At 44.5% G+C, this 239,337-nt stretch overlaps 5 protein-coding genes and 2 long non-coding RNA genes across 13 annotated transcripts; 3 read left to right on the top strand and 4 right to left on the bottom strand.

Annotated features, from left to right (window-relative positions):
* Positions 1-5,042: 5,042 nt before the first annotated feature.
* C6H14orf39 (chromosome 6 C14orf39 homolog) lies at positions 5,043-34,140 on the bottom strand. Of its 5 annotated transcripts, none has more exons than XM_068192128.1 (18): positions 34,007-34,140; positions 30,436-30,492; positions 30,047-30,103; positions 27,041-27,167; positions 23,352-23,441; positions 19,733-19,980; positions 19,287-19,329; positions 18,744-18,864; positions 17,548-17,642; positions 12,909-13,048; positions 12,357-12,436; positions 10,256-10,341; positions 10,098-10,162; positions 8,921-8,988; positions 8,463-8,602; positions 7,807-7,942; positions 6,313-6,370; positions 5,043-5,676 (listed from the first exon to the last, which is right to left on the bottom strand). In XM_068192128.1, exons 2-18 carry the CDS (start codon positions 30,482-30,484, stop codon positions 5,477-5,479), a joined length of 1,803 nt encoding a protein of 600 aa, XP_068048229.1. In that variant the 5' UTR covers positions 30,485-30,492; positions 34,007-34,140; the 3' UTR covers positions 5,043-5,476. The 5 variants fall into 5 exon arrangements, with proteins under 5 accessions (XP_068048229.1, XP_068048228.1, XP_068048230.1 ...); XM_068192127.1 differs by lacking the exon at positions 34,007-34,140 and adding an exon at positions 33,772-33,913; XM_068192129.1 differs by lacking the exon at positions 34,007-34,140 and adding an exon at positions 33,409-33,506 and having other exon boundaries at positions 19,793-19,980.
* Positions 34,141-41,284: 7,144 nt separating this feature from the next.
* SIX6 (SIX homeobox 6) lies at positions 41,285-43,506 on the top strand. The gene is made up of 2 exons (XM_068194970.1): positions 41,285-42,065; positions 43,215-43,506. The coding sequence occupies exons 1-2, from the start codon at positions 41,494-41,496 to the stop codon at positions 43,381-43,383; spliced, it is 741 nt and encodes a 246-aa protein (XP_068051071.1). The 5' UTR covers positions 41,285-41,493; the 3' UTR covers positions 43,384-43,506.
* A 39,955-nt stretch (positions 43,507-83,461) lies between these two features.
* Positions 83,462-85,735, bottom strand: SIX1 (SIX homeobox 1). Its single transcript, XM_068192137.1, has 2 exons — positions 84,918-85,735; positions 83,462-83,883 (listed from the first exon to the last, which is right to left on the bottom strand). The coding sequence occupies exons 1-2, from the start codon at positions 85,475-85,477 to the stop codon at positions 83,595-83,597; spliced, it is 849 nt and encodes a 282-aa protein (XP_068048238.1). The 5' UTR covers positions 85,478-85,735; the 3' UTR covers positions 83,462-83,594.
* Positions 85,736-88,971: 3,236 nt separating this feature from the next.
* On the top strand, positions 88,972-95,095 carry LOC137476612 (uncharacterized). Its single transcript, XR_011000456.1, has 4 exons — positions 88,972-89,095; positions 89,701-89,750; positions 93,055-93,145; positions 94,903-95,095. It is a non-coding gene; the product is annotated as an uncharacterized lncRNA (long non-coding RNA).
* Positions 95,096-108,576: 13,481 nt separating this feature from the next.
* On the bottom strand, positions 108,577-119,915 carry SIX4 (SIX homeobox 4). Its single transcript, XM_068192139.1, has 3 exons — positions 118,840-119,915; positions 116,800-117,488; positions 108,577-114,388 (listed from the first exon to the last, which is right to left on the bottom strand). Exons 1-3 carry the CDS (start codon positions 119,664-119,666, stop codon positions 113,592-113,594), a joined length of 2,313 nt encoding a protein of 770 aa, XP_068048240.1. The 5' UTR covers positions 119,667-119,915; the 3' UTR covers positions 108,577-113,591.
* A 929-nt stretch (positions 119,916-120,844) lies between these two features.
* Positions 120,845-237,957, top strand: MNAT1 (MNAT1 component of CDK activating kinase). 3 transcript variants are annotated; one of them, XM_068192140.1, is made up of 8 exons: positions 120,845-120,998; positions 155,033-155,185; positions 156,789-156,862; positions 165,176-165,279; positions 169,263-169,403; positions 174,770-174,895; positions 203,533-203,654; positions 237,445-237,957. In XM_068192140.1, the coding sequence occupies exons 1-8, from the start codon at positions 120,910-120,912 to the stop codon at positions 237,563-237,565; spliced, it is 930 nt and encodes a 309-aa protein (XP_068048241.1). In that variant the 5' UTR covers positions 120,845-120,909; the 3' UTR covers positions 237,566-237,957. The 3 variants fall into 3 exon arrangements, with proteins under 3 accessions (XP_068048241.1, XP_068048243.1, XP_068048242.1); XM_068192142.1 differs by lacking the exon at positions 237,445-237,957 and adding an exon at positions 205,800-205,839; XM_068192141.1 differs by lacking the exon at positions 237,445-237,957 and adding an exon at positions 203,760-204,572.
* Positions 180,282-185,328, bottom strand: LOC137475147 (uncharacterized). The gene is made up of 2 exons (XR_010999706.1): positions 184,559-185,328; positions 180,282-184,438 (listed from the first exon to the last, which is right to left on the bottom strand). It is a non-coding gene; the product is annotated as an uncharacterized lncRNA (long non-coding RNA).
* Positions 237,958-239,337: the final 1,380 nt, after the last annotated feature.

A 239,337-nucleotide genomic window follows, 5' to 3' on the forward strand; every position in this document is an offset into this window, starting at 1 on the left:
TCACTAAAGATCATACTGGTAACAACCTGCGTGTTTTCCAAGAACCTTTTCCAACTGTGAGGGAGAAAAATAGACAGGCATCTGCCTGTGATAACTCCTTCAATGCATGCAGAGTGAGATACACAAGTGGTGGTGTTCATTCCCAAGGAGAAATATCACCCTGAAGAATGTATTGTGCCCTGGGATTTTTTTAAGCCCATGTGGCACAATTTGAAATTGCATTGTACAGCTTGGGTAATGGCTGGAGTGCTTCAGAGGCTTGGCACCTCCCTGGAATGCACTGGAAACAGCGCTTCCAGGAGTTTTGCAATCGTTCAGAAACATTTTTAACCACTTTTTACCCATAACTTCTGCTCTTTTGCAGCTGTGGCAGTGAGCGACATCACTGACCAGAGCATCAGGAATTTTGTGGAAACAGTTAAAACTTGCCACACATGTGCCTCAAGAGAAAGAAGAGAGCAGCAAGAGACCACACTTAGCTCAAGGCAGTCCTGCTCTGGCAGAAGGGAGCAGATGAGAACTGCAAGCTCAAAACTGAGTTTCAGTCTGGACTGTCAGCTTCCAAGCTTCCCACCAGTCACAATAGCTGGTTCCCCACTAGCAAGAACTTTTTGTAACTTGATCCTCTACTTCTTTCCCTTCCCCAAGCCAAGCCTCAAAAGATTATGGATCAGATCCTGTGCTGTGTGAAATAATTTTGTGGATGCTTTGTGCACTGTGGTATGATACAGAAAATTAAGTCCATGTTATTAAAATTTTTGACACTATTTCTCCTATGGAGTCATAACAGTCAAAGTATTTTCTTTTTGAGTATGTCTAAACATTCTCTTAGCATGGTAATGCCCATCTTTTGACATTTCTTTCATACCCTTGCTTAATTTGAATAAAACCAAAAAGAAGCTACCTATTAATGCTGAATTCAAGTGATTCCTGAAAAGAAAAAAATATTTGGGATGCAGCAAGGTGGGGGCAAAGATTTACCTTTCCAAAGGTAACATTGCAAGTGCTAAAAAGAGCATCATCTTCACATCAAATCAAGCAAGGTACAGGATCCAAGAAACAACGTGCCAAGAGGCAATTTCTCAGCAAGATGTTAGCATCAGAACACAAAGTGATGTGTCTGGAAGCAGAACTGCTGAGCTGCAAACAACCTGGGTGTGAGTCAGAGAATATTAGGACAGCGCCTGTCCACCAGGAATATAGACTTGATTGCATGTGACTTGTGTCAACTCTGGAGACATCAAGAGCAGAACATAAAAGCAAGGCAACAGAGATATTTCTAAATGAGCCATTCAGCCTCTAAGGCAACGAATCTGGCAACAACTCAAGTTTCAGGAGGAAAAAAGTCGGCATTCCAGGTTTGTGTTCCACCGCTAGATCCTTCTTCATTTTTCTCAGGCAAAAGGTCACCAAAACATCACGCTTTAAATCATTAAAAGACAAAATCAATCTCCTTTCAAACTAGCCCATAACTTTGAAACCAGAATCCAATTGCCTGTTCAGGCTCATTAGTGTCTTTGGATCCTAATGACCCACTCAGTTGCAGTAAATGAAAAACTAATCCTTGTTTTATGCCATTGGCCCAAAAGGATTAGCCAACTCTTGCTACCCCTGCAATCAGCCTTGCACTGGGGGGATTATGACCATCTAATACTGTAAGTCTACACATTCCAATCTGTTACAATATGTAGCACTTAAAGCTTATTTCCTTGAAATACTTAAACGTATTAATGCTGTAGTGTAAGATTGTTTTCTTGGGATGCAGTGATTCACCTGCCCCTGCCCCCAAAGCCTGCATTTACCCACGTACAGGCAGAGATGCCCTGCTACTCCCAACACAAAGTTTTAATTATGTTCATGGTCTTGAAATGAAAAATTAAAACTAATTTTTTTCCTTTGCATAGAGCCCATACTGGGGATGAAATGATGTATAGGATTTCTATGGGGTTCAGTGCTGTAATTTAAGAGGTAGGTAGAAATAAAGCCACTACTTACATACAATGTTCTCTGATCTACTCTGTGGGTCATAACTCCAGCTTTGTACCACTTGTACCACTGCAGCTTTTCCAACTCAGAATTCTGGTTGCTGTTGTTAATTGATGAGCAATTAGATGAGCCTACAATGTCATGACATAACCTTTTTATTTTCCTCAAAGTATTCACATGTTGCCACTGACAATTCAGTGTGGTTAAGAGACAATTTTAACACTCTCAGATGCCCTATCCATGCAGTTTTTCTGATATAAAATATAAATCACTCTTGTGGTTTTATCACCTTAAGTATTAAACATAACAGCACAAGAAAATTTGTCCTGCAGAGTGTTATGCTGGGCATATGCACTTTGAATTGATACTCTTGGACTGAAGTTACAGAAAATTCATAAATTGCTCTTGATTTTTGAGTGAGAACAGTTTGCTGAGTGCCTTATTTCCTATTAAAAGTGGTGTCTGAAGGCATAAAACAGCAATATATGAAAATAAATCTTATATTCCACAGCCCCTGGAAGTCATTACAATAGTTTTTACCTCATAGTAAATTAATTTTTTAGTGTCAAACTTATACAGCGGTTGCTTATTTGTCAGCCAAATATCCCTAACTGTTTGTAAGCATGCTTTACATTTACATATCAGTAAAATTATCAGTAAAATAGTAGATGGTGCTCCAGATGTTATGTTACTTTAGAAATTGAAAACATTTTTTTATTGGAAGACCACTTTGCAGGACAAGGCAGATGTGTAGAAATGCTCTCTATGTTATTTCTGATCAGAAAAATGACATTTCCATATAGCTGCTATTTCTGTGGGAGAAAGAAAACCAAGGCATCCATGTCTTCCTCACCACTGCAGCAGATAGTGTAAATTTCATTTGTAAACTTCTTTAAAGTTTTTTACTCAACAAATTCAAATTTTTATTTATTCGGGTATCATTATATTTCCTACAAGGCTGGTGACACAAAACATTTACTATTAATATTTATTTAACCTAATGGAGTGTGGTATATTAGCTTTTGCAAGCAATATTTCAAGTGAAGTGGTTTTCTGTCAAAAACTTCATTAAAAACCTAAGTGGCACAATAAAGATATCAGGGCTCTAAATAAACATTTGCCTTCTGGTTAGAATCCTCTTGGAAGATTCAAAGTCCAATCCCTGCCCTGCTTATTTGAGAAGGGTTTTTGCTGTTAGTACCTTCGGGCTTGGCTGTGAGCCTGAACTCTGTTTTACTCTATGCAATCCAAGGAGGGAACAAAAAGGCAGCCCCACCTCCAAGGACTCGCAGCACAAGTGCACAGTGTCACCATATTGTCACTTTGCTGACAGCTGCACAGCTTTAAGGGATTACAGCTCCCAGCTGCTGTTGCTTCTGGAGGTTCCTGGGCTCCAGCTCAGCTGCAGTCACGTGTGGGATACCTGCAGTACCTGGTTTTTGCTCTCAAGCAGCATTTGCTACACTGACAAGAGAATCTCTCTTCACTCAGCTTTCAGGCTAGAAATGGGTGCAATATGTAATGGATGAGTGTGTAAAGGGCAAACCAAAATGACATTGGGCAGTGAGAGATGTACCAGAGTCAGCAATCCATCAACACAACTGCTATTGATTTTATAGGCATAAGCAGGGCCCATTTCTAGGTGGAATTTGACAGGTACCAATGAAAAAATCCCAGTGTGTGTTTATAAGCAGTTCATGGTCTTAGATCTCAGAAAAGTATCCCAGATGCTGAGAGGTTGTCTCTTCTGAAGCAGCTTTCTCTGCTTTGTTGTTAATCAGCCTATCCAATTTGTGTCAGTAAACATCCAGCAAGACCTAGGATTGTGGTTTCTCCCACTTCAGCCTGCAGCCTTGACTTCTACGCTGTAACAGCTTAGGCATGGATAACAGGATTCATCAGCAAAGGTCTTTGGTTATGGAATAACTGAGCAAATAAAATTAAACTTTTGGCTTTCTAAATGACCTCAGAATGTCTGTCAGCAGTGTACCATAAACACTGCTCCAAATAAAAGGTAGAGACTCAAACCTGCCTCTACCTTAGGTTTTTCAGATTGACAGGTGTGCAGGAGATTAGAAAAGCTGGGTCTCACCTCTTAGTCACTGGACCTCAGGAGGATTTCACTAAAACTTCCTGATTCACTTCCAGTTAAAAAAAAAATTCAAATTTTCACAAATCTATAGGCATAAAATTAGTCCTGAGGCATTTAGGAAACTGGCAGAAAAGAAGCAGTGGCATAGATAATCAAGTTCTTGGTCATTAAGGGTTTTGCTGGGCAGCAGAGAGAAAGGGACTCTACTCCCCATAGGACTTTGTGGGAAGGGAAGGGAAGGGAAGGGAAGGGAAGGGAAGGGAAGGGAAGGGAAGGGAAGGGAAGGGAAGGGAAGGGAAGGGAAGGGAAGGGAAGGGAAGGGAAGGGAAGGGAAGGGAAGGGAAGGGAAGGGAAGGGAAGGGAAGGGAAGGGAAGGGAAGGGAAGGGAAGGGAAGGGAAGGGAAGGGAAAAGGGAAGGGAAGGGAAAAGGGAAGGGAAGGGAAGGGAAGGGAAGGGAAGGGAAGGGAAGGGAAGGGAAGGGAAGGGAAGGGAAGGGAAGGGAAGGGAAGGGAAGGGAAAAGGGAAGGGAAGGGAAGGGAAAAGGGAAGGGAAGGGAAGGGAAGGGAAGGGAAGGGAAGGGAAGGGAAGGGAAGGGAAGGGAAGGGAAGGGAAGGGAAGGGAAGGGAAGGGAAGGGAAGGGAAGGGAAGGGAAGGGAAGGGAAGGGAAGGGAAGGGAAGGGAAGGGAAGGGAAGGGAAGGGAAGGGAAGGGAAGGGAAGGGAAGGGAAGGGAAGGGAAGGGAAGGGAAGGGAAGGGAAGGGAAGGGAAGGGAAGGGAAGGGAAGGGAAGGGAAGGGAAGGGAAGGGAAGGGAAGGGAAGGGAAGGGAAGGGAAGGGAAGGGAAGGGAAGGGAAGGGAAGGGAAGGGAAGGGAAGGGAAGGGAAGGGAAGGGAAGGGAAGGGAAGGTATTACAATTGCATCATTGTTCCACTTCAGATATTAAGAAATACCTACAAAACTTTAACATAACATTAATGAAAATGTTTATTTCAAATATTTTATGAATCAGCTGTTATACACAGAATACTCAAGAACATTGTCTTTAATTCAAAATCAGCTTTAACTGCTACAACAGTCATTCTTACTAACACAAGTAATTTAGTTGAAATCAGAAGCTGAATGCTCTCACAGACATTGACTTAACACTCTACCCTAAAATGATATTTGTTTGTGAGTGCCAATTTAGCAAGTGTTTAATAACAGTTCATGAACAAACACATTTCAAAGATAATTAAGAAAATCTCAAAACATGTGGTTGATGAACACACATTGCAGCAATTGCATTAAAGTACTCTTACAAGAAATGGAAGGAGAAGAAGTGCTTTATACTTTAACTCAAGAAACTGGAAACATTTGTCAAGGCTAAGTAGGAAAATAATATAAAAGGAAGTCAAAGGTATTCAAAAGAATGTAAACGGCTTTGTATTTTGTGTGGCAGAATGAAAACCCTTCGTAGAAGGAGACTGTGATGATCTCTGATCCTGTCCAAATGTAAATGAAAAACTAACATCATCTTTTCCATCTCCAAATGCATGAGAAGTTGATTCCGAGAAGGGAAAGGCAAATGCATCCTCATTTTCTGGTTTCCCAAAGAAGCTTCCTATGTGGAATACATATAATATTTGTTATTAGATTAAATCTGAGGGAATACTGCATTCAGCATATGCTTCTTTATCAAAGCCTTGTGCCAAATATCCCACTGAGAATCACCCTACAGTTGTGTGTTTATTGCTGCACCACAGATGGTATTTCCAGGGGGTTGTTATCAGAATTGACATGGAATAAAGTGTGGATCACTTTAATGGTTCAGAACAACAAGACACTTCTTCATGGTACCTTTTGCAACAGAGATATTTGTAAATAGAATCTGCAAAAGTGTTTACTTAGAGAAAAATGTGATCAATCATTGAAATACCTGGGCTATGTCTTCTCCCTTGCAATCCTCTCATTTTGCTTCAAACACACCTAACACTATCCCTATTTCTTTCTTTCTCATACCTCTTCTTTTCCATCATACATCAGACATTTGAAGTCCAACATACAAGGCAAGATTTAAGCTAAAGACTTAGTTAAAACACAAATGAGCACAATAAACCACTGAGCTACATTATCACAACTGAACATCCTTTCAGACAGCCAAAGGAGCTCTGTTAAGCTGGATCATGAACCTGTCAGTCATAGGAACACAAGCAGAAGAGAGCTGATGTACACAAGAACATCTGAGTTTCAGACTTACCAATATCTTCATGTGGAGACAGAGGGTTCAGGTTTCCCAAAGAATAATTTTCCTCTGTCTGAAATGTAAACAAATTTTTATTTAACAAATGAGAAAGGCAAAAAGTAAACTTTAATGCTGATATGTATTTGTTTTTAGTGAGAAAAGCACTGTCTCAGTGAATGTCAGCAGTCTTTACAAAATCTAGATTTAAAGGTATTTATCAGTCCCTAAAGTTGCAAGGTAAGCTCTTTGATCAAATGGGTTTGTTTTATGATATTTGCATGCAGCTGCAAACACCCTTCCTCCATTCTTCTAAGGGAAATAAAAGACTGATAACAGTCCAAAAGCTGACCTGACTTACTGCTGTTTTTTTTAAGCCAAAAATATTCAAAATTACTCAAATCTGTGACATTTTATAAAATCCCCAAGCAACAACACAAATACTTTCTACTGAATAAGGCCTCATATTGCCAGAAAGAGTAGCTGGATAACCACTTGTCACTCTTAAAATGAGTTCTTAGATTTAAAATAGATACTGAAGTCCTTCAAAACTCCCATTTCACTTTAAAGAATCCCAGATCTTCTATAGCCTAGTAAATTCTTGGTTTCTGCTGCTGAGCAGGCACAAGATAATGTGTGTTCTGACAGCACTGGGTGACTAAAAACCCACCTCATTCCTAAACAATTCACAAACCACACACCAGTGTGCTCTCTCCTACACACAGTTCATGCTATGAGATATCAGCCACAGATATCTTGCCAAACCCAGAATAAAATGGTGCTTTCCCTCATCCCTGCTTCCCTTCCCTCCCAGCCAGTAACCACAAGACTGAGCAACCCCCTGCAACAGGAGCTACCTGGGCTCAAATCCCTCATTTGCCTAATGGGTTTTGGATCCACATTCCCCAGTGATACCTAAGCCTTGTCCTATGCACACATATATCCTGGATCCCCAGTTATCTACTTAAAAACCCAGGAGAGGAAAAATTAGTCTAGAGCACTGGAGTTAGGGAATCTGCAAAGAAAATGGAAGACCTGGATTCCACTCCCTGTTCTATTTAGTTGCCTGCCTGGATCCTCCATTTGAGAATAGCTAATCCATATTTGCTGTTCAGTAACCCTAACAGACTGTCCTTTCTTCCCTTCTCACTGTTCTTCACTTCATCAAGACAAAACCACACAGGAGAAGCATGTGAATTGTGAAGTCTGCTAGAGAACTTGAATTTTGCACTGTAACACTGCACCAGAAGCCTTTTGGTGAATTGAGTCACTGTACATTTGCACATGACCCATATGAGAGAGATTCATTCTTGGGTAGAAGTCATCATAGAGGGATTGCCAGGAAAGGAATTAAACATTTTCAAAGAACATCAAGCTTAAAAGTTACCAAGACATTAAAAAAAATATTTGCTGCAAAGATAACCAGTCTGAAAAATCTCATTCAGTGTCAATGCTGTTTTGTTCACGTATTTTGCTTTGTGGAAATTAATATTCACAAGTAATCATTTTTACCTCATCAGATGAAGTTTGTGCTCCAAACAGAGAAGAACCAAATAAATTAAAGCCAGGTGACTTCTGGGAGAAGTTCATGTGAGAAAAGAAAGCAGGAGATTTTGATGTTCCTTCTTCACAGCCTAAATTTTGAATGCTGTAAATACAGAAAGGTAGAAACTATATTAATAGTTTTTAAATAATGTAGATGGGTTTTTTCCTTCTATTTTTTCCTGGTCCTCTTTTTTCACTTTTTTTACATCCCCATAACTTCCATCAATAATTTCTTTTTTTATCACAGAACAGATAACACAATTCTTTAAAGTAAAGGGAAGTGGTGTTCTTACCAACTCCATGCCCTCTTAACAAAAAAAAAAACCCAAAAATCCTGTTAAAGATCGAAATCAGAGTGACAAATATTACTGCAGGAAAAGACAATGTGTCTCACATATTTCTAAGCAAAGTACTGGTCTTTCAAAACAGCTTCAACTGGAAATGATACTATAAGAAGAAAACAATAAATATCAAGCATAACTGAGGAAAAAATTCTGAATATTTTCAGAAGAGTTTTCTAGAAAATGATTTCACTAGTATCTTTCAAAAAGAGCAGAAATGCTTATACAATAAGCGTGAGTACAACTTTTTGCTCAGAATCAAAATAAAAGTTGAAATCATACGAGTCAAACAGAGGTGTTTTTGAGAAGTGTGGGTTTTTCCCCCTTAAGTCAGGTGTTTTAGGTGCTCTTAAGAAAAGTTCTGCACTTTCTTCTTCTATGTCAGGATTATCTTCATTTGGCTTAAAACCCGTGTGCACATCCTATTAAAAAGAAATAAACAATGATGTTTGTAACATACAACATTTCCCAAAATATCATTAGTCCTTTTAACTATAAATATGTTCTCAGTGGAGCCAGCACTGAGCCTGTTTATTTATAGTTCTGTGCAAGAAGTGAGTTTTAAATGCAGACTTTTTTCAAAAAATTTCATCAGCTCACATTAATGAAAATGTTATGCACCCATCGACACTTTACCAATTTCTGAGACTTGCCTCTTGCCAACTGAATCAAGTATGTCAAAATACTTTGACTATTCTAAATAAACTTTTTACTTATGACATAAGAAATGCTGTTCTTACTTGAGGTACATATGAACAGTCCATGTGCTCATCGGCTTCTTCATCAACATGTTTGGCCTCCTGGCTTGCTGCACAAAAAAGACAGCACTGCCTGTATTATAACAGCATTTTAAACAGACACATAAAAATGACATTGTGGGAGAGAATCCTTGAGAAAAGTTCACTAGCTTGGCATTGGTAATGGTAAGGAAGTGTTCTGACTGTGGTTTTCTTAAGAACCCACTTTGTGGCTCTGTCCATAACAATTACCTCTTGTTCTGCCACTCGTTGCTGTCAAAGCATTACTCATGCTGCTGCTTGTGGTTTGGTGTGTTCTTCAAACCTGCCCATTGTTCCCTGAGAGTGCTCTGTTTGTCTACTCCAGTTATTACCCTCTGAGAGTGCTAATAGTCAATAGAAACCAGGTGGGAACAATATAAAAAGCACATCCATGTGACAGTGATGAAGTGTAGTTTAAAGAACCGGGCAAGAGTCAGGATGAGAAATGAGAAGAAATATTATCAGACTTTCTGCTGTCAGAGTTCCTACTGTAAGCTTCAGACTGTGCTATTTCTCAGGCACTGTGGGTTAAGGTCCTATGTTTCAGTAATCTCTTTGTAAAAAAAACTAGGTTATAATTTTTACATGCATCTAAATTAATATTTCAATTAGAAAAAGAAATATTTAAACTGAAGCTCAGTTCCTTGTGATTTCAAAAACTACAGGTGTATTTGTAACTATCCTAGCTTTTTTCTGTAAGCATTCTGCATGTTTTTCTCCAGTTAATTTTCATCTTTAATAATCTTGATCTGATTCTTCAAGATATCTAAATTACTGGGATTATTTTATTTCTTTTCTTTGCATTTTCTCATGCCTTCTGCCTAGACATTAAGACTGGATTTCATTTTACCTAAGTAATTTGAGACTCAGGTGTGAATTTAAAAGAGATGTTGGACAGATCCATTCATTCACAATGGTCAGTGCAGACTAAATCCCACACTACTGAGCAGTGAATTCTCTGTTTGAATTGGGACTCTGCCTGTCTGCTATACTCAAATTTTGAGCTAAACAATCAATGTGGAAAAAGAAATGCAAATGGTGGCCCTCTCAATGCCAGAATTAAAATCTGGTCCCCAGAATTTCCTAGTTTATAACTATATGATCCAACCTTGTCAAAAAAATTAGAGTAGTACTTTACCCATTACTGCATTTTCACTCTCATACTGTTGATTGGAAGTCAACTGCTTTGGAAGATCTGACAGTCTAAAAGACAAAGTTTAAGGTTTGTCTAATTGTGAATTATTTCCATAAACCCCAGCCCCAAGAATGAAAGCTATTTTATTAAAGAAAAGTTACCTGAATTTCACTTGGTTTTTTATGCTTACTATTGATGGAACTTGGGCAATTTGTGGGTGATTAGTTCCTGCAGTGTCAATAGCCATCTAAAAGACAGAAAAAACTCAAATGAGGCAGCAAGTGAAATTGTCACTTCAACAATATCACTCTGATTTCTCCTTAGACTGTGGAAATCCCTTCTTTTAACTGGAAATTAAGGATCAGACAATGTAAAATCTTTTTCTTTGTTTCACCTGCATTTTGAAAGCATGATACCCTGTATTTGCTAATTTTGTAATGTAGTCTTAGTCACAGCACTGATAACTAGATGTGATTAATTAACTTTCCTGTAACACCAATAGTGCAATGCCATTTACAAACTTCATGCAGGTTTACTGCTGCTCCAGCCTGGTTGCTTGTGCTTGGGAACACAGAAAGAGCTGGGGCCAGGCCTGGCTCTGCCTCTGAGCATCCACATCAGTCTCAGTCAGGACAGGTCTTATGTGGGGGTTCAAAGACTGCAGAAAACATGGAAATACTCCCACCTCAGAGACTTTCATCAGAGCAGAAGCCATCACTCTTCTATGTTGTATATATTTGTGCTTTAAGGGCAGGGTGAGGAATCTCTTCCTCAGCATCAAATAGCACATTATTTTACAGGGAGTGTCTAGTTCTTGTTTATTTTTAATTAAGAAATGTATCAAATTGAATTCTATTCAGGGTAGGGGACAAAAGAGCTGGTTCTGCAGAATCTGCCTGCTATTCAACTCCTGTAGTGTACAGTACACCTTTACTGAAGCATAGCAACCTTCTTTCTTCCAACCTTTGTATTTTTCCTCAGACTCCATCTTCTTTTCCTTGTTGCCATCACCCTTTCTTAAAGTTCTCTTAACCTTGACTTACTGCTTCCTATAATTGTCTAAGTGCAATTCTAGGTCCCAGACTCCCAGCCTCATCTCTAGATTACCCTGGCAACAGCCCTTCCATCATTCTCATCATGTCCAACTCCCTAAGGCAGTCACAAATCAGAGTTGCTTGAAATTTCTTCTGGTCTTGTCCCACCCAGTCCTGTCACAGTCCTCCATCTTGTCTTGTGATGAAGGCTTTGTCTTCCACACAGGCTTCACTGTAAGCCATTTAGTGATTCACTCACCTCAATCTTCAGTTCCCTTGTAATTCTTAAGAAAATCCCAACTGGTGATGCTAACTTTTTTTATCTGATTTTTTGTTGTCCATTAAATCTTGATTTTAAATAGAACCAGTGAGTTGTCCCTTAGAAAGATTGTTTAGATATAGAAACTTGCCCAAGTTCCTGCACAGCAAACACAGTTACAAGCTCTTCTACCCTTTATGGCCTTACCTCCTCTGATTTCTCCATTTAATACTTTAACAACCTATTGCTTCTCTGAATGGTCTTGCACTCCATGAGACTATTGGTGGTTTTCACAACTTTGCAAGTTGTACCTTCAGCTTTCTTCTGGATTAGTTTATTGTATTTGAATAAAATATATTGTATCTGAATAAAGCTGCAATTCACCATTTCAAAAATGTCATAGTAACTATATTCTTATGGGAGAGAGATAGAAAATGGAGTTGTAGGCTCCAGCAGTCCACCAAGGAGTGTTCTTCATGATTTTATTCCTCTCAGCCTGGATTTCTGTTTCTGGTCAAACCTCACAATGGAGCTGTTAACTGTGGGCTGTCCTGTACACTCAGTCCTTTATTAAACCCTTCATTATGGAGTGGGTGGCTCATGATTCATCAGTAACAGAAGATTCTGATCCTCCTTTAGAATTCCAAATATTTGCTACATACAGAATCTACAGAGGTGATTTTAAATCTCTGTTATAAAAAGGGAGTTGGTAAGATGGTCCCCCTCGGTTTTGGCTTTAGAATGCACTTTGTAAGAACATAGATATTTTCAGAATGAAAAGGCACCAAAGAAAGATTTTTGCTGTGATTACCAAGCATTTGCAGATTACCATGATTAGCAATTTACAGTGCTAACAGGTTTTATGTAAGATATAATACCACGAGGTATATTTGAAGTGTTTTAAATTTAAACAACCACATAAAGCAGATTATATAACTTCATATTTTTACCAGTGGGAGAGCAACACACCTGTGATAAATTTTCTGCAAGACTGGAGGAACTGCTGGTGGCCACTGAAAGTTCCACGGGTTTCTCTTTTTCTCCTCTCCCTAAATTTACAAATATTATAAAATATTGTCAATAAGATTAAGTATCCAAAGCATGGCTTTGTTAAACAGAACTTGGGAACAAACCTTATACATTTTCCTTTTAATAGAGAGCAAAAAGAAACTCATCACAAAGTACGACAGTATCAAACAAATAACAGTTGTTTGATATTTACTGTACTAATGCAAACAGTATTAAAGGTATTTTAAATTTGAGATTAAATTATTTTCAGATGTTTCTGACAGCACACATTGGGTGTATCTGTCATGTTACTTTACTCATTGCACAGATAATGGAGAAATCAGACACACAAGATTTCCAGAACATAAAAAAGGTAAGCACCCAACTTCCATTGACAGCCTGGCTTCAACTATAAGTAGTTCAGCAGTTCACTAGGTTTGTTATCATCACTTAGCCATTCTTTTGCACAAAAACAACCCAGAATGCTCACTGAAGTCATTAAACACACTGCACCTGTTTCTGGTCTTTGCTTTGAGAATCTAAAACTCTGTACAGACTGGACAAATTTCCAAGGAACGCATGGGACATGCAATGTTTTATAGAGCTGATGTTTCTCCTTTGGCAAAGATGGGTGTTCACGCTCTTCAAACACCCTAAACAAATTTAAATTAAAAAGAAAAATTAATCATTGCAAAAGAAAATAAATTATAAAATATAACTGCTTCAAATAAGTGGAATTCTCAAGGGCACTGGATGTTGTCAAGGAAGTTCTACTACTTTCAGCACCAGTAGCTGATAAAAATGAGGTTTTCTTTAAATAATATCAGAGAGAGAATATCTCTGAAAATAAGCCATAAAGAAATAATAAGCCAATCATAAGAACATAGTTGGTTTAAATTTTGTCAGTACCAAAGAAAAGTATTAGTATTGTAGAGTTTTACACTTTAATCAAAGTACCTCATTATTGTAGTTCTGAAATCACAATTTCACATTTAAAACCACTTTTTCTCTCTCTGAGATTGTCTGCAATACTCACACTACACATACACAAAAGAGAAAACTGCAGCAAGTGTTTTCACTTGTGGGGTAATTATCTGTGTAGGGTAAATAGCCCTTTACAGTGCAGAAAGACAAAGGTTAGCAGAACAATGAAGAGTAAAGTGGCTGTTTGGCACAGGAACATTTACTATTTTTTAGAATAATGAGTTCTATTTTATTTTCTCTCTGGCATTCCTGCTTAGTGCTTCTGTGCTTCTAGCTACAACATCTGGTTTGTAGTTGACTGAACAATGCTGTTCAAAACAAATGAAGAACTGAGTCAGTCTTTTTGTTCTTCTTGAAATTCTCCATAAACAGAAATAAGATAAAATATAGGATACACTTTATAAGATAGTGTGGCTTTAAACTAGCAACACTAATTAAAAAATACCACTGAGAAGCACTGGCTAAATGTAAGGACCTGACACATTAAACTCATCTACATCCATGTGAACTGTGTGAACTGTGCTCTCATAAAACCCTGAAAACACCTCAGCCAAGTGTCTCTGATGAAAAGGACACTATTTTATCTCTGACTATTTTCTCTTGCAGTTACATTTATACCTTGTGCTGTGCTGGACTGAGACTGAACAAACTGTACAAAACATCTACCACCTAAAAAACTAAAAACCGAAGTAAATCTTTCAGTTACATCAGTTCTAGATAAACCTGTGTCAGGAATAATACTAGAGAAAACAGGATGTATGTGGCTGCTGTATCTGTAAATTCAGACGCAGGGAGTCAAAAGCAAGGAGAAATCAAAACAGAGCTAAGCACAGAACTCTGGCTAAAACTGCTTCACTTTGTTCCAAATGGCTCATTTTACCACCATCATCATTCAAATATCAGTTTAAAAAGGCTGCTGTGGCTGAGGTCATCAGTTAGACTGCCATAAATAGGGGGAGTTTGTGGCTGGGGGTTTTTTTGTTTGGTTGGTTTGGATTTTTTTCAGAACTTAGGATGTCAAACTCTGTTTTTGAAAGCTCCTGGGGTCAGTCTCCTTGTGCTTCTGTAAAGCCTAGCAGACAACACTATACTCCATTACTCTCCATTAAATAAAAAATCCTCTGACAATGCATATCTATACAGAATAATGTTTCAAAGGCAGAGTTACAAACCAAACTCAGAAGTTCCTAAGATATTCATTCTTTAAGTAACAAAACCTTCCAAAAGAGCCTGCAGTTAAACTCTACATGTATGCAGTACACCTGCTCCCTTCCCTCCACAAAAGCACTATTGAAATATAAGCCATGCACATCTTCTCTGACATTAATTAATACTACTGGAAGAAAAATAAAACTGCATCATGAAGCTCAAAACAATCCAAATTGCAGCAACAAAAATAATCATTTGTCTTCTTTTTCTATTTCATTCTTAGTAGACATCTGAGTAGATAAAAACTCTTTATCTTGATCCATACTGCAGGGGCTTTTAAAAGTGCAAAGAGAAAAACAGATATTCTTAAGCCAAAATAAATGGACATTTCCATAGTAGTATTTTCTTCTTTGTAGCATAAAGAAACCCAAGGATTAATATTAATTTCCAATACAGGAATCAAGTGTATGTCATTATACATATGAAGATTCACACCTGCTTCTGTGGTATTTACAGTTACTGAAACCACGTTCAGTATTCTCATCAGGAGCATTCTTTTGAGTTGGCTCTTCATATATGTTTACATTAGAAATCCAGAAACAACTTAAGTACTTTTCTAAGATTTATATTATCCAGTTTTTTCTTTTATCAGTAGAAGTCAATCACTTCTGATGCAAAGATGCTGCAAGTACTGCAATAATTCACCATGGAATCTCCTTTATGTGAATATGTAGCAAAAAGCACTCACTTGGAAAGTAAGAGATGGAATTAATACATGGCAAATTGGAAAGGAAAAGAAATAAAGAATTACAGGGTCCTGGAATTAAATCTCTCCCAACCATTTTATAAAAACAGAGAGAGTGAACACTATATATGCCATAGCACAGTTCAACTATCAGCCTTTCTATGTAATAAGTGGAATAGCTAATTGAGAAATCAAGACCAGAGCTTCGAAAGAGTTGAGTCCTGTTTGGTGATTGATGAGAACTCTTGCTTTGGAAATTAAACTGTGGTGCTTGTCAGTGTAACTGGTGTGCTGTGAATCAGTGTCAAGAGCTGGTAAGAGCAGAGGAATGTGTGTTTTCCACTCCTAACCAGCAGCTGGCCAGACCTAAGTAATTCAAACAACAGTGCTCCAGGCTTTTTAAAGGAACAGTCCTCATTGCCATCCTGCTGCCCAGGGCAGAACACATATATCAGCACTTATTAATTGGCTTGCACGTTGGCTTCTTGTCCTGAAGCCTTCTAAAGCTTTTCATGGGTATTAATCTGTACAGTTTTATGCCCAGTGCTTTCATTGCTCTTTTTAGTTCCTTCCCTTGCTGCTGCTGGTTTCATGCTGGTCTGGACCACTTCACGGAGAGACACAGTACAATTCCTTTTTATTTCTTCTTCTTTTGTGGCAGAAGATGAAGATATCTTCTTTCTTCACAAAGATCTTTTTGCTCAGTAGTAACTTTGTAGTGGCTGCAGGACAGCTCAAAAGAAATTCCTGCCTTTGGTACCCACATGCCGCTGTTGTATTTTTGTACATTGCTTTGAGTCTGCAAATGTTTTATTTCCTATGGCTCATTTTCTTAATACACTGTTTTTGTTGGGGCTTTTTTTCCTAGAGGATTTTTTATGTTGTTTGTTTTTTTACAGCTTCATAATACACCCATTTTTAACACCAATAGTTACTTAGGCAGTCACATCCACATTTTCTAGTGAAGACTTTTTTTAATACACTAATGTCAGAAAATATATTAAGAAACCAATTTTATGCCATTTTCTACAAACCTTTATGTTGTGGAACATACACGACTTCAGGTGAAGGTACAAGTAGACTCCATTACAGGAAAATAAATGTAAAAATAAAAAAAATGCAGGTCTGGCAGTGCACCCTATGGATTCCTTACCACAAGGAGCCTCACTGAGAGATTCTTACACCTCCATACCCAGAGCATGGATCTCTGCCTCTTACAGCAGGTCTTTAACTGGTATTTTGTGTTCTGCAGACTGAACACACATGGGTTTCTTTGAAAATTCAAAGGGAGTGCTTTCCATCTTTTTTTTACCTTGCCTTGAAACTAGGGGGATTTCTTGCTTTCCCATATTTCTGTTCTTGCCAATTACAAAAATCTTACATGAAAAGGTAAAATGGGTGCAAAGGCTACACCACAAAGAAATTATCATCTGAGTGATTCATAGATCTGTAAGAAGATATTAAAGACCTAAAAGGTCCCAGTGAAAAGAATCTTAGGAATTACTGAAATGACTTTTTTTATAGATATGTTCCTCTAAATGCCTATATAAAGCTCTAAAAGTATTATTTTTCAAGCACACCATAATATAAAATCACTTAGACAAAGGCTTTCAGATATATTTTTGCTTTAAAATGGATTTTGGTCTAAAAGTGTCAGCTCAACATGAGATGTTTCAACATTCACAAGGACTCCAGATTAGTGCAAGATAGTCCTCATGGTGATTTTCAGTCATTGTAATTGAGCTCAAATTAAAGTGAGTCCCAGCTGTAAATGATCACTGACTAATTTACTAAGCCATTAATCCTGTCTATGAAACTTTCACTCATGCTTTTTTTTAAGAACTAAATTAAGAGTTAAATTTCTTAAGTAGTTCAGAGGTGAAGACAAGTGACATGTGGAACTCTGACTCCTTTTCCAAATATATATATTTAGTAGAGTTAATGTTATTTTATCTCTGACTGCACAGTCACAGTAGTTGCGTTCAAAATGACTCACACGGATCTCTCAGCAGCAGCTGAGGAGAAAATGCTTCTACAAAATATTTTTATAGCATGTGTCTGGATACGTTGAGCTTCCAAGAATCAAAAGTTGCCACTATCTTAACCCCCAGAAATATAAAACTTTTTAAATTACATAATTAAATCACGTGACCAGAATTAGAGAAGCTTGCCAGTCCTTATTTAACAACAATCTGTGTTTTGTAGCAGTCTTTGTGTAAATTCTAATGTAGTATTCTGGATAAAAGAAAGGGGAAAAATAATTTTGAAGTGTACCTTTCTTTAAATTTTTCTGGCTTCTTAAGACTTTTCTGATTTTTTCCTTCAATCTTTTCAGAATTATTTTGATCTTCTTTAGTCTCTTTGAAACTCTTAAAAGATAAAGAACAAATGGCATAAAAATTGACAAAACATGAAGTATTTTAGCTACATGCTGCAAAAGTTTTCTAAACCTGATGAATCAGTGCTCAGTAGTAGTTTTTGTAGCCAAGAGGTTCTGAAGAAATGAGAACAAGGTTAAAAAAAGGCAATATTTTTCATTGGATCAACTGTAACAACAGGAACAAACACAGAAGTTTTGGAGCATTGGTCTAAATGTCAGAACCTGCAGCTCTTTACATGGTCTTCTTCATAGCTGTAAACAAATTCACCACATCCCTTCTTCCTGTCTGTTTACACAGCACAAACCACATTGGGAACTTCAGTCTGGAACTAGGAGTGTCAAACAGGATCACAAAATAGAAACAGAAAAAACACCTGTGCAAAACGTGCTGCTATCAGCATGAGGCAGTAAACACAGTCCTTGATCATCTGCTCCAGGCAGATGGGTAAAAGCACCCAGATGCAACGTCATGAAAACTTACTAAACCTTTACAAGATCGGGCTACTCAGGCTGAGAAGAGACCTTTTACGGAAGAGTAGGTCCAAATTCTGTACTGACAAAATCCCTTTGATTATTTTGAAGATTCTCCCTTTGGAATCAGCACTTCTCCTAGTCAGTCAGCCAGTTTTATTGCTGGGTGTTACATACTCATACATGTATTTTGGTGAAAAAAAAATAAGGCAAGAAGGAATTTCCATTATTCTTATTGTAAAGCATACTTAGTTAAATACAAACCCTTAAAAACCGAGTAGGACCTGTGAAAGCTGCACACTCAAGCCCTGGGGCTCACTGAGGAGTGGCCCTGATCTATTTTCAAGTGTATTCTCCTGAGCTGACACCAAAGTCATCGTGACACGGTGCCTTAGCAGAATCTGCAGAAAGGAAGCTCTAAGAACCTTCACATTCTCGGACCCCTCTTCTCTAAGAAAACATATTGTGATGCTATAGAAATGTAATTATAAGCCTGGGATCATCCTGTTGGTCTGTGAGCTTGAAAATATGCCACTTTTTTTGATGTTTCAGAAAATGCAAAAGTGCTATGTATGACCACATATATAACACATATTTATATAAAATAATATGCAGTTACCTTTTTTAAGCAGTTGATTTTTGTTTGTAATTCTTCTGCTTCTTTTTCCAGTTTGATGGTTTCCTGTGCAGCAGCTTCAGCAAGCTGCAAGGTTTCCTGTGTTTTTTTCCTCATAGAGGCACTTCCATGTCATGGAATATATTTTACAACAATGTATTTTTTCAAGCAAGGGATGCAATCAGATCCCTGACCTCTCTATGCCATAACACAAATTCTAGAGGTGCAGGAAGCTCTGATAAATCTGCATTTCCTTGGCAAATCTTCAACTCTAACTTCTATTAAGCTTCTCCCAAATGAAGCAGTTTGATGGATATGTTATTAAATGAAATTTTGTATTCTTTCCCCAAAATACTTCCATAAATTCAAACTGAATAGTTGAATTTGACCTCCAGTTTTCTCACAGAGAAATGCCTATGCTGCCACTCTAAACATAAATATATATAAATATATAAGTAATTACCATATTTTCTAATAGAAAGTTGTGATAGGTAAATATAAAACTCCTTTTCTGACAGCTGAACAAACACTAGAAATTAAGGATACATGTGTACAGCCCAATCATTTATGGATGTAAGAGGAACAGCCTCTGCAAAAATAAAATTTATTTTCAGATCATTAACTAACAAATATTTTTTCTTTAAAAATACAAGATAAATGAATAGATCAGGAGCATTTATCTTGGCTTAGTATAGATAACAAAAATTGCAGGATAACAATAATGGCATTAAAAACAGCACTAAAAGTGATGAAAATTAAATTTATAATTTTGAGAGGCTCGATCTAAAGAAATCTTAGAACATTTTACCCCAAGAAGTTCAATGACAAAGCTCTCGCCATTACATTTAGGGGTCAGAGGAATCAATATCAGTATGTATAATCTAAATTCTTATTTGCTACAGATTTTTTTTTCTAAAAAGGTTGTGACAAAGAGAATATATTTTATTAGCTTAAAGGGAACATCAGAAAATTGGAGGTTTTCTGTATGGCACCTTTGATGTGCAGTGCACTGCCAAAAGGTTTTCTTGCAAAAGCATTGACAATAGCAGTACCCAGAATATCCAAGCAAGCGTCTTCTTTCCATTTGTATTTTTCAAGGCGTTTCAAAACTCTCTTTTGAATTTCTTCAACTTCTTCCTTTTTTTGGTAATACTTCTGGGCAAGAGCAGTTTCTATATATTTTTTGCGGTGTTCCTCCAAAGTCATTCTACACTGGGTTATGGAATCCTCATATATTTTCCTATAAAAATACATGTAATTTAATTTTTTTTCACAGGAAACCATTGTTTATAAGGAAAACAAACCTATAAATTCGTGGCATCAGCTCAGTCAATTCGCTGCTGTCATAGGAAGAAAAGTCAGATTATATTTAATATGGCACCATTTGGCCTTATATTTTTATTTTCCAGATATATTCAAGGAAGACTATGCTGTATGTAACAAAGAATAGTCATGATGTAAAAACCAGCCAAACCTCCCTGTTCTGAAGGGAATGTAGACCATACCATATTCAAAGGCAGCCTGGCAGATGACAAATGGGTTTTTGCCTGTGCAATTATCATGAAACTCAGTGCAGGCTGAGCTGGTGCATGTTGGCACAACTCCATCAGTTTCAGTGGAGCTGGATCAAAGTTACAGTTGAAGAGAGTTTGGCCAAACCTCCCATATTTAGAGCAGCCTGGTGCACCACTGGACTAACTGCCTCCAAGGAGATGCTGAGTAATCTCTCTGTCTCACTCAGGGAAGCCTTAAACACACACATCAGTCACACTGAAACAACAGGACTATTCATACTTAAGGTTAAGCAAACATTTAAATATTTAAGTGGCAAAGAGCCAGAATGCTCAGCTTCTTGTGGGGCTGCCCTGTAAATTAATGTTACACTAAATGTAACTTCACTGACATCATGTGAGCACATAGCTATGAATTACTGGAGTAGGTAACATCAATTAATGCAGGGAAAGCTTATGTGAATAATGGAGAGGTGAATTTTTATAAATTAAGTTATTAGTACACCTAAGGATTAGCAAGAAATTCCTTTATGGGAAAAACTATGGTGCATAAAAGCAATTAAAGCCAGAAATCCAATTCTTAACCTGCCCCTACATTAAGGAACAGCTCTCACCACTTACAAAGCACATGGGACTTCCCTTTAAGGAACACATTTTATCTCAAATTGCTGTTTATCATTTAACTGCAGCATGACTGAAAGGCTGCATTTGAGAGTCCTGGCTGCCCACTGGCTGTGCCAGGCAATGGGAGAGTGGAAAAACTTATGTCTATATCCAATACTAGAATCTTCTGCTCTTACAAAAGGAAAACAAATTCACAAGGCAAAACACAGTCAGATTCTAATTTTCAAATCAAACTACACTCCAGGCAAGAGTTCCTGTTAAACTGTCTGTTAAAATTTAGGGGAGAGAAGTTGTAGGTCAACACTGTGAATTGATATTTCCCAAACTTCACATAGAAAATGACATTAATCTATGTGCTTTTCTACTCAGGTTGTCTCAGGAATCTAAGTTTTTTTATTTACTTAATATTTCTGTATACTGTACAAAATTTTTCAGGTATGAAATATGAAAAATATTCAGTTCTATTTAATTAAATAGATGTTGCAGCAATAATCAATCAAAAATGTTTGCTAAAAAACCTTAAAATGCATTACAAAATAAATAATAAATATAAATAAGTAAAATAATTTGTTGTAACAGGTACATTTCAAGCTTGTGAATATAATCCTAAAACTTTACATTCTTTTCCCAAAATCTATTTTTCACAGATAATATTTGTGGCCGTATATAGTATAGTAGTCTTGAGTAATCATGACTATTTTTAATATTTTCTCCAAGTGCTTTACATCCTGCAGTTCATGCAGATAACGCAGACTATTTAGAATTCACCACTGTTCACATTAAGCAGAAGAAGTTTTAATGTAATTACAACAGGAAAAGGGCAGCACTCACAACCCCCTGAACATTACATGGATAGCAATTTATTACTTTTTCCTTCTTCATATCACTTATTTTCAGGATTAGCTTCTAGTTCATAAATGCATTTTTATACGTTCTTGAAACCAATAACAACAAAAAATGTGGAACATTTTATAACCCTCCATTATAAGTGCCTAATTAAACATGAACTGATCTGCCCATCTTTAAAACATATCTTTCCATCTAAAGCAGCATGTCCTCAGTGCCCCCAAATGACAGACTAAAAAGAACATTCAACTCATAAAGTTCTAAAGACACTTATTTTTCTTCCTAATTTAAATATCTAGAATTTACTGAATGCATATCTTGCTGACTTGAACATATCATCAAATGCTTTGGTGCAGAGAGACTATATTTGGGGCATAGTTTTGAAAAATGCATGAATTAAATTTATTTTGTGATTTGTACTCATGATGTCTTACAATTAAGCTCAGAAAAACAGATCAAACACTTTCATATTGGAACTGAAACTAGTTATCTAAAGAAGCAATTTAAAAGTAATGCTTCTTTGGCTTGTCAGCTCAAATTAGTGAAAGCCAAAAAGGCTTAATCATATACTCATAGAAAGCCAATTTAGCTTTATTTTTCACCAAATTTAGAGCTCTGAACAGGAAGAAGAAAGATAAGCTACTAAGTGAGTTAATTAAAAGCTCTCAGGCATGCTGTTTCTGCTGTCTTGGACAACTGGCAAAAAGAATGATTACAAAAAATTCAAAGCCAATGTTTTAAATTACCTACATTTACAACTCTTAACCGGTATTTCGGTATCTGGAGGGGTCTGCCATGACTTCTGCACCACAGGGCCAGCAGCCTCCAGACCCTCACAGGCAGAGCAGAGCAGGTGAGCAGCCTCCCTAAACTGGAGATCAGTTTTACTTTGTTCAGTAGAACTTTGAGGGTTACCTTGGCACAGCACATTTGGAACATTTCTGTGAGAATCTTCAGGGTCTGTTCTTTATTTCATTGACTGTAGGCAGCTACATTGAACAATTAATCATTTCTTTTAAATGCCAAGTCTAACTAATGAAGATGAAAGATCTGAGATGCCACTCACTGAACAGAATTGAATTTGCAATTAATGCTGACTAGAAGCTTGCCCACAATTAGTCTTAAAATGATTTTAGACCGGGCTTTCCTGAGCCACTTATTCATTTTCAGGACCTAAGACTGAATTTGCATGCTTTGTGGTTATTTTGAAGAATATATACAACAGTATACAAAAACTTGATTTGTATATTCTGATAATGCTATGCAATTTATATTCAAAAATAAGGAAAAGCATTAAATTATCTGAATGCTTCTAACTGTTACCCGAAAACATTAATTGTTTTTATTTATTAGGCTTTTCTTGAAACAGTAGGCAATTGTATGACGTTCTGAAAAATTGTAGTAGGCATTTGGGAAGCAACTGAGTTTCAAGAATTCATATTTTATCATACAAAATAACATATGATCTCATAGCAATATAAACAAAAAATTCTTTCAATTATTCAGTCTCTTATAAGTGACTATAATCTGAAAAGTTTGCAACAATTTTTTCCTGCAGACAGCACTAGTTTTGCTGATCAGTTTAGTCAGTACTACTGCTGGAAACCTCATCTCATGTGATCATAGATACCTCTCACTTTCTGTAGCTTCCTCTAAAGCTTGAATTTCATTTTTCAAATATTCTCCATGCTCTTTAAGAATTGCATAGGTGGGCTTCCAGCTGTGGACAAAGTAAACAAAAAACAACAGCATATTAGTGGTATTTCTTAGTAAAAAAAAAATCTAGAAAAGAAAGCACCTAGTTACCTTAGCTAGCTTACAAATGATTTATTAATTTTTTGGAAGTTAAATATAAACGGGTTCAGTACAGAAATCTTTTGCAGGCATACATTTATTCTGTTAATATTTTAAACCTGCAAATTCAAGGAAAAAATATTTTAAATTAAGAAACATTACAAAGCACTTTTTAAGAAATTAATGGAATGAACTTCACAAATTTTTTGAGCTAATGCTAAATAATGAGGCATCTAAATCCACATTTTAGGTCCTCAACACATCACTATCAATAAATCCTTTGGATATGTTGAATCTTCTTGTTGGAGACACCCACAACTTCATTGTCACCAGTATCACCAGCACCCATCTCACACCTAAATGCAAGCAGCAGTTACAAACTCAGAACTTCCTCCATTTGCTAAGCAAGTCCTGCTCAGAAGGCATCAAAGTGACCTTCCTGCAGCAGGATGCTGTAGATGGCGTTAAGAGCAGAGCAGCTTCACAGAACACTTAGGACTATTGAAAGAGCACGACCTTCTCACCATCCAGGCATTAGAGATACCTCTGCCTTGGATATGGTGATTCCAGAAAAATAGGCAGGTAGACTTTGTAATTCAAGTGAAAGTCACATGTGATCTCTAGGAGAAGCATATTAAAAAGTTTTTGAAAAGAAAGAATCCTGTCTGGAAAAAAAAAAGGTATAAGAAGCATGAACCATCCAGGACTCCTGGCACAAATTGTTGGACACCACTGGTGATTAAAGTGGAACTACAAAATGTTGCTTCGCCATATCTCCTGCAAATTCAGCAGAAAGCTGAATTTCAAAAGGGTCAGATTTTTTCAAAAGCAGAATCCAACATACTTAGATAAAAAAGTGCTTGCACACCAAACACTGTTATGTTCTTTTACTCAGAAAACTCCATTACTTTATTCAAAGAAAAAAAAAAAAAAAAAAAACTGAGATGTAAAATTCATAGAGATTGTATTAATCAGAGCACAAGCCATGTTGTGAGTTACTTTTTTTGTTCACATCTATTCTGTGGACGTGGAAAAAACATCTGATACAAGAACAGTGGTTTGTGAACACAACCAGGTATGCAAGATTCAAGCAGCTCATTTACTTGCTTTCAAAATGCATCACTGTCTCATGGATGTCCTTGGTAGCCATCACATTTATTTGTCCTTTTCATCAGCCAGGGAATAGAAAAGATCTTTAACCACACTACTCTGAAAGCAATAAAATTATCTTGCAGTCTGTCTTGGGACAAGACAACAATTTCTTTTCCTAACTAACAACATTCTGAGTTCATGTGGCTTTTTTAAAATTATCTTCTATTTCCATTAAATCCCACCATCCTTGCATCAAAATTTAAAAATTTTAAGAGAAACAATAAAATTGGAATAGGTTCCATCAGCAGCATTTCACCCTTCCTTACTGCTCTGGGATCAACATTTCTAGTTTGAATCCTTCAAGAAACTAAATATTAGCAAAACATCATCATTTGTCTAAAAATATGTTTCATTTGGGTCAGTTTCTGTCTTCAGGTCTTTTTTACATAGGCCAATATGGATTTCTTCAGAAAATACAGTGTTATCCCAATACATCTATCCCATACATCATATTTTCTCTAGACTTGCTGAATATAAGAATCTTGTATTTTGTTCAAAGTCTTCAAATCTGCTTCAATATACTCAATATATAATGTCTTGTAACCCAGACAAAACGTTGTTTCTCTGAGAGCTCTATAGAGCTCTATCACTGGCAATTAGTCAGCTGTGAGGTTGATTGTGACTCCAAAACAGTATCTGAATTTACAAAACCAACATTAGAATCATGTCCAGTATAGATGGAGTGTCAACTAGAATAAATTTTAGAAGTTTGGGGTGATTCTACAGTGTAAGTGCTCTAATTGTCTGATCTTATAGCCAGGGCTTGTTTATTGCAGTTTTCAGTCTGTCGTTAAATGACATTTCCAATAATTTAAGACACAAAGTCTCTACTCTTCGGCAAGCATTGTCCTTCTATGAATACATGTATTCATTAATGAGTCACTTCTCATTTTCAGGCTCTTTACACTAATGCCATTAATTATTCTTTGTAGGACTTGAGCCAAAACCCATTGAATTCAATGATTAAAATTTAGATCAGATCCTTAGTTCTACCCTTAATTTTTTACTCCTTCATTTGCATCACTTAACAGTTTGTCATTTGCAAACAGATTTGCAGTTTCAAAAAGATATCAAAGGAAACAGTGTGGATAGTTTCATAAACTTGTGTAAGTGTTCATTTTACACTGGAGGCAAGAACTTAATGTAATGGGAAAATAGAATTTTTTTACCAAGGTCAGATCTTTCCCCAGCTCATTTAATGGTAAAGCTACAAATCAGTATTGAATGGCAATTCATTCAAATAAGCCAGCCACTACACCCACTTTATTCACTAATGATTCCATTCTTTCTTTTTCTTTCTGAGAGTTTAAAATAAAGCTAGAAAGGACCCCAATGCCATCTTTACTTCCCTCTTTATTCTCAGAAACACCCACATTCTCCATTCACATTGTAAAAAAAATTTCAAATCTATGTCATAGATATTTTTATTGAAGTACTTACTTTTAGATACAGAATTGTAAGAAATCAAAACAGATTTTGCCAACAAATCCTCACTCCAGCTTCTGAGGAACTAGTCAGATTGTGGAGAAATGGAAAACTCTGGTGGATTTTGTCACCTGGGACAAGCTCTCTGTATTGTCAAATATAGATCTGCCTTTTCAGCTACCCTTGCAAACACCTGAGGTTTCAATTTTTAAAAAATACATGTCAGGAAGATAAAACTCCTTGTAGCTAAATTACGTCTTGGAAAGCTTCTAATTACTACGATCCAAAAGCAATCAACATTTTAAACTTGAACTAATTATCTGATACAAACATTTATGTAAGGAAAACTGTGAATGGCAGCCCATTGCATTCATTGAAAAGATTGTGCCCAGAAGACAATTTTGCAGTCTGGAGCAAAACTGATACTGGAATTTGCCAGCAGAAACACACATGTGTATGGAGAGGCAGTTATGGCACATCTTGTGTAAAAATAAGTGTAGAACAAAAAGTAACTTGAAACATGTTGTGAAGAAAGAATAGAAACATTCAATTTTAGGAAGTCTTTTTTAACAGCATTCTTAATATTGGTCAAATTGGACAAAACTCAGATGCATCCAAGTGTAGAAAAATTAGGCTTCTATTACCTTACTACAAGAATACTTTAGCGTAGTGCAAAGAGAGTACCTGTGATCTTCTGAAAACTGGGGATTTTAATAAAAACCAACGCAAAACTAAATGTAGTCTGCTTTTCTAGAATTCTTCTCCAGCAGATGGGTAATACTGTAATTTTTATACCTAAAGATTTGCAGTTTAAAAAAAAAAGAGAATACTAAAGTTTTCTTTAACATCACTGCTGTCAGAACACACCCACACATATTTTTCCCTTCCTTCCTCACTGACTTCCTTAATGCCAGCCACAGCCCAGAGTTCAGGCTCTTTCATACTCACGCATCACAGTGCTTCTTGCTGCTCTCATTCTGCTTTTGCAAATCAGCAAGTGCCTCATTGCCTTTTTTTATATTTTCCTCCAAGCAAGCAATTTGATTCTTCTTTTCTGTGATTTTTGCAGTGTACACTGAAATTAAAAAGTAAATTTTAAAGTATATTAATGCATTTTTAACAAATCCATGAAATAAAAAGTCTACATTTAGAATGATGAAAAATTCCTTCCAAAAAACTTAATCTCCATAATGCCAGGTGAGTGGACAGCCTGCAGTTAAGCAAGGTAACAACAAAGGGAGTCAAAACATAGGGATTTTTCAGCTGTGTGGTGAGTACATTAATTATCATCTCATAATGTGAGACTGCCATGATTTGTGCTGTTTCTGAATCCCAGTCTGTATAGAACTGAAGTAATTGTTAGTGGTATTCCCCATTCAGTGTTCCCACTGAAACACCCCTCACTCTCTAGACAGAACCAGGACCTTCTTCCAAACATTTGTATTCTTTTGCAGAAGCCCAGAATGTCAAATATTCTGAGTGGGAAAGCTGACTACAATAAAGGAAAAATAAAAAACATCACAAAAGGCATATAAGCAATCAGTGGAAAAGAGAAAGAGAAAAATTAAAATAAAAAGGAATTTTACTCAATGTAGGAATGTGTAATGTATGATAAATTGGTATAGGACACAGGTTAATTAATTAAAAAGTGCATTATAATGACAGGTTCTCAAGGACTATGATATTTGTGGAGATTCTTAAGGCAAACTATTAATTCAGCCTCTTCTGACAGCAGACAGCTGATAACACTTTCTGAATGAGTGGTTAGAGGAGAATCCATGTTGTTGAACATGATCAGCACTCTCTTCACAAGTAAAAGCTGTGAGAGCTATCATGCATGCTCACCTTGCAATCCAATAGGCACAACTTGGTGAATGCTTTTTCTCTGCATTTTTTATTCTTTTCTCTATGCAAGATTTCAGATTTATCAGTGCTGAATCATCCCTTGCTGTCACTGCTGCCCTGAAGCACTAAATGCCAGAGTAGGTGGCCCTACACAGAAGTCAATCACATCCTGCCCTTTCCTCATCTACTACATAAGGAAGAGCATCTTAGTGATGCAAGATGGGTCTTGAGTTGTTGGAATTACTGCTCTGGAGCTTCAGTTCATCCTAAAGTTTGGCTCTGGTTTTGCACTACTTGCTACATATTAATATTCAACAGCATCTGTAACATCTGCATTTATAGCAGAAAATAAATCACTTCTCACAGAGAAATGTCAGTCAGTGAAAAGCAAAAATTTCTCAGTGTAATTTAATATCTTGGGTTATCTTCAGTCTCAATATTTTCAATATCTAAAGTCAGGAACTTGCCTTTACTTAGCATAAATCATAAATATTGGACAACTGACATGGCTTCATTTCAGTAAATAAACAGCTGAGTATGGCAGAACCCTGTAGCCGACTTTTTGAGATTTACCAAAATGTAACATAACATTTTTAACAAAATATACATTTCACATTTAGTACTTTTTACAGACAAGCACTTCTGTGAGCTGTTCAACTCACCCTGTGAGATCCATCTCACCCGATGTTAGTAGTGCAGGGACCTTCTTCAGAACAGCACACCCATGGCTGCAGCTACACTCAGCTGAGACAAGCTGACACTTTTAAAGTTTACTTTATCTAACCCACTTCAAACTGTTTCTTCAGGATAAGGTAAATCACACCCTAAAAGTGCCTGTTTCCCTCCACTGGTAAGAAAGGGACTGTGGCTAAATAGCCTGATGAATCTCACACCAAAAGTCCAAGGCTGAATGCTACAGCTGTTCATCTGCCAAGAAATACTCACACAGAGACAAAATTATATCAGTGTTACTATTTTTGCTATGTTTTTGGAAGACTTAACCCAAACTGCTAAAAGCCTGAGTGTTGGCTGTGTGTTTACACATATTTAGGTATCACTGAACACAAAAGCAGCTATGCCATGTTACTACACAGCCTTCGGATTTTCCCTAAGAGCATTTACCCTAAGCCTGCATAAATGTTAAGAAAAGCTTTATCTCTAAGGTTCATTTGTGTGACTGGAGAGTTAAACCAGAATCCAAGGTGTGCAGGACTTAGTGTTACAGATGTTTTCATGTTTAAGGTGTTTCAATTTAATTGTGATAGTCTTAATGAATAAGTACTTGGACATATCAGTGAAGATTATTAGAAATGTTAAAATAAAAAAAAAAAACACCAATTCGACCAGAATTTTCTCTTCTGCATTTTTTTTATGGAGGTTATGTGCTTGAATATCTACCTATGAAATACCAGAGGTGAGCACAATGTTCTCAGATTGTTTGTGGTAGAGAAACTATTCTTCAGACATGAAGTGATTCCACATAGTTGCATCGTTAAAAAAAATCAGTCCAGACATAAGTCCATAGTATTGTGTTGTCTGTAAGCCCTGGGAGAGAGCAAATTTGATGCAGAGCAAGACTTTCTCTTTGGGTTTACTGTTTTGAGTTTCAAATAAAGTAACCAGCTGCTTTATTGCAAAAAAAGAAGAACAAGGCTTGAGTACGTAGTAGCAACTGAGAGAACTTTCATTATTTTAAGAAAACAGAAAGAGAGAAGATGCAGTGAGGCAGAGGTCCAAATCTGGAAAGAACAAAAAACATGAAGAAAGAAAGGGAGGCAAGTGGCAGATGTATTGAGCAAGCACAGCTGAATCAAAGGGCTGCCAGTGACTGTGAGGAGCTGCCGAGTCAGAGCAGGAAATGGCGCAGCATGAAACTGGCTGTCCACGAGGCAGCTGAGCAGCCTCAGCTAAAAGTCGAGCAAAAGCAAAGTCTGCTGGGGAGAATGAGCAAGCATTGATGGCTAAAGATGAGGCAGGGTGAGAGCAGGACACGGGACAGCTTCCATTGTTTATCCTGCTTCCGCCCCCGAGACACAGAGCATGTCCCAGGGTTGATGAAACAAAATCAGTGTTCAGCATCCAGTAAAATGATAATTTAACACTACTCACAATTTATCTGGTGATCCACATGTTCCTTAGCACTGCGATTTTTTTCTATCTGGGAAGCTTAAGAAGAAAATTAACCCTTCATTATATACACATATATGAGTGGAGCTGTGAAACAAACATATGCTGTGTAGCATTAATTGCACAAACTCTGATCAACAACTATTTTAGCAAAATATCTAAATAGAAATTTTACTATTAAATAGCTGTCAGGACTCCTCTCCACAACCTCCCAGCTAACATTATGTAGGCAAAGAACAAAAGCTTAATATTATACATTTATTATTATATTATTATTATATATTTATTTATAACTGTTTAAAAGCAGAAAATATCACTGTATGTAGTGCATAAGTAATTGTTAATAAAAAATGTATGATATAATGACCTACCAAGCTTGACCAGAATTTTGTCCAAGTTGATCGAAACCTTGTCACTCATTGCTTAAACTTCAAAAGAAAAATGCAATTCAAGGATTTACACAGTCAAAAGCCTTGTTGATACAATAAACAAGTCAAAATTGCAAGACAATACCACCCATTTTAACATAAAAGGGAGAAAAGTAGTTTTAAGTGCATTTGAATTACTATCTAGTGGAACTAAATTTCTCACTAATGGTGGTAAGGGACTTGTAAGAGTCTAAACCACAGTTAGGGAAAAAGGGCATTTATAATTTAGGTAAAGCTTTGCTCCCGGAGCAGTTCTGTTTGAGAGGCTTAATGTTCTCAGAAGGCAATGAAGAATGCAAGGAGAGATGTTGGTGTACAAAATGTGTAGCCTGTACTCCAGCTGGTTATTAAGCCTATGGTCTGCAGTGCTGCTGATGGAAAAGCTCCTTCAGCATCCTTCACACTCCTCCTGTACAACCACCAAGTCCATTTAAATGAAAGGTGCGGGAATGCTAAGTGTGATTAAAGAGAATTCTCACTAAATGGAAAACGGATTGTTATAAATCCTTTCTTCTGTTTGTACCGTGCTGCTATGTGCAGAAATTCAGTTTTTAGAGCTGGGGGAGGATGGCGGTCTCTAAAAGGGATGTAAACACCGTTCGTCAGGACGCTCTGGACACAGCTCGTTAGCTCAGGTGCATTAACAGGGAGCGAAGTTGGCCGGGCTTTAACTGTCCCACAGTGGCTTCCTCATCACACCCCGAGAGCAGCAAAGCCACGACAAACTGGTGCTGAGGATGAGATCCTAATCCAGGATAAAGTGGCATAGAAAACGACTGCAGAATTTAACTAAAGTGGCATTGGGGCTCCATCCTGCAGCACTGAGGCTGTGGGAGCGGGAGGGGGCGGAGGCAGCGTTTAAAAACGCTGGGTGTTCGACAGAAATCAATTTGTCTCATAGTTAAGGGAGGATCAGAACACCTAATCCAAATGTCTGGATTAGCACAGGCTGCGATAAAAACTCCGACAAAGAGATGATAGTTTTACCAAATGTATTTAAAAGGTTGAAATCCTAGTTCCTAGTGCCTGAAAACACTTAAGGTAGCAAATACAAAAATCTTCTGAAAATACTAAGAAAAATACTAGGAAATACTACCTCAAGCCACAGATCAAGGCAGAATATTTTTGCTTTCACACCATATAAAAAAATCCAAAATAATTCCTTATTATAAAAAAAAAATAATAATTTGGAGCATGTATTTAAAAGGTGTTCTCAAGAAACAATTTCATAGTGTTTATTAGCTGGTTTTCTGCCATAAAAACTGTAAGATATTGGGGCAAAGAAATTTTACGTACTGTTTTATAAACTGCAACACAAAGTTCATCAACAGAGTAGACTGTATAGCTGTATATTACGAAGACTGTTGTATTATCACAAAAATTACAAATAATTTTACCTTTTGAATATTTTTGTCGAAGAGTATTAATGTTTTTGTAGAAAGAACTAAAGTGTTTGTTTTCTTTTACCGTAGTTTTACAATAAAATTTATGAAAAGGGTAAAATTGCAGAAAACAATGCTTCTGAAAGCAAGCATATGTAAAATATATATTATTCTGGTGTTGTTAAAATGAAGTAGTGTAACTGCAAACGTCAAATGCTATTCTGTGCTGTGAATTATGAGGATACAGGTGTCACTAGCAGAAAACGCTGAGTAATTCAATGGCACGGGTAATACAGACGGGGATTGCAGACTTTAAAACAGTAGGAAACACCAGCCTGCAACAATCTTTTGACATCTGATGTCTTCCAGGATATGACTGTAGCAAAGACTGATTCTTGGACATACTGCAGAAAACTAGCATCAAACCATCAGCCAACTCAGGATGTTGGCTAATTCAGAGGAAATTCTCCTCTGTGGCTGATATTTTTGTTAAAGATAGATATGTAATACACGCGACCGGGTAAACCAGCTTCAGACTGCATCTGTTCTTTCTAATGGGGCTATTCAGAATGCTGCCGGGAGAAAAGTATTTTTTATGCATTTTTGCACGACATTAATGTAACTACACGGAGTTCAATCGCGGCAATAAAGTGTCATATATTAGAAGATTGTATTGGGTGCAGAACCCCCAAGCAAACTGCCTGATGTGGTCTCAAGCTATTATGGCACTAACATTAATAATGCCTCTTCTCAGTAACTCATCTGGCAACAGCCAGGTTCTTCATTAAACGGTGGAAAATACCCATAACCTGTTGGGTAAATATCTTCCTTAAAATCCACATTTCGGCTCTACCAGTTGTAGGCTGTGAAAGAGTATTAACTCCAGTTGGCTCTATATGAATAATTTTCATTTTAGGGAGACTCTTTTGAGAGCAAACCTGTTCTTCTCCCCTGCTATTCATTCCTGTTTATGACTGCAAAGGGATTGGTTGTTTGAATCTTCTTGAAATTTAGAAAAGCTTACATTTCGTGAGGTTTTTATCTCTGTTGATAAAATAAAATAAAATGTGCCTCTCATCGTGTTTTTTATGCTCCTCTGTCCTTCTTTTACCACACTGTTTTAGGAAATCCTGGGGAAGACTCGAAGCCCGTGAGGAGACCTGAACCAAGAACCCATTGGATTGACACAATTTACTTAGTCCGGCACATACCAAACAAAAGGCTTTTACTGCAGATGATTCCCTAAAGTCTTGGGATTTAAAAAAAATTAAAACTATTTTCGTCAAAAGAGAAAAAATTGGTGGGAAACCCCCATCCTGTGGGACACCACAGGGGCTGCGGAGGAGCGCCACAAAATGGCGGCGTGAGAACCGGGGCCCGACTCCCTCAGGGCGTAGAGCGGGCCCGGGGCGCTCAGGGGACCCTCTGCCTTTGGGGGGCCATCAGCACGGCGAAAGCGACCGGAACGCGGCAGCTCCGCATCGTCCCGGGCGCTGCCAGCAGGGAAAGGGCGAGGAGCCGTCCAGAGACTCACCCAAGGACGAAGGGGCCAAAGCCCCCCTCACCGCCGAACGCTGCCCCCCAGCGCCGGCCACACCCCGCGGGGCAGCCCCGCGTCCCGGGGCACCTCAGCCCCGCCGAAAGGTGCGGAGCGGGCGGCAGGTGCCACCTGCCCTCCGCGCTCCGTGCCGGGGGCGCTGGGAGCCGGGCAAGCCCGGAGCAGCTTCAGCGCTCGGGAGAAGGGGCTGAGCCCGTTCACTCAGCGCAGCGCCGGCAGGGCGGGTTTATCGCCAGCGGCCGCGGCGCTCCGCTCCCCCAGGGACACATCGGCGGGGCGCCTGTGGCCCCTAAACCACCCGTTTGCCTGAACAGTAGGACTTAGGAGGGAAAGACCAACATTTCTGAGGGCTTCGGGCGAAAAGCGATGAGGATGCTCCATCTACCGGGGGCAGCGCGCAGGTGGGCGGTGGCCGGGCGGGGAGAGGAGGCAGCGCCGCTAGAACGGGACATCGCCTGGAAGCCTCCCGGGGGTCAATTACACACATACACGCGTCGGGATGTGGCACAAAAACAAGGAGCTGCAGTGTGTAATGTGCTTTATCCAACCCTCCAGTCCCACTCGTGTTGCTGACCCAGCTGGTGGAAATCAGCCTAAATCCTCCTTCCCTCAATCCCTCACGGGCCCGGCCCTCAGATAGTTTAAAAAGGCATTAAAGCATCTCCCCTCTCATCCCGGAGCGGTGCTTCACACTAAGGATGCTGTGGAATGCTGCCGCTTTCCTCAACACAAGTTGTGCTCACAAAATTGGGCGCGTTTATTTGTTTATGGAAGTGCAGCATTACAAGGCACAGCCCGGGCGTGCAAGAATCTAGAACATGATGCTTCCCTCCACACTTGGTTGGCTTTTACTCCCAATTGAGATTACTGAGGCAGAGGATGGATTTAAGATTAACAATAAGCAAAGGAAAATAAATTTGGGGGTAGGGTACAACCTGGAGGGGGAAAAAACCCATCAGCCTTCTTCAGAAAGAATAAAAGATAGAGAAATAGAAACAGGACTGAAGAGAGGGACACAGAAAACTCTCTCTGCCAGCTGCAGCCTAGGTGTCAGTCAGATGCGATGCTGTTTTCAGAAAAGTCAGTTCAACCAACAAAAAACGCAGCTTCAAAGAGAAATAGCTGAGCTACCTGGCTTCTGGTCAGCCACGAGGAAGGGAAATTAAAAAGACAGGGATATGGAAGGTGGCGTGTTCTTTTGGAAGGCAGATGTCTGCGGCCTCTGCTCCGTGGTGAGGCTCTGTCCTTTGCAGGAACATCTCTCATCTATCTCCCTGCCTGTCCTGGGGGGTGAGAGCCGCCTCCTTGCCCTGCTCCCTAAGGACACTCTAATTCCTAAATGCCTCTGGGGCTCTGCATTTGCCGCTCCGTCTCCCCAAAACATTCGATGTTTTCCCAAGAAGAAACGGCTTCAAAGCTTTATCCTGCCTTAAGCAACTCCTTAAAGACCCTCTAAACTTCTCGAATGACTGGGACTTAACAGCAGAGCAGCAGGTAACTCCAATGATGCTCAATAACACCTCGCCGTGTCCCGGTAATTTAAGTAGTGCCAAGGGAGGCTGAGGTTCTCACAGATCCAAGGACCTCAGTTCACCCGGAAGGTGGTCAGCCAGTTCAACAGGCTTTGGATAAAGCCGGCAGGGACTTCCCGGTTAATTCCCCCTAGGGCCTGTTCCCACCGGAGCCTGGCAGGGCCCGGGAGCTCCTTTACCCATCCATTTATTATAAGGACTCCCAAGCCGAGGTTATCACTCTGTACCCACCAAAAAAAACCCTTCTGAAGCTGCATAAAGGGGAATTTTGTGTACCGCTGGTTCTAACTTGTTTGTTTTCTCTTGTTTCCCAGCAGAATCCCTCTAAAAAGTCCCCAGCTAACCCCAAAGCAGGAAACAACCACTTTCATTACCGACGGCAAGAAGGAAGGGCTTTTTCATAGTATCATCTCTAATCAATGATGAATGGCTTGCATTACTCTGAAAAGAAGCCTAGTCAAGTCAGGGCTCAGAAAAGGCTCCCAAACCTTCTCCCTGCTGCTGGCAAACCCCCAAACCCATCATCCTGTTAGTGGACGGCCCCAGTGCTGCCTCTCGTTGAGCTCCATGCTCCTCTCCTGTGTTCTGGCGGGTCCCCCGGTCCTGATTGCCGGCTCTTCCAGCTGATGGAAACGCAGCACCTTCCCCGCAGAGAGCACAGGGCACCCAGTGCCCCCAGCAGTACCTGTGATCGGGTTTGGGAAGGTCTCTGGAGACACCCGGCCAAATACCCCAGAAGAAAGCAGGGAATTGTCGCTGCCTGATTTACTGGGATAAGGGATGGAAGATTCATGAAGCTGCTCCGAGATACATTTTCTCCTTGAAGCAGCACTGTAATGCTGGAGCCCGGGCAGCGTGGCCCCAAACCTATGCAACTGTGGCCCCAAACCCAAGCCCGGGGTGGTGCCTGACTCCCACATGGTACCCAGAGCTGCGGAGGAGCTCCCTCCCAAGAAAAGAGCGACCCCAATTCCTGAGCAGCCTTCAACCACAGCGAGTCACTTTGGATTGGACCCCAATTCCTGAGCAGCCTTCAACCACAGCGAGTCACTTCCAGGGGGGACTGCAATCCAGCTCAGTGCCAACGCCCAAGCCAGCCGGGACACAGGATTTGTCCTGGACTCAGCCCCAGAAACATTTAGACACCTCAGGGTATCTAACCGTGGTTCTTCACCTCCCCCAAACCCGCGAATTGTCCTCATTCCTGCCTTCTGCTAAAGAAGTGTTTCGTGACAACCCTCGTCCCCATCCTGGGAGAAGTTGTAATATTTAAGGGACGTTAAAGGAGGAGAGGAGAGGAGAGGAGAGGAGAGGAGAGGAGAGGAGAGGAGAGGAGAGGAGAGGAGAGGAGAGGAGAGGAGAGGAGAGGAGAGGAGAGGAGAGGAGAGGAGAGGAGAGGAGAGGAGAGGAGAGGAGAGGAGAGGAGAGGAGAGGAGAGGAGAGGAGAGGAGAGGAGAGGAGAGGAGAGGAGAGGAGAGGAGAGGAGAGGAGAGAGTTAATGTGAGACCAAAAACATGATCAATTAAAAAAACTATTTATATGAATACTTCTTTATTTTGTTGCCGTTTAAATTTTCAGTGCAATCCTGATGGAAGCAGATTGAAGATTGTACAGGAACATCTCAATGTAGAGGGACATTTGGCAGTGTCTGTATTTACCTGCAGGTGAAGGCAGCAGCCAAACAAACCCCAAAGGATTTAAAACTTTAAAATCAGGTTCCTAGACCCGAAAAACCTTTCACACATCCGAAAGAAAATTAAAGATTAATCTTGGGCAGTAGATCCTTTTTGTCTGCAACCATGGCCTTGACCAGGGGCCTATACAAGGAATGTCTTTCCTTACCAATCTCAAAGTAATTTAGATATTTTGAGTTTTCAGTGCATCAGATATACCAGCTATAGCCTGATACTTCTCTTGACAAGTAACTTAAATAATACACCAGAACAAAGATTTAATGAACAGATGGTGTGAGAGTAAAAAGCGGGTGAACATCTCTCTGTCTAACAGCATTTTAGATACTCTTTGGTGCTTTCAACAGGTATCAGGAGTTTAAGTAGTATCCAACCTGCCCACTCTCTCTAATATTAAGCAGATTACAGCTTCAAATGTAACTTAATTTTAGGAAGAAATGAAACGATTGATAGCTCTTATTTCAACAATGATGACACCCTTAAAAATAGTAGAGCAAGCACGTGAAGCACATGGGAACACAGGTCGTTTCGCCACCAAGCATCCCCCACTCCAGCATCCTGAGTTTGAGGTCCTCCACCAAAGCTCCGGGATGGCTCGGTGGGAAGCGCTCCGGAAAATCCCGTCCCCGTTCCCCGAGGGGGGCTGACATTTCCAGTAACCTTTTCTATCCGCGACAGCGGGCAGTGTCCTCGGGCTGAGCATCCCCCGCCTGCTCCGAGGGAGCGGGGTAAGAGCCAGCCGGGAGGAGAACAAGGAGCCTCCTGCTCTCTCCAGCCCCGGTCCTGCCGAGACCCATCCAAGGCCGGAAAATCCCGGCTGCTTTCCCAGATATCCGCCCCAGGGACCGCCTGCGCTCCGGTTCTCCGGTCAGCATCCCTTAATGAACTCCCACATCTCTGACAAACCTACCGAGACTTTAAAGAGAGGCTTCTCCTTCCCGAGGGTATTTTAAAATACACTACTTAACGCCAATCAAGGGCTTTAAAAATGTATTCGCACCTCTGCTGCGTCTGGAAACTCCGTCTAGAGAAATAATCCCCAGTGACTGAGATTCTAGGACCCGGGATAGCTGGCAAATGCTGATGCAAAGGTGTATAAATATGTTGCTCAGAGTATTTTTGCTTTAAGGTTCTGAGGAGAGGGGAATATGTCCTATCCTGAGGCCAGAACCCCCGTGTCCATGCAGGCCGCCGAGATGCTACAAATGTCTGGTCATATTTTTGATACATATTTTTTCATGTACAATTTTATTTCTGGTTCTCCAGTGGGTTTGTCTCTGCAGGGTTAACTCATCACGCTACCTGTAGCAAGGGTCAAAGCTGTCACCTAAATAAAAGTAGTTATAATTGCCGGCTATTCATGTCATAAGTAGTGCTTCTATTATATGGGAGGAGGGAGAGGGAAAGAAGAAAATGGGGGGAAAGGGCCGAAACGAAGAGGGCATGGCCAAATGCACCCCCAGGCTCGCCCGCAGCTCTAGTAAGACGAGGGGGCTGAGGCAGCAGCTTGGGCACCGCAGGAATCTCGGCTTTTCCGGACGCAGCAGCGCGTCCCACGGGGATGGGCTCGCTCCTGGGGTCGCTGCGATCGCTGTGGGCCGCGACCGGGAGGCAAAGCGCGGCCCGGCCAGGTCCGGCAGTAGAGCTCTTGTGGAGCGGCGTGAAATGGGGAACTTGCCATGGTGCCGGCCATGGATAAAATTCCCTGAGAGCTGGGGAAGGGATGGAGAGGCCCCCTTGAAGCTGATCTCTCTCGGCCCTGGTGGCACAAAGCAAGGAGCCTCAGGGACCTTTCCCAAACAGGGACAATCCAGTCACACCGGACCGTGCCACTTCCCAAAAGCAGAACCCATACTTCCCGGCTGGAGAGGGTGCAAAACTACTGGGGCTGGGCTGATTTTCTGCCTTGTGTGACCCTTCAAATGGTTAATACAAGGTTCCTGGGTCCATTTCGGGGTCGCTTTTCTTTCTCTTCCTCTCCCCTCCCAGCAGTACTGCCAGCATCGCCCCATCCGGGCCGGTTTCTGGGGAACAAAGGCTGGGGACCTGGGGGACAGCCCCTCGCCCCTGCGAGCCGCACTTAATGAGGATTCATTTCTTTAGCCTACAGTCCTGGCTTTCATTATGGAGCCCGTCTCGCTCTGTTCATGGTCATTAGGCTGCAGCCCAGTAACTCCCTCGCCAGATCATGTGCATGATTTAAAAAAAAAAAAATAGCAAAAAATTAAAAAAGGACCCCCTCAGTAATATTAGTAATCATCTCCATCATCGCCATCATCATCTGGCCGTTCTAAATTAGCTACCCATTAACACAGATTTTCTATCCTTCTACGTTTCTCCCAGCAGAGGTTTTTTCTCCCTCAGCCCCGTCCCGGGACGCTGCCGGGGGCTCGGCGGGGTGGGCTGGGGGGCGGCGGGGCAGCTCCTGCCCGCGGGGACGCGCCCGGAGCCGCCGAGGTCGCCGCCCTCTCACCCGATCGCTGGGGAAGCCCGATGCTCATACCGAGGAGGTCTGGAGGCTTTTTAAATTCCTGCCCGAAAAGGTTATTTGGGATCTTTCGTTGACTTGGTCAAATTATTGTTTTTCCCTAAGGGAGAGGACAGTGGTGGGATGGAAGGCTGAACGAGGACTCTCGGCAATATTTATAGATTATATTCTCCTCTTTAATTTTTTCTCCCCGCCTTGGTGTTTGTTTTTTTTTTTTTTTTTTTTTTTTTTTTTTTTTTTCTAAGCAGATCGGCAAATCAAACCTGGATGAAGGTGAAGCCGAAAAGGCACTCCTTTTATTTCTTTAAGTTTCTCTGGAGTGTCTCTGAACTCGTGAGTTTTGTGTGTGCTTTTATGTCTCCCCAGCTCTGTCGGGTTTTATGAAAATGAGCAGTATTGAAAGCTTTTCCATCCCGCTAGCTGTGAGCCTCACATAAATGATGTAAATGGCTCGAAGGGTTTTTTTCAAGTGAACTGTGTAGATCTGTGAAAATAATATCAGGGTTTTCCGTCAGAATGAGCTTAGCACTGTACTGAGGCGTACCATAATCTGACCCGACACCTCCGACCATCTGCGCTATCTATCTGCCTTCTGATTTACCAAATCTTCACAAGCAAAAGACAAATTGTACTTGATACTAAAGAAAAGACGGCGAGCCTCAGTCCAGCTCCATCTCTGCAGAGAAATGATTGGAGAAAATGTAAATCTGTTTAATTTCGGTCTACAGGCAACTAGCAAAGGAGCTTTCTTAAAGAAGGGAAGAAAGGAAGACAAAAACAATAGCAAAAAAAAAAATAATAAGGGGGGAGAAGAGACAATAACAAGATATCAAATTAAGAAGGAATTTTTTTTGACAAGCATTCTAGAAAAAAATACATTGCAAAGAGCAGAGGGGAGAACATATTGAGTTTAATTCAAAATATATGCTGCTTTTCCGAGCATAGTCCCTAACTCCCGGGAAGAAATTACCACTGAGCAGCTATTTGTAGAATAAAGAGTTGCTTCTTGATCATCCTCCTGTTCTCTACGGAAAATAAATCGTATCCTCGCAGCTCAGAAAGAGATTTCATCCCACTCCGAGATGTCTGGACTTGGCCCCGCTGCTCCGAAGGGGCGGCCGGGACTCACCTCGCACCCAGACCAGCGGTCGATCTCTCGGGCCACCGAGGGGGGAAAAAACCCACGGGGAATGATTACTACAAGGTGATCAATATTTCAAAAGATTCCCGAAATCTGCTTTAAGTCGCTTTCCTGACCTACAAATGACTTCTCACTCCTCGCGACTATTCTCGGCGTCTATTCAGGACAATTCAGCCGAAACCAATAAGAGTTTAATGTTAAAAAAAAAAATTAAATTAGGACTTTGGTTGAACGGGAAAGGGCGCCGGGCTCTTTGCAGATAATTCCTCATCTTAACCGAAATGGGAAGTCACTTACAGGGGGAAAGGGGAGAGTTTTTCCCTAAATCTCGGGTGTTCCTGCGGTCCTCCCGCTGAATGCATTGTCAGTGACGCTCCCAGCATCACTGTCACTGTAAGGCAGCCAATTTTTTATCTGATTTTTCAGCTCTGCCTTATCCCCCTCTTCGCCCGCCGGTGCGCGGAGCTCTGTGCGAGCATCGCCGGGCCGGAACCCGCAGCTTTACCGGGGAGGATGTGGGGGTCCCGGCCGTCCTATCGCTGGGACCACTCCCTCCAACCTGCCGCCAGCACCCTGAAACGGGAGCCCCCTTCCTCCCCTCAGCCTGCCTTCCCCAGGGCGGCCGGGCGGCTCTGCCCTGCCCGGGTCGGCGGGGCAGGGCGGCGGGGTCGCGGTCGCCGGGGAGTGGCCGCGGCGCCGCGGGGAGCGGGGCGGGGAGCGGGGCGGTGCGGGGCCTTCCGCCGTGATTGGCAGCGGCTGACAGTGAGTGGCAGCCCGCCATGGAAACCCGGGAGCCAATCTGCCGAGCCCGCAGCAAATCAGCCGCTCCCGCAGCAGCGCGGCGGTGGCGGGGAGCTGCGCTTGTGCCTTTTCTGGTTTCCTTTTTTTCTTCTTCTTTTTTCCTCCTTTTTTTTTTTTTTTTTTTTTTCCTTCCCTCCCTCCCCCCCGCCCGCCCTCCCTCCCCGCTCCATCCTCCTCCGCCTCGCCCCTGCCCACCGCCCCCAGTCGCCGGAGCTGCCGAGCGGTCCCCATCGCCTCTCCGCCCTCCGCCGTCCCTCCCGCGGCAGCTCCGCCGGCACCGGCGGAGGCAGCAGCGGAACGAGGGGTGGCCCGGGGCCGCTGCCCCTTCCCCGCCGCGGGGCTGTGCGCGGTGGCGGCGGGCATCGCCGGGGGTGCGCGGAGCGCGGAGCGGAGCCCGGCGCCGCCTCCATGTTCCAGCTGCCCATCCTCAATTTCAGCCCGCAGCAGGTGGCCGGGGTATGCGAGACCCTGGAGGAGAGCGGGGACATCGAGCGCCTGGGGCGCTTCCTCTGGTCCCTGCCCGTGGCTCCCGCGGCCTGCGAGGCGCTCAACAAGAACGAGTCGGTGCTGAGAGCCCGGGCCATCGTGGCCTTCCACACGGGGAACTACCGGGAGCTCTACCACATCCTGGAGAACCACAAGTTCACCAAGGAGTCCCACGCCAAACTGCAAGCCCTCTGGCTGGAAGCGCACTACCAGGAGGCGGAGAAGCTGCGGGGCCGACCCCTGGGGCCGGTGGACAAGTACCGGGTGAGGAAGAAGTTCCCGCTGCCGCGCACCATCTGGGACGGCGAGCAGAAGACACATTGCTTCAAGGAGCGGACGAGGCATTTGCTGCGGGAGTGGTACCTGCAGGACCCTTACCCCAACCCCAGCAAAAAGCGGGAACTGGCTCAGGCCACGGGACTTACCCCCACGCAAGTGGGCAACTGGTTCAAAAACCGCAGGCAAAGGGACAGGGCAGCAGCCGCTAAGAACAGGTAAGGTGCTGCCCGTCCCGTCGGGACACAGGTTCCCCCTTAGCGAGGCTTTGCCCCCGCCCGCCGAGGCCGGAGGCTGCGGGGAGGCGGTGCGAAACTGCCGGCAGAGGATGGGGGAAACGATCTCGGGAGATTTCTCCCCGGGAAATGCAGCGAGATAAAGCAGGAGCAGCGGGAAAACACTAAGGCTTTTTAATTCCTTCGATTTAATAGGGGAGGATCCCCGCCATGGGCTCCCTCTTGGCTGCCCTGTGGGGGAGCAGGACAGGGGGAGCAGGAGAAGGGCCGCCTGGAACCACCGGCTGGAGCTGGCGGCAGAAGGGCCATGTTCAGGGGCTAAGCGGAGACAAACCCCCTTCAAAGTTTTGCCCGGACATATAAATACTGGTTTGAAATATGTCCATCCTGAGAAGAGCCAGCCATGCTCTCTGTGGGCCCTGCTCCTCCGCCAGAGCCATCCGGGAGCATTCATTGGGATATTTGTTCTTGTTTCTATTATATATATATAAATATATAATAGAAATTCAACGTGAATATATATATATAAATATATATATATATAAAATTTAAAAATAGGTATGTTGTGGAACAAAATCACGGCTCTAAATGAGCAGTGTTATCCCAATACTAGCAACACAAGCAGACGCCCCGGCAAGCAGGGGAGGGAGCAGAGTTCCCCCTTTATCTCCTCCCCAGGATCCCGGAGTGGGGAAAACTCCCCTTGTCACCCCTCAGCAGGGCTGTCGCACGTCGGGGACGTGGGTACTGTCACCCGGAGCCCTTTTTTATCGGCTAAGGGAAGATGTAAGGCCTACTGGACGGGAACCGCCGCCCGGGAGCTGCTGCAGGGCATTACTGACCCCTGAGATGAGAGCCGGTTGGGGGCAGGCTGAGGAGGAGTGGGATAACTTTCCTCTGGGTGTGCCAGCCGAGGAGCGGGGCTGACCTTGGGGTGGGCACCCGGTTTCTCAGGCAGAGCTGAGGAACCGGGTGCCTACCCAGCTTCTCCTCTCTCGTATCGCTGGAGAGAGCCGGAGGCCAGGGGCAGGGGCGTGGGGGTGCCGGTCGGGGGAGCCCCTGGGGGGACACCGGGGCTGTCGGCGGGTGCGGAGGGCGGGCGGTGATGCTGTGTGTGCCGGTTCCTTGCAGGCTACAGCAGCAGGTCCTAACGCAGGGCTCGGTGCGCTCGCTGCAAGCGGAGGAGGAGAGCGGCGGGGAGGCGGTGGGGGCCGCCTCCAGCCCCGCAGCCAGCCTCTCCAGCAAAGCGGCCACCTCCGCCATCTCCATCACATCCAGCGACAGTGAATGTGACATCTGACACCACCGCCATGGCAAACCGGGGCGAGCGGGAGGCCCGGCTCACCGGTGCCTCCGACACGGCCGGAGCAGCGGGGCTGGCAGTGCCCGGCGCGGCGCCGAACGCGGGGTACGGGGCGCTCCCCGGCCGCCCGCCCGCGCCTCCCTCCCAGCCCTGCAACAGACTGCATTAAAAAACGTCATTAAAATCCTTGTCGCCTTTATTTCGAAGGATTTGCGGAACTGATGCCTAAAAAGAAATAATTAAAGAAAGCCCAGAAAAAAAGTTTAAAAAAAAAAAAAAAATCGTCAAGAAACCGAATGCCAAGTTGCAAAATGTCTGAGCCCCTGCCCTAATTCCGCGGGGTTGTTTCATGTTGAAAAGGCGCTGTCCTTTTGGTTGGGTTTTGCTTTACTTTAAAGGGGTTTTATATATATATATATATATATAATGTTTATTTACTTATTTAAGGGATTGCTATGGTAGATTTTTTTCTATTATTATTATTAATTATTATTATTTTTGGCTTGTTCTCTATGTGCACAGGTGACTTGTAGAGCATGTGCAGGACGAAACTGTATGAAGCAGCCTAAAACCATAATAAAATATTTGGTGAACGACCCTCGCATCTGCTTTGAAATGACGGTGTCGGTTTCAAGCCCGCCAGTTTACGCAGAGCAGATCTCCGAGGCCACGGGTATTTCAGCAGCAGCTCGGCAGGAACCGAACTAGCCGGTCCCCGGGACCGGGGGTGATGTCTTTGCCAGGCAGGGAGCTGGGAGGAGCCGGGATGAGGCGAGAGGAACGGGAACGGGGCTGGCTGGGGATGGGAAGGAGGTGGCATCGCCGCAGCTTCTTCTCTCCCAAGGGCTGAAGCTCTGGGGATTATCGGAGGCGAATTTTCTGAGAGGAGCGAGGGGAAGAAAAAGAAAAAAATAATATTATGGAGAGCAATGGTTGGGGCACAGCTTCGCCGAGGAAACTAAGCTTCTTCCCTCACCTGGCAAAGGCGAGGAGAAGATGGGGAATTAACAGTTCTCCATGCCAGTGAAAGGCCATAACGGGGGCTAAATTACCCCAAATCGCGACCTCTGCGATGTGCCTGTGGCTGTCCCCACCATCCGCCTCCCTCGCTTTGTTTTGCGGCGGTTTTGCTGGAGGAGACCAAACGCCAGGTCCAAGGAGCGTGCTAAGCTTTTTTTCCCCAGCAGAAGGATTTTATATTATACAATTTGACATTGATCTTTAAATCGCCTGAGCTGTGCTTTTTTTGTCTTCTCGGTCTCATCGCGTTTACTTCCCTGTCCTCAGAGAGATGCCTCCCCGGTAAGCTGATTGCTTGGCTCGTTTTATTTAGCAGCCGAAGCCTGGCACTGGGGGAAGCCGGGCAGCGCTGGCAGCGGGAGATGCCCCGGCTCCTGCTCGGCTCCGGCTGCCTGCAAGGAGCAGGGGCATTTCGGCTCCGTGATAGTTTAATTCAGTCATGTTGCCTTTTATCGGGAGGTATATTCCCGTCTAGGCAGTGACTTCTGCCCCTCTGTCTAAATTTGAATTTCAAACCTGGATTCAAGGTGTTTGCACCCCCCATGCCTAAATCTGCGTTCTGTCCCCAAATGCACGTGCCTTGGTTTTCCCTACAGAGTGTTCCAGGGATGGAGCGGGTAGCAGGAATTTTTAAACTGTTTTTTTAAGTCAATTTACAGGCAGTTCTTTCCCTGGAGCAGTGTAACAGGCAAATAATCTACATTTTAGAAGTGCGGAAGGGTCGGATCGCAGGGCGGGGAGCGGGAGCAGAGTAGGGGTCTCCACCTGCCTTTGGTGTACCCACCTACGGGAGGGTCCGGAGAGCACTTTGCACCCCAAACCCTGAGGTTTGTTGCCTCCTGAACCCCACTGGATTTAAGCCGTGCAAGAAGAGCCAGGCTTTGCTGTTTAAGCATCAAACGAGTTTGGGGTTTTACCTTGGGTTTGGGGTTCGCTGATGGGCAGCGCTTCCCACCCGCGAGGTTGTTTTGGGAGCAAAAGCGGTGTTCACCCTCAAAACGGAATCTGCTGAAAGACATCGTGTTCTTTATTTCTTTTCTTCCCCGAGAAATCGGTGAATTGGATTCATTTTCTCCACCGGCTTCTGCGGGCAGAGTAGCAGCGCTTATTGTGGGGCATTAAAAATATAAAGAGAGCAGAAAACACATGCGTTCAGCGTCTGGTAACGCGGGATTTCTTTCCAACGAAAAAACACCTGGAATTTGTTCAACAGGCAGCGGGGATGACATTGTCTCTTTCGGCAGAGGGTTTGAGTGTCGTGAAGGATGCAGGATCTCCCGAGTGGGCAATGGAGGGACCTTCCTGCGGGCGCTGGCGGCAAGAGCACAAACCCCCTTCGGAAAGAGTGGCCGGGGCGGGGAAAGGAGCACGGAGCCCCCGTGGGAAGAGCAGCCCCTCTGCCCGGCCTTGCTTGTTGCGGGAGAAGCGAGCGTCTCCCAGCTCCGCTTCTTCCCCGCCGGAGCTCCGCGGGGGCCGGGGCCGTGGGGCTGCGCCGCGCCTTTAGTTCGACCAGTAAGACCCAAAATAAAAAATCTCGATTTGCCCACCCCATACCCCCTGTTTGTTGTTTGTTTGGTTTTTTTTGGTTTGTTTTTTTTTTTTTTTTTTTTTTTTTTTTGTTTTTGTTTTTTTTTTTTTTTTGTTTCCCAACTGCCCTTTCCCTTCCCTTATTGAAAGTAAATGTCCTTCCTCCAGGTTTTCAGGAATTTTTTCCCCCTAAAGATCAGCCCAAGCCGTCTCCCTCCCGAGCCTCTGGTTGTTTTAAAAATAATAATAATTATAAACGGGTAAGAGTGAAGGAGCTTGTATTTACACTAAACAAAACGCTCCAAAAAGGGTCACTAAAACGTCTCCCTTGACCCCTCTCTCTCTGATTTAACAAAGAAGGAAAATATTGTATCAAAAGTGAAGTGAATGGGGAAGGAGGAAAAGAGAAAGAGCTTTTCCTCTCTTCAGCTGGGAAGGGGGGAGAAATGTTTGAATGTTTCCGTTTCTTTTGAGAAGCGGGGCAGCCCCGGGCAGGGCTGAATGGGAAAGTCTTGTAAGCGGGCTGGGAGGCTGTCAAACTGCTCAGAGGTAATCACTGCTAATGAAGGGGTCTCCAGCCCTCCCTGGGACAAAGGATGCTTACGAGTGCTAGCCGGGACTGAATACCTAATAAGTTTGCAAGGGGGAAAAAATGAGTGAGCTGTCTGTAAATTGATTTTGTAAGGGAAAAAAAAAAAAAAAAAATAGCAAATGGTTTGCAAGCTGGGGAGAGAGCCTAGCTCTGGTGCAGCTGGGGGACAGAAGGCCCACTTATCCAGGGAGCATTGTCCCAGTCCAACACTGCAGAGGGGGACGGCTGCTGCTGCTGCTGCTTGCAGTGGAAACTGGGGTGGAGGGAGGGCTGGGGGATGCAAGAGCCTTGGAAAAGCCACACCAACCCCTCCAGGCCGGGGGTACTGCCCCAGCTGCTGCCTGGCCCATGTGGGTGCTCCCTGCACGCCCATCCTCACCCTCCAGTCTGCACAAGCCTTGCAGAGCATTCATCCCATCGCCATCCCACAGCCCCGTCCCACAAAAGGGACTGTTCCTTATTTGTTCTGCCACTGCCTTTTGCCCCTTGTCTAACCAAGAGGTTTTCTTTGCAGAACACAAAAAGGAGATGTCTGGAAATCTATTGAATATCGCACCATCAGCAGCACTTCTCTTGTCTGGGAGGGCTCCTGTGCAAAAGGTCAGCTCTGGCTTGCTGGCCTGGAGCTGGGTGCTGGGAGATGTTTGCAGGGGGATGGGTTCAGGGGGAAACACCCTTGTGTGACAAGAAGAGCGTGTGTGTGTGCCATAGCTGTGGGAGGCAGGAGAGTGAGCTGCATTTTGGACGTTTCCCGCATCCAATTAAGGGCTTGGGAGGATCAGACTCTCGCAGATCCAGTTACCCCTGGCCGCTGCGGGGGTAATACCGTGAGAGAGAGCGTAATACTCCCCAGCCGTGTCTGCCCCGCCTCCCAGCAGTGCCAGGCACCGGCTCTTCCATGTTTCTGTTATTTCTTTCCTCTCCAGGAGAAGATCCACGTGTGCTTGCTGGAGAGGAGATGGAGGCGTCAGAGGCCAAAGGGAAAGGGCACTGTGGGGTGCAGGGGCTGCCAAACTTTGACCTGTCCTTTCCCTTGTCCCTTTCCCAAGGCTGCCCTTCAGCCCCAGCACCCCAAAGGAGTCTGAACCCTGGGCTGACCTTGGTGTGCACCCACGAGGGGGGCCCAGAGGGTGAGACCGAGCTGAGGATCCAGGAAGAAACATTTCATCTTAGATCCTCCGAGGCTTACAGCACTTTGCACTCTATCAGCATTTACTCTTGGCACCAGGGTGACAGAAAAAGCCCGTGGATGTAGATTCCCTTCTGTCAGGACTGGCTGCAAGACCCCTGGCCAAAGGCCAGGAAAAGGCTCCCCTTCCTTCATCACTAGCTGCATCTAATCTAAACTCCCCCAAATTGCAGAAATTCCCCAGAAAGCCCATTTTAACCCCACTGCCTTCTGATCTGTGACATAGGCCTCTCTGGCACACACTTTCCCCTGCAAGAAATACACTTTGGAAGGAATTTTCCAGCTTCAAACCATGTAGAAGCAAAGTGGGTTCACATATTTGTCATCTCTGCCTCTTCCTAGAGGTGGGAGAGAGGTGCTGTTTCCCCATAATTCTCCACACTTTGTTAATTTTCTCCTAACACTTAGCAGAGCTGGTGCCATTCCATCCCACTGGAGTCAGCCCAGAGCATCAGCCCTCACCACTGTTTCCGCTATTTCTGTCCCAGAAATCCTAAAAGTTGTGCCAGTCACCCATTGCTCTCCCTGTACAGGCTCTTCTCTTACTGTATGGAGTAAAACCCAGAGGACGTGTCTTTTATCTTGGGATTGTCTGACAATGCTGAGCTAAACCCACTTCTGTGGGTGACCCTCACACCCAGCATGAGCGGGATGGGATCCTCACCCTCCCCACTTACTGCTGAGGGAAAAGCATCTCCTTTCCAACTGTGCCCAAGGAGGGGCTGGGTGGGATCTCCAGGACTTCCTCCCCATCGGGCAGCCAAATAAATGGCGTCAGACAGGACTTGCAGCTCACTATCCCCAAAATCTGGATTTGCAGCTCATTTTCTGGCAATCAGGACAGCCTTATGAGCAGGGTGTCCATATGGAGACCAGACGTATGGGGTGGTCTCTTTTTTCCTTATCACACCTTCATCCAGCACCCGCTCCTGACTGGAAAACACCTGGCAGGGTTTTATCTCTTTATTGTCACAGTACAGGCTTGCCGTGGAGCAGGAAGACACTCTGCCTTGTCTGTGCTATTAAATGACTTGTCCTGATGCTGCTGCCTGCTGGTGGGGTCACTGCTCCGTGATTTTCAGCCCCCTCACCCTCCCAAAAGGTGGCTGTGTCCATGGGAAAGACTCTGCATGCCATGCTGGCTGTTGAGCTCTTCCCTAGGGATCGTGTGAGACAGCTCTGCCTGGTCTGAGGCAAACCCGAGCCAGGGACTCTTCTAACGTTTTAATAGGATAAGTGATGAACCTCAGTGCCCTCATATGCTTTAATGTACAGATACAGCCAGACTAAATCACTTGAGACATCCCAAACAGCCTAAAGGATTTAGACACATCTCTTTATTTCCATTTAAAGCTGTTCCTCTTGATACCTCCTTTTTTTCTCCTTTTTTTTTTTAGCAGTCTAATAAAAAGCAAAGGTGTGAGAAGAGAGGTTATAATAATCTAGAGGTAGGAGCAGAATGGAAGCATCTATTTGTCCTGAGCACCCACATCTCATTTGCACTACTCTCAGAAGTTCAACCCCTTTGAAAACTCCACAAAAGCTGGATAAAGGTTTCAGAGTGGAGCCTCTAAGAGACAAACAGCCACTGCTGAGATCTGCATGCACACACAGGTATTGATCAGCAGAACAAGCTTCTCAGCCTTTATTCAATAACTCCATAGTAACCTCAATGGCACACTATTTGGGGCTTCTCTAGGACAAGCAGAAAGTTTTAACCCAGCACTACCTTCTCTTTTTCAAGATCTGCTGATTTCAACAAGAGCTCTACAACAGGAGAGCAGGACTCAGTTTTTTCTCATCTTTTTTTCATCTTTTTTTTTCAGACCAGCCTTTTGCTGGTCTGAACCTTCTTTCAATGCCATTAGAAGCTCCATTCAGGACAAAGCCATCCCTTTCCTCCCAATGTCACTGACTGAAACGCATGTGCTTCTTCAGAAGCAATCCTTGAAATGCTTTCATAACACGTGGTTGTAACACCAAGGTAACTGAGGATGGAATGAGAGCTCTTCTTTGGAACTCTGTATGGGAGGGTAATTCCCCATTAAGTGTACAGTGAACCAGCCACCCACAGGGACACACAGCTCCAGTGTTTTTCAGGCACCTCAAAGAAACACAAGAACACACAACCATTCCTCAGGGAGCAAATCACTGTGTCTGCAGGCTGAGGAAAAAAGCCTCCTCATAAATATCTCTATCAGGACATTTATACTAGAAACTGCTCTTCAGGCCAGATCGTTTCTTAAGTCAATTTGAAGACTTTATGGGTTGTTCTTCAAAATTACCTTGGCTTGCAACCACTTTCCCTACCACACCTTCCACTAGTGCAGGTCAGCAGCCAGTCCCTGGAGTCACCCTGGGGACAGATGTCCCCAAAACTGACATGGAGTGGATTGATCTCCAGGCTGCCGTGTGGTCAGTGGGAGAGAGCAGTGCTCAGGTGGGTGACTCAGGGCACCTAATCCCGCTCTGGTTGCGCAGTAATCCAGCCCCGTCAATCAGGCTCTGTTGCCTGGAGAGCTGGGCCCACTCTCCTCCCCCTCTGTCCTTAGCAGCAAGGAGATCTAGGCAGTTTTAACCAAGATCATCTCTCTAATCAAGTTCACTGTCTGCCAAGGCTCGTCTCTGCCTATTGACCGCAGAGTGAGAGGAGACTCCTGAGGCCAGCGTTGATTTCTGTGAGTATTGTTCCCACTCAGTCGGTGATCCTTTTTATCCCCTGAGAGCCCCGAGTGCTGAAGGAGTGATGCAAACCTATTTGGTTGTTAAGCTTAAACTGCTGGAGTGTTTCCTGGCAGACTCATGTGGCAGGTCACTCGTGGGTCAGAGGGACTTCAGGGCTCCAGTGGTGGGATGTCCTCTGCAAGGAATGGTTCTTGAAGCAGCACTAGAGCAACATTGCCACTTAAGAGCACAAAGCTCATGGCTGCTAGGTGGATCACATTGTTTTTCAACTTTTTATAAGTTATTTTCCCCAGTAATATTTCAATGTATTACTAGTTAATCTAATAAACATTCCTATTACAGTATTTTAGCTGTTTTCTGCCATTTTCTTTAGGCTTTGGCTCTGATGGAAAATCACTGTCTCTTTGTTAAAGAGGTGAGCCACAGGAATTCTGCTAAAAATCTTCCCCACAGAGGCATCCTTGGTGCACACCAGACTTGATGGATATTGTTGTTTACAAGCATCAGGTCTTGCCTTTCACCCTTCCTTCTTCACACATTGGCTTTCAAGCTTCTCATCTCAAAATTAAGTGTTTGTAAGACTGGGGCTTTAAGCAGATGAAATATTAAAAATGAAGTTTTTTAGTGCAGCCTCGGAGAAAAGTGAATGAGATGCTCTGCCTGTAGCCTGTTTTTTTTAGAGACAAAGTATTTGTTCTATTACTTATTGATGCTGCTAATTGCCATCTGAGGGTTTGGAGGGGCAGGGCAGCAGGCTGCATTGCTGGATGTGGAGCCCTTCTGAGATAAATGAGCTCTGAGAAGCAAAGATTTTGCTGTAGCAGCCCTGGAATATTTGCTGCATTTTGCAGTATATGCTGCATTTTTGAAATATGTGCTGCATCTTTGCAGCGGCACCCAGTGCTCTCCATCTCCTTGCAGAGAGAGAGCTGCTGGTGCTCAGCTCCTTTATTTAGGAAGCCACAAAATGCAGTTGCCTCATTTTAAAAGCCTGTATTTGAAAATGCTGACCCAGGAACTTAGGTTTGGGCCATGCTCGAATGCTTGCATGTTCACTTTCCTGAATCAAAACCAGATTCTCCTCCCTCCCTCATGCCCACACCCATCACACACAACTCCACACACAGAGGGAGGAGGATCTGATGGAGAGAGCTCTTAGTGTTCAGTCTGAACTAAATGTCCATTATGGAAATAAACATGCTAGAAGAAAAAAAAAAAAAATACTGCACCCACATTAGCCATTGAATAGGTTATTACTTTACATGTATAGTACACAACTTTTCAGACAGCTGATACCTCTTGTATTGGAGCATGAACATTAACCTTCTACAGTTCACCTCGGTTTGCAAACTGCAGGAATCAATTCTCCTAAGATGCATGTTCACATCTAGTTAGCTTTCTGCATTATCTCAGCTGGAGAGGTCACTAAAAATAGTTGTATAGCACTTTAAATTTTTAACAGGGAGACTTTATTATCGTTTAGATCCATCATTGCTGCTTTACCTACCACGGTTCTTCCAGCTGAAATAATGCACAGAGCTGGTAGTGGCTAAGTGTTTTCAGAGTTCATGCACTGATGAGCAGGACAGCTTGGACAATATCTGAATTGCTAGCAACAGCACACTGAGCAAGCTGCATGGGCAGTGTAACACTGGTTCAGTAAATCCTCACTGCTTCAACTATTTCAAAAAAATGCCCTTTTTTCCTGCTCTCCTGCACTGCAGAAGCAGGACTGATCTGTCACCATGTGCTGCCCTGATCCTGCACAGTCACCTTCATGATCAGTAGTCCCCAGCCTCCCTGCAGTCCTGCTGCAGCCAGTGGAGTGTTTGTGGTGCCAGGGAGCATCGAGGGGCTGCAGGGTCATACCCACATTGTGTGGGACAGGGTGACAGAAGAAAGGCTGTTCTTAGCAGTGCTGCAGCATGATTTTCATTTGATAGCTTTATCTTTATTGCTTTTAACAATTTCCTGTGCTTTGTTACAAATAAGTCACCTTGCCAAGGCCCTCACAGCCTTCCAGGCATTACAGCTGGCTGTTCTCGTGTCACCTCTATGTGTCACTACACCCATGGGGTTGTAGGGATACATTTTGTCTGTTCAGGTTTGTTTGTGTTACAGAGCTAACCCAGTCATTGTGAGGTTTCTGAGTTTCACCTTCCAAATACACACACGTGAGAGCACAGTGCCTTGGCCCAGGGCCTTGGCCCAGCTGCTCACACTGGCACTGGTGATCTTGTTTTCAATGATAGAATATTTATTTAAACCATGAGGGCAAGGCTCAGAGAAGACATGAAATGCCTGGCAGCACAAGCAAAGCATCAGAAGACACCAAGAATGATGGAGCAGAGTGATTCCTTCGTTACATTGCAAAGCAGGCATAATTAATGAATTGCTTTCATTTCTTTAATAGAATGGTATTCATTATTTGTTGCATAACTAAACAAACAATACTTCCTTCAGTATTAATTGCTGAGATCTACATTGTGTCTCGCTGTCAATTCAAGCCAGAAACAAACACACCTTAAGACCAGAAGACAGGTTCTTATTGACTTCCATGGCCATTAGATCAAATCCTTCTACAACAGCATGAGAATACAACCCTCAGGGCTTTAATTACCTAGACATTGAAAACTTTGTAACAAGCTGCACAACAGGACCTAAGAAAAGTCTTTTTCCATCCTTGCAATTTTGCATCATATCTCCAGAAAAGGCTGTGCTGCCAGGCATTAAGGACAACCAGAGAGTAGCTGTCACTGCTTTGGACCTTGGGGAGATGGACTACAGATGGTTCCTTTCTGGAGAAAGAAGGAAACTCCTGTGATGGCTATCAAAGCGGATAAAATCACAGAATCATAGAATGGTTTGGTTTGGAAGGGACTTAAAGACCATCCAGTTCCAACCTGCTGCCATGGGCAGGGACACCTTCCACTATCCCAGGTTGCTCCAAGCCCTGTCCAACCCGGCCTGGAACACTGCCAGGGATGGGTCATCCACTGCCCCAATCAAATTAAAATTAGCCATTTTGCAGAAGTCCAGGATTATTTTCAACTGCCAGCCTTTTCATCTTTGGGAGGGATGGAAGAAGTACACAGCTCTGGGTATTGTGTGGTTATTCCTGTCTCTCTTTTCTGCCTCAGAGAAATTTCAGAAACCCGTCTTTGAAAAATGAGCAACCTATATTTTTTATCTTGCAAACTTTTATTCTCCAGAAGAGTCCTTCAATAGGTGCTGTTCTTAACAAGTCAGGACTGATCATATCCAGCTGGCATCTCCTAGCAACCCAGGATGAAAGCTCCAGGTTCCAAGGAAGCCGATGGACCTTTAAGTCAGGGACACACCAAATTAACCAACCTTTTAGTAAAAGTCAGCAAATGCAGAAGTCTGTGAGCTAAGGGCTTTGCTGACATGGTGGGTCAGTCATGGCTCTGGTGTCCCACAGGGACAAAGCACACAGACATCCTGGAATTGTCCACGTTCATGGGACAACTGCGGCCTTGCCACAGCCCCAGCCCACACCCTTACACCCTCAGAGTGCCACCCACCCAGGGCACTGGGACCCCTGCAGCACTGAGGCATTGGAGGTGTCAGACCCCAAAACCAACAGGATTTGGGGCGAGACTGAAGTACTTGGAGGAAGTACTTGGATGCTCTCATGGTGGCTCCTCTGCCCTGCAGTGTCTGTCTGCTCATCACAAACCCTCCTTTGTCCATGTGCTCTTTGCTTCAGCATCTTTCCAACCCCTGTGGTCCCCTCCTTTCTGCTCCTCCTCTTTTCCAGCCCTCTCCCATCACCCTTGGACAGGCCCTCTCCCCACACCTCTCTGGAGCTTATCTAATCCCCCTGAGGCTCACGGAAAGACCTGGCACCAGCGTGGGCCCCTCTGCTAACAGGACACACCTCTTCCACAGCCCCCACCTGTCCTTGTCACACCAAGCCCAGAGGTGAACACGGCTTGGCAGCAGGAGGAGGTGCCAGAAAAGAGCAGAACACCAAGGTCCTGGGAGGATCCCCACAGGGAGGGACTTCTTGAGACAGAAAAGGATTTCCCACCCATGAATGTCCCCTTGAATTTTGAAAGCTTTTACCACCTAGAGTATCTCGTGTGTCAGCACACCTAAATGTGGTGCTAATTGTCACAGCATCACCTGTCTGGAACCTCTGCTGTGAGTACCTTTTCTTGCATCATGTGTAAGAAAAAAAGCCAGCAAAATAAAAAGTCATTGTTTGTCTCCTGCTGTAACAGTCACCTATCTCTTAGAAGCATGTAACCCCCCTGAGTTCTTGAATATTAATTCAGAGATTTTCCCATTCAATTATTAACAATGAAAGCATTGGCTGTTTTTCTTATGGATGCCTTCTGGATCTGTAAAATTTACAAACAGATGTAAAGGCCACCACACATGAGAGGGATCCAGTGTTGATTAAAATGTGTTATTCACAGAGTTCATGGGCATACTGGGACACTCCATGGATAATGCATTTTTATCTTAGATGTTTAGGGCTGCAGGTGAAAGGTTGAACCAGCTGGAGAACACCCCAATAGCACTGAAACAGATAGAGGATTTCAAAGGAAAGGAGACATTTTCCTAACGGGTTTTCAGTCTCCACCCTCACTCTACTGAAAGACTCCAATTTCTCTGTCTTATCTCAGAAGAGCATTTTCACATTGAATTGCCAGCAAGGTGAGCATGGGAGTGCAGGTGTCCCAGTCCATGCTGAGTGCAGAACATGGCAGAGCCTTGAGGGTGGCCTTGGTGGCACAGGGGAATGGACACGATGAGCAAGCTGTGGAGGAGCCTCTGCCTGGTGTCCAGACGCTGACAGGCACTGTGGCACATTCAGATGTGTTTGCACCCCCCCTTTCCATCCACAGTCCTCTGGGAGCCCCTCTGGGTGTGCCCAGGGGAAGAGGTTGGCACTGCCCCCCACATCTGTGCAGCTGGTTTCAGAGCCCAAAGCCAAGTGTTCCATTTCCCCACTAACATGAGCAGGTCCCCTGGTGCTACTGCTGTGGTAAAAACGGGTAAATTGAGGCTGAGGAGAGGAGGTGGTGCTGGGGCACACAAAAACCAGCCCCCAAGGACCATCCCTTTGCCTTTTGGGAAGGGGCAGCAGCCTGGATTAGGGCTAAACGGATTTGTGCTTGCAGGACCCTGGGTCTCTAATTGGGTTTTTTTTTTTAATTCCTGTAATCCTGGATGATTTGGAGCAGATGCTTCGAGATTACTGCTAGGGCCCAAAGGTGACTGCAGGAAAAAACAGCCAAGCCTGGCTGAGCAGTGCAGTGGGCTGGGGGTGCTGCTGTGCTCGGGGGCTTCTCCCCTGCTTAGAGGGGCTACAGCACCAGCAGGGGTTGGCCTGAGCTGGGTTTTGGCTTTGCACCAGGATTTGGGGTTACTGGAAGTTGCTTTGCTCTTTTGCTGGGGAATAATGTCGTGTCCCACAGCCTGCAGGTGGGGGAGGATGGAGCCCATTTCCCAGGAGATGGCTGATGGGAAAGACAAAACCATATGGAGTTGCCAGAGAGTTCATTTTTCCTGCCTGCTCCTGAGCATGTGTGAAATTCCCCTGGGTGTTGGCAGCAGCCCTCACACCTGAGAGCCCAAAGTGAAGCTGTGAAGGTGCTCTACCAGCCAGCCATGGCTTCAGCTGAGCCATGAGCCAGATCTTGCTGTGCAACCCACCAAAGGACGAGGATTCAGCTGCTGTTGAATTTAACACATCAAATCCTGGTGGAGACAGACTTTTTAAAAGGCAGTATGACAAAAGGTAATGATTTTGAACTAATGGGGAGTACATATGAGGAAGAAATTGTTTTTGATGAGGGTGGTGAGGCACTGGCACAGGTTGCCCAGAATTGGTGAATGCCCCATTCCAGGAAACATTTAAGGCCAAGTTGGAGAGGTCTCTGAGCAACCTGGTGTAGTTGAAGGTGTACCTGATCGCTACGGAGGGGTGGCTGGATGGCCTTTAAATGTCACTTCCAGCCCAAACAATTCCATGATTCTGTGGAAACTTGCTAAACACAGGCTTGCTCTTGGCCTGGCACCATCCTGCAGCTCTTCTCCAGGGCTCTGGTGGAGCTGAGCAGCTCCTGCGTGGCTTTCACTGGGGACACCAAGGGACTGCATTGACCAGAGAGACAGCAAGAGGCATGGGACAGGAGAGCAAGGAGCTTCATCCAGGGGATAAGTCAAGGGGTTGCTCAGCCTGGAGAAAAGAAGGCTCAGGAGGGACGTTCTCACTGTCCACAACTCCCTGACAGGAGGGGGCAGCCAGGTGGGGGTTGGGTTCTCCTCTCAGGTAATGAGTGAGAGGACAAGAGGGAATGGCCTCCAGTTGCACCAGGGTAGGTTAAGATTTAGTATTATAAAAAATTTCTTCACTGAAAAGCTGGTCACGCATTGGAACAGGCAGCCTAGGGCAGTGGCGGAGTCACCACCGCTGACATGTTCAAAAGGCATTGTGAATGTGGCGCTTTGGGACATAATTTATTGATGAGCATGCCAGTGCTGGGTTATCAGTTGGACTTGATGGTCTTAAGGGTCTTTTCCAACCTTAACAATTCTATGATTCTATGAAAATTAACTTTCCTCTATACCAGCTCAGGGAATTCTGAGGATATTTCAAAAACCCCAGTCTATAACCACCCTCTGCACAATGCACAAATTCATCGAGGATGAGGCCCAAGAACACTTGGATTTTCTTGGCCCAACAGGACTCCACTGTCCATTCATTATCTCTTCCTTCCTTTATCTCTTCACAACTCCAGGTAGGATGAGCTGGAACCTGTACTTGATCTTTGGGAAACAGCTGCCTAAGCTATACAAAATGTTAAGAGACTGGATCCAAAAGCAAACCTATGTTTATAGTTTCCAGCAATAATTTTGCAAGTCTCTAATGCTGCAGCTTCAAGCAGCCATTTAGGCTGAAATCTCTTCCTCCATCTTAATTATTTAACAAATACCATACAAAGACATGTAATATCTGCAATATTCATAGCCTTGGCAGCAGGCTGAAAACACTTGGATTTGCACAGGGTTATCCAAGGTTTTCCTTTGAAGACCAGTAGATTTCCGTTGCTCCTCTGTTGCTGAACATTGCCATACAACATTAATAGCACATAACTGATGATTCATAGGCCATTTGTGAGAAAATGATGGCTCAGAGGTGGTTGCAGCAAACAAAAGCATATCTTATCAAGCTTAAACAAGATGTGTGTGCAGGCTGACTTGTACGAGGCAGAGATTAACTATGACTATTAGTAAATACAAGCCCCAAGCCAGGGAAGCACTTAAGCACAATCTTCTGGCCCATTGGCTTCCCAGAGCAGCCTCTCAAAAAATGCCTGGGATACTTCAGGGTGCTCCCAGGCTCGGTGCTGGCCCATGGTGTGCAGGCTGTGGGGCTGTGATGTCAGGGTTGTAATGACCCTGTCCCATGAAAGCTGCTGTGCAGGTGGATGGCAGCAGTGTCTTCCTCATGGGACAGGTATTGTCTTCCTCCACTGCTTGGAAAGGAAGGGAAGAGTTTATCTGGTAATGTTAACATTAAATGTTTGGATATAAAAGCTTATAGCCAGGCATCTCTATTGCTGCTTGGCAGAGCCAGCTGCTTAGAGAGGCTTTGGGTCAGGCTATTTAAAGGAACCATTGATCCCCAGCCTACTCCCTGCAGCCACGAATCTGTGGCTGGAAAGGAGTGAGATCTCAGATCTGATGAGGGTATCAGGGAGAAAAGGGGTCCAGAACACCCCTGCTGCAGGGAAGCATGCAGGTGTGGATGAGGATGGGAGATGTGTGTGATGGAGGATGAGCAGAGCTGTGTCTGTGTCCCCACATGCAGTGTCAGGCTCTGGAGCTGTCTCAGTGCCAAGGCAGGGCTCCCCAAAGCTGGCACCAACCATCACTGCACGGATCAGCCACACAAACACTCCCCATACCCATCCTGGGCTGCTCAAGGCCTGGGCCAGCTGAGGTGGCAGCAGGGACAGGCAGCAGGACCAGGGGGTCTCTGTGCTCAAGGAGGGGATTCCATCGGGAGGGTTGGAGGAGCAGCCAGAACAGTTGGGATTTTTTACATTTTATTTTTCTCTAGGTAGTATTTTTTTCCTACTATTATCATAGAACGGTAGTAATTTGGATTGAAAGGGATACTGAAGACTGTTTTGTTCCAACCCCCCTGTCAGGGACACCTTCCACCAGATCAGGTTGCTCCAAGCCCCATCCAATCTGGCCTTGGACACTACCAGGGATGGAGCAGCCACGGCTGCTGTGGGCAACCTTGCCAGTGCCTCACCACCCTCATAGGGAAGAATTTCTTCCTAATATCTAATCTAAATATCTTTTAGTTCTAATTCTCTTTTTATTTAAAACTACTCCCTCTTTTCCTGTCACTACCTGCTTGTGTAAGTCATTTTCCCACTTTATTATAAGCCCACTTTAGGTATTAGAAAGTTCCAGTAAGGTCTCCCCTTCCCCTCTCCAGGCTGAACATCCCCAGCTCTCACCCTGTCCCCACAGGAGAGCTGCTCCAGCCCTCTGAGCATCTTTGTGGCCTCTCTGGACTCTCTCCAACTGGCCCAAGTATAACTGAGGCAAAGTTCTGGGTAAGATCTGACCTCCAGTTCCCACTTCAACCCTCTCTGCCTCATTAAAGCCTCTCCCATTGACTCAGCCCCTTGTTCCAAAAAAAACAACCTCAAATCTGGGTGGTGGTTTGGGTACCTGTGCTTGCTGTTGTATCCCACAGCCAAACTCTGACTTTTTGAGGGGAAAGTGAACTCTTGGCTGTCGGGGTGGGGGTCGGGGCAGGGCGTGGGGTGCCGCCTATTGTTAGTAGATATTTAGAATAGAGACTCGACAAGGTAAAGGCCTTTCAATGCTCTAAAGGGGGGAAACGATGCCTCAGGTTTCGGCTTTTATATTTTTCAGATTCTGTGCTGCTTTTGTGTATAATTCTGAGCTTCATATTAGGGGCTGGTGAGCTCTCTTCACAGAGTAGCTGGACAAAAAAATTCCTTTTCTATCTTGGGACCAAGGACAACTGACCCAAATTTCAGGCCCAAGAGTGTAAACAACAGTGGAATGAAGAAAGAAAAACGAGGATGTGACTTCATAAACATAAGCTGTAATTGGACAATTAACTCCAATATGCAAACGGACCAGAACTTATTAAAGTGAGAAATCGTGACTGATTGTCCGTTTTGTGACCATTTTGGGTTCATTTTGGGTGTAGCCATGGCTGGGCTCTTGTGCTGCCCAAGGTGGATCCATTGAGGCCTTCTAATAAATCCCTACTTTATTCTTTAACTCAGTCTAGCCTCTGTTCTAGGCCAGCCTGCGCAAGGCATCACTCGCAGCTCCTGGAGCAACAGCTCCACCGTGTGAGAGCCTCAGCTCCCACAGCCGCAGCAGTGCCTTTATTCACTGCTTAATTATCACTGTCAGTCTTCTTTTTTTTTTTTTTTTTTGCAAGTTTGAAAATATTTTAAAAAGCAAACCAACACGCCGCCGGCACCACCAGCCCCGCACACCGACCCACAGGGCAGCTTCTCCTGGGTTCCCACAGGAGGACACACTGATTATGGCAGGAGTGGACAACATTCTGTTAAATATTGCCTGAATTGCAGCGTGCTGCACTGCAGCTCCTCGGAGCCTGCGGTAATTCTGTGTGAGCCCTGCTGCTGGCCTTGCCCCGTGTCTGACAGATCGCTGTGGGACGCAGCCTCCCACTCATTCCCCTTTCCTGCTCCTGCCCAAAGGACAAGGCCACCCCCTTGTCTTTTTTTTGGTTTGGCTTCTAGTCTCTCCGAGGGCTGCAGTGGTTTCATAGTCCCACTGGAGTCTTCCTCTTGCCAAAACAGTCCCAACACAGCAAACCACAGAGCTGTGGCTTGTGTTTGCTCAAATACTCTTGCTCAGGTCCGATCCCACCCTGCTGAGGCTCCTCTCAGTGCCGAGCCCGGCCAGGGCTCACTCACAGTGGTGAAGAACTGACTCCAAAAAGCTTCGCAGGAGCTCGGGCACTGCCCAGGGATGATACCTGTGGGGTAAGGGCTGGCAAACCTCATCTTCCAGCCTGGTGAAGAGAACCATGGGGTTGTCCTAGAGCTGTGTAAAAAGAAGGATCTCTGGCTTCACCCACAGGCTGTGTTTGGTGTTCCCCCCTCTCTGGGCATTCTTTCTGACTTTGCAGTCCTGTAAAAAACAAACTTGCCTCATCTGGATACATCAGTCCTGGGTCAAGCTAGGAGGTCATTCTTTCCTAGGGTTTTTGGTACCTGCTCTCTTCTCCTTTTCCCTCTCCACCAATCCCCTTGCTGCAGATTTTTTTGCACGGAGGGGAGCACACTGATTTCCTCAGTGATCCCCCCAAGTGTTTGCTGTCCGTGCCTGCCCTTCCCTGACGGGATTTGATGACAAACACCCCTGCAGCCCCAGGAGGGCAGCGGTGTGTGTCAGAGTCGGCTGACCCTTAAAGGACAAGCCCCACACCTCCCCCCTTCCCTCTCCCCAGGGAGGCTCTGACTGCAGCGGATGCCGAGCCATCCCACGAAAGCCCTAAACCCTGTGGGATCCGAGCTCTGCCAGAGGAGCCCAGGTCTCTTGATGCCACCTTGTGGAAAGGTCGCTGTCCTGCCGGCACCTGTGCCGCTGTCACCTCAGGGACGGCGTTGTGGGCTGCAGTGTTGGACGCCTGGCTGCTGAGAATTTTCGACTTTCTGTGCTGACAGGCACTGACCCCCAAGAGAACACTGCAGTGACCTGAGGCCGTGGAGAAGGCTTCCAAAATGGAATGACAGAACTGGGATTGTGGCTGTGGAGTTTGAATAGAAGTGTGCGATATCGCGTGGTGGAAAACTTGGAGTTTAAGGTTTTAGAATACGGTAATATATATAAAGCAAGATGGAGGTTTTAGGGCAGAGGATGGTCCTTCTTCTCCACCTTCTTCTTCATGGGTTTGGGTGGTTTTGTGGAACTGGATAAAAAAAGTGCACATTGCAGGTACAGGTGGTTGTCATTGGGTTAAACGTAAAAATAATTTAAGTGTCATTTCTTAACTGGACAGTTTATCCTTGAAAGGCCTTGTAGAGAGAGGGATGGGGCTCCATTTTCAGTTTGTTAGAGTGAAGTGCTGCAGAACTCAGGGTTTGTGAGGCTGTAACAGAGATAAGAACTAACAAACATCTGAGTCCCAACAAGAAAATCCGTCTCGCGATTTAATCCTGACCCTGGCAAAACAAGAATTTAAGACTCCACTGGAGTGCAGGTGGCTGGGGAATATTTTGGGGTGAGGCTGTGTGCAGCTGATCTCACTGAGGCTCAGGTATATCCAGAAAAGTGGCTCTGGAGGGACAAGGATCCTCGTGTGTCAGGGCAGCACCTCCTGGCTGTCGGTGTCACTTGTGTTGCCACCACAGCAGTGGCAAGAGGCAACAGGAGGATCCTGAGTCCTGTGTCACATCAAATGACACAGTCAAGGGAGAACAGATCGGCTGTTGGGCATGTGAGGGCCTGCTCTGGCTTGTGCTCCGTCCTCCTGTGGCAGGAGGAGCAGCAAGAAAAGCAGCTGCTCTCAAAGGGCTGGAGAGAGCTGGAGTGAGCCTTGGAAAAGTTTTTAGGTGGGTAAATCCCAAACTGCAGGGCAAATTTATTCCAGCTCAGCAGCCAGCCAGCCAGAAAGGTGAAAGTTCCTGCCCATGTTGCCTGGAACAGAAAATCCTCCATGATTGCACTGCTGGCCAAGCCTGCACTGGACAAGTCGTCTCCCAAGGAAAGGGGTAACCAGGTAATTCTCATTCTCCAGGTGTGCCCTTGGCATTTTAATACCTGGACAGGCTCAAGTTCCTTATTAAATTGACTTACAGGTGTTTTGTGTTCATAAAAAACGCACAGAAAAGAGGATCTGTGTATGCCCCATCCACTGCTGCTTTAAGAACTCCCATGCATCCCTCCCAGGAGAGCATCCTTGCCAGCAGGCTACAGGCTGCAGGCTTATGGATTTATTGGAGGATGCCAGAGGGAACTTGTTCCTCACGTTGAATCTGGACAACAGCAAAGTCAAGAATTTTCCTCTGTTCTTGGTTCACCACGCTCCTGCTTTACTTCCTGCAGCAGGAAAATATTTTGGTTAATCTGACAGATAAATTAGTGCCTGAGTGGCTCTTCTCTAAAAGACAGGCAGAGCCCTTCCCTGACATCACACAGCATCAGACATCCCACAGAATACAAAATTTGCACCATTTGTGCCTTAAATCTTTCTGCATATCTTCCTTGAAGCCTATATACCCTTATTTCAGCCCCTATCAGTATCTTCTGATACCTAATCCAAGCATCTTCATGTTGTTTTAACTGTGGAGGTGTTGGCAATGAACAAGTACCTTTAAAATCAGAAATAAATAGAAATAAATAGACAGTTTAGAAATCACAATAACTTCTAAAATAGTAAAAGCTGCAAATTAAATAACCCTAAATCAGGTGCCCACATCAAATGCAGTCAGTGGGATTAATATCCAGGTCATATTTCATAAATTGGCACTTTCAAGGTGCTCTTGCAGACTCGTATTACCACCTGGGGTACTTTGAAGGAGTAAAACTCACATAGGAGGTCAGCAGTAAAACAGTGCTTGTTTTCCACTGCTGCTTTGGAAGGGGGGTCCCAGGGATGTTGCTCTGCCATTTGCATGGTTGAAAAAAGGGATTTATTGAGAGAATGAGGAAATATCTGGTAAATTGTGTCCTGTACCATAAAACTTCTGTTTGGAGACCAACTAGTGTGAAATCCCGGGGAAGGAGTCATAACCAATGCCAAGACAAAAGCTGTGAAAATGTGACCCTCTGAAAAGTCAGGTTAGGAATTCTTTCCTAGCAGCAGTTTTCAGCTTGATACAAGTGTTATCACTTGAACATTCCTTGGTTTGTACCATTGGGATTGCCTTTGAAAAGGCATGGCATGATCTCATGTTTTCCTTTCCTTTAAAAACCTTTAGGGTTGAACCACAAATGGTATTTTCCCGTGAAATCCAGCTCCTCTGCCCAAGAGGCCACATAGATGGGCAGCAATACAACATTCCCTCCCAGGTCTGAGGGAAATACGTCTGCATTCATAAATTTAAACATCTGGCTGCACTGCAAAGTAGGTCAGAGCTCATCTGTCAGAGAAGGATTTGTCAGAGATACAGGGAATTGTATTTTGTCCCTCCTGTGTCATTTATACAGCAGCAAGCAGCTGTTCCCTCCATCGGTGCTGGGAGGTGGTGGCTGCGCCCCGAGGGTGCCAATGTTCCCCTGCAGGGGAATTAAAGTGTGGCTGATCCCTCCCCTGTGTGTCCTGTACAGGGGGAATGTGGCACATTTGTCTGTAATGCCACACCAGTCTGCACCAGTCTGTCCCTGAGCCTTGGCAGGCCGATGGGAACGAGAAAACTTGGGGGAAATCCTGTATTTCAGCCAGTGCTGTGGCTGCTGCTGGATGTTTGCAAATGGGCTCCAGGCAAAGTTGTCACCCCAAGGTTTAGGTGGCATCAGGTGTGACCACGGCCAGCTCTGTGCTGACATCTCCTTGACTCCTCTCTCTTCAACCTGAGCGCCATTCCAGCCTGGGAAAAAAGGCTTTCCAAAAACTTGTATATCTACAGAAAGGGACAAGAACAGTTTATTGAAACAACACAGCACCTGCTGGAAAGTCTCTCTGTCAGACAGCTCTGGGCTGGGTGTCACCTCCACATCTCCTGGGTGTGGTCGCTGGCGCCCGGTCAGCACTGTGGCACCAGCCTGCTCACATCCTACCCCACCAGCACCTGCCCTTCCCCTGCTGCCAGCAGATGCCACCCTGCCGAGGCACAGCCGAGGGTGTCCTGGCCAGAAAGCCTCTGAGGGAATGTTTCAGGCCGTGATATGGGATGTGCCAGCCTCACTGCGCTGCCCACCCCAGGCAGCTCCAGCCGCTGGTCCTGCCCTGCGCTGGGAGCAGATCCCAGCAGCCTCCAGACACGTCCCAGCCTAAGGAAATGCCCGAAGCACAAGCTCCAGCCCGGAGGTAGCGCAGAGGGGCCACTGCTGCCTCCCGGGCTTGCCAACAGCTCCGGTAATTAAAATCCTTTGCCCGCAGTCAGCAAAGGGCGCTGCGGTTCCCAGGGGGAGATGAGAGCGCTGGGCTGAGCCCCCCGAGCCAGGGGCTGCTCACAAAACACGGGGGAAACAGCCCCGAGACCCGCAGGGCTGGCCCCGCTTCCCTCGGGGAGCCGGCGGCCGGGGAAGGGCCGGTCTCCGTCCCCTCCTGCGACAGCGTCATCCCCGCAGGGACCTCCCAGGAAAGGCTGATCCAGCCCTGCATCCCCGGCTGGAGCTGGGGCAGGGCAGCAGCGGGGGCAGCACGGCTTTGGATCCATGAACCAGTGGTTTGGCCCCGGTTTCCTGCCAGGAAATCGGCGGGAAATAGCTCCAGTCCCAGCTTTGCAGAAATGGTTGTCCAGGTAAAACCGGAGCAACAGGGTGTGAAGGATCCCAGGATCTCAACAAAGAATTAATGATGGAAGAGAAAATGGGGGCATGTTTAAAGCCATGAGATGGAAAAGGCTGATAAGGACTAATTTTATTTCTCTTTACAATTAAAAGGGGTCAAAAGCAAAGTGTGCAGCTGAGCCTGGGTGTTACACCATCCATCTCCCCCACACTACAAACAGGACAGGCTGCCATGCCCATTTCCAGCACCATCACACCTCTTTGAGACTTCATTTGAATATTTTTCCAAGGATTCTGGCACTGCCTCCATGCTCCTCACCAGAGCAGAGCCCCACTGCGCCTGCAGGAAGAGACAAAACCTTCACTGTTGCTTCCCCAGCCTCTGCAAACTGGCACAGGGCTCCTGAAATTGCTTCCTTTTTTTTTCCATTTAGTGAAATACCCTGGGAGGAGAGGCTGGCTCTGCCCCCAGGTCTGTCCTTGCTCTTTCTCTCTCCTGTGCAGGCAGGACATGAAAATTTCATGGGACATTTACAGGCACGTGTGGGTCTTGCTTAAGGATGGGAAGCAGCCATGGAGGGGCCTGTTTGGATCAAAGTGTCCATGGAGCCAGCATGCAGGGATGCCCTTTTAGGGGCTGAGCCCCACAGTGGTGGGTTGGAAATTAGAGAAGGAAAAGATTAGGACAAAAACCATAAGACTTCCAGAGATGGTCCTCTGCAGGTGTAGCTGTATCTTTGCAGCCCTCAGCTGCAATGAGTGATGGCAGTCAATGCTTTCCCACCTGGGGAAAAGGGAAAATTCAGGTCCCTGGGATGGACATCTGCATGTGCAGATGTGCCCCTCTGCCATGGAGTCCAAAGGGATGGCAGAGAAACCAGAGAATCAGATAAAGTAGGCTTTTTTCTCCTGAGGAAGGGCAGGGAAGGATGTCTGTGAGCACGCTGCCAGAGATGTCCTGCACTGCAAGTGATTTCCTAGAGGAGGCTTCTTCTGAATGCTGAAACCCCAAATTTCCCCAGGTTAAAACATGAATTAAACATTTTCCATGGTTTTCTTGCTTCCACCCCAAGCAGCAAGCAAACTACAAAGAATCAGCTCTGCCTGCAGAATCAAAAACCCCACACATGCAGAAAACTCAGATTTATTGCCAAGTTTTGATGCAGGAAGGACAGGACTCAGTGTCCATGTAGAGAAACATTTACATTTCTTCTGCTGAATCAAATTCAGGCTGGATGTGACCCTCAGGAGCCCCAGCCCTTGGAGACAGACCCAGTGGGGAGCACCATGCCCCCACCAGCCCTCGGATGGGGCTCCTATCCCTGTGCGTGGTCCGAGGGTGGCTGCTCAGAGTGCACAGAGATGGGACCTGGAGCTGATGCCCACAGCAGCCAGACTCCACCTCTCATGAAGCCCTGCAGGCTTTGGCCTCAAGCTGATCAGAAATTGCCATGTTTTGGTTCCTTTCAGCCAACTGAGTGCTTTTCATTTTGATTTCTCCCCCTCCCTGCCCCCACCCCAAACTAAAAGATCCTGACAGCTTGGGCCATTGTGTCAGCTGACTTTTCCTTCCAAAAATAATACTATTTTTGATGCAAACTCCTCAGCCTGCTCTGTTTTAACTCTCTCCAGAGCCCTGTAACTCTGTGTGTGCAGGGATGCCTGTGTGTCTTCTGGCATGCTTTTGCACATGGAAAGAAAGAACTTTTCCCTACCTGAATGCTCATTCCCATTACTGAACCTCTTTGAAGTCGAGCAATAAAAAGTCCCCGCGCCCATGTGCAGAGTTCCAGACCAGCCCTTTAACGTCTCAGATGCAAATTTCACTGTAACTGTACCAAAATTGTGGAAGGCTGCTCCAAATTATTGTATTGGTCTCATGACTGAGTTGTTCTTCAAATAAATTCCTACAGATCAGAGAATGTCCTCATCCCATCCTCCAGCTGTGAGTGTATCTTTGCTGGGGACTTCCTTGGCCCATGGCCATGTGGCTCTGGGCACCTCACTATCAGAAAGGATGGAAAGAAGAGCACAGAGGATCACCAAAATCATAAACTATATAAAAATCTGTGGAATAAATAATTTAACAAGGGAATCCAGGGCATTTCTGGCAGCAAATGCAGTGTGTGCTGTGTTTATCTGCAATTCAGCAATAAAATACCCAGAGCCATCATGGCTCTTTGATGTGAGATATTGCAATGCCTTTTTCACACTCCATCACTTTTCCTCCCAGTGAGACAAAAAAATAAAGCAAAAGTCAGAGGTGGAGGGATTATTGTAACCCTGGTGGAAGTACTGAGGGCAAAACCTCATTTCCACAGAGAATGTGCACTTAGCACCCACCTCTTTGCACAAAAGCACCCTCCAGTCCATGCCCCCAAATGGGGGGCAGTGATAGACCTCAGTCATTGGTGTGTCCTCAGCCTGTAGAAGAAACATCTCCTCCCACCTGCCTCATGGGGATGTGTCTCAGCTGGAGCCCCAAAAAAACCCCTGAAAATCACTTCTGGGTGAGCAGAGAGAAGATGCACAGAAGCATCCATGTATGGGAGAGTGATGAGCATGGAAGAAACAGAGCCAGATTTGGGTGCATTTATCCTCAAAGGAAAACTTTTTGGGTTTTTAGTAGGCAGAGGCACTGACTGGCCCAGCCTGGTTTTCAAGACACAACCACACTGGCAACGAGGTGATGTGGACACGTGGGTAAGGCAGCTCCCAGGACTGCTGGAAATCCTCTCTGTCACCTTGGGTACACCACTATTGTCCCCTGGAGTTCCTCAGAGATGGGATAACTCCATTTTCCCACCTTCCTTCACGCTGCTGCCAGCTCTTCTGCTGCAGGAGCTGCCACGTTCTTACACCAGCCACGTTCCTGCTTGGAGCAACCACTGCCCAAGGCTTCTCCCCTCCTGGGCCAGGCTGGTGTCTCCAGATGATGGTCTGGTCCCAGCCCAGCTACATGAGAGCCCTTGCCCAGGCCAAACACAGAGCTCTGCCCAGCCACAGCCAGGAGGCACCTCAGGAAAGCAGAAAAACAAGCAGGGAGAATAAACATCCGGATGAGGGCTGAGGAGGGAAAGCAAAACACTGAGGGGAGCCAGGAATAATAAGAACCAAAAACAAATAGAAAAGAGCTAACAGGAGCAACAGATCTAAAAATAAAATGAAAGAACAGCAGCAGGGTGGAGGGGCTGGGATATTTTGGGGTCTGGCAAAGCATGTAGGGTTTGTGGGGCTCAGATTTGCTGTGGTGGGGCTCAGCCCTGGGGCCCAGCCAAGTTCTCCTTTCACTGCCTTCTCTCCCTGACGTGGGGGAGGACAGAGGGTGTAGTCTGGGACTCCCAGGAGCTGTTTGGGTGGCAGAGGTGACAGCAGGCTGCTCTTCAACCCTGCCACATCTCCCCTGGGGGCAAAAGTTTCTGCTGCAGTTGCCATCCTAGGAACAGATGTCCCACCCCAAGCCCTCCTCATCTCCCAGCAGAAGTTGTTCATCCCTCCAACCTGCCTCTGTGCTGGCCCATGGTCTCTGTGAGGCAGGGGCCACATCTGCTCAAGGACTGGGGGAAATGTGTCTCCTGGACAGCCCAAATCAGTGATGTCCTTCCAGGAAGGTAACCCTGATTATCCCAGGAACTGCCCCAATATGTCTCTGCGAATCCTGTCAACCCAGAGCCGTTCACTTGCTCCAACATTTATATCCAGAGGTGAAACCACTGAAAAATCAAACCACTAAAAACCTATTTGTTGGTTCCCATTCCCTGAACCTCCCAAGCCCAGGTCATACAAAATCAGTAGGGGATTTTTTTTTTCTTTTTTTTTCCCCAAGGAATTAGCTTGCAGAGGGAAGGATGTGCTTGGCTGTCCCAGGTGGACAGGGAGCATGAGGTTCAAACCCTCAGCAGTTTGGAGATAGGCGAGAGGCCATGAAAAGTGGGTCTAATTCTCCCCCTGGAAAGCCACAGCCAGGCAGGGACTGACCTCTATTCTCTCCAAGCTGACCACGGGGCTCCTCTGCATAAGCAACTCCCTTCACATTTCAGACATTTGTTTTTCCTTTGTTGTTGCCCCCGTTATTCCTGTCCTTAGGGCTGGGAATTTATCCCCATCTTCTTTCTCTTCCACCAATGCTTTCCTCACCCTGGCACCTCCTCCAGGTGGCATTTCCATGGTGGGACCCAGGAGCTGCAGGGAGTCTGGGAGCACACTGGAATAAAAGAAAACAAAACACTTTGGCCACCTCTCGGCCCCTGACTCACAGTTCCCCTCTCTCAAAGGCAAGATAAGCTGGGTTGAGGCACTGCTGCCACCAGACCCACCACATCAGACCTCCCCTTTCCTGCTCTTGGAAGCCCAAGGGCTGCATGTCCACAGCCACCTAATCAAAACCAGTGGTGAATTTTAAAAATGAGGAAAAATAAAACCATTAAATTAGAAGAAATCAGTGCGGATGGAAAGCCAAGGAGGCCACGTGCCAGGAAAGTGAGCTGCCTGCCAGTTTGGCACGGAGTGAATGCTTGGCCTGTTGAGATGAAATGCCAGAGCTGGGCATGCTGAAAAGGCACTCAGAATCTTCAGGGGAAAAGGACAGGGATGAGGACCAGAGCCTGAATGACAGATGAGTCCCAAACACACACTTGAGCATGAGGATGGGAATGGGGGAGGATTAAGGGATGTCTCCACCAGGGACCTGGCTGGTGTTTGCCAGCACAGCCTCATAAATGACAATGGTGCAGCTGCTGTGGACAGGCTCCCGCTGAAACCAGAGCAAGGGACTGTCCCCAACAGGAGTGTTGAGGGCACTGGGCTGTGGAGCAGCAGGAAAAGGCTCCCAGCAATCCAGGGAGCACAGCAACTGGACAAGGAAGAGAGGAGTGCAGCCAAGAGCAGCATGTGATGCACCAGCCCTAAGAGCCAGATGTTCAAAGGGCAGTGAAGGCCCCAGACCTTTTTCCTGTGCAGGAATGGGACACCCAAATCATCACTGAGTGGGTGTCCACCTGGGACAGCCAAGCTCAGAGTCTGTCCTGCACAACCTTCACTCCGCGAGCTAATTCCTTGGGGAAAAAAAAGAAAAAAAAGATTTTTTCCCCTACTGATTTTGTATGACCTGGGCCGGGGGGCTTCAGGGAATGGGAACCAACAAATAGGTTTCTAGTGGTTTGATGGGGATGCAGGTTGTACCCAGCAGGGCAGCAGCACCTGAGCTCCTCACCACCGGCAGAGGAGGTGGGGAGCCCATGCACGACTCCCCCTGCTTCCCACCACTGGCAGCATGTGCTGGCAGAGGGCAGGGGCTGCTTTCCAGGATCTGGTCTTTCCCTGGCTCCTTTCCCAGCTCCCCAGGACAGCGGAGAGCAAACCACCCCTCTCCGTGGGCTGGCTTCTTAAGACCCAGCTCAAGGAGCCTGTGAAAGGAGCAGCCACAGCCAGGTTTCCCCCTGTTTTTACTTTCCCCGTTGCGTTTTGTCTGGGTCCAAGGGGTGGGTTTCGAACGCAGCCTCTCCCTGGCGTGGCTCTCCCCCACTGCTCCCAGCAGTGCTGTAAGAAAACGCCGGGTCCGGGGCAGTCTGCACCTCCCCGGCTCGGAAAGCTGCACCCGGCAGATTCCCGGCTGGATCCTGGGATGGAATTGCAGGGACTGGTGGAAATGTGCTGCTACTTTGTGTCTGTGCTGAGAAAAAAAAATAAAAAAAAAAAAAATTGGATTGTTTGAGTGCGAGTCTAATTTTTTAAGGACTTTTTACTCCTAAAAGTCTCATGGTTTTGTCCATGCATTTCTGGACACCAAGGCTGGATGTGGTGAGCTTTTCCAGCAGGCTTCTCCTAAAATCCCCAGCAGGCTCCTCCACTGGGCCCTGCACATCCCAATCTCTGGCTCAGGGATCAGCCCCTTGCCGCCCTCCTTCCCAAAACTGGCTTGCCTGGGAGGAATGAATGCATTTCATGCACTAACCCACACAGGTAGAAGAACAAAAAGCCAAACATGGGCTCGGTGCTCTGTCCCAGATCTGCTGGGTCCTCTGGGCATTGCCTGCCCAGCTGCACAGCATCCCAGCTCAGGAGCTGACAGCACAAGTGAAGGGTAAACAGAGCTTTTCCATGGAAACATTTGTTCAACAAAGAATTGCAAATTTTCTTGGTGAGTATCTGGTTTCCTCCAAACTTAATTGTTGTTGTTTCTGAAAGCTGCCCAGCCAGTCTGGATCTGGCTTTCATGAGCATTTTTCCCCCCTAATGCTTAATTTTCAGCAACTAGGATATCCCTACTCCTTTTTTATTATTTTTAATTTTTTTCTTTTGCTTTTATTTTTTCTTTAGATTTCTATCATGCTTTTTTCCAACATAAATGGAGGCAATGGCAGCTCTTCTGGGTTTTTCTGCAGAAAAAGAAGACAAACTCTCTTCCTCGCTGAGAGGTTAACAGTAATGATTATAGAATCACAGAGGGGTTTGGGTTGGGAGGGACCTTAAAGGTCATCCAGTTCCAACCCCCTGCCACGGGCAGGGACACCTTCCATTATCCCAGGTTGTTCCAAGCCCCCTCCAACCTGACCTTGAACATTTCCAGGAGTGGGACATCCACAGCTTCTGTGGGCAACCTGTGCCGGGGCCTCACCACCTTCATAGTAAAGAATTTTTTTCTAATATCCAATCTAAATCTCCCCTCTTTTGACCCAGGAAGGGTCACTTCTATTTGTAGGCTAAGAGCTTGAATTGGAGAGGTGGGACCGAGCAGCTGCTCTGAGCCACTCCACATGAACACAGGGGAAATTCCAGGCTTTTCACAGAGCCAGCAAGGAGTGGGGGAAAGCTCCTGAAGGACACATTTAAGCACAGAAGGAAGGAAAAGATCACGTCTGACAATCCAGATGGAGATAAGAGATAATTCCTGCAGGGTGCTTCGGTCCACCTAGGGTGCTGTGACAGCGGCACGTCCCTGTGCCCGCGGAGCCCCGCGGGCTCATCTCACTCCACCCCTGTGACCCAGCGCTGCCTTTTCCCCGCTGGCGTTTTCTTGCTGAACTTCATTTCTTCAGGCAGGGGGGAGGCAGAGGCGCGCCGTGTCCCCGGCTCGCAGGGACGTGCCCGGGCAGCTGCGGTGACAGCAGGTGGCACTGCAGCCCCAGGAACGAGTGCGCCCGCCCCGCACGGCGCCTCCGCTCCTGCGCTCCCGCTCCCGCTCCTACGGTCACACACGCTCCCGGTCCCGTTCCTGCGGTCACACACGCTCCCGCTCCCGTTCCTGCGGTCACACACGCTCCCGCTCCTGCGCTCCCGCTCCCGTTCCTGCGGTCACACAAGCTCCCGGTCCCGTTCCTGCGGTCACACACGCTCCCGCTCCCGTTCCTGCGGTCACACACGCTCCCGCTCCTGCGCTCCCGGTCCCATCCCATTCCCTACGGTCACACACGCTCCCGCTCCCGTTCCTGCGGTCACACACGCTCCCGCTCCCGTTCCTGCGGTCACACACGCTCCCGTTCCTGCACTCCCACTCCTGCACTCCCACTCCTGCATTCCCACTTCTGTATTCCATCTCCTCTATTCCCACTCCTGTATTCCCACTCCTCTATCCCCACTCCTCTATTCCCACTCCTGCACTCCCACTCCTCTATTCCCACTCCTGCATTCCCACTCCTGCACTCCCACTCCTGCATTCCCACTCCTGCATTCCCGCTCCTGCATTCCCACTCCTGCATCCCCACTTCTGTATTCCATCTCCTCTATTCCCACTCCTGTATTCCCACTCCTCTATTCCCACTCCTCTATTCCCAGTCCTGCACTCCCACTCCTCTATTCCCATTCCTGTATTCCCACTCCTCTATTCCCACTCCTGCACTCCCACTCCTGCATTCCCGCTCCTGCATTCCCACTCCTGCATTCCCACTCCTGCATTCCCACTCCTGTATTCCCTCTCCTCTATTCCCACTCCTCCATTCCCACTCCTGTATCCCACTCCCAGCTCAGCACTCGGGCACAGGAGCCTCCCTGGCACCCCACAGCACATCCCCCAGCGGGGACCCCACCAACCTTCGTGGTTTCACCCAGCACCAAGCAGTGCAATTTGGGATGTTATTTCTAAGCCATGCCAGGGCAGGGTGTCCAGGGAAATCCTGTGCATGGAAAGGTTTTGGTGCAGGGATAAGACCTGGAGCAGAGAAGCCTCATCTGGCAGCTCTGGCAGCTGTGGCTTTTTGGGATGCAGGATGCTGGATGTGCCTGTTGCCTGTGCACAGGGAAAGCAGAAGGAGGGAAGCAGTCCATGGAATCAAGGTAGCCTGGATAAAGTGCAATCACAAGCCACTCCAAAGCTGGGGGATTTAGGCAAGAACCTGATTTGCTGTAAAACCATGAATGTGAGCACAGCATTTAAAGAAAACCCAACATCCTTCCATTAACTGTACTGATTTATGCCAGTAAATTTATACCCATCTCTCCAGTTGTGCCTGCTAAGAATAAAACCAGGGATGCACCATAGCCTCTGTTCCCATCCTGTAACTCCTCTGTGAGTTCAGGCTTTATTTTTAGCTCGGCTTCCTCGGGCTCTGTCTGATCTAATTTCTCCAGGGAGAAGATTTTTTCTGCTAGATGCCACCCTCCTGCTGGAAACCCCCATTCTCCCCAGCCCTGCTGAAGGGCTTGACCTTCTCAAGCAAATTGGAAAGACAAATGGGTCGAATTTGGTAAAAAAATTGGCAGCCAAATAGATCAAGACCTAAAGAAGCACAGTGGGGTGAGATAGACAAGTGGGACACAGACATTGGAGCAGCCAGTCAGTGGCTCTAGGAAAGGAAGGATTAGTAGGGGTGGAAGGAAAATGGGATATTTTCCTGTTTTCTTGCTGTGATTTGGCTGGTGTGTCGCTGCCAAGCTCTTGGTGACAGACTCCCAGACTTCTGCGAGGGCTCAGTGCTGGGTCCTGCTGTTTGGTCCCGTGATGTTGTTCCTGGCCAGCAGTGGGTTGAGCTCATGTCTTGTAATTAGTGGGTGGGCTCGAGGAGACCACTGCGGCTTCCGATCTCTCAGGGAAAGAGAGAAAATAAGCAGGATTAAGGAATTTTAGAAAATTACAGGCATTTTCATTTCACATGAGCTTTCCCAGGAACACCAAGCCCTGCAGAAGGATGGCCACTGCAGGACACATTACCCATGGCCAGGACTAAAGGATTTGGTTTCTCATCGGTCACCCAAAAAGTTGTGAGAGTGTGTGTGTGTGTGTGTGCGTGCACATGCAGCCTTTCCTGGGCTGGCAGTGGCCCTGGGAACATGGCACCTCTGCAAGATTAAAGGGATATATCCCATCTGCAAGCACAGTTTCACACAGATTTCTCTTTTATAGCAGGATTGCTGGAACTGGAGGGAGCCGAGGGATGAGGAGAGATGTCAGAGCAGGGGGAGCGCTGGCTTTATTCATTTTTAGCCAAGTCTCTGCTGAGGTGAAAATACCACATGTGCAGCTCCCCTCCTGGCTCACACAGTTTTCCCTGCAGCAGGGAGACAGAAAGTCAGCCACAAATTCCCCTGGGAAATGCCAATTGTGAAGCTGCAGCAACTGAGCAGGGACTGAGCAGGAGTCATAGGAGTACACGTAGCACTTGGAACTGCTTTTTACCAGGATCTTTGCCCTTGGTGTAGGAACCTGGCAAGGGGTTGGGAGCACAACTCCCCAGCCTGTCTCATCCATCCCCTCAGCTGACATTTCTGCTGTATATATTCACTCAGCAGCATTGAAAACTTGTGAAGAGTCAGTACCTGGTGCTAAACGCATAAAATAAACACAAATGCTCTTTCAGGTGGTCGTGTATTGTCCTGATTCAGCTTCAGAGTACAGGATCCGAGCATCCCACTCCCACCTGAGTGAAAGGAGTCCCATTTCCAGCATAACCAAGCAATCCCTTGCTGCCATTTTTCCCAAATAACTTTTTTTTTTTCTTGAGAAAAGGACTGACATTCAGAGCAGTTGGGATCTAATCAGCCGGGTGCTGAGGCACATGCCCCAAAACACGTCTTTTAGAACTACAATAGAGACAAAACCTGCCACTATCTACTTTTTAACTGCAAACAAGGATCTAATCCTGCACATCTTGCTCCTGGGAATGGCTTATCAGGTGAGTTGTTCTACACAGTGGCTCTATCAGGTGCATTTATCTCTCTATGTACATTTATATGTATAGGAGATGTTTATGTATTCTGTCTCCTACTCAGTGTAGCCATTAATCATGTGCTGCTCCACCCAAAACACCTTAAAAGTGGCAATGGCTGCTTCCAGTGTCGCTCGTGTGACTCTTATTTGAGCGTTTATCCCACCAGAGCTGCCAACTGCAAGTCCCCGGACCCTAAAAAAACCCAAGCTGTTCTCACTAAAAACCAGCGAGGTTTGGACAAGAGCCCGTTGCTTTTTCTACGATTGCTTCAGGCAACAATTGTCATGCCATGGGGACACCTCACCCCCGGGGTGGTGGCCTTTGCTGGCATCCCTGCCATGCTCCACACATCCAGCACCCACCTCCAAACCAGCCAAGAACCTCTCTCCCCCTGCCTCCTTATTTCAGCTAAATAACCGAGCGATTATATTTCCACATGAAAGTGCCCCGGTGTTCAGGTGGACAATCTGACTCCGGCTGAGCCGCCTGGAATCCCTGCGGTTTTGATTTTCAGCAGGGAACAATCTTATCAGCACAGATTGTACACAGAGATAGGGAGCCCTCGGGTAGGGTTGCATAAGCACAGATTGCCTCAGCTGGGATGGGGAAGGCTCTGCCCGCTGGATTTATTTGTTTTCCCCACCGAGGGTTTCAGGTTCTCCTGGTGACCATCATTTCAGCTTTCCTTCCCTGCTCATTGTTTGAGCACCCGAGCCTTCCTCATGGATCACTGGGCAGGAGGTCCAATTTAAGTCTGGCCTCAGCCCCCGGCCCTTTGCATGTTGGCTTGAGAGATTTCTTGCAAATAGGGTTGTTTTTGTATTTTTTCCCCTATCTCACTATGATCCTGCTCTGTTCGAGGATGGCATGGGCCCCTGTTTGGGATGGATGTGATTCCCCCCTCCCTGGGCACACCCATTTTGGCCTCTTCCCCTCCTGCCAGCTCCTCTTTCAAATCTGGCAGCTGCGTGGGCACCTGGTCTCCGATTGCAGAGGCAGGATATACGGTTTCCGTGGAGGCCACCAGCGAATAGCTGTGGCTACGTAACCCTGGCAGAGGCGAGGGATGAGAACAGAGAGGCATCCTGAGCAAAGCCAAGCCCCCAAAACGTCATCCGGAGGAGCACAGGGGGGTGCAGACCCGGATACAGGGCATCCAAGGACATCCTGCAGTCCCACCCCAGCCATACAATGCTCTGCTGCCAGGACAGTCCCCTCCTGTGCTGCCCAAGGGCACGGAGTGGCAGGGCTGAATGCACCCATGTGACATCCAGCTGCGTTTCTGGGAGGTTGCTGGGGCATGGCACAAAAAATCACCATGCAAGTCAGGGTTTGTCCTTTAGAAAGTGTTTTAGGTTTGAAGTTAACCCTGCAGCTGCTGCAGAGCCATTGTGGTGTCCACCTTGGACTCCCCTTTGCTGGGGGAACGTGTCTCAGTCCTATTCACAGATTTGGCTCCTTTTGCCTCTTTTCCTTCTGGTTTAGAGGATTTTAACAAATCCCCCTTGTACTGGTGCCTAAAGATTGTGCAACATCGCCTCTTTTTCCTGTCTAGGGTAGATCAGCAAATTCAACACATCCATAAACCAGAAGGGACCACTGTGATGAGCTGGTTGGACATTTGGTGTGCTGTGAACCTGGATCAAGGTGCTAAACACCTCCCTGAAAGTCATCACCGTGTAGGGGCTTGATTCTGCTCCATCCTAAAACTTCCCAGCTAGGCTTGAATTCAGCCCTGAGTGGGATCAGACTGGAGTGGGGTGTGGTGGGGGTGACCAGCTGCTGACCATCCTCACCATGACCATCACAGGCTTTGGCCACACCACTGTCCCCTACCACCCCAGTGCCAAGCTCCTATGGGGCCAGCAGCAGAGCCCCAAAATCCTGTTGCTACAGGTATCCTCCAGCCCAGCCCTGCCTGTTGGGGAGCTCAGAGGCAGAGCACAGGTGGGCGTCTCTGAGCAAGCCTCCTGCAGCTCCTCATCTTCAAGCCCTGCTTTGCCTTTGCCCTCCTGAGGACTTTTTGAACCAGTCCAGGTCACCCCTGGCACCTGGAGCGCTCAGAAACAGATCCTGCACACAAGGGTAACAGGTACAGCTGGTGCAGCCCCCGGTGGCACCAGCCTCTTGGTCAGCTTCTTGCTCTGTCTGTCCACTTCAGCAGGCACTGTGTCTCCTGGGAATACCACAGCTTCAGCATCCCTGTGCTGTTCCCCCCAGGAAATAATCCCACCTCCTCATCAAGCTCCTCCTTGGCTTTTGGAGAAATTGCCTCGAGGGGCACTTCTGAAAATAGAAACTCATAAAATCACATAAATGTAGAATGGTTTGGGTTGGAAGGGACTTTAAAGACCATCCCATGGGCAGGACACCTTCCACTAGACCAGGTTGCTCAGAGCCCCATCCAGCCTGGCCCCAAACACTTCCAGGGGTGGGGGATTCCTCCAGGCTCAAGCTTCAGCCTCTCCCCCTCCCACAGGGCAGCAGAGATGTGTGTCCCATCCTGAGCTGTCCCAGCCATGTGCTTCCCCCAGTGTTCGCCCAACAGATCCTGAGAAGGGCACGTGGTGTAAACCCCCAGGGGTCCTCTTTGCTGGCAGGGCTGGAAGCCACCACCACAGGGGACAGAATTGTCCCCTGCAATGAGCATTGCTGAGCCTGCGCAGCATTCCCAGCTCCTGCTCCCTTTGGTGCTGCTCCTGCAGCAAAGCCCTGCTGGGAGGGCGGCTGCTGGCTGTGGAGACCCAAGCAGCCCCTGGCAGGTTTCCTGGTGGGTTCTGCACTTCCTTTGTGCCAGTGCCTCTGCCCAGCCTAGGAGGGCTCCCAGGAAGGGAACAGCAGTTTATAAACTGGAGTTCTTTTCCTCTTGAACTCTTTTGCTTCGTGTTTCTCTACCAGCTCCAGGACATTAGGAAGATCTTAATTGCCTAAATACATCTCTGATTTGCTCTAGGGTGATGCTGCCTTTCTGTTGAATGAAGCATGCACAAAGGCTGTGTCTGCCAGCATCCCTGGCACTGCCACAGAATCCCTCCTGCGCCCTCCTGGACAGAGCTGCAGGTCCCTGTGACACCCACCACCCTGCACAGGGCAGTGGGAGCAGGGGTGGGGGGACTCAGGTTCCCTTTGGGGCTCAGGAGAAACATCCTGGTAGTTTGCTGATGCGATTTCATTTTTCAATTGTTTCTAATTGCCTTTTTTTTTTTTTTTTTTTTTTTTTTTTTTTTTTTTTGGTGTGGGGTGTTTTGGATTTTTTTTTCAGTTCTAGAAAAGAGACAATTTCTTCAGGGAGTGTTAGCCACAAGCCTCATTTGGCATTGTTTTTTAGTCAATTGGTTTTGTCTCATATTAGGAATATTGTGTTACATAATGATAAGATGGGGTGACTTATTATGGGGGCTATAAAGGGAGGCAGTGTGGGAGTGCAGAGTACCAGCTGCCCTCCCCACCCCATCACCTGCCCTTGCTCTGACCTTCAGCAGGTCTGTCATCTCCCCAGCTCTCAGTTTCCACTCTTGTAAAACAGGGCTGATCCATGCTGCTGTTATGATCTGAAAAGCTTTTCCATCTGAAGTCAGAAAAAGAAGAGATTTTTCCCCTTTTCTTCCATCCTGAGATGCAGGCATGAGGATTTCCCATACCTTCTCTACCACAGCTGAAATTCATCTGAGTCTGAGCAGATACCAGAGCATCTCTATCCCTGCAGAGCTAAGCTGTGGATGAGAAGCTAAGACAGGGATGAGAAGGAGTCGCTCTGCCCACAGAGGTATTTTCCAAAAGCACGGGACAAATGAAAACAGGAAACTGTAATTGAACCAAATCTGCCTCTTTAACCTCATTATTAGGATTGGGATTATATGTTTCAGAGAAAGTTCAACCTCTGTTTACAGCTTGAGGAGATGTGGATGAATGCTATAAACCACAGGGAGAGAGGGAATGTTCCTGCACTCGGTGAAAAGTCCAGCTGGAAGGAAAGACAGGGTGGAACGGGATGGGGGTTCAGCCCGGTGCCCTCCTTCCAGGCAGCATGAGGCTGCAGTTGGGGTGAGCACTAAAAATCTCTGGGGAGCCTGGTAATTTGCTCTCTCTGCCTGAAGATTAAAGCAAAATTTCCTTCATTTCCATATTTAAAACCGTGTCCACATGCAGCTGGGAAAGATGACAGTGTCTCAGGTTACTCTGTACACTGCCCCCAAGTTCCTGCAGATCCGGCCTCTGCCACCTCTGCCCGCCCCACACAGCACCTGGTGCCCTCAGAAAACCTGACAGCCTCAGCCCCAACAGGAACAGCAAAATCCATCCTTAGACACGGATTGCCACGGCCAGGATGTGCAAGCTTTGTGTTCTGCTGCTGCTCATGACACGGGGCAGGTTGCAGCACCTGCCCTGAAGGCTGCTTGTACAGAGACCAATCTCCAGCAGTGTCCCCCCACAGCAAGCTCTTCCTTGGGTGCAAAATTCCTGACAGCAAAGCTCATGGGGTGGGTAGACAGAGAGATTTTCCAGCTGTGCAGCATTCACGAGCTGCAATCCGGAGAAAAGCAGGAGCAAGGGAGAAGCTCAGAGGTGAAGAGTTATCTCGGGGCGTGTGCTGTTTCTTTTACAGAGTCTGTGGATCCTGAAGCACTTCAGGAATAGTTAAACAGTTGTTAAATAGTGCTTTATCTTCAGGCTGGATAACAACAGAAGCAGCCACTGGCTGTCTAGTGACAGCTCCATAAAACCACCTACCCAGAAGAGAGGGGATTGGGATGCCTTGGCCTAATCCTGACAGCACCACACACCTGGACTCATTCCAGTTGCTGACATCCCCAAACCAACTTTCTGGCTGTTCAGGCCTGGTTTGCAAAGACACAGAGCAAAAATGTGCCACATCTTGGCTCTGGGCTCCTGGAATTGCAGCTGGGGATGTGTAAGCTTTAGGGAGCCAGGCCTGGAAATGTTGGACTTCAATCCACGGGCTGAGCGAGCGTCCTCTCCTCACCAGCAGCTCCTGTGGAGGATTTGCCAGCACGTGGCCCGGGACCGTGGGGGCAGAGAGTGGGACTCTACCTGGCCCTCGGTGGGGCTGGTGGGGAAGGGGAGTGGGCAGGAGCTGGCAGCAGGACGGGGCAGAGCAGACGCGTGGTTTGTGGACAGGACAGTGCTGGCTCAGCGTGACCCAGGAAATTAAACGAGGAGAGAGCAGGGGGCTGGCTTTCTCCTTGGGTGTTTGCTTTTATACACTGAATTTCCTGCTTGGAGAATCTAAGTGCACCCCACAGCCCTCCCCAGGCCGTCCCAAAGGTGGAGATGGGCTGGGGAGCAGCGGGCTGCACGTCTGACTCCGACCGAGGAAGAAGCGCTTACGGTAGAGGTGACCTTTCTAAATCCCTGCTTTGGACAGACATTTCCAATAAGTGCTGAAGAAAAGCCTGCCAGTTCCAGCTTTCTCAGCCTGCTCTCCATTTTCCTTCCATCCTCTCCAGGCTGAATTTAATCCGAGAAGGTTCCTTTGAGCTTTTGTGTGTTGCTGGGGGAGATGTGGGCGCACAAGGGATCGCGTTACAACTTTCATTTCCTGAAATGTTTGAGGGAACATCCAGGGTTTTATCCACACATCAGGCAAAGTTGAGGGCTCGGATTTCAGGTCTTGTCACTCAGCTGTCACCAAACAAATGAGGCTCTCAGAGCTGGAGACGGAGAGAGCTACCTGCTATTCATGACCCCGAAAGCAGGTGATCACTCATGGGAAAAGCAGGTAGAATTAATCATTCTGCTGTTCTCGTTTCCTCCCCTTTTTTGGCTGACCTGGACACAGTGGGAAATCTGTCTTGGGGGGTGAACGGGAGTGGGGGGGCGAATTAACTCCTTCCTGCCGGTGGAAATACAAAGCAGAGCTTAGAAAGAAAGAGCCTCAGGCTGCCTCCCCAGGCTGGCTCTGCTGTGAAAAGCTTGCTGTGAGGTCAAGCCTAATCGAGGAGAGCTCAGCAACCTGTGCCTGGCTCAGCTCCAGGGCCTCCCTGCTCCTACCTGACGGCTGGCCAGGGAGTTATTTCCAGGGGGATGCCCTCAGCACCCTCCATTCGTCCTTTCCACCTCCCGCCTGTTGCCAACCTCGTCCCTCTCCCTTTTGGGAAAATGGAGAGCCGGGGGTTGGGTAGGGCTCTGAGGCCGGAGACCTGAGACTAGCCCCGGTCGGCAGGTGTGTGCTGGAAAGGGGGATTTGGGTAAGGAGAGCATCCCCTGGCATCTTCCCCAGCCTTCAACAACCAATCCTGTCCCTGCCTACACGCAGGAAGAGCCTTTGAGCTGTTTGCTTTGAAAATAACTCCTGGTTTGCGAGTCCTTGCTTGGCTTTCCCTGCCGCGCAGGGCTGGAGCCCCGGGCAATATTTATCCTTCCTCTTCACTGAGCCCGTGGTTTGGGAAAAAAACGGAGCTGGAGCTTATCCATCCTCGAGGCGTAGAGCCCACAGCTGCTGACCCTAAAAACATCCTGCATTTCCCCGGGGGTTCCCGTTTTCTGCCCGAGGGGATGGGATTGACTGCCCTGCTTTGTGACGGATCACGGTGGAACTGGATGAGACCCTCGGAAGGTGATGAAGGTCCCCGGAAAGGGACGAGAGGGCGAGCCTGGACCGGGGGCACGGACCGTCCCGTCCTGTCCCCTACGGTCCCGGCGGGTCAGGCAGTAGGACCCGCCTGCCGTCCCCTTCCCCAGCCCGGCAGCCGAGGTCGGGGTCGATGCACACCAAGAGAGGGGGGCCCATGCTCCCCCCACAACGCCGGGTCTTGCCCCGGCTCCTTCCGCGGCCACAGAGGAGCGCAAGCAGCTGCGCGCCCCCCGCGCGGTTTGCGCGTCCGTGCGCGGGATTTGCGCCCTCCGCCCTTGGTCCCACGCGGTGCCCGGCCGGGCCGGAGGTCCCCCAGTGCCCCGGCCATGCCCCCCTAAAGCGTCGTGGGCGCAGGAAGCCCGGCGGCATCTGCGCAGGCTCCCCCGAGGGGGCGGCCGGGGCCCGTCCGGAGGGAGCAGGGAAATCATCCCAGAGCCCCGGGCCCGGCTCCCCCGCAGCCGGAGCCCAGGAGGGCGAGGGCTGGCGCGGATCCGCCGCCCCGTCCGGCCGAGGGTGGGGGATCCGCCAGGGGCTCTGGAGCCGGGCCGGGGCCCGCTGGGGATCGAGCGGGAAGGGACGCGCAGCGCTCCGGCCGGGCAAGACCCTCCTGCAGAGGGTGACATTTCTCCATGGCCCAAGACCCCGAGCACAAACACGGCAGCGACTTAAATAAACACGCACTTAATGATGCAAAACGCTAACAGGGAGGACCGGCACTAGCGAGGCCCCGACGGGGCGGGCGGCGGGGCCCGGCGCTCCCTCGGGCAGTGTCCGGCTCCCTCGGGGCACAGCAGGCTAAACGGGTCCTCTGTCCCCGTCCCTGCTCCCTTACTAGGTCACCGGCTTCCCCGCAGCCCCGAACCTCCGCTGCAGCCCGTGGGGAAGGGGCGAGGGTGGGCAGAGGGGCACGGGCTCGCCCCTGCGAAGAAAAGCGCAGCCTGAGTGTTCTGCCATCAGCGTTGTTTAATTTAGACTGTTTAGGTACAATAGAAAATAAACCCGAAAGCACATGCGATTTTTGTAACAAATACTCGAGACAGGCAGCGTCATCCGCGGGCTCTCTGCAAGCCGGAGGAGGGAGGCGGCGAGCGGGCACAGACGGGAGAAGGCAACGGGGAACTGGCGGGGCAGTTTAGGAGGAAATGGCCGTCGACTTTTATTATTACTATTATTATCCTAATTTTTAGCCACATCGATGCATTTCACCACCAAAGAGGAGAAAAGTGGGGGACGCGGGTCCACGGGAGCCCACTCAGTATCTGCCTCGCACGGCCGCGGTCAGACACAGGCACTTGGTAAAACTCTAATACTGTAGCTTTTGATATTTTTTTTTCCACTCTTTTTTCTTTCTTTTTTTTTTTTTTTTTGTTTCTTTTTTTTTTTTTTTTTTTTTTAGTTTAAACTACATCGAAATCTTTTTGGTAAGGCTAAATATGAAAAATGTAAACGTAACTTCCCCTCCCTCCTCCCACTCCGCCACAGGGCTCAGTACAGTGATTCTCTCCCTCTGTCCCTGTCCCAGCTCCTCGGGGACCGGGGCCAGGCAGCAGCAGGGATGTGCCCGCCGACCCAGCCCCACCGCGCCCGCGGCGCTGGCATTTGTTTGGGTGGAATCGGATCCAGCAGGGGTTGGGGTTTTTATTTTCTTTTTTTTTTTCCCCTTTTTCTTTTTTTTTTTTTTTTTTTTTTTTTGTAATTCCCGTTGGGACCAACTCGTTTGAACTCGAAGGGCTGATGAGGGTTATTGCCGCTCTCTGTGTTTGGCTACGTGGAAAAAAAAAAAAATTAAAAAATGGTGGTGATAGTGGGAGACGCTGAGGGGGAACTGGAGCAAGAGCCGATGTGGGGTTGTGTGAAAAGAGACGAGAGTCCCGTTAACAATCAGCGGGTGACCTGTAAAACCGGGTGCTGTCCTCTATGTACAACCCAGAGCCTCTGTCCCCGAGCAGAACCTCCTCTCCCGATCCTCCGGCGGCCCACCGAGGGCCTTTAGGATCCCAGATCCACCAGGCTGGATGTGAGGGGTCCCAGCAGCGAGTCCTGGAGCTGGTGGCCTTGGAGGCTGTGCGGGGTCTGGGATGCAGCTAAGCCGCTCAGGGAATAGCCGGAGCTCCTGGTGTGGCTGAGGTTCCCCTGCAAGAGCAGGACCGAGTTCTGATCCGGGCTTTGGGGAGGAGAAAACTCTTCCTCGGAGCTGGACATGAGGGGTTTGCTCCCATCCAGAGGCGAGAGCTGGTTCGGTTTGTTGGTGGCCGCGTTGTTGTTTTCCGTGTTCTCTCTGCGGAAAGGCAAAAAAAAAAAAAGCCATGTATATATAATCCCACCACGGGGATGTTAGGGCTGGCACGAGGCGGCGGGGATGGACATTGTGCTAATGCCCACCGTAAATCCTTCGCCTTTAGTTCCAGCGTGGGAGCAGATGCTTCTCAAGGGGGGAAAAATAATCCTAATAATTTCATAAGGGATCGTCTCTATTTCTTTTATCCCTCCTACAAATAAATACAATGAACAACAGCCCGGTAATTTAGGTGAGGAGGGAAAACTGGAGGAAGGGATTTTTTTGAGGGGCGGTTTTCCTTCTTTTTAATTAAAAATGAAAGTACGGCCCGGGGACGAGCTGGGTGCCGGGTTTCTCCAGGCGGCTCGGTGGGGAGGTAGCTTTAGGAGATGCCCTCCGTGGCTCTTTGCCTCGCCGGACCGAGTGGCCGCCTCGCACCGAGGCCACCGCGTCGCCTGCCGGGGTGGCCTCGGTGCGGGGTGGCGGCGCGGCCCGGCCCGGCCGGCGCGTCCTCAACCCGATCTCCCTCTGCTTCCCCCCGCCTCGCCATCCCGGAGCTGCATCTCTCTCATCCCAGCTTCAGAGCTATCCTTCCCGACCCCCGGCCACACACGACCCGGCATCCCGATCGCTTCCCGGAGCCTCCGGGTCCGCATCGCTCCCGGTTTATTCGGGAAGGCAGGCAGCAAACAAAGGCGGCGGAGCGGCCTGGAAGAGGACGGTGGAGGCTCGTTGCTCCCCCAGGGCAGGTGAGGTCGAGTGAAAAACACATTTGGGTTTCCACCGAAGGGGGAAACGCAACGCGGTTTAGGAGGAAAAAAAAAAAAAAAAGAAAAAAGAAAAGGAAAAAAAAGCAAAAAAAAAAAAAAAAAAAAAAAAGCGGGGGGGATTTGAAGGGAACCGTGTGTTTTCGTCGCTCCTATCCCATCCGGCTCCTGGTACTCGCCGCGCTCCCGGAGCAGCTCCCGGGGTTCCCAAACGCCCCGCGCACGGTGGAGCAGGGAGAAAAGCGGGGAACGGAGGGTGGCACGTACCTTTCCTTCGCCTCCGCCGCTCGGTCCCGTTGCCTTCTGTTCTTGAACCAGTTGCTGACCTGGGTGGTGGTGAGACCGGTGGCTTCCGCCAACTCCCGCTTCTCCCGGGGGGACGGGTAGGGGTTGTGGGCGTACCATTCCCGCAGCACGCCCCGGGATTTCTCCTTGAAGCAGTAGCTGGTTTCCTCGCCGTCCCAGATGGTGCGGGGCAAAGGGAATTTTCGGCGGACGCGGTATTTGCCGACGGCGCCCAAGGGTCTGCCCCGCAGCTTCTCGGCTTCCACGTAGTGCGCCTTGAGCCAGAGCTGCTGCAGCTTGGGGTGGTTGTGGGGGGAGAACTGGTGGCTCTCCAGGATCTTGTAGAGCTCGCGGAAGTTGCCGCGGTGGAAGGCCACCACCGCCTTGGCCTTGAGGACGCTCTCGTTCTTGTGCAGGTGGTCGCAGGCCGGCAGCGACCAGAGGAACCGGCCCAGCCTCTCCAGGTTCCCCCCTTGCTGCAGCACCTCGCAGACGCAGGCGACCTGCTCCTGCGTGAAGCCAAACGACGGCAGCATCGACATGGCCGAGCGCGGCGGCGGCCGCAGGAGGACGAGGAGAAGGAGGAGGAGGACGAGGAGGAGGCGACGGGCACCCCGCGGGAGCGCGGCGGCGGAGGGGCGCGGGGTAGGCGCCCGCCGGGCCCGGTCCCGGTGCTGATCCCGATCCCGGTCCCGGTGCCGGCCCCAGAGCGGGGAGGCGCTGCGGCAGCCGAGGGCGGTGTGTCGGGCGAGCGGGGATGCTCGTCGCGGCGCCGGGGGGACTTTGTCCCCGCTCCGCCGCCGCCGCGCTTAAAGCGCCCGAGCCCCCGCGCCGCGCTGATTGGGCACCCCCGGCCCGGCCCGGCCCAGCCCGGACAGCCTAGCCCAGCCCAGCCCGGCCCGGCGGGCAGAGCCTCGGCTCGGGCGGGCGGGGCCTGGCGGCGGGGACACGGCCCCGGACACGGCCCCGGCCGCGGCTGCGCGTCCCGCCGCCGCCTCTGCGCGGGTGCGGCCCCGGCGGCCGCGGGGGGAGCTCCGCCGCCCGCGCCCCCGGGCGCATCTCCGGGGAAGCCGCTGCCGGCGGGCTCTGGTCTTTCTTTCTTCCATCTTCTTTCCGCCCCAAAACTCCTGCCCCCCGCCCGCCCGCTCGCCGTCCCCTGCCTAGGCAGCCCGTATTTAATTACCTTCGAGCAGGGGATGAATAAATAATGCTTTCGTGAAGCGCTGAATAACGCGCGGGGCCCGTGCGCCCCTTCCTGCCCCTCGCTCTGCCCCGTTCGCCGCGGGGGGGGCCCGGCGGGTCGGGGCAGTTCCGTGCAGGTCGCGGGCAGCAGCGTTGCACCCACCGGCGGCGCTTTAATTAGCCTAATCCTCATTTGCACACCACCGTTCAAAAGCAATTATTTAAAAAATTAGAAAACAATTAGGCTCCCTAAGCAAAGATAATCTATTGTCAGCAGGGAGGTGAGGACAATGCGGTGAGATAAGGGCAGGGCGCGGGGGGCTGGGAGTGTCTTTATGGCTGTATTTATCTTTGATTAGATAAGTCGAAGCCCGTATTTTAAGCACACTCCAGAACGCTTTGGATTCAGGAATGAGTTCGTTCCGCGGGTGCTAAGAGCCATCGCGGGGCTCTTTAAAACCTGTTTGTCCTCACTAAGACAGTCGGATTTATTTGACCTACCAAGCTGGATTTATTTGAGTTCACTGCTCCAAGCGAAGAGGAGCCCGCTCCCGGCCGCGGGGCTCGGAGCCGGGGCCGGCGGCGCTCCCTGCCCGCTCCCTGCCCGCAGCCTCTGCCCGCGCCACGACGTGGGAAAGGCCGATATTTTCCTAAATCCGGATTGTTGTGTTTCCCACGTACTTCGCGTCTCGGTGCTGTTTAAATTAAGCCCCTGCCACCCAGTCTGTACAGCGACTGTACTATGTCCGCCGGAGTCAGGGCGCTTCCATATCCCATGACCATGTGTCTGGTAATTTTCCCTTGCCATTTTATTTTAGTACTTATGATGTTGCAGATGAAGTCTTAAAGAGCTGCAATGTCCTCCCAGAAGGAATGTCTACTTGGAAAAGATCCTTATTGACAAGGCAGCTGTGTGGGGACCGGAACGGAGCCTTAAACCCGGCTCTAAAATCAACTAATACCCTAAAGTCTGGAGCAAGTGCGCAGAATTATAAGGCATGGGCTCACCCGCGGCCGCGTCCTGGAGGAGCAGCGCCCTGCCCAGCCTAAGGGTCGGTTTCCCCATCCCTTATTTCCATTGTTATTAATTTTAAATTTTATTTTCTTCTTTCTAATGAGGGGCTCAGCTCGTGAAGAGCACGGACCTGAGGGTTTGTAACTTCTGGATGAGGAGGAGAGAAACGCAACGCGGGACTGGGGAAGCCCCTGGGCATTGTAACGAGAGCGGGCTTCTCCTGCCCTCGCAGTTCTCCTTTTTTTAGTTGTTCTCTTTTTCTTTTTTTCCCTCCTGTAAAAGGCCGACCAAAACAAACACCGCTCTTGCTGGGAATAAGCAAATTATCCCGATGCGGCCGGCAGAAGAGCTGACAGACACGGGTGAGGGCTGAGCGGAGCCTTCCTCGCGATTCTTGAGCGGGACTTTATTCTTCCCTCTCATCAAATTTCACATAAGGAGGGGACAGACCCGCCAGGGTCTACCTGGGAGTTGCTGCAGGCAAGGACCGTTGAGCATCAATGTTCATTAAGGCTCCGGGGTTGGTTTTCCTAAAAATTAGGAACCTTCCATTTTGAACCACGGAAAGAGGCAAATGTACTTCCAGAACACCCCATCCCATTTAACCCTTGAAAAATCAAAAAAGCGACAACAAAAAAGAGAGTTTCGAGCCGCTCAAAAATAAAAACATAAACAAGGAAGATGCAAATAAGCAAAAAGCCACTGAACAAGACAAGGGCACAGAGCTGCCGCCGGTCCCTCTCGGTGCTTCCTTTGCCGGCGGAGCAGGAGCAGCCCGGCAGCATCACCCGGCAGCATCACCCCGCTCCCCGTCCGGCCGGAGCTCCCCGGGCTGCCCCCGCCGCCGGGCCTGGCTCCTCCGCGCCCGCGGAGAGATGGCGGCAGAACCAGGGGGCCTCCGCTGCTCGCCCCCATTGCCCGGGCACCCATCGGCTCCGTTTGTGCGGGAAATTCATTTATTCCTTTATTTATTCGATGTATTTATACAACGCAGGGCGGGGATGAAGATGGAGCCCACGCAACACGCTGCGGGTTTTTCCTCGATTCCGCCAGAAAATCAAAACAAAGCAGAAAAAAAAGTAAACCAAATACATCCCCCATTTCCTTCCGAGCTTAGAAATAAAGCTCTTCCCCAGTCAAAAGTAAAATTTAATATTTTTTCCTAGAAGTGCGAGATTCTAGAGGGAACAAACAGCGCAACAAAATAAAACCAGCAGCGGGTTTTTGGGAGCCGCTTCTCGTCGGGATGAGAACCGGGCTGGAGGCTGGGAACTGGCGGGGCAGAAACACAACGCTGCCACTCGCCGAACATTTCGAAGGCGAAATCCAAAACCGACCCATTAAGTCAATGAGGTTTGTGTTGTAGAGGCTCCTTTCCCATCCACTTGCTGTTCTGAAAAATAGATCGCATTTCGTTATCTCGAGTGAGGATCTGCAACGTGATACCGGATCCGCGCCGCCTTCCCCGCCGAATGCGAGGCGCAGGGAGACAGCCAGCTTCCCGGCTTATTCCCCAACAATAAAGGATTTGTATTTTCTTTCTCCCCCTCTCTCCCCCCCTGCTTTATTATTCTATTTTTTAATGAGGAAGAACAAACCCCTCTCCATATGCACCGCTCTTCTCTTGCAGGAGCCTCTGGCCCGGCTCGCCTGCAAACCGGTGCGACCTTTAATTACTTGTTAGTAAATTGCCCTCCCGACACCTGTAAAAACAAAGCCGGTGTCCGCGGGGCGGGGGCCGCGGCCCTGTCCGCGCCCCGCGCCCCGGGGGTGCCGGGCGAGGGGGTCCCCCCGCACCCAGCGGGGTCAGGCCGGGCCGGGGCTGCCGGAGGAGGGCCGGGCCGGGCCGGGATGCTGGGGCAGGATAAGGATGAGGATAAGGCCTTCCCGATGTGGCCGATCCCCAGGGCACAAAGGGCTCTTTCTTCGCGCACTTACCGGGACATTTTTCAAAGGATTAGAGGTGATCACGCGTTGTTTTCTTCTCTCCGAGGGCCGATACGTCTTTCTGTCCCTGTCCCCCAACCTCCACCCTTATTTCCTCCTGCTTTTGCCATGGGACCCCCAGATCCCGTCCCCCCCTTCCCTTCGCTAATGTACCTCCTGGATGTTGATTCTTTTAAGCTAGGAAGAATTTCCTTTTGGGAGGTGAAACCCTCCAGCTCCTCCCGTTCAGAGGAAAGTGCTAGTGATGGTAATACGGGGTGACACTAAATAAACAGTTAAAGCAGGGCTGGAAAGATGGAGTTAATTATCCAGTGAGCTACATTTAAACCGAGACCAGGAGGGGCTGATTTGTTTTGGCGCAGGGAACTGAGAAGGAGACGAGCCACCGAGGTCTCCTTGCTCCTCTTTGGTGGCTCTTTTACTTGTCCTTGCTGTCGCCAGCCTGGGGACCGGCGTCCTTTGGCTCCGGAGGGGGAGCCCCCGGCTGGGACCCCCGAACCGTGGCCCGCCCGGCCCGTGGCAGCAGCGCTAGGAGTCTCTGTGCGAGCCGTGCGTGGGAGCAGGCGATTTTAGGGGGTTCAGAGGCGATTTTTTTCATGTTTATTTGCTTTTGTTTCCCAGAAGTTAGATAAATTCTCGTCCTTGCGGCTCGCCTGTGCCTGCGCTCTCAGGTAAGTCTGCCTCCAAGCAGCAGCCCTGCGATGTGCTTTTGTTTTTTAAATTTTCCCTCCTGCTTCTTCCCTCTTTTCCTCCGTTTTTTCCTCCCTCTTTTTTTTTTTTTTTTTCCTTTTTTTTTTTTCCTTTGAGAAGTCTGATATTAATAATCCCCGTATGCCCCGCTTTCCGGGTCATTACGGTACTGCTGGTCTCTAATCAATCCTAATGCGATGGCAATTGGAGTCTCTGATGAATGCATCTCAGGTTTCTTGTAATGGCTCTACCACATTTTCCTGGACCTCCTTCTTTAACCTGAGATGCCAGGGGGACGTCTCCGTTCTCAGCTGCTGATTACTTCAAGATGTTTGGGCTGGTGTGGGGAGAGAGGGAGCGAGCGAGGCAGCCTGCCCCTGAATAATCTGGAACTGAATTGGATGAGCCATTTCCTAAATCAAAGGACAACGGCGGGGTTTAACTCCTTTTCTGCACGGAAGCCTGCCGGCTCGCCTTCCAGCCGGCACGGGCGGTGCTGCCTTCCCCCGCGCGTTCGTGTCCGTGACACGGCCCTCGGGTACCCGGCGTGCGCAGCTCCCCCCATCCATTGCAGCCCCCCATTCAAAGGGGGAGACCCCCACCCATCCCCATCCATCCCCAGCTGCTCGCACCGCCCCAAAGCCCCTGAGTGCCGCTGCAGCCGCACCGCGGGGGTGGGATCCCCACGCCGAGGGGGGAAGGGGCGGTGCGATTCCCCCGCGGGCGCGCAGGGACGCGCGCAGCGGCCGCGCGGTGTTAGCGCTGAGATTCGCTCTCTCCCGACGTTGTTTTTCTCTCTTTTCCCAGCGTAATAGCGTTTGCCGTAACGCGAGGCAATGTTAGCCGCAACTTCTGCCTCTTTTTTAATTTTTACAAATTAAAAAAAAAAAAATAGGATACTGCAGCAGGAATTAGGCTGCGGCCAAACCAGGCGTGGGGCTGCCGCGGGTTCGAGTGCTGCTTCTCTGCAGCCGGCAGGATGTTCCCTCGGGATGCAGCTCCTCCGTGGGAGAAAAACACGCCCCAGCTGCCCCTCTGCAGCCACTCCTCGGCCGGCAGCTGGATATGTCCCAGCGCGACCCAACACGCGTGGGCAGCTTCGCCTGCGCCCCTATGAGATGAGGGTGTGCTGAGGGCGAGGAGCAGAATAATGTTTGGAACGAATAATTGAATCTCTCAGCGCCGGATGCGATGTAAAAATGAATCCCCGGCAGAAGAGCAGCGAGGGGTAAATGCAGCCCCTTCCCCGCGGGGTCTGGCCCTGCGTGGGGAGGCAGCAGCACGGCCGCGGGTGGGGTGTTTGTACTGAGGCCGTGGGTGGGTCCCCGCTGCACCTCAGCGGTGCCACATCTGCCAGGAATGAGTCACTCGCAGAAGCGAAACAAACCGCGGGCGCCTTCTCCGCGCCGTGCGCTCGGGGAGGCGGCTCCAGCCCGGCCGATCTCCCCGGGGTACCGGGGCTGAGCTGGGGGTGCGGGCACCGCAGCCCCCGCCCTGTGACACCCACCCGTGTGTCACCCCACACACGCCACGTGTGCGCTCCCACCGACGTGCTCACTCCCCTACCTGTGCCCCTCCGTGCGCCCACACCTCAAAATCCACCCGTGGGCACTCCCCACCCGTGTGTGCGACGCTCCCCCTCCTCCGAAGGCAGGGTCTCGTAGAGCTCCTCAAGTGGCACAGACACCCTACGTGCACTGCCGTGGGCACACACCGCACCCCTGTGTGCTCACACCGAACCATGTGAACGCTCCCGCAGCCCTGTGTGCACGGACCCACCCCGGTTCCCACCCCACCCACGCGTGCACCCCCCGCCCGCATCTGTGACACACATCCACACTCACACGGACCGTCCCCACGCGTGTCTGGGGCAGGGAGTTCATGCGAGTGAGTCCCGTCTGTCCCTGCCTCAGGGGATGGCTAGGAGAGGGGCGCCGGACACCGGGAAAACTGCAAAAAAACCCCTTATTTAAAAAAGGAACTACAAAAAAAAAAAAAAAAAAAAGGCAGCAAGGGTGATGGTTGATTCCCCCCCCCCCCCTTACAATACATTATTGTAATGATTTCCACGCAAAATGCTTAGAAAAAAAATATAAATTACATTTTATGTCCTCCTGGATCGAGGCAGGCACTTTGAGGGTTCTCCTCCCTCTGTGCCATCCCCCAGAACAATTCCTTCTCCCCACCTGGCCAGCGCACGATCCGCACTGGGAGCAGGGTGCTGCCGGGGGCTGCGAGGGTGGCAGCTGGACCGGGGACAGGATTTACATCCCAGGCTCTGTTTCCCTGTGTGCTTTGCATTCGGGTACCGAACAAATGTTTCCATTGCTGGGGGACTGTTCCAGTTTCAGCTGTGCCAAGGGAAGAGGCACCATGACCCTTTGGGTTGGGTGTGCGTGCCTGTGGCGGGTCAGTGGGCACCCACGTGTGGGAATATGGGGTTGTGGGGCAGTGGAGTCCTGCCTTCAGCGATCCAGTGCTGGGGGGCCCATCCCGCACCCACCGCCCTGGTGGCTTTCCAAGCTGGCTGCAAGGAGGGGACCTTTCACCTCTCATTAGTGATGCCATCAGTGGCTTGGCAGAGCAGAGCTGAGGTCATGTTACATATGGCACACAGTCTGTTCAGCGCCGGCAACGCCAGCTTTGAAATTTTAGAGAGGGGAAAGGTCACCTTGCGTAAGCCGAGGTCTGGGGGTCCTCCGGTCTGTCTGCGCCCTGGGTGGGTCTCCATATGCCTCTGTCGTCGCCAGCCTTGCTCTGTCTGGCCCTGAGAGATGCTCAGCCCATCTTCTCTTCCATCTCCTGAATTTGCAGGGAATACTTTCACACTGCCTTCCCTTTTCCCTTACAGAAAGCCTCTCCCGGTGCTGTTTTTTTTTCTCCTTTCTCTTCCCAGCACAAACCTGTCTCTAACATCTGATTATTTTTTCAAACAACGTATAATGCAGCTTTCCAGGAGAAAATGAGTTGTCTCTGTTTATCAGCAGATCTCTCCAGACGGATAAGTTTACACTTCTCAGACCTGGGTGTATAATTTCATAGACCTTCAAAAGTGTCGTGCTTCCATGGTGATTAAAACTCACTCCTGAATCTTGCTGGGGCATTTCAGGTTTCATGCCACTGGATCTTAGAAAAGCACATCTGTACAGCCATATATCTTTCATCTGAAGGGCCAAAAAAAAAAAAAAAAAAAAAAAAGGCAAACCCAATATATTTTGTATTTGGAAAAATATGACACATTGCAATAAATTAATTCCTGGTGTAATTCACTACATTGAATTTCAGCAGGATCCTGTTGGAGCTTCATCTGGAATGATTCTGGAGGTGTTGACTGCAGGGAAGAAGTTACCAGTTTCCCACGTATCACAACTGTCAGGTAAGTTCATGCCCCTTCTCAGCCCTGCTGCAGAATCTTATTTTGCACTTTGTTTTTTTAAATACGTGGGGCCGGATCCTTAAGCTCTTCAAGTAACCTGGCCAAGAGTCTCTGGCATGCAGCTGCTGTAGGGAGATCTTCAAAAGGACATTTGCTTCTTCACAGGTCATAACTAAAAAGGTTCTAAATGAAATAGATGCTTATCTTAAGAATTCAGGAGAAGTTGGAGCCGAACCAGCATGCAGTGGATTTGGGATACACCTTTCTGTCTGCTCCAGTGAGGCATCCAAACAGCCAAATTAAAGGGAGCTTGATGTAATTTCCTACAAATAGGGCTACCTGCATGGATTTTAATTTTTAAGCAGGAATATTCTGCCTTCCAAAGAGGGAATTTGGGAGCACACATATGAAAAGGCTTATTTTCAGAAATTGAGATGCTGCAATCTATTTATGAATTTTTTTCATAAACAGTGTTTAACTGTGTTTTCCTAGCACGGGGCTAAACTGTGTCCTTGGTTATTGAATGCAAATCTGCTGATTTAAATGGAGTTCATTCCAAGTGGGAACAGGACTTAGCCATCATTTTCCTCTGCTGTCTAATCACTGTAGTCTGAAGAAAAGCAACATATGTATAATGGTAGCTGAGATGCAGGAGGGTGGAAGCTTTCTACCAATGAGAACCACATTAAATAATTAATTCCCAATTGCCTTTCTACATTAGTGCTTTCGGCTATAAAAGCTGGTCAGCTTTGTAAGGCCCCAGGCAATGAAACATTTGGTGCATTGTCAGTCCAAAAGTGGAGGTAATAGATATCCAGTGTGGCTGGAAAAGTGCTACTCTCCATCCTGCCATTTACATATTCCAGCTGCACAGCCTCATTCCTCATCCCTTCCTCCGCCTTACTGAAGTTTGACAGGACAGCATCTCTTCCGAGGTGGCTGCTGAAGAAGCCAAAAGTGTATTTATTCCATCAAAAAAGAAAGGAACTTAACTCCTGAGTCTAAAAATGGAGCGTACAAAGCTGGTCTCTCTTATCAGCAGACAAATCTGACGGGTTAATAAAGAAAAGACTGAATTTCCCCCTCTTTCCCCACTTGCCCCCCTTGCCCCATCTGCTGTCCCCCAAGCCCAGCCTGTCACCTCAGGTCACGATGGGATCTTTAGGGCTTGTACGTCATCCGCAAGAAAGGTCTTGCCATGAGAAATGACTTCACAAAGCCTTTTGATGTGCAAGGCATCAGAGGCTGCTCCGCTCACCTTCAGAGATAAAGGTACCTGTGCGTGTGTGTATGAAGCTGAAGAAGAAAAGGAAGTGCTGGAATAAATTGCCTGGGGAGGTGGGAGATTCTCTGTTTAAAAACAGGTCTAGACAAACATCTGTCAGAAAATACCGACGTCTATTTGATCTTGTCTTGGAGCTGGGGGAAAGACTGAATGGTGCTGTCAAGTCCTTTTCAGCCCTGAGAGAACACAGTTATACACATATATTTATATCTGCTCAGGTGTGTGTATAAATATCTGTATTTCCAAACTTTCAGGGACAAGCTCTTGGTCCCTGTGATAATTTGTGCCTGTGAATCTTGCAGGTTAATTACAACCAGCTTTGCTCTCTCTTGGCTTCATCAAATTTGAGTTTCAGCTCTATTTTAATGTCCTTTGTGCCGTGAGTGGATCGGATCACAGTGTCTAATCTACTGATTGTGTTTTTCTCCCCTCCTCTCCCCTCCCCTCCCCTCTCCTTTTTCTCATGTTCAAGTGAAGTTCCTTCAATTCTGGGAGATTTCCAGCAATTCCACTTAAGTCCCAAAGCACATCTGTGAATGCAGGTGGGGTTGCACTTCTTGAGGTAAGATTGTGGTAGTATAAACTTATCTTTACCATCACTCGTAATAGATGGGTGCTTGGCAAATTTGTTAGGCTGAGCATGAGGATGGCATGAAAAATTTTGGGGTTTTTATGATTATTTTTGTACACAGTCACTTTTCAAGGCATTCTTCAGCTTTAAAGACAATGTGGTAATGGCTGCTGCTGGCACCCCTATAATTTCCTTCCAAGCATGCAGACCTCAACAGGATCACTGAGCTGCAGGATGCAGCTTTGAGGAGTGTGTTGGCAGCTCATCTGTGTTTGTGCATGGAGGACTGCGAGACACCAAGGGCCAGGACTTGTGATCCTCTACACAGCTTCCAGGATTAGTTATAAATATTTCATTAAAATACATTTGAAAGGGATTTTTAACACTGTGATTCTTCCCTAAAGATGGGGTCCTGTGCAACTCAGCATTGGAGACAGAGGAGAGTGATAGAAAACTTACATTCCAGGGAGGTGAAAAAGGGTTTTGCAGGGCTGAAGTGGGGGAAACTGGACAGCAATTTTTCTGTTGCTGCCCCTAGAGCACAATTACACCAGACAATGCCAGTATTCCCTTGACATCCTGGTGTGTGGAAGCGGGAGGTGCTGCAGCAAATTGCAGAAATCAAACACTACAATTTTGTAGCAGAAATTGAGCTCTGAATTTTTGAAACCAAAAGCTAGGATGAGCCAGGCTGCAAAGGCTGATCTAGGATTTTAGCCTTCACTAGGTTTCAGAGGCAACTTCTCCTGCTTATCCATCTTATCCTTCCAAATGATCCCCCCATAGCAGAGCCCTTTGTAACCACATTTGTGGTCCGATGTCATGGCTGAAGTCACCTGCTCCTGCAGAGTGCACTGGTGCAGCAGGTTGAACTCTGCAATGACCATGGAGAGGACACATCACTACTTCTGCCAAGACCACAGAGAGGCAGAAACCTTTGTCCTGGGGACAGGCAGGGGCAGAAAGCCCTGATAGTGCCTGAGAAGGAGCAACCAGAGCTCATGAGTGTGTCCTTGGGCAGGGTTTGAAGAGGACCTGAGAGTTAAGTTCACATTTTGGATGTACCTTCCTAGCAGAGCTGAGTTCTCCATCATGTTCATTCAAGAACTGTGAGCAGCAGGGAGGAGAAGGTGAATTATGAGCCCCTTGGGTGCAGAAAACCAGAGGGGCAGCAGCAGGGTGTGCTGTGTCCCAGCTGATGATGGGTGCGGCGCAGGTTTTGACATCGGGACAAGGAACTCTTGGCAGGCCAACCTCTAGCACAGCATGGTCAAGCTGTGCAGAAAAGGCAGGGTGAGAGAGGGATGGTGACTGTCCCCTAGAGCCGAATCCAAGAGGAAAGAGGGGGAAAATGAGCACAGGCTGGCTGTGAGCACACAGGAGCTTGATGATGGGACAAGGTCTCCAGCACAGGGTGATAGAAATCACAACTCATTTTACAAAGGAGCCCAGCAGAAGTACAAAGGGCTGAGATGGCCTGTTCCCCTTCTCTTATCTCACCCTTTTTTATTTCAAACACCACTTTTCTGAAGATCTGCCTGCAGAGGGTGGGGCAGGCAGGACACCAAAGGCAAAATTCGTGTTTGCCCTTCCCAAGTGGCACACTTGCATGCACCGGAGCCATGCGTGTCAGATGATGTTTTGGGGGCAAGGTAGAGGAGGAAGGGGGGGATCTTTCCCCCATTTTGTTTTGTACATTCCTTTTGCTGGTGAACCTTTCCCACTGTGGCTGGGGTGGTTTTTCTGATGCCTCTTGGGTTTGTTCTGCAGCCAGCACTTCTGATTCTGTCTGGCCACATATTGTATTTGGCTGGTTGTCTCTCTCACTCTGAAAATTCCTATATTTTTTTTGGTTTAATTTTTTTTTCTTTGTGGCATTTTAATATCTCACAACTGGCACCTTTACCAAGAGATTAAATGTCTGTAAACAAAGAGCTGTTTTACAGGCAAGCTTTAAGACAGGCAACAGGTAAGACCCCCTTGTAAAAGAAAATATGGGGAAAATTTATTCAGTGTGGGTAATGCTTTTAAAATATTTCTTCCACAAAACTAGGTATTACAAACAATTCCTGAGCTAACACTCAAATAAACCACCATGAATTATTCAGGTAATTAAAACTTTAAAACAATTTTAGGGGAAACTAGGAGAGAGTGAAGCATTGTTGACCTTGAAAAGTTTCTACAGTGATGAGAGAAAATCCAAATGCTTTTGGATGGGTGGTAGAGGCAGTTCAGCTGCCTCTACCTTCAGCTTCAGGGAAGGAAAGAGAAGAGCCACAAATCTTTTATGCTAATAATTTGTTTCACACTCTGGTAGAAAAGCCATTGGAAATGTATCCAAGGTTGTGCTGGAACTGTCTTGGCACTGTAGGTCTGGCCTTTTTAGTGAGGTTAGTGAAAGCACTTCAGGGCTTGGCCCTGGGAACTGGGGAGAGCTGGGTGGTGGGGATCAAGCAGCCAGCAGACTCATGCAAGGAGCAGGGATCCCTCGGCAGGGAGACCATGAGTGGGTTTGTCCTACCATGGACTTATGTAAAAGCAGTTTTAACTCAAATCCTTTCCTTTTGACAATCCAGAGTAGATCTTTTCCCCTTCATCACCTGAGAGTTTCCATGTTCTGTTCTCCATTAAAACCTTCCATCTGGTAAGTTCTGGGGAGTTTCTTTCCTGGCAGGGTGTCTTCCTATCCTGCATCCACCCTCTCCTGCCTGGCACATGGCGTGGAATGCGTTGGCAGGTACCAGAAGAGGGCAAGGGCACAAGTCAGGAGTGACAGCAGCTCAGAGCCTTTCCCAAGGGCTGGCTTTGGCAAATTCCAGCCTGGCCCAAGGGCAGGGACTCCTCAGCTCAGGGGAGCAGCGTGGCCCTGGCTGTGCATGGAGCTGGCATGCTGTGGGACAGGCTGAGGCTGTGGAAGGTGCTCAGTTACAAGGACTCCAGGACGGTGCTGAAATGAAGTGCAAGGGACAGAAGGTAGAGGTGGATTAGCTAATTAATGCACAGCTTAATTAGGAAGTTGTAGCCAGGCATGCAAGCCCTGCTGTCCTCCTCTCCTGGTTCTGACCCCTCTCACCGTGAGTGTGACATAGGGAGCCACTGGAGTCCACTACAGGAAAAGTAAATATTGTTGTTTCAAGCAGAGAATGGTTTATTCTACAACAGAACACAGGGTGCATTCTCTTGGACAGCCCACATTGAGCTCGGGGGATTGTAGCCCACCCAGCTGCCAGTGAGGCTGCTCCTTCTGGCTGGCACAAGCCCAGGTGCCAGGTATGCCACCCTAAACCCACGGGCGATGAGGGGATGTGTGTGGGGCTGCTGTGAACACATCCAGTGGCTCCAGAGATGGTCCATCAGCTCCTCCCTGCAAGCAGGTCCTTTGCTGGTGTTTGGGCCAGTTTTGGGCCAGCTGCCCAGGGCAGGATGGAGTCACTGGGGTGCCAATGGAGCTGTGAGGGGCAGGATGCAGCTGGAGCAGGCATAAAAGCCAGTGATGCTGGGGGAGAGGAGGGAACAAGCTCTGCCCTTCCCCACTGGAGCTGTGTGATCGTTTGTATAATCCCCTTAGCTTCAATGGCACCACGGTGATTTACAGCACTAATGCTTTGATCCAGAACATGATGGACCATGGGACACGAATTAAAATATGAGAGATGACTGCAAAGCACAAGTTTCCATTTGTGGCCAGCTATTTTGTGAAGACGTGACAGCAACCAGGTGTGAAGATCTTGCAGGAGATGAGGGAAAACCAAGCCAGTCCAAGCAGATTTGTTAGAATGTGAATGGGAGCACAGCAGCGTAAGTGCTATTAATAGGATTTACACAGATTAGTAAACTAATCTGTGCATTTCAGATTGGATTTCATATTATGGAAAAGAAAATTAAGCCACATACCACACAGACTTTCCAGGCAGTGATTTGTGAGGGTGATCTATTTGCTGGTAGAAGTGGCTGCTCAGAAAAGTTGTGACAGCTCTGTTGGGTGGGTCAGTGACACCCAGTGGGAGCCCAGGAGGGGGGACAGTGTTGTAGCTGTTCTGGTGGATTTGGGAGACAGACAATGAAAGGAGCAGGTTGTTTAAGGAATGGCTCTTAAAATGCATTGCCAGGAGGTAAAGCAGTGTCCAGCATTGGCTGCATCACCACTGGTGAAGAGTTGTCCTCCTGACTCAACCAAAATGAGAAGCTGTGGCTGTCTCATCCATGGAAGTGCTCAAGGCCAGGCTGGATGGAGCTTGGAGCAACCTGCTCTGGTGGAAAGTGTCCCCACCTATGGGGTGAGATGAGTTTTAAGGTCCCTTCCAACCCAAACCATTCTATGTTTCTGTGAAAAATAACTTTCCCTTCTCTGCACGTGGACTGGAGAGGAGCAGAATTGGTCAAATGTCACTGAAGTGGGGAGGTAAAGGGCTCCCCAAAGGGAAGGGCAGAGTTCTCTTGCTGTGCCCTGCTCCTGGTACCACTGCAGGAGGTGGGCAGAGACAGGGAGGTGGGAGGTACTGGCACAGCTTAGGGAAAGATTGAGTACCCAGGACAATTCTGAGCTGAAAATTTCATATATTATGTATATATAATATCCAATAATATATTCAGATTACATAATATAAATACATGTTACATATGAAAACATAATAGATAATATATGCAAATATATATTATACATTTAAATAAATATTTTATATAAATGAATAAATAAACATGTTTGATCAGTAGGGTCTGGCCTCAGTATTTTGACTGTGCTATTCCAGGTGGGTGAACCCCAGCCTGGCTGTGCCTTTTGCCACGGAGGAGGGAATTGCTGTTACTGTTGTTGTACTGATGGGGAGTTATAAATCCAGGTATTTAGGAACTGGACTTTTGGTTCCAAGTGGTTAACAGCAGCTAATCTTGGGATAGTTACAGTTCAAACTGCCTCTGTGTAGGGCTTCAAAAATAAAGTATAACTCATCTCTCTCATCTCATCTCTTTGTGCTTCCTGTTACTTTGCAAGAATACAAGTTTTTGGAACATTTAAACACTCATTATAGTCAGGACTGAAGGAAGACTACCACTAGCCTTTCAAATTTCTGTTTTAGATCAAAGCTTTAAGAGGCAGAATGAGCTGAGCAGCCCAGCAACAAATAAAAATCCCAAAATTTATTTGGTTTGTCTGGGAGAACAAACACTTTGGATTTTTCCTGGGCCAGGGCTGAGGGTGGCAGCTAATAAAAGGCACTTAAGAAGGTTTCTCTCCCTTTTCCCCCTCCTTTCCCACTGCCCTTGAAGGTTCCTCTGGTCCTTGCTATGGGTGATAACTGAGCTGAAAACCATTTGTTACAACTGGGAGCCATTTGCTTTGTGCTAATTATGGATACACCAAAATGCAGTTTGTATGCAGACATGTACTGAGGTGTGGTGTGGAGCTGGGGTCTCCAGCAACCTGCCATGCAATGGTCTGTGCTGCCAGGAGCTGGATGCTCTGGGAATCCTGCCTGTGTTACACAGGGATGTAGAATGCATTTGCTTGAATTCCTTAAGAACAGAACTGCTTCTACAGTGCTGATTTTAGGAAATGCATTTGTATGCTATTTTTAGGGGGGGGTTGTTTTTAGGTCAGGGAAATGTGTGTCTAGCTTGAGTTATACTAAGTTATTTTTTGTTTTTTTGGTTTTTTTTAATCAGCTATTAGCTTTACCGATTACACCGCAATAGTCTAGAAAATTAATTCAGAAGCCTAATTTTAAGTTTATGGAAATTTGAGCCCAGAGGCAGCTTTGACAAATATTCTCTTGAATTTGTAGACCATTTACTAGTATTATTTCTAAAATGGCACCTATTTTATACCCTTGTTTATTTTCCTGAAGTGTCTTGTTGCACTAAGTGCTATCAGACTCAAAGGCTTGGAGAGCATGAGGCAACACCAGATTTGAAATAAAATGCAGCTAGATAGATGGATGTGATACACCCAAATTTATATATATTCTGGCTTGGAGACCTTCAGTGTCTCCAAATTTATTTCTGTGTTTTAAAACCAGGAACTTAAGAATGAAGTTGAGCAGGAAGTTGTGGCTGTAACTCCTTTGCCTACTTCCCCTCTCTCACCATCTACTAAATATTGCAAAGTCCATAAATTGTGAAAGTTGACAAATCAGAGCGTTGCTTAAGTATAAGATTGAGACTTGGAGCCAGGAGATTTCAATCCTGCATTACCTGGAATATATCATTACTGACAGACTTGTTTGGATTCAATTTCTACCAGCTATAAAGTGGGATTCTCAAATTCTGTCGTGCCAGCCTCGTTGCCTTTGATGACATGATACTCTGCTTGGAAAGAGAAGAGCCATCAGAGGTGACACAGCTTGGCATCCACCGGCCTTTGGTGCTGTTCCATGCCCCAATGAACTGGGGAAATGTGATCTGGGCAAAGTCTCTGCAGGATGGGTGGAAAATTGTTCTGAAACTGTGATTGTCTTGTGCTTCCAGGTCAAAATACCACCATCTCTTGATCAAAGTGATCTCCTGATCAAGTGTTTCTACTCAGCACAGCTTTAGGCTGTGTTTGCAGGGACATATTGGATTTTGGAAGAGGGTGTGCTTATTAAATACAGATGAACTGATGATTCTGCACGAGTTTCACAGGGTGGAGACCTGGATCCTGAAACATGGGATATTGTGGTGCCTGTGCTGGAAGTAGAGCTTGCAGGACAGGAAGCACTTCTTTCACTGGATGTGGCTCTGGTAAAACCTAAGCAGTAGTGTTCTCTAGTTTTGTGCTTAGATATAGATCTCCTACTGCTTTCCAGTGTTATGAATATGTTCAAAACAGCTGCTTATTTCACATTCGTTTATTATGGCTTCTAGAAAGACCCTAATAACTGAGAATAGTTAAGAGATGAACAGAAATAGGCTCTACACTCTACCTTAATCTGAGGGTCTGGTCCTCCAGCCTGGTCCTCCAGGGCACCACCAAATGACTATTCCTTGTTTGTCATAAGCATCATTCACCTGAAACAAGACTTGCTTTCATAACCCAAACTGATCAAAAATCTGAGTGAAAAAGATTCAGATCTTGGTGAAGAAATCTGGAAGGAACAGGAGCACTTCTCACCATGCACAGGTGAGCAATGGTTGCTCCCATTTCTGGGTGACAAACACAAACTTGAGCAACTGCTTGAGTGGTTTCATTTGCTGGGGCTGATTTTTCCAAAGGAATGGGATGAAGCTCTCCTGGCTTGAAGCTCAGGTTAACTCTGCCTTTGGTTTGCACAAGAAAAAAGCCCACAATAGCTACAGGAAACTGAGGCCAGAAGGGATTTACTGAGACCTGCTAACCGTAGCAGGAGGTGCCAAATGTCCTGGCACCTCTGTACTGGGCCAGTGAACTGTCCTGGAGCCATGGCTGGTGCTGTGTGATCTCTGGGACCAGGCATCCTGCAGCACTGCTGGTCAGGGCAAGGCGACTGTGCCTGGAATGTGCAGCGTGCCCTGTGCTCCTGGGAGCACTTCCAGGCCCTCCCCGATAAAGCCAGACCTTGAAATAGGCTGCTATCAACAGCCTGCTGCCAGGTACTGCTCTTTTTGGAAGTCCTGGGTCCCACCTCATATCAAGAGGTCTGCAGGGCTGAGAATGAGAGCAGCCCTTAAACATCTCCCTTGGAATTTTTCTGGAGGGTCCTTGGGAGCTCACAAAAAAAAAAAAAAAAACACACAGGGAAGATGCTACAGGGGCTCAGCTGAAGCCCCTCAGTGCTCACGGACCTGGAGGCTGGGCCTGCTGTGTTCTTGCACCCAGTCCTTGTCCTTGTGGGCAGATGTCTGAAAGAGAGTCTCACGTTTCTGGTCTGGAGTTCATTGCTTTCTTGGCAAAGTTGGGGGACACCAAACCCTGAGGGTGATGTAAGGAGTAAAAACACCTCAGTGTTTTGAAGCTCTGGGGAGAACACCACTACATTAGTAGTGAGGAGGAGGAGAAATGCAGCCCTCAGAAGCTGATGTGACTCCCCACACAGGGGTGTCATGTGCCTAAATCCTTCCACATGCAGGTGGTGTCACTTTCCTAGAGTCTGCAGCTCTCTCTCCTGCTGATGCTGTTTGAGTCTGCCTCTCCTCCAAGAGCAGCACTAACAGGGCAGTCAGCCCCTGCTGCCTCTGCTGCTCTTCTGCCACAGGCTCTGAGCAAGGGGACAACATGTTTAGCAGCAGCAGGTCAGAAATCTGAACCTGTCTGTGATGGAGTTTTGGGACTGTGCTCTAATATATGTTGCCTACAAGAAGAAGAAGAGGCTGCACCTCTTGCACAACTTCATAGCGGACATCAAAATAAAGATTTTTTTTTAAAGTCTTAATCTGGTCAGGGCTCACTTCCACTTGCATGCATACAACACAACAGATAATGTTTTTTAATACAGACAACTTGTATATTTGTATGTGCATTGTGAATGTGCTTGGGATGATGCTGAGTTCCTTTTAGAACTGCCTTCTGATCCCCTGGCCTGCCTTGGTTTGATTAAGCAGCAGTAAATAGCAAAATCCCCAGTATCTCCCTAGGACATGAGTGACACCCAAATTGTCGTTTGTTCTCAATGTATTCTTTTAAGAAGCCGCTGACTTAGGACATGCAAGAGCATGCACAGCTCAGGCTCTGGACTAACCCGTCCTCTTTCCCCTGAGCATTTCTCCCTCTCAGCTCCTTGGACTTGGTGGCAGATGAGTCAGACCTTTCTCAGATTGCCTTGATCTGGAAGTGGGTGGCTTTGGAGTCCTCCAGGGCCTGCATGTGCATCACCCTGAGCTAAGGATCCAGGCAGGAACAGTTTTTTGGAGCCTGAGTGCTTGGAGGCTCAGGGGTGCTGCTCTAGGGCCAGTCTAGTTATCAGCAGGGCTGTTGGTTGGCATGAGAAGGTGGCTGTAAACACAACAAATAAATGAAAGAAGCAAGCTCAGCTCTGGTGTCAGCAGCAAGTCCTCCTGCTGCTGTCATCCAAGCGGGATTGGGCTCCCGAGGAGGTGGCGTGAGCCAGTGGGCAAAGCAACAGGGGGAGTCAGAGACCTGGCTTTGCAACCTGCCTGTGCCACCCACCGCCTGCATCGCCCCGGGCGCATCACATCACCTCCCCTCCCCTGCTGCCTCCTCCCAGCCTGCTTTTATTTCTGTGCGTTTACATCTGCAGGCAGTGCAAGGGATACCATGAACGCCGAGCTCGCTGCCTGTCGGCGTGCAGAGCAGGGAAGGAAATGATGCGGTGTAACATTCTGGGAGTCCTTTCATAACGCGAGGTCTCTCACAAAGCACTTTGGCTGCCACAACAAAGCTTATTGATCAGCCTCAAGTATTCCAAATTGTGTCTTTCTGCCCGAGAAGTAGCAGGATGGAGAATGAAAGCACTTACACGGGAGAATATTGTACATGAGTTATTGAGTAACCATCAGCACTGCTCCAGGGCTGCTCTGTTCCTCTGGACTGCATGCAACTTCTGAACGTTTTATCTCTTTCCTTCAGCATTTGCAGGCATGTGCCAGCTTCTGTAGCATATAAAGTAGGTGCTATTTTTATTGAATCTGGCTTTAATGATGTAGATTTTTCACACGTGTGTTGGTTTTTTATTGTTGGTCTCATTCCTGAACTTTCTGGCACCTCTAAGTGTGAAATCGGTTATGTGCACGTTGCTTGGCAGAAGAATTCCAATTTCTGGGAATAATTTTCCTTCTAAAATGTATTTTTATATTAAAAATGTGATCTGTATCCATATACTGGCCTAAGATTCCAGCCCAGAGATTTCTGCAGCCAGAGATCATCACAACAGGGGATGCAGCCTGGAAGGAGACCTCTGCTTTCCAAGCTGTGAGTATTCATATTAAAGCCTTGTTTTACTGACCCAACCTCTGCCTCTTGGAGCAGCAAAATCCCCTTCTGATCTGGCACCAGGGGAAAATCAAGACAAATATAGAGGATAATAAGTGCTGTCTTCCAGCATTTTCTCCCTTCCCAGCTTGTCTCCCAGCTAGATCAAGAGAAACCACCCATCTCCCCGAGCCTTCCTACCATCAGCTCCATCCCAGCTACTGCCTTGGCAGCCCCCCCTCCTCCCTCCAGCATCCCCAAGCCCTGGGGCAAAGGCAGGGGCTCAAGGACCCAGCTGCTCACCCTTCCAAAGGTGCTGTCCCCCCTTTCTCCATCTGTGCACAGGCTGCCAGGGAAGAAGGAGCCGTGGCTGTGTGTGGTTTTCTCGCCCAGGGTGACCTGGAACACATCTGCGAAGCGCTCCAAAGCAGCAGGAATGCGCTCCGTTAGGACATGATTCATCCTGCATACCGCATGGGTGGCTGCTCAGGGAGAATTTGGACATTTGCATACGCTGCCGAGACTTTCCGCTTCTCGCTTGCTCGCAAACCCCTGCACTTCATCCAGAGCCCCTGTGGGGGCTGCACAGCCAGAAATCCCTTCCCGGGGCATTGGCTGGAGCCAGCCCAGCAGCGGTGGTCCTGGAGCTCCTTCCCCGCCTGCACCGTGAGGCAGAAACGAGAGAAGCTGCTCCCAGCCAGGTCGAAGGGTGCCTTTAGATCCTCAGCTCCTGCTGCAAGCAAAGCTGGGACAGAGCTGCTGCCCGGGGATCAGGTTGGAATTTGGTCTCTGCAGGCAGGAAAATATCATCACAGTTCTGCTCAGGCAGAACCAAGGCACGGCCGAGGCAGCGCCGCGAACACGACTGAGCCAAGCGCCCGCTTCTGGGAAGGAAACAGGAATTGGGCAACGAGGCACTTGGCTCTGGCTCAGGGCTGCTCCCGGGCAACTGGATTATTTACTTCGGCAGCTGCAGAGTCGGATCAGCCTCGAGCAGAGGGGAGATGCTCCCCGGGCTGGAATGGGACTCCCTGTGCTCGAGCAAAGGGGAGATGCTCCCCGGGCTGGAATGGGACTGCCTGTGCTCAGCCTCGAGCAGAGGGGAGATGCTCCCCGGGCTGGAATGGGACTGCCTGTGCTCATCCTCGAGCAGAGGGGAGATGCTCCCCGGGCTGGAATGGGACTCCCTGCACTCAGCCTCGAGCAGAGGGGAGATGCTCCTCGGGCTGGGAGGGGACTCCCTGTGCTCAGCCTCGAGCAGAGGGGAGATGCTCCTCGGGCTGGGAGGGGACTGCCTGTGCTCACCCTCGAGCAGATGGGAGATGCTCCCCGGGCTGGAATGGGACTGCCTGTGCTCAGCCTCGAGCAGAGGGGAGATGCTCCCCGGGCTGGAATGGGACTCCCTGCGCTCAGCCTCGAGCAGAGGGGAGATGCTCCCCGGGCTGGGAGGGGACTCCCTGTGCTCAGCCTCGAGCAGAGGGGAGATGCTCCTCGGGCTGGAATGGGACTGCCTGTGCTCAGCCTCGAGCAGAGGGGAGATGCTCCCCGGGCTGGAATGGGACTGCCTGTGCTCATCCTCGAGCAGAGGGGAGATGCTCCCCGGGCTGGAATGGGACTGCCTGTGCTCATCCTCGAGCAGAGGGGAGATGCTCCCCGGGCTGGGAGGGGACTGCCTGTGCTCAGCCTCGAGCAGAGGGGAGATGCTCCCCGGGCTGGAATGGGACTGCCTGTGCTCATCCTCGAGCAGAGGGGAGATGCTCCTCGGGCTGGAATGGGACTGCCTGTGCTCAGCCTCGAGCAGAGGGGAGATGCTCCCCGAGCTGGAATGGGACTCCCTGCGCTCAGCCTCGAGCAGAGGGGAGATGCTCCCCGAGCTGGAATGGGACTGCCTGTGCTCAGCCTCGAGCAGAGGGGAGATGCTCCCCGGGCTGGAATGGGACTGCCTGTGCTCAGCCTCGAGCAGAGGGGAGATGCTCCCCGAGCTGGAATGGGACTCCCTGCGCTCAGCCTCGAGCAGAGGGGAGATGCTCCCCGAGCTGGAATGGGACTGCCTGTGCTCAGCCTCGAGCAGAGGGGAGATGCTCCCCGGGCTGGAATGGGACTGCCTGTGCTCATCCTCGAGCAGAGGGGAGATGCTCCCCGGGCTGGAATGGGACTGCCTGTGCTCATCCTCGAGCAGAGGGGAGATGCTCCCCGGGCTGGGAGGGGACTGCCTGTGCTCAGCCTCGAGCAGAGGGGAGATGCTCCCCGGGCTGGAATGGGACTGCCTGTGCTCAGCCTCGAGCAGAGGGGAGATGCTCCCCGGGCTGGGAGGGGACTCCCTGTGCTCAGCCTCGAGGAGAGAGGGGAGATGCTCCCCGGGCTGGAATGGGACTGCCTGTGCTCATCCTCGAGCAGAGGGGAGATGCTCCTCGGGCTGGAATGGGACTGCCTGTGCTCAGCCTCGAGCAGAGGGGAGATGCTCCCCGAGCTGGAATGGGACTCCCTGCGCTCAGCCTCGAGCAGAGGGGAGATGCTCCCCGAGCTGGAATGGGACTGCCTGTGCTCAGCCTCGAGCAGAGGGGAGATGCTCCCCGGGCTGGAATGGGACTCCCTGTGCTCATCCTCGAGCAGAGGGGAGATGCTCCCCGGGCTGGGAGGGGACTCCCTGTGCTCACCCTCGAGCAGAGGGGAGATGCTCCCCGGGCTGGAATGGGACTGCCTGTGCTCAGCCTCGAGCAGATGGGAGATGCTCCTCGGGTTGGGAGGGGACTCCCTGTGCTCATCCTCGAGCAGAGGGGAGATGCTCCCCGGGTTGGGAAGGGACTCCCTGCGCTTTGCCAGCGGAGCTGCGAGGAGAGAGCTGCGGCTGCGATCAATGGGAAAGGTGGAGGAATAGCGAAAAACACCAAGGTAATGTCTTAGCCAGGAAGAAAAGAACGAATGTCATGTTTTAGCTGTGTCTATTAAAAACAAACAAACAAACAAACAAACAAACAGAATCTCCCCGACCTCACCTTGCTTCCTCTGGCCCAAACACAGTTTAAAGGGATGGAAGGGTGTTTTCCTGCTGTGTGTGCAGGCTGTTAATTATCTCTAATGTACATATAGCTTCAGTGAGGGAAACTCTTTCACCTGCACAGATTAGTCTATTTGGATTTACTGTCATTCATTTTGGCATCAAAATTGTAAGCAGGCATTCCTGGTACTTGGAACACAGATCTGAAGTAATATGGTAATGTGTTTAAATCCTTTAATATCAGGGGAACATAACATTTCAAGCTGTTCTCAAAAAGCTGCCAAAACCAAGTCTGACACTATGTGAAACATTTTAAAGAAAAATTTCAACAAACAGGAATTTAGCAAATAGGAGTACACCTACACAAAAAAGCCCCTGACATAGAAGGCCTGCCAATGTCACAGGAACCACAAGTAAATACTGACTAGCAGGTAGAAGTAGATTTTAATAATATTTAACTAATTATGGTATAAATTCAGTTTGAGACACAAATAGGTTCAATATGACGGTTAAGATTTATGGGTTTTAATTTAGTATTTTGTATTCTGTAGTATTCTGACAAAACCTCCTCAAGTCAACAGAAAGTCTCATTCTTGCTTAAATAGGGTGCAGGTCAAATCCCTGGCAAGCACAGGCGTTCCTAGTTGCCATCACCTTTCATGATGAGCCATTAGAAGCCAAGTTTCTACTTCAGATTGCTTTTCCAACTCAAAATTCAAAGCCCTCACATGACATCCAAACAAATATTTACACAAGATGTGTATAAATATAAAGTTTATTCAGTATAGTGTTTAGAAAAATAAGTTCACATCATCTCAGAATACAAATAAAACACTTAATTGTCCAGGCACAAACCCCTATTACAGTACAACAAACATACATACTTTAGATCTCTTTGGTTGGGTAATTAAGCACAGATATGTTTGATGATACACTCTGGGGCAGCATCACCTAACAGTGCAGTAAAGTCTTTTTGATTATTCCCTCCTCTAACACGTACATTCTGCTTAAATTTAATATTTGTTGTAAGGCACAATAAAACCCATATTGGAGAAATAACTGGTTAGTTCTGGACAAACAGTACATGCAGCAAAAGAACAAATATCCTCTGAATGTGAATCCTGAAAGCCAGAAGATTCACCCCCTCCTTGAGTTCAGAAATTTAAGAAGCAAGTTTTAAATTATATGAAACATACAGCTAAGGTATAAAATATCCTTCAAGATAATAACTGCTAGGTGATACAGGAAGACTTCAGGCATCCTCGCTTTTAAAAATACCATTATTTTTGTTTTCAGAATTATAAAATCACTATTCTTTTTGATGATTTGACATTCTTCTCGACCACAAGCACTGGTCAGTTCATGTTCCCAGAGCCCTGCACACACATCTCACATGATACTGGAGGGGTGCACCCTCTTGTTCATCTGCCCTTGTTAAAGAAAGTGCAGACACTGGAAATCTATGGACATGAAAAGCTCCTGTGCACATAGGGCCAAATTCCACCCTGATTTATTTAACTGAAAATTATTACTGAGGTGATTTTGCATGATTTGAAGTTAGAACCTGTCCATTACTGTCATTAATCTTAGACTGAGAGCAGTAATGACAGTTCCAGCCTCACCTCTGGGTGAAGCCACTTTCTGAATGAGTCTTCCTGAATCCACAGGTAGGGGAAAGCAGGAAATGGGAAGAGGTATATGCTTTGACAGACTGTGACTGTTTGGTTCCACCCAAGTGTCAGCCTTGTGCTCTGGTTTGTGCTGCCACTGTGTACTGGGCCAAATCCGTCTCTGACCTAACACCAGTGAAATGAACGGACCATATTCCCAGCTGGCAAAAAAAGGACATTAAAGTCAATGGAAACGTGCTAGTTCAGCCCAGCTGAGGACCTGGCCAATAGATGTCTGTGATTTACATTGCTGAAATGTCCTTGCAGGTAAGACCACAGGGATAATGCTGCAAATAGTCCACACATAGCATTCAATTCATCGTGTTTCTGGTTTTCTGCAAAACTCTGGGTGAAACAGAGGCAGCTTTAATCAAAAGTAGTAAAGAAGAGAGGGGTTTTTAACATCGTGCTTTGTAGGAATTTCCTTAGGTATATTTTTCAAAGCTGAGTCTGGGACTAGTAAAGCAGTAGAATTTGGCAATGTTTTCTGTAAGATTTCCAGTGGACTTAGAAGTTACAAACATACGTGAAGTTGAAATGATCCTTTCTTTACTCTCATCCATAACAGGGAGGGAGGGAAGAGAAGGAATGTGTATGCCAGGTAGACATACCTTCCATTTAAACAACAGAATGTGATAATAAGGGCTGTCTGTGGGGCCTGGACACTCACTGCCTTCCCATGTGTGGGAGACCAGCATCCAAATCCCCTAACCACCACGTTAAAATCCTTGATTTGGGAGTCAGTGGAGCAATGCCTTATTTACAGCAGCCAAAGATCTGGCCCTGGACACTTTTTGGGGCTTTGAGTACTGTCTATTGAAAGCAGTGAGCCAGCCTGCCTGAGGGCCACAAAATAAAAACTTACCCTTGTAAGGAATAAAACTACTTATTTCAATTTCTATTTCAAACACACTGTACCGTGCAATGAGTCTTTATATTGTGCATATGTACCTGCAGAAAACATGAGGTTATAACTACATTATCTGGAGGGAATGACACTTATTTTCAATGTGAGAAAGAAAGAAAGAAAGAGTAAAAGATAATAGGAAGTTACTCGATATCTGGAAGACTAGAATAGATTAATCTCACTTTGTCCCAAAACACTGCTTTTATGTACATCCTCCACTCCCACTGCAGAGTGGGAAGTCTCCTATTAGAAGTACCAGACACTCCAAGAAACGTGCCACTGTAACAGCATACACAGTTTTTCACATCAACTGTGCTGCAAAGCCATGGAATTCAGAGCCTCAGTAACACAACGAACGCAAAGAAGGGAAAATTTAAAATAAAGTAACAGGTACTGTTGTAACACCACAGTCTCTTCAGTTATGAGAGATGATCACACCAACAACTGCTCTGAAATATTCCCTAGCTTGCCTCCAAATATAGACTGAGCTTCACAGACCAAATGTTAATCCACCATCAACTTCTTCAGAGCCAAGTACACATTCTCCATTAAAATGACAGCGATACGGGGTATTTCTAATTTTCCAAATGGCTGAATGATTTCATGCAAAGCATATACAGCTACTGTCATCACCATCTTAGTTACATGGGTGAAGAAGAGGTGGGAAACAGATTGCTCATGCTGGGGCCCAGCAAACAGATAAACAAGCAGAATGGTTAGGAGAACTCTGGACTATCCGATTCCCTGCTCACGCGGAGCTCCCGGGAACGTCAGGGAAAGTTGTGCCAGGGGAACATACAGCTCCATGTCCTGCTTGTGATAATCTCTGCTTTAAAGCACTTGCCTCAAACACCCTGTTTGCCTGGGAGCACATGGGGACAGCCAACTCTGATGGGCTGCTCCTGCCTGCAGAGCGTCAGCGACTCTGTACAGCTGCAAGTGCTCCCCTTGCACACTCGTTCTTCCCTTTTCCTGCCCTTTTCCCTGCAGCCCTGGCTCACAGCATGGACTCCAGTGCACACCAACAGAGCTCAGCCTCGAGGTTCCACAGAAAACCTTGCAAAAAATGCAATATAGTGCAAAACTACAACGAGAATGCCGATGCCGTGCTCATGGTGCACAGAAAAACCTTCATTCCCCAAAAGCTTTCCATGGAACTAGTTAAAACCAAGACAAACACACTGGGATATGCTACCTTAATTATCTTTCCTTTCCTTTTTTTTTTTTTTTTGTCCTTTACAAGTGATCTTGTTCTGCCCTCAGCCTGATTCAGAGCTCACAGAAGCTTATGAAAACATTTCCCATTGCCTTCCAAAGGCTTCAGACCAGGCCCCAGATGAGGATGAACACATGCTTTAGTTACTGTATATATTCACATTAGGATAAAATATAACAAAACCAAACCCACCAGGATTAACAGCATGTCACTTTTGTACATCTGAATTCTTACTATTATTTTAAAGCTTTAAGGATGTGCTTTTCCATGCTACAAAAACTCCTCTGGAGGAAAGGTTAAGATCTGTTCCACCTGCCCAGAGCCCACCTGCTTCTGCTGTGCCCAGGGAGAAAGGTGTGGACACCCATCCCCGGCCAGGCACGGACCACGGCCGCTGCAGTTCCCACCACAGCCCCAGGCTGCTTCTCCTGGGAGGACAGATATAAATACACACTCAACTGCACTCCTGGATGGGGGCCTTGCTCCAGCAGCAGCTGAAGCTGTCCCAAAGGGGCTGTTTGGCCAATGTGTAAACATGGGGTTCCCTTCCTTGGCCTGCCCATCCAACCTTTTCATCCCACGGAGCCAAGAGCTTCCCCTCGGCACAACCCTGTGGTTGGACCCCTCCTGTCCTGCTGACGTGGGGCAGAAGGACCCATCCTTGGCTCCCTGCACTGCCAGGAAATGTCACCCACAAGGTCCAGAAGACTCTTAAACCTCCACTTACTCATGCAAGCAGGGGCACCCAAGTCAGCGGGTCTGCTTGCAGAAGTAAGGCATCAGGATTTGGCCCTGAGGACGGATATTTGCAAATCAGTGTTTGTATTCCTCCGGCCACTGTGCTTTAGTAACAAAGATAAGGCCACTAGGAAGAAAGGCACGTGGAATTCTGTAAAAAATACACAAAAGGGTTCAACTAAATCGCAAATTACTAACAAAACAAACAAAAAAAAAAAACCTGAACACAAAGACAGAGGGGGTAGAAACAGTGACCTCCTGGGTTTGTGAGACTGGGAATTAATTTTCTAGTTTCAGTGTGATTAACATTTTACTTTTACAGTCTATTGCTCGAAAAAAACTACAAAAAAGTAAAACCTTGTCAGAAATAACTACGCTTACTTCCTGCTCAAACAATAAAATAAATTAAACAGCCAGAAAACGTTTTCCTTTTCAATGCATTATGTCTAAAGTGAAAGGGAACATAAACCATAAATAAAATCCATTGTACTAATTAAAAAAAAATCTCCTTTATAAGAACTGAAACAATATTTACATTCATACTGGATAGAAAGCTTCTGAATTGCATAATTAGAGTTTCAAACGATGATTTTTCTGGTGCACTGACAAAATGCTAGCTGTAGCATTTAGAAACCTGTACATGAGTGACGTGAGACTTTTGGTTTAAATGCAAGTCTGTTGGAAAAAAAGCAAACATACCAGTAACAATATTATGATTTCGTTTTGTTTCTTAACCTCAAACAACATAAAAGTAGCCAGAGAGGTATTGTCTAGAGTTCCTTAGAAATCTCTCAATGCCCATGGACTGGAAGTAAACAGAAAACACACGTCTGCATTATTGTTTCTACCATTTTGGAGTGAGATTTTTGTTTTCCATCTGAAGCTAGGAGTGTATACTTACTGTTAAGAGTATGTCGTACTATGGAGAGTCTAGTTAAATTTTCAAGGTAGTATCTGGTAGCCAAACCTGTACCCATTCCTCAGTACTTGCCCTGTCCATTTCCTTTCTCCTTTAATCTGCTTAAAAGAGAATACTGCATGCAAACCAAGTGTGGCAACCTAATTCCATTGCCGGAGATTCCTCTTTACATTGATTCAGACCACTGAAAAGTTCTTCTGGTTTCTTTAAATGAGGAAAAAAACCCACCAAACAAAAAAACCCACTAACACCCCATTAGGTGTTTGTTAGGGCCTCAACAGGAGACTTATCTATTAAAACAGAAAGCAAGAAAAGAAAGAAGTTACAAGTCTTGCATAACTTCATCTATCTGAACTGTCTGCAGTTTGGCAAGTTCTTTTTTGTCCGTTTCCAGTTCTTCACATACTGTGTCAACCATGTTACTCATAACATACTTAGACTTGGAATCCAGCATCATTAAATTGCCAGTTGACTTACTCTCAGAATTAGGTAAGAAATTCTCTTTGACGTCGGGTACGGCTTGCAGAACCAGCCTGTTCTCTCTGCCAAAATCCTGCTGCACTTGTGCAGGGGGGTGGCTGACACGGTCTCCACTTGTCGAAACTATTTCTCCAAGCACGGGCTGTGCTGTGGAAATGGACAACAGATCCTGACTGGTGATGAGGGGACAGTTCTGAAGGGTTGCATAGTTAGTGTTGCTGATAGATATCACCGTAGAGGTACTGGTCACGGGTGAAGACATGGACTGGCTCTCCGAGATGCCAGAGCTCAGTTCTGCAGCATTTAAAAGAGTTGGTGGTGTGAGGGAAAAATTATGTGAGGGCGTTACATTCACTAATGAGGAGGCCAGGGACTGGAGTCCTGCACTGGATATATTTTCAGAAGACATGTTGACGTTCAGTTGTGTGTTCTGACTGACTGGCATCAACTGAGAAAACACCAGGCTTCTTTCCAGTCCTTCTTGCTTGACAGACCCTACTGCCTGGCCCGAATTGGGCACTGTATAAACCACTGCACTCGGAGTGAGAGGGCTGAAGAAAACCTTTCCTTGCTGCACTGTTGAAGATTCAGTCGTAAAAGTTCCTCCATCAGATGTGCTGGGGTTTGCTGAAACATTACCTAGGGAAAGGGAAGCAAAAGAAAAGAAAATAGAGATTACAGCTGGCAGAGAGTTACGCAGTCCTGATCTTTTTTTACCTTTGCAGTATACACATACACTAATATTTCATGTAACACTGAAAAGCAATTTTTGTAGCAGGTGAGAGAAAACTTGGTATAAAGAAATTAATGTTGTTAATAGAAGTTGCTTCTAGAAAGTTAAAAAAAAGAAGTTTCTGATATATTAGATTAGGTATCTTTCAGACTCTCATTAAGGAGCAAACAGTCCCCAGCCATGTGACTAAAATGAATGTGCTTTGGCCTTCACTAGTTGCCACCACTCAATTTCCATCTAAGAATAGAAGCATGAAAAGCTATTAAAGATAGTTCAGTGACAGACTACAGCTTGTGTGTGGGAACTGGAGACACGTCACATGAAATCCACTGCTGCTGAGGAGAACCTGCCCGAGCCAACCTGCACAGAAAACATGAAAAACCGGTAATTTCTATTGGTCTAACTAGGTAATCCTCAAGCACTCAGCTGTAGCCCCTTTCACCTTGCTTTATCGTGTTTTTTCTAAAATCCTAATCCTACCACATCCACCACACTGTGAAAAGTCACCCAGCACCGCCTGCCCTTGCTGAAAGCCGTGGCACTGCTCGTGTGGTGTTGTAGTGAGCCAAAGCAAGGAAAGGTGGCCAGAGATGGCCTGAAGTTGTTTTCACTGGACTTGCCATGTCAGTTGTCATTATGGTAATTCCTAAAATAAGAAATACTTGCTCTTGGGACTGAGTCCCACTTGGAACACCTCTCTTTCTCAAAAGCAGTTTAATTATAAGAGACTACAGTTGGACACAGCTGAATATTTTAGAACAGCACCAAAGATAATTTTTTGGTTTAATTCACTATTAATTTCGGTTAATCAATTATGAGTTTTTGGAAGATGTTATGCATACAAGTAAACTAGAATAATAAAGCCAGGTAACTTGAAGTTACTTGTCAGTATTATTTACTGGCTTACTTGAAATAGCCTGCAGCATGCTTCACTTGGAATAGGCAGCCAGCTATCCATCCAAAACAACCAGAACTTTTCTCTGCACCAAAGATACGGTGGATCACTCTCCAGTAGGCAATCAGTATTTTTAACAGTGGGAAAAATGGTCAGAGAAGAACTTATTATCAATCTTAGGACTTTCAAATACAATAGCCCTACAATACTTAAAAGGACAGAACTTAATTTCTCACTTTTGCTAGCTGTTCGTTTATGCCTTGGAGCATGTGGATTAAGTGGCTTTAGTAATTACAGGTGGCATTCAGACTAAATATCTTCTCTCTTTAATCTTGCTTAAACTACGTGCCAATAACTTCCAGTGCCTGCGAGTGCCACATTTTAGGACCTTATAATTGTGCACCCATTTGAAATGTGGTCGCACAGTTTCAGTGTTTCTCCCTGTGCTTCAGCAAGAACAATTCACACCCTATACACATTAAATTCAAAGAAGCACATGAGCACAATTTGACTTTCATTATTGTATTCACAACTCCTGAAACCAGAAAGAATCATTCCAGTTTAATCATTTTCATAATCAAAGAAAGTGGCCAATGAGTACCAAAGATGTTCAACTGTGCTTTTTAACTGATCTGCTTCAAAAAAGGGATCCAGAACTAGGTTTGTGCTCCTTGGGCTTCTTCCTGGCCAGCTGCAAGATTCAGACTATGGTATGTTAAGACCAACTCTAAAGCAAACTTGGGGAGGAGCCTGCACACTTGGCACATGAACCTGTGATGACATATTTCCCTTGGACTGAGGGCAGTTTTATCCAAAGAGCCTCACATTTTATATCTACAAGCTAGTGCTTACTTCTTTTATTTCCCTCAGGTTTAATCTTTCTTAATTATGGAACAGAAAATGTACAAGCAACTGCTTGGTCTTGTTGTGTCTACAGTAATTCAAAGTGTATTTTTATGAAATGCCTTCGTTAAGAAAACAAAAAAACAAAACCACCACCACAAGAACAACAACGGTAACAATTTCCAGCTGCCATATTTTTCATTTTTATGAACCTTCTCATTAAAAGAATTCCGTGGCAAATGGGGAATATTTTGAATTACTGAAACATGTAACATTTACAGATATATGTGAAGACTCCTATCACAGACTTCTGTGAACAGCATGAGATGAAAGGGGTGTAAATTACCAGACCTCCTTCCATGCTCTTAAGAGAGGAGCTCAGCTTCATCTAACAGTCTGCCCACGAGCATAACCCACTATAAAGGGAGGCAAACAGCATGACTTGGTGTTCTGTGTGTGGCCATGCCTCAGATACTATGTTGATACCTTGGAAGAAAAGGAGCACAGCTTCTAAAATGCAAAGTGTGCCTGATTCCAACTTTTTCTCACACCTCTTACTGCAAGAGGCAAAGCTTTTACCTTGTGAAGCTGCCACAGAAACTGGAGGCAGCTGCAGAGAAGAGAAACCAATGCTTCCGTTCAGCAGCTGGCCATTTGTTCCTGAATTGGGGATCTGGACAATGCCATACTGGTTTATTTGGACAGGAGCAGTAAAAGTAACCACGGAGCCTCCATCCTGGGAAGCAGCAGTTTCTACGCCTTCCCTTTTCACCTCTGAGCTCGGTATCAATCCTGGGAAAGTGACTGGGATGTTGCTAGGGCTGAAGGCTGCTGTGGCATTGGGGACCGAAGCCTGCAGGAGTTTGAAGTCTTTAACATCTTCTGAGGACGATGATGACAGTATGTCAGTGATGGACACCCCGTTGCTCACAACACTCGTCGCAGTTTTGGGCGAATTTAAGGTAACAGTCTGCGAAGTGCCCACGCTGAGTCCATTGAGTATGACACTGTTGGGTCCCTGAAGAAACGAGCTACCATTGAGGAAGACAGGAGAGGTACTGGCAGGCATGAGGTTCCCATTCAACAAGACACCAGACGAGCTCAAGGCTATTTTAGTGTTTCCAAGCTGCTGCATGTAGACAGGCTCCATGTGCCCGGGAAGGCTGAGGCTGGTAACGCCGTCGGATGAGCTGGAGAGTGGATGGGGAGATAAATCCTCCCGCCCCTTACTGGATTCATCTTCTGTGCTAGGGTTGCCATCTGACTCGCTGCGGGAAAAGATGGAGAGATGACATTGCATTACCACGGCATACCAGGATCTCTGCACCAAGGGGGACTTCTTGCTTTAACACAAGTATGTGAGAGTTTCCACGAACAATTTTTTTCTGTTTTGCCTTTACAAGGCACTTTAAACAAATATTCAAGCCAAGGGAGGAGATTTCTTAGAATAGAACACATCAAACCAAACACTCGCCAAAGGAGAAACTTTACAGACTGGGTTATGGAGTTGTAAATAAATTCCTCCACCCCGGCGACCGAAGGGGGCTGCCTGGGCCCCCCTCCGCCGGCCCGGGGTGCCCACACGTGTGAGACCGGCCGCGGCCATTTGGCAAAGCGCTGGGAGGTGAGGCAAGGCCGGGAAGCGCCGCCGGACCCTCCGGGCTCAGCCTGTCGTCCCCGGCCCGGGAGAAGGGGGAGATCCCGGCCCGCGCTGCCCCCGGTGCCGGCGGAGGCACCTCCGGCCGTGCCGGGCGGCCGGGGGGAGGGACGGAGAGATGGGGGGCGGCCTTTGTGCCTCCGCCCGGGGCTGCGCCGGGTTTTTTCGCTGACTGGTCCGCCCTCGGCTGCATTTTTCGGTCGCTCTCCCCTCCCTCCCCCCTCGCCCTTTGATGTGTCCCGCGGAGAGGGGCCGCGGCGGCACAATCGCGCCCTTGGTTGAGAAATGCCTTGGGGCCCCCTCCGCCGGCCGCTTTCCCTCCTTCTCTCCCCGCTCCCTTCCTCCCCCCTCCTCCCCGCGCTTTCTCCCCCCTTCCCGTCCCTTCCCGGAGGAAGGCGGGGGGCGGGAGCGGGGAGGTCACCTCCACCTGCCCGCGCCCCCGCCGCGGGGCGGGGGGAGCCGAGCCCGAGCCGCGGGCGGAGCGGGGCCGGGGCCGCTCTCCCGCCCCGCGGCGCGGCCGGGAGCCCCGGGAACCGGCCCCGCTCCCCCGCTGAAACCCGAGCCCGGCCCGCTCCCGAGTCAGGTTTCAAAACAGAGGGAGCGCCGGGACCCCGCGCGTCCTCCGGCCGTCAATGATTAACTCTGTCAGGCGCGACAATTGAATAAAAACAAGGAGCGGGGGGAACCAACACCCCCGTCCCGTCCCTTCCCGGGAGTCCGCCCCGCGGCTCCCCCGTGCCGGGAGCTCCCCCGGGAGCGCGGGGCGGCGGGTCCGGGAAGTTTCCCCGCGCCGCCTCGCACGCCCGGGCCGGGTGGGTGTGTTGGGAACGAGGGAGCGGGGAGGAGGAAGGAGGGGAGGACGAGGCGCACCGAAGGTAAGCGCCATGTTTGCAAGGGAAGAAAGAGCCGGGAGAGGGAAAGGCAGGCGGGAGAGGGGGCGGGGAGGAAAAGTTTTCCCTCACCTTTTGGACTGGGTCTCGGAAGGGTTGCGGTCCCGCTGCCTGCGGTTCTTGAACCAGTTGCTGACCTGGGTGAGGGACAGCCCGGTGATCTTGGCCAGGTTGCGCTTCTCGGCGGGCGAGGGGTATCGGTTCTGCTTGTAGAGCTCCTTCAGCGCGTTGCGGGACTTCTCCTTGAAGCAGTAGACCGTCTCCTCGCCGTCCCAGATGGTCCTGGGCAGGGGGTATTTCCTCCGCAACCTGTACTTGTCCACCGCCCCCAAGGGTCTGCCCCGGGCTCGCTCCGCCTCGGTGTAGCGAGCTTTGTACCAGAGCTCCTGCAGCAGCGGGTGGTTGGAGGAGTCGAAGTTGTGGCTCTCCAGGATGCTGTAGAGCTCGGCGTAGATGCCCTGGTGAAAAGCCACCAGCGCCCGGGCTTTCATCAGGCTCTCGTTGCCACGTAGCAGATCGCTCGGGGGCAAAGACCACAGGAACCTGGCCAGGCGGTCCAGGTTCCCACCTTGCTGCAGCGCCTCGCACACGCAGGCGACGTGGTCCGGGGAGAAAGCCAGGGGGGTCTGCGAGGAGGAGGAGGAGGAAGAGGAAGATGAGGGAGAGGAGGCAGCGTGGTGATTCCTGGCCAGGAGTTCCGTATGGAGCAGTACCTGTTCCGCGGCTCCTTCCTCGCCGGCGGCAGCGGAGCCTGCATGCTCCATGGGGAACTGGGCAGCGGCGGGAGGGGGCGGCGGCGCGGGCCCGTCGGGGGCTTCGGAGAGCATTTCCATTACATTTTCCTCCTTGATCTCTACCGCGATCACGATGTCGTCCGTGGCGGGGGAGGCAGAAGACATGTTTCGGTTTGTTTTCCTTTTTTTTTTTTTTTTTTTTCCTTCTTTTTTTTTTTTCTTGTGGGATTTCTTTTTTTCCTTCCTCCCTCCCCCCCCCCCCACGTTCCCTTCTCCTCCTCTCCCCCCTTCCTATCTCTCTTCTCCTCCTCCTGCTCTAGCCGATCAGGTTTCCCCCGGCCCCGCAGTGACCATCCGGGATCGCTGCTGTATCCCGGCCGCGCTCCGCCGCTCCCCCCGCCGCGACTCCCGCACCCGCCGCAAGACTATGTGGCCCCGCCCACCGCTGCCCCAGTCGCGCCCGCCCATTGGCCGCGCCGCGCCGGGTGGGCGGGGCTACGCCGCCTCCATGGCAACCGTCAATCAAGCGGCCGCGCTCCTCTCTCCACTCCCCCCCCCCCCCCCGCTCCCATCTCCACCTGGAGCCCCCGGGGAGCGGCGGCTCCGTCACCTGCGGCTTTCCCTGGAAGGGAAAGGGTTAAAACGCCCCCGGTGCTGTCTGCTGTCGTTACTGGGGGCGAGGGGGTTTTGCTGTGTCCGCTTCTGGGCCCCTCACTTCAAGAAAGTCGTTGAAGTGCTGGAGCGAGTCCAGTGAAGGGTAGCGGAGCAGGGAAAGGGTCTGGAGCACAAGTCCTATGGGGAGCGCTTGAGGGAGCTGGGGGTGTTTCTCCTGGAGAAAAGGAGACTCAAGGGTGATTTTATCGCTGTCTGCAGCTCCCTGAAAGGAGGCTGTAGCCAGGTGGGGGTCGGGCTCTGCTCCCGGGCTGCCGGCGACGGGACCGGAGGACAGTCTTAAGCTGCGCCAGTGGAGGTTTAGGCTGGACGCTCGGAGGAATTTCTCCTCAGAAAGGGCGATTAAACATCGGAATGGGCTGTCCAGGGAGGCGGTGGAGTTACCATCCCCGGAGGCGTTTAAGGATAGACTGGACGTGGCACTTAGTGCCATGGTCTGGTTGACACGCTGGTCTTTCCCGAAGCAATTGATTGTGTGGTTCCTGCTGGTTAGTCGTGGGCAAGTGTCCCCCGTCTCGCCCTGTTACAGCGGGAGCTCTGGGGCCCGGAGAGCCGCCCAGCCCCGCCGCCGGGCGGGCGCTGCCGCCCGGGCTCCTTCCCGCTCGGGCGGGCGGTGTCGGGGCCCGGGGCGCGTGCGGAACGCGCGGGGCGGCGCTGGGCGGCGGCGGGGCCGTTTGGCGGCGGCACCGGAAGGCGGAAGGCGCGGCGGGAGGAGGGAGGGGAGCGGGAGGCGGCCATGGACGACTTGGGCTGCCCGCGGTGCAAGACCACCAAGTACCGCAACCCCTCCCTGAAGCTGATGGTGAACGTCTGCGGGCACACGCTGTGAGTGGCCTCGGGCCCCGGGGGGAGCGGGCGCGGTCCGGAGCCCCGGCTGCTCTGCGGTGCGGCCGGGCCTGGGGGAAGGGGTCGCTCCCCCGGCCGGTCCGGGGGTGGGGGCGGCACCGGCTCCGCCAGACCCGAGCGGCGTTTGCGAGGCGGCTCCGGGCCGCTCGTGCCGCCGTTTCCCCCCCCCCGCAGGGTCCGTGGCAGCCCGAGCCGGCTCCGGTGCGGCTTTGACTGCCCTCGGTGCCTTCTCTGCAGTGAAATTCCCGGGGACGAGCCCGCGGACACGGCGTGACTTCGGGACACGCTCCTGTCCCGCAGGGCTGCCACGCTTCGGCGTGCGAAGCGGGGAACGCAGGGAAAAAGACATTTCCCCTAGAGCTAAACATTTCTTGTTTAAAGCTGTGCTCGAGTAGTAAAGAAAAAAGGTGTTTTGTTGGATTATTTTTATGTGTTAATTCTTCTGAATGAAGAGTGTTTTGCTGAAGGTTTGGTGCTGGTTTAAATGTTGGAAAATCCTCTTACGAACCTGTGCTGATGGTAATATTAACTCATTCGTGGTTTTTCTTTTTTTTTCCCCCGAGAACATCCATTACTTTTTCCCTTTTCTCCCAAAACTCAGCCCTTAGACAGTACCCAGCACTGGCTATTGCTGATTTTAGTCACAGTCTTGCTGATTTAAGTCACAAATAGCCTGAACTGGTTTGCTTTCAGATCTGGAGACCATCCTTAGTGTGGAAGTTTGAAAGGCTGTATTCTAAATTCCTTCTGGATGTACACCATGCATACACCTTCTGGATATACACCATACTGCCAATACTGCAGTAGCAGCCCTTTCTATATTTTTTATTTTCGTCTTGTCATCTTTCCTGTGATGTGTAGATTTTTAAACTGCTTGTGAATTACATTGAAAAGATGCAGCCTGAGAGCTTTTGCTTCCCTTGGTACATTGTTGTAGGTGAACAGGATAAAGCAAGTCAGTTACAGGAAAGGATTTATCTTGTTGTCTTAGGAAAAAAGAGTTACTTCTCATTCTGTTCCCTGCTCCTGTTCTCTTCTCTTGCCATGAAGGTGTGGTGGTGTGGGAGAGGTGGCCTCAGGAGTGTCCCTTTGGTGACAGCAGTGCTGGAGTTCAAAAGGCAGCAGCCCCGTTTAGGCACAGCTGTGCGGGTTTAAAATGATGCCTCGATCTTGCATTCACCAAAGATGAAAGGACTGATCAAAGTAGTCCCCATGTGCTTTCAGGCTCCTCCAGAGCCGCTTCCAGCAGAGGACAGCATGTCTCAGTTTGCTCTCCTGCTTTGCTTCTCAGTTGTTTTGGGCCTTTTTTTTTTTTTTTTGTAGCTGAGTTTTGCTTGAGACAATTAATGGTGTTTTCTGCTTTACTGGGTGCAGTTGCTGACACGGTGTTTGGGGTTGATGTTCTTGTCTTGCTTCTTGTTTCTGCACCCCAGCTCTTGTTGTTGGCATCTCTGTGGCAGGTAGGATCTCTGGGTTTGTTTTGGTTGTAGTTAAGGACTCTCCATTGCAATGTGGTTGAGGTGTGCCACTTTTCCTCTGTGTTTTCCTTCCCAGAGCTCCCTCAGGGTTGTATATCTATTATTGTTTCCATACAGTGTTACAAAGCCTTCATGCTGGAAGTTGTTTCTTAATAATGGTTAATAAATTTCCATAGTAACTCATCTGGAAGCTCAGATGACCCACCTATGAATGAAAGGAGGTAATTGACTTGTTCTCATAAATTCACCCTATTTCAGTCACAAGGATGGAACGTTTAATTAGCTCCCAAAAAAGCAAATGAGCTAACATAAGTTTCTGATGGGCATTTATCCTTAGTCAATCTATTTTGATATTTAGCAGTTGTTACCATTGAAAATGCTACTCCTGATTTCCAATCTAAATTTATTTCCTATAATTGAAGCATTTAAGAACTCTACTTTGAATTTTATGCACTTGTGAACTCTTTATTACTTCTCTTTTGTAGGAATGTCTGGAATATTTTTGAGGGCTTTCTCTTTGGTGTTTTTCACTCTCAATAAGTCCCATTGCTTCAGTCACCTCTCTTCAGTGATTTTTAAATTTTTTTTTTTTGTTACACTTGGGGCCTATTCTCAATGGGGTTTTTTTTAGGCCTTTTCCACTTGATTTGCATTTTGTTGGACCTGGACATGATTTTCCATCCGAGTCCTTAGTACAACAGCCAGAGTCAAAATTATTTTCTGTTGTTTTCATACCTGCATTTCATCCAGCAGGATGATGACTCTTGATGTATTTAGGTTTTTTTTTGCAGTGATACATTTGATTTATGTTGAGCATAAGCCCCAGATTCTTTAGCACTTTACCACTCAGCACATCTGTGGGCAGAACAGAATTCAAGCTTGCTTTCCATGTTATATTGTACAGGTGATTATTGTTACTTTTTTGCTCTGTTAAACAATTTGTTACTTCAGGTGACTTTTACTTGCTTCAAGTGACTGTGGATTCTGAGACCCTCCATCCAAGTTTTTGAAACTGTCTGAGATTACTTTCTGTTAACATCCTGATACTTTCCAATGATGTAGTCTGTGGACAGAATGTCTGGGAGATACTGGAAATTGTTGCTTGTCACCATAAGAAATCCAAGTGAGGCAGAGCAAAATATGAAGTTGCCTGCAGTAAGTTCATTGCTAAATAACCCTCTTCCCCTGGTTACTTTCTGTAACAGTGGAGAATGTGGAAAGATTAAAGCCATGTGAATGGGCTTGCTACCAATTTTCTCTCAGACTGAAATAATGATAGCTTATCTCTGGGTGTGGGTTTCTAATCATCTCTGAGTACTTCAATATGTTCTGCTTTTCTTTAGATTATATGGCTGTCAGTTTAAGAGTGTCAAAAGTCCAGTTAAACCAAAACTGTATTGCCTGTAGTTGCTGTTTCACTACCTATATAATTGCTGTGTCATTGGAGGCAATTATATTCCTTTGATACGATTTGTTGCTAAGAAATTGTGTGTTGAATCTCATCTGTTGTGTTATCTGAAATATGCAGGAGATGGTTTTTTCCCCTCAGATTATTTTGGCATCTTCCCAGGATCTGATGGTAAGCTTGACTCTGATCTGTGTTTTCCTGTGCACTTGCTTCCTGCTCTTTAGAGGCAGGTGCTTTAGTCCTGCTTTAGGTTGTTGGAGCTTAATGCGGAGAGCAGAGATGATCCAAAACTTCTTTTGTCAGTTTTCAAAGGGTAAATATTACATCTACCAGATTTGAAAACCTTGAAGTACTCCTAATGCTGTAACCCCTGGATATAGACCACAGGTTTATGGACTACACGTCCATGGGTTTATGGAAGCTCATTAAGCTGTCTGCAGAAGCACATTGCCTTTATGGTGCTTTTTGTTTGAAGTGTGCCGATAAATCTGCATGGAAAATTCAGAGCCGTGGCTTTGCTGGCTCGGGAGGTTTGGAGCAGTTGCTGTAATGCATTTCCCAGTTCTGGCCTGGGCTCCTGCTCCTTCTGCTGTGCTATGAGTTACATTAGCCAGCTAATCCATCTTACTGAGTGGAGATTGATGCAGAAAATGCCCCAAGTGCTTTGGCATCATCTGTTAGAGATTTTCCCTCTCATTGAAGAGTGGGTTAATGCGCTCCTGCTTCAGCTGCGCTTTCTTGCATTGCAGGCATGAAGGAATATTTTCATTTTACCTTCAGTGCTGCCTCCTGGTATTTTCTTTCCTAAAGCTTTCCTATTCTGTCATCTGTGCTGTTCACTTAATGAAGTGACCTCCAGTGATGTGATTTGTGCAAAATACATTGAATTTTAAAATATTGAAGAGTCTTTACTTGGCTGAGATGATTTGTGAGTAAGCTTCAGAACTTTTTTTCATCTGGGTTTCAGAAAGCTTGTGGTTTTATCAGGAGTTCATTTTATTCATTTTGTGACTCTGTTTTCCCTTCTGAAGAACTGTGAGAGTTGTCTTCTTATGCCTTCGTCAGCCAGGTTATTTCCACTTTCATGTTCTTAGGTGGTTCTTGCCCTTTGATTAGAATGAAATTAGAAGAGCCATTCCTTTTATAATGGCGTATTCCCCCCCCTTTTTTTTTTCCTTCCCATCTCTCAATATTTAAAAAAACACCTCAGAATATCTGAGAACTTGTTGGGCAACAGATGCCCTGTCTTTTCTTTCTTTTTTGACAGATGGTTACAGTGAAAGTTCTTCTTGCTATGAAATGCTGTGCTTTGGAGGTTTGGCTGTTCATTCTTCTCCTCTTCCACACTTCCTTCATTTAAATCTCATCTGAGGTAGATGCCATGTGTGAAAATCCCTGTGCTGACTTCCCATCTCTTTTCTTTCTGTGACCTTGACCCTGCCATCAGATTGGTTCTGGATTTTGGCAGCAGCATGCAGGTACCATTTCTCCTCCCTCATCCTTTGTGTCTCTTCCTGTGTCTGTGGCTTGACCCTTTCAGAAAACTCACAGTGGCTTTCTCGCAGTGCTGCACCTTTGGCATGGGCAGTGGGGCTCTGGAATGTGCTTCTGGCAGAGTGGGATCAGAGTGCTGATAAGCTCAGCAGTGCTGCAGTGGAGATAAGGGATAGGCAGGTGGCTGCAAGGGGATGAAATCAGACATTTGGTCTTTTATAAACAACCTTCAGGTTGGGATTCCACTGCAGTTTATTCCAATAGAACCATGCCAAGCCTTACAATTGTGGGAGTGGGTTTTTTTGGGGGGTTATTTCTTAGTAGTTTGTTTTCCTTGGTTATTGCTTCTTGACCAATATTGCCAAAAGTGTAACACCATGTGTTTTTGGCATCAGAGTAATGTTAAATAAGCCTTTTCCACTATAAATCTTCCCTGTCACTGGGAGGGAGGATGATAAATTAGCAGTTAAAAGTTGTTCTAGGATGGGACTTAGTAAGGAAATGCTTAGTTCAAGAATAATGAATGTCTTTTAAAGTTTATTTTCTTAAGTATAACAGAGGTTCAAGGCATCAGATACTTGGCTTTAAAAAACTTTTGTGCAGGGAAAAGTGTGTCTAATTATGGAGTAATGCTTGATTAAAGTACTGTAATGCACTAGTTTTTAAGGTGCACTGATGGCTTTGGTTTCTTTTAGAAGTTCACTCAAGAATTATATTCAAAATCTGCTGTGCATGCATGACAATTTTTGGTTTTTTAGATAATTCCTAGAGTCTTTTGTAAGCATGCAGATGCTGGGTGCATGCTTGCCAATGGAGTTGTAACCCACCTGGCTTCACTTGAGACCATGAATTATCTTTTACTCTGCCTGCTTGGATTTCATGGCCTGTGTTGAGTTTTAGGAGGCAGGTTAAGCATATCCCACTGATTTACTTACATAAAGAGGAGAGGAAATACATCCACCCAAACCTGCATTAAAAAAAAAGTTAAGGTTGTTACTGCAAACAGGAGTGGGTAAAGAGATTTATTCTTGATTGTAAACTTGGACCATATGGTCTCCGAGAAGGAGACACAAAAATGTTAGGTAAAAAAAAGTGGTTAATTGGGACTGCTGGTGCACCTTTGTTATCCCACTGCCTTTTATAGGGAGCAGGAAGGAAACTGGTATGTAAAGATCCTCCTTAGGAGTCAGTCCTGGTGCTCCAGCTACCTGGGAGCCATCCTGGCTTGTAGAGAGAGGAAATGTGGGTGTCTGCAGACCAGCAAAATCAAAGAAACTCCTTTTCTTCCCCGGTGTCATGCCAGCTGTTGTGCTGTCTTGACAAAGTGTCTTTTGCAAGCTTGACATCTCTGGGAGACAAGGGCTCAGGGACCAGAGCAGGCTCCACAGAAAACTGGGAAGCTCAGTTTCAGCTGCTGCCAGTTTGGTGGTTATGGGTTTGCTCATGTACTGCCACAATCTTAGATGGTAGGTGATGAATTTGCTTCATTATAAGCTTTTCTGGTCTCTTTCCTGTGTTGAAGAGGCTTATGGAAAGGTGTCTGGACTCCTTACTAAAATATAGGGTTTTTTTTTCTCCTGTTCCCAGAGGGAGATGTATTTATTTCTCATTTAATTTGTTAATAAGACTTCAAAACGAAGACAGTGTAAAAAAGCTTACTGTCTCTAGGCCCAGCTTTGTGTTGCTCAGGGGAGACATCAGTTCACCAGGTTGTGTTGTGGGGATTCTCTAATCTGCCCTGCACCCTGTTAGGTGTTTCCAGGGATTCATTAGGGGGGAAGTGTGTCCTTGGAGAGCTCTAATTGTGGTGTTAACAGGCTGCAATGTGAAGAAACAGAGGTTTCATTATTTGCCCATTTATTTTAATGTCAGAAGCTTTTGGAGTTTTGTGGCTGTCAGATTCCCTGGAAGGTAGGAGTAGGAACATCCCTGGTGAATTCAGGGGAATGGGGTCTCATGCCAGTGTGTGGGGCTGGACTTGTTGGAAAACAGTTTGGAATCTTCTTGTTTCAACCCCTTCCAAGTGAAAGGATGGCTTGGCTTCCTGCTGCATTCTTCTCTGCAGTGTGGTTCAAGAAAATGCCTTTCTTCTAGGATGGGGGGAAGCCCTGGAGACTGTGGAAAATAACATAAAACTGTATTTCAGCCAAGTGAGTTTGAGTGAAGAAGTCTAAACTAGAGGTAGGCAGTGAAGATCTGTCAGACCTGTAACTTTTAATTTGAACATGTGGGAATTAGGGGGGCTTAAATATGCTTTTGAATTTGATTTGGCAAGCAATTTTTTCCTAAAGAAAATACCTTGAATGCAAGATATACAAGGACAATGATTCAGGGCTGTCATTTGTAAACATAAAGGTTGGCTATAATATATATGATTTTTAGGCCAAAAAAAGTGTGTGGGCTTTGGAGCACAAACAAGTGTGAGTGTGCTGGTTCAGCCCATGAAGTGTGGATTCAAGACTTGTGAACAGTCAAACGGGAAAAGAGCCACCAGCCTTTGGTACTTACCAGACCCTTGCAGGAGCTGATCTGTATTGCTGATCTGGCAGAAAATGGGCTTTTTTGGTCAGTTAATGCTGTTTGTACAGAACTAGCAAGTTGAAGTGGCTTGTGAATGGTTAGTCAGACATCAGAGGGGATGCAAGGTCGTCTGTAGGATTCTGTGTTTACAAATGAGGGAGGAATAGGGTAAAAGGAAGTACCTTCCTATGACACAAGGTTAATTTAGTTTTTTTTAACCATTGTGTTAAGATACATGCCTTAAAAATTGGTTTATCTGGAAGAACAAGTGTTCTGTTTTGTCTCTGAGGCTTGTTTTTTTTTGCTGTTACTGCCATATCACACCTCAGCTTAGATTCCTGGATGGTAAATCCTTGCTTGTATGAAAAGCATGAATAGTCTTGGTGGATTAAAGTGGATTGGGACTACATGCTGTTGAAAATCTCAACCAGAACAGAAACTTGGTGTGGTCCTGAAATTGCCTACTTTGCTTTGGGGAGGTAAGTAATGAAAGCTATGTAAATGTATTTCATTCCCCATAATTTCCACCTCTGAGAGAATTCTCTTAGTTTCTTCTGTGTGACTTGGGAGACACATCAGGGAGGTTTTTACTCATTTTGTCAGATCCACTATGAGACTTTAACTGATGCTTGATTGAAGTAATTGCATAATCAAAGCCGGTCTGCTTCCTCAGAGGAAGAAGCAATTTTTTTAATGTTAAGTGGGATGTATTCTCTCTGAAAGAAAGCTTTTTCCTGACTTCTTAGGGAATAAAAATCTAGGTCATCTTTCTTCTTTGTCCTTTTGGAGTTATTCCTGGTTTTATTAATTGGGATTAGATGCTCTTTGGATCCAATTCCATCCCATTAGTCTTCCAAAGTCTCTGCAAGTTAGTCATGGGAGGTGATTAAATCATTGCTGAAATACCCAAGAGGTTATTTCCTTCTGCCATCCAGTTTTGACAGTGGATATTTGCTTTTACATTTGGCTCTGAGTCATGGTCTTGATACTTCTGATGAAGTGGTGTTAATGCTTCAGTTTAATTCTTTTGTTTTAAAACTGGCATATTTAGTAAATCTCCTCTTTTCTCTGTTGAGCTATCAATTGCCATGTCTGCTTGGTAATACTTCTTGTCTGCTTAGCAAAGCTCACAGAGCTCTGCTCTTCATTCCCTGTAAGTACTTTTTGGAAATTTAAGTTATGGTTCTGCTTCTTGTGACCTTGGCAAAAGGAAAGCTGTTGTTTATATCCTGTCTCTCCAGTCAGTAAATGGAAAAGTAAATTCTTTTTCCTTGGTTCTGAAAATTCAATCTGTTTAAATCTGCAGCCTGGGTCGGAGACTTTACAAGAGCATGCCGTGACAGGACAGGGGGAACGGCTTCACACTGAAAGAGAGCAGGTTTAGATAAGTTATTAGAAAAAAAATTCTTTACTGTGGGTGTGGTGAGGCTCTGGCATAGGTTGGCCAGAGAAGCTGTGGCTGCCCCATCCCTGGGAGTGTTCAAGAACAGACTGGATGGGGCTCTGAGCAATCTGTTCTAGTGGAAGGTGTCTAGGGGTTTGGAATGAGATGATCTTTAAGGTCCCTTCCAATCCAAACTATTCTGTGATTCTGTGGTCCTGGAAGTGGGTTTGGGTGCCCAGCTTGAGGAGTGTTCCAACATGCTTGGCCCCTTCTGGTTTGGGTGAATGCTCACCCTGTTAGGGGTGAATATGACAGTGGTGTGACACAGGTGTGGTAAATCTCTGTGGTGCAAACAAGTGCTTCTCAAAAAGAAGGCAAACACGATAGCTGTTTAAACAATTTCATATTAGGCAGGTTTTTCTTTTCTCTTTCTTTTGATTGCATCTACTTAATTTTAATTGAAGCCAGTAATTCTGTGGGTCTGTGAGGAAAAAGGACAATGGGCTTGCTTCTATGTGGTTGCGTTAGTTGTCAGGTGTTAATAAGCCATACGCATAGGTTTAATATTTATGAAATTAAGCAAATAGATTCCTGAGTCATTTTAGAAAGCATGTGTGTCTTGCTAACTGTAAATTCACAGCAAGGCAGATCCAGAAGTGCCCTGCTGCAAATATCCAGAAATTGCATTTGTGTGCATGCGCTTTGTTTGGGACTTTGGTTGATTGTTCCTCTCCCCTGGACAGCTGAAGGTGAAGTTTGAAGAAAAGCCGGGTCAACATTTTGGAAGTTGAATTGAATACTCCACTGTTCATATCTGGCGAGGAAATAAGGAAAATTCCCTGAAAGTCACAGACTGTGGCACAGGCACTGTGCTGAACTTGCACTGGGGACACTTCGGTTTCATGTTGCTTGTTCCCTCTCTTGTTTTGATTATATGCAGGGAACAGTGGATGTTTCCTCACAGACCACTCTGGCTGCAGTAAAAGTCATGAATAATAGTCCTAACAGTGATCTGAATTTTGTAAAGACATTTACTTGGTTTCTCTTTTTTAAAAAATATTTTGCAAGAATTAATTTTGATGAGACCAGATCTGAGAAAAGATCTTAGCAGGAGCTGCTGCTCTATGTGACAAAATTAAACTTTGTCACAGCTAAAAACATTTTTTGATAATCTGAAAATGATATTAAGTTATTTTTTTGAATATAGTGTACGTGGGGAGAGAATATATAAGGAAATTCTTGCAGGTTTTTTTGTGTGGAACGTAGGTAAGTTCAGATCAGTGAGAACAAGGTGGCTCTGTCACAAAGGAACAATGAGGAAGTCATCTGTCTGATAAATATTTTGGCTTCACATTGGGAAACATGAGGTAATGATTTTTGCTGTGCCCACACAGTCCTGCCTCAACGGCTGTCACTAAGGTTAGATTGTGTCTAAGCATTTGCAGAATCCTGGGCTTAACATGAGCATGACAACTTTAACGTTTCAGAGAAGATAAGTGGCTCTTCTGAGAGTTAGGGAACAGTGGGATGGGACAGAGTGAGAAGAAATGTATTTTGTTGGTTTCCTCTTAAGAAAGAGTGTTGAGGTGAAACTTCCCAAGAATGTTGAGCTCTTCAGTTTTTTATTAGTTCCAAGAAGTGTGGCCAGTCTCTGCCAGGGTGGCAAAGGAGGACTGATGTTCCTAGACAGCAAAAGACAAGGGAGTGGTTTGGCCAATGTTGACACCTTCAGACTGCTGAGCCAGAATGGGAAGTGTTGGGTCTAGCTGGGCAGGAAAGTCTGGCACTGGGATTAGATGTATTGCAAGAGCTGCCCTCAGAGCCAGGGTTAAGGAGGAAGATTTCTGGTCCCAGACAAGTACAGGCAGCCAAATGTTTAACTTGTCTTACTTGCAGGGTGTCATGTGTTTATCTGTTAAAAAAAAAAAAAAAAAGATATCTTTGTGGGGATTAAGAGCTGGACAATCTGTAGGTGTAACTAGTGGCTAGGTAATCTTTACTGTGAGTACATGAATAGCCTTGTGTAAACAGAAGAGTCCAGATTGTTCTGGGAGTAGTGTCTGTAGGCTTTAAAAGACTGAAAAAACAGTCCTTACACACCCTGGATGGTGTCAGGAAAGACTGTCAGTGGCAATTGTGTCGTTTGATAAGCTTGTGACTGATGTGCTGTGAACTAGAAATGGGAGGCTACCTTTAAATCACCAAGATCCCTTGTTTTAGGAAAAAAATGAAAAGTTATTTTTAGTTTTGGGGTATGGTTGTGTTTTGAAAAGGGAGAGAGGGAGGTTAACAGGACTGAAAAATGTCAGCTGAGCAGGCTTGGAGGAATTCAGGAGCTGGAGAGAATCTTGTCTGTTGAGCTTAGTCTAGAAGTGCTACATTTCTTTGAACTTTTTAGTTTCTACTTTTGCAACAAAATTTTGCCAAACAAACCCTTGATTTTTATTCTGTCTGCTTGGTTTTGGGGAAAGGTAATACAGGAGGTGTGTGCAGAATTAGCTGCCTTCACATGGGCAGGATTTCAGTGATGTGTGAATGAAACGGCCCCTTGGAGATTTGTTTTTTGGGATGAAGTTAGGGAGCTCAAATTGCATGGGGTCTGTGGGGGAACCTTTGCTGCCAGCTGACAGATTTTGGAAGGGAGCCTTCTGTTCTGCAGGGAAGGTGTGCCTGGGCAACACCTTGTTTGTGGCTCTGGGGAAACTGAAATGCTGGAGTGATGGAAAGGGGAGGCTGACTCCCAGTCTGACTGTATGGCATAAAGGAAACTGCAAAGATCACAAGGGAAACTTGCTTAGAGAAAGGGACATGACTACATGAGAAGTTGAGAGGAGCGATGACTGGACTAGGGAAGGATTTGGGACAATCTTGGAAAACTCAGGAAAAACTGGAGCTCAAGAAGTGTGTAGCAGGATATGCAGTTCTTGGAGGATGAAGGCATGGGGAGGCCATGGCTGTAGCAATCAGAGGTGAGGACAGTGAGTGTGTGTGCTTGAACATTGTGGTATAGGGTTGTAGGTGTCTAAATGGAAACTAGCCAAGCCTGGATACAAAAGTCTTGGCCAGGAGAAGAAGGGTGCAGGAGGCACTCAGATCCTGTGTTCCCTCACTGGGCTGGAGCAGCACCTGGGTGTTGTTTTACAGAGCCCTGGGGTGGAGTTGGCCGAGTTCCTGGAGTGCAGCATTTTGTAGGGCCTCTGCTGTGCCCATGGGATGCCCCTGTGGAAGTGCAGGCTCTGGGCAACTCCTCCTGCTCTCCCTGGGAGCTGGGCTTTGGGCAGAGGAAATCCTATAGAGCGCTAATGCTAATCGCTCTCAAATCAGGAATGTGAAATTTGGGCATGCTTCAAGCATTAATTATAGTGGCTTAATTTCCTTATCTGGTAATGTGGGGGTAATGCTACCTCATGGTGGTTTTGAGAAGGTCAGCTATTTAATGCTGACTGTGCATGCCAAAGAAAACTGGAGAGGGGCAGAAAAACAGTAAATGTGTCGAAGGAGGATTTCAGCAGGGCAGAATAAACAAGGCCTGAGGATTAACTGGCATTGCCTCTGTGTAGTAGCTGAGCGTTGCCTATCCAAAAGGCTGAAAGAGGTGGGATCCTAACAAAATGGAAAGAACAACCCCTCATCCTGGTGCCTGGCAGGCCATGCCTGTTAACTGTAAGGAAAACATGTGATGCCTGGGCCATAGATCATGCAGGTTGTTACAGGAATAACATGACATCGAGGCCTCTACGCCGCTGCCTGGCTTGGTTGACACAAGGTGATGGAAGGTGATGGGTATTGAGGGGAGGAGCTGAGTAGCAGCCTGATTGCATAAGCCTTTTATCCAAAGGAAACTGGCTAGCACAATGTGGAGATATAATAAATTTATACTGTGGTGCATGACCACAAGAGGGATCAGACCACTTGAATTTTCACTTTTGCGTTTTTGATTCTGCCTTCTTTCATGTAGCCTGTGTTACATATGGAGATTTTAATCGTCTGACTTGCCAATGGTAATATGAGAAATTTGGTTGAGTAGTGGGCTTGGCTATAGTTTGCTTTCTGTCTGTTTCTTGGCTTCAGTCTCTGCAGTAAAAACAAAGCTGCATTACTGTATGACTTTGATAAATAGATTTACAGTTTTGCTTGCACAAGAAGTTATCTCTTACTGTTTGCTAGGTAAAGCTTCATTTCCCATACTGTTTTTTTAGAGTGAGTATTCTAAAAAGTGACTGTGCCAGTGAGTTCAGATAAAATACAGAGGCTGTATTTTATATGAGCTTGATCATTCAAACCTGATTTCTCTCTCCTGCTTTCTTCTGGAGTATCAGTTGTATAATTAGCAAACATATCCAAGAAAAGTGCTGACCTGAAAGTGGCTATTCCTTGACTATAATGGACCACATTTACTTTCTCTTACACCTAATTAGTCCAACATTTTTTTAAAATCCATTTGTTTTCTAGGGAGAGTAGAAAGATGCAAAGTTGCTTGAAGGAGAATTATCCCAACTTCTTTCTACTGTGTCCTTCCTCCACAAATATAGAAGCAGCTTTATCATTGAAAATTTAATGAAGCTTTCATCAATATAATGCTGTGGCTCTTCATTCTCTGAAATGTATTCATTTTTAATGAGCTTCTAATTCTAATTTCAGGTAACAGGAACAATTGAACATAACCATAAATCTGATTTATTTGTGAACAACGTATCCCACGTAATTTACAATTCCTTAAGTTGTCACTGATGACTTTTGGCTGTTTTTGGTAATTTGGTAAAAATGTTTTGTTTCAGACCTTTATTTATTTCTTTTTAAATCAGCCTCAGCAAACAGAACCAATGACCTTAAAACAACAAGGTGGTTATCCCAGTGTCATATTGGAGTATTTGCATTTTAATTCTTTTTAATTTCTTAGCAAGTCTGGGGTTAGTTCCTTATTTAAAAAGTACAATAGTGGAAAAATATTTTGGGTATGTGGGAGAGCTGGTAATACTGAACAAAATATAGAATTATGGATAATTGATTACAGAAGATGGAAACAGTCTAGGAATAGCTGTGTAAATACCCTACTGCACTCTGGACAGTCTAATACTGGAGATACCTTTGAAGCTTTCAATAATGTTACACTGCTGGAAGAAGTAACCAGGCTTGCTTGGCTTTTTCTTACTGGGAGTTAATCATAATGCTGAAAAAATAGTATTGTTTACCAAATTTTATGCAATAATGACACCTATGAGTACATAATTACATTTTCAATTAGAATAAGAAAGCATTAACCCTGAAACATTGTTTTGTCATGTGAAAATACTTTATTGTTCTATCTGCATTATTTAATTTATGGTCCTTTTATTGTTTCTCATAATCATAATTGACATTTATCCATAAATATTTAATTTGTGTTTTGGATGTTAATTGCAGAAAAAGGCCACATAGAATGTGATGCCACTGAATAGAGAAACATAAAATTTAATAACCAGAAACATTCTCTACTACACATAGTATTGCCTTTGTAATAATACAGAGAGTAATGTAGAAAGAGGGGATGAGATGAATACCATTCTTGGCAATGTGCAATTTTTTGTTTTTTCTATTAACTTCCTTGAAAAGAAATATTAGTTTAGTACCAGGAGGAAGCTACACTTGCATGGCACATGTTTGTATCCTGATTTCTTTCGACAGTTCTTATTTTCTTACATTGATTTACTTGGAGCATTGCACCCACAGGATGTTTTTCTGTATATATTTTTATAAGCACTTTTTAGCAGCTTCACAACTGGAAGCAGTATGCTGAGCATATTATATGGATATCCTGAACAGTTTCAGGTATGTGAAGCAGCCCCACAATTTTATTCAACCTTTAATGAGACTTAGAACTTCTTGTCCTTGGTGGTCTCTCCTTGGTGCAGACCAAGCGGAGGTGTTGTGCTGGCCTCTCCTGGGAGGTGCAGCTCTGGAGCAGTGTCCTTGGCACTGCCAGTGTTGGCACAGGCTTGGGGGCAGTCCCTGAGAGCACAGCCAGCCAGAATGGGGCAGGGGTGATGCCACTGCTGCCCTCAGTCAGCTCTGCCCTGCTGCCACGGGAGCCTTTGCCCAGGGGAAGGAAGCTGTGGGAAATGCAGCACAGCCTGTGGTGCACTGGGCTGTAATCCCTGCTCTGGATTGTTCCCCAGTGCATGGCCCTGCAAGAATACTGCTTCTTTACCTTTTGAATGCTTTCCCAAATGATTTTCAAGGCTTTCAGAGGCTCCTTCCTTACAAGATCAGATCTGGTGTGGGCAGTTAAAACTGACATGTCCTGAAGTAGGAAAGTGAATATTTGCTGTGCTGGTCTGTTCTAGAGACTTTACCCTGGGTGGTGCCAGATCTGTATCAGTGATAGACACTTCCACTGTGTGCAATCACTGAATTATATCCATATTTACTGAATTTATGATGGCTAATTACAAAAAAATCAAATTTCTACTTAGAATTCCCATTTTCTAGCTGTTTGGAATGCAGAGCAGTACAACAGAAACGTGGATGAAGGAACTGTGTTAACAAGGCTGTTGTTTTAAAAGACTGACTCAGTTCTTCAGGTGCTTGAGTGCCAGAATAGCCTCACTTGTGCAAGTAGCCCATAGAAATAGTGAAAAATCTGCATATGATGATTACTTTCAGGATCAAAACTCTATTTATTTTCACTTCTAAAAAATGTGCATCAGTTTTTCTGACAGTTGTTTTTCTGTTAAATAGTTTACTTAACACAGAGAAACAGTTTATTTAAGATAAGTTGATAGTGCCAGACTTGGAGTTTGTCCTAATGCAGTCACTTCTCATATTTGGCTTGGACTATTTACAGTAGAAGCTGAAGGTGAATGAAATGAGGGAGGGGTGGAGGTTTGTGTCATCGGCCCCTTTAAATATGATCAGTTCACATTAAATGGCTGTCGCTCATCTTCTGAGTGATACCAGACCTTCTACTTGCCAGTCTTTGGTTTGACTAGGTCAACTTTTGATTAAGGACTGTAATAAATACACCAATCCAACTTAATTTCATGACGAGAAAGCATTTTTTGTGCAAGATTGGAGCAACTACTTTAATAAAGCTGTTTATTTTTCTTTCTTAGCATCTCCAGAATTCTCTTTCCAGTTTCTTCAAGGATAATTTGAGTATTGTTACCTGGAATCTGTTGAGGAATGTATAGATAGTGCATAAAAGCTACATTCCAAGCTTTGTTTTAGAGTTTAGCACCTGAAAATAGAAAATTGCAAGATAAGGACTCAGGCTTAGTGTGGTTCCTCTGTTTATACGGTAGGGTATTATTATTGACATAGAATGGTATTTTTCATCTTGCAGGATGTGTTTTATGCTCTAATCACAATATTTTAATCCATTGCTTTTTGGACATACCAAGCATACGCAGTGAATAAGAGGAGCATTGATTTATTCCTTTAGCATTCTTGATATTAAACTTCTTGTGCCTGTGTATTTCTCCTGTGATAGTAAAGCAGTGCTGCCTCATCTTATGAGAAAAATCATAATGGTTTCACAGGGTCACTACATTTTTATATGTGCTAGAAGGGGAATGGAGGTGGTGGAGTCACCACCCCTGGATGTGCTTAAAAAAAGACTGGATGTGGCACTTGGTTTAGTTGAGGTGTTAGGGTGTGGGTTGGACTTGATGATCTTGAAGGTCTCTTCCAACCCTGTGATTCTGTGAATTCTGTGAACTTCTTTTCCATCAACACTTCATCTTCAAATACACAGCCTGCTTCCCCGGCAAACAAAACCAGCCTTTTGAAAGCCTCCTGATGGCAAGTGTTAAACTTAGAAAGTGCCAATCCCGTGAGTAACTGCTGGGCCTTCCAGAAAAGGGTGGTTGCATGAGTTAAGGAAATTATACTTTAGCTTTTCTGTGCAGCATAATTTTGGAATTTTTACAAGTTTTATCATAGAGTGTTAGGGAGCTGGAATGGACCTTAAGGTCATCTAGTACCAAACCACCCTGCTATGTGCAGGGATAACTCTGAAGGTCTTAAATTTTTTGTTACATTTTCCTTTGCCAGGCATCTGTGATCATAACCTTTCCAGTGGTTTTATTATTGCTTGGTCCCAAAATGTTATGACTCTCCCCACACTCTGCTTCCAGCACAAATGAGCTTTGTTACTGGCCAGGTTGGTGTAAAATATTTTTATGCTTTGGACGTGATCAGACATCACTGGTGATGCCTTTTATGCATAAAGACAACAGGAAGAGAGGTGGTGTGGTTAAGAGAACAAGTAAAAATTACTGGCTGCGGGAGTGTGTTGACTTCCACTTGAGCCTCCCTGGTTAGTCCAGCTAATTAAAATCCAGTTGTTCTCTGTGTCACATGCCTGTCCCATCCTTGTGTTCCAACCCTTTTTTTGGCACTGAATGGTGAATCAGTTCAGGAAGACGATCCCTTTTAGGGTTTTAGACTAGTTATCAGCTGAAATAGCTCCCTGTACTTCTGGGCACATGTAGAGGTTGCAGGACAGATCTAAAATAGAATAAGCTACTGTAGGACTAAACTTGATCTTGCACTTGTAGTTGCCATATTTGATACCAATAAAAATAAATATATGAATCTGTATGAGGTACCTGCATGTATCTTTGTTGGTAACTCCAGTGCTGTGCCAGAAGAGTGCTGTCCTGTAGCATTCCTAGAGCCTCAAGTGCCCGTGTAGGTGTGTGTCAGTCATGCAGAAAAAGCTTTGATCTCAAATGATCCCACACAATTTCCCCAGTCCCTCCTGGGAGAGTTAAGATGTTTGTTTTAGTTGACAACCCGAGCTTGCAGAGGCTCCATTTGTCTTTTGCTCAAACATGGTGTAGCTTGGATTGGGATTTCACTTAAACAAATGGCAAGGAACTTCATGTTACCTAAAGTTTGCTCCTGAAAATAAAAGGATCACTTCTGGATTACTGAAAGTGTTGCAATTTGAAAAGAGATGTGTTGGGGAGGAGACAACTTTCTTCTTGAAGTGGGGGAAGAGTTTTCAGGTCTCTTCTTGTTTAGTTCTTTACAAAACATCTTTTCAAAACTTGTGCAGGGATTTGGTTCATAGTGGACTTGTAACGTTGTCACCAGTCTGAATGAAAAGCTGGTATGAGAGATTACTCAGGAGGGTGCACAATATGGTCCTTCATAAGAGTGATGGGTTTTGTTTGGCCTATTTTTCTTCTCTATATAAATGAAAGTGAAGGTAATATAAAGCAAAATCTATTTGGAAGCTAATAGGAATGGCAGTGAAGCAAGCTTGGTATTTGATGTGTCGTGGCTATTGTCACCAAGCTGCTTTTACTCTTCTCGCTCCCTTTTTTTTTAACATTGTTTACATTGGTAATAGCCAGAAGACCTTTCGTGGGTCCCAACTCAAAGTTCTCTGCAAGGAAAGCAAGGAAAGGAAAAACTCTTGAATGAGCTGTAGTGTAAAAAATAAACAGATTTGGGCAGGGAAGGTGAAGATACAGTAGGGACAAGAAACATTTTCCTCCTGAGTTACAATTGATACAGTGTCTCCTGCTAAAGTACTTGCCCAGTTTTATGCATGAGTTTTCAGTGGAGCTCCAGGATGGGATGGGAAATAGTACTGGAATTAGAACTTGATGGAGCATAGATTTAAGTATTTGTGTCTCTTTATCTCTCTGGTGTTTTTTTCACACACTTCCCCTCAGAACAGAGGAGGCGAGGTGGTGTCAGGGGGTGTTTGTGCATTATCAGAGAGATCACATATATGCAAAACATCTTTGTCCCCATCTTTCTTGTCCCCTGGCTTGGGACAGCCATCCCATAACTTCTGTCTGCACTGCTGTGTGCAGAGGGAGAGAAGAGCAGGAAAAGTCAGCTCCCATCAGGGTCATGAGAGCACTTTGTGTCCCCAGGAGGGTTAAACATGGGGTCTTTTCAAAACGGAATAGATGCTGTACAGGTGAGTCAGCCTTTTGTGCTAAGGGCCAGGTGCTTGACTTATTTTCAAGCTGGCATGCTAGGCCACACTGGCATTCATCACATTTGTAAACACTCCTCAGAGCTGAGGAAGGCTATTGTCTTGTAACCGGTTTCCCCACGTGGCATCAGCAGCCTGTGAAACACAGAGGAAGCATTTCTGCTCTGTGACCTTTGCAGCAAAGTGATCTTCAGGGAGGACAACCAGGAGTGAGTGTCTGCACTTTTGGTACCGTGCCCAAATATGTACACTTCTGACTCCAGAACAGGGAGTGAAAGACTCCATGTCTTGGACCAGCCCTTGGGCAATGCAGGTCTTGTCCTCACTTTTCTGCTGTATGTGAATTTGATGGTTCACAAGTCATTCCTGCAGAGCAGGAAGAGAAATCTCATGGTTTTAGCAGTGGAAAGATTATTGCTGGTATTGGAGTGGAACAGAGCAGGCTGTGGTCAGTTGTGCTGAGTTCTGTGTCACGTTTGGCTCTCACTTTTCTGGATGAGTGTTCAGGTTTCTTTTTAGTGATCTAAGTCTAAGTAGTCCAATATTAGTCTAAGACCTAATAATTAGTTTTCATAGCATTTTTTTAAACAAAGACTGGAGAATATTTGTCTGTAGCAAAGAACAAGTGGGAAGTAGTTCCTGGTGAGTTTTCTACAATATGTGGCATATGGATGGCCTCAGTGCTGGGGCTGCTTGCAGAGGTGAATGTTGGGCTGTCCTGGACCCACACAGTGTTGCTAGGGAAGGCAAAAACTACAGTTATATGGGTTTTATTCAGTACATGTAATAAGTGTTTTCTCAAATGTCTGTATTCTGCTTTTTTTTTTTTTTTTTCCTGTCTTCTTTCTGTGTAGGGGATTTTTGTTTGCTTTCAGTAGGCCATTGTCTTGAGGGGCCTGGTCTTGCAAACAGTAATGAACAGGCTTTTTGTTTACTGGTGATACCTGTGAGACTGTTCAAATAAGTATATAGAGCTGAATCCAGGACCTCCTTGAAGCCCACCAAATACTGTGGGTTTGTTTCCCCTTCTTCCTTGAGACCTCAGTTCCCAGAGTGCCTCGAAGCCAGTTCACCTCTCCCAGTAGTCACTGACTGAAGGATTAGGCCATTTTTTTCATAGTAAAATAGACCTGAACATAGTCACATTTTGACATGTTTGAGAATGTACAAGCTGTGAGCTGTTGTTCAGCCACACATCTTTAGCTTATCAATGATGAAGTCTTGAGTGTTAACATGCCTGTTAAATGGGTATTTTGGGCATGTGAAAGGTGACTTAATTGTATATTGTCAAAACCAAAGAAACTCTTTTGGCCTGGCCATTTAATAGACCTCACTTGAATCTGGTTTTGATAAAAGCTGCTGAGCAGAAATCACATGGGTTTGTCTTTCACTGTTTAGTGCTGTGAGGCAGGTGCTGGTGACAATTTGAACTGTCAGACTTTGTGCTCAGAGTGACAATTGCTGCCTCACTAGCAGAACTTAAACATATAATATCTTATTAGTGCATTTACATCTTTATGCAATTAAACTGTATTATGTTTAAGCTGCCTCCACTGTGCACGTTCCCACAGTTTTAACAGTTTATCATTTAAAGCCTATGAGAATTTGACTGAGATTTAATTCCACCTGTATGGCCTGGGCAGCAGTGGAGTGTGATTGTATTATGTGGTTTAAGTGCAGCTGCCCTGAGAAGTGAGAGTGCTCCAATCAGTATTGTCAAGGTCTTCAGCAACCAGATAAGAGAGAATAACCAGGAGGGAAATACTCTTTTGTGGGGGAGAGTCTTTGTTCCATGAGAACACTTTCAGATAAAAGGTGAAAATTGATCATCTTGGCATTCCCTTGCCTTAAAATTACTTAAGGGCTGGTCAGCAAGGAAGTTTCCTTACAGTCTTTAATAATTCTGATTTCTACAGAAGCCCAAGTATTTCACACATATCTCAGTTCTGTCACTTGGAAGTTTTGCACACAAGTACTTGTCAGTTCTGGAAGCTGTTAAGGTGTTAATATATATTGCTATTAAGGTGATATTTTGGGGTGGAGTATTTTTTTTGAGTAAGCATCTATGTCTTAAAACCACCTGAGTCATGTATTCTATTTTTTAATACAAAATGGTTTTGAAGGCTCAGCACATTGCAGCAGTCAAGATATGGCACTAAGCATAAAGAGCCATTGAAATGCCTCCTGGAAGGAGGGGAAAGAATATTATGTCCCCAGGATCACTGAATTAATTTACACTTTTATTTATTTCTAGCGACCTGGGCAATACTTGTTTGCAAGCTCATTAAGGTGTGTTGATGGGTCCAGTTTTGGGGCTGACATCCCCCTGGCCCAGTTTCTACTTCACCTGTACAGACAGGGCAGTTCTTTCTCTGTTGGGTTCAGTCATCTTGGGAATGTGGCCTGATCTTTCTGATTTCCATGACCAACTGCAGCGTGTTTTTTCGAGGGGGAATTTTGTTGAACTGGTTAACTTTGTTCATTGGATTCAGGTTGTGCTGCAGTGGGTCTCACCAAACTCGTTTTACAGGGTTTTCCAAGTAAAACACCCACTATGGTGTTTTCTGCCCTGGGTAGGCTGTAAATGGCTTTTTCAGTTGAGCTGCAGTTGCTTTTCAGGTACCTGAGTTGCACAATGGCACTGTGACTCATGGACCACAGCCTGTGTCCCTAACTGGATTCTTTTGAGGCTTTAATTGTTGTGTGCAATAGCCAGGGTGCAATCTTCAGCATCTACAAGGAATCCATCTTTTCCTTACCTTTGGATCCCTTTTGTTTTATTTTTACTAGAAAACTTGGCTTATGTGCTTTTTGAGAGTAGGGAAGGTGGTCACATTTCTATAACATCCTAATTTTTCTTGGAGAAAATGCTGGTAAACTATGGAATGCCTTACACATCTCTCCAAAGTGTTGCATGTGGTTTTAGGGGGTGGGAGCTACATGAATTGCCCTTTAAAAATTGAAAGTTAAGGAAGTAGCTGAAGTTCACGGGAATCTGAGAGCTTTAGAGAAATTAACAAAAATGTGTTATAAATATCAGGAATATAAAATAGCATTATAAAAATTATGAGAGTAAATTTGCAGTGTGGTATCTCCTTAGAGATTAGTTTTTTGGTAGAGGGAATTAAATATTTTGCACATGTGCAGCTTGCTTTGATAAGAAAGAGGTGGGCAGTCTTACATGGGCATCCCAAAATGTCAGGAATTGGAAAGGTCATTACTTTCTGAAAAACTCATCCTTTGCTTTATTTTGTGTCTTCACTGGATCTCCCAATTGTTGGTCATCATGGATTTTGCTAATGGTTATTGTGTTCTGGAAGGATCTGTAGAATCAAAAAATCATGCATGAAACAGATGTATTGATTTTTAATTTTTATTTTTTGAGTGGGTGATTAGGAAAAAATCTGTTCCATTATTGTGTACAGCTTACAATTTGATTGAGACTAGGAGCATATAAAAAGCACGAAATCCTGTATTTCAAACTTCCTAGAGTTGTGTGCTCAGGGGTGTTCTCCCCTGATTTGTTTTAATTTAACTGCTTTACTGGCACTAGATAATATCAAGCATTTATTGTGTGTGATTTATATGGATAGGGAAAATACTATACACACTTTCTCAGGCCAGGAACAATGTTCTTTACACATGACCTTTAATAGAGTTGTGAGCCTAAATAAATGCTGCTTTTGAATGTGTGCACAGATCCTGTATAATTATGGAGCAGTGTGGTTTATTATGAGAGAACATGCAGCATTGTGGAGTGCTCCTCAGCTGATGTTTGGATAAAACAGATCAGCTCAAATATTGTCTGGAACTGATCATCTGAATCTTGGGCCAGATTTCCTTTTCCTTACTTGTTTTCAATGGCTCTTTAGTTAACCAGGGGGAGTAGTGGGCTCTGGTGGCACAAGGCATATGGATGTAGCCATGGATAATGCTGGGGTTTGGTTCTGTGTGATATTTACAGCTGAAGTAGTGAATGGAAATGGAGAACTCTTGTCTTTCCCATTAACATTACACAGAGATAGGAATGAACAAAAATACTCTGCAAAATGAGTAAGACCAGTGCCACAGAGGGTGGCAGGTGGGGTTTATGCTAAAACAGGCATTCAAAACCACTCTTCTGGGCTATTTCCACACATAAAAACAAGCCACACACAAAATCCCAACAGTCTGTACTCTGAATTTGCTGTACACGGGGGGAACTTCACATAATGAAGAACAGATTCGTGGATATTTATCTGACTTCAAATCATTTGACAACAATTTGCTCACGATCATCTCACCAGTGTGGGGAGGCAGCTGTGTGTCCTCCTCCCTCTTGTCCCTCTTGCCCCATCCTCTGCTGAGTAACTTCACTGGGGTGTTCTGCTTTGTGTGGTTTGTGGCAGAATGGGTACTGAGAGAAATACTAACAAGAACAGAATGTATTTTTTAAAAACTTTTCTGCTTTCATCTTTTTGATCTTCCCTTAATACGAGTTGTCTCGCTTCTTGCTTCCTCTGTGCAACTGATTCTCCTCATTGCTTTTCCTAGTAACAAACACTGAAGGAATAAACTTACATCACAAGTTTTCACAGTGATAATATTCTTTGTAATGTGCTGCAGCTCTGAGAGAACAGCTTGTGTTACGTCTTTGCAGTGGTGAGTAATGTGTTTGCTCACTTTGTGTTTGATAACCTGTGAAGCTCCCTCCAACTTCACTGGAGTAGGGCTGGGGTTTTATTCCCCACAATCTGTAGGAAATGACTGAGATGCAAGCACAGCTAATGAAGGCCTGACATGTTCTCCTTATTTTTAATACCTAAAAGTAGCTGCATTGAATATGACCTTACAATTTGGCTCCAGAAAGTTTGCATGACATTTACCGAGTGGTTTAATGCACTAGAATAGCAGTTGCCATTTATTTTTGAGCTTGAGGAAAAAGCATTTTTTGGAATGATTAAATTTAAAATGCAAAAAAAAAAAAAAAAAAAAAAAGTTCCCTACCATGCTTTGAGTAGGTCAGGATTTCTGCCACCCTTAAAAAGGAAATTGAAACCTGACCTGCTCAATGGCCAGTGTGGGATGGGGGCAGGAGGTTTTGGTGTGTTTTTCCTTTTTCTTTTTTTGTTTCTAATAAGTCAAAATATACTTGTTTTTTGAGATTAGTTTCACTGGCCACGTGTTGCATATTGTAGGGTATTTCAAGACATCCCTTGAAATGTTTATCATGCTGTGTCCCACCAAGAATGTAATCTTAAGGTCTCCACTGTTTATGAAGCACAGTCTATATTTTATCTCATGCTGAGAAAAGATGTGATAATGGTTGTTTGGGGATTATGTGAAAATGAAGTGAGGAATGACCCTTAAAAATTGCTAGGAAGTGGGAGATTCCCAAATGAGACCAGGGAGGTGGGGAAACGGAATTGCTGCTGTGGGGTTTTTCTAATGAATATTGTCCTTGCACTTAAAAAGGGGGAAATGAAGATTAGGGAGAGAAAGAAGCATTTAAAGAAAGTGCAATAAAAATCTGTTGGGCTACAGAAATGAAAGCTAAACCTGTAATTTGGGGAACTCGTGTTTGTCAGTGGTGCAGGCACAGAGCCCTGGAAGGTGCCTGTGATGCTAAAGATCGTCAGTGGATCAAAGGTGCTGGGAGGTTATGTGATGTAAATGAGCTTCTGGCACAAGGTAGCACAGCCACTCCTAAATGAGACACCCATTGCAATAGGAAATGCTTTACTTCATTCTGGGTTCATTCTTTGCATCTCCTTTAACTTTCTTTAGGTTAAAAAAAGAAAGTAGATTGGCCAAAACATTTCTTTTTAAAACATACTTGCCTAGGCTTATTTCTTGAAGGATTAAGTTTGAATTTGGATGAAAGATGGCCATAAAGTGTTACCGAGTTGCATCTTTTGTTTTTCTGCAATTTAATGTTCACAATAATTTGGGCTCTGCTCTGTGAGGTATTAAAGGAGTTCGTAGAGATCATTCTTCCTTCTCTGACGTCCAGCTATTCAAATTGCTGTAGAAAAGCCAACAGAGATTTAGCAAGTCATTCTAAATGGTGCTTTATGGCAGGGAATAAACAATGTCCTAATCAACTGAAATTCCAGTAGGGAATTGTGATATGATGTCAAATTACCTACATTTGTAGGTAATTTTAGTAGGTAACCAGAAAAGCCATGTGATCTCAACAGCAAAAATACTACTGAGTCCTTGTAATATTTAAAGGCTACTGGTGCTTTTGGTCTCACTGAAAAGGCAGCAGCCTTGAAAAGCACTTGGTTCCCTGAGGCTCTGTTGGACTGGAGAGGAGGGAAGGATGATTTGTTCAGTCATGACCACCACCTTTTGCTGCAGAAAGGATTTTTTTTTACATGCTAGTAGAATATATCTCCATAACAAATTGCTGGGGATTCTTACTCCAGTTTCTTCTGTGTGTTGTATTAGCTGTTAAGGACAAGCAGAATGGTGTGATCTTACCTTTTCTCTTTCCACAAGGTAAAAAAAATTGATCTAAGTGAATCAAGTTTGGGTCTCTGACATATATGTATTATGGGTTATGCCAGATAAGATAAATTACTTGATTTTTGATAGAAGAATATGAATCTCTTGAATTTGGGAAGACTGCTTTAGACTGATGGCTGAGAACGATTAGTGTTATGAGCAGAAGGAGCAGATGATTGAATACTGAAAAAAATTTTAAAGGAAGACAAGCATAGGCCAGATGTTCTAAGATGCACATAGTTTTAGCTTTCTCTCTCCTTTTTTATTTTTCTTCCTAAGCTATTGTTGTTTCAGGGTTTCAGTCATTAGAGCACATAACCAGGACCGTAGATAAGACTGGAGACATCTTCTTTACCAAATCTGATTACCTACTGCAGACTATCAGGTCATCAAATCCTCCTCTTGTTAACTTACAAAACTTTTAAAAACTAAATAATGTTAATTTTTTAAACTATTTTTTGGTCCTGTTACTCCTGTTGATTCTGATTCCAGACCACTGCTGTTGTGACTGATGAAAAATACAATTTCCAGTATGAAGTTTTACTCTATTGGTTGGACTTCTTATAGTTCAGTAGCTTTTTCTGCTGTTTTTCCTGAAAAGCCAATCTTCCTAATCTTGTGGTTATCTAGTTGCCCTTTTGTGCATTTATAGGATGAGCTCATGTGTTTTGAGTGTGATTGATCAGAACCACACTGGTCACTTCAGGTTAAACCTCACATCCTGCTGGTGACTTTCTAACACCAGCAGCTCTTGTGCTGCCACCTTGGGTTCCATGTGCCTTTTCCTGACTGCCCCACATGCAGGGGGACCAGGAGGTGCTATTTAATTGGTATAGGGCTGTCACTTTCTCTACTTGATGCTCTTTAAGTGATGAGCTCCCAGTGACTTCGTGACTGGTTTCAAATGTGTGAATGATTTTTTTTTTTTCAGTTGTGTTGCCTTTTGTTTCTGTTGTGGAAGGATTTGGCTGTAAAGTAATCTTGTGTGCTTTGTGTAAAATATTCTGAAAGAATTTGTCATGGTCTTTTGGCTGTCTTATTTTTAGCAATTCTAAAAAATAGCATTTACCGTCTGTCTACTACCCCATGTATTATTGCATTAGTTGTGTTTTAACTGTTCATTTACTTAGCTTTTTAGAGGTGTGTTGATCAAACAACTTGTAGGGTACCCTGAAATAATGATGGACACTTTTTTGTTTATTTTTTTTTCTCTCCTTATACTTTTGGATCAAAATAAACTAGCTGAGTATGCTCCAAAAGCTTTGGAGAAGGGAAGGAGAAATTGTAATAAACAGCATTGTGTGCTGTTGATTCAGAGGCTGGGAAGAGAAGAACAGCTTTTTATACCCTCTCACCCAGTGGAAATCCCTGGGATCTTAGTTCAGGGATCTTGTTCAAACTGTAACCTGCCTGTGTGGTACATCCAATGGGAGAGTTTATCTGCATGAAAAATAACCCCAAAAAAAACCTGTGTGGCTGCACAAATGATATCCTGGCTTGTGGGAGAGGACAGCAGGGGAAGGACAGTGCACAGCAGTGCAGGTTACAGCAACTTCTCTGGTGTTGGTGCTGACTTAACAGGTAGGGACACACTTCTGGTGTTCCAAAGCTGAATATATAAACTCAGGGTTTTTGGGACTTCTGCTGCTTATCAGAATGGCAGATGATGTCTTAAGCTTTGAGTTTGGCCCTTCATTTGTAATTAAATAAAAAGAAACAGTTGATTTTATTGTATCATAAACCAAGATTTATGCAGGTGCTCCCACTTGGTCATGGCAACTTGTTCTTTCAGTCACTTCAAACCAAGCAAATGTATAGTGGTAGGGAGGACATCACTTTGTTACACTTTGTTTTTTGAGCACTGATAGGGGTTTCAGAGCTATCCAGGACATGGATGATGCAGTTATTGCTCCACCAGGCTGTTTTTTCAGTTGTTTTTAATTGTGTGTACATACACCCACGCTGTCTCTGTATTTGAATAGCTTGAGGAAACTGGACTGTGTACTTTTCATGCTTCGAGTCAAACACAAGTCTCTGCTCTTGGCAGGAATTTGGCTTGGTTCCTCCCAATAGCCAGGAGAGATGAGCCAAGCTTTGTAGCTCACTCAACAGTATCTTTGCAAAAGATGGGTCAAGATTTTGATTTTTGAAGACTTTTAAAGCCTTGCATGTTTCTCATTGAGACCCCAAACCACTGTTGTAATTTGGAAGACCTTGATCATATGCCTGGCTCTCTGACAGATGTGTCTTATCAATTTTATCTTCTTACTCTGAGATTAGACATGAAATATGGGAGTGTCTCGTGACAAGCCCTCAGTAATGTGGTCAGGATATCCCATCATGCCACAAATACCTTTTAATGTTTTTCCCCTTTTACTGTAAAGCCACATTTCCTTGTCTTGTTCCCACATGCTGTTGTTGCACTGTTAAAACGTGTTGAAAATACAGGACAGAAGGTAGAAGTCTTGTTTCAGTAAAATATTTCAACTAAAGGATCTGTTGTGACTATTTTGGGACCCCCAAGTGTTTATTTTTTGTTGTCTAGGTTTTACTTTTTTTTCCATGAGATTTCTGGCTTATGTATGTGTTTGGTGTGATGGAGTAAGTGAATGCTCTGAGTACTTGGGTTAGTAAGACCTGTCAGCTCTGGGGGCAGCTCAGCCCACACCATGGTGCAGGACTTTCTCATGAAGTAAGAAATGGATAATGGAGGGAGAAGGGAGCAACATATCTCATGTGGAGTCTGGTGTGAAATCTCACACTTGTTAATGACAAGTATGTTTGTCTTGTGAAACAATGGGTGACGTTGAGCTGGATTGTGTCTAAGAAAGTGTATTTCAGCAATTTGGACAGACTTGGGAGATTTCGTAATTGTGACTTTAGTTCAGGTGTGCTGTGGGCAGCTGTTGATCCTGATAAACTATTTAATTTGATATTTGTTGAGAACTCTGAAAACTTGCAAAGTTCTCACTGAAGGAAAATAAAGCATAATAAAAAAGGTTATTGACACAGTTGAATTATTATTTTAGTGCCTGTGTTTGCCCAGTAGACCATAATGGATTTGGAGTAGTTGTTCTGGTACACTGAATAAATTCTGGGTCGGTTTTGGTGTGCCTAGTCATTGTGAACGCACTTATTTCGCAATGCCACACAGCTGCTCTTGAAGTGTTAAGAATTGGCCTGTCAAGTACTGGCCTGTTGTTTGACCCAACTGGCAGAATGGTGCTGTAAGACACGTTTTTGTGATTGTGTCCTTAATTGACTAAGCAGCACTGTGTCAGAAAGAACCACTTTTATTTAAATACCCATAGAAACAGTTTTTCTATACTATTGAGAGTTAATAACATAAAAGCATCTCTAATTTTTTTTTTTCCTCTATGGAAAAAAGAAAGGCTCATCTCTACTGGATAAAAGCGATTTAAGTTTTAGCTTGGATTTCAGGTCCAAGCCCCTTGAAATGTTTTTGTAGTAGAGACGTTGAAACACAATGGGTGGTGGAAATGTTTTTTATTAATTGACTCAGTATGTCTTTTTTTTTCCTTTTGAAATGCCAGTCAGTCAAGGCTGTTGTTCAGCCACTACCTGGTCTGCTTTATTTCTGGTGCAGCTGAGATGAACTGGTCTGTATAGCAGAATATGTACATGGGAGTTTGGAAAATAGGGTTAACTGTGCCTGAATGTCTCCTAAATCTTTGAGATGTCTGGGCTCATTTAACCTCCTCTTTTCTGCAATATGGGGCAGAAATTGTCTGACAACAAAAATGAAACAGAAGTGGTGTGCGTGCATCCTTTTCCCAAAAGATATAAACAGTCTAGAAGGAGGATTGTGTTCTCAGAAGCTTGGCAGATGATGCTGAGAATTGACATAACACAGATATAGGCAGAACACCAGAGTCTCTTTTTGCTTTTGCTTTGTTGCTTAAAGGAGGGAGTTCAGATCAGCTCTTTGGAATCCTGATACTTTCGCAAAAAATGAAATGTTAGCGAAGTAATCTCTGAGATTTTGTGTCACAATGTGTGTGACTGGACTGAAGAGAAGAGAGCTGTAGATGACTGCAGATAGCTTATCAGCAGTGTTGAAAACCCCAAAATTCTCATCTGAATTGAGCACTTCCCATCTGAATCTGATAGAGTTGTGCTTCCTGCCTGAAAGCTGTGTCCTGTTGCCATGATGAGCTGTAGTCTCTGCATGGCACGTGGGCTGCCTGTGAGACCTGTTTATTTACTAGTTGAAGACAAGACCCATTGTGTGGGTTTTTTGGCCAAAATAAGGTTTTGAGAGCATTCTGAAGTTGTCTCCTCAGAATGTAAGGACAGCAAAATCCCCACTGATAGAGATTAACAGAATCTGGACAGGACTGAGAGAGAGAGAGAGTAATTGGTATCACTCCCAACTCCCTCTTGTATTTGGCAGTCAGGGAAGAGATGGCCCAAAAAACATAGGCAGCAGCTACTGCAAATACTTCAATAAGGATTTATGGATTCCTGAAGCTGAGGTGTGAAAAGGAAAAGACTGCTTTTTATCCCTAACTCCCTACTGATCTCTTAAGCTCCTTTATTTTGACGTTCTCAGAAGCGCTTGATTTCTCTGGAGTCATGCTTCTCTTTCCTCTGCTTTTGGTCCCTGTCCTGTAACATGAAAAAATGGCTTTAGCTGGGTTCTTTTGACTCTTTTGGATCACAGAGGTCATGGTTACTGCAGACTCCAGGAAGAACCTGCCTTCTAGGCTGTGTCTGAGTCCATCAGCACAGAACATAAAGCTGCAGCGGCCAACTGCAGATCATTGATGAGCTCTTGGCTATGTAGCAGAAACCACTGTCGCTTGTTAAATGTACTGAAAGTTGTGAAATAAACAGGTTTAACAGCTGCTCTCCCCAGACTGGGCTGTTCTTGCCTCAGTTCAAGAATCACTGCATGAGAATATCTAATTGTCTAATCCAAGAAGCTCAGGAATGTTTCTAGAAGCATCTTTGATTTAAAAAACTAGATGCCATTCTGTAAACTTTCTCATGTGTGTGTTTTCTCTTTTTTAATATTCCTTCCCCATACATCAAGTCATTCCACCCCTATAAGTAAATTTCCCTCTGACATCAAAATTGAGGAACAAGTAAAAACACATCATTTTTGCTGATTCTTTCCACTCTTCTTGTTTGTAGCTCAAGTCTTGGCTATGTATTGAAGACTGTATTATTATTTTTTAATCAAAACTGTTTCTTCCATAGTAGAGGATAATTTGTTTTGTTACTTTAAATAACAGAAACATCTTGGTTATAAAAGCTGAAGAAAGAGGGGCTTAGAAATTCTAAGTATTTGATACTGTATAATGAGTCTATCTACCAAAAATAGGCTTTGTAAAGAAGGGTAGTAACTCATTCTCTAATACTTAGTCAACAGCAAAATCCATACATATTTTTTTTTACTGAAATGATTAATGGCTGCATATCTAAAGTTCTGCAAATTTTTGTAATGCTCAGCAGAATCTAAAATTTTGAGGGAATATCTTGTGTTCCTGCTTGTGAAAATAGCTGTTCCTTTAATCTGTTTTTTTGCTCCCTTGCCAGCCAAGCTAAAAAAGTGAGCAGCCCCATCAAGCTATGCTAATGTTGTGAGCCATTTTCATCCTTCAGTGTCCCAGAGGGTTGATTCCTTGTCTGCCATCATCCCTGCATGAAGTGAATGTGTGTATGTGTGAGGAATGCAGGATTGGGCACAAATCCTGTACACTTTGAAGACACTGTGTCCAAAACAAACACTCAGTTCCCAGCCAGTGTAATTTAATTGATAAATATCTTCACAGCTTTCTGGGGAGGAACCTCTGCTTGTTTTCTGCTTTGTACCAAAAGCATTTTTAGTACGATCCTGAAGTCCTTGAACACGAGGGCCTGTAGTGCTGTTTGTGCATTGATGGTGCCAAACCATGTAGGTCTTTTATTGTTTGCTTCCCCCAAAAATATGGTGTTCTAGACTGCTCAGAGACTGGGCCTTTTGTTTAATATTTCATGGGGATTAAAGAGAAGAACAGATAAAAACACTGTGCATGAAATGAAAGTGAGCATTCTAATGTTTATTGGTGTCAAAGACCAGGAGACTTTATTGTTCCTGGTTGGCATTACTGATAGTTGTCCCTCTTGTATGTCCATGTGCAAGTCCTTGGGCATTTTCTGTCCATATCTTCATCCTGATCACATGTTCTCAAGATACAAACCCAAATCCAAAAGGAAATGCTTTAGTGAGTGTGCGAAGTAGAATACAGATTGCAGAGGCTGTGCAACCTTGGTGTGAAGAGGAGAAGCAGCAATATCACACCGTTTGTTTAGATCTCATGTGAAGCTGTAGTCTTCAGACAAACTCAGAATTGAACAAATCTACAGGTGGGATTTTTTAAAATAAGAACATTTGTCATCATTAGTTTATATATGTAGCATATCTGCATACATGCAAATGCAAAATTGCCTCTTTAAGGCTCCTCATTTAAGAAAACACAGTGCCATTCTGCTTTGGCCCTGATTTGAAGGTGAGTTAGGCAGGTGCTTTGGTGCTTTGCTTATTTGGAGAAAGCCACATATAATGTGTTGGCCAATGAAGGATGTACAGAATGGTGTCCTGCTTCCACAGTCAGCTGTCCTTACAGTAGAACCAGTGGGGAAGAGTTGGACTTGGAAAGAAATGAAAGGATCTCCTGAAATGATGTGGTTTGTGTGCCATGAGGAGCTCTCTAATACCAGCTGTGGTGTTGGGGTGTCCCTCTGTGCTATTGAATGAGTTTCTGTGACTTTGGTGAAGTCACAGAAATTGCTACATATCTTTAATAACTAGCTAACTAAATAATCTTAGTGAAAAATGCATTTTTAAATTTTACAGTGCAAGATAATTTTTTTCAAGTCACGTTTTGAAATCTTTATTTCAAGATGTGAAAGAATTAATTAAATCCACCTTTGTAACAATGTGCCTTCATGGTGATGACACATGCTCTGACATTAGTGGTCTGCATGAAACCAAAGGGAATTCCTTGGAGCAGGGTTGGGAAAAGGGCTTTTTTCCCTTCCTCAAGAATGAGATGGAAGTGTGTGACCAACATTGCCATTGGTGGCAGAGTGGCTGCTGTTTGTGGGGGCAAGGATGACAGATCTGTTTGGAAGGAAGCTTGGGATCTGTGTGTGTTAAATCTGTCTGGAGATGGGAGAGGACGCAGGATATGGACTGAGTCCAGCTCTGCCCTTGACTTGTCCCATACAGCCCCCTTTGAATTCAGAAGGAATTATCTCCAAATAAATATAAGGGTGGATGTGCATGGTGAGTGAGAATGCAATCACCTGATGTGGGATTCCCATAGTGAGGTGTTGACTCATCTTTTTATGTATGGAAAGCTATTTTGCAGCCTTAGAAACAGTGCTTTCAGTTGGGGAAGGCATTGAAGCACTTGTATGAAGTGCTTTTCCAAGGAGGGATTTTTTCCATAGTCAAGTCCTGTGCAAACTTGAAGTGTCTTTGATTAAGGGAAGTGGGGAATGAAGTAGTTTCAGGTGCTACTGTCTGTGAATAATATCCTGCACATGGAGCCCCTGTTCTGTTGGTCCTTAGGCAATACTGTGATAAAAAAAACAATACACACACCTGCACTTGGATCCACCTGCTGAGTTCTGTCTCTTTACTCCCTATTCTATAACTTAGGAAAAAGGAGGCAGGGACTTGCCTGTGCTTTGGCTGCTGTGTTGAGAGGCACAAACAGCACGAGCTGCCAAAATAGAGCCAGTGAAGCTGTCCTTATGTTGGGCTCCTGCATGCACAGACAGGTTGGGAGAGGAAGGAGAAAACCCTTTCCCTGCTTTGCCTGCTCTCTTGCATTTACTCTTGGCCCTCCTGTAGTGGGGCCATAAATTGCTTTCATTATATACATTATATTAATTTCTCATTATTTTATTGAGTCCATGTTCCAGCAACTTCTAAATTTCAGGCTTAGTGTGCTAATGAAGTTTAATCATTCCCAACCCAGATAATTTGTATTTATAAATACATTTTCTTTTCTAACTAAAGGAATTCTGGAGCAGGAAAATGCCCAAGTAGATTCAAGGTTTGCTCTTTAACATTGGCAGCTGCTGTGCAAGATGCAGGCTGAAGCTGTAGATCTCCATGTGTTAGCAACAACAACAAAAAAGCCTTTTTTTTTTTTTTTTTTGATTGTGAGATACAATTGTGTTTGTTTCCCACTTTCTAATCTTGAAAACAGAAGCTGGGTTAAACTGGTTGGCTCTCCTCATCTCTGCCTCTGTAAGGACTGGAACCAGTTTAGTCGGGGATAGGTCAGCAGTGTGAAAGTTTTGTTTAAGATCTTTCTCAGCCATGTCAGTGTTGTTTCTCTTAACTTGTTTAGCTTTTGTGCTGGCTTTGTGAAGGTAAAACATGGCTTAGCCCTTAATGTGCAACTGTTTTGGCTTCAATATAGCAAAGCTATAAATAGGCTCCCCTTTGCCTCCCCAGCAGTAGGAAATGACTGCAGCAGGTGTTGTCCTCTGCTAGAAATTTGCACATTATTACTACCCAATTATTTCTTTCTTAAAATCAGCTTGCTTGTTACGTGTTCTGCCTTTATTAAATGCCAACTGACTGGTCAGCAATCTGAAGTCTTCATTAGGTCAAAAGAAATAAAAACAGAAAGGTATTTTTGTTTTATTTCTGTGCAGCCTCTGTGTAAAGTTTATTTTATATGCAATTTAAAAAGTATTACCAGAAGGCACAGGAGAGCTGCATAAAGCTGGTTACTGCCTGAAGTGGTTTCGATTCTTTTAGCTTTGCTGGGCTGGAGTTTAACTCAGGTTTGTTGCAGCAGTTCCTCTGTGATAGGACTGGCAGATGCTTGGAAGTCTGCAGGCAAGATTTGTGTCCGTGCTTGGATTGAGGTCTCCTTGCACTGCAGAATCAAGAAAATAAACAGGGTTTTTTGTGCAGTGAGGTGGTGCTTCGAGTAAATAAGGATATTGCAGTCTGGCCCATGTGAAATGGGTTTGCTGATGACAGTAAACAGCTTCCCCTTGATCCGGACCCCATCATTTTGTTTGGGTTAATGCATGGTCCCAGCCAAGAGCTGGAGATGTTTGGGCAGGGAGATTCCATGTGTTTGTGCTGCTGAGCCTGTTCTGCTCAGGCAGGGTGGCGAGCCCTGGCCTCCTGCCTCTGCTGGGTGCTGCAGAAAGAGTGAAATCAGGGGAGATGTGCTGTACAAACAGCAAAAAGGGGGCACACTCCTGTGTTTCAGTTCCTGTTTAACATCTGTGTGCCTTTGCACCCCTTCCTTTGTTCCTCAGATGTGAGAGCTGTGTGGAGCTGCTGTTTGTGAGAGGGGCTGGGAACTGCCACGAGTGCGACACCCCCCTGAGGAAGAGCAACTTCAGGGTGCAGCTCTTTGAGGATCCTGCTGTCGACAAGGAAGTGGAAATCCGGAAGAAAGTGCTGAAAATGTGAGTGTCGCCATTTAAAAGAGCAGAGAGTAGATGTTTTTAGTGGATAAAAATTAAAAAAAAATTACTTATTCAGTAGTACAGAGGAGTTTTTTTTTTTTTAAGTGGCAAACCATAAAACTTGACTCCATTTATCATGGAGGGATTTCAGAGAATCTGATTTTGTGCAACAATTGAGAGCTGAATTCTCAACTTAGCCTTGAGGGATTCCTGCTTAGCATTAGAAGATGTTGAGTGTTTCTATGTGGCCTTCTTTGGCAAAGACTTGGCTCCAAAATGGAGATGATTAGATATTGAGGGGGTGAACATGGCAGTAGAGCAAGAAACAGGACCTTGATTGTTTTGTTCCCTGGGGACCTGTTCGGAGAGTTGAAGGCCAGTTCCCTTCAAAATCAAAATGGGCAAAAGGAGTTCACATTGTTTTTTGCTTCACACAGCAATTGTTAGTGGAAATGGTTCCTTACAAGCCTGGTGTTACCAGTCTTTCATGCAGATTTGAAAGCTCTTGAAATTGAGATAAATGAGGTCTAAGATTGCATCTCACTCCTTGTGGCCAGTAAGCAGCATTTTATAAGGAAAATATGGGAGCCAGTTGGTGTTTTGATAGAAGAAAATCTGATAAATGTAACGATCCAGAGAGGATTGTGTGTGCCTAAGTGAATTTACAGGTAAATTATAAGCTTGTCAGCCTTAATCTAAAACTTGGTACAATAGTAAATGAATCATCTGACGTTGCTGAGATGTGGGGAAACTGCCACTGAATACCAAGATGCTGATGTGGAAAGCAGTGATAATTTTGATGTTGGATTTTAATGTCTATTGAAGTTAACAGAAGTCAAACTGGAATAAGTCAATAAACATGGAATAAAACTTAATTAAAAGAGAAAATGTTAGAAAATGCTTAGCCTACTTGGATTTGCCAGATTAGTTTTTAGGAGGCAGAAAAAATGCCCCCAAATTGGAATATGGCCTCAATTCTTGGGATTTTTATATTCCTGGATGTCACCGTCCACAGATCAAGCAGAATCTCAGCTTTATATTTTCTTGGGAAGAAGGTCTGCCTGTCTTTACTTTCAAAAGCTGTCCATGTTCTCAGCCAATTGTCCCTTCATCTTTTTACTTTCTCCAGCTCTGAAGAGGTGAGTATGAGTGCTGGAACGGTCTATTGATATGAAATGAGATAATTGTGTCGCATTTTCAGTTTGCTGCTGACATATGCTTTCTCTTGTTGGCACAAAGCCAAACTCCCTTTTCTGATTGTTCTAGAAAAGCTTTTTTCTGTGGGTGTTGCTGTTGTCTCTGCCTTTGTTAAGAGGCTGGCTGGGAGTTACTCTGTCTTGGCCTCTGTGCTCATGTTTACCTGTAACCCTGGAAAAGGAATTGGCAAACAATAGGCAAAGATAGCACGGATTTCTTGCAGGCTGCCTCCTTTCCTTTGGGGCAGGCACTTCTGTCTCTCATTAAAGATTCTGGTCAGTTTGGGAGTCACAAAGCACACAGTAGATAAAACTAGATCAGTGCTTAATCAGCTTGCAGCAAAAGCCTTGTTGAATGGAAGTTGCATCTTTCTGTCTTTTATAAATACTTTTCTCTTCTCTCAAAGATACAATAAAAGAGAGGAAGACTTTCCCACTCTAGATGAATATAATGATTTCTTGGAAGAAATAGAAGAAATTGGTAAGTCTTAATGCTTGAATTTTTGATGTGCTGTGCTTATGAGACCATAAGCTTTTATCTTCTGACTCAGCTGCCTATGAGAATGTCTAAGTTCAGTTTCTGTAACATGATTTATCATTGTATCAGATTTTTATCTAATTACTTTTTTTCTGGATTTAGTCATATTTGCTGAACTGTAGGACATTGTTAAGTAAAACATTTTATCTGCCAGAGAAAAAAAACACAATCCAAAGAGGAAACAAGCTGGAAAAGAAAGGCTTGCAGGGGACTGTCAATGCTGCACTGGCAAAGATTAAAGAAAGAGAGGAGAAATTGAAATTTTCATTATATCCCTCCATTAGCTTTATCTACCATGACAGAAGCCATATGGTGTCTTTCATCATTTTTGCTTCTGCAAGTACAGTAGTTGAAGCAGCTTTGAAGCTGATGACCTTACATACCACTGTGGTAGCATTTTATGTTTCTGTGCAGAAGGAGAAGGTTTGGGAACAGACGTTGATTTCTTTCTCTTTGGATTAGCTGAAGCAGAACTTTGCCCTTCGGGGAAGGGACAATGTTATCAACAGAGTTTATTTTCTTCTTAGTTAGGGTGACTTGTGATTTATGGTGGAGTGATGGGTTTTGCTTAGAAAAACAAGGATGTGTTCAAAGGAGTGACTCCTAAATGGTTTGTTCTTGGTTTTTATGAGCTTCTGAGCCTTTTCTTTTTTTTGACCTGGAGGAAGAAGAGGTGACTTAGAGCTTGCAGGAAGGGCAGTGAATGTGATTTGAAGGAAACCATGGAGATGACACTTTTCCTTCATTTTTCTCAAAGGAGCCCTTGCTCCTCTTTGCACCGTGGTGTTTTGTAGAAATATATCCAATACACTTACTGCTGTTAGCAATGTATGATGTTTTTGTTGGCATCAGGAGGCTGAGGCTGCGAAGCCAAAATTGTGTGGCTGGGAAACACCAGGCACACTCACATGGGTCCAGATATCTGGAGGAGATGATGTGGGTGTAGCTTTGTTTGTATATTTTTTGGAATGGTATGGGGGAAGGAAGGAATGAAGAGAAAGAATAGCCAGAGGATCCTGGAAGAATCTGTGTGCTCATGGGAAGGAAAACTGCTTTTTTTCATGTAGCATTAAATACAATTTCCCACTTAACTGCTGTTGCAGGACTTTTCAACATCTGTAACAAGGTAATTGAAGTTTTGCCTGAAATTGTCTGAACCTCATGAATTTGTGCAGGATGTTAGGATTTTACAGCTCTTGAGATTAGGTGATTACATTGCAAATGGTTCCAAATCCTGTACTGGGAACTTGGTTTTAGAAGCAGCAGAAACCTGGCTGGTCTTGATAACCTTATGCAAAAAAAATGATTTGGCCAATAATTGTTTTGGCCCTGCAAATGCATAGTGAAGAAGCTTGATAGAGTTTTTAGGAATTGGAGTTAGTTACCTGAGGGGAACATCTGAAAATTGAAATCCAGCTGCATTCTAGTTCATTCATGTGGCAGCCAGGGTGATGAGAGGAAAGAAGGGATGCAGTCAGAAGACCCTTAATTTTCACTATCAGTGAGTTCATTTTTGATATCCCAACTCCAGACAGATCCCAAAGGACAGGTTAGAGTCAACAACACTGCTTTAGGCAAGAGTTCAAGCCTTGTGTGCTTTCCCTGGTGACAAAGCCCATTGCACATTTGTCTCCAAGCCCATCCCTGCTGTGGTCCTGGGCAGAATTCCCCACCTGGCAGTTGTCTGGTGTGACATTTTCCAGTGCATGTTGTGAATGGTGTGACTGAACAGTGTGTTAAAAGTCATTGACTCTGTATGATAATTTCACACTTTACTGCTGAGAGGAGTTATTTCATTTTTGTGTGTCTCTGAACTCCCTGCTTGCTTGCTTGCTTGTGTGGAAAACTGGGCTGCAAGATGGAAAAGAAAGGATGTGCAGGGCAGCTTTGCCTTGTGAAGCTGGTGGTTGGGAAGGTTTCCCCCCTCCTCATGCCCCAAACTTTCAGTTTTTCTGTGAGAGGGTCAAAGTGCAGCTTTACCTTTTTTTTTTTTTTTCCTCTTTGCTGGAAGGTTTTGTTTCTGGAGTTGTTGTAGGGGCTTAAATGAAGTAGTTGCTTAGCACAGACAAAATGTAAACATCCTGTATAGGTGTATTTCACGTAGCCCTGATTCTGGTAGGTTTTCCAAATATTCCAGGTAGGTCAGCTCCAAAACTAGCCATGGAATGAGACACAGCAATTGCTGACTTCACTTGAAACACATTTTCCCCCTTCATATCAGCTGTTTTTTCCCTACAGACTTTTTCTATAGAAATAGAAGAGTTGGATGGTGCAGCAGCAGCATGTGTGTGTGTGGGAAGGTCAAACAAACATTAGGGTAGTCACCTTTTAAGATTTCTATTATAAAAACCAGGTTTTTGAAGTGGTTTAGAGTGTAGCCACTGAATAATGCTTTGGGCAAAAATGTGTTAAACAAGGCTTTAAATAAAAACCACATTTTAAAGCGAGTTCTCCCCAGAAGAAAAATCAGTTGGACAGTTTGAGAGCATTGTAAGCCCAGTTTGTTGTCATTAGCACTAGGAATAAAAATAAAGTGAAAGGGTTAAAACCTGCCTTTGGGAAAGGTGTGGACAAGGTGTATCTGAGTGAGTCAGGTCTGTGCCCATAGGGCAAGAGGGACCTGGTTAAACCTTTGAGTGTTGCTACAATTTGCACTCTGTGGCCACAATGTGAATTTTGCTTGCTCTTTCTACAAAGTTTTCTTCTTCCCCCAAGTATTTCTTCTTCCCCAGAGTATCTCTGGCCACTTTTCAAGCCCTGTGTGAAGGCTCTTGGAGCAGGACCCACCTCCCAGCGTGTGCCTGGCACCTTCTCCTGGTACCCGAGTGAGGCCCCCAGGCATTACCACAATGGTTATGGGTAATTGCTGCCTTTTAAAAAGCATTCAGGTCCGAAGGAGGCTGCTGTTATTTGTGTATTCCTGTGTCTCCCTGATCCTCCAGGACTTTATGCAATACCCTCAGAACGCTTATCTGACAAGTGATCCTTGGATAGAAAGGGTTTTGCTATCTGTGATCACTTGTGGGTTGTGCTGTTTATTGTTTTGTGGTTTGGTTTTTTCCCCCCTCTGTGTGTGTGTTCTCGAGGATGGTGATGCTGGTCCCGGCACAGGCAATAACCCAACTGAAAACTGGGCAGCTTTATCAAAGATCTGTTTCAGTCATCACACTGTTCCAGCCAAAATGGTGTTTCTTAGAGTGATGGGGCTGAGTGATTTCAGTCATTCATTGCTGTTTACAGCTCTTCTGGAAAAGTTATTGACTCAATAAAAGACTGCTGAGGATAAATAGAAATAATCATTGATACCTAACTAAACTTTTCTGGCTTAACTGTGGGTTTTCTTTTGTTTCTGAGAATTATTTTGTTATAATCCCAGAAATGTTGGTTGGAAGGGATCTGTTAAATTCTTTTCCATCTTTTCTCCCCCTCATTCCACTCCTACCCCTTTTAAAAGTACAGGGGTCAGGCATCAAAAGCACCAAGGGAAGTTGCCATAGTAGCCTGGGACATCCCAGGCAGACTGAGGATGAAGTTGTGTCTCCTGTAGCACTCTGACATTCCTAATCTGGGGTTTTAGGGAGATGATAATTTAGGAGTTGTTTGTAGTAGGATGGGAGGAATATTGTTTATAATGAACTAATGCTAATAATTTTCAGTCTTAGTCTAAAACTGGGAGATTTTGAGGGACTTAGTCCTGCAGTGGTGTGATATTCATTCATACTGCTATGTCTCTGGACAAATTATTGTGCCATTTAATTAAAATTTTTGTCTCATTTTCTTTTTTATAACAAGGAAAAATATTTTTCCATTTGTTGTAGAATTGTATAGTGAACGTTGTTGTTGTGAAAAACAGAGAAAGTCCCTGTAGAGGCTGAATTTCAGAACTTGGGAGTTTCACCTAAATAGAATGAAATGTTTCACAAAAACACAATAGTCTTCCTGTTATACTTAACAGATGTCTCAAGGCAAGTCATTTTATAAACCAACCAATGTGAGATGGATAAGTAGATAAATAATTGTTGCATACAAAACAGCTTCTGTTTCTTTTCCCTGAAGGGCTTCAGGCCTCTTATATCGGCTTATGCTATATTTCAACATGGACAAAAATAAGTCTGTCTTCTCTTTGAAACCTTTTCAAACCAGCCATCTGCTTTGCCACTCATATTCAGATCTACACCAATATTTTTTCAGGGTAGGTGTAGCATATGAGTTGGGATTTTTAACTCTTTCTAGTTCTTCTTGTTCTATAATTTTTTTTTTTTGAGTTATGAAGTATATTTAGAATAAATTTCTGGCAAAACTCAAAGCAGGCCAAATAAAAAAAGTGCTGCATAGTCCCATGTTAAAGTTTGTATGTTGAGTGTTAGCAACTGTGTTCTTTGGTTTTATAATTGTTGGGTTTTAAATGGCAAGTAACTTGTGGAGGGGACAAAGGGCAAGAGAAGGAAATAACATCTTAATTATTTTTTTGTGCCCTAGTGCCCCTTGCAAAGCAGACTTGTCAGCTTTGTATTGTGAGGCTACAATGGCAAGAATTTGTATTCTATAAATATTGATGAACAGAAGTTTGAGGCTCATGAAAAATTTATTAGAAAATATGTTGAAAGATGTTTTGGCTGGCTGGCTGGCCACTGGTGACCATGCAGTGTCAAAGAGCAGCTTGTTTTGCTGGTAGGTGTTTATTGTAGGAGGGAAGATGCTGTTTTCATGCACTAAAGGGCAGCTGTTGACACTGAAGTTGATGTAGGCAGATCCAGGTCACACGGTTACACTTTCCATTGTTTTGCCTTTTTTTTTTTTTTACACTTTTTAACACTCTTTTACACTGTTTCCAGTCTTGCAACAAAATGTCTTAAGTGTTTCCACTCTTGAAATGTGGACAATTCTGTGTTGAGGAGGAGATGCTTAGGATCAGGACAATGTTTGTCGTCTGTGGCTATAGATCAGTATTCTCTGGGACAGGTTACCCTGGCCTTTGAGGGGGCTGGAAGTTAGAATCTCTGATTGTTGGCGTCCTACAATACCCTTGAGTGACAAACCAGGATAAAATGGGCAGAGCAGAGTCAGCGTGGTGTGAGCAGATCTGACTGCTGAGAGGGTTGTGGCTGTGGTTTGGTTCTAACCACAGCAGGAAAACAAGGGGGGATAAACACTTCCACTATGAGCAGAGCAGTGGGCTTTTAGGGTGCCTATGCAGGTGGCTGCTGAAAATTTCCCAAACATTGATGCAGAAATAGATTTTTTTTTTTTTTTTTTTTTAGATAGAAATGTTACTTCTTGTGAAGTACCAAAATACACCCATTTTTATAAGCAGTTCTCAATAAAGGTAGGCATCTACAAGTGATTAAAGCATGCCTGCTTTTCCCCAGTATGAGTTTTAAATCTTAAGCTTCTTGTTTATGGACCAAATTGTGACCAGTTGAACTTATTAAAGATAACTGAGAAAGAAGCAAAAAAAAAAAAAACAAACCCTGAAGGTTTCAAACAGCAGTTATTGCAAAACAGAGATCATCAGCTTATGGCTAGATTTATTTTTAGAGAAATATTCACGATGTTCAGGAGCCTAAAGGCAATTTGGCATCTCCTCATGCACCTGAAGGTGGCATCTGGGCATCCTGCTAGCACAGCATGGCTCATGTGCTATTTCTTTCTTGTGTCGTCATTGAAGAGTTGAGAGCTTCTGTGTGGATTTAAGTTGTAGGAAGTGCTGACATTATCATGCAGCTGCTGTCACTGCAGAGCCCTGGGCTGATTGTGTGCCAGCATTTTCACATGACACTTCTTCTGTGCCCTATACTCAAATATTAAAACTTGTTGTCAGTGGGCAACTGTAGGCTGGAACTTTGGCTGTCAGATTGCCATTAAAATACTAAAGATTTAGACTAAAATAATGTTTTACTGAGGAGAGGTTGCTTCAACCAAAAAGTGTGTGTCACAATATGAAATAGGAAAATGTTATTCCTTTTGGAGAGGAAAAAAAGCCCAAAACATTTGGGATGGTAGCTTCCTTCCAAAACCCAAGGAGCTGAACTTTAAATGGCTTGTTTGGGTTATGGCAGTGCCCAGAGGTCCCAGCTAGGATGAGATCAAGACCTCAGGGAGAAGTGCTGCCTGAAGCTATAGTGTGGAGATAGAGCAGGTGGTGTGTAGGAGAAGGGAACCTTTATTTCCCCTTTTCTGGTTCTTGCCAGTGGGAGACCTCCAGTACAGAGGCCCAGTGGTCTGCCCAGGAACAGTAGCAAAGTTCAAAAATTCAACTCAGGTGTTGATTCTGAAATTCTTAAAGCACAAACTCAGCCATCTTGGATCTTCCCTCTGAACTGAGGATGCTGGGGTGGGGCCGGACGAGTTCAACTGCTTCAGGAGCCAGACTGAACTGAAATGCTGTTCCTCTTGATACTGCTTATTATTTGGAAAATGGGAAAAATAAATACAGCTTTTTTTTTAAGGTTAGGAAGTTCCTGAACTGTATCTTGCTGAGCCCTTTTTTGTGGCAGTTTGAGGAAATTGAGTATTTTTAATAAGAGCAAGATGATGTGGTGGTTGGTACTCCTGGAAAGAAAGTATTCCTATTCCCATCTGTACCCTTTTATTACTTCCCTGGTACCCTCTCTGGCATTCAGCCCGTGTGTTGAGCCAGTTCAGGTTACTGGAGGATTTCTCTTGACACTGCAGAGTATCTAAGGGAGTTCTGGAATCAGAGCAGGAGAAAGAGTGAGGCCTGTGCTTGGGGAGAGGGGCATAACAGCAGGAATGCCTCCCTTGGCAGCAGTGAGCTGGGCTGCATCCCACAGCTCTACCACTTTGGACCTTCCTGTTTCTTCTTACCTCCATTTGCTCCTGGCGTTGATTTCTTGATGTTTCCTTCACTGTTCTCACCTGGTTTGCCAGTCTGGGCTACTTTTGGTTTGGTTTGCTTAGAACCCTCCTAAGTGCCCTTTTCTGCCATGTTACCTGTGGGGAGGATGAAAGAAGGGATCTGATGTTCTCCAGACTGAGATGTGTGTTACCCTGATGAGGAACAACAGACTTCATGCTGCTTCCTTCTGTTCCTCTCCAGCAGCCTCCCTGGTACAAATGACTTGGCAGTGGTGCCTGTGCTCAGGCTTGGCTTGGCCCTGGTTGCCTAAAAGCCTAGGAAGAGAGAACTGAACCAAAACCTCCCAAGTGCCATGCTGGTGTTTCCACAAGACCCTCCTTTCCTCTAGGGTCTGACACAGCACAGTCACTGCGCGGTTGTTTCTTGTGGAGGATTTATCAATGGCAGAGCAAGTTTCCTCACTGCTCTTGTAGGCGCGTGACAGAGCTCTTGGAGGCTTTGAGTGCTCTGTGCTGGCACTGTTCAGTAGCTCTAAGGCCATGGGCATGAGCCCAGCCCAGCATCCACTCAGGATGGGGATCACCAAGCGACTTCCCAGTGATAACGGCGTTCAATTGGAATTCACTTGACCCACAAGTGAACCAGTGACCTAGAGGTGAAGGGCTCAGGCATTGTATCAAATTACAAATCATCCAAACCTATCTACATCTTTCAAGCTGTTGATTATAGAAACTGTTCCATTTCTTGAGATATCCATGTGTAGATAATTGGGAATGTTGTGCTAAACTATGGAGCTTGCTGGCTGACCCTGCTTGCTCATAATTACATGAGATATAGTCTGTCACCATTGAGAGACATCAAAAGAATGTCAGCTGACCTATTAATCTGCAAGCATCTGCAGATTCCTCATAATAAAGGTAATTGTACATTGGTGCCTTTTAAGTTATCAAGCAATGTGATTTTTTTTTTGTGTACCTGAGAATTCAGTCACCGTAGTCTTTGTGCATTAGATATTCCCTGTGAAATGGAACGACTTAATTTCCAGCCATGTCTTCATATGCCTGTGTTTGGTCTAATTTAATTTTACAGGAATCACCATGTTCTTAGCTATAACTGCTACTTGGAAAGGTCAGTGTTTTATGAATAATATGATGATTATTCATATGGATCATTATAGTGTCACAAAATGGGATTCAAGATTCAAATTTTAATCTCCTACAGATGTGTAAACCTACAGAAACTCTGCTGGCTTTTGTTGAAGTGCAGTGACTTAGCAGATTGTCTCTGTCTTTATATGGCATGTTTAAATAGGTTCTGTTACTGCAATGTTTATATTTGGCTAGAAGGGATAGAGAGCATAAGAATAGTGTTTCTTTGTCATAGTCATGCATGCTGACCTAATACTTTTGCTTTCTGTCTTTATAATATTTATGCAGTATTTAACTTGACCAACAATGTGGACGTGGAGAACACCAAAAAGAAAATGGAGCTGTATCAAAAGGATAACAAAGAAGTCATTCAGAAGAATAAGTTAAAACTGGTTAGTAACTTCTCTCCCCTACAAATTTTATTCATTTGTTAAGGAATTAAAGGATTTGTGGAGTACTTGCTTAAAACAAATCAAAGCTGAAAGCACTATGCAGAGTTCTTTGTATTTAAATATTGAGGTTGATAGTTGAAATGTAGTTATGCTTTATTTTGGGAAGGGCTTGAGGAGAGGGGCAGGCAGTAGAGCCTGTGTCTCATACATCACCACGGCATGTGTGCTGGCAGTGTCGTTGGACAATATCCAGGAGAGATGAAGTTCATTCCTACACCAGGACAATCGTTCCTTTCTCATCTGAAGGAAAAAAGGAATCCAGACTCAGACATTATGAAGCTCCCAGGAGAGAGTTGTAAAACTGAGGCAAAACACAGGCCTGGTTTATGCAAAAATCAAAATGAAAGATGTTGAAATAAACATTAAAACTTTTGTTCAAGAGCTGATAACAGTAACATCAGGGATTTTGTATACATAATCTGTATGCAAAATACAGGGTTCTTTGAAGATTCATTCATTAAATTATGGCTCACATATAATTTTGTTCTTTAAAAATAAACTTCCATGCATTTATTCCTGTAAGAAAAGTTTAATCTGTTAAATATTTTTTCAGCATAAAAATACACATTGTTATCAGCTCTTGAAGGAAAATGTCTGCCCAGAGGGTGACATAACAAGGGTTTGTGTTTGTAATCCAGTTGCACTAAGGACTTGCTTTCAAATCAGTAGGGGTGAAATCCTCGCTCCCCTGAAGTCTGTGGCAAAACTCTGAGTGATTTCTTTAGCTCTAGGATTTCACAGGAGGAGATTGGAATCTGAAAAATGTTTGTTTGAACCTCTTCCTTTTAAAGGCAAGGAAATTTCCCTAGGGGTCCATCTCTGATCTGTTATCCTGTCTCTGACACTGTGCAATATCCTCTGCTTCAGAGCTTGAAGAGACCTGCCAAAGCTTTGGCTGCGTGTCTTATTTTACAATGGAGCTGCAGCCTCTGGGGTCACAGTGAGAACAGCTCTGTCTGCAGCCCACCTTCCCTTCAAGGAAGTGGCTCTGACAGCCTGTGCAGGGGCTGTGTGATGCTGTCAAGCAGCTCTGTAATACCCTGTACCCACTCAAGCCCCCAGGACTTCTATTTGCTGTGCTCCACAGTCCTGCTGTGCTGCAGGCTGGAAGCTGGGCAAGCCTGTGTGAATCCAGACTCACTGAAGAGCTGGAAACATTTCTTTTTTTTTTTTTTTCTTTTTCAACATTTGAAACATTCATAATTTCTTTTTCAACAATTGAAACATAATAATAGACTTTACACAGTGGTTATTACAAAAACTGCATGATCTTGTCCATAAATTTCCTCCTCTCCTAAAATCTCAAGTGTTGCTTTTCCTCTCCAGCTCCTCTTAGCAAGTTTTGGAATGTCTTTACTCCATGTATGGTAAAAGGTGTCCTACTTTCTTGCTTAAACTTTTTATGGCCAGTCGTTGTCCCTACATTCTTGACTTAAATTTTTCTGTCCACTGTAATAGGTTGCTTCTGAGGGATATAGATATTTTCTGTCCCTCTTGTTGTTTTTGTTACCCTTTGCCCGCTCCACTGTGATTTGTGTTTGGCAAGCAGAAGGGGCCAGAATTGAATGCAGAGATCTCTCGTAAAGGAACTCTGTTTTCCCATCCCTGCTGGAAATACACTAATCCTAAAACTATTCTTCTCTTGTAGTTTAGAAAAAAGTGAAGATCTTGGTGTTCTTGTAATTATAAATTGACTTTTTTAATATCTAGATATTTATATACACTTTTTATTTTTAAAACCTTGCACTCTGAGTGAACTATAGCTTTTCCAGTGTTTCTCCCTTAAATATTTGCACTTCTCCAGTCGTAGGGTAACTTGTTGCTTCCTACTTTATCACTAAATGTTTAATTTCGCTTGCTGCTTTGTGCAGTCTTGAAATAGTTGTGTCTGAATTCTGTGATGTGAATGTGCATGTTTTCTTGATTACCCTTTCCTAAATGTGGCGAAATGTGATTTTACTTTCTATTCTTCACTTGTAGGCTTGAGATTACCCCAGGCTTCACTGTCATCATCTTTTCCTTCACATATTAGGATTGTGTTGAGATTATCTCTAGTCTGGACACAACCCTTGTTGCCTATTGAACTCATCCCTTCTTTTACTGTTTAAAGAATTTGATCTGACACGTGATAATTCTTCCATTTTCCTGTAGTCTGCTCTGGTTTAGGTTTGTTTATCAGTTTACTTATTTCAGACTATAATTTTTCTGGGCTGTTTCTTCAGACTAGGTCTGTCAGCACTTCCCTACAAGTTTTGTTGTGTTTCAGTGCAAATTCCAGGCAGTCTTTAGAGATAAATGTGGAAGAGCCTTGGAATGTCTCAAAGACCTGAGCTCTTCTGTCTTGTTGACTGAACTAACTAAATCCCTTAATTTTCAGACATAACCTCAGCTAGAAATATGGGGATTTTCTTGTTTGTTTTTTTTTTTCCTTTCATTAAATGCAAAGAGAACCCAATTTCAGGTGGTTGCTGGTTTGGTGACCAGCTTTTTACCAGTGTCACTGCAGCAGTTACAAAATGGAAGCAGCTTCTGTTGGCTCAGTGGCAGGTGATGAGATCTCCCAGGAGTAATTCAGCCTCACTGGGATCCACTGGCTCAGTCTGCTTGGTGAAGGGATTTTTTTGGGCATATTTTGGCTTTATTAGGTAGCTGTGCTTTATGATATAACTTTTTGATTAGAACAAGCTTTACTATGGTCTTGGCCTCGATAATGGTCACAGAGTCACAGAATAAGCTGAGTTGGAAGGGACCCACAGGGATTATTGAGTCCAGCTCCTGGCCCTGCATAGCACCACCCCCAAGAGTCCCACCCTGTGCCTGAGAGCATTGTCCAAACATGCCTTGAACTCTGTCAGGTTTGGTGCTGTGATCACTGCCCTGGGGGGCCTGTTCCACTGCCAGCCACCTCTGGGGGAAGAACCTTTTCCTGATATCCAACCTAAACCTCCCCTGACACAACTTCAGACCATGCCCTTGGGTTCTGTCACTGCGTACCACAGAGAAGAGATCAGTGTCTTCCCCTATGATGTTCTGCTGAAACTCCTTTCATCAATAAATCATCCATTAAGTTTATAAAATTTTAATTATCTTGCCATTTTTACTGCGTCTCCCTTTGCTTTAGTATATTTGATGGAGAAGATTTGGAAAATGTTTCCTGTATGTTTTTCCTTGTACTTTCTAGCAACCAAACTGACATCCTTTGATCCACCTTCTTTATAAAATTGTTAAATCCTCTTATTTTCCTCTGTCTCTGAGCCCTTTTCTGTTTTTTTTTTCTTTCACTGTGATTTTAAATACAGATTACCTAATAGTTTGCACATTAAAAAAATACTTGCCAAGAAATAGATCTGTAACAAAAACTTGTCATTTTGTACTAGTAATCTTTCTTTTCATCTCATGTCACATGACTGCAATCCAGGTTATATGAAAAATTCCTTATTTTCTGAAAATGTGACATTTTCACAGTTAGTGCATAAATGCTTAAAGATACAGGCTTCCCTATTTCTCATTTTTCTTCTACACCGCTTATAAGCACAGTGTGCTTTGCAAAGTGGATGCAGCTGATCTGGGATGAGTGGGATGATCAGGAACAGTATTGTGGGATCATGTTTTTGTTCACCCTACTTACATCATTGAGTTACAGGATGTGTGGGAGCCAAGAAGGGCTCACTTTAGAGTGAAAGTGGGGAAAAGCCATTCCCTAACATTTAAGGAGTCGGATCTGACTCCAGTGAGCAGCAAGTTAAAAATCTTAACTTTACACTGGACAATGAGGAGGTAGAATAATCATCCATAATCACCTTAAAATTTTGCTTTAAAAGGTAGATTTTGGCTGCTTTCCCCTTGCAGGGCCTGCCTGGGGTTCCCTGGGGGGCAGTGGAGCTGTGGGGATGCTGTGAGCTGATTTCTGATTTCCCTCTCAGACGCGGGAGCAGGAAGAGCTGGAGGAGGCTCTGGAGGTAGAGCGGCAGGAGAGCGAACAAAGGCGGCTGCTCATGCAGAAGGAAGAGCAGCTACAGCAGATGATAAAAAGGAAGAATAAACAGGCACTCCTGGATGATCTGGTGAGTAACAAGAGCAGAGGCTTTGAAAGCTCAGTAGCATTGACATTCATCTCTATCACTGCTAACTGCATGGAATTAACAATCTGTCCCTGTTTCCCTGTTTTGCATGTTTTGTGTTTCCATTCTCACCTGCCATTTATTTCAGTGTTGCAAACCACTCTGGTTGTGGTAAGCTAGGGGCTGGATGAAGACTGCTTCTGGGATTTGTAGATTTAATTGGGCTCTACCACTGTTGGCTTGTTAAGCAGTTCTGAGTAGTGGCTGAGAGTTTGGTGTGTGGAAGCAAAAAGGTCATCAGGAGGTGCTTCTTGACTCAGCCACCTCTGCAGTGGAGATGGTGGAGAGCAGTAACCTCATGAGTTATCCAAGCATTGGTCAGCCCTTGCTCAATCACAGCACCTAAGTGATTGGTGTTCCCTTTGAATGCAAAAACGACTGCAATGAAAAGTTTTCTGCCTTGATTGTGTCATGTTCTCTTACTGCAACTTCTCCTGTACAAGTTGCTCCTGTTGAAGTGGAAGAAGCTTGTGTAGACACAGAGGACAACAGACTGCTTTTGGAAATCCTGGTAATCTTGATTAATTTACTGATTCTGCATCTGAAATGCAATAACGTGTGGGCATAGAGAAACTCACTAAATGTGTTACTTAAACAAGGTTCACGTCTCAATTTTTTCAATACAAGTGTGTGTACAGACATGCATACACACATTCACAGGTTTAACACCCATAAGGACAGTCTGTGAACACACAGTCTGTGTGTAACCTTGAGGGAGATCAGAAAAAAGAAGTATGTATGCATACTTACATGTGTTCAGCTGTGTCAGCATGGTTTAAAGCTGCTTGGCGTATCCAAATCGTATTTTCTCTCTTATATCAGTGCATCTCACACGAATACAGTGATAATTCCTGCTTTGTAGTCTCAGTTCTTATTCAAGATACAGACGCTTTTCTACTTTTCCTGAAAAAGTAGAGTTCCTCTTTGAGCCAGGGCAGAAGGCACTGACATGGAGAGAGGATCTAAGTGAAGTTCAGGAGTTTCAGAGCCTCCTGAAGAGACAGATGCCTTTCTTCAAGCCAGGATTCCTGGCAACATGTTACTGGTTTTCCTTTTGTAGACAAAAGCAGAGATGAGCAGAAAGGTTCTTTAAAAAAAAGTCAAGTCTGTATCTTTACATCCAGCAATCTGTTTTCACTTTAAAGGTAAATGTGTTTACAGTCCACACAATTAGGAATAGGTGGATAAATTAATAAAAACTCCACTATGAATTTGAATTTAATTTCTCAGAATATGGATTTTGAGTTTGACTTTTTAAAAACCTGTTCTAAAACACACTCCTAACTGACTAGAGACTAGTGGTTGATGTGTGGTTGTCTAATTTTTTTTTTTTTTAACACAGCATTTGGTTTTACTGGAAACCTTCACCAGGTGGCTTGCAGAAAGAATAGCTATAAATAACCCTTAAAACATGATTAAAATAAGTAGTTTTAACTGTGATCACATATGTATTGCTATTAAAACAAACCTTAATATTCTAAAAACAATATAAAGGTGATTTTTAAAGGCTAAAGGGAGGAAACTGGACAGTTTCAAGTTGTGTTTCTGTTTCTGAAGGGGCAGTGTCAACTTAAATTTGGGCCAAAACTTGTTTTGTAATATTACTAAGGTTTATAAAACCATCACTGAAGTGTTTGTGTAATGACTTACAAAGTCTCTGGAAAACCATCAGTTGTTAAAGAAATAAACTTTTCCTATGGTCTCTGAAATCCCTCCAATGCTGTGCTCCAAATCTGAAAATGAAACTGATCATAAATAAAACTTAATTGAGAAATGCAGCAAAAGCCAAGCATAAGCAGCAACAGTGTAAAGAATTAACTTTAAAAAAATCTTATATCTATGGTTGCTGGTTCTGTGCTAAAGCAAAAAAGGATTAATTTCTGGCTACAGAGATACCAGTGGTAGCACCACTGACTGCAGGATTGTGAGAGCTCAGGAAGGAGGGAATCTGACATTGGTTTTGAATCTTCTCCTTTGGACAGATCACCTGATCTGTCAGCCTACAGCCCACTGCTGGATCTTGGTAATTTTTTTTTCTAAGTTTGCCTCTGCCACTGGACCACAAAAAAAATTTAAGACACATTTTTTGTGTTGTACAAGTAGAGATGTCAGGTATTTTCCTTGTCAAGAAATTAATTTTACATTTGGTGCTGAAATCTTACGAAGCTGCAGATCTCATAGAAGCATAGAAATGCTTGGGTTGGAAAGGTCCTTGGGGACCATCCAATTCCAACCCCCTGCCATGGGGAAGGAAAACTTCCACTAGAGCAGATTGCTCAGAGCCCCATCCAACCTGGCCTTGAACACTGACAGTGTTGGGGCATCCACAGCTTCTCTGGGCAGCCTGTGCCAGGGCCTCACCACCCTCAGGAAAGAATTTCTTCCAGTGTCTAATCTAAAGCTGCCCTCTGTCAGTTTGAAGCCATTCCCCTTGTCCTGCCACTCCAGGCTGTTGTAAAGAATCTCTCTCCATCTCTTTTGTCAGTTACCTTCAGGTACTGGAAAGCCACAATGAGGTCACCCCAAAGCCTTCACTTTTCTAGGCTGAGCAATCCCAATGCCCTCATCCTTTCCTCGTGGGAGAGATGCTCCTTCCCTCTCCTCATCTTGGTGGTCCAAGTCATTAGGTGTGGTACTTATGGTGGTTTCATATGGAGCAAAGGTCTCAATTGTGTGCAAAAGTGTTTGAGAATGCTGTACCATCTTCAAAGAGCTGATAATTTAGGTAGTCCAGAGGCACAGAAAAATGCTTGGTATTCTAAATGTTGTGTGGTGGTCCCTGGGTTCTGGCCAGCCTGGGGAGTGCAGGGGCTCCTGCAGAAAGGACTGGACCTGGGGCCAAGGCTCCATGAAGCCATCCTTGTCTGGGAACAGGGAGAGGAAGGCCGGTTGTGAAGTGCTGGAGAGATCAGCAAGGCATCAGGGGCACTCAGGCTCTGCAGGCCACTGGAAAAGCAGTTTGGTCCTTTTTGCCTCCCACTACTAATTAGGCAATTTCTGTATTAACTTTGTTGTAGGTCACCTCTTTTACAATAAAACCTCTCACTATGAAAGCACAATATCCTGTTGTAATTTAGACTTGCAGTCTCAAATGCACTTTATGCATCACTGGGAGAGCCATATGAGTGTTTTATTTTGGGTTGTTGTTTGTTTGGGGTTTTTTTTTAGCCTTGGATAGTCTTGGATAATCCAGGCTGAGTAAAATATTAAAGCACTTTCTTTATGTGCTGTACAAACTCTCTCACATGTATACTGAGGATTCTAAGATGATCTCTTGTGTTTTGTGGGACTTGCACTCTCCTCTTCAACAGCCCATAATTCCCGGGCATGAGGACAATGGGATTGCTGCACATGGCAGAGGAGCAGGTTTTCCCTGGACTGTAGCATAGCTTGGAGCCAGGCAAAGGCTTTAAAGACGTCGTATCCACACTTTCACCAGAACCTCAAGGGTTTTGAGACAAATCTTCCAGAAACTGTTGTGTATAACCAGCTTTGTTCATAGTGTAGACAGTTTGTTTTCCCATACAGAAAATTGCTGGTATGGATAAACACAGGGTTGGAACTTCCACGTGTGTTAATAGTTAACAGAAGGGCTCTGTGCATATTCAAAAGGACAAACAATCAGGATGTGGTGCCTTGCTGGCACAGTGTGGGTTTCCCACAGTTGTGTAATCTGGTTACTGGTCATTGTGTGAACTCCTGAGAAGATGGTTAAAAATTGGCTTCCTTGAATCATTTAATTAAAAATGCAGTGAGTGTTGAAGGAATGTGAACAGCAAAATGAACAGGAGAATGCTTTCCACTCTTCCCTTCTCCCCTAACATGTTAAGTCTGGTGATTGAAGGAGTTCAACATCCTTAACCTCTGCTGACAGCTGACAGCACATGCTGCTGCATGCAGGTTAGAGATGTACAACATCTGAAAGAAGCAGACTCTAAACTAGTGCATTTGTGGCCCAAATTTTCTCCCAGTTGTTTAAAAATTAGATGTCTCTACAATTTAGGTTTTTAGTATCTTCCCTCCCTCCTCCCAGCTGATCACAGAAATGCAAGTAGGAACCTGTGCCTTGGTTGTTGTACTTGTGATTCTGGACCAGATCTTGCCTTGTGAGATTTTTCTGCTTTTATCTTGCATTCTGGTGTAAGGTAAAGGGAATGTAATAAAATCTAGAAGGAAAAAACACTGGAGAGTGATGTGAAAAGTCAGTGTACAACGTGACCGTTCTTCATGATCACTTCAGAGGATTTCTCTAGGTACCATAAAAACAGCAAGGCATTTTGTGGCATTAAAAACAACCAGCTTCTTACCTTGTACTGAATAACTAAAAAAATCACAGTCCTGTTAATAAAATCTGTTTGGTTTGTGAGTAACAAATATGGTTCACAGTTCAGTATTTGCTTGGCTCTTTGAAACAAGTAAATGTGATGTGTGAGGGCTCTAGGAAGAAAATACTGTGTTAGAGCAGTCCAGAAAGAATCTGTCTGAACTTCTTCCCTGCTCTCACTTCAAGGAAGTTCTAGCCAGGAATTCTCAAGGATTTCTGTGTGCATGTCGATAGTCACATTAGTCTCTTAGAAAATTACTTGGCCAATAATTTCCTGACTCTCTTGAAAATGCACTTACATATATGTATGTTAATAATCATTCTGTCCTGACAGTTTAAGTAATTCATTTGCTTAACTATTCATTTTACTACTTTGTGTGTGTATATATATATGTGTGTGTGTGTATATATATGTATATATATATTTTTAAAAATTGGCTGGCTTCCCTAAAAATAAGTTGCTGAAGGAGAAAATAAATATGCTGTTGGTTGCACTTACAATAGTGCCATTGTGCAGAGCAGAGCAAGGATCATTTCCAAACGGCCTCAGGTGAAATCTAATGGGAAGCAATTTCAAACTGGTCCGAGTTCATTGGTAGAAAGAATGTGTCTTAGATAAACATCTGATCCAAGTTATACTACTCAGTATTATTCCTTCTCTGATTAAGTTCTAATTTTTTTAAATTTTAATAAATATTGTTGCATTGGCCAGTTGGAATAAGGACCATGTTATATTGTCTTTAATGTGGATTCTATAAAAATGGTTGTTTGCAGGTTACTCTGATTTATGGGGTTGCTGCAGCTTTTTCTTATTACTGAAAATGATCGTTTTCTGTAAATTGTTTCTGAGGGAGAGGGTACTTGGCATTCTGCTGTTCTCCTAGTGATGGCCTTGCAGTCACAGCTTGCAGTTTAGAAGAATATGCATTGTTAATTAATATTGGTTTTGGTCTAGGACTCAAATTTATTCCTCATATATTTACAGGAGAGCTCTGATCTTCCTGCCTCTCTGCTCTTAGCTCAGCATAAGGACAGATCTACCCAGCTAGAAATGCAGCTGGAAAAACCCAAACCTGTCAAACCAGTCACGTTTTCCACTGGCATCAAAATGGTAAGATTTGCTTGTTTGTTTTTTTTTTTTTTAATGCCTTTCAGAAGATCAAGGATTTCCTCATATGAAATTCAGAGGTTGTTTAAACCTGAGTTGCATGTCACATGAAATGCGCTGTTTGCTTCCAATTTAATAAGTAATTAGGAATTAATTGAATAATTTCATCGTTCTGCTAGTTGGAATATTGTGATGACCCACCCAGAACTGTCATCACAAATACATGGAACATTTTCATTGTGTAGTTGTCAAAAAACAAACTATACCTCTCTCCCTGTGAAGTTGTGGTGTCCTTGATTTATTCTTTTTGTTTGTGTACCAATTCTGGAAGTTAAATTTTTTGAAGTTCAAGAATCATCTGCACTTTCTTCAGATTTATTTTGAGCACTGGAATAATCTGTGAGTATGAGACTGTCAATCTAGAAAATTATGCCAAGGTTAAGGATTCTGTTTTCATTGTTATTTGGCTCTAGGAAGCAACAAGTATTTTTGCAAATGTGTCACCATTAGGGTGGCAGCTGAAGATCCCTCAGCATTCCTATTCTGTGGAATGACATGGCTCAAGTACACACCAGCCTGTGTACATAAATGTAAAGCTGAGGGTGGGAGCACGAGTGCCTGGTCTTTTCTGCACCTTGCTGGTTTTCTGCTTTGTATTGTTTTAAATCTCTTTTTAGAGGTTTTAAAAATCCACTTTTTAGACTTTGTATTTTGGAATTGGTAATGGTAAACTGAATGTCTTGAAAATAGCCAACACTCTCTACTCTCCTCAACAAACCAAGAAGTCAGCAAAGCAAAAATCTGTGCATCAAGCTAGTTTCCTGTCAGTAATCAATTTACTTTTGCCATGAATATTTGTGCTGTGTTCATTATCTGTTAAAGCGTTCACAGTGTGGAAGCATTTGCAGCTTATTTTTCCAAAAGCAGTGTCAATTTTTGCAAGGCTGTGCGGATTGTTTTCTTGTTTTCCTGTGGTGTAAATTGATCTTCTTCCTATTTCTTTTAAAATCTAACAGTCTGGGGAAGATTGATATGCTTTGTGAGAGATTTTCTCTCTGTGTAGAAAAGCCAGTGGACAGAAAATGCCTGTTGTTCTGCTTAAAAATACTCTGTCTGAATGGCTGTACTTTCTCTTGCTGTTAAAATATATTGTCAGAATTTCTTAAAGCTGTGGCTTTTTTGTGGGAAAGGGAAGAAGATCAGCTTATGTATGTTATGAGGACAGTGGAAGTATTTTCTAGTTTGTTTAAAAATAATATTAAATGCAGTATGTGGTAGTGGACATTTGAGATCTGCAGCCCTAAGTAAATTTCATCCAGGAATGGTGAAAGACTTGGATGAAGAGATTGCTAGCAGCAGGGCATTTAAATCCTAATGTTTGGAATAATAGGGGCTTATGCCAGGTAACTAATTGCTAATTCATCAGCGCTCAGAAAATGTAAATAGATAAATAATTTAATTTGTTCAATCTCAGGAAACAAAAATTTCCTCTCCCTGACTGATCTTAGTCCTAAATTGAAAAAGAACAGTTTAACTGTACTTATTTCTATTAATATCTTTTAACAGTAAAGTTAAGGATAGAAGCATTTGAGGTTGGTGACTACTGTCATGGAAAATGGATTTGCATCAAAAATCTTACCCCAACAAAATGACAGGTTTTGCTTAGAAAGATGAATGTTTCCTTATTTTCTTTACCAGTGCTTGATTTATTTATTACATGACATTAAAAAAAATACATATTCTATTACACAATAATAACAATATTGATATTCTGCACAATAAATGAAAGAAGTGTCTGACTTTGTAATTTTTGAAGAAGTTGGTTCCACAGCCTGGGAATGTTTCTGTGGGTGTTCTGCTAGGAGGCAGCTCAGTGCTTGGAAGCAGATGTTGAATTTCTGTGGATGATGTGCAAATTGGCAGTTTACAGGGTCGCTTTGACAAACTGGCCTCATTTGAATGAAATGTGTTTTAAGAAGGCTAAATGCAAAATGAGAAATAGAAGAGTAAATAGCAGGCTCTGGGAAGAGGATTTGGAAGTTTAGCTAAGCAAGTAAACCAGTTTGACCCTCAGCCACAGCATCTGTGGGGGGCCTTGGGTATGTGAATAGTCCAGCAATAAATAGGAAGGGACTTCTCCTGAATGCAATGTTGGGAAGAGTTGTGGACTGCAGAGTTCTGCTGGCTGCATTTTGAGTGCAAAAATCAGAAAGAACGCAAAGAGGTGCCACAGAAGTCCGTTCAAAGGCAGAAAGATCTGCTCTCTGTGCAGCATTCTGCCTCTGGTTTGGGAGATGGTTCAGGTATGACTCAGTTTACACTGAGTACCTCCTTAGCACAGAACATGCCAGGTCTGAGCAGTGCAGCATTAAATGTAACAAGAACCAGTAACCTTAGTTAAGCAAATACCATCTAAATAGGAGCTGAAGGAATGAATAAGACTTAAAGTTCACACAATGTTCTGCTGGTTAATTGGCCTCACTGTTAAAATTGGCTCTGGAATGCAACGAAATCTCAAATTCTTGATGTTTTCAGATTAGGATTGGGGTTTGTCTTGGAAAGTTACTGTAGTTATCAAAGGCAAGTTTGCTGGCCTTGGAGTAGGGTTAGTTTTGTGAAAAGCAGTTCTGCTCATTGCACGTGATCCATGAAGGTGGGTTCTAGTGACAGTGTAAGGTGAATTCCCACCTGGCACTCACCTTAGGACATGCTTGTTTGCCAGGCTGAGTGTTTTTCTAAGAACCTGAGATGCTCAGTCCACTCCTTTTGCGTAGGTGTCCACGTGAAGTGGGTGGAGCTTTTCTTGCACTCTTTGTAGCTGCTTTGGCTTTGTTCCCCTCTAATCCATGGGGTTCACACCACTCCTGTTGGTGGGGGCAGCTGTAGGGGAGTACTGAGAATTTCTTAAGAAATACAATTCTAATTAATGTCTGGCACAAGAGTTCTGCAAATTCAGGACATTTGTGTGAAAAGTCTGCTTTATGCCCACTGCCAGAGGCTTAGCAGTGCACATTTAATGAATCAGTATGTATGTCCTTCCCCCGGGCTTTTATTTTTTCCTAATAGTTTGGCCACTGACCTTTTCTGACGGGTGTTTTCCTCTAATTTTGTTTCAAAAGAAGGGAAGCCAGATAGAGCTAGCTGAGCTGCTGGTTGATCTGGAGCTGATGTTTACACAAAAGCTATGAAAATATGCCACTTGTGGCAATCCACTGGGGTTTTTTTTCAGCTTTTCAGCTTGAACAGGAGTGTTTTTCCTTGGTCAGAGATGTTCTTCTGCCTGACTGCTAATCAGACGTGTTTCTTGGTGTCTGAGATAGGAGCATGTCCATTCTAGTCTCCTGGGCAATGCTCAAGGAAGTTGGCTCATTTAAGGTGTCGTATGAATGCTGTGAGTTCCTCTGCTTGCAGGGGGAGGAGGGAATGTCGTGTAAGCTAAGCAAGAGCATCCCCTATAGCATGAGACAGACAAATAGCTCATGGGGACAGGGTCTCCTTCACTTTTCCTTTTGTGAAATTCCTTTTTTTTTTTTTTTTTCTCCTTTCAAGTAGAAGCAGTTTTTCCTGTGTAGTCTGCTCTTCAACTTCTTCAGTAAATTCTATCCTCTGTGCACAAAACTTACATTCTAAATCAATCAGTTTGATTTACCTCTTTGAGTAGGGGGACAGTGTTGCCAGGCTTTTTTCCTTATCATGTTCATCATATTAAGAAATATACTTTCAGCACATCTGAATGTTTCAAAACAGACTTATTAAATCCAATCTCAAATCAGGGTAAAGCTACAAAAGAAACTGTAGCAATCTTAATTGCTGCAGTAGTGCTAAAAATGAGATTTTCTGTCAATTGTGGTACTTTAGACTTTAGCAGCTGTCAAAAAGAGCAGTTTGTCTGAAATGAATTATGTTTCCAGCATTTCTAGGGCTTGTCAGAAAGTGCAAAACAAGGTCTGGCAAGAGAACCATTCTTCTCTTTCTTGGTGAATGTAATGACCATTTGTGGCTGTCAGGTAGCTTTAATGTGGAACTCATTTTAAGGTGTAAGAGAGATGCTCATATATATTGCAGACAAATGGCAGTTTGCAAATGCAACAGGAATTAATTGTGTTACATGAATTTAGTTTCCTTCTTATGTCTCTAGTGTTTACAGTACTGTAGAAGCCTTTTCTAGGTCTGTGTTTTACCTCACCATGGTGGTTAAAAAGTGCATAGAAGCGTGGATGTATTTAACTCCTCCTCAATTTGTTGTACTGGGAGCACAGAACCTTTGAGTCTGTGGCCCAGCTGTTTCTGTGTTTGTAGAAAATCTGAGTGCCTTAGACTGGCTCAGCTCGTGCCATCTCCAGCACATTTCCGGCTGTGTGCCTGTCCCTTTTCTGTTCCTTCCAGTTCTGTAATGTTTCTTTTCTTTTTCTTTAAGAAAAGAAACATTACAGGACTGGAAGGACTGTCCCCGACTTCCCCCAGCCTCCCAGGACACTTAGCCTCTAGTGATGGTATTCTTGGGGTAATCTCATGCAGTTAAAAACTCAATTACCTCTAATTGGATTGCCCAAAAATGCTGGAAAACAACATAGGTGTCCCCTGGTTTGCTCCTGCTTGGGAGAGTTTGCCTTCTTGCATTTTATACCCAAATACCTCAGAATTAATGTAATGCATCATTGACCTTGCAGTCCTTATCATCATTTTTTTTTATTACTTAATAGCAGTGGGAATATTTATTAATAGAACCATTAGTGTGGAGTGCTGTACATGCTTTATCATTACCAAGATGGTCCCTACCCCAGTGAATTTGCAGTTTAAATAGATGTGTCAGGGAGGGAGGGGAACCAGATGCCCGGAGGGGATGTTCTCACCCAGGATTAGCCAGCAGAGCAGTGGAGGAAGAAGGAATAGGATCCAGCCCTACTAAATTCCTAACCTTGTGGCTCTTCCGCTGAGCCGGGCTCCATCTCCTGTCAACAGCACCCCTGAATGGCAGCGAATTAAGAGTGAAATATCTGCTCCAGCTCCTGCTTCCCTGTCCAGCTCACAGCAGCGGTGTTAAATATAACTTTGTGGCTCTGAATATTGCCCAGATTTATTCCAGTTCTTGCAGTTTCAGGTTATTAGTAGCTGGATGCTGGGAAGAGCAGTGTGCAGCTGGAGCAGCCAGAGCTTGCAGGAGGGAGCAGTCGTAGAACCAATATTTCAGAGGAATGGATTTGTGTCAGACACAGGATGTCTAGGACACCTCAGGAATGTGTGTTACCACTAAGCTGCACATAACAAGTGTTAGGGAAGAGATTTTGTGCAGTCTTACACTTGCAGTATTATTCTGATGGGAAATAACGTTCTTATTTTACGTTATGTGGAGCTATTTCTTTTAAAACATTGACCTCATCAGCTCAGGTCAAATTAACTGTTCTTTATTATTGCCTTTTCCTGCAATATTGCTTCCTGTGCAAACAACTGCTCAGCGGCTGCTCCTGTTTTTCAGTCTGTTTCTTTTATAGCTTGTAGAGCAATTATCCAAAATCCTGTTCCAAACTCAAAAAAGTCTGTCAAAATACCCTTTTTAATCAATTGTGCTCCTTCAAAGTTGCTTAGACATATGCCAGGTACTCTGAGGTAAGTGAGGTGCATGTCACACTGTGGTTTAGGCTACAGCTATTCTGCAGCTCCTGAGGGGGCCTTACTTTGCCAATTCTTACTGCTCTGGTTTGCTTGGTTGGTTTGTTGGTTTTGGTGCAGTGTGTTTTAGTGTGTGGGGGGGTTGTGGTGGGGTTTTTTTGGGTGCTTTCAGTTTTTGCCTGAATTTAAAAAATAAAGCAATCAAGGCTTCCTTCACTGTTAGCTCAACTGGTCTGTCTTCAGACTGAAACTGTTCAGATGGAATTGATTTCTTTGAGATGAATGCCAGTTTGAGTTTAATTGGTATTTTGTTTTTAATCTTTGTTTGGCTCATACCATGCACATTTCTCTTTTACAGCTGGGTGGAATATTTCCCTCTTTTCAACTCTTGGTAGTTTAGAATCACAGCAAAAGTACAACACTTACTTTCAAGAGTAACTAGTGTGTTTAGGCATAGAGATTCTTTTGGAACAGGCGTATTTGTTTAGAGAACATGCATGTAAAGGTAAAATTTCCAGTGGCACTGAGCATTCTGTGTCTCTGTGCTTGTATGTGGTGGCTGTGTCCCAGCTCAGACACTCTGGGCTCGGTGTCGGTGCCAGGAAGCAGAATCCCTTTCCAGAGGAAACCCAAATGCCCCAGTCAGGGGAGTCACAGCACTTTCCAGAGGGTCTCTGGATGGAGTGCTCAGGGAAGCAGCATTCCTGCCAAGCAGCTTCCCTGGAGCAGAGATTCACAGAGGTGCAGGTAGCCCTGGCACAAGTGAGGTTCTGCAGTTGCTAAGCACCATTTCCTGATTCCTACTCAGTGTACATTGCATATTGCTTTAGCATTGAATTTTTGTCATCAGTAACAGTGTCTTGTTTTTAACAATGAGCATTGATTTGCTGAGAAGGATACGATTTCTGAAAAGAAGAGAGGGAAAAGAAATCATGGCTGCTGGATCTCTACCATTTCTGACAATATGGGGATATAGAATTCAAATATATAAACTGAGGGGCACCAAATATTCTGGAAGATATAACTCAGGACTAACATGCTGGATTTAAAAAGGGATCCACAGTCCTGTGACCCACCTACTGCTCCCTTAAATCTCATAAATTTATAAATACAATATGACTGCAACTTCCGAGTAGCTTGATGGAAAATGATTAGTAGTAGTAAATACATTTGTCATACTAAATCTCTAACCCTCTGTTTAAATAAAGATGTTTTGTTAAGAGTCAAGCACATACATGCTGAACTGTGCTTTGAGTTTCTGAACTCTGGTTTTGAAGTATATGCCAAATAAACTTTATTTAAGTGATCTATCATCAGTATGCTTCCTGTGCACTCCAGCCCATGGACTGAAGTCTAAAACGTTAATTGGGTTCTGGCTTTACTAAGTAATTACTGTTATATCAAAGTGCATAAACATTCAGCACATGATGTTGACTTAATGAATTTTGTTCCTTATGTTAGTAAGAAAATGTTTCTGGAGGAAAAAAGGCAAAGTAAATGACAGTATTTGTTATTTCCCCTCCCTTCATTTGCACAGCAATGGCCTTGGAAAAGGAGACTGTATTTTGAAAATACAGTGCTATGTCTCCCCATAACTCTCTGCAGGATTTTAGTTTGGAATGCCTTAGGAAATATGCTCTAGTTGAAATTAAGTTGTTTGGTGGACAGACAGAATCAGAACTGCTTGACTTGATTCTTTTTTATGGTTGGGCTCTCTGATACTGCTCTGTTAAAATATTTGTTCATTTGCTTTAAGTCTCCTTTACATGGCTAAAGCAGCACATGTTTATGTACACATATTAGTATAAATACAAATTAGACCCATAAGTTTGCACAGCTGTAATGACTGGAATTCAGTAAATGAAATAAAATGAAATAATGCCAACAGTGTTAATTGTACAGGAGTGAATGGCATGACCAATGTGCTTGTTAGTTAAAGTGTCTGTGGCCAGCAGTGGAGTAGATCTGTGCTTTACCTGTCACTTTTTGGAATGGAGCTGTTCTTAAGTTAGGGTTTTTTTTAATTATATTTTTTTTTTTGGTGGGTTGTTTCTTTGTTGTGGTTTTTTTTGTTTGTTTGTTTGGGTTTTCATTTTGTCTTGTTTTGTTCATGATTTTTAGTGTCCTGTTTGATTTTTGGAGTTGGCCAAGAGCTTACTTGCATGCCTGAGTCTTCCCCATCATTTTTCAGAGAACATCTCTGTGACATGCAGCATGTTCTGGTCCCATGAAAAGGCTCATAGGGAGAAAGAAGGCTGCTGGAAGAGTTCAGCCAGCTTGTCATTTGCTTCCTTGCCTGTATGGGAGCAGGCAGTGGGACAGAACAGCAGGAATGGGCTTCAGGCTCTAATGCAGGATGCCCAGATTCCATCCCAAGCAGCAGCCAGACCTGCCACTAGCTAAGATAGCACAAAGACATGTTGTAGAGTAATCTAAGGAAAATGCTGTTTAAATCAGCCTGAGATCCTCCTGTTTCTGGGTCTTACAGCTCTGAATGTACCTTTGCCTGAGTAGGTGTTACTGTGAGCAATAAGGAGGGATCTGACTGAAAGAAAGAAGGTGGCTGAGAGGAGAGTCCAAAAAACCAGCTGGCAGGGAAATAAAGAATAATAAAAAATTTCTCAATCATTGTTTGTTTTGGAAAGATTGTGCTTTAAGCACATGGAAATACTTTACACATTTGAGAAGTGCTGACTTCCTACATGCCTTGTGAAGGAACAGCAAATCATTCATATAATGTAAACACATTTATAGATTGTTCCAATATAAGTTTTTTCAGTGCTGCTGTTCTTTTTAACAAGATACAATTCAGTGCATACGTGCTCTTTTGAGGCTATACTTTGGCCAAGAGTTGCAAACATCATAAATGTTAAATATTAGAGTTTGTGCTAAATGAATGTTGCAAAGTTATTGAACCACGCTTTTAATGCAAAAAGTTGTTAAACAGTGCTGTTTGATGCACTGTTTAAAAGTAAACCCGTGAGAAAGTAGTGCTGGAGTGAAACAGAAAGAAATGGCTTGTCCAAAATTGTATAAGCATTATGTCTTACAGAGGTAAAAAATGGGAGCGGTCAAAGTCCCTCTGTGAGGGTGGAATTCTAAATCAGGGAAGACAAAGGAATGAAAAGAGAAGCTGTGGTGCCAGAACTGGAGCAGGTACTTGTGAAATTGTACAATCATAGTGCTAGCTGGGGGTCCTGAGGGGTCATGGGGTCCTTCCCCTTGCCTTGAGGCAGAGCCAGGGGTACTTCATGGCAGGGACCTGTCCTAACCTGTTCTTAAAGACTGCTGGGGATGGGGCTCTGCAATCTCCTTCTCAGCCTCTGGTAACACTTACTGCCCTAGCTTTTACATTTCAGGGGAAATTCAGTAACTGTTTCCTTGACCTGATACAAGCTCATTTTCTGCCTAGGTAACTGGCAGAAGTAGGCTGTTCTGTACCTCTTTGTAGGAGCTTTTTATGTCCTTGAAGATGACTATGTACGGAGGACTTCACAGAACTAAATGTTTTAGAATGTAGGTCTTAAAAAAATACTTCAGGCACCTTAATTGTCATTTAACAATAAAACATTGATTTCTTCTGCAAATGCTTGGTAGACTGTCTCTACTCTTACAGACTGGATGAGAAATGACATTCAGCTAAGGACTTTTTAAAGAGGAAAATTCTTTCAAAGAGAACAGCAAGAACATTTAAAGAACTGTAGTAAGATCAGTGAAGTATTTGAAGCCATTCAGGGAAGCTGTAGTACATTTGTATACATACTTAGAAGTATGTGTGACCTTCCTACCATGATCCTTTCTTTCCTTAACAGTTGTCTGCATCTGTGAGAACATCACGTGTTTGCTTCTAATCCTTTCTTCTGTTGCTGCTGATCAAAGCAGTTCTGTGTCATTCCTTCGTCTTCTCTGTTGTGTACCTGGAGGAGCCCTGGTGACCTGGAATGGCAGAGCAGGGATGATGGCTTTGCAGATTGCTGAGTCAGCACTCAGTTGGGCCATGTCTGTTTGTCTTGCTCTGAGAGACTTGCCTATTAAGGCACATGTGTGCAGACTTACCTCCCAGCCTGGTTTCACTGCTGGTTATTGAATTTCTCAATGAACTAGAATCCATTTGTCGATGTGGAGTGTGTTGATCTCATAGCATGGTGAAAAGATCTCCCATATGCCTGTATTTATTCTTCCTTCCCTGTTCTCAGGGCCACTTTCAGACAAATTTTGGGTAAGCACAGCCTACAACTGGATTTTCTGAAATTCTTGCCAGGCTTGGTCATACAGGGAGAGCCAAGAGGAGGATGAGGGATGGCCATAGTGGGAGGCAGCTGCTGGAAGAAATATGGCAGGGAAATCAGTAACAAGTGCTGGCAGCAGCAGTGGTGCCCTGCTGGAGCATGGAATCAGGGCCGCTGGGGATGGGGAGCACAGGGCAGCAGAGGAGACAAACTGGGGAGAACCTGGGGGGACATGGCACCATCCCTCTGAGGGGGGAGATATGGGACAGAGTTGGCAGAAAGGTGGGTGTGAGTGGGATGGGAGTTTCTAGGCAGAAGGGCTGAGTAGTTTCTCCACAAGGTTGGGAATTAGAGGGGAGCTCTGGGACAGAAGGATTTAGAGACCTGGGGATTCTGGTACCCATCCATCACAATCAGTTCCTGTGTAGGAATCCTGTTCTCTGAGGTCAGCCAGGGTGGTGTGTGTGCACTTGTGTGGCTTCCAGTGTGACACCCCCACACACACACACACACACACACACTCATGTGCTAACCAGGGTTCTGGCTGTAGGCAGGGGTGAATGGGCAGAACTTGTTTCCTACAGCATCTTCAGTTTTGTCCAAGGTACACCAGCCTTACTGAAATTAATTATTAATTTATTGATTTCTTATGAAGACAAAATCATCAGTGTGTTGGTTGGGTCTGTGCTGCATGTCTGTGCTTGTCCAACCTTTTCTGCACCTTAGCTCCTGCATAAGTGCACACAGCAAATAAATGAATGTTTGCTACAGGGTCTCAGAGAAGTCAAATTTTGAGCTTTCAGAGAGCACATTTGTAAATCAAAAACTGATTTTAAAATTAAGATATATTTCAAAGGAGCTCTTGGGGGCTCTAGTTTTCAGTAGTGATCATTACCATCCAAAGTGCATCTGTATCGTACTAGGGTACTTGAAGAAAGATATTTGGATCAAAGAGACAATGTTTTGTTATGAGACTTCAAAAGTAGTTTTCCTTAAAAATGTTTGTTCAGGTGCAGAGGGTGAGAGAAAGGAATATTGTTTGAGGCAATTGGTGTTGGACATCAAAAGGTGGATGTCCCCATATATATGTAGTGTTTGTCAGTCAGGGTGTCTCTGGAAAGGAATATTAACAGCTTTAGCCAGTAAGGGAACAAAGTATCTTCATGAAGAAGTGCCTTGGTCTCTGAAAGTTTGGCTTATCCTCATTCCTCTTAATATTTTGGGCTTGTTGAGGTTTTCACTTTAAGGGCAAAAAACATGGATAATATTGAAGTAGAGAAATTACTAGTTTAGTTTATTGTTTTGCTTTGCCTGAACACAGTTGTTACACAGGTAACATCTGTATTTGGGAGAAATACAAGGCTCAGGTGTAGCTTGCGACCCATTACAATTCAGCAGAATGTGTGGCAAAGCAGTAAAATCCTCTGCCTCTTACAAAGTCAGTAATAGCATGGTAATAGGCTGTGTTTTATGCAGGCTTCTTTTTTAAAATATAAAGTACTAAAGAGTATTGTGACTACAGAGAAAGCTGCTTTGACTCACTTAGACAAATGTGTGCCGTGGTATGGGCAGGAAATGGAAGGACAGAGAGCACATGTGGAACCATCTATCTAAATTAGCTGGATGGGGGCCAGGAGACTGGAACTTGCAACATTTGCCATGATTAGTAGAAAATGAAATGGTGGCTTTGTGTAAGAATAATGATTCTTGTATTATTCTGGGCAAGTGAGGTAGATCCTGCAGGACACAAATGGTACATTTAAAGGTGGTGCATGTGGAATTGGAGGACTTTGAAAAGGTAAGTAGTTTGGAGGGAGGAACAAGTGAGGGCTGTGCACAGGAGGAAAGCAGCATATATATATATATAGGTCTGAGGCCCATTCTCCTGTTTCATCTCTTGAAAGAGAGGCATAAATAAATAGAGCATCACTCCCTTCTCCAAGGCACAGAGCGATCACAGAAATGTGATCCTCTGCGAGTCAGTCAGAGGCAGTGCTCCAGCAGCCAGGAGCTGCAGGGCTGGGCTGTGGGGACGTGCTGACACATCTAAAGGGGTGGACATGGGCACCTGATCCTCACCATCCTTGGGCACTCTGGGGCTGGGGCTGCCTGTGTTTGGTGCCTGTTCTGTATGACTGGTATAAAGCAAAAAAACCACATACATCCCAGTTTGTAATGGTTCCCTGTGATAGTTCTTTGGGTTCAGACAAGCAAAGCTGGAATAATTGATCTGTAAATATTTGAAGAATTTTCTGCCCTTCTAATGGGGTGGCACTGTCTTGGCCTTGCCTGCATACCTAACATTCCTCTATGTGGTTGTTTACAGGAAAACATGATTAGGATTTTCTTTTGTTATGGGGGTGAAAAAGAGGGCTTGGCTTGAGAGCTAATGGCAGAACATAGAGGGGATTGCAGTGGGAGTTTCATCCTTTCTTTAACTTTACCCATTTGGTTTCACTTATGCACCTTAATCTGCTACTTGGTGGGATGATGCCACATTGAATTCTTGATTCGGTAGAATGTGAAGCCTAGACAGGGCTAGGCCAAGAATTTATCACATATCAGGCACTTTTGGAATATGGGGTAAAAGTCTCCCATCCCAATCCTTAAGGTGCAATTTATATTAAAGCTTAATGTTGTGTCAGTTTCGTTTCATTGATAGTGTTGTGTACAGCATTTGCTTTGTGCTAGTTTTTAACCTGTTTTGTCTGGTTGGTTAAGTGTATTTGAAATACAAAATTAAACAGATGTGTCACTTTAAAGTAATAAAAATATTCGTGAAGATTGTTGTACCCATTTAGCTGTTTGTTGCTTTTAAATTGTAACCTATTTGAGCTGTAGGTGCCAGGTATAACTTTGGCTCTCCATCATCTAATTGAAAAATCTTTGGATTTTTTTTTAATCCTGAATAAAGTATTGGAAGGATCAGGGTTATTTTGTTTGTTATGAAGATCAAATCATAAATGTAGCTGCACTTAAGTTTTTATTTTGTTTATTTGTGAAGAGACAAAGTACATAGCAACGGCAGCTTTTCAAATGTGAGATTTCTGCTGTAGGAAGAAGGCTGCTTTAGACCTGCAGATAGTTTATCTTTGTTGTTAAATGCAGCACTCTATGGCCATGCTGGTTCACCTTCTATTATTTTCAGTCCATCTCTTCTCACTGGTAGCCTCAGACTTCGAAAAGAAGGAGTGGACTGTGGTGGAGGTGGCAGAGTTGGACCTACAGGGGAAGTGAATTTAAACATAGTAAAAACCACTGCTGCATGTTCTGTTTGGAGAAACTTCTGCCTGCAACTCTGGAGCTGTGAAAGTGCAGTCTGGACCTGGGAAAGGCAGGAGGAGACTGTGTTTTCATGTATCTTTTGCACAGGGAAGTTTTTGCTACTGTGCATTCTGTTATCTCTGATTTTGCTGGCAGAAAAGGAAGTTGGAAAGGCAAGGAATGGCCAGCTGACACTTTGAGGAAGGGGAGAGAGAACCCCTACCTGTCATGGCCTGTGGGTGATGGGGAGAGACACACACAGCAGGTTTGTCTTTCTGCAGTGGGAGGGATGTGCATGTGCATTGTCAATTGTCCATGACAGCTGACAGTGGGGGGAGGGAGCTTTTGAGGGGAACTCCAAGATTTGGATCATGGGAATGTGAGCTTCAGTCAAAATGCTTCAGTTGTGGTTAATACCAAATGACTGCAGCTAGTTGGAACATGATTTTTGGATTGAAACATCAATGCAGCTTAGGTTGGGTTGTTTTTTTTTTTTTTTTTTGTTATGGCTTCCCCCTTCCCTAACAGGACACATTTTGATGAAGGATCAATTGGAAAACCTGAAGGAATGTGGATGATGTGAGTGTTAGGGTTACTACTCTCTCTGACCACTTTGACAGACTCACTGAGTTTAAAAAATCTACCCCTTTAACTATTCTTCTATGCTTTTATATGTTCTGATTAATGGAATCTTGAATCTCTTTCTAATTATTTGCATAAGGTCACACAAAGTATTAAGCTAAGGCCACGGAGAACAACTTTGTAAATTCTTACTGCTCTGAAATCTAATTAAAAACCTGCAAACTTCATCATTCATCATTTTACCATAGCAGTATATTTCTTAGGGAGACAGTCTAATATCCTGCAGCAACTTCATGGTATTAAAAAAATAATTAATGGACACTTTTAGGGCAATGTGTGTTGCTACAATGTGAAATAATACTTCAGTGTTATAAGTGAATGGTGTGCTAGGAAACGCTAATCCCTTGTGTATAGTAACAAGAAGTATGAATATTACTTATTAATAATAATGTAAAACACCTTCACACACATGATTTTTCCTGGGCATATCTACCTTTTTGTAAACAACAGCAAATTTTGATTACAGAAAATTGGTGAGAAGCAAGAGGGATTTTTGTAATTAAGACAATCTGTTTATTTAAAAGTCTTCAGAAGTTGTAAGAGATGGAACTTAGCTGTGTGTGAGGGATGAATGTTGTGCAATAATGCCCCTTCATTCCCCTTTCATAATAAATCTCTGCAGAGTATTCATCTGAAGGGCTGGATGCCAAAAAGAACAGGTTCGACTTGTCTGTGAGGATTTACACCACAGTGAAATGCACAACTGCTTTTGTAGAGGTCATTGTGAAGGTCACGGAGCCAGTATGCACCGCTGAATGGGAGCAGCCTGGAACAATGGTGTGAGAGGTTGGACTGCCTGAAATCACTGCTTAAAACCTCATCTGAAACGTAGCAATAAGCTGGAATCCTTAAAACACACGGCTTCAAAGCATGTAGACTGTTTTGCAAGAAATGAACGGTCTCTTTTGCAGTAGTTTGCATCTCATACCCTCTGCTGAATGTGACTCTGACCTCAGAAAGCAAGTGTGTGCCATTTCCTGACAATTAACATTGAAATGACTGAGTGTGTCTAATGTAAACATCCTCAAACCATTAATAATTGCCTCTGTCCAGGTTAAAAAAAAAAGCAAAACAAAAAACCAAAAACAAACAACCTGGATTTAACTACCTGAAATTTAGCCCACCTCTTTCTTACAAATAAGGTCTGAGTTTGGCCATACTATGGTTGCTATGTCTTTAAATAAAAGATGATGATCATTTCAAATGGCAACCGGCCATCACTGGGGTTTAGTGCAGAGATTAATTAGTAAACTTTGGAATGCGCTACAGCAAATGCAGCTGATTGGCAATAGCATGTGGAGCAGCAACTGGTGGAAAGCTGGTGCTGCTGAGCAGCAGAGGTATTTCCAAAAAGACTTAAGGGTGCTGTGATGTGCTCTGCTTTAAATGGCACTGTGCTGATTGCATCAAACTACCAGTTCTCTGTTTATGCAGTTTGGTAAATGCACAGATTAGAGAAATCTGGTGTGCATTTGGAAAGAAAGCAAGTTTTCATGTGTTGTTTTGATAAGATGAGGTGCACCACATGAATAAAATGATGGCCCTGAACATCAGTTTAAAGGGATTGTGGTTTGTCTGCAGTGCAGTTTATAATTTTCTTAAATTAAGAAATATTAAGATAAGTATTATTCTAAAAAAAAACCACTAACACGATCATGGACAATTCAACAGTTATAGCAATAAGCTATTCCATATAATTCTAATCCACTTTTTAAAATTATACAGATTTCTAAATATGTGTGTCTGCATGATTTATAATTGCTTACTCTCTTCCTTTTAAAGTTTTAAATGCATGGTTAGAGAAATTTGGAAACTTTCTGTGTAGGTTAACTTTCTAAAGAGGTTTGATCTTTTTGCTATGAGTAATGGACCCCATTATGTACAGTCCCTAGTGGAACTATTTTCTCAACTTGTTTGGCCTATGGGATTGGGGCCTAGATAATGAACTTCAGGTGATTTATATAATAAATAACTAATCTTGAGATATTACTTGGAATCCAGATACACTTCTTAAAATCTATCTTAATAATATTGTATTAATCTACTGATGCCCACCTTCATTTAGAAAGCGATGGTCAAACATCCGTTTAAACTGGTAAGAAAAACTCACACCAATACTGGTAGGTTTTTGCTCTGGAAATGCCTCAGGCTTGTGGATTAGCCTGGTAAAATTCATCCGGCTGCCCCATACCTTGAGTATTGAGCTAAGCTCTGCCCTTGTGGGCTAATGGGATCGCTGAAATAGTCATATAAATTTTTGATACAAACCTGGCAGAGGTGCTTGATCTCATAAGATATGGATCACCCTGGCTTTGACCCAGAAAACCCTTAAGCATGTGCTTGGAAACAAAGCAAGCAGGTATTGCTCTTGGCTTGACTCTCAGCTCTGTGACTTGGTCCCCGTTGCAGTTCAGTCCCCAGGGCCCATCCGTGTTTCGTGGTGGATCTGTGGACCCAGCAATGGCACACGTTGGTGCCAAATACCTGGGTACAACCTGCTCGACTTCCCGGCTGTTGGAACAGTCCATGCAAGGACAGGGAGTGGAGACTGGAGTTGGGAGCGTGCTGGTTGTTCCTCTGGAGGCCTGTTTGTGCAAGCCTCTGCTTCCTAGAGCGTGGTGTTTTTTGCCATAGGTAATTGCAGCGCAGCGGATGGGCTCAGTTTACGCCATCAGGTTTAGGCTTGCTTGGCGTTGTTGGACTGGACTTGTAGGCCATGATCCAGGCAAAGTAATTGGAATGTGACTGCTCCTTTGGATTTGTGAGGCTCTTTGTGTGCTTGGAGCTGGGTAGTTCTCTAAGCTGAATCAGTGTTGCTGAATCGAGGTCGAAGCCCCAGGTAAGTGGATGATAAAATTTTCTGATGGCAAATAAATTTGTTAGCTTGACATGCCTCTAAATAATTCCTGTGTGCAAATGTGCACATGATTAGGGCATTACAGGATTGTGCAAACATTCTATGATAGTCTTTGTTTAAAACTGTTTAGCTCATTCCCTGGATTATTTGTGTTTGGGTGTATCTGTGTGTACACACACAGAACAGAAACCTTCATGCACACAAAGAGCATCTCATTATAAACTGCACTATTTGAGCACTGCAATCAGCTAATTACTAAGGTGTGTTTATTTTATTCAAACTGCTGTGTGTATGTACAGTATACACATCCAAGTACATTGTAGAACGTTATGAATAATTAAAAGCAAATTGTAGCCCTTTACAGAAGCAAATGTAGGTACATTCAGCAAAGCATTATCCTGGCCAGGCTGCTGGTTTGCTGTGACTCAACTATTGCATGAATTATAGACTGCTCTTTGTAGCACTTGAGGGCTGCCTCTTGGTATTGGTCTAAATCTGAGATAGAAAAGATTAAATAAAGTCTGAATTTCTTTGACTTGATAGCAAACAGTAACTGCTTGTGCTAATACCCTGGAACAGACCAGTGCAGCTGCTGGAGTAGCTGAGCTGGGGGTTAGGGGATTTCATAAGGTGAGCTGCTGTAGGCTCTGGCAGGCTTTTGTTCCTTGCAGGTCTCTTGGTCAGTGCTCTGTCCTGGCGATAAATGTTTCAGCCAACACAGCAATGGCTGTGAACAGGAGATGTGGGAAAAAAAAAAGTTGATGAAGTGTCATGTTTTAACTGTGCCCTGAGATTAATGTGAAACTGAAGGAGAAAGCATGGTTTTCTCAGTCAACTACCATTGATAAAAGTTAATGTCCAGAGCTAGGGCCAAGTTATTTAGGCTGCTGGTGATTTAAAGGGTGATTTAAATTTGTTTGTTAAAGCTTTTTTTAAAGCTTGCCATCTTTTGCTTAAAATATAATTTTCCAGAGAGTTATACATCTTAAACTTAATTTTCTTTTTCTTGTCAAATCTTGGACAATTGAAAACAAACACCCAAAACCCCACCCTGGATTATTAAGCCAAATGTGCCGTGAAAGCTTCTTGAACAGCTTGCCTTGGCACACTGAAATTAATGTGGTTATAGTCCAGCCACGGTGGTGGTGGGGAAAATAACCTTCCAAACTGTCAGCACTTGGGAAAGGAAACACAAAAACCTATTATTATTCATTTGTAGTGTAGAGTTTCTGATTTGCTCCCATTGACTTGAGTGATACGGTATCAGTTACTGCGATGGCTGGAGCCGGGTTTGTGTTTCACTAATGAAGTGGAGCAGCGATGCCGATGCACAGTAGCCCAGTGTGGCTGGATGGATGGCTTCCAGGTAGATGGACACTGGGGCTGGCCAGCTTAGGAGGCAGTTTGCTATGGTGAGCCAAAAAATCAGCTCTTGCTGGTGAGTCTGGAAGTGTTTGTGTGCGCTGAGTCAGTCTCTTTATATACCGGGGTGATTGCAGCACTGATTAGACTGGAAAGGCTTGGCAAATCCTCGTTGTGTGGGAAGCTCGAGTGCAAAAACTTGCCTAATTTTCTTTATTTAAATCAGTATCGTCCTGCTTGAGGCCTTTTGGAAAGCACATCTAAGTGAACGGTGTTTTAAGTTAACACAATGTTCACAATAAAGGGCAGTTTCATTGGAAAAGGGCGTGCTTAGGGTTACTTTCCACAGGCTTCTGCCCTGTTATGTGTGAAGGGACTCGGTTCTCCTGCATACACACATTGTTTTTTGTGAAATCTCTCCTTGATGGATTTAATATCTTAAAATTTGCTTTATGATCAGCAATTCTTGGAACTCGCAAACAAGAAAGTGCAGATAACTTCAAATATCCATTTGAAGTCTGATTCTGAGGAATGCTTATGTTGATTTTGACCTTAGAATGTGAGGTTTGATCTCTGTCTCAAAACTGCAGTTTTCTAGCAGAAATGTAAATACACTCTGAACTTTTTTTAGGTACCATTAAAGTGTGCTCTGTTTCCTGAAGACAGGGACTTTATTCCAGAGATCTTGGATATTCCACCCAGGGAAACGTATTTCTCTTCATAAGGCTCCAGATTCAGTAGCTGATCTCTAATCAGCAAAGCTCGCTTGCATGTGCTTTTGTTCAGGAGACACCAGTCTGTGGTGGTTTAGATTTGAATATAACATTTTTGGTAATTGTGAAGCTTCCTAGACTAGAGAAGGGTGAAGGGTGGAAGCTAATTGAGATGATTTAGAGTTTTATATAAGCACATAAAGCTGTACGTTGTCTTGTTGTGTTTGAGTTTGAAAAGCGCTTTTTAACTACTTTGACATCTCGCTTTTATTCTCAAACATCTGCTTTAGATTGTTTGCCATAAAAGTGTAAGAATTAATCTTGCCCTCATTTTTGTTATTGCTACCAGAAACCAAACTATTTTTATTACTTCTTGTATAGGGATTTGGACCCTGAACTATTTTCAGAGTTTAGGAGAAAAGGATTTTGTATTTTATTTTCTTCCCCCCTCGTGCACCCTTCCTCTCCCCAAGCTCACAGGTAAAGTTAATTAAATAATAGTTTTTAAGTGCACAAAGATGTTCGTCATGGCTTGTAAAACTGTAGTAAGCTCTGCTGTGCTTTATTTGGTCCAATACTAAGAGTTTTAAGGGGATTCAAATGATCAGCTTATGTTGGTTTGTTTCTCAGAGCAGCAGCTACCCTGAGCCAGGGTAAGCATTTGCATCATCTGTGGAGAGCCTGGTACATATTTTACTGATTGGAAATAATATGTGAAATTCAAATAAATGAAGACCTTCCTATATGATTAGTTCTTTGGTTAACAAATCCTCTTAATGCTTGTTTCTGGGGCTTCCTTTTCTCTGGGATTGCAGCTTGCTTGTGTTGTTTCCCAAGCAGCAGCCAGTGGCCATGGCCTGGGATGTCAGTGCAATCCCCGATTCATCGCACTGCCTTTGAGCGACGCCTTTTCCCTGTTGGGTCTTATTAAATGTCAGGGCACTCTGCTGATGTGGCTCCATCCAGTACTTGTGCCAGAGCCTACAGGAATCTTCTCTTCTACAATGGAAGGGTTGTTTTTAAGGCAAAACTGTCTGTTGTAAGCCTACAGCAGGAAATACTCAGGCAGCCTCTCCAACTTGCTCGAAATGCAATGTTTGTCCTGCAGTTGCTTTCACAGCAGTCTCCTTTTTCAGAATCTGTGGCAACACTTGCTTTTTAAAAATTTGAATACAAGTGTTTTAGCAAAAGGGTTCACAACGAAACCAGTGAACAAGATAAAACAGATGAGGAATCTTTTTTATTTTGTAAACAGATAAATATGGTTTTTCAGGGACTGAGTGTGAAATTGCCACGTGCTTTTATCTGTTTTTGCTGCCAGCTTCTATTTTGTCTGAGATTGTAGATTTTTCATGGGAGGAACCATTCCTTTTTCTGTGTGTTAAAGATGCCTTAGATATTTCTGGTGGTGTTTCAAGGAATTAGGAAGCTGTAGCCACTCAAACCAGGGCAATGCAGCAGACCACAGTAGTTCGTTCGTAGGAGGACTTTTTGCAACTCGGTCAGGATCAGGCAAGGTTTACAAATAGGCTTCTTGGTCCTGTGAATTTCTGTGAATCCTGTCCAAAGGACTGGTAAAATTCAGGTGCCATGGGAAGTAAGTACACACAACTTGAAAAGCTGTCATGTGTCTGTGGTTTATCATCTTGTTATACCCACTTAAAACATAGATGGAAACTTGCATGGAAAGAAACTGAACCTCTCTGGAAGGAAAAAAGTAAATTTTGTGCAGATTAAAAATGCAGTTTCTTCTGCCCCAGGGAGTTTTTTTGTTTAGTTTGAGAGAATTAATGTGCATTTTCAAAGCAGTGCCATGAAGTGTCTTATGTTTGCAGGGGGTCCCCTCCTGTCCTGGTAGTTGGTTCATGTTTACTTGTGTGCCCTGCATGCAAATGGGAAAAGGCTAGAAATAAACTACTTTTACTTTAAGTAATAATTTCTAAATATATTGCTAACAGTTTTCAATTTTCATTTAAAATGTTCTACTAAATACAGCCCACAAATACTGTGAAAATGTATCGTGTACTGCTAACGTCTGATACTTTTAGTTTTTTAACTTCAGTTTTTCTGAATTCCTTCTTTTTATCTTTTTGTCTGTTTCTAATAATTCACCCTTCCTGTCTTTCTATTCTATTCATGCTTTTCCTTTCATCTGCCTTTATTGTCCTTTTCTTAATATTTTATTCCTTTTTTTGTGTCTGTTGCTATAAAAACTTCCTTGCTTTCTCTTGCCAGACAATCATCAACCTTTAGCAGTCCTTCCTTAAAATCTAGCTATTCAAGGAATCTCACTTTATTTCTTCCCTTTATCAGGCAGATATAAGCCATACTGAATGTGATGTTCTGCATCTTTATCAACATTTATCTGGGTCTAGGCTGGATGCTCAGTAAAACAGGGAATATATCTCTGACTTCCACACACACACACTCAGAGTTACTCATCTTCTACAGTCTGAGATCAGCTTTCTGTTTGGCTTTGTTATTTTAAGTAGTGTTTCTTTTTAAATCATCCATCAGACTTTGCATTCCTCAAAAACAGTATTGTGGAGCTGTGGCTGTGTGGATGGGAGAAGCTGCTTTAGAGAATCTCAGGAAAGAGCAGATAATGGAGTACAGTGATGTATGATTCTTTATGAGCTGCTGTTCTTCCAGCACAGCAGCTGGTTTTTACAGTTTCCACTGTTCTCCAGGAAATCCTAGATAATTTTCTTGCATAATAGAGGGATCGTATCAGTATAACACACAGCTTTAGTTGAGCAAAGTAGGAGCACCAGTAGATTCACCTGTGTAGAGACTCAGGCAGTTGTTGCTGGTTGATGAGCAATGCTTTGTGCTCTGACCTCCACTGCTGTGTCTGTCCCTCTCTCATTGTTCATGATACACAAATTGGCAGTTGCCATTTATTTCTACTTCATGTCCCTTGAAAAATTAGGTCTTAAATGTGTGTGTTTAAAACAATGTTATATTAAAGCCTTAAATCCTGTAATTAGACTGGCTATTGTTGATAGTTGATATTATGCTTTGTTGATAGCCAAACCAAAATGACCAAGGCTCCAGGAGTCTGATGGTAGAGATGCAACAAAAGTTTGTTTAGTTCTGCTTAGTGTGCTGTATTACCAACATAGCACACTGAGGACTGCTGAAACAAAGTGAACAGAACATGGACTTTAAGTCACCTGTAATGAAACATTTCTCTGAAAATGGGAAGAACTTGCAGCTATACCCTGAGAAGGGCCACGTAGAGTCCTGTAAAAGCCGCTGTAGGAAAAAGCAATACACGAACTAATGGTAAGGTTTGTAAATGTAACTGGCATTCCCAGGGTGTCCAAATGCCCCTCAGCAGCCAGCTCATGGCATGGCTCTCCAGTCCAGCTGAAGGTGGCCAAACAGGCACCAAGTGCAGGGTAGAGGTCCTGGGCACAGAACAAAAGGAGCAGAAGCAATTGAGCCGTGTCTGGCACAGTGACGTGCAGAATTAATTTCTTAGGAGCTGAGACAGAGTTGGGAGGAAGATTGAGAAACCCGTGCTGAAAACCAGGAGTGTGACCCGTGGGCTTATTAGTGACATGAAAATGTTGTTTTTTAATTCTTCATTCCCCGAAATAATGCTGTCTTGTGTACTGGGCTATCCTTTGAACAGTGGTGGGGATTTTGAGGAAAGCTTGGCAGATCCTGCCAGAACTCTGGGGTCTCTGCTGAAAACAAGAGAGTGACTTGTTGCAGCAAACATCCAGACTATCCCCTGAATCCTGCCAGGGCTGCAGCAGGCAGTGCTGGAGAGGACAGTCCCAAGCAATCCATGGGCATGAGGAAAGGGCACCGGCCTTTTCTGTGAAGAGAGTAGGCACTAAATCCTGCCCTGGCTCTGAGCCAGCAGAATTGTATTTCGGCTTGTTAGATGGACACAGGCTTTCTTCTGGGAGATTAGAGAAATGGGGCTTTTTGGCAGGAGCTTAAAGATAAGTCTGGTCAGGTAATTACTTATGTCAGAAAGTTGTAAAGGAAAATTTTGGAGGCAAGTAGAACTAATGGTGTGATTTAACCCGTGTTAGTCCGTGGTTAATTTTCCAGGTAACTGTTTGTGTAACAAATTGCATATATCTCACTGTCTTTGTTAATATCTTCTTCAGTGCTGTTGATCTCTTGGCTTATTTCTGTCATTCCTAAAGAAAGCACATCTTTTAAATCTGTTTTGGCTTTTGAAAATCAAATTAAGTTGCTATGGAGGGAAAAAAAGGTCTAAATTTAGGGAGATTGTTATTAAGTGTCTGAAATCATCTACCACACAGAGGAGGGGGGCTGGCAATCTTGTGTCTCTGATCTTGCCATTTGTGGTCAGATTCTGGTTTTGAGATCCACAGAAAATCTTAATATCGGTTCTGTTGCTTTCTGTCAGATCATTTGTTCTTTCAGTTTTGCTTCTGAAATAGCCTCATAATCTTTTACTTCTCATAATCAAGTAAATAAATGAGATTTATTGTTGCCTTTTCAAGAGCAGAGAGAGAACAGTTGATATTTAAGTCTTCAAAAAAGCTTCACTGGCACGGGAATTTTAGGCCAACAAACAGAATTATACATTTTAGTTTGACATACTTTGTGTTTATTTAAAAAGGCTGTGGAAGACAGAGAGGGTAAAGGTTAAAATAATATTAACTGAGCCCTCCAAATCTATCAGTTTCATTCTCCTTTTCCTGAGTATTACTGTAGTCAAAGTAGTTAATCAGAATCAGAAGGCCACATTAGCATTGCTGACATGGATTTGTCAATAGTGAATTGAGAGGGTGGAAGCTGGAGGGGGAGAATAAATCCACAACACAACTTCTGGCTCACACCACATTGCCAAAGATATTTGCATTGATAGCTGTAAGAAATTGTGTTAACATGAAATCTTTTCAAAAGCTGAATTCTGTTACGAGCTTAACAGTAAAACACTTTCCTAAGACTGCTTATACTGAAAAATTCATGGAATTTATAGTTTTGTTTTAATGTTCGCTTGAAAGCATTTGGATAATTGCACGCTCAGATGATGGTGTGTTTAAAAGGGTCTTTGTTAACCTCTCTGTCCTGCCATGTAAAATGGAAGCAGTGCTGGGGATGTGTTTTAGCAGCATCATGTTCTGGCATTCCACAGCCCTTGGTTCCTCCTTGTCTCCTTTGGCCAGGCTCAGGAGAATGACCTGACAGTGAAAAGGGTTAAATAAAAATAACATTGCTGCAAATGGACCTAATGAGATGTAGCGTGAATGTCGCTATTTCTGTTCTCTCACGTGTGCTGATAGCAGAGCTGAGGAAGTTCCTAAGCAGAGAGACATTTAAAAGGCAAAAAGATTGGCTCCATCAGCTACTCCAGCTACTGCTAGTACAGAAACTGGCCTTGTCTGGACAAGTTTTACTGACCCCAGTCTCTGGCTTCTGTCTCTTGCCTGGAGATGTTTTTGTGGCATAGCTGTTCCTTCTCTTTCCCCTGCTAGTGCATTTTTGGTGTGAGTCTCCTTTCTCCTCCTCCTTGAAAGATTTCTGGGAAGGCTGTCAGTTGTTTCTTTTTTGCTGCCGAGGGAAGGAGCTGAAGGAAGGTAGTGTCGTTTTGGATACACGGACAGGGAGAGAGGGCAGGACAGGAAGAAGTGTGAACGCTGCAACTTGGGCTGATATTTCTGTACTCTGTGCTAAAATAACCTCATTCTGCTAGCAGGCAAATACTGATGCACCTGGCATCTCCCAAGAGTCCCTCCTCAAACCTGAGCGAAAGGTGCAGTGATAAACTATAATTTTGATGTTCTAATAGCCATGATTGTTCCTGTAAGAGTGTTGTTTTTGTTTAAAGTAAGCTCCTTGTTACTGCAGGGGCAGTTCTTTGTATGTAATCCATGGCTTTTCTTTTATTAATGCCATGTTGTATCACAATCTGAAACCAAAACTGGCCACTGCTTTTGTTTCTTTTTCAGCTGATAGTTGTCTCAAACAGCCTATCAGCCAGTCAGTTTTACTTCTAATACAAAGACATTATTCAACCCTCTCCCAATTTAATCCTGTATGTCTCTCATCTGAACCCATACAGCACATGAATAGAATGTCAGTTGCTCACAAATCCATTGCTGTGCAGGCTTTTATATAAACAAAGTCCTAAGGATAAGCAAATGCCTTCCTTCTAATTAGCAGCATGTTTTGTGGTTCCATACATTCCAGTATGTAATAGACAGCTCTGGTGCCTAAAATAATCCCAGGGAAAACACTCGTATGTTGTGAAGATTGGGGTGGGAGGGAGAGGAGGCAGGAAAAAGTGTTGTCTGTGTTCTTGGAAGCATTTTCTGTCTTCATTTGGATGCTGTCAGCTTCTTTTACACAAACATTACAGCATCCGAGGGGAATTAGAAATACTTACCCATGACCACATCAGATTTTAGGTTTGTCAGGAGAAAGCAATGCAGAAGAAGGACCTTGGTCCCACTGCTTTCATTTTGGTTTCAGCATGCTGATAAATGCCTCCTAATGCTGGAAAGAGGTAAAGCTGACTGTCTAGGTGGAATACAGGAAATTTAAAAGTCTTACCTCATAGCTTAGAAATGGGTTTTGGATCTGTAAAAGTGCTGTGTAAGACCAAAGTAACAGTTATTGTCTGTTGTGGTGTCTCTAAAGTTACACAGCAGCTTCCCTTTTATTACCAGTCTGTTATGAAGTGGTTAGGGACCACTTGGGAAGAGAGACAAAAGTGGGATGCTTCTGGTCAAATGGCTCTTAACTGAGATAATAGTGGTCAAATTGAGCCTTTTAACTTCAACAAGGTTTTCTTGTGAGTCAGTTTATCCCAACAGCAGTGGAAATAGGAAAGGCAATGGTTTTGGTTTGCATCCTAGCCTTTTGCACCAGTCTGGGCCATACCCAGTTCTGGGACCTCACTAACCTGTGTAGGGCTAAACAATTTGAAAGTCTGTAAGCTCGGTAGCCTACAGGCCAGACAACCAAAGGGCAGGAACAACAGCTGATCGTGGGGCTTTTTACCCATTGCTAAGTGGAATGTAATCCCCATTGCCAAAGCACATCAGCTAAAGTTGTGATTTTGGGAAACAAAAACAAATGAGCTGTCTCATACAGCTGCATATCATAGAGCTGCATATCATACATCCTTGAGATGCAGATCTGCTGGCTGCACACAAACCAGTGCAGTCATTTTGCCATGCAGATGACATCCTGGTTCCTAATACTTGCACCTTACCCCATGAGAGAGGTGAGAAAGACATAGGAGAGAGTCAATCTGATGAACCAGACATGAGCTGCCAGTATTTAATGAAGATAATTAACTATTGCAACAACTTACTAGGGGATGTGCCTGTACCTCTGCGATCTGAAATCTGTCTAAATCTAGATTGGATGCCTTTCAAAAGAAGGTATTTTGGCTGAACTGCCAGTCCTTGGGCTTCATACAGGAACACAAAATGTCCTCGCCTGTGCTGGACACGCTCAAGGGGGGGCAGCTTCTATAATGCAGCTCCTCTTCTGACATTCTGCTGTTCTCCAGGTCACCACAGTGAGTTGGTGATGCAATTCCACATAGAGAAGTCCTTCCCCACGATCCCTGTGCCCCCCATGCCCCTGGGGTGCTGACCAATCAGCCTTCCCACCATTCATGGGCAACTCCCTTATGGTTCCTGCTTGGTCATGTGAGAGATAATGACCATCGTGATCCCCTGTGATCTCAGGCACCTTGGGAACCCCACAAAGAGGGGAAAACAAATGAAACATTTTCATCCTGTCCTTCCAGGAGCTTCCAGAGGTGGACATCTGTAGCAGCATAAAAGGTGGTGGAGAAGGAGGGCAGTGATGATCCCAGTCCATGTGCTGGGAGCCTTCCTGTGTCTCTTGGCCAATGCTGGCAGAATTTGTTCTCATTAACAAAGTGTCAGGAAGGCATCAGTGGCAACTGTGCTGACAGTGAGCAGCTGTTCTGCTGGTGTCCTCAAGGGATGGGGTGCCTGCAATCTGAGATTCTCCTTTTTTCTGCACAGAAGTAATTTCCCAAAGTATTTACCATGGTTTTGATCTTTGCCCAAAACTGAAATTTCTTTTCTATGGCTGGAAAAAAACTTGGATTTGGAAAGAGTGAGACTCTTCACTCACCAGATGATGTTGTACATATGTAAAACATTGGTATGACTTTCCATTTGGTTTGGTTAGAGACAAAAATGTTGCTAAAAATTCAAATGTAAGAGTCTTATTTAAGCATTACCCTCTTGTAATGGGTGTAAGAGGCCCACATAAATATAGCTACAAAGTACTGTATTTTAATAAACTTGGATAGATTGTAAATTGACAACTTCTATGAAAATAGAAACCCCTGCCTTTATGTCCTAAAATATCATGTAGTGGGATTAAAGCTAAATTTTTAACCTTTCTTTTCCTACTTTTTAAAAATGTTGCAGCAATAGTTTGTAGCACAGAAATAAATGTGCTGGCCATGAGAGTTGGCGTGGTGCGTGGCTGACTAGAGAACTTTTTTCACATCTCATCTCCAGGACACTGTCCCCATACCAGTGTCAGCAGTGGCCTCTCCAGTCCCCCAGGCAGTGCAGAAAAAGCCTAAAACTCTGTTTTCATCACACACACAGGGGCTGTTTCAATGGAAAACTTGACCTGCTGATATTTCCGTAGAGATCGGCTTAGATCCACTATAACGCCTCTCAAGGACTTACGTCTTCAGTTTTCTTAGCTATTTTCTGCAACTCCTTAAACAAAAATATCTCTGCTCCAAATTCAGAAAGGTCACTGTCTTCAACCACAAATTTAATTAACAGCTTTCCCCTTCTCCAGACTTTTTCATTCCCCTCTTTAGTTAATTTTAACCCAGTGTCCCACATTAGGAGCCTGTATTTTCCACTTGAGGGAGTAGATGCTCAAAGGAGTGGCCCCAGGGAAGCTCAGCTCAGTAAGTGATCACCAGTGGGAGCCAGGCTTATACACGACATTACACCATGGAAAGCTTCCCATCTCCTGTTTCAGACAAAATGTCTACAAAAACAATACTAGTACTACTTTGCTAAATTCCTGCATTCTGCAGATGGGAAACTCAATTTCTACAGGGAAAGCCAGGCTGTTTTGGGGCAGCTCACGGTGCTCTGTCTTTTTGCTGCTGCTGCTAATTTTTGTGAGCACCATAGAATACAGTAGAAAATTGAAACTGTGTGAAAGATCAACAAATCAGTGTAGAATGTCACGCAGCAACATCTGTTAACTTTGGCTCTATCTCATATCCTCCTGACCCCCTCCTTCCCAGCCACAAGTCTCCTGTTTTGTGAGAGCTCCGAGTGATAGGGATGTGGAGGGGAGGGGTCTGGAAATGTCTTGCTGTTTCTCAGCAATCTGAAGGTCTTGCAAAAGTACCATCTGGAGTGAAAGCTTAATGTTTGTGTGTTTCTGTATTTTTAGTTATGAAACAAAGGGGAATTTGCTGAATGAATTAATTGTATTGCTCTGTAAAAGAATGTCTTGAGAGCCATTATGTATGGGAGCTTACAAAGCCAGTGGAGAGAAAGGAAAGTGGCTTCCCTTTCTAATTAGGGCTTTCAGGAAATCATTGATTAGAGAATCAAGTAGGGTTGTTCAGAGACATTTGTTTGATAGTACTTCAGATAAATGAAATTAGTGCCTAATAATAATTTTGCTAGTGACACTGGAAGCAGCTGTACTTTCTAATGGTAAGTTTGCACTGAATAAAGCTTCTTCCCCCCTTCCTTCTTGTCCAAACAATTATAGCTGATGAAACATCACTTCCAATCTGTAGGTCCCAGTAAAAAAATGTAAATCACAAAGAAATGAGTGATATAGTGAACAGTATGCTCTTAGTGGGAGGGTGTTTGTCTGGACCAAGTTAATGCTTGTTCTTACACAGCATATAAAAAAAGTCAAAACAAAGCCATGACCTTGATTATATGTAGAAATATTTTGCCTTTTTTTTTTTTTTTCCAACAGGGTCAGCATATTTCATTAGCTCCCGTTCAGAAGTTAGAGGAAACTTTGTATGAATATCAGCCTCTGCAAGTGGAGACATATGGACCACAAGTTCCAGAGCTTGAAATGTTGGGAAAGCTGGGGTAAGTAAATCAGCGCATTTTAATTCCCATTTTATGGCATTATAGCTGGGATTGTTACCATCTTCAGATTGCCAGGCATCTTTTTTTTCTTTCCTTTTTTTTTAGGGATCTTAATGAAATATCAGACTTCCTGCCCAACCAACATTTTGTTTGGGTGGATAAGCTGAAATTTTTGGTCCTCTTGCCTTTATAGATCTATTGAGAGCTGGACTGGATTGCATTAGTGTTTTTAAGGTTGTCCTTGGCAGTCGTAGTGAAGTAGCTGTTCATTTTCAGTTGCACGGTATTAAAAAATAAATAAATAAAAATCTGGGGCTTAATTTACCCAGCTGTAAGCCAGTAAAAATATTAAAGTTGGGCTGTTTGCCATGGAAAAGGGTAGATTTACTTGTCGGCTGCTGTCTACAGTCAAACTGTGTTTGTGAGAAATGAAGCACAGAGCTTAACTTTGTCAAAAAATATAATGCAGGGTTGGTCCAGCAGCTTGGCAGCATTGTGGTGTGCATCCATGTTTGAAAGGGAGTTTGGGAGCCTTCTGTGCCTGGGTAAGGGAGATGAGGAAGTCCAGGAATGATGTGTCTGCTCTCTAGAGATGTGTTTGTAGCTGAAATGCCACCTGAAAACTGTAGCTGCTGGAGGAGTGTCAACCAGCTCATCATGGCCTGACCCTCAAGGTCATCAGCACTTCCAGTGCCTGGAAAACTGCATGGCAGAATGAATGTGCAGGCTGGCAAGGCAAGAAAGAGTTTAAAAAAATAACAGTTTACATTTGGCTGGGCAATCTGGGAAAACTGAGGCCACAAAGTACTGAACAAAGTAGAGGCAATTTAGTGTGCAGTTTGGGAGACCACTGAAATCCAAACAGGAATCCCATCTAGTTCACTGGCATGGGAGAACTTGTATCTCATCCAGGAAATGACAGAGGCAGATAGACTTAATAAGGTAAATAAGCAACCTAATGGTGCTTCAGAAAACTGAAGTGAGAACTGTCAGTGAAAACTGCCTGGCAGTGAGGCTGTCTCCATTTTTATTGTTTCTGTGTCCTCCTGATGTCTGTAATTTTTATTATCTGGTATCAAGCTCTGCAACCAAGTATTAATTAGGAGTTTAAACTTGGGCAGAGCCTGGTTCAGCCTTGGCCACCTGTTTGGATGGAGCACAGCTGTGAGGGACCTCCAGTGTGAGAGGGGCTTGGAGGCCCCCTCAGCCTCATCACAAACAAGAAAAAGATGGCTTGTGCAGGGAGGATTCCCTTTGCCTGTGCCCCATGAATGCTGGTATCCAAATCCATCAGGAACAGTCGTCTATGTCCATTGCATTTTGTGGCACCAGTTCTGAGGCAGCCCAACACTTTGCAGGGCAAAACCCTTTAAAAGCTTCAGTTGTGTCTGTGTGGGAGCATATTCAGAGTAGAGTTTGCTAACAATGCCACAGTGTCTCTTTCCTTGGAGACACTTTGAAATGTGCCATTTTCCTCCTGTGAGCAGGACCAGCCAGGCTTGTTGGGCTTGGCTCTGGAGGTGGTGGAGGAGCTGAGCGCTGCGGGGTGGCTGGGGCAGCAAGGGGAGGCTCATGGCTGGCTGGCTGGGTTGGTGGTGCCCACCAGAAGAGTTCCTCTGAGTCCCGAGGCTGTTTGCCATTCCAAAACAAATACATCAATGCTGTGGGTTCCCAGCCAGCACAGCTCTAACCCTATTCCATGGGGTGTGTGAAATACCTTAAACCGTGCAGGGCTGTTGGTTTATATATTTGTGTTTCTGTGTTTATATGAACTCATGCGCATTTCCTGTTGATGATGAATGCTTAACTAATGTGCCTCTGTCCCTGCTTTGGGGCGGTGCAGGCAGCTGCACACAGCTGCCTGGCTGAGACAGAAGAGCTGGGCACAATGTAAACCTCTCCAGCTAAAGACTTTTAGTTTCCTGTTCATTTGCACTTATAAAAGGCCATGCTGGATGGGGTTTTGAGCCACCTGGCCTAGTGGGTGGCATCCCTACCCATAGCAGGGGGGTTGGAACTACATGGTCTTTAAGGTCCCTTCCAACCCAAACCATTCTATGATTCTGAATGTATTTCATTGTTTCTGTTTTATTTTTAAAATTTTAGTTTCTCCCTCTCATCATTTTCCTGTTAATAACTTTGTAGCCTGACATTTATTGCTGCTAAATAGTTCCCTCAAATGTGCAGGCTGTTATCTGAGTTTCTGGAGCCAGAACTATTGCAAAGACAATTGTCAACCTCGTGACTTTGAATTCACTTCAGGTAGCATAATTTATTGACTTTTTTTTCCTTAAAGATACATTTTTTTAATCTTCAAAACACTCAGTAGAATGAGTTTTTTGAATATTCCTTAATCTCTAACCTTCTGCAAGACCTGCTTTAGGTTTCAGCATTTTTTTCTTAGTGAGTTGCTGTAATGAAGGTCACAGCTGGCAAGAAGGTTTTAGCAAAGAGCAAGAAAAAGGGTGAATACTTATGGGGTCATGTAGAACATTTGTAAGGAATCTTTTATAATTAAAAAAAAAAAAAAAGCTTTTTAAGCTTTTTAAGATGACTTGAATTATTTGCTTATTAGGCTTTTCAAAAAACTTAATGAGTAGACCATAAACTTGATTTTGCATTTTTCCACTGCTCTTCTGTGTGGAGTTTGCATATTTTGCAAATAAGGAAATTTATGTTTAAATTGTTCTTACAAATTTGTTTTCAGTTTCCCCCGGGGATGTAAATTTTCTTTTTTTTCCTTAAGTACTGCAGAAAAGCATTAACATCCTTGTGCATTTTTTGTTAGGGTGTTGGAAATCTGGGAATAATGAAGATTTAGGATTTTTTTTCCCCCCAACACAAATGATTGGTATAATGTGTAGGGATTTGTGTCCTTCAGTCCCCCATGAAGGTCACTTTGGTTGTTCAGACTCGAGGACCAGCTCATGCCTGTCTCAGCTGTCAGATGGAAACGTGACTTGGAAAAGGGGAGAGGATGTGTGAGAGCATCTCCCAAACATGTGGTGCTGCCCTTGCAGGAAAATGGGGTCTGGGATCACTGGAACATGCCCATCCTGGGGATGGTTTCTGCAGCTGCCCGTCCCTCCACGATGACTTACAGCCCTGGGTCTGTGTGGCTTTGTCACTGCTCTAAATCACTGAAGTGTCCAGGGACGTGCGCTGGGAAATGGTTTGTGCACGGAGCTGGGGGCGGCCTGCTGACTGGAGAGAGATCCCTGCCTTATCAAGGGCTCTGCTGGGCTTCTGCTCTCACCACAGACTATTAGTTTGGGCTGAGGTGGGAAATGTCACCTTTTGGTTCAAATTGATGCAAATCTGTTGAATTGCCTTCTGGGGAGCAGAGGTGTGTGGCTGCCAGAGAACACGAGGAGCACCTGGGTACTTGCCGCCAGTACTTGGGAGTTTTTCTTAGATGGGCAAAAAAGGCTTGTCTCTCTTCATTTTGCTTTTCTTTTTCTTCCTGATGTTTTAGCTGAATATGCTGAATTTGTGTGGTTGGAGGTCTGCATTTTTCTTACTGGAAAACAAAAGAAATGAAAAATATAACAAACTGACATTCCAAGTAACGAAAGAATAACACAGGATGGGGATGGAAAGTAGTTGTGTTGCTTTAAAAATGTATGTTTGATATGTAGTTTTGATTCTAAAGGAAAAACAAAACAAAAAAGCCCCTGAGGATCCAAATGATGTTTTTTTTGGAGGTCCTGAAGAATGTAAAGACATTCCTGACAGTAATTGTAAGTCTGTTTTACAGGAGTGGCCACACAGCAGCCACCGAGTTTTACAGCTGGGAAGAGCCATACACAAGCTACTTAAAAATTGACTATAAATTGAAAATCTGCTTATGTGATTAGCATTTTGGGTAAAGATATATAAACTTCATGACTCAGGGTTTAGAAGCAGTCTCTAGTAATCCAAAGTGAATCATACTCAACACAGTGCCAGTCATATCCTCACCATTCTCATAAAATTGAGGTAATTTACAATTCAGGTTAAAAATTTCTCTTTGCAGCAGACCTTGTAATCAAGTCAAGCCTGGTCTGCTTAAAATAAAATTGTGTTTGCCTACTTAGCTTTGGAGAGATCCAACCTGAATATATATCTGTGTGTGTATACAAAAAAAAAAAATCAGGTTTGCTCCAAAAATCTTTTCTTTAGGGAAAAATGTGACTTCTCTTTGATCTATCATCTTGTTTTCATGTATAATCACATTGTTACGAGCACCCTGGTTAATACTGTGTTTAAATAAGATGCAGAAAAAGAAGTTCAATAGTGAACACTAATCTAATGAGGATAGGTAATATACTTTGATAAGTTAAAAGTTAAATCTAAACAGAATGTCATTTTAAGAGTTGAGGGGGTAAGTACTGAAGCAGAGTGGGAGTGCTGTGAAAATCTGTACATACAATGAACATGTTTTAGCCCACTGTGCTTTTTCTTATGAACAACTGGATTGATTCATTCCTTTTTTCCTAGTGTAGGACAGCTCAGGCATTTTAAATTTCGCATTAAGATGAGGCTGGGTTTCATATCTGTTAGAGCTTTGTTAGTGTTTAATTTTTAACCTTCACTTCAAGTGGAAAATTTCTTCATATTTCTTTGTTGTACAGTGTTGTAGTGTAATTTGAAACACATGTAGAGTTCTGGCACTTAATCTAGAAATGGCTCGTGTAACTTCTTTGCTGTCAGTCATTGTGATTTTTTTTTTTTTAAGTGAGGCAATAGTCAGGATGGTCTCCAAACTATTCTTACAGCATAGCTGAGCTGGTCTTTGGCTGGATTAGCTTCTGCTAGAACCCTGTCAGTGTCTGTGTAGGGTTCGAGGCAGTGAGATAACTGAGAATTGATTTTGAATGGATGACAGAACTGCTGGGCTTTAAAAGTCCATAGCAGGTGATTTTTCACATCTGCTCTGTCACTGGGGTATGCAGATATTTCTTGAATCTTGGAAAAGGAGAAAAGCCACAAATGAAGGGCTGATTTGATCTGCTTTGGCCCATTGGTTTTGAACACTGAATTCATTCTACTCCTTTTAATGGAATCTAGTCTCTCAATAAGCTCAGTAGTCAGAGTCTAAAGACTGAGTAAGAGCAAGGGAAGCGTGTCTTGCTTTGGAGGGCACATAGAGGGCTGCACTCCTTGCAGGAATTCTCTTGGCTACCAAGGCATATGGTCTGAATTTCCCAGAGTCTCCTGTTGCAGGGCCTGAATCTCAACAGAGAGATTTCTGTCTTCTGCAAAGTGTTTTGCATTGGGTACCTAATGAATGAGAATTGGCAGGTAAGGAGTGATTATTGCTTTAAAGACTCAGCTACAGTTTCCATTCGGCCTTTTATTTTTTGTTCATTTTATCATGAATAATTGAATAAAAACCCATGAATGGCAAAACAAGTACTGTGTGGGTGCCCTTTTTTGGAATCATGAATATGGCAGGCAACAGAACTGCCTGTAAACCATCTTGACCTGCATTGATATAGAAACTGTCTGGTATTGCTTTAGTGTTCCACAGAAATCCTACAGCCTTCATTTCAGGATTTTTGGAAGGACACAAATTTAATATAGGGGAGGTAGATTAGCACCAATTTTTCCAGCTGAATGGAAATCAAGGAGTGCAGCCTTTAGTAAGTCTGAAATCTTACTGTTTAAGGAATCAGCTTTCTGGCAAAAAAGTCTATGAACATTTCAAACGACACCCTGTAGAATATGGTGTTTTGCATGGAGCTCTTCTGTCAAGGTCATTAGCAATTGAATATATTAAAAGTGGACTGCTTATGAAATGGAGAGTTTTGCTTCCTGCCCGCCCACCTGTGGGTATAGTGTGGGTTCTGTAACTGTAAAAGGTCTCAGGAGGGTTATAAAAGCAGAGAATATGGAAAATATATAAAGAAACAAAGAAGGAAGCCTGCATATGCCATGCAGTTTCTTACATATAAAGCTGGCTGTAGCTGTGTGTCTGCCACTAAATTAACCTCAAAAGCTGGCCCTGACAGCAGAATGTCCATGGTGATTGTTTTTGTTGGCCTTTGGCTTCACAATTAACTCATCGATCTAACATGAGTCTCTCTGCTCGGAATACCGGTCTGGTAATGTTTTTTTACTTTTTCATGCAATCATGGAAAAAATATGTTTCTGCTCGAAGCAGTTGTCAAACAAGCTTCTTTCATCGACAATCAGACACAGGGCAGCTGAGTTAGGCTGTTTAGTCTAGAATAAATACTCGTGAGATTACAAGGTCGCTGTAGGAAATGTAATTATACCATTTATTCCAGAATAGTCTTTCTGTAGCGTGGGCTTGCCCAATTCTAAATCATACATTCATTAAAATACTTACAATATGAAGAGGGGAAAAAAAAAAAAATCAGAGCCTTAATGGAATGGAGATTTGTCTGCAAACTGTGATACGGGATCAAGCAGTAAATATTTAAAATTACTTCCAAAAATCAGGATCATAATACTGGCTTTATTATTGAGAGTTTGTAGGAGGCAAACCCTGAGTTGTCTCTGCAGGTTTGGAGGCAGTGCTGCTAAGTGGGCAGCTGAAAGGTGTCAGGCAAAGCTGTCTGCTGATGGATTATAATGTGTCAGGAGGCATCCAGCAATTGTGTGGGCCAAATGCCCTATTTTCTGTGCTCTTTGTGTCTCAGCAAATCAAAGCCTTGTTACTACCAGCCACTTAAAAAGACTTGATTGTCTGTGGCAGTTCTTATCTGTTATTGAAAGCCCTTCTTTGGGCTGTTGAAGTCTGGTTCTCTTGTGACTCTGTATGTCCACGCTTTCCTCCTTAGTTGCTGTATTTTGGTAGAAGTTTAGTTTTAGGACTTGTGTTGCATCTTTGAAATGATGTGGTAAATTCGTTTTCCTTTTCTTTACATTTTTCCTTTCTTGTTTCTCCTGCACTCCATCATGTTGGCCTTTTTGAGTCTTTCTCTGGCTCTTCAGCCAGATGGATAATTGCACTGGGAATTGTGTGGTTGTCACAAGAAAAACAGTAAGTTTTACACATGCAGGAAAGATCTGTCCTGATTATCTCTCACTTCAACAACAGCAGGGCCCCAGTGTCCTCCAGTTTTTGTAGTTTTTCCTGGGACAGAGCCCCCCAGATGCTTTCTTTGAGCCCAGTGTTAGAGCACAGAGACAGGAACACAGTGATGGGGAGCAAAGTCTGCCTGATGGAGTGTGTGGGAGCTCATGGAAATCCATTGCTGAGCTCGTCCTCTTCATCAACACCTGGGCATTGCTCCTGCTCTGTGCTTGGCTGTCAGGAGAGATGGCACAACAAGGACTTGCTCTGGGGCAGTCTAAGAAAACCCTGGGATTTTCTCCTGAAGGTTTATTTGGATGCAATAATCTTAAACTATTTAGTCTCAGATGTAGTTGAAGTAGAAAGGTAATGAGCATCCTATTTGAATTTGCCTTCTAAAGCATTTGTAAAAATTCATTGCAATAAAAATTTGGAAAGGAAGTGTGGAAAGGAGGAGAGAGAGGCTTCCTAAGCCCTTCAACACTGTTGTTTAAGAAGGGAGGAGTATGTAAAATAAAAATATTTAGCTGGAGACAGCCAGCAAAATAGACCCATAAAAAGAAACATAAAGCCAGAAATGATGCATCATCTTGACTCTGACACTGATAAATACACTTGTAAAGCAGCATTCCGAATGAAAATTTTGTTCAGGTATCAAATGGCTGAAAAGGTGAGCTATGACTTTCCTTACAAGGCAGAGGGAAGCATGGGGGGGTGTCTTGCTTGAAGCTTTCTGGAGCTTTTGAAGCAGTAGTTTGTGATTCTTTAACCCCCTCCCTTCAGATGGCTTTTTTTTGAAGGACTCTCTAATGCTTAAAGCTTCTCCAAAGAGTGCTTAGTGGTAGCAGTGAGGGATCTCGTCCTGGAGGAGCAGGTCAGTTGCCAAAGTCAGTAATTCCAGTGATAAATTTCGTCCTATGTATGTAACTGCTCTCAATCCTGATAATGATGGATGACGAGATTTTTAAGGGCTGGGCTGGCAGTCTCTGTTTTCTTATTTTGATACTGACCCTGTGGTCCCTCAGATTAGATCATGCTGGAGGGAAAAGTGGAGCCAGAGAACTTTTCCTAAGAGTTAATGGTATCCCATCACAGGTGTGTTCTTCTTTATTTTTCCCAGTTTCCTTAAAAAAAACCCCAAAACATCTAAGTCTTCCACACCCATAAGAATTGGGGTTTCTGGCTCCTTCCATTCCAGCAGTTTGTGCATCTGTCCCTAGTGGCTGTGACACTTGCTGGAACAGCAGAGATTTTCAGGGTAACTGAGACCAGAGCTGCTACATGGAAGGGAGTGGTTGGATAGAGAGGGGGGACCCTAAAAGTACCTTGACTGAAGCTCTTTGGATCTTTGAAATTGGAAGATGTCCAAGGACAGGTTAAAGGTTATTATCTCAGGTGCCTTTTGAAGTTAGAGACTTCGTGTTGGGTCAGGGGGGCAAAATGCATAATATGGCTTTCCTATCATGCATTATAGCTATTTCTGGCTTTTTTTTTGTTAGTGGTGCTGCTTAGAGGGGGTTGAGGAATTAAAATGGTTGGCTGGAGATTATGTACACACATTTAGGAACCAATTTCATGGCTTTGGTTTTAAAGCCTTGCTCATAGTTATTTGAAAACTGTTCTAGGTAAACAAGACATGCAGTGCCAGGCTTCCAGAAAGAACTGAGTTGTTCACTTCTCCCTCTTCTAAATTGAAGCATTTGAGTTAGGCTATGTTTCTAATAACAAAGCAGAGGTTCGAACATAATGGGACTTCACAGCTGAACTATTGCTCAGGCTTGAAGGTAACACCACCATATTTTTGTTTCTTTAACTGGTATTAAATGTAAAGACATAAATCCTTTTCAGTGGGAGAGGAGAAGGGGAGATGGTTTTCATTTGGCATAATTTCCTGTGAGACGTGGTTCTAAACAAGGCCCATATTTACACAAGACAATGCAGTTTTACATGTACTGGTATATCCAGCACGTTTTAAAATTGTTTAGCCAGCCCCGGGTATTAAATACCTTCACAATAAATGTGTTTAATAAAAGTAGATGAAGTTTGAAATAATTTTTAATAATTTTACAGTAGAAACACCAGTTAAATCAACCCCACTGCAGTAATAAATGTCACAAAAACAATTAATTATAGTTGCTTGCCACTGCAAAATCAATTGTGTAACTGTTCTTCTAAAACTGACTTTTACATTACTAAATCCTAAACACTACACTTCTGTAACTTGTCAGAATCAGGTTTTGGTTAATAGATATTTTCAGTGATGTAATGGGAACTTCTGGCATGGAGTCAGAATATAATGGACTGTGATTAATGTTTTAATAAGCACTTTTCTTCTACTTATGATGCAGCAGTGAAATGGTTTCCTGCTTAGATTGATAGAAAAGCAGGTGTGCGTACATACTTCTTTCTTTCAGTAAGAATAAGTTTTTCAGTGCTTCTGCTTGAAAACATTTAATGTTTTTCCTTGAGTCAAACACTGCTGATTTGGGGGTTTCAGTTTGTTTGCTTTAAATCCAGCTATTGCTGATATTTGTCAGCTGAAAGTGGAGGGTACCATGGAAACCTTTTCAGTACTTAAAGTAATTGCTTTATAAAAAAGGAAACTCATTAGTTTAAAAAATAGTTTGGATATATTGACATTTTCTTCAGTGGAAGGATTTGTTTAAAATAGTGTTAGAGTAATTTGAAAGTGTGCAAGAACACATACAGTGTTGAAAATATTAGCAGGTTAGATTTATTATGGAGGTTGATGTAATACGCTTGCTACTTCGTGCTTGGTTACTTTTGTCCTGGAAGTGGTTGTGTTGTTCTGTATTTTAAATATTTATTTTTTAAGAAAATAAATAAATAAATAAATAAAAAGGTATTTTAGTCACTGCTTTTAATAACCCATCAATGCAGATTTTTTTACAGGTATAGCTTTTTTTTGCTTAGAGCTCAAGTCAGGTCTTGTCCTGGTGGTGTTTTTTCTAAGATGATGCTAAAGGTGAGGGAATTCTTCAGGCTCTTTAGCATCCTAATGATATCTGGTGATGGTTGTGCACTTGGTCTCCACTATTCCTCTGCAGAGGAATATATATACATAGAAAAATTATATATAATCACAGATCATGAGGACTGTCTTCTGTGGAAAACAAAGTTGTCTCTTTTCTTTCCTTCTCCTCTGTCCTTGTCGACTCGATAGGAGCAATGCATATACCTGATGAGGAGAGAGAAGAGGGTGAAACCTGTAGAAAGAGGGGGTCCCATGTCTTGCTGGCATCATTCCACTAGCCTGGATTCCAGGCCTCTCTGCTCTCCACCTCTGAAAGCTGGGTGAGCCTTTCTGGAAGGATGGGAAAGGTGCTGAGGTCCTGGCTCCAGTGCAGGCGCTTTTCTCCCATCTCCGGACTCTGTCGACGTTAATTGAGATTCAAGATAATAGTTTCTCCATCCCTTTGTTCTTTCCCCTAAACCTGGAATCTTACTGACTCCTCTGTTCTCAGGAGCATCGACCCATGCTTTAATTTTCCCATCAACTTTGGAAAAAATGCAGATATCAGCATACTTGTGTTTTTAATATTTATTGAGAATTTACCAAGCAGCCTCTCTACCTTGGGTTTGTGCCAACTCTCTCTACTGGGGTAGTGTCTGCCTTGCACAGAGAAGGTTACTTATGGTTTCCTTTATTTGCTACTGCTGCATTTGTCTAGTTCTCCCTTAAAAAGATGCAGGAGGTGAGTGCTGGCTGCTATCTTTATTTTCTGACTCTCTTCCAGAGTTCATGAGGAAATGCTCCTGAATAAAGCCAAAAAAATTCTACACCTCTTTTCCCCTTCCTGTCATTAGAAAGTTCTCTCTCTCTTCCCCCTCTTTTCACATTTAGGCCCTGATGGATTGGGCAGACTTCTTGCTCTGTGGTCATTGATTCTACTAATTGTCAAAAGCTATTCCAGAAATGAGAGAGAAGAGATTTTGCACTCTGAGGCCATCTCAAAACTTGGAAGCATAAAGGCTCTGCTGTTCCAGACTCTCTTCAGCACACAGTTAATTTTGGAATGAAAAGTCCCACAGATATAGAGTCTGCAAACAATCTGAAATAAGGAAACCATATCTTGCCTTTTTATTTTTTCCCTTGTCCCATGATGTAGATGCATCCTGCTCTTTTTCTCCCCAGAAGCAAGGCAAGTATTGTTGTGAAGGTGTGAGTGCAATGGGGAGTTTGATTTCAGGATTCTGCTGTGACTGAGCATTCCCTTGCCTTGAGCAGTTTGGGCCACAGGATCCTTCTTGATCTTTTGGCTTTTGTCTAAGAACAGTCACTGAAGTTGTTATTTTTGTATTTTGCATTTATTACTTCTCTCTTTTCTGCTCACCCAGAAGTGCTCTGTAGGTTTTTTTAGGTCTGCTGTATTTACTCAATTTATCCAGGCCTTGGAAAAGCTTGGACTAGCAGAAGAACACACAGAATTGGAATTGCCCAGTTCTACAAACATCGGAGCAATTGACAGTGTCATAATAGACCCTGGAGGTGACAGCAAGGATGGCTCAGTGCAGCTCTTTCCTCACCATTTCCACCAGTTCTCACAGTTGACACCTCCAGACTCCTTCCCTGCCTTCTCCAAAGAGCTGTAGGAAGTTCACATGTTCCTTGACTTGTTTTTGGCTCTGGTGTCAAAACACTAATCTGAAAAATTCCCATTGAACTTGTTTGGATGCTGAGTGTGATAGGTTTAAAAATAAATAAAAGCTCCCCACAAGTCCAGTTCTGCTCCCAGCTCTGGCAGAGGAATTTGTAGTGGCTTCAGTGGGAACAGGATTCGACCTTACAGAAGTGCTTTTAATGTTCCTGCCCTTGGGCAGTCTGGGTAGATACTTTCTTTTGCAACACAGAGGATGAACTGTGTGTGCTCCCAGGCTCTTCCATATAATGAGGAGTGTGCTCACATGGCTCAGGGATGTTTGCAAGTGGAGCAAAGGAATGCAGCTACCTGTAAGACAGAGGGTGGGCAGTGGAGCCTTGTGCTGGTGCTCTTCATCCCTGAGTTCACAGATATTTGGCTTTTCTGGGAGCTGTTGGCTGCTGGTTGATTTTCCTGTATTTCAAAACAAATGCTGAAAATTTGCCTGGAGCTCTCTGCGCAGATCAGCTGCCCATATGTACTACAGAGCAGGTTTTACAGGCTGTCTGCCCTGGGAATTGAAAACCAGAAAAAGAAAAGAAAATCAATGTATTTCCTTTTAATGCTATTTTTATCTCCTTAGAAAAAGACTATGAATGGGGCTAGCCAGTAGATGAGATTTCAATGCTCGTGTGTGGCTCCGTTTCATGCCTTCCTCATGCACATGTGCATTGTTTCTTTTTGGTTTTTTTCTTTCTCCCATTGGTGCTTTGGTTCATTATCTGAAAAATGGAAATATCTGATTTTGAAATATCAGCATTAGGTTCTGGGAAGTACTTACTGCTTCCAGTAGAGAGAAGCACATAAATTGGGGTGTCTGGGTGGAGGTGGTACTACAGGCTCCTGGTGTCTGCAAAGAGCAGTGCATCCTCTATTTTGGGCTGCTTTGAAGGATGTTATTTGCAACAAATCCCAGACTTTTTTGTCGACTCATGACTTATCTTTTGGTTTTATTCAGCATTTTTTTTGTCCTTTGAGGGCTCCAGCAGCTGAAACAGCATCGTCTTACCACACGGCAGTTTCAGCTGAGCCTGGTGTTTGAAATGGCAACACTGCTAAATGTTTGTGACTTGTTTTTAGAACACCATTTCAGCTGCCAGTTTCCTTGAGAAAGCAAAAACAATATGAAAAACAAGAAATACAAATAAAGGAGAGGCTTTAAATACTTCTGATGTTAAAAAAAAAAAAACCTAACCAAAAAACGAAACAAAAAACATGCAGAAGACATGCTGAATTTATCAGAATTTCTTGAAAATGAAAAACACATCTAAATAAGCATGTATGTTCCTGGATTCCCTTCACCTTTTCTCTAACTTATGCATAAACTCATTGATTAAATTCTCTCTTAATGAACAGTTTCCAAACATTTTGCTTTTCCTCTAATAAAAGGCTTGGGTGCTCCCAGAAAAATAGCTGCCACATGGTGAGGGTAGATATAGGGGAGGATGAGAGTTCCCCAAAACTCTTCTTCCTGTCAAAGTGGTGAAGAAACTACAGTGGTACCATTAATTTTTCCAGGGAGAGGGGTAGGATTTAGGGTGCCAGGAATAACTGCTTTGAGGGGATGATCTGTGTGCCCAGGAAAGCTGTCTCTTCTGCTGGAATTATTTTATTAATACCTATGTTTGTGCATGGCTAGGTGTGTATGCAGATATTGTTATGGATCATTTTACATTTACAAAGTGGTAACTCCTTGCTGTTATTGCTGTTGTATTATTAGGTGTTCTGTAGGTCTGCAGTGCAGTGAGTTTTTCAGCAAGTACAACTGAAGCTCAGTGTTTTGCCCCAGAAAAGAGAAGATAACACTCAGAACTCACTGCAGAAAACCAGGGTGAATTCTGAACTCCTCTAACTTGATACTATTTTGTGTCTGTACTCACCTCCTTACCTCCAGAAGAAAGCAGAGCTCAGGTTTTGTAAGTCAGGCACCATTATCTATGTTGTTTCCAGGATTAATTAATTTGCACTGCTGTGTTTGTGTGACCTGTTCTTAGCTCCTGCCTGTGTGACCTTTACTATTAAGCTGTCTCTAACTGGAAAAAGTCCATGTTAGTAAGTGCTACGCAGATTAATTTGAATAATTTATCCTTTTCCCCAGCCCCCTCCGATTTTTTGAGAGATGTACATTCTGCAGTGGGTGACTTTCATATTTTCTTCAAATGGTAGACGAAAATTGTTGAGTATCACTAGGATAAAATGAGATCCCTGCAGGGAAAATACCTCTTTGGATGATGAATCCCCATTTACACTTACTTCTTAAGATCTATCAGTGTAAATCATGCTTAATTTTTTTTTTTTTTTTTTTTTTTTTTTTTTTTTTGCATAGCACCTATGAAAACTAATTTGAATATGGTACTTAAAAAAATTAATTACTGCCTGCTTTTATTATAAAGCTACAAGTGAGCTTGCACTTTTCATTGAGGTCTGTCACTGAGGGGTGTGTTAGTTCTTGGGGTGAAGAAATTTGAGATTGATATTGCTTCAATCCATAGGTCACTGTAGGATATTTTCAGTGGCAGTGCATTAAATGGACAGGACATACAATGGAAACTTTTGTACTCCAGGGGGTTGAGGGATAATAGTTCTGATGCAGAAGGGTAGCTAAGTCAGAAAGATGACCCACAGGACTCCTCTGGAAATATAACCAGATTATTTTCCTTAAAACAACAGAATGTTTTCTGTACAGAAAATGAGGAGTTTGCACTGACACAGATTGAACCTCCATAAAGAGTTACAGGTAAAGTTTGTGTGTGGGGCTATATTTGAGATGGCTTTTAGGGCAGCCCAGGCTCACGTGTGCTCCAGCCTGTGCTGGAGCAGCACAGAGGTGGTCTGGGAAGAGCCAGCTCTGCTTCCCCTGTGGTTTTTGCTCTTCCACGGCTCCAACTGGTAGAATCTTTGTAGTACAAGAAGTTCTCACTCACAAAGGGCATCAGGTTAGCCTTTAGTAGATTTATGTGCCATAATATTATTTAAGCCTTTGAAAACCTGCCCAGCGCTGGCGAGGCAGATAATGCAGTACTTGTATGGGGCTACTTCAAAGTGAGCTCCATGGAGTGCTGGCCCTGCTGCTGAGAGATCAATACAGTCCTGTGCTCTCTCCCTTCAATCACATCAACAGCCTGTCAGAGGTGATGCACCGCTCCACCAGCTCAATACAAACAGCAGCTTGATTCTGGTAGGAAAGAGATTTTATTGGACCAAGCCCCCTTTCTCAACTGAGTGTTTGGTGTTGTACTTCAGAATAGGTCTGTGCCCTAGACAGAAGTGGCATTTTCTTCTGTGATGTGCTCTTCATTGCTGCTCAGGGACATAAAATCTGTGGAGTGTGAGTCCACAGAGACCTCGATGTTTTTTCTCAGCTCTGCATCCAGTGAGTGCTCCCAGTCCTTGGCTGCCACCTGGGAGAGCTGCATTACTGGTCTGGCTGCTTTTAAGAGCTGATTACGAGGAAAGGCATTTCAGTAGAGAAGTGTTTTCATTCCTGCATTACCCACCATGCTGCTTTGTGTTCATGTTTTAACTGGAGAACTGCATTAAGCACATTGTGTGTGTTACCCTTCTTTCCTCTGCTGCCTTTAATGACGAGGTTTATACATTGGTGTACAGCAAATATTAAATTGGAGCTAATGGGAGGTGGGTTTGGGTCTGAGCTATAATGCCTATAAAATGTGATGAGATCTGGCAATTGACTTATGATGCCAAAGAGTGGCATGACATGCAATCTAGTGGCATCACGTTGAATGGTGCTTCACAGAGCACTAATATTTTATGTAGCCTTAAGATAAAAAGCTTGGTTATAACACTCAATGCATAAACACGCATATACCTGTTTATGGCTGTCTGTTAAAGCAGTGGCCCACACTGTTTCTTAATTAAGCAGTTAAGAGCACAGAGCAGGAAAAAGACCTACTTTAATTTTCTACAGATGTATCTGGTGATTGAAGACTAAAGGAGTTTCATAATGAAATACCCAATTGCCTGAAAGAGGTTAAACTTCAGTACAAAGTTAGGCTGTACTTTAATGTTCCAGGAGAGTGTATACTAATAGAATAATCACTCACCTCTTGTCTTGCAGCTTTTGACTTGACATAGCCATGGAACTTCCCTTTAAAGCACAGTAATTTCTATATAAGCTGTTTGATCTGTCAAGTAGGTGTAGGAGCTTGTGTCAGACTTGAAGAAGGGAGCAGATTTGGCTCTGACAGATGATACAAATACAGTGAAGTTAATTGACTTTGCCAGGGGAGAAAATTCTTCCTCCCAATTATGTCAAATGCCAGACAACTTTCCAGAGGTGTGGAGAGAAACATGCCTAAAGGACAATACTGACACTACTTTTCTAGTAGGTGCTTGTTCTGCTATTTTTTAAACTTTTTTATTAGTTAAGCTTTCAAGGATAAAACAATAAAATCGACTAGCTCAACTATACCTCTTTGTTTGAGGATTCTCAGACCTCATAAATCCATTGCCCCTCTGTGGTCCTCAGGATTTTCTGCCTGGTTTTGTGAAGATAAAAACTTTCAGGAGACTCTGTGAAGCAGGGAAGTCCCGAGCTTCTCATTTTTCTGCCAGTGTTAGGTGTTCAGCTTCTTTGGCTTCTTATTGGCATAATTTAAACTTTGTCAGAGTCAACAGGTTTCTGTCACATTCTAAGATTTTAGTATTTGGAAGGCAGAGGAGAGGACTGGGCTTCTGACTTGGTTTGCTGGTCCCATGTCAGACCTAAAGCCTGTCTCATATATGAACCTCTGCAGTTTTGTGTTCCAGCACCACATGATTCTTTTACAGAAATTTCCTGTCAGTGGAGAAGGAGCCAGCGAGGCTGTCATGGTAGGGGTTATTGCTTGGAGAAATAAAACTCCCCTTCTCCACTCTGACACCTTTTCCCCTTTCAGCCCCGTTTTTGTTTTCAGTTCATGGGTTTTTCCACTGCAACTTGTGATTAAGTGTCACTGCCAAGAGATGATAAATAAAATAAATAACAAAAAGGGATTGATGTAGACAACTTTTTATTCTGTCACCTCCTTGTGAGGTTGTGATGGACAGCACAGCACTGGTGGCCGGGTCACGCACAACCCTTCAGTTTTGTTTCACAGTGAAGGTAGAATCAGTTCAAATGCCCTTTTCTTTCCTGGCCTAAATCTACTCTATATAACTGGCCTTCTTGTTCAGTAACTCTTACAGCTTTTTCAAGAATATGTTGGTAAATCTGACAGTGTTTATATTTTATGTGGTTGGGTGTTTTGGTTGTTTATTGCTGGGTTTTGCCTTACAAAAGTGCCTAGGAACATAATTGCAAGTCCATCCCTAGACAGTGTACAGCAGGTGAGAGGTGTGTGGAACAGTCCATACCTCAAGTGGAGGATGCCATCTATAAAAGAAAAAAAAGTTAAATAACATGCATTGACAGCAAACTATCTCCCTTTTATTCCTCCTGCACTTGACTCTCTTCCTGCTAAATGTGGCAATACTGTCAAAACTTCTCATTCTTTTGGCTTCTCCCTGTCAGTATAACTGTTCCAGACCTTTCAGTAGCCAAGAAATCCATTCTGTTTGTGGGTTCCAAATTTTTACTCATCCTTGCAGCTGGTTTTGTTGCCTTAAACCCCAGATACTTTCAGATTGACACAATATTGATCACAGTTGCATTTGGTTAAATTTGAGGTTAGTTTACATGAGTCACTGATGAAATTGCATGTGACACTTTTTTGGACATCGGGAATTCATTATCTTTAAAATTATTTTTTGAGAAACTTTATTCAGCCACTAAATATACTTTTATTAAAACAAGCCCTCAGTATGCATAATTGAGATTTGGAATAGTGGTGTTTGTTTTTTCACATTTCTTGGAGTGTGCTTTCAGTTTAGCTAAACTAAACACCATTCTATTTAGGGCATAATTTTAAGAATATTTTTGTAATTCTGGCAGCAAATGCTGTGACATTATAATTATACCATAAGCATTCAATGTTTTTCCATCATAAACTGGCTGTAATCCCAGTTCTGGAAAACAGCTTTCTTGTTGCTCTGGATTCTTCAAGTGAAGAGGCATTTTTGTCTGTAGAAATGATTTTTAAAGGAAATCCACCATTCAGGTTAGTTACATACTAAAGCAACTCAAAAAGAGAAATCTGTCTCGCCCTTGAAAGTCATAAATGATTTTTGAAGTTTTCTTGAAGGAAGTTCACTTTTAAGGACAATTTGAACCAGCAGATACTGTTCAGAAACAGATCTTGCATATATTAAAATATTGCACTCATTTAACCACTAAATTTAAAGAAGGGAACTGGTTAAACCAATACAATCTAATGTTGTTTACATACCTGTTAATTTGTGGCTTTGAAAGCCAAGCAGGACGCAGTGGTTCCCCCCAGGAGTCGATACTGGGAGCAGCACCCTGTTCTTTCCTGGCTGGCTGTGGAAGGAGTGCTCCCTCAGCAGCTTTGCAGGTGATGCAAAGCCCAGAGCTCGTGCACCAGATGGTTGTGCTGCCCTTCAGAGGGACCTCGAGGCTGGAGAAACGGTGTCACAGCAGTCTAAGGGAAATGCAGGGTGCTGCACCTGGGCTGGGATAACCCCGTGAGCCCGCACAGACTGGGGTGACCTGCTGGGAAAGCAGCTCCGTGGAGAAGGGCCTGGAGCACCCCATGGGGACCAGGAGCCAGCAGCCTGTCCTTGTGGGGGAGAAAAGCCACCGTCCTCCTGGGCTGTGCCTGGCAGTGTCACCAGGAGGTCAGGGAGCTGGTGGTGCTTCCCCTCTGCTCAGCACTGGTGAGGGACACGTCTGGAATGCTGGGTCCTGTCCTGGCATCCCTGGTGCCTCACATGGACATGCTGGAGCAAGTAGGGATTGGTGATACCTCAGGTTTTAACTTTTATATTTTTCAGATTCTGTACTAATTTAGTGTGTGGGTCTGGGCTTCATATTAGGGGATGGTGAGCTGTCTTCACAGAGTAGGGAAATAATTCCTTCTCTAGCTGGGGACCAAGGACAAATGATCCAAATCTCAGGCCCAAGAACATAAACAACAGTAGACTGAAAAGAGAAAAACAAAGGATGGGGCTTCATAATCTAAAGCTGTAATTGGACAATTAATTCCAATACGCAAATGGACCAGAACTTAGAAAAGTGAGAGATCTTCTGACTGGTCATCCATTTTGTGACCATTTTGGTTCATCTGGGTGTAGCCCTGGCTGGGCTCTTGTGCTGCCCAGGGTGGATCCATTGAGGCCTTTTAATAAATCCCTACTTTATTCTTTAACTCAGACTAGCCTCTGCTCTAGGTTAGCCTTCTCAAGACATCAGTTCAGTATCTGTTTTGTGGGGTGAAACTGAGGGAACCTTCAATCTGGAGAAGAAGAGGCTTGGAAGGACCTTGTTGATGTGTGTAAATACCTGATGGAGGACAGGGAGTGAAGGGGACAAAGCCAGGCGCTCCTCAGTGACCCCAGTGAGAGGACAAGGTGTCATGGACACAAATGGAAATACATGGAATTCCATTGGAGTGCATTTGCTGTAAGGGAGGTCGAACACTGGGACAGGCTGTCCAGGTAGTTTGTGGAGTGTTCCTCCTTGCAGCTACTGTGACTTGACTGGATACAGCCCTGAGCAACCTGCCTGAGCTGACCCTGCTGAGCAGGGAGGCTGGACCAGGTGGGCTCCCTGTGTCCCTTCCAGTCTCAACCTTCTCAGTGTCACTGTCCTGCTCTGATTGCACGGCGAGGTGAGAAAATTTCACCAAATAATCTCAGCAACAAGATATGTAAAATGATATTTTAAAATAGATTATTTATTTCAAATTGACGTCTTCTAGAGCAAATCCACTAGGAAGTGTATTTTTTGTCTGCAGGCTGCCTTCGTTATCTTAGTTTGTATTTCCAGAGGTCTTAAAGGTTGCTCCACCAGTTTCCAAAGTGGGGTGTTGGATGCTGAGGCTGGAGTTGCCATCAGGTGTGGGCTTGGTAGCATGAAATCAGTGGAGCTGCATTGGTGTGAGACATGATGAGTGGAACAGCTGTGTCACCCTGAGATTTCAGAGGTGATTGCGTGTTAAACTGCCTTTCTGTTCCTCTATCCCCCTGTCAATTGTGTACTTTCACCACTGAGTTTCAACTCTCCAGGAAAAAACAAATACTGGAGTGCAAAGGTACATCTGCTCATAAAAGAGGGGCAAATTGTCAGTGTGCTGCTGGTCCCACTGGAATGGTCAGGCTGCCATGCACTCCCTTTTCCCCTCCTGGAGAGGGGTGGCTGGGGTGGAGGGAGCGTGAGTCTCACCCGGTCCAGCTTTCCTGAGCTGTACTGTTGTACACCTTTCTCTAGCTCTTACTCGGGGTATGATACTGAGCTTGGATGATGCCAACAAGATAAAAATTCAATTGTCCGTAGCAAACGTAGCAAATGGCATCACTTTGTTGTAGCAAAGAGCAAAGTGTTTGTCGTGCCTTTGATCTCTAAAGTGCTCTGATGTGGTGAGGTCATGTTGAGGAAGCACTAACAGGCCTTTCCTTGAATTTTGTATTTAACTCGATGTAAAAGGAAGAAGGGAAAATGGAATTGAATGTGTGCTTATTGTGATAATTAATTTCAGTCAACAATTAGCTTGCTTTTCAAAGTTCCTGCACAGGGCTTGATATTGGAATGGGACATTGGCAAATGACTTTATTAGTTTTCATTGAAAATTAATATGTCTGTCAGCTTTTCAGTGCAGGGCTCATTTTGCTCTTCAGATCAGTAAGACTGCTGGCTTCCCTTTCAAAACTAATTTTCTTTATTGGTATATTTGCTTATGTGTCTTTAATCCTTCCAGTTACTGCTTTAGAACATGTGGGAAGGGGAAGAATACTTGGTCCCTGAAGGTTGCTGTGAGCCAGTCACTGCTCGTATGAATGAAATATTTTCATACAGCATAAAACTTTATCTCAAAGAAAGTCTTGAGAAGTTAAAATAATGGTAAATGTTCTCTAGACTAACTCTTGCAAGGGCTAAATAGCCTGGCCTTGCTCCAGGAAGGCACTTAACAATGTGCTTAACTTTAAGCGCATTGAATATTCTTCCTGGCATGAGTGAAAAATCAATGAGGCTGCTCACATGCTTAAAATAAGACATGTGCTTAAGTGTCTTTCTGGACCTCAGCCAGAGCGTTCAGCCTGTGAGATGAGCTGAATTCTAACTGTGGGCAAAAGCCAGTAGTGTTTCATTTTGCTTGTCTTGTGCCTTTCTGAAGAATGCATTGATATTGTCTGTGTTTATTTTAATTGGCCTCCATTTCCCATCTAAGCCCTACCAACTCCAAGGCTCTGGGAGTAAAATAGATGTGCAACTTAGGGCTGTCAAACAGCTTGTCAGGGGTAGTACTTAGACTGTATATATTGCTCTAGAGCAGGAACTGAACTTCAGAAAAGCTGGGAAAAGATGAGGTGAAACATGATTATTTTCTTTGGTAGCAAAGGTTTTAATATGGAGAGAAAATGAAGAGGAGAGAAGAGAAGGGCTGGTGACACGTAGCACCTTTTCAGTTAACATAGTTGCTTCTTAGGAAACATTAAAGAATGCAGACAGAAGCATTAATAATCTGCTGGCAGTGGCTGTAGCATTGGCAAGTCAGCTTCCCTACCTACTATTGATTTTCCTGACTCTCAGGCAGCAATTTGCAATGGGTGGCGTGATCCCGTACCCTCAAAATGGGCAGGGAGAGGACTTGTCACAGCCAAAATAATTTTTACTTTCTAACCAACCCCTCCTGTTTCTTCAACAGCATCTTTTCCTGCTTAGATGACAATTTCCACTGCTGACAACTGTGAATGATAAAATATTCTATATTTAAACACAAGCAGCCTCCATGGCTAGAGGTGCAAAATAACCCTCCACGATGCACTGAGCTCTGTGCTGGCACCAGCCACCCCTGGGGAAGCACCCCTCAAGTGCTGTAAGTCTGGGGTGTTACTGCTTGGCAAGTGGAAAAGCAGTGCAGCCATGGGCATCTCGGAGAAATCTTTGCTGTCAACTCAGACTTACACATCTGAGGAAGCACAAATGTCATTCTCCCCCTGCTGCTTTTTGGTTTTCAGCATTTAGACAGTGCTTGGCTTTTGCTTTCCCTCTTTGTGTTTACAGCTTCCTCCTAACATCACCAGGGCAGGGGCATCTCTTTGTTTTTCCCTATGGATTTGATTTATAGAGGATGAGAGAGAAACTTAGAGCAGTTGGAAAGAGAGTGGCCAGAATAAAAGAAAATGGAGCATAGGTGTTTTTTAAAGGGTTAAATATGTAAAACTAGAAACAAGCAGTTGAATTTTGTATGAACTTACCAAAGTATTCCTGAAAATGCACCTCCATGAGGGAGCAGCTGACATTTTTAGCAGATCTTTCCCACATCGAGTCCTGAGCAGTTTTGAATGAGTTTGTTTGCAGGTTGTTGTTTTTCTTTCAGCTGCAGAGGTGTATTTGCAGAAATGTATAGCACTCCAGGCTGGGTTTCAAGTTTGCTTCAAGGTAACTCACAGTGTATCTTTTTATTGTGTACTTGTCCTAGTGGCCATTTATTTCTTTAAACAGTGAATTTCTTTTTAATGACATAAAAGCTTAATAGAATCACATGTCACATACAGAATTTCATCTGAATTGAGTAAGATGTGATTAAAGGTTCAGGTTTAGAGGGTATATTCACATTCTGGGATAGTTTCAATGGTGAAATGAAGTGTATTAGGGATATCAAAGCCAGAGATAGAACTGGAAGACTTGATGGAAAATGGGATCTTAGAACTGTTTTGCTTTCAACTGTTTTCCCCTTAGCTTTTCTAAAATCAAGCTCAAGTAGTTCTGTGATTGTGTCTATCTGCAGGTGTCTTCAATGTGACAGAGCCTTCTGCCACCTAGTGTTACTGGGAGCTCTCCTCAGCAGGGAATTTATTAAATGTCATTTTTATTAGCAATCCCCACTGATTTCTGGACACTTCCTGTGAATGTTTAAAAAGGCACTTTCTGCACCAGTTTCAGAATCAGTTCAGTCAGTAGGCACAACTTCTTTGGAGACAGATTTTGGGGATGCAGTTTGCAAGTTGAGTTGAGTGGTTAACAAATAATCCATGGAGAATTTCAGCAGTTGTGGATGTCACTGCTCTATAAAACCTCTGTTGGTATTTTATCTTCTAAGTGAAACTAAGGGGTTCTGCCTAACTCAGCACACTCCTGTTGGATATCTGTGCTTCTGCTGTTTCAGGGTATTGGATTAGACTGAAAGCATCAGAAAATTAAAATTAATTCAACAGAAATCATATTAAAAATGATTCAATTTAGACACTTAACTCATTGTCTTTTTAGAAGAGTAAAATGAAGATCTCCTATCATCACTGCATTTTTCCCCTCTAGAAATTCTACCAGGGCACAATAGAGAAGGACAATAAAATCCAGAGACTTTCATCCAGATTTCATAATAGAATTGTTAAGCTGTTAAAACAGAAAAATAGCCTTAATGATGCTTTATATTTAAGCCAAATAATAATAGTTCCTACCATATGCTGACAGATAGGAGGAAATTTCCTAGGATTGAAGGAGTGGCTTTTCCCCCCTTCATTCCCCTGTAAAAAATACTTTCAGGAGAACAGGGCAACTTTCCCCTCCTCCCCCACCTGTGGGAGCTGTGCCAGCGCTGTGCCAGAGTGGGGCTGGGCAGCTCCTTTGCAGTGGGGGTTTGGGAGCTCAGCCCGAAGGCTGCACCTGCCTGGGGCAGATGCTTCTCGTCCTTCACCCATCCCTGGTGTTGAGGAGAAGCCTCTCTCCGAGCTCCTGCGCTCTTTGCTCCCTCCCACCCCTTCCAGGCCTTCCTGGGGAGCAAACGCCAGCCTGGCTGAGAGCTGTAAACCTGATCTCAGCATCAGCCTGAAATGCTGACCTGAGCAGCAGCAGCCAGAAGCTGAGGAGGCTGAGGGGCTCGTGCATTAGAGCACAAGTCAGCTGCAAGAGAAAGCCACCTGGTTTTCACCTTCTTTTGACCTGAACAATCTCGTCTTCTTTAAATACTGTCATTCAAACTGCAGTATTTGCTTTCAACAATTACAGTTTCCACATTCTGCCTAAAGAAAATAACTTTGGGTTCTTATTATCTGAAATGAATAAGTGAGAGTGTGTAGTTTTTCGTTTGAGATAATTATTAGGTTTGGCAGCTTACTTATCTGATCAGTATCAGCAGCTAAAAACCCTCTAGAAGTTCTTGTGCTCTTTTGTTTGAGTCATATTAAACTGGAATTGCCATATGATGTGAATTCATTGCTGCTCATTCAGAACAGAGGATGCTGTGTCACAGTGAAAACAGAACTGACTTTCTGCCTGGGGAAACTGTATTTCAAAGCTGAGCTTATAACCACTTTTTCTGTGTTCATATTATTTTTTTTTCTGTCGGCAGTGATCTGGGGGCAAAAGCGAGTTCTTAAATGAAAGAAAAACTTTAAAAGCATTCTGCCACTTCATTTTCCAGACTTGGGCCTGAAATCCAGGTCCTTACCAGTGCTCCTGGGGCTAAAAAACCTCCTGTCTGCTTGGAGCTATCCTGAACACTGCAGTTGTGTCCTGAGCTAGTGGGTGGCATCCCTGTGTCCATGGCAGGGGGTTGGAACTGGATGATCTTTAATGTCTCTTCCATCCTAAATCATTCTGTGATTCTGTGATACAATCACGACTGTCCTCGTCTGTTGCCTCAGAACTGTGCATCAAGCAAAATGTGCTAAAAAGAGGGAGAAAAAAGTGTCTGTGCATCTCCAGCCTCCTTCTGTAGGTGTTCCTGACTGAGTGCTCTGTTCAGAAGGGCTCCCTTTGCCTACAGATGCATAATTTACATGGAGGCTGGTGCTGGAGGAATCTCTTTCATGTAGCTCTCCCAAAGCCCCAGTTCATCAATATGGATCTCTGGCTGCGTGCTGGGGGTTTCATGGCGCTCAGTGGGGTGTGTGGAACACGGAAAAAAAGGCAGAGCAGGAGGCACAGGAGGGAATTTTTATCCTAAAAGAAGAGTTTGTGTGTCCAAAAGAACTGTCTTTCAGAATAAAAGCTGTGTTCTCCCTTCTTGCCTGCAGAAGGGAAGTTGTATTCCCAGAGTCCAGTCCAGGGAAGAAAAGACACAGTACTGTCTTTAGAACTGAACTTGCCCTATCCTTACATAAAAAAGATAAGCCTATGAAAACTTAGGTAGGAAGCTACAGAACAGTGGTTAACTTCCTCAGAGTTATAATATATATTTAAACACATCCATGTTGTTCTTGTGCCTTTATAGACCCTTGTGCCTAAAGACAGTGTGTGGGAGGAAGAGTGGAGCTGGAGGACAGAGGGAAAGATGAAGAATTTGGAGTTCAGTCTATGCCAAAACATTTCCACAACCCATTAAAAAGAGAGCTGCTTTGCAATTACAGAAATGGTGGCTTCATGGTTGTTTTAGCATTTGAAAAGGAAAAAAAAAATCCAATATCACAGCTGAGAAAAGGCCCTTGTGTTCAATGCCATTCTTCCCGGGGTCAAGTAGAGCGGAGCCTGATTTAGTCACGGGCTAAATGCAGCTGCAGCTCTGCAGTGCTGCCAGCTGTAATCCATGCCAGTCCTGCAGCGCGGGCACTGCAGTGTCCTTGTGCTGCGGGGCTGCTGCAAGGCTTCACTTGCAGTTGTTGGAGCACTTTCTGTGGGGGCTGATTGATTTACTGGATCTGGAAGTGCAGACCTGGAAACCGAGCGAGGGAGAATGCCTCGAGCGCGGTGCTGAGGCCGGGTGTTGAGAGGACAGACAGCTGGCGGGTGACCTCGGGAGGATGACAAATGGGGGACCAGGTGCCCCCGCTCATCCCAGCCCCTCTGGAGTTACGGAAGTCGCTCGCGTTGAAGGAAGGCTTCCTGTGAGCAAGGCTTCTAGAAATAAACACTAACCTCTTGTTACAGCTAAGTGCATGGGGGTAAGGAATGCAAGCAGCTCTTCGGGAAGGACTTGAAGCAGAAATCCTTGCAGTTTAAAGGGGAAAAAAAAAGTAATCCGAATGGTGGTGCCTGTGCATATTTTGGAGCTGGCAGGAATGTGTGGTGTGGAGATGCGTGGGTGAGCAACAAGAAGGAAACTGTTTACACAGCACAGTCGGTGGTGGCTCTTTTCTGACATGTGTGGAGCCATCAAACAACTAAATATTTTACTGGGAGGAAAGTGGGATGTGAGGAAACTCCCCAACAATCGAAGATAGAGAAGCCAGCATAGAATTTTTATAAAATATCCTTTACAGAGATGAAACACGTGACCAAAAAGAACTTGCATAGCCTTTAGTTTTCCTTTGCTTGCAAATGATCTGTGTATTTGCAGGTTCTGCTTTCCATTTCCTGTTTTTATTTTAAAATAGGCAGTCATATGCTAAAATGAGGAGAACTTTCAGATAATCCTTGTCTTGAATCCACCCTGCAACAGCACAGAAACCTGTAACCCATGTTGCCTTAGACCTGCTGAGGATGTGCCTCCTTTCTCTAAGGGTTCCTTAGTGGGGTTGTGATGTACTTTAGCAGCTTCAGGGCTGTTTGTTTTTCTTTTCAACTAAAAAAACCCCAACAAAACAAGATGACCTCTGTCATCACTTTGACTTTTGAAACTGTGTTCAAGATTTCCCACATGAGCTTAGAATCACTGAGTGCTCCAAAGACAGCATTGGCTGCTCTCTTGCACTGGTATTCACATTTTCTAAGGTTGGAACTGTTATACCTCACCTGAAGTGATGCTGCCTGATCAAATGTTAAGAGAAGCTGATTAAATGTAGCATTTGGTTGTTATCAAAGGGAATATGCAGACACCCACTGTGAATTGTGGGCTCGTATGAGGGGCAAAATGTGTTTCTCAAACATGCAGTGGATTTACACATGGGAATTGGTGTTGAATGTGAATCTCTAGCTTGGATAATTCCTCAGTGAAAAGAGGAGGTTTATTTAACTTGTTAACACTTGTAGTATCTCCAGGTGCAATTGGATTTACAGTTCCTTTTGAAGATGGAAATAGGTCAGCTTGCACCATTTAAGGGGTTTATGTCCCATTTCAAAGTAGGTTTTATATCTACAGGCTACAGTGCTTTAAGCTGATAGTCTCAAAGTCTGTGGTCCATTGTACTTGGAGTTTATAGACTATTCTACATGAAATAGTTGTATTGAGGTGGGGCCTTCTTGGGTAGGGCCCTGCAGTGGGGCTGGGATTGTCCAAACCTCCTTTTTTTGGCAGAGCCTGCAGGTCCTGTCCCAGGGCTGCATCCAGCCTGCAGCAGAGGAAATGTGCAAAATGCATATCAGGGCAGAGGAGTACAAAGGTTCCTTTATTCTATAAAACCTTTTTCATTGTTAGTTTCCTGTCTTTACACTTTAAAACATCCACTTCTTTTAAAATTATATCAGTTTCTGGGAGGCGGAAGGCATTTCTCCTTTTCCTTTGATCTCAATTTCTCTGTAGCTTTTCATCTTACCTCAAGGCAACAGCACTGGCTTCTCAGTTACTCCAAAAGCAAATGTTTATGTGTTAAATAAATGCAAGTACCTGAGTCTGGTCTCACATCTATTTAAAAACCAGGGCAGCAGTAGAACTGCAGTGCTGGGAAAATGCTGGAGAACCAGGTGCTCTCTAAAACTTCCCTTTCTTTAAAACTCTTTTTCTGCCAGTAGAAGAGCTGGGTTTTTTATGAGGAGCACTGAAGGTATATTTTGAGGTCGACGTCATAAAGAAATTTCCCTCCATTCCACTCCCCAATGTATTAGCTTTTCAGTGGCAATGTTTGGTCTCTGGGTTCTGGATTTCATCACAAAAAGAGGAAGTTTTTAGGAAAAGTAGTATGGGAAAATCTGATTCTGTTCTCTTCCCCCACTGAGGAGAGCTTCTGTGACTTTGGGTCTTTGCATTTAAAGGTTTTTCTACTCCAAGGTTCACGACTGCACTCACCAGTTCAGAGGTAATCTGTAATAAACTCTCTGAGATGGGAATTAGATATATCTTACAGGTCATATATGGGTTCCACCATTAACAGAGGAAACAGTTTATGTGAAACATCAAATGAAAGTGCTGTAGTTTTTACATTAAACCCTCAGAAACTCCTTTATTGGTCACTGCAGCAGCTGACTGGGAGGGAGCTCTGAGCCCCAGGGTGCTGCTGGGTCACTGTTGCAGCAGGACACTGCTGGCTTTGGGTTTCCAGGATCCAAAAGATTTGCCCTTTTTATCAATAATACTGTAAGGGAGAAGAGAATGGGGGAAAAGAGGGGGAAATAACTCATCACTGATTTCTACCTTTGGAGTCAGAACTGGCTTTATCAGCAACAGCTTTTTCATAGCTAATATCACTTTTTTTTTTTTTTTTCTTCCTTCAGTGTCTGGTAGCAGAACTCTGTCCTGTTCCATCTTGGCTGAGGTGTGCTGTGGCAGACCTGCTTTGTTTTAATTTTGAAGTACTTTGTTTCACCACACACAGTTTACACAGACTCCTGCCCTAAGAAAATTCTGACAGTGTTCGAAACAAATTGCTGTTTAGAAAAAGCAGATGGAGGAGGTTAAAAAGAATCACTAGGAGTCCTATATTTCTTCTGTTGATTTGCTGGGCTGGGGCATTTCCTGTCTTTTCTACTGGGAAAGTTTATTTCTGGTGGAACAGAGTTCTTCACTCAGAAAACCTGAAAGTTCTAGGAGCTTAAACTCTTTATGTTTTTTTCTTAATCCTTAACTGTAACAAAAAGAGATCCATGAGAGACAGAAGGCATCTGCTTTTGCAGAATGTATTGCAAGATGAAGGCACTAAATTTCCTTGCTGGAAATCAGAATTGTGATGAGGAAGTGATGGTTCTGCAGCTGGTTCCTGGGGCAGGGGTGAGTGAAATGGGCTGAGGAAGTTTGTGGCATGGAGAAGGGTCTGGCATTCATCTGACACCTCAGAGAGAACTTTCTGCTCACTGAGCCTTCAGAAAGCAGCCCAGGGTTATTAATAATAACAAAACAGCCTGGCTTGCTCAGCTGAATGTGCACAGCACTGCTGTCTGCAGGTGGGATTGCTGGGGCTGCAGGGGCGGTGTCTGTGCTGGATCACTTGTCTTTGGCAGGAATTTTTAGTAGCCAAAACCCTGTTGTGGTTTTTAGAGTGACTTTTCCTTGTACCCCTGCACTATGGGCTGTGTTCAGTCCATAAGGTGCCATAATCTGGGTGAAAATGTATTTTTTATCTCCCTATTTGGACCTCATCATGCTTAGCCCCGTTTTGACATCCACACTGATTGCTGCAGTTGTGTACAGAGAAGCATTGAAAAAACCCTCAAACAAATAACAGAGCTCCTTCAGTGATTGCACCTATTAGATAGATTTTCTCCCATTTTGTCTGTGTGGTCTGGAGGGTGGAGGAGAGGAGTGGCAGGTGCCCAGCTGCTGTCAGGGCTGGCAGTGTGACCTCGGGCAAGGAGGGATTGGTTGGGCTCATGAGGAGCCCTTGCTGAGCTCATGGCTGCATTGAACTGGAATTCTGTGTCAGAACAGGCTGTGTTGGCTGGAGTTCAGCAGGAACTTCTGATACCAGTCACAGCTGGTGGGTTTAACATCTAAATACAATCATACTGCCCAAATAGTGTCTGCTAAAATGGATGAAAATCTGTTTGTTTTTTTTAATTTGAGGATCAGGCTTGTAGCTACTCCCTGGAACGATGAATTGCTATTCTGGGTTTGAGGACCAGCTTTGTGCCTTGTGTTTGTGCCCTGCCTCAGTCATATTAGTCTGAGAGAGGGAGAACCACACCATATTTGAATAGCACCAATGCATTTCCTGGGGCTATTTAATGGAGAACAGCAATGAGCTTGGCTCATTTCATAAACAAATTCTGTTTGGCTGCACTGTTTGACTGTGGTAGAGCTGACTGGTTCAAAGGAAAACAGAGCTGAGCAGAGGAGCTCAGTTTGTACCTGCTCAGGGATGGAGAGTAACCCAGGCCACACATTCCTCAGCAGAAGCCAGGCCAGACACAGTCCAGTTCCTTCCTTCTGATGAGACCCAGTCCCTGCAGCTCCCTCTGAGTAATGCAGCCATAGCTCATCCTAGGGATTGGTAAATCCAGTGAAAATGCTGTCTCCAGAAAGGCTCAGGAATGCAGCAGCCTATGCTGCTGCCTTCCTAGTGCTTCACACAGTTTTTCAGACTGGAGTATTTTGCTTGCTTTATGCAACTACTATTTATTATTTAAATTATGAATCTGGAAAATTTCCCAGATCTAATGTCTGCCCCATTACTTTATGTCTTGGATACTGCAGATAATCAGATGAGCAGTAAATCTACTCTGTGGAATAGAATTAAATTATTTCCTTTTTTTTCCCCTGTCAAACAACTTGTGAATGATTTTTCTTTTCTTCACTCCCATAAAATACCGAATAGGTAAAAAAATCTGTATGCCAAATACGCAGTTATTCCATATGTATCTCTAAGTGATGCATCTGCAGAAACACCCCTGGGAGTGTATTTATGTCGGGTAGCAGGAAAAATTGTGTGAAACAAGCCCTAGCACTGGTACTTTCAGTTAGGTGTGTGAAGGGACATTCTATGGGGTGGTTTGAGCTTGTTGGTTGTATGTTTGGTTCTTTTTGTCTGTTTAGGTGGGGGTTTTTAGCTTTGTTTGGTTTCTGGATGGTGTTTATTTTAGCCAGGTTTGATCGTGCTGTTTCTCCATTCTCTCTGATTGTTTCTGACATCTTTCCTGAATTTCTCTGGAACAAGACCACCCTGCTGAGCGGTGAGGGGCTATTTGCCAGTGGCCCTGGGTGTTGCTGAGCTGCTGTTGGGCCCTCTGGCTCTCAGCAGCAGCAGTGCCAGGGGCACTGGGGCTCCTGGGAAGGCACAGGGGGATTGCATCCTCTGCCATGCTGAGCCCATGTAGCTCTCCACAGTTCTGGCCTGTCCTGGTGAAGTGGTTGTGACACAGCCTTGGGACAAGAGAAAACACAAAGAAAACCACCTTCCAGGAACAGCCAGCTTGATTCTGAGCCTCCACACCGAGTGTGAATTACACCTCTTTCCTTGAAAACAGGAGGGGTTTTTTGGGTTTTTTTTCCCTCCCACCCCCTCCAGGGTGATGAGAAACTGAAGGTCAGGAATGAGCCCCCCAAGGCTCATGAAGAACAAAATACGAAGTGTTTTAACTGACGTGAAAGCTTTGTGGGGAAGATCAACATCCAAAGGCTGCAGCCAAGGAAAGGGGGCTTGTTTGGGCACAGCCTGAAGCAGAGCATAGGCATTGCTGGGAATGGGAAGTGTGAAATGGTGGGGCAGGGAGCACACAGCCCTTTAGCCCTGCTCAAAAATAATAGTGCAGGCTTTTTTTAACTTCAGAGTTTAGTCTGCCCTCAGTAAAAACAAGTTACATTAAAAAACTGTGCACCAGAAAAAGCAAACCTCTTTTTCCTGCTTTCTGCTTATAAGATTTACAGGTACTTAAAATAAACCTATGAAAAACAGACCCAGTGTGCTGGAATTTGCTAACTAGTGAGAGCAATTACCTCCAGGTCCCAAGACCTAACGGAGCTCGGCTTTTTGGAAATAAAACTTGGCAAGAGCTTCTTCCTGCTGCTGTTGCAAAGGTGTACATGAAAAGATGTGCTGACCTCTGCCAGAAACCCTAGGAATCCAGTTCAGAGAGATTCTCCTGTGGAGAGGATGGCTGGAATCGGGCAGCACAGATGGGGACCGGTGTGGAAAAGCCGGCAAAAAGCATTCGCTTCTCATTGTGTGGCTTCAGCGTGGCAGGTTCTTTGCAATTGCCTGGTGGAGCACAGTAATTAAATGGGTCAAGAGCAGTAAGTTCAGATACTTAACAAGAAAATAAAGACCTCACTTGACAGCCAGCAGCGGGCAGTGCTCGTTTCACAGGAGTAAGGAGAATTAGGGCAGGTTGTGCAGTAAAAGTCGATGGGAGCCTTTTTGGCAATGATTTTGTATTGCTTCAGAGATCACCTCCCAATTAACTACAAGTGCTGCAGTGGCTGGAAGTCAGGTTGTCTTATGAAACTAACGCTCCAATTTCGGATGTCCTAGAAAACGGGAAACAATAGACTCTGTTTTTCTCCTTTCAGTGATATATAAGTAAGAGAAGATAAGAAAAGTAATGAGAAAGACACAACCAACCTTTGTGTTAATACCGAAATGTAAAATACTCCTGTTTTCAGTGGACTGTTTCATGCATGAGGGGAAAATGAAGTTGTGCAATGAAATAAATATGATAGAAGTGAAATCCAAGATGGGAACTGATTTTTATAAGACTTTCTGTTTTGGAGGGTAGAGGTAGTTTCACACCAGCATTCTGAAGGAAATTATTTGTTGTTGTCAGTGCCCATCGTTCCTGGCTGGGGAAAGGAGCTCCTGTTTCCCACAGCAGTTTTAAAAGTCCTTTGGGAAGGATGAGATCTTCCTCTTAAAATATTAAGGGACAAGTAACAAAAATGTAAAAAAAAAATAAATTAAAACCCACAAAATGTGTTCTGCCACAAACCAGGAGCTCTGTGCAGACCACCTCCTCTTGCAAATTCAGAGATGGGACCAGCTTTGTTGCTGTGTTGTAGATTCTTTTGGACTGAGCACTGTTAAAAGGGTTTATTTTATTATTCCTTTGTGCTCTCCTGCCTGTGTCTGTGCTGATGGGAACCAGTGTCTGGCAGTGAGGGCCAGATTCTGTCACAACTTGGTACAAAACACCTCAACTCAGTCACAGGAGGTAAATTCAGTCTCACCAAGAGACTTCAGCATCTCACCAAGAATCCCTCAGAAACATTGCTCATGTCTGTGCATTGTGGTTATTAGGTGCAAGAAATACAGTTTTTAAAACTATAATTAATCATTTCTCAGTAATCTCTTTCTCTATGCTTTTATGGCATCAGTGGGTATGACTGTTTATTATGTCTTACCTATAAAATCTGACCTGTTTTATATACTCTTTATGGAAACAGTGTACAGTCATAAATTAAAAGATGCAACTGTTTTGGATATTTTACTGGTGGTCCTGTATTTTCCTGCCAAAAGTGCAGCTGTTTTAGGTTTCTTGGGATAACATTATAAAAGGCTGTGTGCGTTTTGCAAGTTTATGCTTGGATTGCCAAGCCAGAGGTGGAATGACTCAACCTTCCCAGGAGCAACATGTACCAAGTGAGGAATCAAAACAGCGGCTGGAGCGCCCCTGTGGAAAGCACTTGGTGTTTATGGGGTTGTGTCTGATGGTCAGGACTGGAGATGGTTCTCGTGCTGGTGCTGCTGGGCTGTGGATCTGTCTGTTTGATGGGGTTTTGGTGCAAAACTGGTGAAGAATCTCTGTTGTACTTGTCTCATGGGGTGCAAGAGCTGTGGGGTTACAGTGTGGGATGAAGGCATCCTTTAGCAGCTCTCAGTGTGTGTGGCTGGGGTGGAGCCCTTGGAAGGAGCCAAGGGGAGCCAAGAGTGGCAGTGCCAGCCCAGGCAGTGTGTTTGTGTTTCCATGTCAACTCCTGCTTCCATGTCAACTCGTGTTTCCATGTCAACTCAATGCTCTGGAAGGTTTGGGGTAGAATTCGACAGCTCTGCAAATGGGTGGTGATGTTTAAATAATGGGGAAGTTTAGAACCTTCTTTAGCCAAAATGATGGTGGCCTCCCACAGATCTAATTCCCAGGGTCAGTGGGCTCCAGGCACGGGTAGCAAGCAAAGGAAGCTCAGCCCTGTGGTCATAAGAGCAACCAGCACAGTCAGCTTGGGGGAGTGTCTGGCATTAAGTGACAGAGCTGAAACCCTGTTCCTGTGGGAGTGCAGGAAAGCTTCTGGTGGTGTCCTTGTCTTGGCAGGACGTGTGGGAGTGGGGAGATGAACCACCCCCAGAGCGAGCACAGAGAGCACAGAGCCCTGGGTGCCCCTAGCCCTGTGCCACCAGAGCGCTGGTTGAGGCAGCCTGGCTGAAGGAGCATCACTGCTTTAACTCACAGTTTTATCCTGATGTGTCCAGCGGGCAGTGGGCAGCTCCATCTCCTTGCTTCTCCTAAAACGTAGCCTCAACCTCGCTGTCCTGTGAACTGCAGGGGTGTTTGGTGTTTTCCTCTGCTCTGAAATGACGCTGCTCTTTGCTGCAGGTACCTCACCCACGTTCGAGCCGCGTCTCCGCAGGACCTGGCTGGGGGCTACACGTCCTCCCTGGCTTGTCACCGGGCCCTGCAGGACGCTTTCAGCGGGCTCTTCTGGCACCCCAGCTAGCCAGGGAGCACCAGCCTGTGACCAAGGGACACCCAGCGGGGCGAGGAGCCACCCAAGGGAGCAAAGGCGGGGCAGGATCGCCGCTGTCTGCAGGGGCCGGGCTGCACTCACTGCTCTGTGCACCCCTCTGCTGCAAAACCAGCTGCATTTAAGTGCTGAAGGGAAACCAAACCCCTCTGCACCAGAGTTTTGTAAAATGGTAGATGCATTCTTGTGGAGGGGGAAACTCGTTAGTCATGTGGCACTTTGCTGAGGGAGGCTGAAGCAATAAGCCACATCTAATGGAAGATGTGAATAACTCAGCTGTGTACGTTTGAGGCTTAAAGAAATACACTTGTAAATTTTTTTTTAAATAAAGCCAGACTTTAATAAAGTTTGTGGTTTTACTCTTATTGCAGGGTTTTATTTGCACAAGCATTTAAATGCCATTTTGATTATAACATTTAGTGTCACTATTCAAGCCTGCATTTTCTTCCCATAAAACTAGTTTTCCCAGTTTAGACAAGTGGGTTTTTCCTCCTGCCAGCTGAGAGACAAGAAACTCTGGAAATATGCTGACACAGCTCTTGTGTGGGATCCTTCCTCTGTGTGTCACTTGGTTCTTACCTTTGCTTGGAAAAAACCCTTTAGCTCAAGGTCTTTCAGCTGAGGTGCTCTAGAAGCCATCTAAGAAACCTCCATATGAGGCAAAGTCACTGTCATAGTCAAAATTGTGGGGTTCCCTTTTGGGGTTTGTTTGTTTGTTTTGCTTTTGTATATTTGCTTTTTCCCCGTTTATCTCCATTTGCAACTTTTCTGTCATTCTGTCATAAACTCAGGAGTTTCTTTAGGTGGGAACATCCCTTTGGCTTTGGGGATGATCCCTACCACCCGATGTGATCCCTTTTGTATTCCTTACCTGCTCCTTGGAATGGAGCCTTGACCAACTGCAGGAGGTGGGAAGCTGCTCAGGACAGCCACCTTGGGCCATGTTTAATAGGCCACCTGCTCATAGCTGTTGAATCCTGCTCTGAGGAGTGCACTCGATGGATGTATATTTTCTGTACTGTAATAAAGAGATGAATGAGATCTATTCCAGACTTGGTGTTTTCTTATTAGAGAAAATGGGAGGAGATGGCAAAACTTCCATTGCCCTTTGAAATCCCCTTGGTTGTGCCCAGAAGAGCTGCTGACAAGGAATGTTACAGGAGGCAGAGGTAAGGAGATCAGATCCTTCCCTCCTCTCCTGCCCTCCCCTCTGCTCACCCAGACTGGCAAAGATGCACCTCACCAATGATCTCTTTATGCTCACTTTGTACAGCTCCAGGTCATGCCCTAATGAATGCAGAACTGCATATGCATATTAATATTTATAATTTCAATACACTCATTAACTTGTGTGTAGCTTGGCTATTATTTATTATGCCGTTTCTTTACACAGAACTGGCAACTGCACAGAAAGCTGGAAGACCCCTGGTTATGAGCACAGTGATGTACCTGCTGGACTGGTATCTAAACTGAAGTTATGCTGCTGGAATGACACTGGCATTCAGTCCTTCAGGGATAAAAAACTGTCACCACTTCAAATCCTTCCCTGCCCTGGGACACTGTAGTGAAAATCAGAGTTACATATTTTACAGGCTTGCCCAGAAACGGTGAGCAAAGCCTGGTTTGGCTTGGTGCAGTGGTGCCAAGCCCTAAACTGGGGCTGTGAAGCAAGATGAAGTCACAGGGACCCACAGTCTGTGTCAGGCAGGGATCCCAGGGTGGCCGCACCATTCCATTGTGGCAGA

The sequence above is a fragment of the Anomalospiza imberbis genome, chromosome 6, assembly GCF_031753505.1.
Source record: "Anomalospiza imberbis isolate Cuckoo-Finch-1a 21T00152 chromosome 6, ASM3175350v1, whole genome shotgun sequence".
NCBI classification, from domain to species: domain Eukaryota; kingdom Metazoa; phylum Chordata; class Aves; order Passeriformes; family Viduidae; genus Anomalospiza; species Anomalospiza imberbis.

What these genes read in the sequence shown, in the direction of transcription:
- MNAT1 (XM_068192140.1), top strand. Translation starts at nt 120,910, where the DNA reads ATGGACGACTTGGGCTGCCCGCGGTGCAAGACCACCAAGTACCGCAAC. An exon ending in AACGTCTGCGGGCACACGCT is followed by an intron (nt 120,999 to 155,032) that starts GTGAGTGGCCTC and finishes TTTGTTCCTCAG; the next exon opens with ATGTGAGAGCTGTGTGGAGC. An exon ending in GAAATGTTGGGAAAGCTGGG is followed by an intron (nt 203,655 to 237,444) that starts GTAAGTAAATCA and finishes TCTTTGCTGCAG; the next exon opens with GTACCTCACCCACGTTCGAG.
- C6H14orf39 (XM_068192128.1), bottom strand. Translation starts at nt 30,484, where the DNA reads ATGAGTGACAAGGTTTCGATCAACTTGGACAAAATTCTGGTCAAGCTT. An exon ending in AGCAAGAAGCACTGTGATGC is followed by an intron (nt 23,442 to 27,040) that starts GTGAGTATGAAA and finishes CTTTGTCCACAG; the next exon opens with CTGGAAGCCCACCTATGCAA. An exon ending in GAAGCTACAGAAAGTGAGAG is followed by an intron (nt 19,981 to 23,351) that starts GTATCTATGATC and finishes GTATTTTTATAG; the next exon opens with GAAAATATATGAGGATTCCA.
- SIX6 (XM_068194970.1), top strand. Translation starts at nt 41,494, where the DNA reads ATGTTCCAGCTGCCCATCCTCAATTTCAGCCCGCAGCAGGTGGCCGGG. An exon ending in GCAGCAGCCGCTAAGAACAG is followed by an intron (nt 42,066 to 43,214) that starts GTAAGGTGCTGC and finishes GGTTCCTTGCAG; the next exon opens with GCTACAGCAGCAGGTCCTAA.
- SIX1 (XM_068192137.1), bottom strand. Translation starts at nt 85,477, where the DNA reads ATGTCGATGCTGCCGTCGTTTGGCTTCACGCAGGAGCAGGTCGCCTGC. An exon ending in GCGGCGGAGGCGAAGGAAAG is followed by an intron (nt 83,884 to 84,917) that starts GTACGTGCCACC and finishes GCCTTTCCGCAG; the next exon opens with AGAGAACACGGAAAACAACA.
- SIX4 (XM_068192139.1), bottom strand. Translation starts at nt 119,666, where the DNA reads ATGTCTTCTGCCTCCCCCGCCACGGACGACATCGTGATCGCGGTAGAG. An exon ending in TCCGAGACCCAGTCCAAAAG is followed by an intron (nt 117,489 to 118,839) that starts GTGAGGGAAAAC and finishes CTTTTCCCGCAG; the next exon opens with CGAGTCAGATGGCAACCCTA. An exon ending in TTCTGTGGCAGCTTCACAAG is followed by an intron (nt 114,389 to 116,799) that starts GTAAAAGCTTTG and finishes CCCTTTCCCTAG; the next exon opens with GTAATGTTTCAGCAAACCCC.